This window comes from Netta rufina (genome assembly GCF_964035555.1).
Source record: "Netta rufina genome assembly, chromosome: 16".
NCBI classification, from domain to species: Eukaryota; Metazoa; Chordata; class Aves; order Anseriformes; family Anatidae; genus Netta; species Netta rufina.
In genome coordinates this window covers 7,544,758-7,818,242 of record NC_140140.1, presented here as the reverse complement: position 1 = coordinate 7,818,242, position 273,485 = coordinate 7,544,758, and the positions used below count along the sequence as shown (strand labels likewise).

Below are 273,485 nucleotides of genomic sequence, written 5' to 3'. Positions count from 1 at the left end.
AGATGTACAACGTGTGTAGATGAGCTTTACAAGCAGAATACCTAGTTGTAGGGTTGATACAGATAAATAAAATATTGCAATACTTAACTGCTCCATACAGATACATTTATGATACAAGATAAAAGACTATTACTATTTTACCATTACGCCTTGTGCTGTTCTCCCATCCCTAGATTTGCCAAAGCATAACCGTGATGAAACAGAGCTGAAGATGAGCTTTAGCAAGGTGGGCATAGCTGCTTCCAGCTTCCCTGACAAGGACAAATGGGTGGACGTGAAGGAGCAAAGAACCACTGGGCTCCCCTGGGCTGTGCAGCCCACTTTTGAGCTGCAGCCTGGAATTTGCTGTGCTGGTTTCCCTCTGTTTGCAAGGAATAAAATCTTCTCACCCCCCGCAGAGGTGATGGATTAAAAAGGTGGGGAGGGAGGCAGCAGGAGTTCTGCCCTTAGCTGCCGTGGAGCCGAAGCGTCACATTGGTGTTTCTACGCTCCAAGTTCACATGTTGTGGCTGGAAGGGGGTGCACGGCAAATCCCCCCTAAAAGAGCATTTTGGTCACTCTGGGCACAGGGCTGGGAGAGCAGCACCCTTAGTGCAGCCCGGTGGGTGTTAAGATGTGAGAGTGGAGTGGGTACCCCGCACATCGCCTCCCCGCTAGAAAGAATGAAAGGACTGTCATCAAGGGACAACTTTGTTATCAAATGGAGCTGCTCGCCTTTTCCATCTTCATATTTAAAAAAAAAAAAAAAAGGAGTATTAGCTGTCATTAATGGCACAGATCTCTTCTCAGAAGCGGAAAAGCTGTTTGCTGGTGCGTGGACAAATGGCACGAAGCTCCAGGCCACGGAAGATGCTGCACACAAGCTGAGTCCGACCACCAGGGCTGGGAACACTTCCACCGCGCCAGTCAGGCGACCTGACCTGTCACAGCCTCTGCGGTCACATTGATGGGACAAGGACAGAGCCCTTGAAGACACCAGGGAATTATTCATGATCCTGAACGGTACTGAACAGATCTGAGAGGAGCGGGTGGAGGAGGAAAGCTTTCCCCAGATGACAAGCTCTGGGTCGATCAGCCCCAGCTAAGGCCCTTGGGTGTCCCAGATGGCTCCGGGTGCCGGTCTCTGGGGGCAGCAGAGAGGGAAGAGGAGGCCTGGGAGGGCTCGAGGGGATGAGGTCTAGGAGGGGGCATCTCCCTCCCACTGCCAGTAGCTGCTTCTGAGTGCTAAAATCAAGGTACATCTGTGCTGTCCGTGGAAACAGTGGCAGGGTTGTATTTGACAGGCATAGATGAAGGGGCACAGTGGCCCTGGCCACACAAGGGTGCTGGCCTCTTGCTGTAAATCCAGGTGTCTGGGGGAGGCTCAGGTGCTGCCATCGACCCTGAGCTGCCTGGGGGGCAGCAGCAGGTGGAAGGCTGAGCACCACATTCTCCAGCCACCTCCAGGGGGGTTTCCTGCTACTTCTTACTGTATTCACTTTCTAGCTATTAAATAGTTTAATATTTGGGACTTGTTTTTCAATAAATTTACCCCAAACCTAATTTCCACTTTATGCAGGGCACTGGAATTGATGTTTAGCCTCCACGGGAGCAATTGCAAAGCTGTGTGGTTGGAGTGTGAAATCTCATTGGAGTATCTTTTTCTTCATTTTTTTTGCTCCGATGACAGGACGTCTGGCTTTTCCTGCCCAGTGGGGCTGAATGAAGGTGATATCAGTGAAATGTAAAGGTAAAAATTATGTATTCATTAGATATGTGCCTAGAGGTGACGTGAATATTCCCATGGTGGTGATCTTTGGGATGAGCTACGTGTTTAACATTTTCCATTACAGAAAAGAAAAGCTGGCTGTCATGGAAAGAATTGTTTTCTTCCCAGACCGAGCTTTCACAACAGTTTTTTGAAAAGCATATTTGTGGGCACGTGCTTCAGCAAGCCAGGTGACCAGGGCCTTCTGCCCCACCACCTCACAGCCTTCCAGTGCTGACGAGAGCCAAAATTCAGTAGCGGGACTTTGTCACAGCTGCCACAAGCTGCCGGTGAGGAATCCTGCTTGGGTGATGCCAGAGCTACTGGGCTGCCAGTGCAGGGTCGGGAAGCGGGGCTGCCCCGGCGCTGCCAGGGGGGACACACGGGTTCAGATGCATCCTGCTGCAACCCAACTTTCATATCAAGCGGTGGCACTTCTCCAGGGGACTGCCCCTGCTCTTCTGGCATTTGTGGGAGCCTTGCCACTTCCTTCCAGGGTGAAACAAGAAGTGCAGTCCTGCCTGTCCCCAGCACCAGCATTCCTCTGTGACTGCCCCGCTGCCTCACCCGCTCCAGCCGCCTCATCCCAGTGCCCAGTGGGAGCCAGGTGAGCTGGGGCCGATTCAGAACTCACAGTGCTGCTTGACTCCCGAATCCCTGGGGGCTCTTACACGCTGCTTAAAGTCGCATCTAGTTGCTCACAGCCAAAACGCCTAAGGAGGGACTAGCTACATCCTAGCGGTACAATTTGAATTGTGGGGACATACACAAGGGAATTGGGGGTGATGCTCAGGGATGCTTGCACCACGAGGAAGCGGCTGCAGCTCCTCCGCCCGGGCCGCTCAGTCCCTGCGTCTTCAGCGGGTGGCAGCTGGCCAAATCCCCCCTCCACCAGGGCCACAGCACACATCCTCACAGCTTCAACATGCCCTGTCAGGACCACGCAGATGAGTAACCAACGGCCTCACAGGCAGAAACAAACCCCACATCTGAACAGCAGAGTCCAGAAAAAACACACTTGTAAAGACCCCAGCCAATTTGTTAGTCCCTGAGTCCACGCTGTAGTTTCCTCCTACACAAGTAACAGACAAAAAGAAACCAAGAGCTCGTCCTCGCCATGTAAGCAGGACACAGCCCAACACCTCCCTGCCAGCCCTCAGCATGTTTGCTTCAACTTCCCATTGGGAGCATTGCACAGCTAGTCACAAATTGAAAATACTGGATGCAAAAAAACTAAAAACCCCAAACCCCAAAACAACCTACCAAACATCCACAGTGTTTTAAAATATTTACACATGTACACATGTGCACAAGCAAAAAAAAAAAGTGTTTTTTTTTTTTTTTTTAAGCACCTTTCATTTGTTTTAAGATTCGAGGAGACTCATAACCTCAGTGTAAAGGATTTTCCTTGATCTTACAATACTAGGGCAGGAGATTTGGTATCAGGCCAGCTGTAGTGATCACCACTGTACAGGACAGGAGCATTGCAGGCCTTCTGCAAAGCACAGTTCAAACATGTCTCTGCCACAGCATAAGACGTGTCGGTCACAATGTGTGATAGGTACATCAGTACTCAATTTTTGTATGGGGTTAATACATGATTAGTAGATAGATTAACCTCTTCATTAAAACATTATTAATAATTTATTAACCCTTTATAAAGATACTCTTGATATCAAGTGTGATAATAGTTCTGCTTTTTTTTTTTTTTTTTTTTTTTTCCCAGTGTTGGCTGGGAGTAGCATGGTGAAAGGTGTCTCAGACTGGCACAGAAAGATGAAAGGAAACCAAAATATTTTGCAGTCACTTCCCCAAAACAGGACATAGTAATAGCATTAGCTGTTTGAAACAGATGATGGGCACTAGCAGGGCACAGCCGGCACTGCTGAGCCAGCGGGGGCTTTGCCAGGGGCTGCACAAGCAGGAGGCCGAGGATGGTGTCGGCACGGGGCTCTCTTACCAGAGCAATGCTTGCGAGCACCTGGGGTAATTCACCACCCGGCACGGTGGCCCCAGCACATTTGCACCTCTCAGCTGAGGAAGGGGCAAAGGTATCGCAGCCAGCCCTAGTTTCAGGAGCTCTCTGCAGCAGCATCTTAGATGTGCAGAACTTGCAGCAGGTTAATATGAGCTGGGAGGCAGAAATTGCTATGGTTGTCCACTTCTTGATGTATATTTGGGCTAGAGAGAAAATTCTTCCTCTGAAGGCATTGCGTGGGCAGGGAACAGCCTGGTGGCCACAGAGGACACAATGCAGAGCCATGGGAAAGAGTGAGATGAGGGGTGCGGCTCCAGGATTCAGCCCCAGCCCTCCTTTGCCACTCTGAACCTTTCGGGCAGAGGCACCCGAATGCTCAGAACATCTCCTTTTGCCTTCAGCAGCACTTGTGGCAGCGTTTGTTTGCAATGCTCCCAGTTTCTCTCAGGGATCACTTTAGAAATAAGAAGGCATTTAATGTGAAGCCAAGGAAGCCAAAGGATGTAAACTTTCCCCTCGAGTCAAGGTGTCATCGGTCTCTGGCGGAGAACTGAAATGGCGCGTCCTGTCTGCCAGGCGATGGTGTGCTCAGCACAGCCTCATGGCTCTGCTGCGACAGTGCCCAGCGAGAGGCAGGGGGATGAGGAAGGCCCGAGGGAGCACCGGGCTCCCCAGCTCGTTCATCTCGGCTGTGAAAATAAGCTCTGCTACCTCCGAATTTATCAGAAAGGCTGAAAGAGCAGCGGAACAGAACAGCCCATTTTCTGCCTGGGAAGCTTTTACTGTGCCTTTTATTGACATTAGAAAGCAGAATTTGAAATGGGGGGTTCTGTTAGAAATGGGACTGTGGTGCAGGCACCAGTCCCGGAGCAGGTACTGGCTGCAGGTGCAGGATGCGGCCGGCATTGTGCCTGGCACAGGGCTTGTCGGCCGCTGTTGCTGCCCGCACCGTTTCTCAGCAGCATGGCAGCTGGTGCCGTGCACATGTGATGAGCGTCGCAGGCCTCTGCACCATCCCAGCAGGAGTTGAACAAGAAACTGGCCTGGAAGAATTGAAACTGAGAGGCTCTGACGTGTGGCTTAAAATAGATATTTGAAATAAATTTTCATTCTTTCTGTGCTTTTGGGAACACTGTGTCATCAGAGCTAAAAATACACTCTGCAGGCAAACAGTATCAGCCACTTCCCATGAGGTCCAGGTTTCTCAGTCACAGATCCAGGAGGCTGGTAGTTACGGAAGGACTTGTGGGTGTTTTTTTTCCTCTCGTTAGAAAAAAAAAAAAATAATAATAATAATAAAAAATCAACAGTCCAAGGTTTGACCTACCACAGTGACTTAAAACCAGTTCAGACACTGATGTTATGGGTGTTAGCAATGCTGAAGGGCAGACTCTCCAGTGGGGTGCTTGCTCTCTGGAGCAGCCTGGGTGCAGCAGCATTAAAAATCAGCATTGCTCACGACTGAATTTGGCCCATCTTGTGAAATATGCGAGTGTTGGTGGGGCCAGATGGGGAGTTCCCTGCGTGACTGCAGTCCAGTGGCAGTGCCAGCCCTGGTCTTGCTCCCACCGCAGCCAGGGCCACGGTACCAACTCCGCATGGGCTCGCGCATCACAGCCGCTCTGTTTCCATCCTCACCCTCAGTTCAGCCTCTTCCCCGGCCTCGTGCTCACACCCGACCTCCTCACCGCTCTCATTTCACATCCTCTTGCCACTAGCTCCAACGTGCTTCCACCACCTCAGGGAGGCTGCGCAAGTCCCCTTCTCTGCTCTCCTCCAGGGAGTGATGCAGGGCAGGCAATGCTCCTTGGCTCAAACAGTGCCTCATCCAAGTGCATATAGACAGAAATGTACAGATCCGTATGTACATCTAAATGTGTTATGTGGGTACAGCCAGTGCAGGCGAGTGGCTCCAGGAGGAGCACACAACCTTGAGGCTTGCTCGTGGCCAGCAGCTTGGTGGGACCAACACTTGCTGGAGGTTGTGGTGACCCCACCAACGTCCCCATGCTGACACCACTTCCCTGCAGACCATGCTCTCCTCAGTGGTGCTCAAACAGCTCCTGGGTCAGTGCTTTGTTTCCTGAGATTTCTTGTAATGTTGTCTTTAAAAACACAAAACACCGAGACCTGCCTGGCTTTCTTTTGGGAACGGCAGTGGGGTTTTTCTATTATTGTGGTAAAAGTACAATTAAGAAATTTTGGCTGGGATGGGTTTTGCTGGTTTTACCTGTGCTGGAGCCACCAAGGCCACCTGCTGAGAGCATCACAGGCATTGCCAGGCCTGGGGCTGGAGCAGGGCAGTGCTGTGCCATGGGGCCACGCTAAGAAGGGACAAGATCAGGCCCTAGCAGCAGTGTCACCAGCATGCAGTGACAGCAGGGTCCCATCTCTGCTCAGGTCTGAGACACTAGGAGGGGAGGAGGTGTGGGGGAGGAAGCATAATTTAGTGTCATTGACGATATTTTCCTAAAAACACCAAATCTCGTTGCTTTGTTCCTCTTTGCACTTCCACTTGGTATCCGCTTGTGACATCACAGTCTGTTTACACGGAGGAGTACGATGTCATAAAGAAAGGCACTGATGTCACAGGCTCTTCAGGACACAGAAGAACAGGCTTCTCCATGAATTTTGGAAAAGGGGCGACTTCACAGGGGGCACCGCCGCCCTGCCCAGACGCTGGTGGACGGATGGGCAGGGGGCGGAGGACGGCACCGCTCTCCCGGCCCGCGCTGCGTGAGGCAATGCCAGCGTGGGCCTGGAGACGGTGAGGGGTGAGGGGAGGCGGAGTGGCGGCACTGGGGCTGGTGTCGAAGGGAGGCCGAGCCCCGCCGGGAGGTGCCGTGGTGGCGGGGCGGCTGCTGGCGAGGTCAGTAGTTGCAGTGGCGCTGGCAGGGCTGGTGGAGGAAGCTCCCCGCACGCTGTCGGGCCCGGCGGGCCGGGCGCTGTCGGGCCCGGTCCTGCCGCTGCAGCGCCTTCTGGCTGAGCCATGGCTTTTCTGCCAGCTGCTTGGCCCGCTGCACCCGCCGTGCCTGGCTGACCTTCTCCAGGATGGCAGCCTTCACCGACAGGGACGTGGTGTGGTGCGGTGTGTGCCGCTCCAGCCGGGGCTCTGGCACCTCCCTGCGGAGAGACGGGACCGTCAGCGGCCAGCGGTGCCTGGTCCCCCCCAGCCACGAGGCCATCGTGCCCACGCACGAGCAGCCCACCCTCACCCACCCTCCAGCCTCGTGGTGGCCTTATTGCCACCAGTACCCTCAAAGCCAGTGGGCAGGAGCCAAGCACAGCCCACAGCCCCCTCATGTCCATCCCGCTCCTAATAAGATTTGTTCCCTTGCCTGTTCCTAGCTCTCTTTGGCCCCTTTCTTCACCCTCCAGCACTGAGGTTTCTCTTCAGCTCTGGAGATGGCACTGAGACCCTCAGGACAACTTCGCAAAGGGAAAGGTCCAAGAGGGATAATGTGCCCTGGCCAAAAAAAGGATCACCCCAAATTCTGCCTTGTGAGGCTGGGTAAATAAGCAGGCTGCAATGCCAGGGGACACTTCCCTCCCCGTCAGGGGGCTCACAGAGGAGGTGCTGGAGGGCCAGTGTGGGGGTAGCAGCAACCCACAGCATAGTGCTACCGGGACTCACCGGTGGGTCAGGGCTTTGCCAGGTGCTGTGGGAAGAAGGCAGAGCTCCTCACGCTGCAGAGAGGCTGCGGCCCCAGGAAGGGGCAGGGGGGGAGAAGGAGGGGAGTAGCTGGGAAAGGAGATGGCACTGGGGTCAGATTTTCCTTGCATCTGTTAGGTGGCAGGATGGGGCATCTCTATTTAATGCCCCTGTTACACTGGACTGTGGGGCAGGGAGAAAGGTCTCACAGCCCAGGCCAGCAGAGAGCCAGGAAGGAGAGCTGGGGACAGGGGTCTGCAGCACCCACCTGCATGGGGAAACCAGGAACTCAGGGGCACCAGTGCCCAGGGGCCATCCTCTTCCAGTGGGGCTGCTTTGCCCCAGACCGGTGGTGGGGTAACACACAGCATCCTCAGTGGACTGCCATGTGTCAGGAGAGGATGAGGAAGAGGCCACTGCTGTCTGTGCCAGCAGTAACCACCCGGCAAGGGCTTCACATGGCTGGTCCCACACCCACAGCTGTCTTAATGTGGACCCAGTGCACATCAAGGTCACTTTTCCAGAGTATTTTGGGGCACAGAGGCTGCTGTCCTTGCACAGCGCTGGCTGGGACACCCTGCCAGGTGGGACAAGGGGACACTGACGTCACAGAATCCCAGGATGGTTTGGGTTGGAAGTGACCTTCAGAGATCACCCAGACCAAGCCCTGCTATGGGCAGGGACATCTTTCACCAGATCAGGTTGCTCAAAGCCCTGTACAACCTGACCTTCAGTACCTCCAGCAATGGGGCATCCATAGCTTCTCTGGGCAACCTGCACCAGTGCCTCAGCAAGAAAAACTTCTTCCTAATAACAAACCTGAATCCACCCTCCTTCAGTTTAAAACCACCGTGACTGGGTCCCCTGGGCAGCACGGCTGAAATGCTGCGGTCACGCGCAGCCGCCCTAGTCCTTGGCCCCAAACTCACCCAGCAGCGGAGTCCTGCGGCTCCTCCGCGTCCAGCTCGAGGGTGCTGGTGACATAGACAGACATGCTGGGGTGCTCGATGAGCAGGTCCTCCATGGGGCTGCTGCCCACGCCGTCGGGGCCGGGCTCCTCTGCAGTAAAACATGGGGGAGGGGTGACAAACCAACTCTCGTCCATCAAGCAGGGGCCGGGCAGGGTGGGCACGGGGCTGCGGGCGTGGGCCGGGGCGGGTGGCGGCACCAGGCAGGGCCTCACCGAGCACCCGCAGGCCCCGGCCCGCCGCTGTGCGCCGGGGCGGGCGGCACCGCCTGGGGAGTGAGCGGGGTGCGGAGCCATGCGGGGCGCAGCGGGGACACACACACACCATGTACAGTGGGGAGGGGGGGGGAGAGAAAGGGGCATCGTTAGTGCAAGAGGCACCCCACGGCGTCGCCGCCACTGCCGCGGTCCAGGGGAGTCTTGGCAGGGCAGCCATGCCCCTCGCGCTGACCCAGCGCGCAGGTTGACAGTTTTGGTCTGGGTGGATTTACCAAGCATTGGGGTTTACAGTAGACTTTTTTTTTTTTTCCGTCTTGAAGTGGAGAAAGAAATTTGGCCAGAAGAACACATTGCTTTTGTCTGCAAGCTTTCTTAGGTCACCTGAACTGTGGTGCTCACGCACAGCTGCACCACAACGTGCACCTCCACGCGCAGGGCGCTGTGCACGTGTGGAACCAAGCAGACACACATGCACACACACGTGGCGCGCACCTTTTTCCTGGAAAAGACTTTTCTCTCGGGGAGTAAACTCTTCACTGAAAGCTTTCACTTTGGCTTTGACTTCAGTCCACCAGGGCCAATTTTCAGCTGGCTGAGCACGAGCTGCCCCCACGTGCTCTGGCCTCCAGCCACACGGGCCAGGGCTTTTCCCATGCCGGGAGCCACAGCTGTGCCCAGCAGGGCACCGCGCTCACCACAAAACCCAGACCCGCTTCAGGCTCATCCCGGGGTCAGAGGAACCATTCTCTTCAGGGTGGGTTCAGTGCAGGTCTGTATGGACATGTCTGACTCTGCTGCTGGGTGAGGGTGCAGGAGAAATCAGAGGTGAATGTGAGCTTGCAGTGCCCAAACAGGCTAGAAAAAATATGAAGCACGAAGTATGGGGCAGGCATTCACCACCTAACATGTTCCAGCTCCTCCAGCCTAGGGCTTAGGGCCGGCCACAATTAGCCTTGCAGACAGGAGAGCATCTTTCTTCAGGTCAGTGGATACGAGGCTATGAATAGCTGCTGACATGCCAGGCTGCAGATTATTTGTCAGCCTGCAGCCAGACAGAGCCTGGCTTGAACACTTCTACCCCTGGGGCCAGGTGTGCTCCCATGACATGGAGCCACGTCTGCTTATCTGACCCATCCACCCCAAAGGTGGCTTCTAATGTCACAAGTGCTGTTACAGGGTTCCCCCATTGCTGGGGGACTTGCAGCCTGAACCCTAAGCCCTGAGAAATGCACCCAGAACGCTCCTAGGAGGGTGGGCGCATTCTGCAATGCACGGGTCAAAGATCTGCCGGGGGTGCAAGGATCCGGAGGCTGCTGGGGGAGTGCCAGACTGCGACGCGCTCGCCTGCCACCACCATAACGTGGAGGATCAGGGCTGGAGCCAAGAGGCTGAGGTTTTGAAGTGCTTTGCATAACTCAGGGCTCCGAAAAAGGGCTGAAATAAATCGATCCCTTGCTGGCTGGGGAATGCTTAGGCAACCGTGGTGCCTGTGGGGATTAGCAGTGGGGTGCCGGGTCCATGCAGACACCCTTCCAAAGGCTGGGTCTGCAGCGAGGGCCTGGCTGTTTAATTAAAAAAAAAAAAACAAAACAAAAGACAACCAGAAATACAGGAGCCTTTAGTAACAAAGTCAGCCCTGGATCCCCACCGAGCCAGCTGTGGGCTCTCACACAAGGATTCATGGCACAGCCCAGCATTTCTCTGCTGGAGAAAACTTGTGGGTTTTGTGGCATGTTCTGGGCACGCTGTGGCCACTGCTGGCAATAGGACTGAGGCCAGCTGGCCCTGATGCGTGGCAACAGCATGCCCTGTGCTGCAGGGAACTCCTTGCAGCCCATCTCCTCCTGCATCACTGCTATGACCCCCAGGACAGCCACCAGGGAGCCCAGAGAACTGGGACTCCTCCACGGCTGCCCACACCACCCTCCTGCCTCCACCAGCTCTCCACAGGGCTCCCAGGCTGGCACCAGGGTGTCCCTGTCCCCTGCCCCAGGCATGTTTGAGCTCCCGTGCCCTTTCCAGCTCACTGCATGTGGCATAGATCCCTAATGAATGACACACATCAGCTCTGCTCAGTGCATGTGGCAGGGGCATCCCTGTGAGGGAGACGAGCCCCAGCCCCTGCAGGACCACCAGTGTCTCCTGGGCTGGGCTCTGTGACTCACCAGAGGCTGTAAAAGCAGCTGGAAGCCACCAAGGAGCAGCAACCCAAAGGCTGCAGTGCAGACAGGCTTGTTTGTGTAAGTTCGCTGTGCAATTTGCAAGCAAAAGGTCACAAAATGATCATTGCAATTGGTTGAGTCATAGGCCCTACAATAGCAACGCAGAGATCTTAATGGAGCTTGAGAAGCTCTCGTGGCACAAGGAATGTGACCTGCCTGGCTGCTGTCGAAGGGCCTGGGATGGTCCCAGCCACCCCTGGGAGCAGGGAGCCCCAGCAGGGAAGGGGCTCCACGGGTACGTTACAACTGTGGACCTTGCCCGAGTGCTCCTGGCAAGGGCGCTGGGAATGCTTTGGGAAGAGAAACCTTTACAAAAACTTTTGGAGCGGAGATTGGCTCCCCTGGGTGGCCTCAGATGACCCCAGTATGGCACGGAGCTGGAGATGGCTGCAAGGGGACAGGCACCCGGCTGAGCCGCGTGGCTGATGGCACCAGGCACAGCACCAGCCACAGTGGAGGGGATGTGCCCGTCACCCCCACCCACCTGTGACTCAGCCAAGGCCACAGTGCTCTGTCCCCAGCCCCGTGAGCCTCCAGCAGATGGGACTGCACCGAAACTCAGGGGCACCTCCTGACCTGGGGCTGTGTGAGGATCCTGTTCTAGTGCTGGGGGCTCAGGAGCTGGGGGGCAGCATCACCTGCCAGCCCAGAGTGCCACCACTGCTGGTGGCAAGGCAGGAACCTCCCCTGAGAGAGCAAAAGGAAGGCTCCCAGGCAAGGTCTGCTATTGCCTGACAGGGCTTGTCCAGTGCTGGGAAGACAAGACCCTTCAGCAGCTACGTGAAACCAGGGTGAAACCTTGCTTTTCTCACCTCCAAGATCGATTACAAGCCATCCATCCTCCTCCTCCTCCTCCGAGACAAAGGGCTTGGGCTCCTCCAGGCCCTCAGGCAGGCTGCTGTCGCTGAAGAAGAGACTGGTGAGACGCTGGAACATGGTGGGAAGTGGTCAGATGGGGCAGGACAGGAAGAAAGCTACTGCTGAGCGCCTGCTTCAAAGCAGGGAGAGGCAGAGGGGCACGGAGCTTGACGGCGTTGGAGGTCCTTCCTTGGGGCAGGGGTGCTTTGCTGCTAACAAAGTCCCAGTTACAGGGCGTGCAGTGCAGTTATGAGGTTCTTCTCTTGGCTTCAGTGCAAAGGCCTACCAAAGAAAACAAAGAGAAACGCATTCAGACTGGACGTGTAGGATGTGTGGTGCTGGAGGGGACAGGAAGGCGTTCCAGCCCCACTCCCTGCTGTGTCCTGGAGCACTGTGCTACACGTGGCTGTGCCAGGACAGGTGCCCACAGCCCCAGCCCCACATGGCATGCACCACCGCCGCATCCCCTCCCTGGCCAGCCACACATCCCAGGGGCAGCACCAAGCACCGTCCTGCAGTCAGGCTGGGACCTGCTCCCCTCTCTGTAAACCTGTTCCTCCATCACCGCACGCAGGCTGTGGCATGAATCTCCGTGGGACAGGCAAGGAACAGGGTGATGATGATGCTGTGTCTGAAGACCTGGCACGAGCCAGGGCAATTGCTGCAGTGAAAGAGGGGTTGGGCCCTAAGATCCACTCTTAGCAGGGTGCTAAATGCACAGCTCACAAGAGGACAGAGGCACCAGCACCCCTGCCTGCCCCAAGCTGCTCTCCAAGAAGCTGTTCAGGATGGGCCACAGACCAAAACTGCAGCTGGAGGCTGGGAAGCAGCAGGGGAGCCTTTCGTTTGATTTTTCTTTCTATTAGTAATGTGTGCTGATTGGAGTCGGGCTCAAGAACTCTGTGCTGATGCCTCTTTTACATTGGTGTAATTCCGAAAGCTGTCGCTGTTATTTTCTGTGTGCACTTTCAGAGGTGTGCTTGTAAAGCAGCCACACACACAGTTCCAGCTCTGGTAGGTGACACCATCACATGTGGCATCACTGGTGCTTTTCAGCAGTGCCCCAAGACCAGGCAACGTTTCCGTACAAGCGAGGTTCTCCAGGATCACAGCCCAGCACTGTGGGGCAGAAACCCAGCTAAGTGCAAGGGGGACAGGGACAGCTGTCTTGTGCCTGTCCCCTTCCTGACAGGGGCGATGGGGCATTTCCAGCACAGCCACTGCTGTCCCTCTGAGAGGCAGACCTAGGGGCTTGGGCAGGTGTCATGGGCAAGGCTCTTCTCCAACCAGGCTACATTACTGTGCCAGTTTTACCACTAGGGAAAAATTCCCTGCAGCTGGGGGGAGGTCAGGACTCCAATTTCAGCCGTGTCTGCAAAGCTTTCAGAAAGCCACGCACAGATGGCAGACACAAGGCACCGAGTATTAATCGTGCAGAGAAAATGCATTTGGTCCAGAGACATAAAAGGGCATTAAAATACAACCAAGGGCAGGATGTGGGGGAAAGGCAGAGTCCCTCACCAGGCTAACTGCGCGCGGTCCTGCCCGGCACACTGAGGGCAAAGCCCAGCTGGCAGCTCCAGGAGGAAGGTGGTGAATCCACGGGATCTGCAGAGCTGCCAGTCTGGGGACAGGACATCCTCAGTGCACCTGGCTTCAGAGGTGAATGGGGGTCCCCATGTTGGCTACAAGCTGGTTGGTGAGAGCAGGGACCCAGTGCAAGCCCTGGGCAGCTCTGGGGTAATTGAGGGGGGCTCGGTACCACCAGGCAGCCGGTGCAAGCCAGCCCCTGCAGCAGCAGCCAGGCTCACAGTGGGTATGTGCAGTGAGTCCAGGTGCTTGCTCCTGCTCCCGAGCTCTGGCACGCTTGTATTTATTTATTTATTTGTTCTGGGATTGCTGTGCATTTTGCCTTCTTGCTCACAGATGCACAGGAGATCTAATGCCTGCTCCACAAGGCCAAAAAAAAAGAAGAAAAAAAAAAAAGAGGGACCCTTGAGGATGATGGGATCCCCCTAGCCTCCAGGGCTCATCCTGCATCTCTGCTGCCACAATTCGCCCCTTCAGCAGCACCCGAGAAGTGGCAGTGGCTGAGCGAGCCAGGTCCAGGCAGGACGCCTTGCTCACAGCATGCTCAAGCCATCTCTTGGCATAAAGTCAAGAAGGATTCCCCACTACTTCTAGGAGTAGGCACTGCCCCCCGCCCGCCTCGAGGTCTGCTGGAAGCGCTCCTAGCTTGAGGGGGGCTGCCTGCCTCTTTTCCCCAGGCACACGCACCACAGCTTGGCAGGGGGATGCCGGTGGCTGGGAGAGGCCCCGGACAAGGAACTCCTCTCCAGCAGGCTCAAAGCTGAGCTCAGGATAAGTTACAGTCATAACAGAGGGCAGAAAGTCTTGGCTTTTATTTGTATTGTTTAAACCCGAGAGCTGCCTTCACTGGACGACAGCAGACTTCAGGAAATGCGCTCCTCCTTCCGTCCCTCCAGGCCTCTCAGGAAACCAGTCCCAAAGCACTGTGGCTGCCACCAGAAGAGCAAGGGAGAGAGCGTCTGGGCTCCACAGATCCTTACCCTAATTCATGGATAAATTCCCCTTCCTGAAGGCACAATGCACAGTGGATGCTATTAGTTCCAATTGCCACCCCACCCCAAATTTAGCTTCTTTTTCTAAAAACCCTGAGGTAACACTTGCATTGGCAGATCCCACCCCCACAACAAGGCAGGACCCCCACCCACCTCCCACTGCACCGGGCAGTGAGGAAGGGGCTCACAAGCAGCTGCCAGAGCAGCAGGAAAGAGGGAAAGCTCCCCCAGGAGCAAAAGGTGGATCACTTCAAGGGTCCTGCCCCAGGCAGCGTACACACACCACCAGCTACCCCAGCTGCCTCACAAGAACCCCCTGCTGCTGGGGGGGGCTTTCCACGCTTGGGCAAACTCATTGCTGAGAGCAGCCAGGGTCCCCACAGTGAGCTTTAGGGGGTGGGGGGGGCAGCCCCCAGCTTCGGGGCCTCCACAAGAGGAGCATCCTTCAGCAACGGCCAGGGCTGGGCTCCCCAGGCAGGATCAGCCCTGGGGGTGAAGCAAGCTTGCCTTGCCTGCACCACAGCAGGAATATGGCCACATCCACCAGCTCAACAAGAGGCAGCATGATGCTTCTCAGAGAATCCACCCTGTGCAGGAGGCAGGTTCTCTGCCCTGGGGATCTTTAATCCTCGCGCTCAGGTCAGTCTGCCAGCCAGTGGGGAATGCCTGCAAGGGCCACACACTTGGGGACAGAGATGTTTCCCAAGCAGCCCAGCCCTCCCAGAAAGCCCAACAGCCACAGCATTTAGAACTTGCTGGAGGGTATTAAATAATACACATTAAAGTAGGAGTATGGAAATCATAATGCATTTAGTTATCCCCCCCCAAAACCTCTACACAATAATTAGCTTCCTGAGTCACCGTCCCTGCGAATAACTCCAGGAACTAAGAATAGGCGAGAGGAATGGCAGCACTGCCCCGAGGTGCGCAAGGAGCCCGCGGCAGCCTCAGCCTCACAAGGGCTGGCAGCTCCAGGCTGCAACACCAGCAGCTGCTCCGCCTGGAAACACCACCGGGCTCCTGGAAACTTCCCACAAACACCCCACAGCACAGCAGGAGGGATGCTGATGACAAATGGCAGAGATGGGTTAAGAGCAGGGCTAAGAATACTCTGAGCACTCACGGTGGCGGAGGGATAAATCAGGTGTGTGCCTCCAGCACAAGCGGGAAGTGTTATTTTCAGTTCACTTCACCTAAATTAGTCAAGCACATCCCAGGCTGCTGTCTCCGCGCAGCGTGTACCAAAACCCTAAAGCCAGCACTGAGGCAGAGAGAAGGGAGTGGGGATGCCCCCACTTAGCGCCCCAGGAGGGGTTGATGAGGCATCCCCGCTCTGCCCCCCATCCCTGGCAGGACCCGACCTGCCACAGGCTTGCCCTCTGCAGGGCTGTCCCTGTGTCACACCCGTGGCACAGCTCCTGGTTGCCCATTTGCTTTATCAGCAGCTGAATTTACGAGTCTCTGTCCTGCCAGAGGCTGACTCACAGCAGGGTCTCCTCCGCTGCCTCAAATGGAGCAACAGCAAAGGGAGGGGGAAAAGAAGGCAGGGAGCAACAAGAAAAGCCCAGAGAAAGAAAACTCTAACATGAAACTTTCTTTACTAATGGGAGACGACCCTTTTGGCTTGGATCACACCAACCAAGTCATTTCAGCATCCAAACCAAGCAAGACTCCAGAGACAACAAAACCCCAATGCTGAGGCAATCCCTGCAAGTGCCAAGACATCCACTCCAGTGCCAGCTGCGCAGGGTCCCTGTGCTGCTACTGCAGGGAAGGTCACTGCCCCAAGGACAAACCTCATCTGCTGCCATCTAATGCCATTGCACACAGAGCCCTGGCAAGCCTGCCAGCAGCCAAGCCGGCAGGAATTTTTAGATTTGCTGCGAGCAGACCTAGGAAATGCAATGAACCCAGATGTTTCCTCTCTGGGATACGCTGTGTAAAACATCCCTGGGAGCACAGGTTGGGAGGCAAGCAGTCCCAGCATCACAGCCTTGGGACATCACAGGAGGCCCAGCGCTGACGGGAAGGGTGGACTTTGGCACCTCAGGCTCACCTTGGCATCTGTCCTGAGCCTGCCTGGGGCCATGTGGGGCCAGGCAAGCCCTGCTGAGCAATTCACCCTAAAAAGCTCTGCGACAAGAGTTCACACCCCAGGTTTTCCCAGCCTTGCTACGAGCAGGTGATACTGGTTTATTCCTGACAGAAAAGCTTCCCCTGCATTTTTTCCTTTTTACATCCGGCCAGACAAGCGCGGGTTGATGCAACAGATTCCTAACGGTGACAGTGAGGTAGAACAGAAATATCGGCGTTCTTTTGGGGGGAATTAAAAAAGGAGAGGAAATATTTATTCCAGAGGGGAAAAAAAAAAAAAAAAAAAAAAAAAAAAAAAAAAAAAAGAAGTTCTTGGCACTGCATGGCCCCAGCCCGGTGGGAACAAAGCTGCAGCACCGTCCTACACCCAGTGCCTGTTCCCGCAGGGGCTCGGTGTCCCAGCAAGGCGTTGGCCATGCCCGTGGCCACCCCTGGCACCCGCCCAGCCCTCGCTGCCGGCACCGGGCGCTGCCGCCTCGCACCCGGGGCACCCTCAGCGCTGCGAGGGCTTCGCAACCCCGCGCCCCCACCGCCCCCCCCGAGGGCGCTGCGCCACGGGCCCCGGGGAGCCGCTGCCACGGCTCGGGCTCGCCCGGGGAGCCCCGCAGCGGGGCCGGGAGCGGCCGCACGGCCCCGGGCACCCCCCCCGCATCCCGGGGCCGGGGTCACGGGGGGACAGCGCTGGAGGGGGGGGGGGGGCTCGTGACGTCCCAATGTCATATGCAAATGAGGTGACGTCACAGCGGCCTTCCAGCGCGCCGCAGCCAATGGGGGCCGCGGGCGGCCCGGCTCCGAGAGCGGCGGTGCAGAAACAAACAACAGGCGGGGGGGGGGGGGGGGGGGGGGGGGAAGGGGGGGGGCGCACTGCCCGGCCCCGCCGCGCTGACCTGACCCGGCCCGGCACGGGAGGACAAAGGCTCCCCCCCCCCCCGCCGCCACCGCCACCCGGCTCCGTGCCCAGCCGAACCGCAGCCCCCCGCCCGCACCCCGGGATAAGGGTCCCGCTGCCGGTTAGCTCGCACCGAGCCCTGCCCCAGCCCCGCCGCCCCCCACCACCACCCCAGGACACCGCGAGCCGCCCCCCGGAGCCCCCCGATCCTTGTCCCGCACTCACCTCGCCCGGTGCGGCCGTGGGAAGCGGTGGCGGAGGCCGGAGGGAAGGAGGCGGCGGGGGCGGGGGGCGCGCACCGCGCGGTTCTGCGCCGCGCCCGCCGCTGCCCCGCACAAATCGGGACCTCCCGACAGCTGATCGTGACGTCACAAAGCGGCCCGCCCGCCCCCGCCCGCCGGCCAATGGGAGGCGGGGCCGCGCGGAGCCCCGCCCCCTCCCCGGGGGGGGTCCCGCGCCCGCGCCCGCGCCCGCGGCGGGTCCCGGTACCGGGGGGGTCGGCACCGGTCATGGACGGGGCGGCTCCGGAGCCTGAGCCCCGCGTGGGTCGGCTGCGGGCAGAGCTCCCCCGGGCCGAGCCGGGCGTTTCCAGCCCGGTGCCCCCGGTGCAGCTCGAGGGGTTCCCGGGGGTCTCGTCCGTGCCCGAGGAGGAGCCACCCGGGGCTCGCCAACGCGGGTCTCACCGGAGGGTGCGGCCCCCGCCGGCCGCAGCCGAGTGTAGAAATCCCCCTTTAACGGGAGTGGGTGTGAAGGAGCGCACCGGGGCAAATCCCGCTAGGCTTGAGCTTACCCCAGGACAAACCCTCCCGTCCCGTCCCGTCCCCTCGATGTAAACCCGCGTGGGCCGCCCCTGCCCGTCCCCACCGGGCCCGGAGGTGTTCCCAGCCCCGCTGCCCGGCTCCAGTCTGCAGCGTGCTGCACCGAAACCCGGTGTGGCAGCCGGGAGCTACGAGGCACGGATCCCCCCCCCGGCAGCGGGGTGACCGGGCTGTGCCCTTCCCGGTCCCGCTGCCGCGGGCACGGGGCCGGTGGCGGCGCCCAGCAAGGTGCCCGCAGGTCTCCTGCCGGCGGGGAGCGGCCGCTCGGCGGCACGTGGCGGCACGGGACCGGGCGCTGCTGAGCTCTGTGTAACCCGGTGGCACCCCGTGCACTCGGGTGACTGCTGAAAATAGGATGATGAGCACGTTGGTTTCTGCTTCACCGGAGGGGTTTGGAGAAGCAGCACCTAAAGCTCCCGGCAAGGTGCAGAGCCAGCGTGTAATGCAGGTGCTTTGTTTCAGCGCTGACACGCAGCCATTGGCATGCAAAGCAGCCAGGGCTCTCATTAGTTCCCTGTCCTTTACTGAAAACAGGATGCTGCGCCCAGCTACGCAAAACTCGAAGAAACAACACACTGGGAAAGGGTAACGCGACTGCATCTTTGCAAAGCCCTCCAGGAACGTGTCAGCAGCAGCGGGGTGGGCTGAGCACAGGCGTCCCTCCAGCAGCCCCGTGTCCCTACAGCATCCTGAGGCCACCTCGCTGCAGCCTGGCCAGGTGCTTGTGCTGGCATCTGGGACGTGGGGCTCCCTTCATCCCCGTGAGCGTTGCCCCAGTCATTTCCCTGGCTGATGACAGGGTCACACAGGCAACTGCTGAGCACTGTGAAGAAACATTTCATAACCGTGTCCCCTGGCCTGGGGTTATAGGTCAAAAGTAAGCCTGAGACCTGGCAGCTCCGATATGCCTGTGGATCAGTTTGAGTCACATGGCTTGCTGCCTTTCTGTGAGTTGCATGCTCATCATTTTGGGGCTGGGAGGAATTCTTAATGAAGCCATGCACAGAGACAATGCTTAAAACACACAGTTTGTGCAACAGAACAGAGAAAAGGAAAAGGAAAAGGAACTGAGCTGAAGTTGCTCTTCCTCCCTTTCCAGAAGGAGCCCCCAGCCACAGGTCACCCCTGGGCTGCAAGCATGACGCATGGGTGTGCCCAGGAAGCATGGCCCTCATCCATCCCTCCTGCCACTTGGGGTCAGGCTAAAGGAAAAGCTTCTGCTTTGACCACTGATCCATTCCCTATCCCCCTCTGAAATGGTCTAGGAGGTGCCACTGTCACCCACACCTCAGGCATCAGGGCATCTTCTGCTTCAGCTCCTCATTGTTTTCATGCTGCTGTCTCTTGAGATGGGGTTTCTTGGGAGACCTTGGGAAAAGCTGTTTTTCTGTCTCCTGGATCAAGGAAAGACAGAACACACTGTTTTACAATATTAAGAGTCCTCCATGTTTTCTTCACTTTTGCTCTGGCCCTTCAAGCCGCAGCCCCAGAAAGGGAGGTGTGCTGGCTGTGGGTGGGAGCTCTGCTCACTCTTATTTCAAGATTGGGGATGAATCCTTCCCTGGGGACACCTCAAGCCTGAGCAAAGGGCTGAGAGGTGGAGGGGACAGATGCCACCTCCCAGTGATCACAGCCATGGGACACCCACAGCCCTGCAGCCCCAAGAAGCCTACCTATTTCATTTATATGCCTACAGCCCATGAGGTACCTGAGGATGTGGGAAAGCTCTGCCCTGGGTGCAGCAGCAGGCAGGCAGGCTTCAGACTGCACATTTGTCCCCAGGGAGCTGCCTGTCACCTGGGATGGGAATGGTCCAGGGTGTTCAGAGCTGCAGCCCAGGGCCTGGGGCTGCTGCAGGCTCTAAGAATGGGTTTCCAGTAGTGAAGAAGTTTGCCTACAGCAAGTAACTGTGAGAGTGCTCAGAAAATGCGCAACATCAGCTGGTGAACTCAGCTGAAATAAATCTGGGTGTTATATTTACACTTCTCTGGGAAAGAAAAAAAAAATTAAAAAAAAAAAGACTTGCTCTGTATTTGGAGTTTGGTTCAATTGTCCCCATATTCATTCGTGTGAGAGGTCATCAGCTTTCTGCCAGGCAGTGACAAAACATCTTTTGAAACAAGGATTGCAAAAGATTTGGGCCCTGGGAGGTTGCCCAGAGAGGCAGGTGCTCTGAGGCAGCCAAGGGGGGATGTGCTGACCACCTTCTGCACCCGCATGGCCCATGGTGGGGTTTCAATCCCAGGCAGGGAGGCTGCAGGGCACCCAGAACACCCCCTGCCAGGACGTCCCCACGAGCATCCCTGCCTGACCCTGGCCAGGAGTTCTCTGACTCAGTGCCTTTTGATTGACATCTTGTTTTCTACTGGCTTCTTGCTTGGCTTTGGGACAGGAGGAAACGGGAGCTGTCACGATGAGCCCAGCAATTCTCCTCGGGGCAGTTTTGGGGTGTGTGCCTCAGCCAGGGGCGCTGCCTGCACGGATGAGGTGTCCGATGGCTGCACTGGCGCTCGTCCAGGGAAGGTGGGTTGGTAACAGCAGCAGCCCGGAGGGGAAGCGAGCAATATTTTCCCTCCAGCCTTGGTAAAATCATTTTGGGTGGTAGGAAAGTAGCTGGGAAATTTTGCCTTCCCAGGCCCTTGCTCCTGGGGAGGACTGAGAGGACAAGGTCGAGGGGGAACTCTCAGGCCACCCAGCTCTGTGTCACAAAGTAGCTTCAGAAGTGACGAGGGACAGAGCTGCCTGCAAACAGAGCCATGCTGCTGACATCTCCCAGCCTGGAAGGTGACACTGGAGCTGCAGGCTGCTGTCCCTGTGGGAAAGGGAGCCATGCCCCCCGTGCCCACAGCCTGAGTGCAGGAGGTGGCCATCCCTTCCTAAGGAGCCACCTGGTGAAGTGCAGCAGCTCCAGGACGTGCTGTACTCGGGGACAGGAGCCCCGCATCCCGCCCTCCTGGGTGCCAGGCCCCTGCCCGCCCTGCTGGGCCTCGTTAATGTCAGGGCAGGCAGGGGAGGACACCTCTTGGCAGCAGCACCCGCATGCTTGTGGTGGGCACTGAGAGCTTGCTGGCCCATCCGTCAGCTCAGCCTGCTCACTGGTGTGCACCAGTTTATTTTAAATCTCTTGCTGTCACAGGAGGCAGGAGCTACCGACACTCAAATGCAAGCCAGGACAGTTAAGAGCAAATAAAATGAAGCCTCAGTCTTCCATTCCTAGGGCTGGGAGAATTAAAGGTGAGGAAATCACTCTTCTGTGCATGCCCAGCCTTGCCTGCTCAGCGAGGGCTGAGCGTGGGCCGAGCGGTATGTCCCGCAGCAGCAGTTCACTTTGCTGCTGTGATCCAGGCTTGCCCCTTCCCTTTGGCCCTCCACCCCTCGGCACAGAGCCACACCGTGCCTTCCCCCAGCTGCTGGCCACAGGGGACACTGCTCTGGCCACCGCCGTGGCACCATGGTGCCGTGGTGCCATGGCCCAGCTCTGGCATGGACACAAAGCTGTTCCTTTGGGCATTCTGGATCACCTGCTCCTCTTCCTCAGTGGTGACTTTCCAGGGCTGGTGCTGCAGCAGGTCCCTGGGACAGGGGATGTTTATCCAGCACTCAGATCAACCCTGATCTTTAAATAACAAACTGGGAGGATCTGTTCCAGGCAGTGCTCAAGCTCCTCAGCCGTGCTGATGTCTGTCCTTGCAGTGACTTCACCTTCACTATTTCCGTACCATCTTCAGCCTGCAACACGCAGGGCAGCTGCTGTCTGTGGGCAACAAGTGAAGGACAGAGCAGACATGGGGCAATTTTTCCACATGCTGCCCACAAGCTGGTCGGTGAGGTTCTCTCTATGCAGAGTGCTTTGGTCTGGGGACCCTGTTTAGCAGCTCTTTACGTGCTTCTTGGTCAAGATTGTGCAGCCAGGTGTGAAAAGTGGGGGACGGACCTGGGGAGCGGATGGTGAGCCTGGAGCAAGCTCCCCTTGTTGGGACTTTCCTCCTAGGTGAGCTTCTGTGGCTGCAGTAAAGGCCTTATGCTAGCACTGAGCAAAGTCTTTGGAGCCTAACAGCACAGCTACCCACAGAGACAGAGGGACACCAGGACAGGAGATCTCCTCTGCCTGCTGCTCACAGAGAAATGTGGCTGTGCTCCTGGTGCCACCCAGGGCTTAAAGCCAAGAGAGCTCCCAGTACAGGAGGGCAGCTATAGATGCCCCATTCTCCCCATGCCCACCTCAGCAGCTCAACCATGGTGAGAAAGTCGGGGCCACATCCCAGATGGGGCTGGCACCCACAGAGCAGCACGGCCACATGCTGCAGTGCCAGGGGGTGCAGCTGCCTGCGGCACGGCCACTCTGCTTCATCCTCTGTGCTCCCAGGGCCATTTGTGCTTCCAGGGTTGTCCCCAAGGCCACGTGAAGGCACTGGGGCAGTAGCACCGTGGGTCACGGCCACACCAGGGCCTCCATGGAAAAATGTCCCACCCCAGCACGGTGCAGCTTGTGCCTGACAAGAGCTGACAGTCTCAGGGCTGCGACACCCACAGGTCACAGAGGGGTTGGGACAAATGAAGGACGCTCAGCAGGAGGGCTGAGTCCCAGTCTCGTCTCTCACCTTTGTCCTGTCTGGGGACAGTGCTGGCCTTTCCTGGGTGCCTGGGTGCTGCCAGCCCTGGGCCGGCCCTGCCAGGCACAGCTTGTGTTACTGCAGGGATGGGGAGGGAATTGACACCATGGAGCAAAAGAGGAGCAAAAGCCTTGGCGGCCTCCCAGGCCTTTCAAAAACCCTCCCCCAGACGAGTGAGGCCAGGCAGAACCTCAGCACCTCTCTGCGGGGAGCTGGGAGGGGAGGCAGGGTCACAGTGACATTGGTGATGGGGCTCCAGACTGGAGGGTAACCAGAGGACAGGGGCGAGTCTTTGCTGTCTGGGCACCATCCCAAAACCTTTCACACATACAGGAGTTTTTAAACAAATACATGCAGCCCCTGATCGCGGTGTGGGTCGCTGACTGTCACAGTCCATTCGCATCCTGGCTGCAGATCAAGCACAAGGCACGGCTGAAGCACATGAGCAGTGTTTGCTTGGCCTGGATCTGCCTGGGTTCATCATCCCAGGGCTCAGTGCTGGGTTGAACCCGCAGTGCTCATGCCTGGGACATGTCTGTTTCTGCTTGCAGCAGCACTGCACCATCCCCCAGCGACGCTGGGCGCCTGCTCCCCACAGCCTTACATGCCACAGATGCTGTTGGAGACCTCAGAGAGGTCTGGCTTGGCAGCGAGCTTTAATGGCCCCAAGAGGGTGACCCAGCATCTGTGCCTGTCAGTTTGCACCTGGGGCTGTGGTCTGCCCCAGCACAGAGCTTTCCGAGGCGCTGACCTTAAAAAGTGTACATCACGGGCTGCTTGGAAGGGTTCTGCTCCCAGGCTTTTCCACTGGGCCTTGGCAGACACCACTGCCCTGCCAGCCGAGAGCTCCCACCCAGCGTGGCTGTCACCCAGCCCAGCCCAAGCAGCTTTCAAAGGCTGCCCCCACAGGGACCAAGCCCCAGTGCGGCCCTCAGAGCCCTCTCTATGATGAATGTGGAGGAAAAGCTTAATTCAAAGCCCACCCAAGCAGCAGATGTACTGCTATCCCACACCCTGAAGCCCAGGTTTCTGCTGCTCCTACTGAAAGTCTCCTTGGAAGGAGGGAAAGCAGCAAAGGCCTTTCATGGCATTTTGGAAGAAAGGTTTTTGCTTCACCTTTAGCAAAGATTTACCTTGGTTGCACTGGTATTAAATGCAATAAGCATACAAAGCCATGCCACAATGCATTTTAAGCGACTGTGGTGAAGACAGTACTTCTGTCTGTTGGATGGGGCACTGCTGCAGAGCTGCCTCCAGTGCACCAGACCCTAGCCCCACCAACAGCCCTGGGGACAGTGCAGCCAGGCAGGCTTTGAATTTCTACTGAAAAACCCTAGGAAGGAAAGGGGGCTTAAAACATTCTTCTCTCTCTCTCTCTCTCTCTTTTTTTTTTTTTTTTTTTTTTTTTTGTGAATATTAATAGAAAGACCCAAAATCCATTTGCCTTCTCTTCAACCCCCTTCCAAACATTTGGGTATTGGACAATGCTGAAAACTCGGAACCTGTGATGCATCAGAGCACAAGAGCGAGCAGGGGCCATAAGTCAGCACACAGCCCAAAAATAGCACAAGAGGGTTATCTGAAAAATGCACTAAATATAGACAAAACCAGTCCAGGCCCCCAGCTGCAGTGCGGGCAGCCTGGCATGCAGCTGAGCACCCCTCTCAGACAGACGTGCCCCGAGGGGGCCTGGTCACCCCAGCTCAGCATGGAGCAAGCTGGCAGGTCACCACCCGCAGAGCCCGCAGGCAGGGCTCCTCTCCAGGGCAGGGCGTTCAGCTCCATTCACAGCAGTGACTGGGAAACCCTGCAGTTTTCCAGCACTTTACAGCACTGTAAAAACTCTACCCGGCAGTGGTACCTCAGGGGCATGAGCCTCGCCCCGCACTGCTCAACATGGTGACCCGGGGCTGCAGCTCTTGGGGTAGGGGATGGGCAGCCCTGTGCTTGGGCCTGCGGCTCCGTCTGGGCACCGGCATCCCACAGCTCTGCCTCTTCCTGAGATTTGGTGATTTCTGGTTATTAGCTCCTCGGATTAAGAAATAAAACGTCTCCCTAAGGATGAGGACTGAGACAATGGCAGAAAATGTGTCTGACAGGTCTTGGTGTGGAGGCTTTGAAATGTGGTAGGCGAGTCTCCTTGAAATAAGCCCAAGAGCCCTCGAGGTCCTCAGGGCTCACGAGTGAGCGGCCCTGGAGCCAGGCACGTGCTGCGGGTCCCAGCCTGCCTGCTGCCGTCGGGTCGGTCTTGTGAGTGGGTCACACCTGTAGCACGAGGTTGGCCCCGTCAGCTGGGGTTGTCAGCGTGCTTTATTCACAGATCCGAGGCAAATACTTTGCCAGGCATCTCTGACACAGAGTGCACAGGGGTTGTGAAGAGGTGCTTCACCTGACAGCGAGCACCCCTCCCCAGCACCGCTGCCCCCGATTTCTTCCTCATCTCCAGTTGCAGTTTCGGCCACCGAGGAAGCTGGTTTTGCAAGGTCAGCGACACAAACATGCCCGGTGACCAGACCTTCCTTGATCCGCTGGGCCGCGGGGCTCGGCCCACACGGTTAATCACTTCTTTCATAAACACCGTGTCATGGTGCTGTAGATTAGCTCTCACAAACAGCACCAGCCCCCCCCTCCCTGCCCTTACCCATGCATAGCACCATGAGAAGGGGCCGGAGAGGTGAGGTCGGGAGCAGGAGGGGACACAGTATGCTAGGGGCAAGGGTTCGCAGGGCTCGTGCCCCCTACAAGCCCACCCAAGCAAGGAGAGAAAGCAAGGAGGTTGTCAGGGGCTGATCCATAGCAGGGGGATGGAGTGAGGCACAGGGGGCTCTTGGGAAGGGTCACAGCCATATCATATCCTTCACCTAGCCCTGCATCAGCATTCCCAGGTCCAAGCGATAGCCTCCCAAGCAGCTCTGCAATCTCTCTTCCCAGGTGGACCAAACACAGAAGTTTCATTTCAGTGAGCTTTCCTGGTCTCATCTGAAGGAAGGCAATGACACCAGAAAGGGCATGTTTTGGAGAACTTGTGGTTTTCTGCCTACAAACCTCTTCACCTCTGAACCCTCACACACTTAGATAAAAAGCTCTTGCAGAATTGCTTCTCCTGCAAAACCCATGTTGCTCCAGTTTGAATGTTTGTGTGTGTGTAACTCAGGTTGAAAAAAAAAAAAAACACCACACAAAAACAAACCACGTTTTTACTTCCTGCTCTTCCACCACTGAAGGCCACCCTGCAGGTGATGCAAGAGCTGGCTATGATTACAGTGTGGCTGCAATCCCTCTGTGCCTGGGGCAGTGAGGGTTGCACAAGGGGTATTGGTGGGTCAGGTGTGAAAGTAAAGCCAGCAAAGAGACCACTGCTCCCCTCACGCTGCAGGGAGGGTGTAGAAAAGCAGTGGGGAGGACTGAAACAATGCTTATGGTTGTGATAAAGTGTTTTAGAGGTGCCTGGTTCAGCCTCCAAAATGCTGCATTAAACCAAAATATTTTTATTCCAGTACTTGCACTTTCCATTTGGGGCTGGCACCACTGGTGCCAATGCAAGAAGTTGCCACTGAAGAGGACAGGACTTGTGTATGTGCTTATCTTTAGGAGCACTGTTGTCCTCTAAAAAGGCCAGGAAGCTAAAGGTGGTATCATCATCGCAACCCTTTCCACCAGCAATCTGAAGAAACAAAGACGAATCTGAATGATGATGAGCTAATTTGGCTGACACCCTAGGGAGGGAGGTGCCCATCCCTTCCCTGCTTTGCTGAGCAAGAGCAGCATGCCAGAGATGGGAGAGCAGCTCAAAACAACGGGTGTCACCCTGGGGACAGGAGGTGGCCCCAGCAATCCAGCCAGGCAGGTGGAGCTGGGGGCAATGGGGAGCCGGAGAGACAGGTTTGGGACAGGGACGGCACCTCCCCAGGGCCTCCTCACTGGGGAATTAGGTCACAGCGGGGCCTCTTTGTGGGCACACACTGAGCCAGGTGGGCTCCTTGGCCTCTGCTCTGCACAGGGTTCCCTAAATTTGATAGCAGTGAAGTGCTGGGGTGGTCAGGCTCCCTTTCAGGTGGGGAGATTTGGCTGTGGCTGGATGGGGAATGCAGAGCAGGGCCGGGTGCTGCAGCTTGTGTGTGGTGCTGGTCCTGGTGCATGGTGCTCTCTGTGCTCACTGCTGTGTGCCTGTGCAAGAGGAGGCAGTTGGCAGGGGACTTTTTCTGGAATGAAAACAGGAGAAATGCTGCAAGCAAGACACTGGCATAAGCATCTTACGGGGCAGCTCACAGCTGTATCATTCACAGGAGACACTGCTTTCCAGGTGTTTGCCAGAAATTGCCCATTGCTTCCCCAAACTAGCCAGAGACCCCTAAACTTGCTTTATCCAGTGCTTAGTGGCAGGGGCTTGTCTGCAGCAGAATAACCCCCTTTTCCAGAGGCAGCAGCTGAGCAGCCCCTGTCCACCATGTGGCCAGCTCAGGGCTGCGGCAAGGCCACGCGTGATGGCACGAGGGAAGGGGAAGGGTTCTGAGGTTTCCTCCCAGGCCTCTGCCCCTGGGTGCTCTGGAGAGACTCACACACCATGGGACGGATGGGTACAGACTTCAAAGTGCCACGTCCCATGGGACAAAACTGCCAGAGGGGAGGTGACTCTTCCCTGAGAGATGGTCACAAGTCTCAGCACCCAGCAGCAATGCTGAGCATCTGGAGCGGTGGCAGAGTCACCACCAGGCGAGTCATGCATCAGGATGGCCACGTGCGTGACAACGAATGGCCACAGGTGCAGGTCTGGGGAGGGAGAAGAACTGAGGTCACCAGCAGAGTCACCGGCATGTCTGAGCACCAGCCACCTCCATCCCAGCTGCCCAGAGCATCTTCCAGTGCCTCCTGCTGGCACCATCCCACCCTGACCAGTCTCTCCCTGGGAAGGCTGTTCCCTCCTTTTCTTCCCAACACCCACACCTATAACAGGAGGCTCCATCCCCACTGTGCTGGTGCCGTGGGGATACCCCGGGAGCGCTCCAGGTTGGGGTAACCCAACCCCAGGCAGCAGTGTCACCCTCAGCTCCAGCAAGGATCCCGGCCTCAGCATCAGCTGGCACCAGGAGAGGGAGCTGGAAGTTCTCTGCTCAGAGGACCCATGTCATCCATGCTGCTGCCCTCCTGCTTGGGATGAGACATGCTGCTGCCCACACCTCTTGCCTGGGCACTTTGAGAAGTGAGGGACACCACAGCCACTTTCCTGAGCTGGTTTGCTCATAATGACCACCTTGCACCAGGGCTGGAAGAGGGCAGAGATTTTTTATTTTCATCTAAAAGCCTGGAAGCATCTGGCTGAGGGCAAGGGGCAGGGGCATGTGACCTTGGAGCAAGGAAGGGATGTCCCCAGCTGCACCAGGGGGAACAAAACAGGAGCATGTGGCTGTGGCCCTGGCTGAGGGGTTTGGTGTGGTTTGTCACATGAAATGGTGGCACAGTCACCCCGGGAAGCCCAGCCAATGTAACCCACCAGAGCTCCTTGAGCATGGGAACATGGCACAGCCTGCATCCCAAAGCCCTGGAGGTGACAACACCCGGAGGAGGTGGGACATCGGGGGCTGGTGGGGTGGCACAGGCAGAGGCAGAGACTGACCCAGCCATAGCCTGACCTGGGGAATTTTCTAATAAAAAAAGGTCAGTGTGTTTTCAAGCCAGAGTCAATGCCTTTCTCCAGGAGGGAGGCATGGAAATGGGCTCCTAAAAAATGTCTCTAGTTTATGTGGAAACGTGGCTTCAGAGAAGGTCCACTGCTCCTTGTCCCCAGGGAGGACAGCGATGAGGCAGATGGTGGGGACAGGGGCAGCTACGGGCAGGGCACTGCACGTGACAAACTACCCTGAACAGCAGCAGTCTGTGTCTCAGCAAGCACCAAGGGGCAGAGCAGAGGACTGTGAGTCCATCCTTACACTGTTCAGCTGCCACTTTGCTTGTTTCTCCCCACAGCAACCCATTCTACCACAAACCACAGGCAGAAAATGTTTCATTATTTGGACACTGGGGATCACTTGCAGTTTTCAGTTTCCACCTACATTTCAACCCAGAAAACTTACCACTGCCTTTTTCTTTCCTTCCAGACATTTCTGTGGAAGGTTTTTCTTCTTTTCTGACAAGTGCTTTAGTCTGTTGTACTTCAGTTCACTAGAGAGCAAGAAGAAATCAGTATTTTAGCCTGACTTATGCCTCCCAAACCCCAGGAGCTGCAGGAGGCATTGACTCAACAGACGACCAGATCTATGCACCTAAATCCCCTGCACCTGGCAGCCACCTGTGCACTTTTTTTTTTTTTTTTTTTGCTCTAGCATGTTCTTTTCAAACTACTAGGTATGCAAATACAGAGCAATCAGTGTTTTGAATAGTCTGACCTAAAATATTTTTAGTGAGACACAAAAACCTGAGCCTCCACCTGTGCCTGTGTCTTGGGTTTCAGAGTGAATAGGTACATAAGGGCTTATTTCAATATAAAAAGCATCATTCCCTGTGAGAAGGATAACTAAGAGGAGCAATTAATCTTGTAACACATTTGTATGCCAAGTTTTAAATAGTTACAAGAAAGCAGATAGAATGCTTTGGCACTGCCTCCCATTGCAAATGTTCAGATGTTGAAGCGTCTCTTTGCAAGTGCTTCATCTTTGGGGTGTTTTGAAAGTGAACGTCTGATGCTTTCTCATGTCTGGTGGTATTGTAATGTGGGAGAGATGCAAAGCATGTCTTAGCTGTAAAATAAGACATTAAGGGTTGTGACAGGCATATAGCCCCTGGGAATTTCTACAAATACATATGCAAGCAGGTACTGTGGGGTTTGTAGAGAGAGGGTTTTCCACTTTGTTGAAGTGGAAAAGACAGGCTTTGGGCACACACTAACTCTTCTTCGAGCCTGAAAAATAGGCACACACCTTTAAATCTAAAAAAAGTACAAGTCAAAAGGATTAACGCTGAGAACAAGCTATTTGATAGGTAGGCTGAGAAATCTCTGATGCCTGCACTTGATCTGGTTTGTCCTATGCTAGAGCAATGCCTGCCACTACTGAGAACTGCCGAGGATTTGGGTTTGCTATAAATCTCATCTCATATGGGGAAGAAGGTGGAAACAGGACAGTTTAAACACACAGGGTTCCTTAGAGTAACTTCAGCACATTTCCTGTGGCTGTTCAGAAGAGCAGACACAACTAAAAGGAAGGTTTTTGGCCCTGCAGTGCGTGTCTGCACCACTCTCCAGGCAGGGGACAGGAAGAGTGCTCAGGTACCATTCACCCCTCTCTGCAGCACAGGAGCTTGTGCAGCCCCTGTGAGAATTTTGGAAACTCTTCCTTGTGGACATGTCCTCCTGCTACACACCACGAGGGAAAGCTACAGCCCCTGCTCCAGGCAGTGCTGTGGGGATGGCATGCCTGGGCCTTCCTGTCCCACCTACAGCTCACACGAGACCAGTCCCATGTCATCTGGCCATAGGTGTCCTGCTGCTCCCTCTCCCAGCATCATTGTAGCCCCTCCAGCTGTTCCAATGTGGACGTGGAAATATAACTGCAAAGTGAGCCATAGTTTTATTTTACTTTAACCTGTTTTTCCACGTTGCCAGCTTTGTTCCTTGTGTTGGGCTTGATCTGGCAATGTGGCACTTTCCTGAACTGACTGAACTGAGTTTCTGTGGGAAACTCCCTGAAACTAACAGTGTTTCACCAGTCCAATCGAAAAGGTACAGAATCCGTGGCATTGAATGAGGAGTGCTTCTGGATGTCATCCAGGGTTGCCAGATGATAGAGGTGAAACACGTGCACTTCCTGGGGCCGGTGTTGTTTTTGTGACATTGGTTTGGATCAGAATCGAGCTGAGTTTGGGCACAAAGTTTAGTCAGTGATTTTTGGAGGAGGTTGCAAGACACCTGAGTTCAAAATCTTTGATGTCATCATTTAATCTCCATGGATTAGCTGGAAAAATATTCATCCAGACCTTTACGCTGTTCCAGCTTAGCATCAGTCTGAGGGAGGTGGGGCTGTTCAGCCTGGAGAAGAGAAGGCTCCAGGGAGACCTCACAGCAGCCTGACAGAACCTAAAGGGGCTACAGGAAAGCTGGGGAGGGACTCTTTGTCAGGAGGTGTAGGGATAGGACAAGGGTAGTGGCTTTAAATTAAAAAAGGGTAGGTTTAGATTAGAAGTAAGGAAGAAATTATTTACTCAGAGGGTGGTGAGGCCCAGTTTGCCCAGAGAAGCTGTGGATGCCCCATCCCTGGCAGTGTTCAAGGTCAGGCTGGATGAGGCCCTGAGCACCCTGATCTAGTGGGAGGTGTCCCTGCCCATGGCAGGGGGTTGGAACTGGATGGGCTTTGAGGTTCCTTCCAACCCAAACCATTCTGTGATTCTATGAATGGATTTCCACGTGGGGGCTGCTCCCTGCACTGCTGTCTTCCTTTATGCAGCAGGGATGGACAGAAAACATGTCAGAAGGAGGAATGTATGATTACACTACTTTAGACAAAGAAATATTTTCACTGTAACTAAAACTGCACGCAACAAGGTGGATTCTGTATTTCTGCTGCCTTTATTCCCAATGAATACAGAATCTAAATTTGTCCTCCAGTGCTTTAAACAACATTGAGCTTCCACAGTGCAAAAAGACAGAAAAAATCTGACACAGGAGTGCCAACCCCAATAACCCTCCAGCCACCCTTCCAAAAGCCACTACGTGCTGTATGATAAAGCCTAACAGAATTGCCTGGCAACATGTAACACATGTATGTGGACAGCAATCTAGCCTCTGGCTCCACCACACGTTCACAAGAAACACTTACTAACAAGGACTGGTTTTGTAGAGTGTAGGAAGAAGGCATTTTGTATTGAAAATGAACACAAAGCATCAGCTTGGTGACATTGTTTAGTTCTTCTGATGAGGAGAAATCACGTGCATTTGCTTGCCTCCACCTCTGTCTGTCAACAGCTTTTCCCTCCAGGCCAACTTCAGGAGAAGCACTCTGCTTTCAGGACCTGACTGACCAGGGCAACCCTTCCACCATGCAGTGAGAGGTTGCCAAGAGGAAGAGGGAACTAAGATGCTGGCTGTAGGGATACACATGTGGTTTAAAAGGCACAGCACATGCTTGCAAGCACTTGGGCAGATGCACTGCTTTCAGGAGGAACATCCTGGCTCACTGGACATTTAGGGTTTCCCGCAGCCACAAAGAATAGGGCCAAAGAGATCTACAGTCATAAAAGACGTCTACAGTCAGGATAGGGAATACTCCAGTATTACCTGTTCTTAAAATTGCTCATGGAACCTGGCATGCAGGAGGGATGTGACACAGGGCCAGTTTGAGCACCCTGTCTCTGAGCATCAGCACGGCACACCTCTCTGGGGGTTCATCCCAGTCAAGTGGCTCTGTGGGTCTCTTGATGCGTCAGCTCTCTTGACAAGCTGAAAGCTCAACGAGACACACCAGCCCCATTTCTGTTTGTTTTCTGGGCTTCACCTTTGCTGCACTTCTTTCCTTCCGATGTCATTGTAAGACTAGCCCCTGTCCATTATTTTAGGTCTTTCCTCTTTTCCCGTCCCTTTCCCTGGCTTCATCTTGCAAAAGCTTCTCTGACCTGCTCTCTGTGACATTTGATGTTTTTATATAGACAAGTCAAATGAAATACTTTTGAAAATAGTTCCTCCCATGCAACGAGGTCATACGAACTAGTATCAAATATATATATATATATATTAGAAAATCACACAAGTTGTAAACAAGTTGTAAATGTCTCCCTCCACCTCCTCACAGCCAGGTGCTAACACCTCCCCAGACTTGCCCCTGCCTCTTCTGCACTGGCCGCACTCTGCCTGTCCTCGTTGCAGGGACTTCATGCCGACCGCTAAAGGCCATCATCTTCCTGGACTTGGACAATGCTTCTAGGGCAAAACTGCAACTGCACAAACCCCTAAGGATTCTAGGTTAAATCATTTTGCAAACTCTTTCAGGCTTCCTGAAATATTTTGGTCCCTTCCAGCCCTCCTTCCCCCACAATAATTTTTTCACCTATTAAGCTTGACATAAAACATTTTTTTTTCCATTTCTCAATGAGGTTTAATTGCAAAACAGTGTGCGGTGCTATACAACATCAGGACACCTTTTTTTCTTTTTTTTCTTTTTTTTTATTTTTTTTGTGCATTACTGGTAAAATGCAAGGAGACAAGACAGGACAAATCACAGGTTACTGATCATAGCACAGACTGCTACAAACCAGATGTAGCTCTTAGCTGCTCTACCAGGGGGCATTACAGGCTGTTCTCAAGTCTGCAGAATGAACATCACTGTGGACAAGTAAAGTACTGCCAAAATGCTGGAACAGAAGTACTCTGAGCTGTTAAGGCAGTGACCTGTGAGTTCATCACACCTGAGGTGCTTGTGATCATATCACAAATGACCTAAAATACCCATTGGTCCATGAGACCCAGGGATGAGCCAGCCTCCTGCCTATTTACCCTCTACTCATTCCTCAGACTTGCCAAGAAAGGCACAAAGCAAATGAGTCTGTCAAGGCACCAACTAGGATGAGAGGTGAATCCAACTGCTAAATCCATAAACCTCTGCAAGTCTGGTGTGAACAATGATCTCTGCAGCCAAGCAAGAGATTTTAGCCAGTGACCTTCCCAGAAGAAGAGTGCCGCGTCCATCATAATGTTAACATCGGGAACCAGCTACGCACCTGGGTGGTGCAGCCCTGAGTAGGTTGAGTGGAATGACAGCAAAGTCAGTGCCAGCCGATGAGACAGCCTGTTTTTCTAAGATGCTGCTGTCAAGAGCTGTTAATGCTATGTTTAGACAAGGCCCAAAAGCTGAACAGTGTTTCTTTGTCAGACCTTTTAGTTTCATCTTGTCTGACTCTATCTGTCAAGAAGTTTGGTGTTCAGTTTCCGTAAGCATCTTGGCCCTTCCCCACCTAGGAGAGATGTCTAAAATAAGTCTTTGGCTCTCTGGACAAGCCCACATCTCCACAATGCAGATAACAAGCTTCCACCAGATGATTAGTTGGCTTAAATTAGCAGGCAGGAATTACAGCTTTCCTCTCTGGGTATTTTTTTTTTTTTTTTTTCCATTTTAAACTCACTCTGGCAAATGTTCAGAGTGGCACCAGAACTATATTTCTGGAAAATGAGAAAATCTGATTTCCTTTCTTACAACACAGTGATTTGTCTTTCATATACAGAAAGTTCCTGGCATAGGAAGGCACTTAGGGAAACCTGAAATGCAATTTATTCACTTCTGTCTCTGAAGCAACAGAAGAAGAGCTGATCAGACAGGCTTTATTTTTTTTTTTTTACAGATGTCTTCTAACCTCTGTAGTAGAGGTGAAAGTAACTGAGGTGTTTTATCAAAAAAAAAAGATCCTGGTATATAAGACAGAGGACATAAAAGTGGGCTTCACAAGAGAACCAAATCCACTGGGGAACAGTAATGATTTCAATGCAGCTATTGCTCTGCAAAGTCTCCGGTAGGAGCAACAGAAGAGAAGATACTGTAGCATGGAGTGGTTGACTGTCAGGAAACAAAACATGACATCATTATTAAAATAAAAGAAAAAAAAATTGTGAAAATTACCTTTCTGGGACATGGGGATGCGGTGGAATAGACCCCACAGCCATAGCAAGCATCCCTGCACTATTAACACTTGCACAGGGCAATGATGAGAACTCAGTTAAAGTAATATATGTACTTGTGGTGTCCCGAGTACTAAAAGATTGATTTAGATTGGAAGAGCTGCAAGGGAGGGCTGTAGGGTGCCTAAAGAATCATAATAGAATCATAGAATCATAGAATATCCCGAGTTGGAAGGGACCCATAAGGATCATCAAGTCCAACTCCTGGCACCACACAGGTCTGCCCAGAATTTTAGACCAAGTGCAGTGCAGTGTCCAAACGCTTCTTAAACTCCAACAGGCTTGGTGCTCTGATTGCTTCCCTGGGGAGCCTGTTCCAGTGTGCAACCACCCTCTCGGTAAAGAACATCTTCCTGATGCCAAGCCTAAACCTCCCCTGCCTCAGCTTGACACTATCCTCAGCTTGACACTAGAAAAGGACAAACAACAAGTTTTACAAGGAGCGGCTGAGGGAGCTGGGTTTGTTCAGCCTGGAGAAGAGGAGGCTCAGGGGCGACCTTATTGCTCTCTACAGGTACCTTAAAGGAGGCTGTAGCAAGGTGGGGGTTGGTCTATTCTCCCACATGCCTGGTGACAGGACAAGGGGGAATGGGCTAAAGTTGCTCCACGGGAGGTTTAGGTTGGATATTAGGAAAAACTTTGTTACCGAAAGGGTTGTTAGGCATTGGAATGGGCTGCCCAGGGAACTGGTGGAGTCACCATCCCAGGAGGTCTTTAAAAGACGTTTAGATGTAGAGCTTAGGGATATGGTTTAGTGGTTGACTTGTTAGTGATAGGTCAGAGGTTGGAGTAGGTGATCTTGGAGGTCTCTTCCAACCTAGATGATTCTGTGATTCTGTAACATCGTTTATTGGCTCAGCTCTGGCCAGCAGCAGGACCCTTATCTAACATGGGGCAGCTTCTGGATTCTTCTCACAGAAGCCACCCCTATGGCTCCCTGCTACCAAACCATGCCATGTAAACCCACTACAAACACCTGAACTTAGATTGCGAACATCATTCTGTTGCTTAGTCCCAAGATATCCTACAGGGGAAACATTTGAGAAAACCTATGATCTAGAAATTATTGCTTCATTTGTCACAAATTACTCTGTTGACTTTTCTTTTTATTTGGCTCTTGCACTTCATTTAAATACAGTAGTGGCATGGTTTTACATCTGGATCATGGTGCCATGTGAGGTTATCTGAATCTCCCCAAAGCTTCCACTTCCTGTGCCAAGTCAGATGGTCCTGGAAAGCATATGGTGTGGATCAGACCAGCAACACCAGCATCTTAGAGCAATACATCTTTAATTCCCCAACTACACTCCAATTATTCAGCAAAGCAGTGCTCTCGGGCAACTGCTGTCTGTTACACTAGATCAGAACTGTCACTTAGAGAACAAACAGTGCTGAAAAAATGCATTTCTGGTCAGAAAACTGAAGGCATTTGTTAGCAGCTACTGAGAAGAATTAGCATTTCTGGCTTCTAGTAAGAAGCCAGATGCCTGCACAAATTCTTTAACTTGAACAAATCCACTTTGACTGATCAGAGGATTTGTCAAGTCCCATCAGTCCTGGGGCCAATCGAGTCCCATGGCCACCTACTGCCCGTGTTAATAGGAAATCAGTTTTACCACCACAATGGAAAAGGTAACGTTTTTGTGCCATCAGCCTGAGAGCAGAAGAGTTCCCACAAGACAGGCTGATGGCTGAAGCTTCACTTGCTGTTTGAGGACCAGATTTACTGTCCTGTGGCAGGGGATAGGAGTACATTTGAGGAGCCCCCTGAAAAGGCAGCAGCTGAACAGATCAGAGAATCAGAGAATCATTGAATCATTCAGCCTGGAAAAGCCTTCCAAGACCATCTGGTCCAACCACCCCCCTACCACCAATGTCACCCCCTAAGCCATGTCCCTCAGCACCACGTCCAACCTCTCCATGAACACCCCCATGGATGGTGACTCCACCACCTCCCTGGGCAACCCGTCCCAGTGCCTGACTGCTCTTTCTGAGCAGAAATGTCTCCTCATTTCCAACCTGGCACAACCTGAGGCCATTCCCTCTGGTCCTAATGCTAGTTATTTGTGAGCAGAGGCTGACCCCCAGCTCCCCACCCCTCCCTTTCAGGTATTTGCAGAGAGCAATGAGCTCTGCCCTGAGCGCCTTCGCTCTCTGACCATTTCGGCCCACGCCGCTCGCCGTAGCCCTCGGGTCGTATCGGGAAGCAGCGGGGCGGCGCGGCGCGGGGCCTGCTGGGACATGTAGTCCTCCCGACCGCGCCGCTGCATTGGAGCCCGGTTGTCCGGCGCCGCCCGCGAACTACAGCCGGCGGCCGGCGTCTGCCCGCGAGGATGGCGGCTCCCTTGGTGCTGGTGGTGCTGGTGGCCGTGACGGTGCGGGCCGCGCTGTACCGCTCCAGCCTGGCCGCCTTCATCGCCGAGCGGGTCGAGGTGGCGTCGCCGCTCAACGCCTGGAAGCGAGGTGAGGGCAGGGCCGGGCCGGGCCGCGTTCGGTGCCCGCGCTCGTTCTGTGGCCTCTGCGGCTCGTTCTTGTTTCAGAGCTGGGTGGCTTCAACGGCATCGCTTCGGGAGGTGATGTACAGGTACAGGGCAGGTAAAGCCCTGCAGGCGGTTTAAAATGTCACAATAAATGTCAAAAGCATGGATGTTTTTGGTGCCCTGAGGCCTCTGCTTCACACCGTGTAGCACTTCCACGTACAGCTCCCAGAAATGCCCTTGTGACAATGGGGACTTTCTAAATTTCGCCACAGAGCATCAGGTTAGGCCTCTAGACAGCGAGGAACACGGGACCGTTCAGCCCAGACAGAAGCCCGTATGGAGGAAGTACCTTTGTGGCAGGAACAGAATCTCTTGTCCCAGCGTATTGCTGAACCAAAAGCCTTTTGTTGCTTCCTGCGATCTCCTGCTTCATCTCCCTGTGAACAAACGGACCTGTTCTGCATCGTTTCTTTCACTGTAAAACCTGTTCGCTTCCCAGGGAACCTTTGTGCTCAGTAAGGTGGAGGAGACCTTGCAGAAAAAAAGCGTGCAGGCGTTGTAGTGCAGTTCAGGCTGCAGAATGTTAGGAAATTTCAAGGACAGGTAAAACTTTTAGCTTTGCTTGGGAATTCTTTTCTGTTCTTTCATATCTGGTTTCAGACATTTGCGTCTTCTCTATATCTAATTAGGCAAAAAGTTAAAAATGTGTGTTTTATTAAGCTACGCAGGTAGCTAATTCTCAGTGACCCCTGAGAATCAGCTCTAGAGGGTTTGGGGTCCATTGGTCACTGGTGAGTTTTCAAGAGCCATCTTTTAAAAGCCCAGGGCTCGTTTCTAAGGCCAGGCCTGTTCAACATCTTTATCAGCGATCTGCCAGCAGCAGGGAAGCATCCTCAGCGAGTTTGCTGATGGCACTGACCTGGGAGGTGCTGCTGACTCCCTGCAGAGGGCTCTGGAGAGATGGGAGCACTGGGCAGTCAACAAAGGGAAAGGCCAGGTGCTGCCTCTGGGACGGAGCAGTGCTGGACACAGGCACAGCCTGGGAGAAGCGTGGCTGGAGAGCGGCTCAGCAGGATGGGGCCTGGGAACTCCGGCCCAGGCAGTCCCAGGACAAGCGGCCAGGCAGTTGGACTTGATCTTTGTAGGTTCCTTCCAGTTGAGCTGTGCTCTATTCCAGCCTGAATTGTTTGTCTAGCATAAATACCGCGTGTCACACAAGAGGTGACTTAAAATCAGTAAATATCATACATGTGATTTATATACAGCGAGTTGCAAAATATTTCAGCTATAACATTGTTAGTTGTCTGAAACAAATAGCGTGATTGCATGGCAGAAGTAAGAAAACAATCAATTCTCACTGATGGTTGATTTTGTGAGATTTTGTGTCACCCATTCAGATAGTGATTCCGTGTGGGATACTCATGAACGTAGGTGTTTTAAAAAGTGTATTTTTATTGTCACGAGGTTTTTCTCTGCCAGCGTTACAGGATTCTCATGCAGGTGTTTCTTTATGTTTCAGTGGTCGAAGGATTAGTTCTGTTGGATTTAGGGGTCTCACCATATTCTGGAGCTATTTTCCATGAGGTTGGTATGCATGCTTCATTTTAAATGCGATATTCCAGGGGTTCATTTGTTAGCCTTACTGCTTGTGACTTGGCAAAGGCTGAGGATCTGTTCCATCCCAAAGACTTCAGAAAATTTGGAGTTGTGTAGTTGTCTGTGCAATAGTTGCACCTATTTGATCCTGCTAGCAGAATCAGGAGATGCAGTTCATCACAGAATAACTAGTTGCTAAGCAGCTGATAGCCAGTGCAGTATTTGTGGTGTGTAAGGAGAATCCAAGAAGTAAAATATGTTGTTCGCATCCAGATTTTCTGTGAGCAGAGGCAGCAGCAGGGGGAGACAGTGCCACTGGCAGTGTGAACACAATTTTGCTGGATAGCAGCATCTTGGGTTTCTGTATTTACAGAAATATTAACTTTAGTACAAACAGACAGTATATTTATTCCTCATTTTGGAAAGCACATCTTCCAAACACCTGGGGGGGTTTTGTGCCCTTTAATGGTCTTATTTGATATGAAGGTAGACTCGAGCATAGTGTCACCCAGGTGTGAGTCTCATACTTCATGTATCTCTGAAAACTTTTGTCAATAACTTCTGCTCGGAACGTATTTCTCACAGACTGAAGTATTTTCACATGCTTTTTTATATCATCGCTTTATTTTAAAACTATTTTAAAATAAATATATTTTCTCACAGTGAAGACTGAATTTACACCACGTAAATGTGATGCCTCCAGATTAAGCTTTTCTGTCAAAGGAATATTTCAAAACCTGCTCTTCCTCTTACCCTGGAAGGGAAGAGCTGTTGGGAGTATGAGGATAGATAGGATCTGCTTCAAGTTTTTACATGCTTTCTTTTTACTTTATAAAAGACTCACCCAAACAATGAAACCGTCTGTGCAGGAAATGCTTTCAAAAAACATGCAAACAACCTGAAAAAAAAAGAGATTCTCTAGGGAAAAAAAAAAAAAAAAAGATTTTCTAAAACTCTTCTTTATGTATTTCTATTGTAACACTACCACCATTGAAAAGGTGAAACAGAATATGACTTCCAAAGTTGATGATGTTTTTAAGAAATATATTGAGAACTTTGCAAGGAAAAAGATGAGTAAGTGTGATTTTGATTATTCACTTTACTCTGAAGTCATAGCGTTGAGGAAGAGTCTAAGGAAAATTGCCTTTTGCAGTCTCTCACCTTATACTCCATTGAATTGCCAGTTGTTCTATCCAAATGGAGATGGACAGTATTTGACATGGGTTTCTCTTCTGCTCTCTCTTAGACCCCGCTGATAATATATCTCTTTCACTTCCTGATTGAGTATGCTGAATTGGTCTTCATGGTGAGTGCTTCTGGAAAGTTCCTCTTGAAAGGTCTCATTCTGTGAAGTGCTGAGTACAACTTTCCTTTTGCTTATCAGTCAGGGACCTTCAGTTGTCTCCCTGGAGTTCAAATTCGTGCTGACCTCACACTTTCATTATAAAGGCAGCATTGTGTATACAAACCCGAGTTCACGCTTTTCCCTTGCTTTACAATTTGTTTATTTATTTACTTATTTTTGTGAGTACTTTTGTTAGATAAATATCCTCTTGGAGGGACAGGAAGTTGACCTTTGATTTCCAATTTCAAAGGTTACCTCTTGCAGGTCAGAACATTTTGCCAGCCCCCCCTGCCCAGTCCCTACGCTGCCATGTTTCTCATTAAAACCCACTCCCAAATTCCAGGCCTGCAAGGAGAACGCAAATGGGTTAGTAATCCAGATGTCTCATGTAGTAAACTGTTCTGTGAGTTCTGCATAATCCAGGACAGCAATCACATAGCTGGCTGTGCATGCCACCTGGTAGAGCCTCTCTCCCCAGCTCCCTGCTGGGCAGCCTCTAGTAGTGCTAACGGTGCACTGATTATTTCGATGGCTGTACTGCTGCCTGCTGAGTTTGGGACAGCTCAAGACACTGTCATGCTGGACAGCTGGATTTAGCCCCCTGGCACTGCCCCAGTGCTGCCCATGCTCTGATTAGACCAGTGATTCTCTGTTATCCTTACATACTTCTTTCCGTGAACATTTTCTTTGCCCCATTCTCTTGTTCTGTAAATATTAGTATCTGATACGTCTCATGGCTACAGAGGTTAGCAGTGGTGTGTGAACACTGTACAAATCAGCAAGCTAGTTAGTGTTTTTAAAGCTTTTTTACATGATCTGAGTCAGATCAGTGTTTGCTCAGGATTGCAATACTGACCAATATCTGTTTCTAATTCATTTATTTTACTTACAGTTTGTCTACACCTTGCTTTTTTAGATAACTGATGTACTAACAGCTGTTGCCCTTTACTTGGCCATCCAGGACTACAACAAAGTTGTGGTAAGCTGACTTGCCAGTGTTGCTGACCCTCTTCTCCCAACGAGTATACATATTTTATACCAAAGAAAACATACCAGAAGATGCAGTGTCAACCAGTCCTTGTTGCTTAGCAGATTTACCTGCTTAGCAGTAAATCTGCACATACCTGGATGATCACAAAACAAAAATGGGGACTGAATGTTGTAAACCAGCTGAGGTACTTAAAGTTCTGTTGTGTCCATATTACAGAGTGAAGCAAATTAGTGCCCATAGCTATTGCACTGCACTCGAATGATGATTGCAGCAGTGTTTATTCTTTGATCTGGAAGGAATTTAAAGAATTTGAGAAATTCCCAAGAATACAATATCCAATACAATGCAGACAGCTCAAGGGACACAATAAGCAAGAGGGGTGTGAAACTTTAGAAAATGTATTGAAAACCCGCCTTCAGTTGTTGCAGCAGTTTGAAGTATGCAGAATTACTCAACTATGGGTTTGGCAAGACTTGAGTGATCACTTTTCTAACTTCTGCTACAATCTTTTGTATATTTTGTAGCTAGGAAATGGAACGTTTTATCCTGAACCTGGCTTCAGGATGAAACATTGTTTATGTTTGCACCCAGTGTGTGTTAATAGAGGTTCTGAAAATGTGTAAAGGAAGGAACAAACCTTCTAAGGATGCTGAGGAGATGTAAATCGTTCTGCTGAGCAAGATGAAAGTCCTACACCAAATATAACTTGTTCCCTTCAAATTATAAACATATTTTTGGGAGTGAGTGATTCCTCCCAGTTTTCTCTTAAGTAGCTCAAAGTACATTTTGTGTAAGCAGTGTTGTGCTCTCTGCATTCCTAGACATGTGGTGATACAGTACTAATATGAACAGGGACACTACATTTTCTACATGTGTGGTCTCCCATCTACCTGGGCACTTGTCCTTTGTCCACTGAGGCTGAAGAAATAACACGTGATAGAACTGTTGATATGTAAAAAAATCCTGTGTGAGAGTTATTTCGCTTGTTGAGAATTTATTGCCAGCATCTCTTTCCTTTTGTCTCGCCGTGACATAGTTCAGTAAGTTCATAATACAGATTTATCCCTTGTCTCTGTAGGGAACATCATAAAACAAGATATATTAAAGAGAAAGATTTGGGATCTCTAAAGGAAGTTTGACATAGAGGTATCCTTCAAAATAACGAGGACAGTGTAGTTCTGTGACTTCATTTCTTTGGGCCTCATGTGTTGAGCAGTGAATTTACAAAGTCAACTTATGTATGTTCTACAGTAATGAATATCCTAAGTGATAAGAAACAGTGACTTTCCTCATCTGACAGTTTTTGGTCATTCCGCCTTGTACAGTTCAAAAAGCAAAAGCTCCTAATAGAACTGGATAAATATGCACCAGATGTGGCTGAACTCATCCGGACACCCATGGAAATGCACTACATCCCCCTCAAGGTAGCACTATTGTGAGTATTGCTTCTTTCAGGTTGTAATAGGCTGCTTTGATTCTTCTGCTCTCCTTGGGCTTTGTCTGATTTGGGGTTTCAACATTTGCTGAAGATTTTACTTTTTTCATAAGTTCTAAGTTTCCTATTATGCATAAAAGTCTCCCCATCCCTGAATAATTGGTTTCAAAGTGAAAAGCATAGGCTTTCCTAAATGCATGCTGCTGACAAGAAAATTTACTCACGCCTCCTAAGAAAGGCTCAACATGATGAGATCAATAATTTGGTAGCAAGAATGTTGTGTCTCCGTAGATCACAATTTATTTTGCTGGAATGCTACTGTCATCAGAGTTGATTTAATGCCTTCGAAATATCTAGTGTGTCTTTTCAGTCAGGATAGTTTTGGAGCAGTCAGACAAAATATTTTCTAGGTATCACAAGTTGAACATCCCAGAACTGAGTATAATAATGCAAAGATATTCCAGGTTGACTGTTTAATAATGTCATGTCTTGGTGTTCCTCTGTATGTTAATCACTTTTTAATTTCAGAAAGCATCAATTAAATTAAAATAAATAATATGCATATGAAATATTGCAAGAAAGAATTATTTTACCTGAATAAATTATTATCTAAATTATTCTGTGTCAGAAAGATTAAAATGTGGCTGCATTCTGGAAGGTAAAGGTGTTTAGCGTTTGCTGCCTTTCCATAATCCTAATTAAAATGGGATGGATTTTCTTATTTGTCTGGTTTTATGCTCAGATCACGTCATTATGGACCTAAGTGATTGCTCTGACATAGTAGGAGTGCAAAGATGCAATTGGGTTGAGGGAAACACTCTGGTAATGTACCAGAAGGATACGTTCCCATCTTGCTATCTTATTTCTGTTAATTCCTCAGAGCCAGTAAACGTGAGAAGCAGAAAGCTTACTTCAGACCCAGTATTCCTAGGTTTGACTGAATAAATGCACAATGTCTCCGGAAAGCAAGGAACGTTTTTGGTAGTCATTTTCTAAGACAGAATCTGTATTTTGGACATTGTCCCATCTCCTTTTTTCCAGTGTGCTCTCTCTATTCATCTGAGTTAATCTGATGATGAGAGAAACCCATAAAACATAAACAAACAAAAACAAATTGCAAATTGCATCTGGTTTTCCTTTCAATATATTCTTAATGAGGTTACCTCTTTTGAGTTGTCTGAATGTAACTTCAGCTTTGCTCTTTTTCAGCTATCTGTTAAACCCCTACACTGTGATGTCTTGTGTGGCAAAGTCCACCTGTGCCATCAACAACACTGTCATTGCATTCTTCATTTTAGCTACAATAAAAGGTAACGCAATGAAGAAAAAGCATTTATTTATGTCTTTCTATAAAGATTAGAAAAGTAATGGAAATCAAATCTGTGTAGAACTTTACAAATCTGATTGCTACAAATATGTGAGTGGGACACATCAGCCCTCGAATGGAGCAATAACTTAGTTCTACTTCAAATCACAAGAGCCCAAGAAACTTTATAGTCAAGTCAAAACTTACTTTCATCTCAGTGTACCTAGGTGATTCCCTTCTAAAAATTGACTCCATTTCCCAGATGACTTCAAATAGTTTTGTGTTTATGAAGAAATCTGTCTTTGCATAGGAGTCTGCTCTTCCTTTTGTACATGAATATCCACTTAAAATATTTGCCTTGAGCTTTTATTCAAAAGCAAGCAGTTACCGGCAGCTATTTGACTTTTACTTACAGTTGTAACCTGGGTTTGAAATTAGCTAATTGAGTTTTGGCTAGGCAGAAACAGTAACCAAAGGCCTATACTAGCCCAATTGAATAGACTGTGACAGAATGGCTTTCATTAGTTCTGTACATTCAGCCAGGTTTCTGTTCCTCTTATGAACCCCTGTGCTAAAGTCTTTTGGCATTTGTCCTAGTCACATAAGCTTTAGGAGTTCTCTGCTGGATTATATGAAATGTCAGTTTGATCTGCTGTCTGGTCTCCAGCAGTGCCCAGAACCAGACATCACAAAGTAAGCTGGTATAGGTTATTGTTACTAGTATTTCCAAAAGAAAGTTTTCCTTCAATTATTAAGTAGGGGGTTCCATTTAAAAGCATTTGTGAAAGCAGATGTGCAGGATCTGCTTGTTTAAACTGAATTTTGCTGCTCATTGATAGTTTAAGGCAAATAGATTTGTCATATACAAAATTGTAGTTGCTGTTCCCTGTGTTTTCTCCTTCATTGGGAGAGTGGCAGCCTCTAGTGTTTAAAGTCAGCAAAGAGAAAATGTCAGATTATGATTTCTGGGTACCGATTATTTAGATGTATGCAGAATTTAACACAATAAAATATAGAATAGGGTGGTTTGTGTCTAGGAAAGTATAATTGTAGAATGGAGAAGACTCATTGCTAGGAAACTCTATACTTTACACAGATGGAAGCAGAGAGAAGCTTACTGTTTGATGTCAGTCAATGGACACAGGCTAGCCCAAGGTGTAATTGTCAAGTCAATGCACTCAGTTTTGGTATCTGTAAAATAGGGATAATGCTCCTTCCGTTGGCTACAGATTTTCACTTGCTGTCTTTCACAGAGCTTTGCTGAGGACCCTCACTCATTCTGCTGACCAGGGCATCCAGCATGCTCAGTGGGACACAGCTATTATAGCAGGCAGCTAATAGCAGACAGCTATTTCATGCAGATATGAATTAAGTGAATGCATTCCCACATACAAAGAGCAGCCAACGTGGTCTATATGTAGACTGAATTACACAAATCACTTTCTGTATGTGAATTATAGGAAATAGAAACCAGTCAGTGGTTCTTTCTCATACAAGTCATTGTCCTTTCAAAATGTAGTTAAGAAAAGGCTACTCTCACAGAAACATTCTGCTACTCTTTATGTCATGTTCTGATATTTGTAAACCCATCACAGAGGATTGTGCATTCCTTCCTTTTTGGACTTCCTGTCTGTAAGGTTGTATAAAATATTACTCTACAAATGAACTTATTTTTTCTCCTTGCAGGTAGTGCCTTCCTCAGCGCTGTATTTCTGGCGTTAGCAACATACCAGTCACTCTACCCTATCACGTTGTTTGCTCCAGCTCTACTTTACCTTCTACAGGTAAATGATTTCTAAGCATTAATATCTGTTGTCTTACCGTAGCTGTGCAGGAACAGTTCTTAGCTGTTGAGAGTGAAGTCAGGGGTAGGCCCTGAGTTGCAGAAAGAGTGACTCTCTCCTCAAGCCGTGGAGAGTTTACAGCCTTAATGGGGTAGCCTTTGCATAGAGAAGGTGGAGCAGAAAGTCATCTACAGAACTAGTTGGTGTTTAGCTTGCCTGAAATATATTCTAATCTTTGTGTCATGTGAATTGCAACAAGGATTTTAGACCTGGAGAGTTTCCTTTGCACTGACATGGGTCACTGAGCTGTGTTAAAATGAAGAGCTGTATATTTGAATAACCAAACTCGGAAAATTTAAGTGTAATGGTAAAAGTCATGTGCTTGTGAAAGCAGCTGGTTTCACTTGTCCTATTTCCCTCCCTGTTAACAGGACTGTGGTTGAATTCCCACAGGGCTGACTTTGATCACTCATGGGTGCACAACACCTCAACAGACAGGCACTGCTCCAGGCAAAACCACCCCATCAGTAGGCTGGTAGGCACATCTGCAGGCACGGGTAGAGTTTAAAGCCAAGGCAGCCCTTTGCTAGTCTGCAGATTCATCAGTTTGCCTGCATGCTTCGTCAGTCTCTGAACTTTTGTAAAGTTCAGTAAAATGACATAAAGAAGAATTACAATGTGCTGAAGGAAAAACTGATTATTTGCTATTCTTATCCTGATGTAGGAGCAAGGAGAGGCTGTAACCACTAGCAGATGATTCTTATCCTATATTCACAGATCAGTTGGCGATTACTTTTATGACAACCAACTTCTTGTGATCAACCAACCAAAAAATAATTTTTATGATTTTTGTCATTCTGGAAGTCTTGCTGTTAAGCCAATACCAGTCTTGGTTGCTTCTATCCTGTTTTCCTCATGTTTTTTATAGTTACTCTTAACTACGGGTTCATCACAGGCTATTCTCAAATCCCTGAGATTCAATGGGAACAGAGGCAATTCTTGTCCATTCTCTTCCCCCAACTATGTCTTACTTTTTTAAGGATTTTGATTTTTCTTACTCTTTGCGAGACAAGAACTTCTGTTGACTCAATGTTGCTTTTCTAGTTACTTAATATTTAGGAACATCTTTTTTTTTTTTCATATGTTGTTACCATTACAGCTAACTTTAGTCTGAGCTGTTTTTTATTCATGGCAGTGGAAAAGTAAAAGTGTTGTGTTTGCAAACAGCAACAAGTGCTTTGATATATGAAAGCATGATTTATGACTGACTTGAAAGGGGAAGAGGCTAGCGTGTCTTCTTTTACCTGGATTTGTAAATGAAGTTTCGTGTTTTCTTGTTACAGAATTAAATAGCTTATCTCCAGTAGTTTCCAATCTGTCCTGCCAAAAATCCTTGCATGCTTTACAGAGAGCCCATGCCAGTTAGAGTTGGCTCTCTGTACGTCTCTTGCCAGTACAAACCCTACCAGCAAGTGGAAAAGCTGACTTGGAGCTGCAGAACTGTGAGCAGTTCCCAAGGTGTTTGCCCCTGTGTATATACTTGTCTTTATAAATGCAATCAGGGAATCTTAGATCTCTTGTAGTGAGATACCAGTATGTCTTGTTATGTGATAAGGGCTTGCTGTTGACCTGTCAAGGTTATGTGGCAGCGACAGGACTGCAGCAGTTGTCTTTGTCTAAAGAGGCAACCATTGAAGTGGCTCTGTTGTGCTTAGAAACCCTCCTTGTTCCCTGAGTTTAGCAGAATATGAGTTCCAGTCCATATGGCAGGGAGCTGGCATCACGGGGCAGTTGGTCACAAAGCGTGCATCTCAGTCACATCAGGCAATGAGGGTTTGTGGAGGAGAAGGCAAGCAACAGAACAATACTGCAAACACATAAACTAAATCGTAGATGTGAGGAAGTGTGTGCGAATCTCACGTTGAACACCTGAGACTTGACTCGTTTGTAGCATTACAAGCAGAAATGGCCAGCTTAGCATGTCGATTTTCAAGCACAGAAAAATATGGACAACGTGCCTGGCTTAAATGGAGAGAGCGAAGAACATCAAGCAGATTGTGCTTGAAAGTTGCTCTTCCCAGTGCAGCAGTTCCCAGTATTTGATGCTTTCTTTCAACAATTTGAGAGGATGTTCTCAACAATTGGACTTTCTTGTGGCTTTCCAACTGATGAGGGCTATCTGCCTGCTTGTGTTTTGTTTTCAGCGTCAGTTCATACCGATAAAGCCAAAAAGTAAAAGCTTCTGGCTCTACACCATGCAGTATGCAGCCTTGTACCTGTGCAGCCTGGTAGTAATCATCTGCCTCTCCTTCTTCCTCCTCAACTCCTGGGATTTTATCCCATCTGTTTACGGGTTTATGTAAGTATAAGAATTCTTACTATTTTTGTGTTGATTCATACATATCACACGTGTGTCCCACTCCCTGCCCTAAGGAGTATGTGATCTGTGATTTTACTGGCAACACAAGAAAAGAAAAAGTGTGTGTGGAGGAGCCGTGCCATTAGCCAGATGCTGTTAATAAGTAGCAGCAAGAATTAGATAAGACAGGAAATGTTTTCCACCAAGTACATTAGAAATGGATTTGTTTATTGAGCCACTGTTGTTGTAGTATTTTTCTCTGAAGACGTCTGCTCAGGAGTGGTGTAAATCCTGCTGGGGTCGTGAAAGGATGTTGTTGCTAGGTTGTCACATCTTTGGTTTCTCTTCCACAGATTTAAAATATAGGTCCTCATTTCAATACCACATAATGATCAATTAATAAAACAGAAGCAGGGCAGTGAAAAACAGCCACTTAAAATTGTCTTTTCTTTTCAAATTTCAGCCTTTCTGTTCCAGATCTGACACCCAATATTGGCCTTTTCTGGTACTTCTTTGCAGAGATGTTTGAGCACTTTAGTCTTTTCTTTGTATGCGTATTTCAGATCAATGTGTTCTTCTACACCATTCCCTTGGCAGTAAAGTTAAAGTAAGTATGTTTCTTTGCTAGTTTGTTTGTTTGTTTGTTTTTACTCCTGTAGTTGTCCAGTGGAAGTTTATAAGACTGGCATCAGATGTCTGAATCTATGAACCTGAAAAACTGTTTTTAATAGAGCCTATCCTCATTTCCCAAAGTCTCAATCTTTTCCTCATAAATAGAGTAAAATATTATGTTTGTGCTGGAATTTAAAGGGAAAATGCCTGTTATGAAGCCATGTACCAACAGGAGTGGTGGTGCTCATTAAACCCCGTCAAGAATACTGCCTCTTGTTTTCAGCTCCTCGGTACAAGAAAGATGCTGATAAGCTTGAGCAAGTCCAGTGCAGAACCTAAAAGATGGTCAGTGGTTTGAAGGCTGGAGAGCAGCTGAGGGAAAAGGGCTTCTTTAGCCTGCCGAAGAAAAGTCTTAGGGGATACCTGATAGCATTTCAACACCTAAGAGGAGGCTACTGAGAAGATAGAGCCTTTTGCTGAGATCGCTGAGGTGAGAAGGAAGTGATCATAAATTGAAAGAGGGGAAATTCCAACTGGATATAAAGAAAACAGTCATCACTTCGAGGACAGTCACAGACTGGAGCAGAGATCTATGGCTTGTTCTTGGAGGTTTTTTAGATCTGACTGGACAAAGCCCTAAGCAGTCTTGTCTGAAGTCACTGTTGACCCTGCTTTGAGGAAAAGATTGGACTAACACCACACTAAGTCCCCTTTCTCACATGGGCTGTGACTGAGAAACCTGCTGCTGCTATACACTTGTACACTCTTGAGAAGGCCTCTTGGCCATCTTACCAACCTGCACTCAGATTTGGAGATGGAAAGATGATTTTCCTGAAAAGTATTTCCTAAGCCATGGTCAGGTTTCTGTGGAGACAGCAGTCACTTGTGCCCCTGCTGGAAACCCATTCTGCTCTGTATGTTTTTGAAAAACTAAAAGTAGCCTGGGGTCAGAGGTAGTAACCATCACTTACATGACTCTTCCTTGTGATTTCAACGTAAGAAAATGCCTCCATATCTCCTGGAGGTATATCAATTAAGATGTTCAGAGGGCTATATGGGACTTGGGAGCCTGCATTTCCTAACAAGTTTCTGCAGTGGAGATATTTTTCAGGATATTTTCCTTCATCTTATTTCCCTTCCTGCTGCTGTCCCAAAAAGCTGCAGTGGCATTATTGTTACTGAAAGCTGAGATGAAACGTAGTGGGCCCTGTTTTTGGAGGTTATTCTCGCCTTAGGTACAAGTCAGTCCAGTTTCACTTTTAATTTTTAAATGTGATTTAGCACCATGGATAGAGGATAAAATCCGTCTCCCCTTATATTCAAAATATGAAAATTTGCTTCATACCTGTACTTAAAAGTTGAATCTAAAGGTCAGTCTGCCCAGAATATTATGTTCTCCATCACTTTTCATTTTCATTTCTCTGCGCTACTGCAAAGCTGGTTCACTCATTCTAAAAACAAAGCTGCTTTTTAGACCCTACAATAGCAATCCCAAGCATCACCACCTCAGCTCTTTATAAAGTGCACATCTAGAAGATGCTTCCTATGTTTTTAGTCCCTTTCTTGCATGCAACACACAGAAAACTACATGCACTATATACCTGAACCTGGGAAGGATATTTGAACTGACAGTCCTCTGACAATGAGGCACCTTATCACTTTGATATTGAGAAACTATTTGAGCAACTTGATTTGTTGCTTGCCACAGTGTAGTTAACTCAGCTGGAATCGTCTCATTCATTTTTCATAGAAACTGATTAAAAAGAAATACCAGACCCCTGCAGTGATCTGTGCAGATCTGGGAGTTGGACTCTGCTATGAAACAGGCATGTTACATGCGTCAAAAGAGAGAGCAGAGGTTTAGGCATAAAGGTCCCTGCTCCCTGCTTGCAGAAGCCAGTATAGTCTAAAAGCAAGAACTCACATCTGGAACTTCAAGTTCTTTATTGCCAGAAAAAAATGAAAACTTGGGGACAATCCTAGCAGCTCAGTCTGTCCCATCAGGGGCTCATTTGGAGAGAATGAAGTACCAGAGCCTTTTAAAGCCTGTCCCACAGTATGTTTGTGCCATTGCTGATCTTTATTTCCAGTTTGCAGAGACCCGACTGTGTCCTCTTACCCTTTGTGTCTTTTCCCTTTTAGGGAACACCCTGTGTTCTTCATGTTTGTCCAGCTCGCAATCATTTCTATCTTCAAGTCCTATCCCACAGTGGGAGATGTTGCACTGTATATGGCCTTCCTTCCAGTCTGGAGCCACCTTTACAGATGTAAGTTCTTTGTGTTTGATTGTTTCTTCTCTGGAATGAGAAAGTGTCTGTCCAATAATTTGTCTCCACTAAGCCAAACCACACCTGTAGTCCTGCAGGCTCTTGTGGATTCCTTGGGCTATCCGGAAAAAAGCTTGATTTCTGGTGATACGATACAGTCTGTAACATATGTTCAGGACTAGGGTTGTAAGAGGTCGAGGAGAGAATTTTCACTTGTACATTATCTTCCCCTTCCAAGTTATTCTGAAGATTTTTTTTTTTTTTTGTAAAAACCTTTTATAGCCCTGCACAGAAGATGTTCCTTATGTAAGCTACATCCATCCTTTCAGTGTTTCACTCCCATGTAAGGGTGTGTAGAGTGCTGCTTCTGCAGTTGATGAGTCCCCTAGCCTTAAAATCCCACATTTTGCAGCAGTTCTTTGTTTTGCATCTGCTTGTTTGCTTAGAGTAAAAGTAACTGAATTACTCCAAGTGTTTGTCCAGTTTTTCTCAAATGCTTCATAAAGAACCTGTATAGTTCTTTAAATCACCAGAGAACTACCTGATGATTTTCAAACTCTGACTGTAGAACTTGTTACAATGAGAAGATTTTGCAAGTCTGCCAGTGTAGTGCTCCTGGAAGTGCTGTTTTTTCTTGCATTTCTTGCCAAAGTCAGCTTAAACAAGCTGCTTTAAGCAATCCTGCTGTATTGTCCTTGGCTTTGACTGCAGTCTTCTCTGCCCAGGGTCAAGTTTGTGCAGGGCAGCCAGTCTACCTGGTGTCAGGACACATAACTGGGACTCAAGATGCCAGAGTAGTTTGCATATGTTTGGCTTTAGGCTGGTCCTCTGCAGCATCAGTAGTGGGGAGTAAGTGGGGCATTGTCTGCTGTGGAGGCCATCCGCTCCATTTGTTTCAGTCTAAGGAAAGCTAAGGCCAAAGCAGCTGTGATGAAATAGAGCAGGAAGCTCCAGGCTGGCCCTGAGGATGTCACAGCCACACCAGGTGACATATTTTTGAGAAATCCGAATTCAATTTAGGTGAGATGTATGTTCCAAACTTAGAGAGGAAGGCGAGTATGAGCGTGAGAGGGACAATCCCATAGTGAGTGAGCTATTAAACGAAAAGCTTAAAATGATGGATGTGAACAGTTTTGGATGTGATAATAGTCATAAAACGTCAGATAGTTCCCTTCAGCAGCAGAATGATCAGAAGTCTTTTTTGGTTAATTTCAGGGATGTTGAGCTATAGCCAAGCACAGCTGCACAAGTGCCAGGATAAACTATCCTACTACTGCCAAAGAACAGAAAACAAAACCTCTTCTGGCCTAGTAGTTCCTAGCTCTTTTAGACAAAGTTGTATTTGTTTTTTGTCCGTCTGGCACATACTCATGCAGACTAAAGGATTCTTGTATCTCCCAAGGGCATATGTTTGTCATCACATTTGGCCTATAAGAATGTCCTCTGTTCTTTCATTTACTTACCGTCTTCTTAGAAAATATGACTTTTACTTATGGTCCACAGATTAGCTTTTTCTATAAGTAGTCAGCTTGACAAAGCTAGGGAATGGCATGCTCTGCTCTCTGAATCTTGATGCTGGTGCAAAGGCCCTTCTCAAAACTGCTAGCTGCTGTAGTGTAGACACCAAAACACAAACAAACAAACAAACAAACAAAACAACAAAAAAAAAAAACAACAAGGTCTTCAGAGGAAGAGTTTCTCTTTGGAAGCACAGGACGTAGAAGAAAAGAGCTACAAATGAAGGATTCACGCACAAGCTAAGGCAGAAATGTATTTTCTCCTTGAAACAAACAGTGAATGTCTTATAAAAGGTACCCAGGGGATTATCAAAACAAATTGCAAAAGCTTGATTGTTGCAGAGAAGTATGCTTTGGCAAGTGCCTGTCTGCCACTGCACATACCTGAAATACCATTGCTGGTTGCATGAGCATGGCTGTTCGATAAAGCTTCATTTTAATAACTTTTTATTTCTTTTGCAGTCCTCCGGAACATCTTCATCCTGTCATGTGTGCTCATTGTCTGCTCCCTCCTGTTCCCTGTTCTGTGGCATCTATGGATTTATGCAGGAAGTGCTAACTCCAATTTTTATTATGCCATCACGTTGACTTTCAACATAGGGCAGGTTAGTAGAGCAAGGCAAACCAGGCTGCACTTTGAGGATTGCACTGGATCGGGTGTCCTGCCAGCAACAGTGAATTCTGCAGGATGTGTCTGGCCCATACAGTCCAGCATAGCAGCTTCCTGCCTCTCCTGCTCCAGCTGAAACCTGCCTAGTCCTCACCTTCGGGCACACTAATGGGGAAAGAGTTCTTGTAGTGTTTAAACTATAGCTTAACAACCCAGCTCACTCTGCATCTTACACAGTCTGCTGCTTGGTAGCAGAGGAAAAGCATCTCAGTATGACAGGGTAAATAGCACATGATTCGAGAAGAGAGGGAATGGAAAAGACCATGGGGCAGCGGCAGTGGGTCCATGCAACAGGCAAATGAGAACTGCCTAAATGCTGGGCCATGGCACCAATTTTTCTAAGCATGACACCTCACTGAAATGTAGGGCTGTGGGCATGCGTTTGGTCTCACTCATGCCAGGACTTGCTCTCCCTCCTTCTCTCCAGGCTGTGCCCTTCTAGATTCATGACTTTCACTGCCCTCAGAGAAAACAGAGCTTAGCAACCTTGGAGGATGAGATCCAATGTACACAGTTGCTACAACCCTTCCTAAGGCTTTCCTTCCTCTTTTCTGCAAGTTGTTATGGTCTGTAGATAATCCCCAGGTCCTGGGACATTTTCACACGTGGATGAGGAAATAAGGAGACCGTTCACTTGATGTTAAAGTTGCTTTATCACTGCACCTCAGCCATTTACATTGACATTGCATCTCCTAAAGCTAGAGGAGCAGTTTTGCCAGAGTCTGAAAAATCACTTGCTTGTATGTTCCCCAGCCCCTTGATAAATGGGGGCAAGCACCCTCTGTGATATAAAACCCTCTGTTCTGTAAAAGCAGAAGGGGACTCCATGCAATGAGTAGAGTTAGCATATAGATGCATATAAGCCTTAAGAAAGGCTTATAGGGAATTGTGGTTTGTTAGCTGTCTAATTATACACCTTGCCATGGAATGAAAGGAACAGTAAAATTTAAATGACAGATAGCATTTGATCTAAGAGGATTTTATTTCCTACCTTAGAAAATCACGGCAGGTCCTGCGATGTATTATGCTCTGTGCCAACGCAGACAGAGCAAAACTCTCCTTTCTGATTTCTTTCTGAGAAAGAACTAGCCCTCACCCCTGCCATCCCCAGTTATTTCTTTTCCCGTTAAGATACCTGCAGAGTCATTTAATTCAAAATAAAATCAACCGTATTGATGTAGCATGCCAAGTAGTCAGCCATAGTGTAATGCAAAACAAACAGACAAAATAAGCACTGCTGCTCTACCCCTTCCCTGGGCACCTCTACCCCTCTCTGTCTGTTTTCCTTCCAACTTTCTCCTCTGATCCCAGCAGCCCGCAGCCCTCTCCCTCAGATGTCACCCAGTCCTACATATCCTCTCTTCCTGCTGCCGAGCCTTCTTAGCAGCAGCTGTATTTAACAGTAACCCAAGCAGGCTCTGGCTGACAGACTAGCTCTCTGTCTTCCTTTGTCCCCTTAGCAATGCAGCACACTTCAGGTGAGGCGCTCCCAGGCATGAATTCCCCAGGTTCGTTGTGCCAAAGCGATGTGCTAATGGCATCTGGTTATTAAGGACAGCACCTGCTGGTCTGCTTTGGGACTGTAACTGCTAGTTTGGTTTGGCACTGATGCTGTTTCCAGTGGGAAGGGAGGGTTGCACCACAAGAGGCTGGATGGCAAATGGCATTAGTGAGAGAGCAGGGCACTCGCTGCTGTTGTGCTTACTGCAAAAGCAGTTTGCCCAAAGTGCTTTAGAAAAAACATCCTTTGTTTGACCACTCCAGCGCAGCTGGCCCTGAGACCCACTCTTACTTTCTCACCTATGACTGTTTTTAGGCAAGGGAACAGTCAGCACTAGTGCCTCAACAAAACAGAAGAGTGGCCTGGGGAAGGCAGGGACCTCATGGTTTCCGTGCCAGATTTCCATGTTCTGTGCAGTTCTTGAGGAAGGTGCATCGATTGTGATTTCACCATACAATGTGGCCAGTGGCAATACCAGCCTGAAGCATGCAAGGGAGGTCCCTTGCAACACAGGATGATGCCAGCATCAGTGTCTATGGAAGCGTGCTCTGAACTGGATCAGGGGAAAATCTGGGGGGTAGCCAGCTCTGTTTCCCACTGACAGGGAGCAAGTGTGCAAACAAATACACAGGGTTGTCTGCCCCACAGAGAGGGCACTACAGCACGGTGACAGGAAAGAGATGGGAAAGTGGTGAGGGTGCTTTTATCTGGTTTTGCTCCTGGACATTGTTCTGAGAAGCCACAGCCTTGACTTTCCAGCTCTTCCCTTCACCCCTCACCCTGGTACGTATTGTTAAACTGCTGAAACTTCTGTTTCCTAAGGCTGACCTGTGAAGTTTCTGCTGCTACTTGCAAGCTTCTTACCCTTTCTGACTAGAAATGGCAATTGAAACGTACTTTGCCAGTCAGCAGCAGGGGACTTTCAGCATCTGGGTCGAGTTGCATGACAGCATTTGCATGCACAGGAGTCCTGTGGATGAGGCTTAAAGGTGGTCTGTAAAGCTGTAAACAATGTATGGACCTACCTTTGTCATACTTCTTGGCCTTTTTGTGGAGCTACTGTCTCTTAGCTGAGGTGTCTGTGGGAGCAGACTGGTAGCACAATAAATGGGTTAGTTGAAGTCTCCCATAGTTTTGTACAGTAAGGCCATGGCCAAGGAGTATTCACAAGATCCCAGTGCCTCATCTGCAAAGCATGATGAGCAGCCAAGGAGCTTCTTAAGCCCCTTCAGGGTTTGTCACAAACACATCCCTATTTTTCTTTTGTTCTGAAGCATCACTGATGTGTCTGAACATCTCATTTCTGCAGATCCTGCTCATCTCAGATTATTTCTATGCCTTCCTCCGGCGGGAGTACTACCTCACTCATGGACTCCATTTGACAAGACAAGATGGGACAGAGGCCATGCTTGTTTTGAAGTAAGGATTGTATCCACCAGTCCTTGGGACATGGACTACTCTATGAACAGTAAAGCTTGGTGTATATGGGGTGGGTGGGGAAGGTTCCTTGGATGAGGTCTGAATTTGGGGATGATACCTACTGAAAGAAAGAGCTGAGGTTCTTCTGGGAATACCTTCCACAGCAGTGGACGCAGTGCAGGCTAAAAGCTGCAAGTAGAACCTGCAATGCCTCCACTAGAGCATCTCCCTGCTTCCCTCAGCTGTGCTTTTTGCCTCACCTCACCCTTCAACTGTGGGCAGTCCATCAGGAACTGGAAGAAGTGTTTGAGCTAAAACCAGGACTGAATCTCTGGCCCAGAAACAGTTCAGCCCATAAACTGTTTACTTCATTGTCACTGGTTCTTGGAGATATTTGCTTCTCCTGGAAATTTCCCCTTCACTGCTTTTACCAGTAACATTCCTGCTTGACACAAGACAATGTCTGTGTACTTGGTGATAAGCCCTGCCTGCAGATGCCCGTTTTTGGTTCTTCTGCTTTTGTGGGTTCTGGAAAAATCCCATGCTCAGACACAGTGGGAGCTTGTGAAACAAATGGGCAACCAAGGATGAATGACCTGTTGGAAGGAGGACAGCTGAAGCTGCTGCCACAGGTAATAATCCTGGAGCTCAAACGAAGCTCAAGTGACTACTAAGAACTGGAACCGGCAGGGGAAAGCAGCAGCAGGATACTGGGTTAACTGGTCTATCCCGTTGAGGTAACACATACCTTCCTGTCAGGAGTTGCACAGAAACACTACTGTGGAGATAGACAACCACTACTCCTTATTTCTGTATTTTAACAAAGCTTGGCAATGCTGGGCTTGCACTACACTGTTGTGATAATTTGGGGCAGCAGCCTGGACATGGAATGGGCAAGCTGCCTGCCTGGGCTAGGGACCAGGAGGTGTCAAAATCTCCCCTTTAAGGCTGCAGACCAACCTCTGACAGAGCCTCAGACGCTACTGTTGTGGAGTTGCTGGGCTCTTGGTGTTCCACAGCAGCTTAACAGTATAGGATAGCCACTCCCCAGTGTTACCCGTTGCACACAGAGTGCTGGTATCTTGTGGCTGTGCGTGGAGGGCCCCGTTCAAACACTGTCCCTTAGTTTCCTCACTGCTTCCCCCGATCTGCGTTCAGACCTCTTCACTTCAGAGCTTCTGCTGCTGCTCACCCCATGAATGTGACCCACCGCAAGGGAATACACTGGGCTCTACTGGTTGCATGTGGCACTGAGAATCATTACTGACGGTGTTGGAAGCCTTCTCCCTGGTGTTGGGACTGGAAGCAGCCACCGTGCCTCATTCATCCCAAGAAAAAAATTTGAAGGGCTGGTGGTTTGTTGGTACAGAAACCAAACTGCATCTGGTACAGAGGAATTGAGAGAGCAACATGCCAAGGACCTTCCCAGGCAGTTTTATGAACAAATTTTTTTTTTTTTTTTTTTTTTTTTTTTTTACAATTAAAACTTTTGCCTTATTGCACTGCTATTAGCGCTTTTGCCAGGGGACGTTTCTGCGAGTCCAGCTCAGCCCACCCCGTCCTGCAGCCCTGGGCCGGGGGGGGGGTGTGCAGGCAGGGCTGCTCAGCTGCCGTGTGCGTGGCATGGCAAAGAGCACAATAAACTGTGCGAGTTTTAAATGCCTCTGGTGTGCTCTGTGCTGAGCGAGAGGAGGGTGAGGAGAATTTGTGCCCTGCCATTCAGGATGTGACCTGAGCTGTGAGCAGGAGTTAGGCTGGTGGAGTCACTCCCTGCCACCCCTCCTGGTGCTGGACCCCCTGCCCTGTCACTGTCGGGCAGAGGGAGGGGGCCTGAGAGAAGGAAAGGAATGGAAACAGGTTCCCTGTTCAGCATCACAGGCCAGCCCCATCCATACCCACCTCGTCTCCCCAGGTGCCCTTACACAATGCATTTGAGGCCCTGGAGCTCTAGGGACAGGATGGTGAAGATGTGGGGGGAAAGTCTGCACAGGAAGCTGTTTAGGGCAAGGAAGTCAAGGCCATGCCTCAAGACTGCCTCCACCAAGAGAGGGGTGTCAGTAACACTGCTGCCTTGGACCTCCAGAGGGCAGACTTTGAATTGTTCAGGACACTGGTAGGGAGGGTCCCTTGGGAGCCAGTCCTGAAGGGCAGAGGGGTCCAGGAAGGCTGGACCCTGCTCAAGAAGAAAGTCTGAAAGGCCCAGGAGCAGGCTGTCCCCATGTGCCATAAGATGGGCTGGCAGGGAAGAAGACTGGAATGGCGAACAGGGAACTTCTGAGTGTCCAGGAGAAAAAGAGAGTTTATGTCTGGTGGAAGAAGGGGATGGAAACTCGGGGAGAGTACAGGGAAATTGCCAGCTGTGCAGAGAAAAAAAATCAGGAGGGACCTGGCCAGGTTGGGTCGATAGGCAGAGGCCAGTGGGATGACATTCAACATGGCCAAGTGCCAGGTCCTGCACTTTGGCCACAACAACCCTGTGCAATGCTACAGGCCTGGGGCAGTGGCTCAAAAGCTGTGCAGGGGAAAAGGATCTGATTGATGCTTGCCTCAACGTGAGCCGGCAGCGTGCCCAGGTGGCCAAGAAGGCCAACAGCATCCTGGCTTGTCTCAGGAATAGTGTAGCCAGCAGGAGCAGGGAGGTGATGGTCCCCCCCGCACTCTGCTCTGGAGAGGCCGCTGTTTGAGGAGTGTTTGTAGGCTGCTCAGCAGAGCTTGGATATAAATTTGTGGCCTTTGGCAGAAAGGAAGACTTCGAAAGTGGCATGGAAGACTGGTCCTTTAACTTTTTCTTGGAAAGAAGGAAGAATCTGCATGTGGCTGCTCCCCTCGCAGCTGACACTTGTCCAGCTCCATGGGCCCTGCACCCATGGACACGGGGCCCCTGGGGTTGTTCCTCCACATGTGCAGGACCTCCCAAAATCCTCCCAAAGCTGCTGGGGAGCGGGCAACATGCAGCAAGGCAGGAGCAGACCATTGCAGCCATCGTGCTACCATGCGTGGTGCTGCCTCGCACAGGACCCACCTTTAATTGCTGTCTGATCTCTGCATAAAAGGGAAGTTATTTTAAGGTTGAGCCCAGAGGTTCACCTGGTGCCAACTGTTTGGGAGCACGGGAGCTGGGACAGCTGCAGGAGAGGGTCACCGTGGGACCACCACCGTCCCTCCAGGTTCACAGCAACCCCTGCCCGGGGCAGGGCACACCACAACCCAAGGTTTCCCTCCTGCTGCAGGCTCAGAGCTGCCCGGCTGCCTGGCCGCAGGACACGACCCAAGGCCACCCAGCCTTGAGCACGGCACCATGCCCCGTGCCACGCTGGGGCTCGGTGTTGACAGGTAACAACTATTGCAACAGTTGTGTTGCAAAGAGCAACACACGGAGCGCGACCCGCCTGTTGATCCCAAAACACAGGCTCCCCACACCGTTGGGGATCAGCTGAGCCCACATTAGCAGCCGGGGCACAGAGGAGGTGACAGCCCCCAGCCACCGGGGGAGAAGTGGAGGCGGACACCTGGGGATTCATCTCAGTGATCCGGGCTGTGGGGCTCCACGCCCGGCCCTGCGTCACAGCGGAGCACTTGAACATTAACCCCGGGTGGCGGCGAGGTGGCCCTGGCAGCACGGCTCCCGGCACCCCAGGAGCACCCAGGATGATGAGGGGGCTCCGTGCCCGCTACCACCTCCTGGTAGGTCTGGCCCTGCCGTGCCTGGCATGGGGCCATTTGTGGGGTTGCCCCTGGGGTGGTGGTGGGGAATGGGGCACACTGGGGTTCTGCCCTTCAGCCTTGCTGTGATTTAAGCACCAGCGGGGATCCATGGTCCTTCTGGGGCTGCCCCTGCCTTGCCCCCTCGTCCTTTGGTCCCCTGGGGTGTTTTCTGCCTGTCCCCACTGCGGGGAAGCTGGAGGAGCTGCTTGGCTCTGCCCCACTGCCCCCCTTGTCCTTGAGCAGGGGTGCGGGCTGTGCCCACAGCTACCCTGATCCCATGGCCAGCCACCTGCCCCCAGGCTCCTCACCATCCCCACGCACGGGGCTGGTCCTGCTGTGGGCAGGGGAGGGCACAACTGGGATTCACTGCTGCAAGCTCCTCTGCTGGGGCTGAGTTTTAGCCGAGGCTGTGGAAACCTCTCCTCGTCTCCTCTTCCTCTTTCTCCTCCTCCACATCTCCTCCCTGGGCGGCCCTGCACCCGTGAACTTCCGTGCAATGGAGGCACCGCCTGGCAGGGTGCCAGGGCCCGGCACGGCAGCGGCGAGAGCGGGCCCAGCCTGGCACCCACCCCTGGGGGGTCCGAGGGCCTTGGGGAACCCTTCCCAGGGCAGGAGACCCCTGTGCAGGGCAGCTTTGGGGACACTGCACCCCTGGGGCAAGGCTGCTGGTCTGGGGGAGTGGGGTGGGTGTAGGGGAGGGGTGGGAGGCATTTGACTCCTTCCATCCCCAGCCCGACCAGGACGAGGACCTGCCCGTGGGCTGCGTGGAGCCGGACAGCGAGGGGCAGCCAGGCTGGGAGGGGGCCCCAGCCGCAGGCACGGCACCAGAGGAGCCGTCTGGGCTGGTGCTGAGCACGCCGAGCCGCGTCCTGCGGGACAGGGACACAAAGGAGGTGAGGAGCTGCCAAGCCACGGTCGTGCCAGTGTGAGGTTGGATGGGTGATGCCCCCCCCCACCCCGATCCCGATGGACAGTCGTGTCCCCCCGCCCCACGTCGAGGCCCGTTGCTCCTCCTGGAGGAGCAGGGGCCGTGAGCAGGACCTCAGGGCTGGCACTGCCAAAGAGGGACCCAAATCTGGGGAGCCCCCACATGGGTTCCCAGCACGGTGCCCCTGTTGCTAGATGCCCTGCATGGGCTCGGGTGAGGGGAAGGTGGGCACAGGTGGCAGTGCCTCGGCCAGGCTGCAGCTCCCCAAGGCCCCAGTTATCTGGGGGACAGCCCCAGAGGTGCCAGGCCCCACACCCTACCAGAGGGCAGAGCTGTGGGACACCTCGCTCCAAGCCAGCTGCCTGGTCTCCTGCTTGGATCCAGGCAGGTTCTCTGGCTTCCCACAAGGGTGCTTAGGGTGAGAACGCTTGGGGAGCCCTGGGAGGATGCTGAGCAGGACCTTTTGGGAAGATGCTTGGGGGAAGAATGCTCCAGGAGGCGTCTTGGGAGGCTGCTTGGGAACACCTCTTGGGCATAGGAATCTGGGTGAAAATGCTTCAAGGGAAGGGTGCTTGGAGGGGGGAGGATGCTGGGGTGGGATGTGCATCGTGGGAGGCTGGGGGTTGGGAGCGGCAGGGCTGCAGGGGAGGTAGGACAGCCCACCAGCACCTCTGAGCCCACCCTACCCCAGCTGGGGCCCCACCTGCCCCCCCGGCTGCAGCAGCAGCCCTGGAGCCTGCTGTACTGCACCGCACGGGACGGCTTCAGCCTGAGGACCCTGTACCGGCGTGCCGGCCCCCTCAGCTCCCCTGCACTGCTGCTCATCCGAGACACCGATGAGCAGGTACGGCCAAAACCCATCACCCCACGGCATCCCCCACCCCATAGCAGCTTCACGCTGTGGTGTGCCAGAGAGCCCTGGCTCAGCGCACGCCTCAACCCCGCGGCACGGCCCCATCTGCTCTTCTCTCCCCCTCCCAGGCCTTCGGTGCGTTCTTTGCCACCGCCATTCACATGAGCAACAAGTTTTACGGCACAGGGGAAACGTTTCTCTTCTCTTTCTCCCCGGAGCTGAAGGTGGGGGCTGCAGCTGTGGGGTCAGAGGAAAGGGAGGGGGGTCCTGAGGGTGGGGGTCAGCTATGCCCCACGGCCTGTCCCTGCTGGAAGAACCCTGAGGTGCTGTTGGAAGGTCCAGGGATGGGCCAGGGTAATGCAGCCACACTTGGTCCACCAGGAACAAAGCCACCAGGTCACCACAGCACAGGACACAGCCAGTGGGATGGCAACTGGGGGAGGAAAGGGGTGGTCTGTGGGTCTGAGGGGGCTGATGCCTGATGGTGCCATCAGGGGGAGGCACCGAAAGGGCTCCGATGGCTGCTGGTGGGGACAGCTGGGGGCTGGAGCCTGGCCCTGCGGCTGCAGCCATTCCTTGCAGGGCTCCAGGCTCTGAGCCCTGAAGCTGGGACTGACAGGGCCCGGCCCCGGCCCCAGCAGTTGGGACAGGGACAGGGTGGCCTGACCGCTGTCCCCACAGGTGTTCAGGTGGACGGGCAGGAACAACTTCTTTATGAAGGGAGACGTGGACCTGCTGATGGTCGGCGGGGGCAGGTAGGGGTCCCAGCCGCTGCGAGGCTCAGCTGGCCGGGCAGCAGGAGAGGGCCTCGGCTGAGCGCAGCCTCTGCACCTCCCAGCGGCAGGTTTGGGCTGTGGCTGGACGGGGACCTGCACCACGGGGGCAGCCACCCCTGCGAGACGTTCAACAACGAGAGCCTCTCGCCGCGGGGGGATTTCTGCGTCCAGGACCTGGAGGTGTGGGGCCTGGCCTGACCGATGGACACCGCTGCCAGGGGAAGAGCCTGAACTGATGGCTCACGGGGCCAGCGGCCTCCAGCGCCCATCAGGACAGTGCTGGGGGAAGGCCACAGCTGCCTCCTGCTCCCCAGCCCTGCAAATGTCCCCACCACACACACACAGTGAAGGGCAAGGGGACAGAGCCCTGCAGGCCAGCCCCACAGTGCTGCTGCCATGCCAGCTCTGCCGGTAGCACCCAAGGACCTGGCCTGGCAGGGATGGGGCAGAGCCTCCCCACGAGGGCACGAGGCCGGATGAAGCAGCAAACTGAGAGCAGTGTGCTGCCTGCAGGACCAAGCAGCTGGGACAGCCTCTGCCCTGCTGGCCGCTGCCATAGGGATGGTGGCACCAGGGCTGGTGTGCGAGTGGGTGCTGATCATCAATAAATGGGAAAAGCCATGCTCCAAGCCTTGTCCCTGTCATGAACACAAGTAATAGCACCGCGAAGTTGTACAAGGAAAGCGGCACAAGCAGATGTGCACGCACACATCCTGGTCGATGGCTCAGGCAGTGGGTGCAAGCCCTCCTGTTCATGAGACATTCCTCCCAGTTTGGCCCCTCACACTCCTTCCAGTCTGTCCATCTCTCTTGCACCAGAGAACCCAGAACTGGACCCAGTGCTCCACATGTGGCCTCACCAGGACCCCTAGGACATTCCCCACCCTGCTGCTTCCCCCAGCTGGGTGCCCCCAGCACGTCCTGGGGCCTGTTCCTCCCCAGGGGCACCACTTTAACTGCAGGAGATTCCTGCCAGCCCCTTTCTCCAGCTGCCCAGGACGCTCTGCACAGCACTGTGACCCTCTGGTGCCTCAGCCACTCCTCCCAGCTCCATGTCACCTGCAAACCTGCTGAAGGTGCACTCTGCCTCCTTAGCCATATCCTTCATGAGGATGTCCCTCCCACAAATCAGCATTTGTCCTTTAGAAGAACATCGGGCTGGTTTTAACCGTGCTGTTTTTAATGAAGTTCACACACTGAAATTCATTAAAAGAATATTAAAATCATTTCTTATACATTTATTTTAGTACAGAAAGGCTCAGATTAATGTGTTTGAGAAAAAGAAATGCTCTGTCTCAGAACTTAGTATCTGATAGACTTAAGTACAAGTTTTTGCTTAAACGTGAGCAAAAAGCTTTTCCCAAATATAAAGTGCACCTTTTGTAACAACATCAAAACAAACCCAAGCAGCCATAACAAAATTACATTAGTCTGAACAATACTTGATTTCATGTGGATAATGGAGACAAATGCCTTCACTCTACGATGTTATTTCTTGAAGCATAATACATTTTTTAAGAGCTTTTTGAAAGGTCAAGACACCTCCTAATAGCTACCTGGTACACTGCAGATCTGAAATACCATTAAAGATATGAACAGCAGAGGCTGTGCTGCATCACCATTAAACACGTGAGCACAGGTTCATAAGCAGCAGAGCACAGAACAGCTTCTGATTATTTCAAACCACATCAGTAAAATAGGTGAACATTCATTCTCCTTACCTCTTGCCTAATTGCTATCAGTTTCCATGATACAAAAAGACACAGGAAACAATCAGATATGAAAAGTTATACAGTTTTCTTACACAGTGGCTTAGTTTCAAAAGCTTGGCTGTTAAAATTGAATGCTGAACTTGTATTTTCTCATTTCAGATATAAAAATCCAAAGCTTGTTCCAATTTCTGAGCATTACAGAACCTTTGCTTTGGATTTTTAACGTTGAGGGTAGGCTTTTCAAACTTTTAGGTTTTATTTAATGAAAGCAGCCTTCAAATAGAACATCTTAGACCTGAGTAAAAAACAAGAGGGAAAAAGTCTTTCTAGTTTGCTTTTCCAATAGGACATTTAGCAACATTCACATTAGTTTGCCCATAAGGAAAATTGTAAGAACTCTTACAGTTCTACAAGGATGAGAAATATACACAGGAACAGCAATCACAGAGCCAGGAAATACAGGGAAAGGATACAATAACTAAAGGATTCCTGAAGAGCCTGTCTATCTAGTACAGTGAAATGCAGAAACAATGTGCACTGGTGGCTCTGCTCTAGCAGAGGTGCACTGCGCGGCGGCACCCTGACGAGACTCACTAACCATGTAAGAACTGTGTGCATGACCACATACCTTGACAAACATTCAAGTAGCTCTGCTTTCCTGCAACCACTCCCATAATAGAAGTTTTGAGCAGTTTTTGCAGTTCAGTGTAGTAGTAAAAATGTAATATTCAATGTATCAAAAATACACTATAAAAACAATAAAATGCTGCATGTAAGGGCAATGCATTGTTACTTCAATAAAAGCTGCATGGTCACTTTTACAGCAAGAGGTCTGCATCTTCATCAGCTTTTTCAATACCAGGAAAGTAATCTTTGGATATTAAAAAGATTCTTCTCCCCCTCTCCTCTATTTTTTTTTTTTTTTCAAAATGAAGTTTAAAGAGAGCTAGAAGTTTTTCTACTAGCTCAAGTAACATCACAATTACCTTAAGAAAAGATCAGGACTAGAAGGAACAGTAACACATTTTCAGCACTTCTTGTAATTATGATTTTTTTTTTTTGAAAAAATTAATTTACTCTTGCTGCAACAGTGCCATTACATTCAAAAATAAATGAGAATTGAGTTTGCTCTGCCGTAACAGATTACTTGTTAATTTTGTAGAAGTCCATTCTGAATATGCACTTAGTTTAAGTGTCTACATAAGAACATACTGTATCGTAAAATGCATTGCTGCATTGTTCTATGCATTTTTTACAGAGCAGACTGCATTTTAGAAGTTGCCACTGAGGGTCAACTATCTTCTTCAGAATAGTGCAAAAAGGAGAAGTGTTACTTATTGAAAGAAAGCCTTTGCTTGCAACTCGGTTCTGAAGCTGTCTTGAATTCATCCCCACTTCTGTTATTCCAGCTTTGTTTCATTGGAGTTAGATGAGGGGCAATCACATCACCATCCTGTTATTAAAAGTCAGGAAACATTAATGATAACGCATTAATTTTTTCTTTCTATCCTAAACCAGGGGAAAGAGGCTCACTATCAGGCATAGGAGAAAAATTAAATGCAAGGTCCTAGAAGCACTGGAAATTAATAAGTATGGAAGACCATGCATTACAGAGATGGAAACTGCTGTAGTTAGTGGTAGGAACTGACAGGGAAAAAATCCCCCATATATTTGAGAAGCTGGCTTGTATTTTGGGCATTGGTATACGAATTGGAAATATTGTTACAAGCTTTTGTTCCGAATCCCTCCCAGTTTCTAATTTAAATCTATTGCAGTCTACCAGGTGTAGGTGCTTAGAGGTGCCCTTCACCTTCTTAAGGTATATAACAGTGAAGTAACCGGTACGGTCTAGGCTGTGGTGCTCAGCCTTGTCAGACCACCTATTTAGTAATAAGGCATTACAAACATTGGAAAGAACAAGCAGAAATAGACTGGTGGGACTATCTTGGCATGTTATATAGGCCCTGGCATGCTGCAGGACATATAAGATGGGTAACTCTGAACCAGAAAAATACAGTTGCCGGATACAACCATACTTCATGAGCTACAAGCAGAATAAGCCTTTTACTTAATCTATTTGCAAAAAGCCTTTCAGAAATTAACTGCTCTCATAAGACAGACTTGACTGAGAAAAACTTGATACAACCACAACTGATTGTTTACACTGACATATAATACTGGAAGTATCAGAACATCGTAGTTTTATTAGACAAAGGCCACCACCTTCCTGCAAGGGGGATGTGATGGGGATGCTGCATCACACATCACCAGTTTACAGCCACAGATGTTACAGGTTTCCCCATAACTTTTGGCAGGAGGAATGCAAAACAAAACATATGAACTCAGGTTCTGCTTTAGGCTTTCATTTGAATTGCTATGGCAGCTCTTGCACTGTATCCAGTGCAAAACTTCAGATGAGCTGTAACATACAGCCCTTCCTGTCTCTCAGATGGAAACTTGTATGTCTGAGAATTGACAGGAAAAGGGAGCACAGAACAGCTAAGGCTTTCCAAGCACTCAGACTACAGTTGCCCAGGGAGTAGAGGTTTGCAAATTTGTTTCCCAGGAATGTTACACTCTGACTCAGACCCAATGGACTGATCATGTATATCCTATCGGAGAGGTAAATTTAACAGCTGGTGAACGGGAAAGAGCCAAAGCAATCAGAAGAATTGATAAGACCACTCTAGATCTTTAAATCTCTCAGTGGCACTTTAAGCATTTGTATGAGGAAACCTGCATCAATACACTAGTGAGTTGCTGCATGGATGTTAACTTTTGTTATAAAAGTATGGCTTTTCCAATCACCTAAGTTAAACGAATGAAAATCCATCACTATTCCAGTGAAACCAGAGCATGTCCAGATGCAAGCCACAACAAAAACAGAAGCTAGGTTAGTGGGAAGCAGCAACGCCACAATGACAAGGCCAAAATCCCTAGAATTTTTTTATGAATGAGCAAGCTTACAGACAAAGGTAAAAAGCACTAGAACAAGAAAATAACATGCAAATTTGTTACCTGTGGTTTGGTGAAATCCCTCTTTATACACCACTGAACGAAATACTGTTTTGCAGCTGAAACAATATTTGGATCCAGATTTTTGCAATAAACCCGAATAACCTGTTCTGCAAATATCCTGGGTAAAAGCCTTGAAACCTTTGGAATAAAGAACAAATAAGCTTAATTCTTTCTTTAAATTTAGAGTCTAGGGAACTTCAATTTCTTCATCTAAATACAAATTCAAAACAATAAAAACATCTCACTATAATCCATGAGCTATATCTAAGCAAATTATATAACTCTTTTGTAAGAACAAAAGAGTTAAACACTTCATATGTAATGGATGTCGGGACTCCAGTTGACTGTACTCATCTTGTGACATACGCCCAGTATGTCTAAGCAAAGACATGGATTCCACCACCTTTCCACAACTACTGCAAGAACTACCACGAAGGACAGCGATTGCTTCCATTGCAAGCTGTAAAGAAGATCACTTTCAGAAGGCCATTTGAGGAAGATAAAAAACTACCTGTTCTTTACTGATCTTGACAGCCTTGGAAGGATCAGCCTTGCAATAGAAGAGAACATTATCAATGGGATTCTGATCTTTCATTCCATAATCCATACTGATAACCTTGCATGCAAAACAAATAAAATGACATTTGTTAATGCTTGTCATTGGTTTTCTTACAATAAATACAAGTACGTACACACATACTATAGTTCTAGTAAATGGCAGTAATAAAAAAAAGAACAGTAATTAACAAATTATTACCTCATAAAACAATCTGGCATTTGCATTTTTTAATCTTTTATTCCACCACCTCTCAAGTCTGCAGCTGCCAGGTGGACCTTTGCATTTGTACCCACCAGCATTCTGAAACACTGCAGTTTCAAAGAGTAAAACCATGCTGCTCCCTCAACACACTGTGCCTTCCTGAGCCACACAACCTGCTCAGACAGCAACAGAGCTTACAGTTTTAAACATGAGGGTTAGCCAACATTACCTACATCTGCTTGGGACACTTTAAATTGCGTGGTCAGAAGAGAGAGAAGGGCCCACTTCCCCATGACGTCAGTTTGTGGGACAATGAAAGTAGTCAGCTACTTTAAAGCTACATAAGTTGCTGTCATTTTCCCCAACCTGAAATGAATCTTCAATGCAAGACAGCTTTAGAAGTGATTTGTGATGTGCTTTGCAAAAAGCCATTCACTAGCTCCCCTGAGAATTAACTGAGAAGAGGGTTTAAGCTATTTGACACTAGCAGACTGCTCAAACTTTGCCCTGTCACAGGCTCCCTCCTTACACTCCTGGTGGCTGGAGACTGCATTGCATGCACCTGGGAGCGACTGCCATGCCCCAGGCATGAGATGCCTGCAGGAATCGCCCTGCCTGTCTTCCTCCCACTGGAGCAAATGGTTCACTCGCCTTCATAAATAATAGCCAGTTGCTGGACTGCTGACTTTAACACCTGTACGTGATCAAGTAGTTTTTACTCTAAGGTCACTCCAAAAGCAGAGATAGTTACATCAACTATGAAGTCTTCAGCTTTTAGATCCACATTTGGAGGATTCTTTTCCGGCTTGGAATTAGCGATGTCATCTGCCAGGCCATCATATTCATCCTGGGAAAAAAAAGACAACAGCTCAGACTGTATTTTTGCATTATCAGGTCAAGACCTAAGCAACAAAGCACATAACAGAATATGGCATGAAACCAAAGCTTTAATTTCTTCATGCTTGACAAACTCTACAGTAATCTGGTTGTCAGAAGCCTTCTATACCTTCAAAAGCCATAAGTCTACTATTATTGTTTTATTTTTTTAGAAACAAACAAAAAATCAGCTTTATTACTATTTATATCAGCAAATTACTAAGACAGAAAGAGTTTCACACCTGGCAACAGGAAGAAAGGACAGAGCCCATTCAGGATATTGAAGTTCTCATGAAAATAGGAAGTAAATACCTTCAAGCAAATCTTTTACTAACACAAATGTGTTTTTCAGTTAAGATCCCCAAAGGTGAATACTAAATATTTTTAATGGTTTTTTTTTTTTTTTTTTTCAGATGTTGGAGGATCTCACCCTCTAATAAAGGTTTTATAACTGCAGTTAAAAAGAAAAGCATTGAAACATAAGTAAACAAAAGCCAAACATGATTAGTGATCAGTGATGAGTTACTAAAAAAAAAATTAAAAAAACACAGAAAATAAAACAGAAAAAAAAAAAACAAAAAACAAAAACAAGATCCTAGACAAGCTTTGGAGGGGAAAGCAGAAAGTGGAAATCCACAAGTTTTATCTGGTTTTGGACCTTGAAGACTACTCCCTGCTGAGAGTAAGGTTAAAGCTAAGTGTAGGAGTATGGTGTGGTAGAGAATAGATGATCATGGAAATGTGTAAGCTCTCTTTAAAAGGCTGTGGCTGGGCAGGAGAGAGAAGTTTGCCTGTTTACCTTTGCCCAGGGCTGCTACATTCTGGGCGAGATGCAAGATTTGATGAAGGAAGATTTCCTGGGAGCACCTGAGACTGAAAGGAGAAAAGCTGAGTGCAGCACAGAGCAGCCAGGGGGCAGGTCCAGAAGGGAAGGAATTCAACAAGCAGGTTTGTCCATTGCAAAGACAGGGAGAAGAGCAGTGAATTGCACACATCGACAGGCTGAAGCACGTGTGGCTTGCTGTGACTCAAGCCAAGGAAAGGTTTAGAACGAGAGCAAGCCTAGAGGAAAGAATCACCAGGAGGTAACTGATGGGAGGCAGCTGGCAGGAGACAGAATATAAGCTTTTTTATTTCTATTCTGCATCATTTATAGGTTTTTTTTTTTTTTTTTACATTGCCTATTCCAGTTCATACTAACTGGAAACTGAGCACTCTAGCTACTTGAGATTTTTCCCTTGCTGTGTCCAGCAGGTCATGAAACACAACACTGTTGTCTCTTAAGCAGCAGAACAGACAGCTCCATCTTGTCTGATCACTGCCCATTTTCAGTGCATCAGGGGAAGCAGAGCCTCTAACACTCCTGCAAGGGAAAATCCTCCTTTGCCAAGCCCCCAGCTGATCACCAGAAACTGCAAAATGCTGGCTAGATGTAATTATAAGACCACTAGCAATACCGTCTGCCTTCAGAACAACACACACACACACACAAGATTCAACGTCTCAGGCTGGGTTTTCCAAGCAAAAGTTTTTCTTTCCACTAACCAAGCTTCTACAAGGTGCTGTTTGAAGGTAAAGCTCATGCAATTTATACTCCTGCCCATCTCCTTTTTGTTAGGCTATCCTAGACTTCAGAAATTTTACAATCAATATGCAACAACTTCGCACCATGCTGATGTGTGTCTTAGAATGTTTTCCTTCCTCTTCAGTATTTACCCTCACCTTTTTTTTCCCGTATACAGAATCTCTTAACACTACATCTCTTAAACAAAGAACAGAACCCAAGCCTCTCAAGTGAAAAGATGAACAAAGCAATAAGGTATTTCCTAGTCTCTCCATAGCCTTGTTCTTTAGAAAAGCTGAGTCATTTTTATTAAAGCTTTCTAGATATTGTCAGGCATTTCAGGAAATTTGGCATGGAAAATTTTGAGCACCAGGGCTGAAGTTTACAGGTTATTAACTTGTCAACACAATATACCACTTTACGAGACCAGGTGAGCCATCAGAAGCAACATTATCTCTAATATAACATTATTTTGGAATAAGACAACAGTAGGTAATCCAATGTCTGATGAGTGCTTTGGAAAATAAACACTAGAAAAAAATATAAATGCCCATGTTAAGTATAAAAATCTAACACCAAGAAATTGAGAAAATATTATTCACATTGTTCTCAAAGTAAAGCAAACAAGTTATGATTGAAAACAAAAATATCTTCTAATGTTTGTTGTTATTTTGAAAATTTAAGGAACACAAGATGATAGTAATAACTTTCTAAAATCACTAGACCGTAATAGCATTTTATGCAACAGGGTTTTTCTGAAAATATTCCTGCAATAATCAACTTCTGAGTTTGTATCTCTTGCTGTTCTTCTGTCTGTAGATAAAAACCCTCCCCAGTTTTCCGTAATGTCTTCCACATCTCAGCAACATAAAAACAGTGTGGTGGAGATAGAACTTTTGACACTATTTTTTTTTTAATAACAAATTTAAAAAAATAGGAAAGAAAAAAAAGAAAGCCAGAGAATGGTTTTAGAAAGACAGAACTCAGAATCTTCCAGAAATTGGTATTACCTTTGGAATTTCATTTACTTTTTCAGGTTGAGTCTCTCCTAGAAACTTGTATAATTCACGCCGTTCTATTTTACGCAAAATTTCTCGTGCCTCATTCAGTTCTGGACGGCTTGAGTGCAGAATTTCCAGGTAGATATTATCTGTCGAAGTTGTATTATTTCAGTTAACTATGTCAAAGTTCAGTGTCACAGCAAAATACACGTACGAGGACAGTGGCTTAACCAGTAAGAAAAACTGCTGATTCAGGAAAAATGCTCACTTTCAGCAAATGTCTGAACATATCAGGTCTGACAACTGAGAATTCTATTCCAATATAATTTTGGATATCATTGGGTTCATAATAAATTTTGACTAAAATCCTAGTTCAATTCTCACCCTTGCAACAAACAATTATTTCACTGGAGGTTGCTTCCTCTTTTTGTTTATCCAGCCTTGGTAAGCAGCACTAACTGCCTCCGGGGGGAAGATGCTTCATCTTATTAAAGAAGAAAGCACTTCTGTTAAATCTTCGGAACTTCTCAGTCTTTGGACAGTGGTAATGAAAGTCCCCCTTCCTGTCTCCACGTGACAGCAAAGTACGCAGTGGCATTTCCACAATGCACATGAGTGGCAAGAGGCAAGTTTCCAGGTTTGCTTGGATGTGCCGTCAGAGCAGAAGGGTTAATTTTGCTGTCCTGAAACCACTGGTGTCAGGATGCTGCTCACCAGTCACACAACCAACACAGCAGCACTCCGTGCACCTGTTTGCATTCCCCAGCCAGGAGTACCTGTGCAGCTGTGACATGCTGAAGGTACAGCTCTGCAACACCCTGCCTGGCACAACAACCAGTTTAAGGAGCTCGCCACACATTGTGTAAGCAAGCTATGAACCACGATTACCAAAACATCTTTACCAAGGGTTATTTTTATGGACAACAAGGTTGATCAAAGTGTTCAATTTCCTCACACGGAACAGCAAAATTTCAGCTTGAGAGAACAGATAATCCATAGAAAATGAGAAGCCCATGAACGCATATATTGTGCAAAGGCGGTAGCAGCAAGGAACTGCTTGCTCTTTCATCCATTACAAAAATTAGAATTTGCTGTCAAATCAGAAACAAATTCAAAAACTAAAGGTGGTTTTTCACTCATCGTGGAAGAAAGTTGGGGAACTTACTGCTGCAGGATCTCACTAGAGGCTTATCATTAGCAAAGATCCAAATGGCAGTTGGACAGTTTCACAGAAGCATTGCTCATCTTGGACTACTGCTACCAAGCCTCCTGTCCTCCCAGATCCCCCAGGTTGGAATCACTGGGTGCAGGGTGCAAGTATCTTGGTTTAAGATGAATAAAATGTACTCATCCTTCTTGATTGACAGTTGTATCTAACATTGACATGCTCCTCTCATCCCTCGTCCCCCTGCACCCAAGGGTCCCACACGGAGCAGATCTCCATGCTGCAGCCCGTGGAGGAGCCCCCGGTGGAGCAGGTGGATGTGGCCTGGAGGAGGCTGCGACCTGTGAAGAACCCCTGCCAGAGCAGACTCCGGGCCAGAGCTGCAGCCTGGGGAAAGGAGCCCACGCAGGAGCAGGAGGCCTAGGGGATGCTGCTGCCCTTAGGGGACCCAGATAGGAGCAGTGTGCTCCTGATGGATGGACCCTGTGGTATGGAGCCCTCTTATTCTTGAAGAGCCACTGTCTGTGGGAAGCCCAGGCAGGATCAGTTCAGAAGGACTGCATCCCATGGGAGGGACCCTGCATAGGAGCAGGGCAAGGGAGTGACTCTGCAGGAGCGGCAGAGGCGAAGCGCCACAGACTGACCCCCCATTCCCCTGTGCTGTTCAGGGTGAGGATGTGAAAGAGGATGGATGGGGGGAAGGTGGTTTTAGTTTGTTTTGTCTCTTATTTCTCTAGCTTGTTAATAATAGATAAATTTCTCTAATCTCCCTACATTGAATGTTTTGCCCATGATAATTGTTGAGTGATCTCCCTGTCCTTATCTCAACCCGAGCCCTTTTCATTCTATTTTCTTCCCCTTTTCTTTTGAAGAGGGGGAGTGAAAGAGTGGTTGTGGTGGATCTCAGCTGCCCAGCTGGGTAAAACCACCACTAGGGTCATTAACATAAGACTCTTAACATGACACAGATTATGGCACACAGGAACATCTGCAACTGTGCCCTTAGCTTCTGTCACCTTGTCCATGGAGCAAAAACAGAAATTCCTGAGCCTCTCTGCTGACCAGCAAAGGCTTGATGATGGAAACTCAAGAAAGTAGCTCTGGGAATCCTTGTGAGCTGTAGCTCCCAGATGGAGCAAGATCTGACAGTCCTTGGGAGCACCTTTCTGCAGGGTCTGTAGCATCCTCTGCCCTGCAGTCACCCCAGCCACAAAACCCCGAGTGCAGCAGGGTTCATGGTGTACACTCTGGCCTCCATTCCAAATGCTACACAAAACCAGTAACGGGATGCCATGGCACTGAACACCAACCAGAAGAACTTGTGGCGAAGACCAGGAAGGGCAGACAAATCCAATACACAGCACTGGTGGGAAGATGGTGAACTACATGATAGAGAACATTGAATTTAGTAATTTCTGTAAGCATTTGTTCCTCACAACACTGACCCAGACCTTGGAGAACCAACTTCCAGCAGCCAGACTATTTTTTCAGGAAACCCTCACAAGCCTTAACTCATCTGCATAACTACATAATCACACTGGAATTTCCCCACATCTCTAAGTAGCCTGTTGCTCCTTGTACTTACCCTATGAGAATAATTCTCACAAGCTCTTGACTAAGCAACCAGAAACTTTCAGCAATCAAATAATTTGTTCACATATTCCATTTTCTTCAGATGCATTTACAATCAGGGTTACAGTGCCTCAAACAAATTAAATCAGATTCCATCTGAGCCCTTTGAAACCTGTCTCAGGGTTAGTTTCCCACAATGAAACAAGCGCAGTACTTGTCTACCTGATGGAGTTAGATGTAGTATCACTCTGACGTGACCTACATCCCACTTGTAGCAAGTACAACAAACCTAGGGCACAGGCATGACTGCCTGACAGCACTGCTCACAATAAGCTAGACTTGAATGCATGCAGAATATCAGAAGTTGGTGCACCTCTCTCTCACCATAATCATAAAGGTAATTTAAGCTAGAAGGTTTTGCTTTCTCAGCAAGATGTGAGAGCACAGAGAGTTTCAGGTCTGACCTACCATCTGTGCACAAAAGCGGTGCTTGAAGAATCCTCATCATGGGCAAGGACCTACTGTGCCAACAGTTCTACAAACTAGAAAAAACAGTCCTATTCTAACAGACACTCATGTTCTGTCACTTTAAAAAAAAAAAAATTGAGCATGCTTACCAGTTAGCTTAGTGTAGGCTTCCATATCTTCCATTGCTGTAGAAATCCGGTACGATTTTCCTTTAGAGCCTTCTATTTCAAAAAAACGGTCTGCTTTCTGAAAGGCTTCTGTAATCCTAGTTTGAGGCAAAAGTAAGACTTCAGTATCATTTAGCTTAGTGATACGGTTTAGTGGAGGACTTGTTAGTGTTAGGTCAGAGGTTGGATGATCTTGAAGTCTCTTCCAACCTAGAAATTCTGTGATTATCTTTAAACACTTTATTGCTTAAGAGTCAAAACAAAAAAAATGCTTTAGCACACAATAAATAGGAGACTAATTAAACTGCATCCTAAACATGCAGTAGAGCCTGACCGCATTGCAGTATGTCCTATTTCCATGCTGCCATTGCACATTTCAGCAGTCTTTCCATTTATTGAAAATAGATTCAGAGCAGACCTTAACTTTATTTCAAGAAATGTCCACTTCTTTCTGCTTCAGAGTATGAGCTTGATAATGCTCACATGGCTGCAGAGCCTTGCAAGACAGTGACAGTCAGTCAGCTGCAGTGAGGCTACCTCATAGATGACCACATCCTTTTTACAGACCTATTGCTCCAGAAGTTAATAGAGTGAACATAAAGCTTCGTAAAACCCATGTATGTGCAGTATTTTTTCAGTCGGGAAAACCTAATGCTCTAAAGGTCAAGTTTTTCCAAAGCTCTCAGTACACTTGCTGTCATTTCTAGGTTGTATGCTCACTTGGTTGGATAGGCTGTTATAATTATGGTAAGCCAAGAACTACATTCCCTGGCTGTTCTGTTTTACTTCTTACACATAGGTCCTACCAAACCTTAGGATTTTTAGCCAATGTAACTGACTGCTCCAAAGAACCACTGCACAATGAGCAGCAGATTGTGAAATGAAACCATTCACAAGTAATTTTTGTATTGTATAACCCTCTACATTGCTTTTTCCAAACTCAGCAGATGCTTACTCAGCAAGACCATTATTTGGGGATACCAATATTTCTTCTGCTTTTGAAAAAAAATAAAAATAAGAACATTACCAGGAAACTTCTATAGATATAAAGAGAAGTACAAATGCTGGTAGGTAACCAAATTGATCCTGAACAATTCCTGCTGTGGCATTACATGAAGACAAGTAAGCTTGCTCCTTATTTTGGTCTGCTAGTAATCTTAACATTAACCAGTCATTAACCAGTCAGTTTGAGTCTAACACTCTCTTTAACATGTAGATAAAGATTCAATCTGCTTCTAGTCGAATTTCCTGTGGAAGGATAATGCTGTCTGGCCAACCCTACTTCCTGTTCCTTTTGTTGTTGTTTTTGCCTTTTTGTTGTTGTTGCTTTTTTATTATTATCTTTAATTATATATTTATACAGTGCTTAGAGTGTCAAGAAGTCTGTATACAGTATAAGGTCTCCCCAAAGCCTTCTCTTCTCTAGGGGCTAAATAACACCAGCTCTCTCAGTCTTCCTAGGAGATGTGCTCCAGCTCTCTGATAGTCCTTGCGGCCCTCCTCTGGACCTGCTCTAACAGATCCAGATCTTGGTTATGCAGCCCAGTGACTGTACATGTGTACGTGTCACATCTTATGGATTAGTTGAAGATTCTAAACGGATATACAGTTTCAAAAAAATTAAAATAGATGATGTGCAAGAAAAGGATGTATAATACTTGCATTATTTCAATGATGTTGCCAATCTTATGCTGGTATGCTCGTCGATGCAGGCAATTCCGTGTGTGGAACATATCATACAAATTTCCAACTTCCTGAATCAAAAAAAAAAAAAGAAAAGAAAAAGAATCTTTTACTTTTCGCATTGTCTCAACTGCAAAGCTAAAACAATTTTGGAATCAAACGAATTGATGCTTTTCATTTGCTGCAGAGCAGAATACTTATTTTTCACAATTTATAAATGTTGAAATAGACTCAAGCCATGGAAGAGCTTGGCAGTGACCCCAGACAACCCAGACAGAGAAGAGCACTTCTAGCTGCTTCAAAAGCCCCACATTCACATCTTGTTCAGAAGAGCAGAGCAGGAGCACACCCAATTGGTGATCATCTACTCACCCTCAGAAGGACTCGCCACATGCCCTTCCAGAGGCTAGCCTCATCCCTCCCCTCCTGAGACTGGTAAATTCTGCCAGCAGCTCCCAGAGCAGCAACTACTTCATCCTCTTGGGCTGCAGAGCATCCATCTAGCAGCCCCCTTCAATGCAGCACGTGGCTGCACCACCCTGCCCAATTCTGGCTGGCTTTACCGTGCCTTAGCTGTCTGCAACCTGCTGATACACCTCACATGTATTTTGCTACTGAGTGCTGCCTCAGCTCACACACACTGCTTACCTTGTCACGGGCACAGATATGCTTCTCGTTTTCTACTTCACAGACCCGAGTGAATTTAATTAACCGCCTATAATCAAAATTATTCTGGATTCCTAGGTGATGGCAATCCCTAAAAACATTCCACAGAAAATGCTTAACAATGAGCTCATACTTGTAAATATTGCAACATTGTTTTAGTAGGAATTTAATAAAAACAGAAACTGTAAGATTTGTACCTTGCAAAATAATCCCATTTGTCAACATCAATGCCATTTTTTTTGTTAGCTACTATCTCATACAGGAAACTCTTCTCCTTTGGTCGACCATGGTAAGGCCACTAATAGCACAGGAACCAAGAACAAAAATCAGAAATAAGAAATTAAATGCTGTGAGAAATGTTGGAATATTTTTAAAAGACTGTGCCAATACATATTTTCTTGCCTATGGTAAACATCCAACCCCAAACTAATGAAGAACAAAGACAATAGAAGAGCTTTCAAAAGCTATGCTGGGCATTAGAAATCCAGAACAAGGGCGTAAGCAGATGATTTCCCAGAATATCCGGAAGAACAAAGGTCACGTACACTACAAGTACTTAATTTTCCACCCTACTAAAAGCAAACGGAGCTCTGAAATGCAAAAAACAACATGTAACAACAGAGGGGAAGAGGTTGGAATTACTTAACCTTCAGAGGAATTAATTAAACCCACACACATCACTGTCTTGCAGTCTTCTGCGATCTCTGCAATCAGCTATACAACTTTATAGAACGTACTTTTAAAACAATTATTTAGATTAAAAAAAATAATAATTGTTCAAACTGCCAGCTACTTAAACTCCTAGCTCACAAACGAGGAATGATTCAGCCATGGTGCAAACAGGAAATCGACACCAAAATAATAAAATACAAATTACACATAAATATTTCCTTAAACATTTAATGATTCTTTAGTTAAACAAAGATTGCCATTAACTGGCCTTGAAATTTGGGAGAGGGAAGTGGGGGGGATTATCTAAGATATATACAAACAGATATCATGGTTTTAATTTTAACTGCATTGCAGATATATTAAAATTAAAGTGAGTAAGAATGGAAATGTGTAAACAGGGAGGAGAGCACTTCAGGCATAATATTCTGTACTGATCACAAAATGCTGTTACAGGGACAATGAACAGGAGCGCAGCTCCCAAGAGTAAAATTGAGAAATGCATTGTTTTCTTCAGGACCAGATGGCCTACTGCAAGGTGACATCATCACAACACGGGCACTCATCAACAGAAGAGCCTGTACTCTGCTGAAACCACCACAACCCAAATGACCTCCAGCAGAAAATTGCAACCTAACACCAGGAGGATGTCCAGGTTGGCACAGATCACATTTGACTTTCCTTTTCCTGTTATTCTGCTGGAAAGTAGGCATAAAGTCCAAATGAGAAAAAATAGACAATGGGCAAGAACTTGGCCCAAGATCAATGGTAGCAGCAGGCAGCAAGTTTTGTGTTCAGATGACTGCAAATGGGTACAATCAATTGCATGGCTTTCCATATTGCCCTCCTGTTAGATCTCAGACTGAGTTTTTTTATGCCAAGTTCCCTATGCTTTGTCATTGGAGCACTCCAGTACACATGGTAGCACTACACAAGAGAAAATAACGGGTAAGTGCTAACATTTATGGGTGATGCTTGGGACAATATGCAAGTTTTTATTAGGACCTGATTGTCATGACAGATCTCCCACTGGTGGGCTCTTAATTATGGTAGCAACTGAATGGATATCCTTGAAGAGATGACAAGAGCTGTAAAATTAAGAGTGATGACGTGATTCTTTTATAGAGTTACAAAGATTATTAATGATGATCTCTTCTTCCTTGTCTCGAGGCAAGCCATTTCTTCAAGTCTTATCCCTGCCTCTGTATGTGTTACTGCAATAAATCCAAACATTTTGCTACTGTCATCAAAGATAATGAGGCTCTGGCACTCACCATATAATTGGGCTGTGCTTTGCAGCACTCACTGCCTCATCTCTGCCAGTTCTCAGTTCTGTTACCTATTATTGGATTGTTAACCTAAACTGTGTTTTCTTTGTATGGCCACTTAAAAACATGACCTCATTACCAGCACCTTCAATGTATCCAGTAAATGCACTTCCTCTAATCTGAAGGCTTTGAGGCAAGAACTTTACAGGAAGATGTGAGCACGTAACATAGCAAAACTACCACCAAAGGAAAAAAAATAAAATAGCGCTCTTCTCTAGAATCCCTCCTGCAAGGAGTCTCACAATTTACTAGGTCTTCACAAAAATGGAGAAAATAAATTGTAAGAAAAGCAAAAATTATCTACTCTAGTAGTAAAATGTAAGACATTTGTTGGAATAACCACAGTAGAAATACAGTGACTCACCGATTTCTCACAAATGTTTTCATCGATAGGCCCTCCTATTTGTTCCTTGATGAAGATCATATCTTCTTCCAGGACAAGACCATATGACTTCATGACTTCTTCTAGTCCATTGGATGTGACTAAGTGCTCAAACATTTTAACAGAAGCAGTTTCATGCTGTGAAAAATACGTGAACATTACATTACAAAGTTCATGCACCTTTCCTGTGGTGACACAGCTTTCTCCTAACCCTGGAAGGGCACTTGAGCATGGGAATGTGAATGTGGGTCATTTGCTGTTCATTTTGTATCTACACAACAGAAAAACATCCTGTCTACAGAGTCCAGAAACAAGCTCTTCCACTGAGAACGCTTAATTATACATTTTTAACAAACAGCAGTGACTGTTACAGTGTAAAAAAAACAAAAGCAAACAAAAAAACTAACCAAGTCTGCTGTACAGTAAATTAACAAGTTTACTCAGCTGATTTTCCTAGTATTTAATAGCTGACAAAAACCTGAAACGAATGTGTTACATTTTATTAAGAGAAAACAGCCCTCAAAGCTGTTCAAAGTTTCAGAAAATTTAAATTCTAAACACTGTATAAAATATCCTGGCTTTGAACCAACATCTTAAACTGAAAAGGAACCTCCCAGTTGTTTCGCACCTGTAGAATACGTGCTGGAGAAAGCCAGCACTACATATTTTAAGGTATGATGCAGGCTTAAAATGATGAGTGAAGCCGTAATGAGTTCTGCCTCTTTAGTACTTCACCACAGGGAATGACAAGACACAGACATTTCTTTTTCCCAGTGACACCCAGTGAGAGGTGGTGGAGGACATGCTTACACAAACACGTCTCAAGACATTACACAGCAGCTCAAGAGCATTTTCACCTTCAGGGAGGAGATGCTGGTGACAAATGTCACCAGCCCTCACTTACTTATCACACCTCTATTTCACTAGTAAGGCTGTATCTGTTCACAGTCACACTAACAGGGCAGATATTCCCCAAACAAACAAAAGAACAAGAAAATCAATATAAGGCCATGAATATAATATAAGACCATTTTCTGTTTTTCAGTTATACCATGAAAACGATGCAATAAGAAAACATGATGGTCACTATATGCTCCCAAACATTGGTAATCTTTAAAGATAAATTATCTTCCCTTTAAGAATGCGAGTTTTCTTTTTACTTTAGTATTGAAATGCCTACCTTCCACTTCAAACCTTCACGAGCGAGTGGAATAAATCTTCCATCAAACATGTGTGAAAATGGTCCGTGACCTTGGATATAAAGATTATGCAGGTTTAATCTGAGATGTGGCTGTCAATAAAAGTATCATGAGCAAGCTGAGAATCTGCATTCTCTTGTATTTTATTTGATCTTGACATCATCTATGAAGAAGACTCAACTACAGCAAGTACACCTCACTAACACGTCACCTTAAACACTACTGCACTTAACATAGATGGTTCCATTACTGACACCATAGGAAAGTATTGCAGTAACACCAAGTACGTTAATTGCTCTGTACCAGCTCTGAAGAAAATAAACAGCATTATAAATGAATAACAAATTTGGAAAGGGTCACTAATTTTCTCTCTGAGATATTACTGGAGGTTTTGAGAGATTTGAGAACATCACGGAAGGAAGCACTTGACCACTGAAGAAGAACTGTAAAATACCATATGAAAATAACACAAAAAACTGGCTAAGAGTGGCTACATATTCACCAAGTGGATTTGCCTCTACAGAGGTACTCTGAACCAAACAGGAACAGATTAATCCTGTCTTGGAAGATGGTCATGAACTGAGAAGCCTGAAACAGCTCTCGTGTTCTGCTCTCACAGCCAACTCTTCCTTCAGGTTAGCTTTCAAAAAGAAACAGGCCAACTCAACTGTTGCTCGCTTACCCAAATCATGACAAAGACCCGCAATTTCTACACAGAGGATGTCTCGTTGGGTTATATCCAATTCTGGTTGTCTCTCCTTCAGTGCACGTACCAGGCATCCTGCTAGGTACCCCACCCTGTCGCAGGACAAAAATAAATAAATAAATAAGAGGAAGTGAATATAATAGCATTTTAGCTTGAACAGGAAAATAGCAGTTCACCTATTCTATGTTGCTACTTTAAGACACAGATTTGTCTGAAACATAGCATACAACATGTAATGAAAACCTGACCTGCAAAATGATCAGAGAAACATTTTTTTTTTCCTGTAGTAGAGCTTTAGCCATCAGTAACGCATCTGAATGCAAAAAAAGCAAGAGATAACATGCCCAAAACATGGAAGAAACAGTATCTTAACATGGTACTCAGACAGCTCTAAGCAGATCCTGCATTTTCTTCTTTCCCATAAACACATGAGTTAAAATCTGCCTTCTGTTTTGCTTCCAGTTTAAACTTCCTCAGAGTTCTCCCCTTAATTAAAGCAAAGCTTCAGGTATTTCCAACCTTGCAGACATTTGCTTTCTTACAGTCATTACGGCCTCAAAACTCTACAGGAACACAAGACTCCCCTAGCAGATTGACCTAGTCTATACAGAATCACAGAAATGTAGGGGTTGGAAGGGACCTCCAGAGATTATCAGGTCCAACTCCCCTGCCAAAGCAGGTTCCCTAGAGCAGGCTGCCCAAGTAGGTGCCCACCTACTTTCTCTTTAACTTATATTACTAACAGCCTGACAATTTGGCATCGACTGCATGAGGCACACTTAAGTACAAATGCAAACGTTACAACTAAAGCCCATTTTATTTGTTCTGGGAAATCTAAGGGGATTGCATCTGTCTGACAGTCCATTTATAGCAGCCTCAGTACTCTTCCCAGGCTTATGCTTTTAAACTCAATTTTCAGCTGGGGAGAACATACAGCACTCACAGTCTCTAATGTGCATTACCAGAAGGAAAAATAAAGACGGAAAGCATTGATCCATATTGGGAGTTTCTTTATCTCTCTTTGGTAAATGAAGTCCAAGAGAACAGCCTATAGTCACAAAGGATAAACAAAAAGATTCATGTGACAGAAAATGCCACCACAACAGTATTCATAAACCCTCAAAGGTAAGTAATGTACCTTGGCTGGCACTCCACACCAGCGGAACCAATCTCAGGGAAATACAAATACAAGAGACATGCATACAAGACTATGTTACCTTACCCTAAAGAGTGTTCAAAGCGGTTGTGAGAGGCTCCTGGAAAAACAAAGTAAGTGCCACCCAGCTGCTTAATGTATCGCAGGCGCTGAAACTGAGGTGTGTCAATGATGCGAACCAGAAGAGGGTGCATTTCAATATGCCCGTGAACTGGATCATTAAAAACCTACAAAAGCCAAACAACAATGCAATCAACACTTAAAATATGACTTTGAAAATAAACAGGCGCAAAGGTAAAGGGTATCTAGTAGGGTCAGGTATTTGGTGGGAGAGGTGGTATTGGTGATCACTTGAGTTCACCTTTAAAATAGGCATATCCTGTCTATCCTATACCAAGATTTATCCTGGAGAGCTACTTAGGCATGACATCAGAAAAGACAAAGCTGTGCATTTCAGGTGGTGAGGGAATTCCAGACAAAAGTCTCTAAAAGTCTTACTTGCATTTGTTTAATTCCAATATTTAACACTTGAGAAAACTGCCTAGCTACATCTGCTATTCCACTTAAAGGAAGGTACTGCAATACATGTCTGTGATCATAGAATGGTTTGGGTTGGAAGGGACCTTAAAGATCACTCAGTTCTAAGCCCCTGCCATGGGCAGGAACAGCTCCCACCAGGCCAGGCTGCCCAAAGCCACATCCAGCCTGGCCTTGAACATGCCCAGGGATGGGGCATCCACAGCTTCTCTGGGCAACCTGTTCCAGTGCCTCACCACCCTGAGTGAAGAATTTCTTCCTTACATCTATTCTAAACCTGCACACTTTTAGTTTAAAGCCACTACCCCTGGTCCTACCACTACATTCCCTGACAAAGAGTCCCTTACCAGCTTTCCTGCAGCCCCGTTAGGTACTGTAGGGCTGCTATAAGGTCTCTCCGGACCTTTCTCTTCTCCGGGCAGAAGAGCCCCAGCTCTCTCGGCCTTCATAGAAGAGGTGCTCCAACCCTCTGATCATTCTCATGGCCCTCCATTGGACTCACTTCCACAGGTCCATGCCCTTCTTGTGCTGGGGACCCACCCCAGAGCTGAACACAGAGCTTCAGGTGGGGTTTCATGAGAGCAGAGCAGAGCGGGAAAATCCCCTCCCCTACACCCTGCAGCCCAGGATACAGATGGCTTTCTGGGCTGCAAACTCACATTGCCGGCTCGTGTTGAGCTTCTCATCAACCAACACCCTCAAGTCCTTCTCCTCAGGGCTGCTCTCAATACCCAATAAGAAGTGTCTGGTTTGACACTGCTTGTTGTGGTTTTTTTTTTTGTTTTTTTTTTTAAAAAAAAAGTGAGATTTTGCAGGGTGGAAATTGTGCTTCTATTTTTTTTTTTCATAAAAGAAAACGCAAAACCCAAGACAAACAAAATCTGAAGAAGTACTCCCTGATTACCTCTGGGTTTGCATTATCTGAACAATGACTTCTACAATAACATAAATACATAGATTTAATCCTTGCATCAGAAGAGAACATAAAGCCATTTCATGATACACTTATCTCAGTAAAATACTGAGTCAAATAAGTTTTTATTTATTCAATGTTCTCTCTACTCCTGTTGCCAAACTGGCAGTGCTGCAGTCAGATGCACAGACAGCAGAGGAATGCGTGCTGATGGGCTGTCCTGGCCTGGGTTAAACTAACACACACCACTGTGAAAAACTGTCGGACACCACAAGCAGTGGAAGCGAGAAGAAGCCTGTTAACACAGTCCTGAGGCTAAACTAACAAAAATCAAGAAGGGGACACTCCACAAGACAGAAGATGTGAAAGGAGAGCTTCTCACATTTCAAACAACAGCTCATTTACTCATCCAATCTCCCACAACCACCAGGTGCCCACATCAAGCTCTTAACTGCTCATTTTAACAATTTTTCTGGTTAACATGGTTTTTGAAAGAACATTGACTATCGAGAAGAAGGGCTTGGAGCGTGCTGCTCTGCAAAGGAAAAGCACCACTGCAGTGCTGGCTGGCAGGACAGAGCCAACAGGAGGGGAAGCAGAAAGACACAGGCAGATCACTGCAATTGCCTGCAGGGCGGTGGAAGCAGAGTCCCCCAGGCAGCACCACTGTTACCTTCATTATGTCCACTGTCTGTCTCAGTTTGTTCAGGCAGGCGAGCACCTTCAATCTCTCAGCTGGGAGGCTAGAAATAAAATAATAACAGTTTGAAAGCAAAGTTTGGTAGGTATTTTCCTTGACAGTATATATGGAATTACTTGTGTGAGTTCATATTACTCTGATGTGCATTAACTCTTTTATGGACATACAGATTTTGTGGCCTTTTCATAGTAATATTGAAATATTGATCTTTTGTTAACTCTGCCTTCAGGTTTCGTCCTTGGGCAAACTGGTTTTGGCCGCAGTACAACAGCGAACACTTTACCACTAGAAAACACAGTATGTTACCTTTTGCACTCTTCAGCAGTTAACCATTCTTAGTCCAGCTTTACAACAGTCTTTGCATTTAAGGTTTAACAGAAATTAATACCATAAAATGTCAACTATTAACAAAAACAAATACAGCCAGATGCACTGAATATTTTCACCTCTATCATTTAATAATTCACAGTCCATAAAAATATTAAATGCATATGATGCCTGAGCTCCTGGTGAGTTTTTTTGTTTGTTTTAAACAGTTTGTATCCCTGTCCCCAGCAAAGGAGTTCTTGGCTGCAGCCCGGGCTGCTGTCACTTGCAAGCCTTCAGCTGCCTCTGCTCCAGAGCAAGATAAAAAGCACTGGCAGTGATGCTCAGAGCAGCATGTTACTTCACACCTCGAGCAGCTCAACCTGTAGGAATGGTCACAAACTCTCAGATAATTACAAGGGAGATCCTGAACGAGGCCACTATTTACAGGGCAAAAGAAAACAGCTAAAACTGAAGACAAGAGGAGGACCACCTGCATAAGCCTGTCCTTCTCCGCTATGATAAGATGAAGAATTTGAGCGTGGTGGAAGAGCAAAGGAACTCTTTTGCAGCCACCAAAACTGAACCTTGCACATATCTATCTTCATGCTTCCAGGAAACAAAATTGCAACAGCTCTTTGAAATCTGTCCAGAAAATGGGACCAAGGACATTCAACTGCTGTGGGTAAGAAACACATAACGTTTGCAACTATGTCTGGCTAACTTGGACAGGATGAATGCTTGGGGTGCACCCTCTAAAACAGTTCAGGATTTAAAAAGTAACACCAAACCTGATATAAAAAGATGACCCCCACTTTACTAATTACAGCTGAGGGGTCTTTGGGGGATATCACTTAAAAGCATGCTAGTAATGCTGATCAAATGTCACAATCATGTTTTTGAAAGAGCCATAATACAGCAGGAGGTACACTGACACCATCATACAGCCATGCCATCAGGTAACAACTGCTCAACAGGACATTTTGGGTCAGACAAAGTATATGAGCTTAGTCACATTTACGGGAAGGTGATGCAATGCAAAGCAGTACCAAGCATTAAGCAAGTATTAAGCACTTCTCCTCCCAGTGCTGGGTACATGGCACAGCGTTGGTTGGAAGCACCTGACTGTACTTTTAAGTGCCACAGAAATTCAGGAGCAAGGAGAATCTTCACTGGAAAATTATCAGGTACGTACAGGGGATGGCACACGGGCATCTACCCACTACTACTTGAGAAGTGACTGCAGCTACAGAAACAGCAAAGGACATATCCGTGCTATTTACACTGGAGTTTGTTATACAACTAATTGTGCAAATGTTGTCCACAAAGAGCATAGCCAGATGTGCTCTTTTCTTCTTTCCCCTCCAGAAACTCACCTCTCACAGGGTTGTATTACACATTGCTAACACAGCTCTCTACACTGTAGGACACATCTGATGGAGGTGCCCCTGGCCAGACTGTTGCTGCAGATGGATGCTACAGAGGCAGGGAAGTCCATGCCTGACCTACCTACCAGTCGCTGGCTCCTGCCTCCAGGAACGCTGACCCCACTTTGGGGCTTGGTCTCCCGAAGACAAAGCATATTGCCAGTATGGTCATGGTGAGCATAAAATCACAAAGAGCTCTTTAGTGATCTTCAGAGAAAGAAGAACAGCAAGGAGTTGTTTACATTGTGCCTACACGATAGGACTGCCTCAACCAGAAGACTGCAAACAACTCATATTTTAATACAGTTTTCTCAGGGTGTGGCTGATGTAGTTCTTCAAACTGCCCTTAAAGCAGCTGTCTTAAGGGTGAACACTTCCATTTCCCCATCCATTCCCCTCCACCCACGCCCTCCCTTGCACCACAGACAAGGAAGAAAACCAAAACAAAACAAACAAACAGCCCCTCTCCTGCACCCATCAGGAACTGAACTATTCCAGAGATGTCAACCAGACAGCTTCACTCACCACCCATATTTAACATGCATCACACCTCATTCTGCACGGAACATCTACTTCTAGGAGCAGGAGAATGCGTAGACAACCCATAGCTCAGCCTCCAGGCCCCTGCTGTCCCAACCTCTCCTCTCTGTATGTCTGAGAATGACAGGGAACTATACTCTAAGTGTGCAGTCATTACTGGTCTGACACGGATAAATTATTAAAGTTATTGGAGGACATGACATGCAATGGAAAAAAGCACAGGAAAGATCACCCTTCATTGCAAAGCCAAGCAGAAGTTATATATACAAAAAAAAGCAAACAGCTCCAGCAATTTCTCATCCAATTGAGAGTATTTTCAGCTCAACAGAATCGAGATGTCAGGCTGCAAGGAAGTAAACACCTTACAGTACAAAACTTGCCAACACATCATTCCATATGCCCCATTCAGTTTCTGCACCGACTGGGAGCTATCCACGGCCGTTTGGCTCCACACTGCACCAGCAGGACTCAACCTACACGCTCCCAAGGAGCCTTGAAGCAGCTTCTGTCTCTCCTGTACGTACAAGCAGCCAGCATGGGCACATGCTGCTCAAACAGGCACCAAGGTACTGAAAGCAGCCAGCCTTCCGGTGGCGTAGAAACAGAAACCACTCTCTGCTTGTTCTGTCAGCAAAAAAAAGGCCTTTGGAAACAGAAACTAAGAAAGCCTTTCGCCACCTTCCTTGCGATTCCACACCATTCCTACCTGCACACTTAAAACCATTCTCACAAAACCCAAAACCATCTTATTACTGACTTCTGCCAACGTCTTACCTCCTCCAAAGCATGACCCTTCTGCCTTGTCACCTTGTGCCTCGCCGCCTCTCCTTTCCCTGCCAGTGGACACACCCGGACACTCGCTCTCAGATCACACCCTCCTCAAGCTGACAGCACTCTGCCCCAGCCAAATCTCTAGACATCGTAGAGGTGTCTAGAGATCATCCTCGGCACACTTAGCTCCGGCAACCTTACCTGCAGGCAGCCAACCCACACACAAGCACAGCTCTGCACTTGAGCACGCCTGCCAAATAACCACACCGGGAACTGCCCTGGTACCGCTAACCACAACAATAGAAAACAACGTGAGAGGAGCAGAGGAGCTGGAGATAGGCGCAGGGGGAAGACCCCAGGGCGCAGCCCGGTCCCTCAGACAGGCAGGACCTTCATCTCCCCTTCTGCTTCTGGAGAGGAAGGGAGCTCCTTCAGCACCCGAGCACCGACCGGGCGTGCAGGAGCTGCCGCTGCCCTGCCTGCCGAGGGCAGTGCCCCCTTCCCAGGCTCCAGGGGCTGCTCCGGGACCCCCCTTCCCACAGCCCCCACCCCCCAGCCCGCCCCGCGCCCCTCTCACCAGACACCTGCGACCTCGAGCGCGCAGGCGGGCAGGTCCAGCAGCATGGCCCCGGTGACGTCGCTCTCTGCGGGAACAAGCAGGCGGTGAGCGGTGCGGGGAGAGCCAGCACCCCCTTTTTTTTCCCCCCCTCCCGGTCACCGTTACCTCGGAAGCGGCTGAGGACGGGCTCAGCCACGCCGCTGCGCGAGAGGTGCTGGCAGAGCCGCTCCGTGTCCCACAGCCGCGGGTCGCCGTCGGCACCGCCACCACCACCGGGGCTGCCGGGCCCCTCGGCCGGGTCCTGGTGCCGCGCACGCTTGGCCGGAGTCTCGGCCCACCCCGCCGCCGGGCTGCCCATGGCGCTGCCGCCGCCGCCGCCGCCGCCGCCCCGCAGCCGCAGCGCCCGCTCCGCTCCGCGCCCGCCCCGCCGTGACGTCAGCACCGCGCGGCGCGGCCCCCGGCCCCGGCCCCGGCCCCGGCCCCGCCACCGCCTCCGCGCGCCAGCGGGCGGGAAGCGCCGCGTGGCGCCAGGCGCTAGCCCCGCCCCGCCTCATGAGAGGGCCCCCCCTGAACAGAGCTTCCACATAAAGGTTATGGTTATTGCACGGAATTTCTAGGTTGGAAGAGACCTCAAGAGCATCGAGTCCAACCTCTGACCTAACGCTAGCAGTCCCCACTAAACCATATCCCTAAGCTCTACATCTAAACGTCTTTTGAAGACTTCCAGGGATGGTGACTCCACCACTTCCCTGGGCAGCCTGTTCCAATGTCTAACAACCCTTTCGGTAAAGAAGTTCTTACTAACACCCAACCTAAAACTCCCCTGGTACAACTTAAGCCCATTCCCCCTCGTCCTGTCACCAGGCACATGGGAGAACAGGGCTTCTGAGGGTGCCCAGATTTAGTGAGCTACCCTTTCTGATCTCAGACCACAAGGTTTTTTCCAGTGTTTCCCCCCCTCCCCGTGCTGCTGAGGGGCAGTGAGAGCAGCTCGGTGGGCACCAAGCATTGAGCCACCATCAGACCCCACTTCTGGGAACACGCTTCTGGGAGTTGCTGTGTTTTCATCACACCACAATTCAGACACAGCAAAATGAACAAACAGAAAAATTAATAGCAATAAATAAGTAAATAAATAAATAAATTCTATGCATCCTGCAAAGTCTTAGAGTTTACATCATGCTATAGTGATTTGCTTTTGTAAGCAGGTGTTTCTGTTTTCTCACTTTCTAGTTCTTGTCAGCAAAGTGCACTGTTTTTCCATCTGTGTCTTTCCACACCCTCTGGGGCTTTCTGAGATTTCCATCAGCAAATAGCCCTCACTGCCCGGAATGAAGCAGCCTGGCTGAGAGCAAATATGCCTCTTCTCAGAATGAACATTAGCAGACTAGATCCAGTAAGGAACATGACCACACCAAGTAGTCTCACACCTTTTTACAAAGCATAAAGCACACATTAGAAAACAGGGTAAAGAGCAATTATTTCTGTGTAGAGTCTTTTTTTTTATTATTGTTATTTTGGGTGGGCTCCATGAAGCCATGCTACAAACACTTAGGCTTGTCTGCCTGAAGGTAGAACTATCAAAGAATTGCTAAATCCACAGCAAAGCAGTCATGACCTGGAGCCTGTTCTTTCCACCTCACCTGCTTGATCCCTGTATTTACATTAGCTAGCTGATGTTCCTGTGACTGAATTCTTGCAAAGCTGTTTTTGTTACTGGGAGTCATGACAACAAAAGGCAGAGGATATTTGCAATCAGTACCTGATTTGGGGAGCAGTGCTGTGGGGTGTACAGCGTGAATTGGGCACCCTAAAACCAAAGCTTCCCTGTTACTCCTGTGTATTAACCTTCAAGGCGAGGCACAGCGCAGAGCCCCGCGCTCATAACCCTTCCAAAGCCTCTATCTCATGTTCAGCAGGGCAGAATGGCTGGGAACCACATGTGTAATCCATCTCTGCAACTCACCTGCCTTCTGATACTATTTTGGTCACTCAAAGAGGTCAAAAAAAATGTAATGCATTTGGTATTTAGATGACTTATCAAAGCAACATCTTCATGTTCTTCTCTTTATCACGAACTGCTACTTAGGTGATTTAGATTACAATAGGCTTAATTTATTTGTCCTGGAGACAGATTTAAACATGCTCAGCTTCCTTGTTCTGCAATCACAGCACTTACAAACTCACTTGTTTTCTGTGAGTCTTTCTGTGTTCCTATCTCTTTGTTCCTCAAATGTCAAGTAACCAAAACATCCTGCATGAATCACAGAACTGGAACACAAGAAGAGCATTTCCTAGCACAAAACTAAACTGTGTTTCAGTTTCTATTCCCCACAGTGCTTAATCACACTATGTATTTTCGCAACACGACAGCTTAGTATGCAGATGTGGCAACCTAATATTAATATAATTCTTACAGCTAAAATGCTAGCAGATTTATTGCATCCTCCCTGGTGATGTTAACCTTTCTTCCTCCGACTTTCCGAAATACTCTATTGTAGTAAACATGAAGCTCTGAACCCACTTTAGTCAGTGTTAAGGTGGCGATCTTTTCAGTTAAAGAATTAGTGTGAATCTGTTTGGCTGGGAAAAAACAGTGTCTCACTAGATAGCATGCAGTTTTCAAGACTGGTGCTATAATCCTACTTCTCATTTTACACCCCCTCATTGGCATTTTTATCTGCAAAAGGAAGTTCAAAAAAAAAAGAGAAGAAGCACAAAAATGATAAAGGTCTTATAGGAACATTACAGGAAATGCAGAAAGAAAACATCATGTGATGAATTACCAGAGGAAACAGAGCAACTCAGGTTAAAATATTTTTGTTTATTATAAAATACATATTTACATGTGAAGGCACTTTAAACCGTTACAAGCATTTCATATAATCCATTGTTTTAGCTGTTTAACAAGTCCAATAATATTTTTCTACCATCACCTAAACAGGTGAAAAAATCTGAACTGTATGCAGTTGCAGTATATTAATTTTTCTAATGAAAAAACACTATGGTTAATGACAACTAATAAGGATTTGAGCACCATCAGTTCTCTACAGTTTCAGAAAATACTGTAACAGTGTGATGAGCATATACATGAGGAGGAAGAGAGATATGCACATGATGTTAAATTACAACCAAATCAAGTACATTCTTACCTTACAATACTGCTGAAAGACTTACGCTGTTAAGCCTTACATCTACCATCCAGAAAGACTGCAATTGTCCATGCAAATAAAGCAGACTCCATGGAAGGCTAAATCAAGATTCCTTATTACCCCCTAATAATGCAGGAGGCTTTTAGGGACAGGATTATAATTTAAATGGATATAGTCATAAGAGCACCAATGAGCAGATAAAGACAGATAGGTTGTTTTTCTTCTACACTGTGTTTCAAGATCTGAAGACAAATATTCAAATAAAATTAAAGGAACCGAACAGAAGAATCTACATTAAACCTAGTCAACTGTGTGTCCTCATACTGCAGCTCTGTATAGTCACAACTTTCAGAAATAAGCGCCTTTTTCTGAAAGTCAAAAATCAAGTATTTAAGTAGTTAACAACTCAAAAATGATTTACAGTTTGTAAACTTGCTATTCCTTGATGAGTAGGGTCCCTGCACATGTACACTTCTAAATACATTTTCCCTTCATCACTGCTGACCAGATTCACTAGCTGAGACTGAGATCACACTAGTATTCTTCCCTGGAACTGTGGCACAGCAGATCCTGCAGCACATATTAAAACCAAACAATGAAGTAAACAGAGCTCTACATACAAGTCCTATGTATTTTTTTTTCTCCAGTACAATATACACAAAACAAGTTGAAAAATGCAGTGCTGAGAAATTTCTGTATGTCTCTAACCCTAAATGCAATTATGAAATAAGATCAAAATACTGATTTACAGTAATGAAAAAAAAATTGACTTTTTCCATTTTGGGAAAATAGATCCTATCAAATACTTCAGTGTTAACAGCTTACTTAAAAGAAATAGATCCTGGAATTTACACATTTCCAATGAAACCGAGCCTTTAATAGCTATAAAAACATATATACAAATATGCCTTATCTGACGGGCTTACATTCAGTGTAGATACTACACAACAAGAGACTACAATCTTCAGGAAATAATAAAATGAAGAGATACAATTTGTTAAATGAATTTACACATTTCAACAGCTGTAAGGCTGGCCAGAGCCCAAGCTGTTTTTCACCTGTAACCAACTTGTACTTCTTCACATTTAAGCTACAATTCATATGAACAGCTTCTACAGCAGGGTTGCAAATCAAGCTTCTGATTTGAAAGGAGTAGCTTCCACGGCAGCATTTACTGGCTCGGGATAAAGTTAGATCGGACTTATTCAGAAAGTTATCTCAGTGCTTTTTCAGATTTCAGTGTCCAATTTAAGCCACTGCTGCTTCTACTTTTTGATTATTGCCTATGTTATTGCAGAAGGTCTCTGATCCAGGTAACAACATACATATTTGGCGAAGTGGGAGATAACATCTACAGTTCAAAACTATTCAGCTCTTACTGAGGCTGAATTATCAATCTGTTTTCCACACCAGTTATTTCACTGTAATGCATAAAATTCCACATTCTTTTAAAAATAAGGCACTTAAAAAGCTTCTTCCCCAAGTACCAAGAGCTTGAGAAAATTAACCAACTTCACTCATTTCCTTACTGTTTTTATTCCAAAACTAACGCCCCTGTTCCCAGAAGCTGAGTTATGCTCAGAAATCAAATACTCTATTAGGTTCAAGAACACCCAACATGGCTTTCTACAGATCACTCATTTGCTAAATCAGCTTGAAGAGAGTACCTTCCAGCATAGCAGGTTCTTTAGGAATAAAGATCATCACCACTTTCATTCTCTGGCATTTACTACTTATCCCTTACTTTTTGCATCTTGCAAAAGTCAGGTAAAAGTTCAATGTTAAACTTCACAGTTGTCTGTACATACCACATTGGAAATGCAAGAAATAAATAGCACAACAGCTGTATCAAGCTCCATAGTTTCTAGATCCCACAGAAAACTGGCAGTTTTAATGATTTGCTCTTTCACTGACAACATCCTGGAGACGTTTAAGTAGAACATCATCGTTTTCCTGGCAGAGTCGCTTCGTAGGGGATTCAGTATCACTATCAATTGTTATTGCTCGTTTCTTACTCCTGTGTTCACCTTGTTTTATCATATTGTTGATATCCTTCAAACTCTGTGATCAAGAAAAAAATTTAAAAACAATGTGATACAAGTTAATATGACTCCATCTGAAACTTGATTTGGTTCTCAATTACCTGAGAACCAAGAAGTTTCTATTTTGAACCTCTCTGCTGAACGAGTGAGGGATTCTACATAAAAAACTCTATCCCTCACCACAAACTGAGAAACTGGTTCGGTGAATCCCCATTCTATTAGAGCACGTTCTAATTATGAGATTAACACTCCCCCAAATCAAACATTTTCAACCCTTTTATTTTCTACCTTGGAAGGGCTCCCATTAAATTTGTATAGTAGTGCAGTTCGAGGTGTCAAGCAAGCACCATTCTTATGAGGCGAAACATAAACTGAGTGCTGTTGAGAGATCCGTCGAGGTGATACGGGCTGTTGCTTAATGTTGGGGAATGGAGACAAAGGAGGGGCTTCCATCTGAAAGAGGACAAATCCCCATAGGATATGAATCAAAAATTACTGAAGAGGTGTAACTTCACAGAAAGACAAGACTAACACGCTTCCAGGTTTCCTTTATAACTCTTTATCCCATAGCAGTTAAACAACTGAGCAAAGGTCTGCCAAACCACAGAACAAGTTTATTTCCCGTATGTGTTACACAGATGCTCCACAGGTATTTTAGCAAATGAGTACTGTTACGTAAAGAGGTGTAAACTGAACTGCGTCTGCAGTTTGTCCTTTTGAAAGGCTGTTAAAGCAAGTCCTCATAGCATTACCTATAACTTCACATCTTCTGTAATCATGCTAGGTGAATAACAATGCAAAATACTGACACAGAGTGCCAGGAAAACCACACTGTGTCTGATTATTCAGTAGAGCAAAACTCCAAAATAGTTTACTTACTACATGATCCTGGTTTGTAATATCGTACTTCAGTGCAAATGATTGTACTCTTCCTACATAGACCGCATTGTAAAATGTAATAAGATCTCCTCTCTCCTCTGTTCCTGACTCACTGGAGTTCTCTGCTGCAGATCTTCCCGAGGAACTACCAGTTTTCACAGATGAGTCTAACAATAAGAGAAAGCTTCAGATTTCAGAATACAGTATCGGAAAACTTCATTCTTTAAATTTGTATTCAACTGACAAGATCTCATTCGTAAACTGACCAATTAATGAGATGAATTCAAGAATCATGCTTGAGCCAAGGGTGCATTGTATGTGGTTATGAGCATTAGAAGGAGTTACGAATCACTGCTAGCAGGCTAGTGGATTATGACTAAAAAGGCTAGTGCAAATCTTCACTTCTATACTTGAAAACTCTGTAGCAAAAAAGGGTGGCAGTATCGATCCTTCTTCCATTTTTTTTTTGTTTGTTTTAAAGGAGTGAAAGTCATAAAAAGCCATTTTTTTTGCTCATCTTTTTTGGACTGCTGTAAATCTTCATATAGCAATAATCAGGTTAGCCAGTATGTAGAACAACGTTAACATGCTCAGAACCTCGACCTTGCCAACACTTCTGCACAAGTGCTATGCAAACTTGCAACAAAATTTCAAGCAGCCTGACAACTTGCAGCTTTTAGCTTCTGTGAAGCTTTCTAGTGATGAGCTGGCAAAAAAATAGCTTTGTACTCAACTCACATCTACTGCGAGGAAGCCAGGAGACCATCTTTTCAGGCATGTAACTAAATGGATGTTCAGTAGAAAAAGCTGCAGCTGCACAGCAAGTATATTGCTGTTAACTCTTGCCTGCTTAAGCCAGATCCCTACTGAACACAACTTTCTTCTTCATTCCTCCACACTGTTTACTACCAAGCAAAACAAGGGAACACAGAATAAAGCCTCTTGCAATCACTGCAACATGGAAAGAAACATCAAAACCTGCAGTTGATACCCGTAATTCCTTAGCGTGTCTGTCTTGTGTCAGAGCACAAGCACGTGTTCCTGTAAGCTGCTGTCAAAAGAACGTTAATTAACATAGCAAAAAGAGACACTAGTTTCCAACTGATGAAAAAGTCTAGTAGGAAAAGGAACTGAACAACTTTGTAACCAAGTAAACATGTTTGACAGAACACCCTATGGCAGGTACCACTGTAGATGCCCTACGACATCCAAGAATTGTGGAGCTGTTAGACAGGATGCTGAACCTACAGATCAGCACTTTCCTGGACCCAGGCAGGACACTGTAAGGTGGCACTAATGGCACTAATACTCATTCAACCAGTCGAATCCCACTCACCATGGGATTTTGCCATATGGAACAGCCTTCTACATTTCTTTGTGTGTCTTGGCTGAAGATCCGTTCTACTCATGGGCTCATACATGGGCTTGTGATCTATCCTTTTACTGACAAGTCAGTAACAATGGGCATGGAACAATTTTCATACTTCTCGAATCCTATTTTTATCTCTTTCTTCTCTAACCCACAGCAAATAAAATATCAGCTATTTAAAAGAAATCTACTTGTATATGCAAATTTTGGTCTAAGACAGCCACTATTTTCTGGAAAAAAGTAGTCCATATTTAAACCTACAGAATAGGCGATAGCATATTAGAAAAAAAAATTGTCATAATATTCAGATACTGTTCATCTTTCTTTGTTAAATGGTGTTGCTGTCCACGATGAACCATAGTAACACTGATACAGTAAGGAAATGCTTCAGTATCAAGCTATCAGATTTAAGAAAACAAAATAAAACATTTGTTCCAACTGGAAAGCATATTTTTGATATCTAACAAACAGTAGGGCTGCTGATAAAGTATATTTATCAGTATTTTCAACAATACATTCATTTATTTTAAATGCATTTTAAAATCTAAAATTTATTTCTCTTGTCATTATTTGACAGTTCAGTTCCTTAAAAACATGCAAGTACGTTTTTAAAAATGCCAAATTACTTTGCTGTACCTACCTTCTGTCATCTCTACATCTTGGTTTTTATTTTTGTCCGAAAGGACATCATCAGAATAATTTCTCAACAAAACACTCCTATAAACCTATAGAACACAGAGGGAAAAAAAACGTTCTTAACAAGGAAAACGTGAAAGTCAGAGTAGATTATATCCATCTGAATAAGAACGAATCTAATTTTGAAGTTGATTCGATTTTTCCATTATCATCATAAACATTTGAAAGCCACCTCTTTCTGATACTTATATGAAGGAAAGGTTATATCATTTACTCACATGGCTGTTTGCTTGCGGCTGATTTCTGTAACTTTTCATTATGTCCTGAAAAGTTCTTTCCTCTTTGGTTACCTGGAAAAGAAAAAGGCTATTGAAGACCAAGTGCAAGCAGAACGATCAGGCTGCTCAGGTCCAGTCTACTCAATTAGCTTCCCTCTATATAGCCTTTTCATGAGCATTAATATGGTGATGGGATAGTTCTGAAGATGGGAATATGAAAAAACACACATTCTTCATGTTTAAGCATTCTTTTTTTTTTAGCTAGTAAAGCCTTTTCTTTTTTTTTGTTTTGTTTTGCATAAGATACTTAAGAATTATTCGTTTTCAAACTTTTCTTCCAGTGATACTGAAAATTAAAGAAGGGAAGCATTATTACACCAGAAGACATTTGTGAATTTAAAAACTGGACCTCTTAACTTTTCTAAGTAGAAAATGAGAAAATCCTGAACAAAACAGCATACATATAATTTCAGCTGTCTTTCATGTGTCAAAATTGCTCATTTGTAACTGGATGGATGAAAAAAAAAAAGTCCTATTTACGTTTTCAACTGAACTAAACTCAAGTTTCCTAAACCTGCATGTTACCTTTGCCATGATATAAAAGGCACAGAGAAGGAGCTGGTCCAAATGTCTGTCCTTCATTAGATCAGCACAATGAACCAATGTGAATTCAAAACACGTCCATATCTTCCTGCGCAAGTCATTGGAGACATCCAATTTCAAGCACAGATCACGCAAGCGCACACTTGCCAGATGATAAACCTGGAAGAGAAAGACATGCAATTAGGAGTCAAGCCTGCTGATCTTAACCTAGTCTGCAAAAATGAAAGCTCTCACCAAAGTATAACTGTTTTATACTTCAATACTTTGTTTTCACAGAACTTCCCCCCCCCTTTGCCCAAGTCAATGTCTCCAAATATTAAACTGTCAACTCTTCAAATGTTGGATGCTTATAGAAAATCTAATTAAAAACATGATGACTATGCCTTCTATAATACACTACTCACTTACTATAATGGAACAGTTATGACAAGCTAAAAGGGACATGCTTTAATTACAACTAAGTATAATCTTATATTTTTAAGCTGACAGATTTTTTTCCCCATTTTGATTACCAAAAACCTGTTTCAAAATCTGAAATAACTATCAAGTGCAACATTAACATTCTTCCATTTATTTCAAAAGTTCTCACTTCATTGATAGTAATTAGGTGCATTCTTTATGTTCAACAGCAGGAAGAATTCATCTTCATTTTCACTTGTTCTACGGAGCAGGAACAAGAAATGGAAGCAGGGGAAATCTATTATTATTGTGAATGTGTTGATCACTATAATGAAAAGGTAAAATTTGTCTTCAAAAGAATTCTAAGAGAAGACTCTTGTTCCTCCTAAGAGGAATGTTGCCTACCACAGTTTTTCAAATACATGGCTACAGCTGAAGTATTTCCTTGCTGAGATTAAAGCTTCCAAAAAGCAGTCCATGTTCATGCCTAGCAGCTAGCTAATCAATTCTTAATCAGTTCTCAGAAAAAGAGAGAGACTTACTATTAAAATAAAAGAACCAACACTTCAGACACAGGATGTGGCTTTCAAGTGTTTCCGGGAATGAGTTTCTGTACATACAGATACCATAAAGGTGAAAACTTCTGAAAATAACTTCTCTTGTAGCCAATAAAAAAGTTTCTCTCAAGCACCCAGTTCTTAACCTACTCTTTTATTCCTCGTTGTTTCAAGAATTTATTTTTTTCTAGAAACTTTTAGATAGCATGTTATTCGACACTGATTTTTTGAGGCTCCATGCCGGCAAGATCAGCACTACTGGGCAAACCTCAGAAAACTCCAAACAAGAGAATATTGTACAGGATACAAAACAATTCAGTTTTTAATGAGCATGACACAGGAGAGTAATCTCATTTTTGGTATATCTAACCCTTGCAAACGTGGGAGGCAATAAGAACAAATGAGGTAATTAAAAACTGACAAAATTTCCTAGGTAGTTACAGAAGCTACTAAAGAAAGAGAAGAAAAACGAAAAATTGAAACATCTAATGAGTCGGAGGGAGGGCTGGAACAATATGGGAAATTGAATTCTCTGCAACATCTTTTCTCTTCTCCTCGCAGCTACATGAGAATTGTTCATGCCAAAGGAAAGGTACGTGAAGACTGAAAAGTAATACGATGTAAATTGCTCAAGGATTTTTAGCATGGTCACAACTAGAAGTAAAACACAACTTCCTAACAAAGATATTCACCTTTCTGTAAAACAGTGCCAAGGATCCAGTTTTCTTTGGTTTGCTTCCTGATGACAGATGCCCTTCTTGTACTTGGCTCACCTGGGGGTGGTAGGGAGCCTGAGCTTCCATTTTAGGTGGCTGACCTAAGTTCATGGAAATGGGTATCAATGTGATCCCACCCATTTCATGCGCAATACCTGGAGATGATAGAAAATGATGATGATCCAGAAATAAACTGCTTGCTGCCACCATGCTGCATAGTTAAATTGCAAATCCTAAACAAATACTTCATACTGAAGACATTTCATCCTTCTATATTGGATGCTAAAAGGACGGAGTCTTCAGAAATTACTAAAAAATACATTTCTGGTAATGCTTAAAGGAAGAAGATAATTGTGAATAGCCATTTCTAAAACTATCTAAAAGTACAACGTTGACAAGAAATTGCAGTCTCTGTAGTCAGTGTACCAGTCTTTTGGGGAAGATGGGCATTCCAGTTCGTTTTTTTGCTGTTATTTGGCAAATCTAACAGCACATTATATACAGTCCATATTAGTTTGTGCAGTAGTTGTAGTCAAATTCTCTTGCTGAAAATCTCCTTAAGCATTAAAAGTAGAGAATTTTTCAATCCATCTAAATATACTTAAGACACAGACTTTAAATTCAGAAAGGCTACAAAACTAATTTCTCATGTATCTTTATCAGAACTAGTCAAGCATCAGCCAGCTTCAATAAAACTTTAAAACCACACTATTTTGCTGATACTTATATGTAGCCCTTACCCAGTAATTTCAGAGTATTTTTAGATTATAATAGACTAAAAAGTATTTTTAGATTATAATAGACAAAAAATAAATGAATCAGTATTGGAGTTGAGAACCAAAGTCACACTTAATCTGTCATGAGGTGTAATTGGAAGAAGGAAGAACTCCATAACTTTTTTTGCAAGTTGGAATCCTCAGGACACTTGTCAGATATCCGATCAAAACACAGAATGAGATGTTAGTATAAAAACTTAAGTTTTGCTATTGTTTGTTTTGGTTTTTAATAAAGTCATTTATGCTCTTTTAAAACAGAAAAAGTGATACGTGTTCAAGATGCATTGTCAGTCTACACGGATCTACAAGAGCAAGCAAAACATCTCATATGGAAAGAAACCAGAAAGAATTCATACCATGCAGTGGGATAGTAACCTTCTGTCCTGCTTTTCCTGGTACTGTAGCTGTTGTCATGGTCAGTACTGTTTGCCCAGGAGAAACTGATATATTTTCAGTAGCAATGCTTGATGCTGGAGCAATTGTCAATTTAGTTCCCTCAGTTAAAATCTTTTCCATCTGCATTTCTTTGGGACTGTCATCTCCAAAGAGTCTTCTCTTAGCACTTCCTGCTGTAGGGGAACTGTAGCGCTCATGAACAGAGATTGGTGACAATGGCTGCATGTCTAGTATGCAAAGAAGAAAAAAGATCATCTTCAGAGCAGCTGCTGAATAAGGATTCTTCTCCTCACGAAGAGAAAAAGCTATTCTCTTAAACTACAAAACCAGAGTGCAAGAAATTGTTTCTGATTAAGAAGTAATCTCACCACTGTTCTTAGGCAATATGAATAATGACTATACTCCTTTAACTCTCTCCTTTTACTCTGTAACAGAGAGTTTGGTTTTCATAATCTGTTATTAACATGAAAGAAAAGATTGACCAAGCTATCAGTGCCACTTGTGGGCATACCATTTTCTATCAAGCCGAAGCCTTCTGGCTAACTAGCAAGGTGAAACCAATTCAAGACGTTACTTCCAGTCTGCCAGGATGGTCTTCTCAGTATCAAGAGCACATAAACATTTCCAATCCCAACCATTTTCAATCTGAAGTTAAGAAGAGCACTTGGTACCAGGTTCTCATACAAGGCAAGGCCTCACACACTCCTACACTTCTACAGGATACCATCTCCAAGTTGCTTTCCCTTCTATTGAACAACTAACCATAACATCTACAACTGCTTATACATCACTTTCCTAATGCACTTGAGTATTAAAAAAAAAAAAGTTTTGAGTTTTGTAATGTGATTTGCCAGACAAACACAAAAGGAGACAACATCACAGTTCATAGTGCACAAGCAAGAACTTATGAACTATTGTTTGGGATACAATGAAAGCAGCAATTCCTAGCTACTGAAGTGTGAAAAAGCAACAACTGTGCTGCCACTGCTTCTTCACCCTCACCCCTAAGAAACAGTTCTACGCCAATACCTGGAAATCTGCAAAGAGCAAGGCAGTTCTTCAGAGGAAAAGAGTATTGCAGACAAATTATTGTCTTCCCCTCCTGCAAAAGAAAGTTCTATAGGAAGAGGACTAAATGCAGCCCTAATCATTCTGTAATGCAGTAACAAGAGGTGCCAGTGACAACCACCACTGGTCAAGGGTTAAAAAAATAAAAAAGCAGTGACAGGGAGAGCGGGGCCCGATGGATCAGAATAATGAGAATGCTACAGTAGTTAGTGCTATCAAAAGTGCTGGAAACTGCAAAGAGGAGGTTATACTTTAAAAAGAGTCACCAAAAATCCAGTCCAATTCAGTGAGACAATAAAAACAACAGCAACCACACACACACACCAACAAAAAAATCTCAACAACAAAAAAAACTCACAACCAGGGAAAAATCTGACCAGCCAAGGACAATAAGCTACCAGATGACATCCTACCCCAAGAGTAGGGTAACCATCTTGCATCAAAACAAAGGCAAGTTCTGCGCCAGTTCAGACGTGAAGCGTTATTACCAATGACTACTGCTGGTAAAACACATCAGTGGTTTGACTGGACACATCTAGACTTTTTCTAGATGAACTGAGACTGCACAATTCTGAATGCTTAATCCAGATTCAAGACTGCTCAATTATGAAGTATTAAAAAATCCCAATCCAAATCTGCATGTTCAAAATATATCAGAAACCTTAAACATACCCCTTCTTAAAGTTCCACCAAGATCTGTCCGAACCTCTTTAACTCGAGGATGAACTATGGGAGATACTGGCATCATAGGCAAATGCCCAAGCCCACTTCCTCCATTGCTTGCTTCAAAATTACTGGGAAATATTACCTGAGAAATAAGAAATACCAATGTAAGATTAACATATAACTTTCCCTTCATGTCAATGTATTAATAAAAGATTGTTGTTTTCATTTTTTTTTCCCAGCAGATAATGTAAGTGTTGAACAGAGTTCTGTATAACAGCAAGAAAAACATCGTGATTTTTTTAATAAAAGGCTAACATACTTCTTCGCATGTTGGGACCCTGTTTTCTGAAGCCTGGAGAGCACTCCAGAGTGCCGAGTCCCGAGTCCAGGCTAGACTCTCAAGAATTTGTTCCTCAATGCTGTTAAGGTGCTTCACCATGTCTCTGGAAAGTCCTTCCTCAGACCGAATCAGTACTTCAATAACCTAATGGTAACAAGACACACATACAAAAGCAAAGTCATATCACTCATGTTTAACACTATCAAACCACTATTCATTTCAGGATCCTGTTCAAAACCTCTCTTCAATATAGAGCACTCCAGTGTCTTCCTCACCTTGAATCTTCCCAGCCCTCTCTGATTCCCTTATGCAGCCCAGCTCAGAGACACCATAAGAAATTTCATCTCATGTCACATCTCGACAGGCCTTTGTGTCTCCTTCTTTTCCATTTTCAGTACAACTGTGCATGTGTGTTGTGTGTCCATACAAGCAACACAATTTAAAATATCCATCACCCACGGTAAATTTACATGAAATAGAAATGTTAAGCCCATGAATATGCCTTTATTTACTTTTTAAGTACAAATAACTACGGAACCCTTAAGATGGAAATGGACAGCGAGTGTCAACTCAGTGCAGAGCAACCCCTCCCTGGGTGCCTTCAGGCCCCTCTCACCACCACCGAGCACACATGAAGCATGTGCAGTGCTCACACCTGGTCAGATACAAATAGTAGCACACCTGAAAGAACCCCAGCATTTAAGCTTTCCCTCCTTTCAAACAAGCAGCCCTTAACTAAAGAGGTTGAAAAACACTGTTTTAAAGTTTAATTTAAGAAAAGGCTGTAATTTAAGAAAAGGCCTTAACATGTACAAATAAGGGTTGACAAAAGCTGGAAAGGGCCCTTGGAATACCATGATCCATGTGGGAGTGTGGCCATGGGGGTCGGCAAGCCCCATGGTTGGTGATAACATCAGACTCTTAACGATGAGGCCATCAGAAACATAAAAGAGTTTAGAGGGAACAAAGAAGGGTGATTCAGGAGACGCCTTGCCATCTTGGGTTGCTTGTTCTCCAGCCATTAAGGCACGGAAATTGCTGGGTGTTTGATGTTGCTGTTCTATGCAAAGTTGTTTGACCAATGAAAAGTTGTTTTTGAAAAGGACTGCTGTGGGGAGAAGGGTGTAAGAGGGGAGCCTGCCCTCAAGAAAAAAAAAAAAAAAAAAAAAAAAGGCTATATGATATAATGAAGTTATATCATCAGTAAAGAAGGAATGAAAAGGAACAGGCTAGCAGAATGGAGACCAGGACGGGAACAGGCACACTGATCGCCTCATGAAGATGGGTTCGGCCAGACTCAGCAAATCGCTCGGAGGAGCTCGTGCAGAAAGTTGCTGGAAACAGGCGCACTGGAGCTGGGAAGAAGCTCAAGCTGAGAGAAGCGGACCCATGCACACAACTGCCCCTCACATAAAGTTGTGCATTATGGGGAATCATACGTCCTTAGGAACAAAGACTGTCCTGGTAACCTTGCAGCTTATTCTTCTTATTAACAATCAGACAGTTTATGATCCTGAAACATGGGACCAAACTGAGGTCAAGGTGGGGGACTCTGCAACTAAAAACGACAAGGTTGCAGTGGGATTGCTCGGCACCTGGCGAGCAGTCCCTGAGGCCTTAAAGAGCCCTGTGGGACCACAGTCAGTAACATGTGGTTTGCCAGACAGTGAGGGAGCTGCGGGCTCCTTTGCTTATCCGACTGCTACGCCATCGGCCCCTCTGCTGCTACAGCCATCTCAGGCCTTTGCTGTTTGGCCCCCTACTGACCTGGACGTGCCTTTTGACCCGGGCCTCTTGGCCTTCACAAGGAGATGGCTATGCTTTTCTTCGATCTGGGAAGAACAGGACACATAAGGCCTGAAGGCCGACTTGCTTGACAACTTAAAGTGAGACATATTGTTCCCATGACTAGCCCTGGAATTCTCCGGTGTTCGTAATCAAGAAAATGAATGGAAAATGGAGACTATTAAGTCATGGAACTTAAAGGATTGTTTGTTACCTTTCCTGATTGTACATATGTATAGGTGTACTTGGGTTTAGTACGTAAAAGCAATGTTCTGTATATTTAGAAGGTTCGATGTTCATGTGTGTGTGCTGGTAGAGCATAGACTCCCCACGCACCCAGCACCATTTACTTGTCTTTTAAAAATATTACTAAATTCAGATTGAGTTGAGACTTCATTTATAACAACAGTAAGTCATTAGATATCTCAAAAAACTGTAAGCATAAAAGGATCAAACTGAATCATTTGGATTAGAAATTAGAGAGCGATTGATTAAGAATGTATAGGTGCTATATTTGTGATGTACCGCACCTGTGCTGCACTTAGACCTCCTTAGATAACAGGAGCCCCTCATGGTTCAGACTCTAACCAAGGGGTCAGAGATAAGGAGGACTGCTTAGAAAGGGACAAGATAAGGAATGTTAAACATACAAGGCCTCGAGATAACAGGAGCCCCTCAGACCCCAAGAACCAGATCAAAACAACCTTATGGCCCAGATTGTGACCAAGGCCTCAGAGAGCACACGCAAAGAGACGAGGCGAAAAGTTCAACCCTGATGAAGACATCTTACTTCATCCCCACGACCCTCAACGCCCACCACCACAAGGCACTGAGCAAGAGCAGACAAGAGGAATTTATGGAAATTACTTCTTGTAGCTAATTTTAATACTAAGCAGGGACAAGTTATGCATATGTATAGGCATGTTGGAAAACTTCATGCATATGTAACTCTTTACTGCATATAACCATGGCAAGTTGCTGCATTAGGTGCACACGACTTTGGTGGGACTACCCCCCGTGCTGCCCAGCGCTGAATAAACATACCTACTTTACAATCATACTGATTGTGGAGTCAGTTTTCTGTGAATCAAAACAAGTTCAAGAATAGAAATTACATTGGGAGCAAAGGGGAAATGAGTTTAAAAAGAGCAAAAATAAGAGAGCAGTCAGGAAAAGAGATTTTATGCTCTATTCTGTAAAACGAGAGGAAAAGAAATTTTAGCTGTACAAGCCTGTGGTAAGTAGTGGTACTCAAAAGCAACTAAGAATATTTTTGCTATTTTACCAGTAATAAGCAGAACTAGGATGCAACCAGTCCTACAGCTTGCAGTCAATAAATACAAACATTATTAAAACATATGTCTGAATGCTTTAGTCTACTAAAAGTTGTGTGTGTGCATGTGTATATATGTAAACCAGAAGTTTATCAACAGCATGTTACCATTAAGTACCATTTACAAAATGGTTTTATTGCTTTAAATTTCATCTTCAACTCAAGCATTACACATTCCAGGTAATATTAAAGACAGACAGAATTTAGAACAGGCATGAGACATATTAACATCTGTCCTTCTCCTGTGTGGCAACGTAGGAAGGAAGAGCATCATCCCTTGAGACTGTCAATCCAGTAACATGCCATTTTGAACACAGATTTAGACAATATGTATTTACCTTATAGAAATAGAATGGCCTGAGGTCAAGTACTTCAATTATCCAGGGAAAGGTACGAGGTGAGCTATATGCAAAAAGCACAATCTCCAAGCAGCATGCCATGAGGGAGCGGTGAAAGACATCTTGTTCCAAGAGAGCCTGAAGAGATTACAGAAAATGTCAGTAATCTGAGGTTAGGGAAACAGAGGCACGTTTTTTTTAGACAAAAAAAGCCTTCTAGGCAGAATTAGAGTCATCTCAGGAAAATCCATCTTACATAGAACTTTTTTTTTTTTTTTAATTTGTTTTTTTGAAAACATACAAGTCCTTCTTAGGGGAGAGCAGGAAATATGGGCTTCTCAGGAGATCTAGGATTAAAAAAAATCTCAAAAGATACTTAAGACTTTGCCACATAAGAAAATTCACAGAAGAACTCTGAAAAACATTTAAAAATGCAGACAAATAATGCAAGCTTTGCTCTTCACAGTCAAGCCAGAAAGTGACTACGGGAAAGTAAATCCACAGCAGCACATCAAGTCCTTAGACTATTTCAGTACTGTGCCATTTGAGATTGAGTTATTGCTTTATTCTACCTCCACAATCTCCTCTTTTTACATGGAAGTTTACACTGGAAGTAGATTAACGTTTTGAAAAGCATCACTGTTTTCGTACCACGGTCAAATCAATTGTGTCCGTATTGTGAGTCACAATGCGGATCAAATATGTTGCTGTCTAACATGAAATATTGATATTGTTAATGGAATAAAAAGAAGAGAATAAAAATTATCTACCCTAAAATTAATGATTCTGGAAATAAACACAGGTTAACATAATTAATAATGCCAGATTTATACCATTTTCAATAGTAGTAAAAACTATATTTAGGCACCTTACATATACTTCTCTTTCATTAAAAATAACAATGTATACAGATTGTCAGCAGACTGATCTGTTCAGGAACTGTCTGAACATATTCCCCTACAAATTCTACTCTTCTGCTAGTTCTTTACTTACAGTCATGTCCTTCCCATGTAGTCTTCGTGTTTCTTGTACCATTATAGTCTCCAAGATTTTATAATATAAGATCTCTGCCAGTTTTAATCTGTTTACAGCAAAGTCTGAAATTTAAAACCAAAACTGATGAAGCCCTATGCTGTTTCCACAAACAGCCTCAGACTAAATTGACTTGTACTTGGACTTCTCTAACAAAATAGTAAAGTGTATAGATTTTCCAAATCCAAATGGTATGCTTAGAAACACACTAGTCATAAGAGCAGCACACAAATCTAGAAACATTTTAAACAATTGTGTATTTTCATATTTCTAGTGAAGTCATTCTGCAAACAATTGCAATAATAATTTTCCTATTTGTATTTCATTTCCTTTAACTTTTAGATTTAAGATGAATGCACACTTAAAATTTTTGATATTTATAGATTCAGTGCTGTCTTGGTTATCCCATTTGCAACTGTAACCTTGTTTTTATTTTTAATAAAATTTTATTCTTTATAGTATTCTGCTTGACAGCAACGATTTTCTGTTTGGAAGTGTTTGTTAAAATAGCTCCACTGTATTAAGTAGTCATATGATAGCATATATACTCATTTTATTTGCCCTCATTTAATATTTTGAAACATCCTGTGCATTTCAAGTTCATACCTATATGAGATCCTGGTTGTTCATCTGTTGGCTGAGTGTAGCTGTGACAAAATGTCTCACCTATTTCTTTCACTCTGTTTGTAATGCTTTCCATAGGGCTGCGTGCACAAGACCTAAAGCAGAACACAAAGAGAAAGCCTTGTTTGTATAAGAAAATATCCTGCCTGCATAAAATAATAATAATAATTATTATTAAAAAATCCAATTTTACTGAGCTTTCCTCATCAGGCAATAACGTGTATTACCGTGAGCAACAGAAGAAAACATAAAATACAAAGAAAGATTCTTTCCTGTTTTCCTTTCCTAAGGGAGCCTACATAAATTTGAGAGCTCTTTCTGAACACTTCCGTATTTGGAGCAAATCTGTACTTAGAGGAAAGTGGCTTGCATTTAGGTCAAATTAAGACACTGAGTTATGCTGAAAAGCTAGCGTTGAAATAAATTATGGTTTCATTGAACAAAGCCTTCTAATTAAAAGTTACACTTCCATGGAATTTTTACTTGAAAGAGAAAAATATTTGAAAGCATAGATTATTCCACATAGTCAAAAGCACAGTTATTTCCCATTTCCCCCAATCAGACAATACATATCCTATCATTTGCTGAACTCATATCCAAGGTGAGCAAAGCATTCAACACGTTTCTTATCTGAAGATTACTCAATTAATGTTTCTCCTAGTTTTAACATTTAAAACTCCCTTTGATTTTCTTCCTCATTTTATTGCTTGAATGAACTCAGTTTCGTTACAGACAGATATGCCAACATTGTAATATTATTGATTGACATAATATCAAGCAATCTTTAAAAAACAACAAAATAGGAACCTGCAAAATAGAAATGCATCTTGCTAAGAATTTGTAATGCAAACTTTTAAGAACAAGTATTAGAAAGACCTTCAAAACATGTAATTTCAAAGATGAGAACTAAAAGTAGTATTTTCACCTAGTTATGAAGGTTGCTATAAACTATTACTTGCGCACATCAAATGTTAAGTGTTAATTCTAAATGCTCACTATTACTGAAAAACATCCGGAGACTTTACAACACTAAAGTAAGGCCATGCTTTGCATGGAATTAGACAAATGCCAACACCTTTACAATTATTTCACATTACATTTTTACTTGTTACAATCTATGAAGCAACACTCACTGATCTAGTTTTTACTGCTGAATTATTCTGTTTACTCTCATCTGCTTACACACCAAGATTTTTAAGTGCATTTCACTACAGTCAGCATGCAGACATGCATCTAGGAGCCAAAAGTCTAAACTGATTTACAAAACAGGGACTCTGTCCTAGAAATGGTGATCAGGAAAGCCTGGGGTTGTAATAAGTAGTCACTTAATGTATGATTTCCCAGCATCATACAGCGGCTGAAAGAGATGAATGAGATGTTGGCAATATCTCAGGGGTAGGAGGGTCTAGCTCTCCTTCTCGAGAAAAACAGATCATTTAAAAACCAGAATGTTTTACTTATGCTAAGACCTGTTAACTGGAAATAATACAGAGGCAGAAACAAACAAAAAAAAAATCTGCACCAAACAAAAAAGTCAATTTTGAGCAAGGAAATAGGCACAAGCACGAGAAGATGAATTTTCACTTGTATGAGAACAATCACAGTGGATGTACTTACTCAAAAATAGTGATCAGTTGTTCACTCGGTGCATTTTTCAGTCCAGCCACAATATTCTGTAACCGACTCACACTTTGTGTGGCTGAAGCAACAGGAGTGATAACAGCTTCCTTTTCTCGTAGGTATCTTCTTCCAGTCAGAGGAGTTGAAGGTGCAAATGACCTTTTCTGTGAGACAGAAAAATAAGCAATAAAATCAGTCAACAGTAATGTTTCAAAAACATGATCTCATGCAAAATCACTTGAAAGATTAAAATGATGCTACTAACATACTACCTGAAGGCTGCCTGTGGTCTCAGAACTCACTAAAAAGTAGTTCAACTATAACAAATCTCCAGGTAGACAAAAATAAAGATTTTTTTTTTTTTAATAAAATCTAGAAAAAAATGGGACTTTATATCTTAAAGTCTGTATTTCTGCTTACTTAAATACTGGAAAATACAGAGCAAGAAAGAGGAAGCACATGCTTCCATTCAAAACCCCTGGGTTAGTTGGGTGACATGGAATAAGTGGCAGAGCTGCCTGGGAGAGGGTCACAGGAAAACATTCTTTGTGAAACGCTGTTCTGGTGCACCTAGAACCCCCTGTAATAGAAGTAATGAAATAAAGTATTTGGTTTTGAATGATCAGAACAGACCGCATTTTGAAGATACAAGGAAAAAAATGATGAAAAGTTAGGCCTGTAATCAGCACACATAAATAGCAACAAGGTCATTTTTTTTATACTACAGAAACTGGAGTTTGAAACTGATAAACTCATTCCAATCTACCATGTTTAGTTTGCTTGAATACGAGATATTTGGGACAAAAACCTAAACTGTATGATTCATTTATACCAGCAGTAGCATCTTGTAATAAGCACGAGTATTTTAATTGGTGTGAAATGGTAGTTATCAAACAGCATGAGCTCCTGTCACACAGCCTGGCACACTTTTTTTTCCTTATTCAATTTCAAAAAGTTATTGATTGAGTATTTTCCCATACACCAACTTCATTAAATACATTTTACATTTTTTAAACATAATGAAACACTACCTCTGCTTATAGGCTACTTTTTGTAACAAAATTACAAAGAGTGAGGCTTTGGTGGGTTTTATGTCTTGAATATAATCTTTCATTGAATAGTATACAAGTTATCTTTTCCTGTTATCAAAAGGAAACATCAGGAAAACAAGTAAATTAACCCAATGTAAAGATTTCATGGTGTTCTTACTGGATACAAATTAAGTCTGAAATAACCCTAAGTCCATATAGTTAGGTCTCAACTACTTACAGATTTTTCTTGGACATTAAAAATACTAACTCACACAGAAATGCTCCCATCCTGCTTAAGGAGTAGGTATTTACTGAATTACATACGAAAGAAGAAACTGCCATTTCTCCTTAGCAAAACTGTCCACTGAAGCCTGCAAATGTCACTCCTTTCTCTCAGTAAAATGTTCAGCTTTTCAGCTGAAATGCAGCTTTTCAAAGTCATCTCAGGGATTCAGATTGCATATAATGATGAAAAAACTTGACAGGAGTACTCCAACTGAAAATGACAAGTTAGATGAACCACCTTTTCAAAATGCTGCTGAAGATGACACTCCACATGAGCTCTTGCTGCTGTTTTCCCTACAGGCATGTCTGCAGGAAATTTCCGAGGAGTGCCTATTTCTTCTTCAGCATCTGCTCCTAGGAAAACTCTCTCATCAAAGTCACCCACTGTTAGAACATACTCTTCATATTCTTTATTCAGCGCTTTGCTGGAAGAGAAACCAAAGCATTACATCAAAAGCTAAGCTGCTGAAGAAACCAAAAATATGCCAGTGGGGCTAAAATTCAAAACTGAAACCACACAAGCTCAAAGCATTTAACTCTTTCAGACACGGTACTGCTTGTACAGGAAGCTTCACTCCCATCAGTAATCTGCTAGTGCACATCCTCGCCTGCCTCATCACTCACCACAAACCTCCCCGATCCCTGCAGGGCCTGCTCTGCTTCCACCGACATTTAGCTCTCACTAAGTAGAGGAGAAACAACTTGGCTTCCACCCCAGTTGCAAATAAAGTGGTTTTGAAGTATTCAATGGATCAAAAGTTAAATCTTTGCATATGAAGAGCATGCAAACAGTGGTTGCATTAAACTAACTAAGTTTGAGCTCTGCTTCTGCCACTTGGTATTCAGCTATTTTCATAATGGCATACACGAAGGGAAATTTAATTCCTACAATCATCACTGACATGTGATACTGAACTTTATCTTTTTTCCAGCTAACCCATCTGTAAAATAGTTTAGACAAAGAAACAGGCTTCCATGTTTCCTCAGATGTTGTTTACAAAAGAATGGGGAATACTATATTATTCTACACGACAGTAGTTATTAAATTACTAGTATTCCTATTCAAGTAGAAACACTAAGAGGAGTTCATATGGACCATAAAAATACTGTTTTCTATCTAAAATTGAGGGTGTCATCCACACTGTTAAAACAACTGAGTCATTGCTCGTAATTCTTAGAGTTAAAACTTCACTTTGCAAAAGCAAATGATTAGGTAATTTTTGGAAAAGGCAAAAAACTCTTTACAGGATCCAGAACAAAGCAGCTGCTGTTTATCTTTTTATTTAGATTAGCTTTGAGGAGTGAATTCAATAAGTTTCTGAAACAACTGTATTTGCCTCCCACTGATTTATTTATTTTTTTTTGTGGTTTGGAAGAAAAAAAAAAAATCTATTGAAAAGAGAATTGCCTTTACAGATTTATACACTCAACTGGAGACTGATAAACAAGTCCGAATACTTCCCTACTCAGGTATAATATCTGATGGTATGTACAGGGTATGTATAGAAATACATCCATGAACTTCAGACTCAAGGCTTTGACTTGCATTCGACTACTCAAAGGTAACAGCTGACAGAAAATCAGAATCCTAGAAGGCTGGAAGAGACCCTAAAGATCAAGTCCAACCATCAACCTAACACTACCAAGTTCACCACTAAACTATGTCCCTTAATGCCACATCCACGTGTTTCTTAAATATCTCCAGAGATGGCAACTCTTCCACTTCCCTGGGCAGCCTCTCCAAGTGCCTAACCACCCTTGCTGTGACCTGACATTAAGGAAGAAACCCACAGCTGACCCTCTGATATTTGATGCATCTCAGGTCCAGAATGCATTTTAGGCAAGTAACAGCAATGGTTGTCAAGTCATTACAAGCAGCTAGTTATGACAAAACGAGGGCACAGGAAAAACTGAGATTTAGTATTCAAAGACACATACTTTAAAAATGAAACCAAAACCCACAATTAAGAATGTAAGCTATAACTTACTTATTTTCTGTAAAATTGCAAAGATCCAATAGACATTCTCCTTTTAAGATCTAAGAAAACAAAAAAACAAACAAAAACAGAAATATCTTACATAATAAAATCAATAACATAATAATCATAATAAAAACAATGTGAGCAATGTGAGAGCATGATGGCTTCCACCTAAATGGAAATGAGATTTAGGAGCATAATTGGATTCTTTTGTGTATACCAAAGCACTACAATGCAATTAGCAAGACAATCAGACAAGGACAAAGCTCTAGAAAAACTCATTTCTCAGAAACAGCACTGCTATTGGAAATCTGTTCCATTGGCAGGTTAGGGACCAGATGAATGACTACATAAACATTTCCACAGAACTTGGAAACGTTTTCCAGTATCAAAACCAAACAGAACAGTTTGTCCAACTGCAATCTCAACCTCTTAATTCCAAAACATCTTGCTTAATTCCAAGACAAGTGCTAGGATCCAGACTATCATTATGGTTACTCCACAAAAATTGTTTCACAGGGTAAGATTTTCTTCAGAAAAAAAAAAAGGCTATCATCCATGACCCAGTTTTCACACTGCCAAGAAAGCAAAGATTCTTCACTGATGTAAAAAGCCAAAACAGAGAGGATCGTACAGAATGTAATCCAAAATGAAAGCAAATTCTGCTCCTGCTAACATGCACACAAAGGAAAGCTGAACCAGACCAAGTTCATTTGCCTGTTACTGCACTTTTCATCAGTACCTGCAGGTTTTAAACAGTTTCAAGACGGGACCATTCATAAGAGCACTATCACACATCCTTAAAAGTAGTAAGATGTACCTTCCTATCAAATAGTTTTGAGATGTATGGTTTAAAGTAGTGTTCCTTTATTCCTTTTGCTTCTACTAAAAGCCCATCATGCAGCTCACACAGCGTGGCAATAATGCAAGGAGGATCTTCAGAGACTTTGATCTCTGTTGCATGGAAGTCCTCTGGTAAGCCTGAGAAGGAAGGGGAAGGGGGGGGGGAAAAAAAAAAAAAAAAAAAAAAAAAAAAGACAACCAACCTTCAACTTCACTTAAAAGAAATTAAAAACCAAGCACATTTGATTTTAAATAATCTGTTATCACCATACCTTTAAACGATGGATTTAGCAAATCTCTTCTATTTGGACACAAAAGGGCATTTGCGAAGACCAGGTCCAAGCAGCAGAGAAGCAAATGATAGGAATTTACTAAATCATCCCCAATCATACGGAAATTACCTTTAAGAGACAGCATATCACATCAAGCAACATAACAGAAGTTCATAACTCCAAATGCACACAAAACATGCAGCTAAAATAGCCAGCCTACCCTTAGTGTACACAAAGAGAGTCCAGCAGAAGTTGAAGAGATCTTTAACACTGCATGGCACCCGCCTGTCAATGAGGAGGAGGACAAGAAGTCAGTCTCCAGGTTCAGGAAGCTGAAGCTTGTTACAAGGTAAGAATTTCATTCCATTTCCTTGCTCAAAGCAAGCTGGAGCGACCACCTAACAATTTCACACTCAGACACACCATAAGCTACATGTGCATATTTCAGCTTTCATTGTCTCCTGCATAGCTCTACAGGGCTTTCTGCACAGCATCATTAACCTTCCAGCCCCTTTTTGAGCTAATGGTTGCTGTTGGTCTGTGACCCTGGACATACCATTTTGATAGTGCCAGGACTGTAACAGAATTCTCCTGGAGCTGCAGGCAGTGAGATGCCCAGGACAATACAAATTACAGTGATTATTTTCCTAAATATTTCACTATAGCATCAAACACCCCTTCAAAACATGCAGCTACAGCTTGTGTTACAGCTCTTTCAGTGCAAAATGTTTGGAGCAGAGACTATCCAAGGCCACAGAGCTTGAACACCAGGGAAGAGATTATTTAAGACACCCAATGCGGAAGCTAATGGAAAGCTAAAGTTACAGTAACAAACACTGTTCTGATGAAGGCACATTAACAGGGCATACAGATGAAATTTCCCCTGATACAGATGCAGCAATGCCCACAAAAGCATCCTTTCTGTTTGTAAGTAAGGAGCTGCACTAGAGCATTTTACCACAAGTTATCCCCCCTCACATCCCAAGGACACACAAGTCAGCAAAAATCGCCGGCACAGGCCCAGCTCAGCTCCCTCATTATCAAGGTTACATCCTCACTGTAAAGCTGCCAGAGTCAGCCACACGGTCAGCAGATAACATGGACAAGTCCCTTTAACTAAAAGTACCCTGCATCTGGAAGACACCACCACCAATTACTACATTTGTCATAAAAATGACATAAGAATGAGCACATTGGCTGTAATTTTCTCCCATTTACGTGTTAACGCTCATTTGTGTTTCTGTGCTCACCTGACTGAGCGTGTTAAAATCATGCTAAAATCACAGTGATGTGGAAGGCCTGCTGATGCTTTCCCATTCGGTACAGCTACATTTGCATGGGGGGATTAGGTCACAGTATCAACTACAAGTCTCTTGCCACAAAAGAATATCCCCATGCTAAGCGCTGTGATGGTCTGACTGTATCTCAAGTTGATGCTTCACTCTGCCTCTTCCACCATGCAGAGCCATGCTCACTAAGGGCCAGGTCCTGCATTCACAGAGAACTGTGTAAACAAGCGCCAGACGCAAAGCTCTGCTGATACGAACTGCGCTCCACCACGACTAGGGATCTTCCTCTATGCACATTTCAGAATCAAGGCCACAACACGAAGCAGCCCTATTGCTTTAGTATTTTACCATATTCTTTAAAAGCATAAATAGTGGTCTTAACATTTGTAAACCTCTTGAAAAGTCACATGAAACCTCAAAAATACCTCTGCTTCCTGCTTCGTTGTGGCTTAGAAGTTTCTTCAAAAGGGTTTTGAAATACATCCAAAAATATTGGCTCAAACTTCTTGAAGATCACAGTTGACACTTCAAAGTTTCTCTCCAGCCTCTCTACTCGCTCACGGAATTCCTGTGGTAGATTTGACATGTCCATCCACTTCTTCATTTTGCTGAAAAACTGAATTAAACTTAAAAGAAACAAGAAAATACGTTTATTTTCAGCTTTACCTAGCTTTCTTTATTCTGAATTTTGATAAAGCCAAGAACGCATCACATTTACTCCTTACCGACTACTTGGTTTAGTACATAGGTTTAACACTTATTTTGACAGACTCTATACTGCAAGCTTTTTTGCCTTTTTATCACTCAGGTTCCCCTCCTTGGCTCACTAAGGCACAGGCGTGGGGATGCTGGTTTGCGTTTAAGGGTGTAGAGGCAAGAGCGCGCTGCTTTGGGTGCCAAGGGAAGGGAGGAGAGGCAGCGAACACTCAGACACGAGTCTACGCCTTGTGGAACCACCTACACAAAAGCTGTAATTACAGGTGTAATTAAGCCGGCTTCCCCCCCCCAGGCAAACAACTTGGAGCCCCAGCACCCTCGGTCAGCCTCTGGAGCCAAGCGGGGCTGGGATGCCCCCGCAGCACCCCAAACCCTGCCGGGACGGGAGCGCACGCGGTGCAGCCACCAACCCCAAACCCAGCGGCTTGGCCTAAATCCCAAATCAAACGGGAATCTCATGGGGATGGGCGAGGCAACGCCGGGACGTCCCGTTCGTGGGACGCCCCGTCTGTGGGACGCCTCGTTCGCGCCTCAGTTCACCACCAGAGGAGGACCGGGAGCGCCCCGCCAGGGGGCCGTGCGGGGCGGGGAGGTCAACCTGAGCTTGGCGGAGCGCAGGATCCTGGTCAGCGACACGCAGTTGCCCTCCATCAGGCCGCTCCCCACGGTGGGCAGGACGCTCTTGCGGCAGGCCACGTAGAGCGCGCAGGCCAGCCAGTGCAGCGCTTCCCCCTGCCAAGGCAAGCGGCGCCGCTCAGCGGGGGGGGAGGCAGGACGCGAACGCGGCCCCGGGACCCCCTCCCCGTCGCCCCCGTCCCGCCCCACCTCCAGGCTGTAGGTGCCGCGCAGCGCCGTGAAGTCGCGCAGCGCCTCGGCGGCGCTGGCCGCGTCCAGGTTGAGCTCCTGGCAGAGCCGCTCGATGGCGGCGCCCGGCTCGGCGGCCCCCGACGGCGGCGGCGGCGGCTCCGTGAGGGACATGGCGGGCCCGGCCCGGCGCTGCGCTCAGCCCCGCGCGCCAAAAACGGCCCCGCCGGAAGGGAACGGCCCCTTCCGCCGCCGCCGCCGCCGCCGCCACGGGAAGCGGGGCCACGGCGCTGCTGAGGGGGCCTCGGGGCTCGGAGCCCGCCCGCAGCTCCCCGCATCCCGTGCCCCTGCCCCTGCCCCTGCCCCTGCCCCTGCCCCTGCCCCTGCCCCGCCGTTACCTGCTCGAGTCCAAGTTTGAGCCGTGCTCAGTTCAGGGAGCGAAGCGCTTCGAGCTCCAGGCAGAAAGGCATCGTGCAGTCGGGGCGCCCGCTGTGCGCTTCAGCACCCAAACGCCGGGTGCTGGGGGCTCGTCGCCCTGTGGTGGGTGCCGGGGGTCACGCTCCCAACCCAGGGCTGAGCCTGCAGGGCCCCGGCCTCGCTGTTTCACAGCCACATGGGCCCGGGGAGCGCTTTTAGCACCGTCTGAGGGCTCGTCTGCAGGTGGCTGCTGCGGGTGCGCTGCCCAGTCCAAGCTGTGTGCAGGACAGAGCAACGCGCAGCACGCAGGGTGGTGTAGCTGGGGGGTAAAATGCACTGGGGATGCAGGATGGAGCCTCGGTGCTGGCAGAATGGCCCCAACCCGATGCTGGAGGCCTCCCCTCGTGGTGGCTCAAACTACTTGATGCTTAGGGGTGAGCTCGTGAGCAGCCCTGGTGATGCTGGCCTCATCGTGGGTCTCACGAGCAGCTTCTGACCTGCCCCAAGCTATGGTCCTACTGTGCAAACACAGGTTGGCTTTTCTTAAAATGCTCACTTGCAAAGCCCAGCAGCCTAGGGTCAGGACCGTCGGGCAGCAGTCCATCCCACTCAGCAGCAGAAGCTGCAGATGATGCAGGCACTTTGCTCACAGTCGCCACGGGGCCATTCCCACTGCAGAATGGGGCCATTCCCACTGGCTCCCGCAGCACTGGGCTGGAAGGAGCCGTGTGGCAGTGGAGCCTGTCCCCACTGAGCACCACCACAGCTTGGGCATTCTCCAAAACGTTACTTCACTCAAGTGCTAGCTTTTGTCTGAGCACCTAAACGTCTTTGTAAAAATATTTGCTGTGAGAGCAAGGAAAACCAAATGCCATGAAAAGCCACCAAGTGTCTTTTCCAGACAATCCAGGAGATTCCTGGAGTCTGTTGAGAATAACTTCCTGGTCCAGGTAATAGATGGACTGGCCTGAGGTGAAGCCTTACCAGACCTGGTGCTCACCCCTGTGGAAGACAGCAATAGAGAGGTTAAGATTGGAGGCTGCCTGTGCTGTAGCGACCACGCGCTGGTGGAGCTTGTGATCTTGAATACAGGTCTGGCAAAAAGCAGGGTCAGGACCCTGAACTTCAGGAGAGCAAACTTCCAACTGCTCAAGGAATTGCTGGCTGGGATCCCCTGGGAATTCTGTCTTCAAGGGTATAGGAACAGAACAGAGCTGGCAGCTCTTTAAGGACACCCTTCTGAGAGTGGAAGAGCTCTCCATCCCCCAGCAGAAGAAAGCGAGCAGAGGAGGCAGGCGATCGGCATGGCTGAGCAAGGACCTGCAGCTCAAACTGAGGGAAAAGAGGGAAATGTACAGAAAGTGGAAGCAGGATTATGTAGCCTGGGAGGAACACAGGGGTGTTGTCTGGATGTGTAGAGATGGGATCAGGAAAGCCAAGGCACAGATGGAGCTGAACTTGGCGAGAGATGTGAAAAATAACAAGAAGGGGTTCTACAGATACATGGGCAGGAGGAGACAGGCCAAGGAGCGTGTCCTCCCTCTGATAAACAAGACAGGAGAACTGGCTTCCTCAGACAGGGAAAAAGCTGAGGTACTCAGTACGTGTTTTGCCTCAGTCTGCACTGGTGGTGAAGTTTCCTGTGTCTGTCAGGACCCTGAACCTCGAGGAGAGGGTGAGAGGAGTGGATTCTGTCCCACTGTGACAGCGGAACTAGTCCGAGACCACCTAAGGAAAGTGGATGTGTACAAGTCCATGGGGCCAGACGGTATACAGCCCAGGGTGCTGAGAGAGATGGCTGACGTGGTTGCCGAGCCGCTCTCCATTGTATCTGAAAAATCATGGCTGTCGGGTGAAGTCCCCAGTGACTGGAAAAAGGGAATCACTCCCATTTTTAAGAAAGGGAAAAAGGAAGACCTGGGGAACTACAGGCTGGTGAGCCTCACCTCTGTGCCTGGGAAGATCATGGAGCGGATCCTCCTGGAAGACATGCATGAGATAAAGAGGTGATTCAAGACAGCCAGCACGGCTTCACCAAAGGCAGGTCTTGCCTAACAAATCTGGTGGCCTTCTATGCTGGAGCAACAGCATTGGTGGACAAAGGAAGGGCAATGGATATCATCTGGACATGAGTAAAGCCTTTGATATGGTCCCTCACCACATTCTTCTCTCTAAATTGGAGAGGTGTGGATTTGAAGGACGGACTGTTTGGTGGATGAAGAATTGGTTGGATAGCCACAGCCAAAGGGTTGTGGTCAACTGTTCTGTGTCTGGGTGGAGGCCGGTCACAAGTGGTGTCCCTCAGTAGTTGGTCCCGGGACCGGTGCTCTTCAACATCTTTATCAGCGACATAGATGACGGAATTGAGTGCACCCACAGCAAGTTTGCAGATGACACCAAGCTGAGCAGTGCAGTCAATACAATAGAGGGAAAGGATGCCATCCAGAGGGACCTGGACAGGCTGGAGAAGTGAGCCTGTGAGAACCTAATGAGGTTCAACAAGGCCAAGTGCAAGGTGCTGCACTTGGGCTGGGGCAATCCCAGGTATTTATACAGACTGGGCGAAGAAGAACTGGAGAGCAGCCCTGCGGAGAAGGACGTGGGGTGTGAGAAGCTGGACAAGAGCCAGCAGTGTGTGCTTACAGCCCAGAAGGCCAACTATGTCCTGGGCTGCATTAAAAAAGGGATGGCCAGCAGGGAGAGAGAGGTGATTGTCCCCCTCTGCTCTGCTCTTGTGAGACCCCATCTGGAGTCCTGCCTGCAGGCCTGGGGGCCCCCAGCACAAGAAAGATGTGGAGCTCTTGGAACGGGTCCAGAGGACGGCCACTAAGATGATCAGAGGGCTGGAGCACCTCTCCTATGCAGGAGAGTATTTCACTCAGGGTGGTGAGGCACTGGCACAGGTTGCCCAGAGGAGCTGTGGCTGCCCCATCCCTGGGGTGTTCAAGGCCAGGCTGGATGTGGCTCTGGGCAGTCTGCTCTAGTGGTTGGGAACCCTGCCCAGAGCAGGGGGTTGAAACTAGATGATCTTTAAGGTCCTTTTCAACCCAGGCCATTCTATGCTTTTGATAAGTGTATCTAATCAATGATAAATAGGCCACGTACTCTGAACCCCACAGTATTTCTTCCTCTGGGTAAAAGAAAGGATGTGCCTTCCTTGGGCAGGCCTGAGCGTTTCTTTTGTCTAGGTGCATCTGCTTGCAAACTACAAATTTGAGCATGGTTTCTGAAAAAATGAAGCCAGTCACGGTGGAGCTTTCCTTTTAAAATATGACTTTATAAATAGTATTGGCTATTCCTGTAAAATGGTTCTTTTTTCAACAACACATCTGAAATGCCTGTCATATGCAACAGCCAAGGCTTAGCAGGAGCCAAATGAGGAGACAAGACATGTTGCAGAGCATCTGCTACAGACTCCTGCTCCTCTCAGTTGCTTGTGCAATAGATCAGTGATATTCCTTGAATATCCTCCAAGGGATGGTGCTGTCTTGCGTGAAATAACGCTTTCATCCAGACTTCTGACTGGAACTTTGAATTCCAAGTTAAATCATTAACACATCCTAATCATCTGGACCACTGAGAAATAAGAGACAGTTAAAAGCCCAACAGGACCATCCCAGCCTCCTTCTGATAAAATCAAACTCAGGTCTAAACTAGGCGAGACAGGGAAGCAGAACTGATTTCCTGCTGTAGCTCTTGAATTGTCTGTATCTTGGGAATTCACAGAGATAGGGTAAATGCCAGCACGAGTGCTTCATGTATCAAGGGACTACCTGGTTTCTGCAGGTGCTTCAAGCAAACTTTCCCGTCAGCAATGAGGGCAGTGGAAAGCTGCAGTGTGCAGAGCCACAACACAAAAGGAGGCTTGGGAAGAGGAAAGTCATTGCTCCTGGGATCATTTTCCCTCCTGTGCCCCCAGGCGATACCTGATATTCTGACAGGTTCATGCCTCTTCTGCCCAGTGCGCTCCTGTTTCTCACCCCAAGATAAACACAGCAACAAAATGCAAGGAAATGCATTTATGCAAGAGCAAGGGGAGCAAGCACAAGCTCTTGGTTTGCTCCACGACTTTAAAGTTTTCTTGCACCTTAAAGAAATTTAGCTTCTCCCGTGCATTTTTTTATTCAACTGAAAAACTGAATTAATACCTGCTTTTCTAAAGCACGAGATCCTTACATTGAGATTTATTACAAGCATTTATTTGGCACCTATTAGCATTTTACAAGGCTTAGATGGAGACACAATATCTCAGTGAGAGAAACCAGAGCACCTGCTCCCCTTCTGCTGAGAGATGCTGCGAAAGCGCTAAGGACTATTACTGCTACTGGGGCATTTTGTGCCTGCTCCTGGGGCTCCTACCGACCGTCCGGGCGAAGAGCCTGAACAGGCTGCCCCCGTGCACTGCCACAAGCTCGTGAGTCTGCTGTGAGCAGGCACTCCCCCGAGCACGTAAAGCACAGCTCACGGTGCGTGACGAGCCGCCCTAAAGCAGAAGCACGCTGGATTCAACAGCTTCTCAAAAGTGTTCATGCTGAGAGAAAGGCAAGTAACTTTTATCACTGAGTCAGGTGAATTAAACATTCACATATATTTGCTGAAAAAATTATATACATCTGTAGCAAGGCTCTGCCAAGTCTGAAAGATAAGCATCATCTAGTCACTAAATTAAAAAAATAAAAATCTGACTTTTAAATCTTTTTCTTTTTATCCATGTTCAAGAGCACAGACAGTTTATTTTGTTAGCACATTTGGTGAAGAATGTATGTTTGTGTGAGTATCCATGAAAACTGGTGAAAATTTGGCATTTGTTTTGGATATGATGGAAAAGTATAAGAAGCCACTTATGCCTTACAGTCTAAATAATCCACAGAGTATATCAGGTTGCAAAAGGGTCACAAAGTAGCAGTCAAAGAGAAGCCTAAACACCCAGAGAATTAGCATACATGTCCGATAAGTAAGAACAAGGTATAGAGCATGCTGGCTAATTAAATAAATTTCATTTTAAACCCTGTTCCTTATGAGTGTAACCCTGGAAAAACCATCCCATACAAGAAATGGACTCTGAAGAGATTTCTATATCCATTCACAGTAAGGCTTTGAAGATATATGAAGTTTTATAGCATTTGTATTTTAAGGATTTAGGGCAAGTACATGTTCTTCTACTGAATAAAAAGAAAGTTAGTACTTAAAAGGTTCAAAAATATATCAATCGTGATTTTTTTTACATAAATAAATTATATTGATTTTGGATTTAACAGCTGAAAAAACCCTTTCTGCTTCCACTGGAGGCAAAACTGAACAAAATGTTAGTTAAATAGAGATAGCAGCATTTCTAAGAAATCTGTCGATAGTGATACAGTATCTATGCTACAAGGATGTTATTAAATAGAACACATTTAATTATTGGGGGGATGGAGGGGTTGCATTATGATTGGTTACATACTTAAAAAAAATCATCCAATCCAGCAAACTGGGAATAAATTCTGTGAAAGTATAAACCGAATGTTTTTTAGATTGTGGGTAACAGACTTCTTTGAGATGCTAATTTTAACATGTACATAATTTATAATCCCAAATGTATAAAAGACAATGACAAAAAGCATCATAAATAAATAATGCAAACTGAAATAGTTATGTCAAAACATTTGGACCATCTGATAAATTAGCAAAACTGTAACAGAAAATAAGTAAAAAATACAGTAAATTGTGACAACCAAATGTGTAACTGATTACTAGCACACTCCCAACTCCCTCAACAGCCTGCCATCTCACTGCTGCACCACTGTGTGTTTATTTCAAGTCTCAAACCATGAGCTGCAAATTAGAACAAGCCCAAGTGAAAGAAAAACTAAATAAGGAGTGAAGGGAAGGAGAAAACAAAGAGTTGCCTGTGGAGGTGTCTCAATACACAGAGTTTCGGGCACTGATTGCATTAAAAACCTGTCCATTTAAAATGCATATATCAAAATGATTTGCCAATGGGGGGACTTGGAAATACTGTTCAACAGCAAGTAGAACAGAGAGGAATGGAAAGAAGAAGCAAAAGTGATCTCTTCACAGTCTAACACTAGGAAAGAAGAATAAACTCAAGCTTTGAAAATCTCTATTGTCCTTCTTGAAGGACTCTCAAAATAGTAAAGCTGGCCTACAGCTTTTTTCTTGTTTTCTGAAAGGATGCTGCATCTGGGGTACAGATTGTAAAATCTAAAAACTCAAAAAGCCTCAGTGTTTATATAAGAGCATTAAAATCAGTGTGGCCTGTTCATGGCTGGAAAAAAATAACTTTACAGCAATTCTAACGCCACAGATGAGAACTAACGCCATAGATGAGAACTGAATACTAGCAGAATGATGAAGAAACTGGTAGCTACAGGTACAGTAATCCCAAAAAAGTCATGCAAGATGTGCAAAACATTTTCAGCTCAGGCTGAAAAGTTCTTGTAACTATCAAGGAAAGGGCAACTAAAACTCCACTTAACATAAAACCAAACTTTGGTTTTAAAAAATACAAAATAATGTCTACATAATATTTTCACTCACTGTAGTTTGTCTCCAAACTTTTGAGGTGTGGGGGGTGTGTGATAAAGAAATTATATCACTACCAGTTATGTTTTTTTCTTTCAAAGAAATGAATATATGCATTTTCAATCATTAGTTATATACTTCTGTCTATACTACTATTCTAGTAACCATGATAAAATAGGGAAATACTTCAAATCAAAAATACACATTAGCACTTACTATAGCTGTGCTTTTTACCCCCAAATACAGGCTTTTTTCATTCAGTGTTACGGTAAAAAGAAATACCCTTGTCTGTGTGTAGACCAAGAGGTAAAAACTTTTCTTTTGCTCTGTTTTTGCTTCTTTTTCTTCTCAAATATGTGAGCAGTTTGGGGGGTGACCAAGAACTGGATTTGCTATTGTTGGTTGGGATGAACAACTGGAAAACAGAACGAGAATTCTGTGCCTCCCATACTAGCTAGACAACACTGTTTATCTAATAAAGTGGCAAGACCCTGCAACTATTAACATATAATATGTCACCATAGTTTTCTGACAGGGAATTAGGTAGATAATATTACTCATGGAAACACAGGTTTATGAAGGTGGAGTGGGGGCAGGAGGGTACGTAACAAATAGTTATGGGATAAGAAACTTACAAGCCACCATCTTTTTTCAATGAAACAAAAGTTCTAATTGGTATCATTAACTTCTTTGAGCTCCTCCTCTGCTGGTACATCCTGCTCTTTCTCTGCTGATAAAGGTGGTGTTTGCTCTGTACAGTTTTGACCGTTTGCAGCTTCTTTTTCAGGCAGCAAGACAGTTTCTGGTTCTGGATTTGCTGATTCCCCTTTAGCTTTCTTTCTCTTCCGCTTCTGGCTCTCCAGGTTTGCTGCCTCCGAATGTCTGGTTTGCTGTATGCCTGGCAATGCCATGCCAATGCCAGGGGAAAGAAACATTGACGGATAGATCAGTCCAGGTGACATCCCTGGGATAAGAAATGGGTTAAAAGCTACAGGACTACTGGTAGTTATTGCGGATTCTGTCTGATTAGAAAACGAACTAGGACCAGGCTTATCTTCAGAGAGAGTTTCTTTTTTCACATCCTGGCTACTCTGTTTATCCTCAGTAGCTTTCTCTGTGTTTGATGTACCACTTTTTGTTGTGCTTGTTAATGAAGTTGGAGCAGTCGCAGTACAAGTAGTTGTCATCGGTGGGTTCAGAAGTCCTCCAACACCAAACATCTGTGGTACAGTAGCCATGCCTGGCAGCATCATAGGCAACATACTTAGGGTGCTTTTCACATCCTCACCAGCAGGCACAGCTGCAAATCCAGCAGGAAACCCAACCAGCCCAGTCAGGGGGATCCCTTGCATGTTTCTCATGTTCTGAATTCCTACCAGATCCATTCCAGCAATCAGTCCATTCATGAATAATGGTCCCATTCCAGAAGAGGAATCTGCTACAACACCAGGGGCTTTAATGAGTTCACTTCTGGGCCTTCTCCCCCTCCGACGGGGCCCTGCGTCTCGGAGCACAGGCTCCGTTAGGATACGGTTGAATTTGCTTTCTGGTAAGTAGCCCTAAAAATGAAACACAACAGAAAATGCCTAACAGTTATTACTACATCAAGGAAAATCTGGCTTTTCTGTGCTTGCATCTGCATCCCAGATGGTGTCAGCACAGAAATATTTGCCTACATGATTCTGGATATGGAATTTGAGAGGTATACACAACTTTTCCCCAAGGGATGCTGCCGAATGCAGAACACCCTCACTGTGCCCTGGCCCAATGCTGCAGAGCATCAAGTGAACAAGGAGGAAAGGAGGAAGCACAGACAGCAGCCTTTTCGGCTTTACCTGAGCCCTCACCATCAGCTGTTCCTGAGGACTGAAACCCTTCCTAATATGAGAAGCACCGGGGCAGCTCCGTGTCAGAAACTTCAAGTTCATTCCCACCCCAGCTTTATCCTGGCTTCAGCAACAGCTGGAGCATTAGCTCTTTGTAAATGCTAAGGGCCAAATTTTCAATGCTCTGCCAGACAGCAAGGCTGCATGGAATGGCATACAGACAGCGGGCGTGCTGCTCAACTGCTCCCAGCTAGAGCTTCACTGAGTCACCAGCGCAGCTCTCGTGAGCACTCACGTATGGGAACACAGCCCAGTGACTACAGCATGGGTGCGACAGTCTGCTTGCATGGAGCAGTGCGGGGAGATCCACAGCACAGCTTAAAACTCCATTTTTCAGCATTCTCATCACAAATATTTCAACGTTTCCTTTTGTGTCTCCCTTGAATTTCAAAGACTGCCGGCCTCTGAACAGTTTCCAATAATAGGATTGCAATATGGAAAGTATTGCCCATTGACACCTGAAGTGCAAAAAGTTGAATCAAAGGATTCAGGAAGTTTGCACAGCTCAACTACTGTCCCAAGAGGGAGAATTTTCTGCTCTGCTCCCACTGGTGTGCGTGAAAATCTGCACAGGATTATGAATATGCCTGGGCACTGCAGGGCAGCCTGCCTGATGCTCAGCCCTGCCCAAGCACCCCGAGCAGCGGGACGTCTTTCTGCATGCACGTGTTACAACGCCGGATGCATGCCTGCCAAAAGCCAAGAACTGATGGGGCTGGAGAATGCCAATGGGCGTGCAGCTGCTGAGACGGGGTGCACGTGAGCCGGTGTGTGTGGCAGGGGCCAGGTACATGGCTCTCCTAGTTGGCAGTGGGGGGGTGCCTGCTGGGGCCACCCACAGAAAATGGAGGTAATGCAAAGCAGTCACTTGCAGGGGTGCCGGCTGCCTGGACATGGGCACTGATGCCAGCCTGGATGTAGAGCTGTTTCCTGGGGGAGTGGGAAAGGCTATGCCAAATTTCTAGCACTAATTAAAAGCAGATTTCAGAGTAGTACAAACCTCTAAGCCAACTAATTCCCCCTCCAGCCCCTGTTGAGCAAGGGCATCACAGAAAACAGCCACAAAACAAGGAGCGGGTGAGCAGGACCACAAGGAGAAGCCTGGGCAAGGCCAGCCTGCACGGAGGATGCTCCTCCCAGATCCTGCCACTCATTGGGGCAGGGATTTGCAAATGAATAGGGTTGAATGAATGTGGCTGATAAAATCCTTCTTCCCTTCTGCCCCTTTCTCTGCCTGTGTTTGAGTCTTCAAGTCTCATGATCTGCATGTCCGCTAGCAGGCACAGGATTGCACACAAAGAGGTTGCAGGAGCTGATTAAAAGCCTCAGCTGAAGGTACGTTTTTTGAAAATTTGACCAGTGAGAAAGCATTTTGTGCACTCCCTGCCATCTGGTGGCCCGAGGTGGATTACTGCTTCTAGTGCGCTTCTGTTGCCCCAGCTGTTTCTCTATCTCCCAAGCCTTCCAGGAAGGCGTTCTGGATGGTCGCCCTGAGCTGCTGTGCCCGTCCCCGGGGCACCGACCACCTTCTCCTTCCCCTGCCGTGCTGCTGAGTCGCAGCAGGCACTGAACCTTCCTCTCTGCCGCGCGACCACGGCTGGACCTGCGGCTGTTCCCTCCCACGTGAGATCCTGCCCTGCAGCTCACGGATCCTCACTGGAGAAAGGTTGTGGGGATGGGGAGGAGAAAGAAAAGATGACATGATACAGATTTCTCCAAAAGCTCTAACTTACTGAAAGCTTAACAATGTCAGCCCAGTCAGCTGCAACAGCATACTCCAAGTTTGCATCAAGCCACCTTGGCAATTCCTTCAATGCTGGTGCCGTGGCTCCCCCTAACTATAAAACACAGCAGAAGGATGACCTCTATTGCAGAAAGAGTTATGCAAAATAATACAAGAAATATGATTACAAGTCTAGGCAAACACACAGTTTAGGAGCATCTGCCAGCCTCTGAAGGGGATGGCTGCTACACACCTGAGAGATGCAAAGCTCATGCAAAAGGTGGCCGGGAAGACACAGGCCATCCTGTTCCTGTTCAGGCAGAGGAAGGACACCCTGAGGCCAAGACGCTGATTAAGATGCAGCTGGGAGCTGAGGCCAGGGTTTCTCTGCTCATGGCTGTGGGCCAGTCCCTTTGCCCGTGCTGTGACGGGGGTGACAGCGCTTTCCCCAGCTCGTCATTTTGGGCTGCAGTTTGTTTGGGGCAGAGGCGCTTCCCTTGCTACACATCCTTGTAGGACTCTGTACGTGACTGCTGCTTCCAGTCATGCAGCTCATGGAGCAGAGGGCAAATTCAGCCTCTGTGCCCTGTCCCATCGCTCTTCTTTGCCCTCCCCGTGAACGAGCGGGCTGAGAGATGGGGACAGAGCTTTTAGAAAAGCCATTCTCAGAACTGGAGAAACCCACCCAATTCACCCAGGTCTCCACCAGCCATCGGAGGTGTAACATGGGGAAACAGATGTGGCTGAATCTTTCTACCTCACCACTTTGTTTTGTTTTTAGAGGTGATTACTCTCATATCACCTCCTGACCTCATGAAGTCCTGGGTATGTTTAACAGCTGAATTTGGGTGGAAAGCTTCCTGTCTCATTCAAAGAAGTTAATATCAATGCACAGATTAAACTGCAGACAGGTAAATCTGTGCTCCCAACTCATGTTTCCAGCTGTTTAGTAGGCACATTTCAATAAAGCAAGAGAAAGCACTTCACACCCCTCCATTCCCTGCATGCCCATCACTGGGGGGTATCAGTACGCTCTTGCTACACCTTGTGAGGAGGAACAAAACAGAGACATTTGCAACACATGGGAAGATTACAATTTCTGGAATATTGCAGTGAGTTCAAAGGTGACATTCATATTCAGAACGGGAAACAGCAGCCAGGGCTATGCTGATGGCACCTTTAAAACCAAATGCCACTTTGCTGTTGTGGGGCCTTTGCACAGCAGCAGCTGTGAAGGCCCAGCCTTCCCTTACTTCACGTCAGTTATTTTGTAGCTGTCTCCTCTGTCACATTTCACATAAAAATGCAGATCAATGGTGTTTCAGATTTGTGTCCCATCCACATGCTTCCCCAAATCTATCCCCAGGCCAGCTCGAGATCTGATAAGCATTTCAAGACACCGTGGGCACAGCAGAGAATAGGCCTGTGCTTACCCTCCGTCCGGTACCCTTATGTACCACTGGCACCCGCTCCTCTCCCGTGAGTGCATTAATATCCAATTTGCTGGGGTCCTTGCAGCGTTGCCTCCTCTGCTTGGGCTTGTCTGAAAAATTCTGGAGTGCAAACAAGACAATCTTAATGAGACCGGACAACTTAATGAGCCCGGATGGCTACAAGCCCTGCAGGAGAATGACGCAGATGAACACCCACGGGACAGGGATGTCCCCTCAGATTTGGGCAAAGTAGTGGGAGCAGCACAAGCCGGCCTCTTGCCGCAGTGCCAGTTTTCAAATGAGTATTAATTGTTTGCTGTAGGCATAAAAGTGTTTGCAGTGTACCCCACTTTGCCTGAGTGCTCCACCACTTTCTAATTCCCTGTCAGTCTGCTCCCAGCTGATGTACAGGCAGCTGTAAATGGGGTGCCCTGTTCCTCCGCAGCTCGTCCGTGCTTTGTTTTGCCTGGATATCAGCTGTTCCCACTGCACGGCTGCTCTACCTTATCTTTGGGATCACAGCCCTTCAGGATTGCAGTGTACAGTTACAGATGACTTGTTGCACACCCACTGCACACACCAAGCCCCAGACTCCTGTCAATGTGCAGACATGGATGCAGCACTACAATAAACTACTGCAGGCCCTGATTCCCAAGCAAGGGTAACAGAAAGTGGTAGAAAGGCATTTCCACTCCTGTTCCACCATCTGACTGCTTCTAGCAGTGCTCCTGAGAGCCTGGCCTTGCGCACAGACCTGTGTGTGTCTCTGGATTGTGAAAAGCCAGCGTCCTCCTGCCCAAGCAAACACTGAGCTCCTCATCTCTCAACTCTGAAGAGCCCCAGCACATTACCCATCTCGCCTGTGCTCCAGGCTCCTGCACTGCAAGCTCCAGGGAATCTCTACTTCAGGCACACAAGCTCCTGCGACTAAGATGCAGTCTTTTATGCGTGTTATCACATTTCTCCCTACTCCGTTCCGCGCGCTGTGCTCTGCCTACCACATCGTCTAATAGGCTAAAGAGGCTGAAACCTGAGGAGCAAATCAACCTGTGAAACCAAGAGGGGGATGTTCCTGCTACTGCCAGCACAATCAGACAGATTTTGCATTCCACTCACTGCCACTCTGCTCTCTGACAGTGCCCGTGGCTATGTGCCCACAGCCTGTGCAGCCTGCAATGCAGTGGCTTTGGTTCAGTTTTCAAAGCAAGGAACGCTGCTCTGCAGAGAACCTGCTCACTGAGGGCCTCAGCTAATGCAACACTGCCTAAAATGACCCCAAATGCAAGGGAACCCTTAGTCCTTGAGCATCCCAAATGCCTCCTTCCGTTTCTCCCCCTATCCCCAGTGCTTCTGAAGACATCAGACTAATTCTGTGTGTCACTGGGCAGCTGGATGCCCTGGGCTGGAGCTGGAGGACAGACCTTGGGGCAGGAGCACGCAGCTCAGCAAGAGGCTTTTGTTGCTGCACAGTGAACCATGCCCACCTCCCAAAAATGTGACAACCTTGACGAACACCACAAGCCATGGTGCAGGGAAAGAGGCTAAGTTTTGAGACACTTCATGGAAGCCCTGAACTCAAGAGCAACCACAAAAAAAAAAAAAACAAAAAACAGCACTAAAGGCAACAGACAGGGCAGACAAAGACACACACACGCCACCAAAGGCCACCCTTACTGTGCCGAAGCCAGGAACGTCGAGTGTGTAGTCAGATTGCTGACGGAGCCAGTCAAGGAGACTCTTATTTGGGACAGCCTTCTCTGCTTGGCTGCCTGCAGCTGGGACTGGCTGTGGAGTTGAGGTAGCAGCAACCGGCCCATCTGGGAGGGGGGTGTTCTGGGGAGGCTGCGGCTGATCTTCCTGAACGTCCTGAGGTGAAGGGAAGAGCCAAGGGAGCTCATTAGCAGCACGCAGTAATGCATTCGTACCCACAGAGAGATCCCAAAGCAGCTCATCTGCCTCCACTGGTTGGAAGCCAGGCTGGCTCCTTAATCCCCATATTCCCATTGCCTGTTCCTTAAATCACCACCTACCAACATGTTATGCTTCCACTCAGCTCCCAGCACTGCCAGCACAGATGGGAGATGCTTCTGCATCTCACCTGGAAACACCTTCATGACCAGGAGAACTGACTCTCCCTCAGGATCACTCCTAAAAGTGGTCTGAAGGGACTGCTCTTGCTCCCAGTGCTCATTCTGCCTTGAGCGGATCCCAGGGCAGAAGGAAAAGGGATGCAAAAGCCTCTTGGCAACAGCTCAAATGCTGTCATGGACCTTTTCTCATGTTCTCTAACCTCACGCCCTCCCTGATCTGCAACAGCTGCTTGTGATAATGCTTATCAGGACTCCAACGCTCCAGAGAGAGTGTTGCAAGACAGAGAGTACTTCCCTTCCTCCTTGGAGTAGGATTTGCTCCTGCCTGCTCCAGCACAAGCCCAGCTCTCCTGGAGGAGGCCCCACATTGTAACAAGGGAAACAGATCTCGTAGAGGAGGGTTGGACCATGAGACAAATTGTGCTGATTGCATCAGGGCCATGCGAAGGGGGAAGCATTGACCCACCTGCAGCCTTGTTGGAAGAGGCCTCTCCTTCAGGAAGATGAGGTCCATCCCTTCTACATTTTTTCTCCTGCCCCGTCTCCTCCTCATGGCAGCATCATCTCTTCGGAGGCTGCCATTTACAATTTGTCCTGTGACAGGATGGATTAACCCTGCCTGGAGAATGCCAGATAAGTCCATGCCCAGGGAGCCTTGGAGGGTGTTCACAGTCCCCAGTTTGGGCATGTTTGTATTCAGGGGGAACGGAGAGGAGTTCCCTGGGGACCCATCAGAGTTTCTGGACAAGTCCACAGCTGCCTCACGCCAGCCGTTCAGCACAATGGGAGAATGAATGTGGGTTGCTGCTAACTGCTCCAAGCTCCTCTGTTTGGCATCTCTCTCCACCTCGAATTCGTACAGCCTCCTGTGTTTCCGCTCATCCTTTGCAAAGGCAGGAGTCAGGAAGCCTTCCTGTGTGGAACAAAGCCACAGAGAGGTTTACGGCTGCTCGCACACTGCCACGGGCCACAGCTCACGCAAACGTCCTTCTGCCAAGGTGCTCGAGCCCTGGGTGCTCCACCAGCTGCTGGAGGGACGTGTTGGGGTCCCAGGCCAGCTCCTGGCTCTGTGCTATTCCCAGCAGTGAGAGATGAGAGACTCACGGGGCAGCGCCCTTTCCTTTGGGACAGCAGGACATTGTCCTCTTGTCCTCCCTGACCACGCCAGGGGTTTCAGCAGCAACTCTGGAAGCCCCTCTGCAGCCACAGGAGCTGTGGAGCTGCCACTGAACAGCCTTCCCCCCCCAGACTGCCAGCCCTCAGCGGAGGGGACTGAGTGGCCTAAGCTGTGTGTTACAGATGTGAGAAACAAAGTTGTGTTTTCCCAATAAAAGGTGTTTTTGCAGTGGAAAATTCCACTAATCTAGCATATTCAAAAGTGATTGTGTAGCACAGCACTGGGGAGTATGTTAAGCTGATAAGGGGAAGGTCCCACTGTCCCAAAATAAGGAGAAGAGCTAAGAAAAACAGGACAAGCAGCATGAAATCAGTAAAAACAAAAATCACAGGCCTTCTGGTCATGAAAGAAGAAGGAAAAAAAAAAAAAGGAAAAGGAGAAATTAACAGCTGGAGAAAAGGAGAAATTAACAGCTGGTCAAACAAAATTGTACACATGTGGTATAGAAGTGTGTGGAGTAGGTTGTGAACCTGCAGTACTCAGCCAATGAGGAAACGGGAGAAATCAGGTGTTGGGAAATAGTTGACCATTCCCACGGTTATGGTAAACTTTTACTGTGAGCTCCTGCTTGCAGGACGCTTGTCATTGCAATCACGAATAAAATAGCTTCACAGAAGATCCTGTCTGAAGAAAATTACTGAGATTTTTCTCACATCAACCACAAGTGGCACCAAGAGGCAGTGAAAACCCAGGCCCTGATTAGGAAGCTACTGAGCACCTGTGGGCAATGCTTCACCACAGCGTCCTAAACCTGTCCCTGTCCGAGGGCCCCCTCACCTTTTGTACCTGGGAGATTAACACTCCGTTGTTGAAGCTGGGATCAGGGGCTTCTGACTCTGCAAAGCTGTTCCTGCTGCCGGCATTGCTGGCTACTGCTGGGGCCGCTATCAGGCTCTGTGTCTCGAACTGCTGGCTAGAGGAAGGCCACTTGCCCTTCAGGATGGCATGGCAGATGTTGTCAATGCGATTGATGATCACACGGTCCTGCAAAGAGGATCAGACAATGGCAGGCTGGGACTTCAATGACATTAACTCAGGTATGTCACCTCAGAAGCAAAGGCAAACACAACCCTTGTGACCTCCGTGCAGCAAGGAACTGCCCTGGGCCGGGTGGTCTCTGGCCTGCTGAGAGCACCCTGAGCCAGAGCATCCACGGGGAGCCACGTGCAGAGGAGGAGGGGGCAGAGCTGGGGCTGTGTGAGCCTCTGCTTGTCAGGACGAGGCAGTAACATTTGCAATATGAACAGCACTCATTTTTAACTCACCTTAGGCCATTCAGAGAAGGAGTAAAGTGTCTTCTCCTGCAAAAGCTGGGCTATGGTCGGTGCCCGGGCATCCTGAAGATCATCAATCTCCCCAGGCAGGACAGAAGTCGAACTCTTGCTCTCTTCCTCTGAGTACTTCTCCAGACCATCTGAGAAAATGACAGAACAGAGCCCATCATCACCCTCCCTCCCCTACCACCTCAGGTAGCACCTCTTCCCACCTTCCCAGCTTAGTGCCCAGCAGGCCCCACACAAATCCCATTCCCCAGCCAGTGACCAAGCAATGCAGCAGTCCTGGGCCATATTGGGCAGCCCACAGCAGTCAGGAGTGGGCAACTGGCACTCCCGTGAGCTGAGTTCTGGGGCTTTTATGGCAGTGGCCCTCACACCTTCCCCAGCGACACAGCCAGAGCCCTGGGCGGGCAGGCGAGGAGGGCAGGAGCCTTACCAGAGAGAGCCGTTCGCTGAAGGGCTGCTGTGGGTCCTGGCAAGCCCTGCCAACAACTCTTTCTCCCCAGTCACATCAACTAGAAGGGCCCCAGTGCCTGCAGAGGGGTGGCTGCTTCAGCTGGCTGGACAGCCCCGAGGCTTTGGCACTGAGGACAGTGAGCCCTCCCATCCCAGTCGGAGGTGACTGTCAACCAGAGGGAGCTCTCGGAACCCTACCTTGACTCTGGCTGCTGCCAGCTTTCTCCTCCTCATCTCTGATCTCACACTCTTCTTGCTTCATCCCCGGGGGCTCAGGGTGCGGGGCTTCTCTACAGCCTGCCTGCCCCTCGGACCCTTGTCCCCAGTCCTCCTCCCTGGCATGGGAGGGTTCTGCCCCTGGGGGTCCCACTGGAGGTGCAGGCGGGCTGAAAGCCTGGCTCTGAGCCTGGCCAGGCAAGTCCTGCAGGATGCTCTCCTCCTCCAGGCCGTGGTCCTCCCTTCCCTCTGGCCCAGGTTCCCCAGGGCCTTCGAGTGTCCCTAGCCCCAGGGCCTCTCTCTCGCCATTCACGGCTTCGGGGCAAGTGTCCTCGGGTGTGGGGAGGCCAGGGCTCTGCTCCTCGCCCCCCAGTTCGTTAGTCTCAGGGTCACAACCAGCTGTGGTCCTTGGACCACTCAAGTCTTCTGCAACATCTGCTGCCACCTCAGAGTTATCATCGTCCTCTTCCTCCTCCTCATCCTCCTCACTGTGGCTCTGACTTGGGGCTGACTTTGCTTCCATTCCTTTCTCCTGCAGCAGATTAATGAACCTCTGCTCAGGAGGAACCTTTATGTCATAGTTATGAAGACTGGAACCATACAGCCCCATGCTTATGACTCCTTCCATGGCACCGTGCTCAGGTGCAGGGCTGGTGAGGTCTCTCTTCTGCTGCAACGCTTCACAGAGCTCTGCTGGGATGCTCTGTGAAGGGTCACTTTCGGGAGTAGAAGGCGAAGGCTCAGCTTCTCCATTCTGACTGTCCATTTGGTCACAGCCAACCTGCAATCCCTCCAGGAAGGAAGTCTCTCTCATGGCCTCTGCATCACAGCTGGACGGATCCTCGTCCCCCTCTAGCTTGCCCTCAGAGAGTTTAGCAATACCGCTTCCAATATCTGTGCAACTTGGGCTGTCCCGGGCAAGGGAGCTTTGCTCGCTGTTACAGGCCTTCTCGTCGTACATCATGCACATCAGTGAGTCCGGCAGAGAGCTCTCATCATAGTTACTGGACATGATGTCCCGGACCTTGGACATGAATGTTTCACAGTTTGCATCTGGCGGGCTGCCCCCAGACTGGGACATAGTGTTGTCAATGCTTTCTAGCTTGATCTGACTCTCAGATTCATTCTCCAGGGATTCACAGGTTTGGTCCACCTGGCTGTACAGAGGGGAACTGTAGAGTTTGGAGTTAGTCTGGTAAAGGCAGCACAGGGTTTCTGAGCCTGGGATCCCTGTTCTTTTATGCTGGGCATAGTTTCTGTACGCATCTAAAAAAGACAGCTGAGGGTCATTCATGATGTAGTAGTCAGTGCGATTCAGGCCATGCTTGGCGGTGCCGATTAGCAGGTCCCGATCGTGTTTGCCACACTCCCACCACACTGGCAGGTAGAGGCTCGGCCGGCACAGCTTGAGCCGCTCGTGGAGCTGTGGACACTTGAGCACCTGCTCGCGCACCTTTCGCAGAAGCTCGATGCGGTACAAGGTTCGGGCAGCACGTTCCTCTGTAATAGGCTCCACGTAGATGTCAGGGTCGGGGGGACCTACAACAGGAACAAAAAAAACAAGGCCCCATTACACTGGCTGATAAGGGTTACTCAGAGGCAGCGATAAGCTAGGTGAATCTTAACTCTTGCTCAGACTGCAGGTGAGGTGGGGGCAGTGGTTGATGCCACCACTGAGCCTGAGTTTCCCAGGGTCACCACCTTCCATTCGTTTGCCACCGAACGGCCACATTAGAGTAAACTCCTGACTTGATCAGCTGAACCAAAAGAGGCACTTGGCTGCAGAGGATTTCAACATCTTGCCTGAACTCTGCTCCATCACAACCCGCAGCGCTGCATGGAGAGGGGCTCCCTGGGGTGTGAGCCTCTGGCAGTCCTTCAGCGGGTTCTCAGGGCAGGGAGTCTTTCAACTCATGTGGCTCTTTTCATGAGTAACACCTCCATATCCATACCTAAGGCTTTAACACACATCTCTAAGGAACTGTGCACGATACCAGACCTCCAAGTAGCTCTGAGCTGAGATCCCTTCTGCTGCCATCAGACGCAAATCACTCTGTGCTTAAACAGCAGCCAAGCAGCTTTTTTTTTCATCTGCCACATCCTGTGTGTGCCTCATTTCTGGGGTTATGTTGGGTGCTCCCAGAAGAGATTCCCAGTGTGTTGGCCAGACTTCCCAAGTGTCTTGTGGCAGCTTCAGACCCCTTTTGCCTTGCAGGAGAGCTCCTCCATTAGCAGGGCAGCATGCATGGGCACTGTGCAGACTCTGTCCACTCCTAGCAAAGAGGTGCTTGGGCAGAAAGCAGCAACACAAACTGCACAAACATCCCTCAGCTTCAGTGTGGAAGCGATATGAACGGCTGCTTCTCTAATTCTCCTCCCTCACACCTAAAGGTCACTATCTCGGATAAAATTAAGGGCGATTTCATGGGATAACTCCATGGAATGTGTGAGAACAGAGGCTGGAGCCTGTCTGGCAGCTCTACTTTCCTGTTGCACCAGAGAGGCGGTACAGAGTGCTGGGAGGGCAGCCAAAAATACGGGTGTCTCCTGTAAGCCCATGACTCTTGCTACCTCCTACCCTCCCTGAAACTCCTCCCTTGGTGTTCTGCTCCATGACAGGAGCTCTAGTGAGACAATTTCTGGCCCAGGGCTTCATGGACCTCCCACAGGCCATACAGTTTTCACTCACCATCCTCTTTCCACAGCGGGAGACCACAGACATTCTTGCACATGGCCACAAAGCTGTAGAAGTACTTCTCTAGGCTCTCATCTGTCTTCTTCTCCAAACGAGAGATGGCTCGGAACTGAGTCCAATCAAAGGTCTTTTTCTCCTGATCATAGATGACCCCAAAGGAGGAGACGGTGCGGTAGAAATCTGCCTGCTCCCTCCTGGTCCACCTGTGGGGCAGAGAAGAAGATGTGAATGCCACTGAAACATGTTCTACTGCCAGCATGGGCAAGACAGCAGGCTGAGAGGATCAGAGGGAACTAGCAGTTACTGCACAGCAGTTTTGGGGGAGCTGGCAGGAGGAGCACACTGAGGAGCACTGAGATCCTGAGGTCTCAAGGTGTACAGCGAGGAGGACTGAAGGCCACGGGCACTCTGACTCTTGGCTCACTGTGGTGTCCAAACAGCAGCACAGTTCCTGACCGTGCTGCCAATGGGACACAGGCTCCAGCCCAGCTTCTGTGGAGGCACAAAGCTATCACCCCTACTGGCTTTCTGCCAAACTGAGGTTGGTCTCTTGACCTCCATGGAAAAGTCAACCCTATGGACCAGGAAATTGAAAGGAAGCTCCTTGCAGACAAAGCTCTCATCCAGCCTCTTCAGGAGGTGAGCCGGGACTGGGGCTCATTGTCATTAGGGTCCTAGTAACAACCACCCTGATAACAGGAGTCAGCAGGATTCCTGGGTGGCAGGGGCAGGTGTCACCCCCTCGTGATTAAAGGAAAGCAGCCCCGGTGATGGAGGCTTTCAGTTACAGCACAGTTACAGCAGAATTTTCACCCTGCCTCAGACCCTCTGAGCTTTCATCTCATGGGGATGAGGCAAAGGAATGATCCAGGAGAGAAATGGCGAAGGGCACACTGGGTACATACAGCCCTGGGCAGGCAGAGCACAGAAAAGCAGGCTGCAGAGAAGAGGTTAGGGTACAAAAAGTAGGGCAAGAGCAGGAGCAGGTCACGGCTGTAGGTGAGTGCTGTGTGCTAAAGAAGTCTTGAAGTCAAATCTGAACTCCTCTGAATTACATCTCTGTGCCAGTGCCTGCAAGCAGCTGGAACATGTCAAGGGAGATCAGAAGCGATGACAGCTCCCAGTGCTCCAAAAGCAACCAAAATACACCCGGATTAGCATTTCCACCCCTGTTTCCAGAGGCTGTGAGTATTCTGTAGAGCTGTTTTACTCCAAAACGAAAAATGACATGAATGAAGCCAATAAAAAAATCAATGATCCAAACCACTGAGCCCAAAGCGGAGCTTGTTACAACGCTTCAAATTAAAGGCTGGTAGAAGCTACCTAGGACACACCTGGGAGGAGACCACAGAGTTAAAATGCAGAAATATCAGGCTGTCGTGGTGTCCACAGCACAGCCATGTCCTGACCACTGTGAGGAGCACTGGTGTCCCCCACCTTGGAGAAGAGATGGTACAACTGGAAGAGGATCAGAGGAAGAGCAGTGGGCTGGAGCAGCTTCCTTACAACCACGCAGTGAGCAGGGGGATGCTGCGCTTCCAGTAATACCATCCTCAGGGGCAGTTAAAGGCAGGTGGGAAGGTACAAGTGCATCAGAGCTTCCCACGGCAGAACTAGGGAGAAGCACGTTAAATGACAAAGAGATATGCTCAAAACGGGTGAAAGGGGAGAATTCAGCATAGCTGAATCCCTGAACTCCTGTCGCAGGACAGCACAGACACCAAATGGTTACGTGGGCTCACACAGCACGGACACATTCACAGAATATGACACCAGGGAGTACTGCTGACAACAGAGAGGGCCTGCAGTGCAGGACACGCCAGAGCTGGGCGCTGGGGACTCAGTGGTGCAGGAAGGACCCTGCCTCACACCCTGTCCAGCTCCTGCAGAGCCACTCTGGGTGCCAGACCGTGGTCCTGCCAGCATTCCACTTGCTGGAATGCAACAAAATGGGAGAACGCTGCAATATGCCCCCAGCGGGCTCCTGAGGCTACTAACAGGAGGCTAAGGCAGTGGTGTGCGAGCCACGAGGGGTGGAAAGTCTAAGCATGCAGGCTGTGACAGCAGCCATCCGCCACCCCTCAACCACGATGGGTCCTGAGTGCACAAAAATGCTCAGCAGTACCCATTCTGCTGCAGGGCAATCCCTAGCCCAGCCAATGCTGGATTTGACCCTGAAGAGATATCCCCAGCTTCCTTTCACGCTGTCACCAGCCGCTACCTACAAACTAAAATGGAGGCTGAGCCCTGGGGCCACAAGGCTCCTTTGGGGCTGGGAGCAGAGTTCCCAGGCGCAGGAAGGACACACACACCTGCGTGGTACGCTCACAGCCAGCCTTGCTGAGATCCACCTTGGTAAACCCAGGGGGGCAGGGAATTCAGCAGCCCTCAGTCAGCCTCGAGAAGGACCCTCCGCCTGGGTCTGCTGCTCTGTTACCTTTTCTGCATTTCTTTGTTCACCGAGTCCATCTCTGAGGCTCTCCTGAACATCTCGTCCTGCAGCCAGTATCCATGGTTACCGGGCACCAGCATCTCGGCGCGGGGAGGCAGCTCTTTGCGGTTGCAGCGCTGGTAGACAGTGACGAGCCGCCGCAGTCTGGCCGTGAGGGCGGATGAGACAGGCCAGCAGGATCTGTCTGAGTCGGAGCCATCCTGGGCTTCAAACATCAGCAAGGACATTAGTATTTAATGCACGCCGCAAAGCCACGAGTTCACGCGTGCTGCTGCCCGGCTCTGAGAGCTCCCTCCTGTCTTCTCCCAGGGAGAAATGAGTGACCACGGTTGGGAAAGGGGGGCTGCGGTGACCACCCCTGGGCTTTGTACCCTTCAAGCTGCTGGCTCACACACTCACCATGTCCGAGCTTCCTTCAGAGAGGGCCCAGAGGCAGAGGTCTGCAGTCCCCAGGACCCCCGCTGCCTCCCACCTGCTCAGCAGAGCGGCTGGCCAGCCTGTAGCATCCGCCAGCACTGCCCACTGCACTGCCAGCACACACCCTGCACAGGCAACTGCATAGCCAGGACAGGCTGACAGCTTCCAGCACCCATGGCTGGCTTTGGTACCACTCTTTTTTGGGACCCTGGCTGCCCTGCCACAGGGCCCATCCCCGGGTCTTGCATGACGAAGGCTCTCGGAGCACATCTGCGCTCCCACCCCCAAAATGCTCTTGCCATAGCTGTGCTGGGCGATGGCAAAGCAAAGCCAGCCACCCCTCCTGCAGTGCTCCTGTAGGCTGGAGGCCAAACGGGCTTCAAATGAACCTCCTCTTCCCTTCATCTGCTTGTCAGCCAGGGTGCAGGGTGACCACTGTCACAGGTTAAGCTCTCATCCACTACCACAGGCCAGCACATCCCTAACCCCCTCCTGACCTCAGCAGCACCAGTGCTCTGGCTCAGGCTTTCCCGTGCCAGTCCCCAGGCAGCAACGTGCCACGCTGTGGGAGATACAGGCTCACCTGCCGACGGCTCATCCCGCTTCTCTCCAGCTTCGCCCACGCCAGCAGCCACGATGTCCTGCAGAAAGAAGCCATCAGCAGGGAGCTCTCCAGACCTACACTGAAGCCCCCACTGCCCCCCCCCAGCTCCGTGGCCCTGAAAGGGTCAGGGGCTGCAGGACTGGCAGGGCCACGTGTCCCGTGCCCTCACACACATCCCTCAGCACACAGGATCAGAGCAGTGTGGACAGGGGAGGTGCCAGTTCAGGTGAACACTGTTTTGAGCCCATGGGTGAGGTCCACCACAAGGACATGGGCTGTAGTGGCACTGACAGCCTCCAAATGAACCCCGAACCCCCATGTGTTGCCTGATCCACTGCTCATCCTCTCCACCAGGGCCATTTCTCTCAGGACCCTTGTGGCTCCTTTGCCAAGGCCCTGAGTGGCTCCTGGAGCCAAGTGCGAGAGCCAGGATCGCCCAGCCCTAACCCCAGCCCCCGATCCCTCTCTGCTCCCTGTGGGGCAGATGCTGTCCAGGTCAGCAGGAAGCAGCTGTGCTCCAGCAGGCAGAAATGACACGGGACAGAGCCTGTGCTTGGCACAGCAACGCCTGCACAGGGCAGGGCCACGGGCAGCACTGGTTCACCCACACCCCATGGCAGAGCTGAGCCCAGTCTGCAGCGTGAGGCAGGACAGCAGGCAGGGCAGCAGCAGGTGTGCATCGATCACCGTGAATCTCACTCACCTCCTGCTTTGGCAGCCCTTCCATTTTTTCTCCACTGCTCTCTTCCTTGTCCATGCTGCCCCTGGGTAAGACAGTGAATTAGTCCCTGGCAGTGGCAGTGCCTGCTGCCTGCAGGAGTGGGGGACCAGCAGGGCCAACCCTCTGACTCGTCCCAGGGAGCCAGCTCCCCCCTGCCTTCCCTGCTGCCTGCTGTGCTCACATCCACATCTGTTTCCTTCTCCCCTCACTGCGCTCTGTAAGCACAGCTCACCCCTCAGCAGCACCCCACTTCTAACGTGGCCCCCAGGAGTGAGCTGGACAGCCCACAGGGGCTCAGTTCCATCACCTGCCCACCTTTCAGCAGCGTCCTGAGCCCCGTCGCTGACGCCCTGCTCTGCAGAGAGCAGCTTCTCATCTGGCATGCCCACCTTCTCCAGGAAACACAGCGCTGGGTCTGCCCGCATGGCGTTGTACCTCTCGTAACCTGCCAGTGGCCACAGCCATCAAGGAGGAGAAAGAGAGAGTAAGACCAGGCCTGAGCCTGGTTCAGGTGAACCTCCGAATGTCCATCTGGCTCTCACACTCTTATTTGTGCTGCCGTGAGAGCAATTATCACCCACAGAAATGCAGAACCCTGGCCAGCTGCTCGGGTCCCTCTCACACACCGGCACCCAGCAGACCAGCAGGGTACATACCGTGCTTGAAGACGCCAATGAGCAGAGATTTATCAGCCTCAGCGTTCCACCAGTCCACGGGGATCTCCACGTAGTCGATGTCCGGCAGCAGCACATCCAGCTCCCTGTGGCAGACAAGGCACGAGTGCTCTCCCAGCCTCACCAGGCACTGCAGCACACTGGGCACTGCACACCCAGGGGCGGAGCGAGACAGGAACATCTGCCCCTTGGCTTGGGGGCCGATTGGTGGTGTCTGCTCCACTGCACCCACTGCCTTCCTCACCCTTTCTCCAGAGATGGGGAGAGCGCACAGCCCCTCTGCCCTCCCGCCTGAGCAATACCAGGGGAACGGAGCTTCTGTCTGCTGGGAGAAACCACCTCAGGCCAACCAGACCCAAAGGAACTGCACATCTGGCAGGGTGGATTGCAATGCCCCCTCCAGACAAACTTATGCTGATGGAGCTGTGCAGGTACAAACCACCCCGGGGAAGGCAGCTTGTCCTGCTCTGGGAAGTTAAGCTGAGTGTATCACAGTCCCCTCTGAAGCACCAGGAGCCCCAACCATTCCCGTAAGAAGCAATGCTGGGGTTCACTGTAAGTTCCTACCTGGCAGGGGTGCCCTCGAAGGCTTTGTCAGCAGCCTCCCCCAGCACCTCGGCCTTCAGGTAGTAGAGCATCCGCACCCGCAGCAGCACCCTGCCGCGGACACACAGAGGAACACACGCTAGCACGCAGGTGCTCAAAGCCAGCCCAGGGCCTGACCCAAAGGCCCTCGCTGAAGCATCTGCAGGGACATGCTGTGAGGTCAGTGAGGGCAGGGAAACCTGTCCCCGACGCTGTTTTCCCACATGGGATGACACATTTTCTCAAAGCCATCTGTCTCCCCGCAGGGTAGGCACCGGCCACACCCTGCCATGCCACAATTCCTGGCCCTGAGCTTTGCTGGGCCCTGTGGTCATGGGTTTGCTGCCCAGAACACTGCTCCCACCTCGTCAGCTGGAGGAGCATCACGAGAGCAGCCCAGCACGATGATCTGCATGTGCTGAGCCCTTCATGGCTCTCCCCCACCCCCTCCATGCTAAAGGAGCTCAGCCTGCAGCCCCCAGAAGCTGCTGCGGGCTCCTGCACTCACTTGTTGCAGTGCTGTTTGAGGTGCTTCTTGTAGCTGTCATCGTGCAGGACCACCTCAGGGTTGCAGGTAGCAAGCCAGTCTGCGTTCTTTATCTCAGGAAGCAGCATCTGGTTCTTCGTTTTCTTCCCCTTCCTGCCTCTGGGCACCGGCGCTGACAAGCCTGTAACAGCAAGCGGCAGCAAGTGAGCATCATGGGCACCACGGGCCAGGCCAGGCACCCCTGGCACGGCACTGTCCGGGCACAGCAGCACAACCAGGAGCTGGAGGAGGCCTTGCGAGGCTCCCAGATGCATCTCGGCGAGCCAGGGTTAGGGAGATGAGTAGAAAGGCGCACGTGCCCAGGGATCCAAACTGCTGCTACCGACCAGCAGGACCCACGCCACGCTGGGCTGTGGGGCTCGACACCCCCAGCACCTTTCCCCGTCTCTGTCTGCCCACCCAGCACCCCCTCTGCTGCTGCATCTGGGTGCCTGTGGCAGCCGCAGGGCCTGGGGGGGCTGCAGTGCCAGCCCCAGTGACCCCACGAAGCTCAGGGAGCCACCAGCAGCCCCTGGGCGCCAGCCTGTGCCCCAGGTGAGCTGTATGTAAATAATTAACACCGTGCCACAGCTCGGAGCCTCCTGCACCTCACACCTCTTCTTCCAGCCCCAGAAGTGGACTGAGGTTGCACAGGGTGATGAAACTCCTCCAAACGCAGCTGAGTGCCACAGCAACCTCACTCCTGTCTCCACGCCACAGTTTCTCCTCTACCCAAAGCCTAGGACCCGGGAGACACCTGAAAGCACTCAGTCCAGCTCATCAGACCTCCTGTGTCCCCTCCTAGCACAGAGCACCAAACATCATCACAGTCTTTGAGATTTTGTGCCAGAGACTAGGGGGGGGCTTGGCCTGACAGCTGAAAAGCTGTTTCAGAAAGGTGAAGAGGGATGACTGTAAAGAAGGACTGGGCTGGGTAAAATCATGGGAAGACTCGTTCCTCTGTCATTGCAACAGCTCTGATGAAACTGTCAGCCAGCACTGGATCAGGAGAGGAAAGATTTTACAAAACAGGCTGTTATCTTTTGATAACACTACAGGGCTGGCTGATAAAGCCAGTGAGCAGCACTCTGACATGCTGTTTAACATGACGTGCCATTTTTGTTTGCATCACATGAGATAGATGTGACACATCTCAGATGGATCAGAGCTGACAGATCTTGGGGTATTTATAACGCTTTTCAGCTCCGCCAAGTGTAGGTGAAGGATCTGTCAGTGAAGTGTGTGGGGTAAACCTGGAGTGGGAGACTATCTCCAAGAAAAACATGGGGATCACCACACAAACTGCACTGCCGTGAGTGCTAAGTGCAGTGCTGATCTCAAGTGATAACGAGATGTATAAAATTATCAAAGAGAAGCATGGAAGAGACCTTGGTCCCCGGGCACAGCTCTTACAGCCTTACCTAGACAACAAAGCCTGCTCCGAAATTCACTCTCCAGGGACGACACGGTAATTTTGGACACGAGTTCAAACAAGAGGCTCCAACATGCTCAAAGAACAGAAAATAATCCCGATGATCTGATATCTGGGGGTTGTTTCCTATTCCATACATCATGTGGAGGGCTATGTGGGAACCAGATCACTGGGGGGGTATTTGCACTGGGCAGACACACTGAATGGCAAAGCAATGTAGTTCCATCTGGCTGACAAAGATAAAGCAGTATCCAGTGGCTGGAGCTGAAAATTAAACACATTTCCAACCTTGAAATAAAATGTGAGTTCACAGCAGAACGGGGAAACGATGCCCGGTGGGGGCATTATTGCTCGAAGTACTCCAAGAGAGATGAGCTGCACCCTGGGCAGCCACTTCCAAGGCAGCATCTTGCAACTGTCCTGTCCTGCACGCGCATATGAAGGGGAAAAAAGTGCTGCAGCACTTCTGTCCCGTCCATCTGTGGGGTGGATCACAGCAGAGCTCTGGGGGGGTGCTGGCTGCAGGCTCTGCTCATCCTCTTGTAGTCACACTGCTACAGGATTGACAAGGCACAGTCTGCAGGAGGAACCAGCAGGGGCTGGAGGTATCTGCTGCTTTCTGCACATCTGGGGCACCTGGAGCACATCTTGCCTGGTCAGCTCTCTGCAAGCAGGAGATCTCAGGCTCCTCAGAGAGCCACAGCAGCACTTGATGTACATGTATGTCTGCTCTGCAACGGAGGCTCTGCTCTCCTCCACCTCCTGTGGTCAGGCTAGATGGTTTTGTTGTCCCCCTGGTCAAGATTCCACAGCCGGGAAAAGCCGTTCTGAGGAACTGATGGAGAAGCTCCAGGTTGCTTTCCTCTGCTAAATATCCAAAAGCATCATTTATAGTTCTGCTCTTTCAGTAGAGCATTACTGACCCTTCACTGAAACCGCAGCTTGTTCATTACTTGGCATTACCTAAATCAAGCCCAGTATCAGCCAGTTCATTTCTTACTCTTGCTCTGCTCTCCACAAGGCGCTCAAGTTCAGCCCCAGTGCTGCTATGGGCAGGGCTGCACGGCGAGAGCACGAGGCAGCACTGCTGAAGTGGCTCACTTAGCAAGAAGCAACTGGAGAAAGCCACTGAAAGCCACACGCTCAGAGCTCACCCTGCACAGACATTTCCAGACAGAAGGGAATGGTTATGCTGGGTCACAGAATGGTTTGGGTTGGAAGGGACCTTACAGATCATCTAATTCCAACCCCTCTGCCATGGGCAGGGACACCTTCCATCAGACCAGCTTGCTCCAAGCCCCATCTGGCCTGGCCTTGAACACCTCCAGGGATGGGGCACCCACAGCTTCACTGGGCAACCCGTGCCAGTGCCTCACCACCCTTGGAGTAAAGAATTTTTTCATAACGTCTAATCTAGATCCTACCCTTTTTTAGTTTAAAACAATTACTCTTTCTCCTATCACTACACTCCCTGACAGTCCCTCTCTAGCTTTCCTGTAGCCCCCTCTTAGGTTGCTGGGAAAAAAAAAAGCTCTCTAGAGCCTTCAGGCTGAACAACCCCAACTCCCCCAGCCTGTCCTCACAGGAGTGGTGCTCCAGCCCATTGACCACCTTCATGGCCCTCCTCTGGAGTCACACCAGTACACGTCTATGTCCTTCTTGTACTGGGGTCCCCAGGGCTGAACACGGTGTTCCAGGTAGGGTCTCACAAGAGTGGAGTAGAAGGGGATGATCGCCTCCCTCACCCTGCTGGTCACAGGATGCCGCTGGCTTTCTGGGCTGCAGGTGCACGTAGCCAGCTCCTGTTGAACTTCTCTTGAGGGTCTCAAGACTGCACCATGGTGTTTGATCACCAAGTAATGCTCAGCATGCCCTTGGGGTTCAGCAACAGCACTTCTCCAGAGGTGCTCCACCTGTACGCCACCGTCTTCAAACAGGTGGAAGAGCCTGAGGCTTCAGCATGGCTCGCTGTCCTTACTACTCACCTTGTGCCATACATCACCAGCTGCCCAGCAAAGCAGCACACAGCCGTGGGGCTTGCCCACCCTGCAGGAGTGCCAGGGACTCCCCCAACAGCTCGCCCAGCCCAACTCACCTGTCCTGAAAGTCACACTCAGTCGGTGGAGTCCTCTGACACAGAGCGGGCAGTGACCACGTGTCCCCGGCTGCAACCCACCAGCTGCTCCAAGGAGCCAGCACAGGCTCTGTCTTCGTACCATTAAAGACAAAGACCACTGTGGCTGAATGATGCCATCTACAGCTATGTGCTGTGCTGCAAGAAATGCCTACAGACAGCATATGCTGCAATGCAGGCATGGGGGTGAGTCTGCAGTGCCCCACTCCCCAGGCAGAGTAAGAGGGACAGCAGGAGAGCAGGACAAGAGCTGTGTGTGGACCCTATCCAAAGCTGAGGACAAACTAGGAGCCTCAGCCCAACAGAATCCAGATGCAATTAAATCTGAACATCTGGTATGATATGTGGGGTATTTAGACATCACACATGCTGGAAAATACATGTAGTAGTCTTCTGAACAGAGAAGGCACAGGCAAACATGAGGTAAAGGGTCCAATTAGGTGGAGTGGGAGAAGGCAGCATCGCCTTACGATGCAATTCTGCACTGCAGAGGTCTCAGGACAAACCAGCAACGCTGCACCTCCACCGACGGGGACACGCACTGCAGACCAGTGTGTCAGGGACAGGAACCACAAGCTGGTGACTGGGGATGAGATGGCTGCAGAGACTACAGCGCCAGCTTTCTCTGCCATAGTCAGGGCACTGGGCAGCCACAGGCAGTGCCAGGCAGTCTCAACATTAGCTTTAGCACTGGGCTGACCAGCAAGCAGGCAGGTCCCTGTGTGATGATCCACTCTGCATCCTGTGATGCCCTGAGGAACAGCCAGGCAATTCTGCACTCAGAGTGGAATAAGCACCCTCATAACTATCCCAGCCAACATGTTCACGTGGTCACCTACACCCCATGAGCTCACTGCACGATGTCCCCCAGCACACAAAAACTCTGAGAGTATTCATGAGCCAGGGAGAACTTTGTAGCCCCCTCTCCGAAAGCAGGGTTGCCATCTCTGCTCCCCCTGCAAGGCTCTGTTTGGCACTAGCCAGAGCCAAACAGGCACTGGGAGCAATGAAATGTCATCCCCCGCTCAGCCAGACCCTGATGCTGTCTCTGAGGTCTGTGGAGAGGCCAACTCCATGGCAGCCACTTTCTCTGTGCTTTCTGGCTGTTTCAAACAGCTTTGCTTTCAATTCTGCAGCCTTGGTCCTGCACACGGGCACACTGGTGGCGAGTACTGGTGCAATGGCAGAGAGAACACGCAATACCTGAGTGATTCTGCAGAGCCTGGTTCTGGCCATCCTTCGTTGGCGTGATGAGATCCCAGATAAAACTCTTTATCTTCTCATCCCCTTTGTAGTGTTTGACGCAGTAGACCAGCAAGGCCCGACAAATCATCTCCATGTCCTTCTCATTCAGGTGCCACTTGAACCGCCCATGGGTCAGGATATCTTTCCAACGTCCCCAGCTGAAAGAGCAGTAACAGGGATACAATAAACTCTCCTGTGCAACGAGAGACCTCGTTGGCACCTCTCTCCACAAGCTCACACAGTGGCACAGCTCCCAAGGATTGGGGGTGTCACGCCCCCGTATTATAGGAGCAGAGATGGGGAAGAGGTTTGCACGGGACTGAACAGGCCAGAGGTAGGAGCAGATGCTGGATGCCCTGACTGCCAGCTCCTGCTTTGCCCCCTAACTCTCCTTCCAGTCCAAAAGTTTGCTTAGAGCCTACCAAGGCAGGTCCCACTAGGGAGGCCATTGCTTGAAGAAGGGAACACTGCCTCAGGCATTCATTGCTCCGGACGGACAGAAAGTGACTGTGGCAGCTGGAGGCCCATCTCTGAAGCGGGCTGTGGTTGTTGACTCAAGGAGGGGGTGAGACTCACCCGAATATGAGCAGATTCTTCTCCACGCGGAAGCACTCAGCCCGCAGGTAGCGCCGGGTCTTCTCATTGAAGCGCCGTGAGCGCGTGGGTCGCTCATCCGAGTCACTGTCCAGCTCAGAGAACTCCATCAGCTCGTCCTCCTCGAAGGAGTTGTAGTGTTTGGTTTGCTTCCGCACCCGGGGCCTGTCAATGACCAAGCTCTCCTACAGGAACATAGAGAACACATCCAGGAATGGGTGGAAAAACCTGCCCTTTATCATGGCACAGTAAGCCCACCATGCTGCTCCCTGGCTCTGTTCACAACTCCCAGTACTGGCTCACCAGCCCTGGGGCTGGTCACCACCTTGCCACTACGATATCTGCTCCAAGCTCACTCCATGTGGCTTTGTCTGCACACACGAGGTAATTCTTGGCCAGCAGAAAATTCACCCTGAACAATCAGGCTGAAAGTCGGGCTCTCAGGGTTCAAACTACTGATGTTCAGCACCTGATTCAGCTCTGAATTACGCTCCTGGCTCTCCCAGGAATGCCTGGGACAAGCTGTGCTGAAGGAGGTGTAAATTCTGTTGGTAGGTGGGAGGAAAGAGAAGAAAGGTGGCTACAAGAAGGTGCAGGAGGGAGCAATATGAAATTAAATGGTATGTACATACTTCTTTTTCTTCCCATCACCCTGCTAAATGTATCTATGTCATCAGCAGCCCAGCTCGGGGCAGGAGGAGAGGGCTGGGACCCCGTCTGTTCTGCCTCCAGACATGCACTGAGTCACCAGCAGCCCCTCAGCTCTCAGGCACAGCAGGCAGAGCTGAGAACAAGAACGCTGCCCATGGGAGATGCCCCCAGAGATGCACGGGGAAGGTTTGGCAGCTTTGCTACCAGAGCAGAGGAAGCCAAGCACCAGCTCCCTGCAGCTCCAGCTGCCACATTTCCCATGGTGGCTGTGGGAAGGAGCCTGTTTGCCAGGGGGGGCAACAGGCAGGACTGCTGGAGCACCCATTCGTGGTCTGCATCCCCTTGCCCAGCCATGGTGATGGGCCTGCTGGATCCCCCCGGCTTTATTCCTTGCTCCCATCACTAGCCTGAAGGCAGGACAGCAGAGCTGCAAACGCAGATGCAGAAAGGAGCAGCACAATCCAAGCCTGTCCTTGCTTGATCCACCAGGCCAGGAGAATCCCTGGGAGGCTCCCCTTACTCCTGTTCATGTTTGGGTTTTAGAGTGGTTTGTTTCTAGCAAGCAAACTCGGATACTGAGCCTCACCCACATGGCCTCTGAACAACCCCCCAGACTTGTCTGAATGCGGGGCGTTGTATATCAGCTGTGGGGCACACAGGCCACGAGCTGGATCTTACCTTTTCGTTCTTGGCATCTGTATCGAGCTCTGCTATTTTGGCCCACTTTTGCCAGAAGTTTGGGTCATCTAAGGAAATGTCAGTTCTGTTTCCTGATGCTACAAAGCTGGCCTGGGAGTGAGAGAAGATGAGTGAACAGGATACAACCCACCATCCTGATATGCTTTCCCCCCACAGAGATCCGTAACACATCTGCCTGCAGCGGACAGCCTGGCTGCCACACAGGATCGCAGGATGGTTAAGGTTGGAAGAAACCTCTGGCGGTCACCTGGTCCAACCCCCTTGCTCAAGCAGGGATACCTGCAGCAGGTTGTTACACCCTGCACTGACACATGCCAGTGGGCTCTGTTAGAAAAGAAAGCTGAGCCCCAATCTGCTGCATTTCTGCCTGGAAACAGAGCCTGGGTTGTGCCGCCTGTAAGGGGAGGACAGCCAGATGGCATCCCCGTGGACACCAGGCGTCAGCGTGGCACAGAGCTGGCGCCTTGGGCTCCCTGCAGTGGGCAGGCTGCAGGAGGCTGCTCGTGTGGGGCTGTCAGGACCCCATGGCACACAGATCCCCGCAGCACGGCAGCCAACAGCTGCTGGCATTATGGAGGCCAGCAGCCAAGTCCTGCCACTTCCCCAGGGGTCTTCTTGCAGAGCCAAGTCTTGTGGCAGAAGAAGAATGAGGCTGGACACACAGGCTGTGGCCTGGCTGTGCTGAAGGTCCCACACTATCCTCCCACACTGCTGGCAGCCTTGGCTCCCACCTGCGTTTCTGTTTAGCAAAGCATCACACCCAGGCAGCACCAGTGTCCAGAAAGACAGGGAAGGTAACAGACTCCAGGTCAGATAAGCTCAGGCCATGAGCACGAGATGAGCCCTGTGACTTTTCCCAGACATGGAGCTCACCCAGGCTTTGAATTCATCCATCTTCTCCTGGGAGAGGCCTGACTGCTCACAACAACCCTGGGGAAAGGCTCCAGCTCTGGTCATGGCCTGCTGCCTCAGCAAGAAGCCCTGAGCACAGCAAAAGACCAAGCCCTCCACCTGGGATTGGAGCCTGCACCTTGCCGGCACAGTGCCCTGGCGAGGACACGCGGTGGCTCCACACCTCTCAGCACAGAGCATCTGCCCACACTGCTGGCCCCAGGAGAGAGCACAGAGGGACCTTACAGATCACCCAGTTCCACCTCTGCGATGGGAGGGACAACTTCTACTGGACCAGGCTGCCCAAAGCCCCACCCAGTCTGGCCCTGAACACCTCCAGGGATGGGGCATCCACAACCTCTCTGGGCAACCTGTTTCAGTGCCTCACCACCCTCTGAGTGAAGAATTTCCTCCTAGTGGCTGACATCCTGAGACAGGGTGTCCTGTTGCCTCCATGTCCCAGCAAGGTCTCACTCCTGGGCACAGAGAGGTAGGCAGGAGAGCTTGGCCTCTAGGCAGACACAGCTCCAGTCCAATGCAGGGAAGAGCTCAGCCCAACAGCACTGCACTGCCCCTGCCCAGAAACGTTCCCCCCCGCCACGGGAGGGAGTCCCCTTCCCTCCCAAGGAGCATGGCACACCTTGGCAAAGGTGGAGCCCTTCCCCTCAGACTGGATTGTGATGGTCTGCGTCCTGCGCTGGAGGATCTGATCGATGTCCTCCTCACAGAACTTGGATCCTTCATCCTCCTCATCCATGAGAGCACCGTAGGCACCCTTCCGCAGCAGGTCCTCCACCTCCATCTTTGAGAGCTGTTGAACCTGTCCGAAACACAAATGCGTCACCAAACCCTGCCAGCTGCTCTGGGCACTGGCATGGTGGGAGAAGGCTCTTCCCTGCCCCAGGAGGAAGGGTAGAGATGCCCCAAGCTAGCCCAGACCTCTTGCTGCCATGACAGAGGTCACTTCAAAATCCTGCTCGAGGGACTCATGGAATTCAGCCCTTGTCACACAGACACAGCGCTGCATGTGTCTGCAAGCCCCACGGCAGCACAGGGACAGCCTGCCAGGCTGAAGAGCAGCAGTGTGAGCGTGTGGGACTGGGCTCTCACTCCCCGGGAGCCTGCCCAGGTCTCTGCTCCAACGTGACAGTCACTTGTTATTCTTCCAGTAGTTACTCAGCCTCTTCCTCTCTCCATTCTTCTTTTCAGTTCTGCTCAGTACTGCACAATGCTCTCAAAACAGCCCTGCAATGGACTGGGTGGCCTGCTAATATAGCCAGCAAGCTCTTCTCATGAGGGACTGCAGAGCTGTGACAAAGGCTTTGCCCTCTTCAGCTCTTGGTAGGAGAGCAAGAGACACGCAGATATTGGCCAGCATCACCAGGCAATGGACCAGTGTCCTTGTGACAGTACCAATTGCTGCAGAAAGCTGTGTGCTTTGAGCCCAGGTGGGGTCCTGAGGCTTTTATCCCCACCTGGAGACATGGCCCTGCACGCCTGCCCCTTTCACAGAAGCAGCAGCGGGACAGGACGCAGGGGAAGGAGAAGCACCCCCCCAACACAACCCTCATGCCCATCCCCGCTCTGACAGCCAACCTACCCCGTTGGTGCTGCCCTTGCGGTTGATGTCCTGCAGCACAGCCTTATCCAGGCCCAGTTTCAGGCTGGCCTTGTCAAACATCTCCCGCTCGTAGGAGTTCCTGGTGATGAGGCGATAGACCTTCACCGCCTTGCTCTGCCCGATCCGGTGGCAGCGAGCTTGAGCCTGGGAGGAGGGCGGAGGGCACAGCTTCAGACACAGCGAGCCCGGCACAGCGGGGGTGCTGTGGCTTCTGGTAGCCCTACCTGCAACCCCTCCTCACCCACCACAGCCAGGTCAGCTCCCGCAGCCCAGGGCACCCTCCCTGAGTACTGTCAGCCCTCCTAGTGCTGCACCCCCTGTGCCAGAGCAGCCAGGTGCTGCTGCGCCCCTCTCTCTGGCTGGCAGGGGTGACGGGAGCCCTGCCGGGGGAGCTGCAGGCAGCCTGTCCCAGGCTGGCCCGTTACCTGCAGGTCGTTCTGTGGGTTCCAGTCTGAATCAAAGATGATGCAGGTGTCAGCAGCGGTCAGGTTGATGCCCAGCCCACCTGCCCGCGTGCACAGGAGAAAGACAAAGCGATCTGAATCGGGCTTGCAGAAGCGGTCGATGGCAGCTTGGCGCAGGTTTCCTCGCACCCGCCCATCAATTCGCTCATAGGTGTACCTGGTCCGAGAGGGTAAGACGTGAGAGCAGGGTCACAGCAGGGCCCGGACTAGCTGCAGCTACCAACCCCTTCTTGCTCCTTCCCCCAGGCTGTGTGCAGGCATGCAGACAGCCGGAACTAGGACCAAAGGAAGGGCCTGACTCCATTTTGTCACTCCTAGGACTAGCACAGTAGACCAGCAGCCCTGCAAAATGGCCAGGTCAGAACTGCCCAGGTTTGGAGTCTCTGCCCCCATCAACAGTAACTTGTAACTCGGATCCTTTGGTACATGGATGGGGACAGAATAGCCAAATCCCCACCCTGGGCTGTTTCCACTCTGTTTCCATGGTTTCTGCAGCGCAGGATGGACAAGACATGGAGGAAATGTGGTGAATGCTCAAGCCTGTACTAACCGCCTCTGAATGAGATAGTCTTCCAGGATGTCAAGGCAGCGCACCATCTGGGAGAAGATGAGCACCTTGTGCCCCCCAGCAATCAGCTTGGGAAGGAGTTTATCGATCAGCACCAGCTTCCCAGCTGCCTGGATCATTGCCTGCAGCTGGAAGTCTGGTGCCTCCGGGCTGTGTGTTTTACGGAAGTCTTCCAGGATCTTCTCCTCCGCCCCTGCCAGGTGAGAAGGGATGTGAGCTCTTGGTAAGACCGGCAGTGCAGCTGCCCACAGCCTCCTGTCCACGGCAACAGCATGCAAGGAACAGAATCCATGCAGTTGCTCGGATCTAGGGAGGCTGGCTAGAAACCTCCAGAAGCCCCTCTGCTCCCGTGACTCTACTCCTTCAGGGCTGGCACCAGCTCTTGACAGAACAAGCCACGTTGGGATGCAATAGAGGATTCCACTCTAAAATGCCCCAGGAACAGCTGTACATGGAGAGCCTGGGCAAGACCCTGAGGCTGGCAGTGCCCCTGAGGGCAACAAGGCAGGTCACTGCAGGCAGAGGGCCAGAGCTGGGTGAGCCCTGCAGGCAGTGACCAGTAAACGGTGCAGAGAGACATAACCCCCTCACCTCCTGTGCACAGCCCTCACCATTGATGAGATACGGGTGATTGCAGCACTTCCGCAGCTCCATCATGGTGTTGATGAGGTTGGGCATGTTGTGCTGGTTGGCACCCTTGGACAGGAAGGAGAAGTTCTTCTCCAGAATCGCCCGGTAGTATTTCTTCTGGATGTTGGTCAGCTCCACCTCAATGATGGTTTCCTGCTTGGGTGCCAGGTTCTTCTCCACATCATCCTTCAGCCGTCGCAACATCATGGGCTTCAGGATGGACTGCAGCTTCTTCACCTGCCAGAGCAAGCGCAGAGATTCACTCCCTGCATGGCAAGCATATGGTGACAACAGCAGAGGGGCCTGCAACACTAGAGCCTCTCTAGGCTGGAAACCCTCTACAAATGGTCCTGAAGCACCTGCACTGCTGACAACCAGGATAACTTTAGGATCTAGCTCCTGTGGAGCAGGCATGTGAGTGGCTGGCCCTGGGCCATAAATTCACACACTGTGGGCAGCCTTGGGTACATGTGTCTGCTGCAGGAGGAGGAGAACTGGGAGCTTTGCTAGCAGCTGAGCTGATGGGTGCTCCACGTGTCCATGCCTGCTCCCCTAGGATGATGAAGCCAGACACTGAAACAGCAATGAGGCAACCCAGGGGACCGTGCTGCTCCCCACTACCCATGCTCAAGGGGAACTTTGCAGGATGGTTCCCCAGGGTAACCTGACAGGGTGACAGATCCGTGGGCTTACTGACCTCCTCACTCACCCGCTGGCCTCGGGAACAGACCAGCTGGGAAAGCTGGGTGTGCTGAGCTGCTCAGGCATGCAAGGAGCAGCGTGGAGACACACAGGGAGCAGAGCCTGGCCTTGGCACAGGCTGGTCTCCTCTCTCCAAAGCAGCACTGACCCACGGGCTCTGTCAGAACTTTGCTTCTGGCTGAGGCCAGGGCCGGCATGCAGCACTGCACCTTGCGAGGGGCAGACCTTTAAGCAATGAGGGGTCTTTGTTCACCTCCACAAAGTACATCCGAGTGCGTGCCTGGCGTGGTCACCAGGAGTGCCAGTGACCTGTAGGAAGTCACCAGCCTCACTCTTCTAGGTACCTGCTCCTCTGTCTTCAGGTCCCCAAACTCCTCCAGGAAGGCCGTCTCTGAGGGAAACTGCTGTGGCTCCAGGAAATTCAGGAGGCTGAAGAGCTCCTCCACTGAATTCTGTAGGGGGGTGCCTGTCAGCAGCACCTTGTGCTCCTGTGTATACACAGAAAACAGGTTGAGGGCTCAGGCCCACTGATCCAAGGGGCCCTGAGATCACCAAGCTCCCTTTTCTTCCAGCCCCAGAAATGCACCGTGGGACCTGCAGGCACAGGCACCCCCAGAAAGGCTCTCCTGGCCATGGTGCCAGCCCTCATGCAGCTGCTGCAATGTGACACTGCCACGTGGCTCTCGGGACACTCCCCAGGATGTATCCCACTCTAGCTGTGCAGCAAGAATGGGCAACACCAAGAACCCCACACTGCTCCCAGGGCTCAGCCCTGCTCTGTAAGATCACCGGAACATCAGACCAATAATTTCTGGGGACTTGGTCCAGCTACAGGTGAGTGTGACCAAAGCTGGGTAGGGCTAGGTGATACAACATGCCTGATGGCCCTCAGTACAGCAAACAGCCACACTGCTTGCTCCAGGGCTGTGAAGGATCTGGACACCCAAATCCACATCCCAGAGCAGCTCATTGATCCCTTTTTCATTACACACAGTCCCGCACCCCCAGCCCTGCCACAGACTGGTCCCATGCCTGGAGAGTGTTAAGAAACCAGCCTGAATATGGCAGCCCTGCTCACCACAGGGTACAAGGCACATCACAGCAAAATGATCAAACTGGCACTTCTCTGGTGATCTGATGGGTCTCTCCCTTCTGAGATGGGGAGCTCTCAGCTCCGGCCCTGTGCCAAGCAGCTGTCAGTGACACCTGACTGCTTGGCACGGCCACCTCTGGCCCACCCTGCTCTTGCATCACCCTGGGCAGGACGTGCTCACCAGGGCCATGAGCTTCAGCCCCTCCAGCAGCTTGCAGTTCCTGTTCTTCAGCCGATGGGCCTCGTCAATGACCACGCAGCGCCACTGGATCTTCTTCAGCTCTGGGCAGTCAGCAAGGATCATCTCGAAGGTGGTGATAACCACCTGGAACTTGAAGATCCCAGGGAGAGGGTTGCCCTAGGGAGACATAAAATGTACGCAGTGCTTGACTGCTGCAGGCAGCAGGACACTGTCAAACATCCTGGCGGTCCACACAGGCTGGCCACCACGTCAGTGCTAGAATCTGGATCCTGGCTGTGATTCTTCCAGATTCGTCTCCCTCACTCAGTGAGCAGGTTCCTGCAAGCCTTCATGCTGGCTGCATGTCTCCAAACCAGACACTACTTGAGGGCAGAAAAATAGGCCTGGACAAGAGCTGTGGCTGGGACTGAGCTGCATTTTCCCCCTTTTACAAGAATAGGGCCTGTTCTTCACTCATACACTGTGCACTCTCAGCCCACACCAGCAAAGGAGTCTTAAAAGATCATCTTGCTCTCCCTGGATAAACCACAAGCTCCACATGCAACAAAGTGCTTCCCAAGTAAAGGGAGCCAGAGCTGGAGGACATGTTCTGGGAGTGCTGTGTGCATCAGTCACCTGTGAGTCCCTGTACACCATCTCATACTGCTGGATCATCTGCCGGCTGATCTGGCTGCCGTGGTACACGATGGCATTCATCTCCGTCCAGGTGCGGAACTCCCTCTCCCAGTTGGTGATAGTGGAGAGGGGCGCGATGATGAGGAAGGGGCCGTGGATGCCCATCAGGAAGATTTCTGAGAGGAAGGTGATTGACTGGATTGTCTTCCCCAGCCCCATCTCATCAGCCAGGATGCAGTTCTTCCTGCAGAGATGGGCAAGAGCAGGTTAATGCAGCTCTCAGGGGCAGGAACCAGCCTGTCACTAACTCCTTGATGTGATGTCAGGCATGTCACCTCCCCTCACATCTCTCTGACTCCATGGTGTGGAGAGTGGGAGACATAAGGACAGTGCTCCAAGTGGCCCAAACTGGGTCTGGGTAAGCCAGCCCATCCAACCTCTTGCCAATGATGGACTGTGTGAAAGACACTGCCCTTCAGGTGCACACCAGCCTGTGAACAATGCATCTGATTGCCTGCTGCAGATGAGGACATGTCTTATTTCTGCATTCCTGCCACAGGAATGGGTCACCATCAGCCTGAGCAATACCAAAAATCAGCTGTATTTTAGACCCAGAGCTAAGCCTATACTAACTCCAGAACACATCAGCATTCACCAGAGAGAAACATTCCCAAATACTCAATTGCAAAGCTAACACAAACACAATTTTTCTGGATGCTACCTGTCAACTCCAACACTGGCAGCTCTCAGCAGCTGCTGCCAGGCCCCTCCTTCTTGGTTCTGCTCCCCCAGCCCCACTGTTCTGCAACAGCACATGCTGGGGCCCCACTGCCAATGGGACACCCCACAGGAGCCCAGGGCTCCAGCCCCTCCTCACCTGTTATACCAGTTAAAGAGCAGCCAGTTCATTCCTTCCAGCTGATATTCCCGCAGCTGGTTGCTGTTCTTATACTCCCTGGACTTCTCCAGTTTCTGCCAGGACTCGGATGCTGGGCGCTCCTAGGAAGAGAGAGCAGGAACAAGATCCATGGAGATGAAAAGACTGCTGCCCGGTGTGGCCAGGCCACACTTTAAAACTGTCACTGACACTCAGCAGATTCACAGAGAGGCCTTGGCCTCTGGATCCCACCCACAGATCCCACTAACACCTCCAGAGGGGAGGATACTGGGCTTGCACTGAAATAGCAGGGCCACAAAGGTCACCACTGCTGGGCCTTACGAAAACACAGATAGTCCCTTCCTGCCCAGGGCAGTGAGCTGCCAGCTGGGTACGTTACCTCTGGGTACGTTACCATGTGCTTGATTTCTGGAGGGATCTGGAGGGCTTCAAACTCTTTAATCTTCCCTGGGTCAACATCTTCCTCCAGCTCCCAGGTGCTTTCCTCATAGGGCAGCGAGCACCACTTCACCAGGTAGTGAGTCACCTCCTGCAGCACACAGAGAGGCGTGCAGACCAGTGCAGGGCTCACACTGCTCAGCCCCAAGGTGCAGGCTGCAACTGAGACTAAATCACAGCAATACTCAGTGGCCTTTGAATCCCCCCTGTGCCAGGGGCCCCCCAGGAGTAGGGTTCAAGCTGTGCAAGGCTGGAAAGGCCTCGGGTTGGTCAGAGATGACATGTGATGGATGTGCTGGGTCCAGATCTGCTGAGCTTCCCTCCCTCTGTGGGACGAGTGATGTAGCCACTCACCTCCCCAGTGTCAGGGTCTTTCGTGTGAGCCACCTCCAGAATTCGATCTACCTCCACGTAGTCCGGGTTGAACAAATCCTCATCGGGCTGTGAGATCAAAAAGAGAGGTAAATTCAAGGTGATCCCAGGATTAAACAGATGGTGGGTGCAAGAAAACAGCTGGGGGACATCTGTCCCCAGGACGCTGCTGGCTGCGCACAGCATACCAAGTGCCTATGGACACAGGTAGGTGACATCTGTCTCTGAGCAGGAGGATGCAGGGAGCCTTGCAGAAGGCAAAGCCCTCACTTCGGAGCAGCTGCTGGCTCCATGCTGCCCTTGCTGGGAGGCAGGACTGTCTGTCCCAGCCCATCTGGCCCTGAGGTACAAAGCCCTGAGCTGTGTGCTCCAGCTCATATCCAGCATCCAGAGCTGTGACTGCCACAGACCGGAGCCACACATTGCACCACCTGGGTCTCTCCAGCTGTCCCCTCGTACATCCCAGTCCTCTACAAGGACTTGTTCTCTCTTTCTGCTTCTCTCTCCCTCCCCACTTCCAGCTCAGCAGTCACCAGCACCAACTGCTCACGAGGCAGGGGCTCATCCTCACACCAAAAAAGCCTGGGGAGGATTGCGCTTTAGACTAGCAGTGGTCCTTTGGAGAGACACATGTCTAGGGCTTGGGAATGAGAAAAAACAGGCTTCTATGTTCACAGCAGCCCAAGCCCCACTTAGTCACAGGAAAGAGCAGTTTTTCCTTGCTAAACTGTTAATGGTATGATGCGTTCCAACACATGCTTTTTCTTTGCATCCTGGGAGAGACCCCAAGCAGCCTCAGGAGTGAGAAATTTAACACACACCCAGCTTTGTAACTACAGCCATGGAGAAATGTTCATAGCCTACTGGCCCAATTTACACTCCTAGGGGACAGCTTGAGGAGATCCAACAACTGTCTCCGGAGCAGCAAGATAGGTTACAGAACACCTTCCACACTGAACACAATTAATCTGCTTACAGAACAACATAGGCAGGACCTGCCCTAAGCCTAAGTATTTATAGGTCTCTCTCCTGCAGCATCTCTGCTCCACCGTGAGCAGGCACATTCCCCAAATGAGCACAGGAAGCACCTTCAGCACTATGTGCTGCCCTTCTTCCATCGAGCAAGGCTTCCAGGGTTGGCAGTACCCAGCAAGTGACATCTGTCACCCTGCCTGTACCTCCTCCGGTGACACCATGGGTGTTCAGGGCACTGTTGTGGCCTGCTCAGTCACAGCACCGGGCCCAGCTGTGCTGGGGAAGACAGCGGCCACGCGCTACACTCAGATCTCACCTCTGTAAAAATATGCTTCATCTGAGCCTGCTTGTTCCGGAAGCGCTTTATCTTCTGGGATATCCTGGGATCCTTCTCCAGCTCCTCCAGAGTCGCCCACTTACAGTGCAGGTAGGAGCTGCAGAGGGAAAAAAAAATCAAGACAACGTGACCAAAGAAGCCCTTGGGAAACAACCCCATCCACCAGATAGACAAGCAGGAAGCTCCCAGCAACCCAGAGAACATCCAGCTCATGCCTCGCCATGTGGAGCCCCAAACTGAAGAAAGCCATGGCCAAGACTGAGCACTGCAGCTGCAGTGGCTTCCCTGCCCTGCACAGGCTGGGCCTGGCTTGGGAGGGCAGCAGCAGCAAGGCAGGGATGCCAGGGCTGCAGCTGGGGCTGGGAGCACGCAGACCTCATTCTGGCACACACAGCGTGTGCTGCCGTGGCACAGAGGAACAACACTGCACGTACAAGTTCCTGTACTTGACGTAGAACTCCTCCATCTCAAACGTCAGGCCTCCGGGGTGAGCCTGAAACCAAGGGAAGGAAAGTTAAGTTAGTGGCACCCAGACCGTGTAGAAAATGGGGGGCAGGCACTTGGCGTGGCACCTGCCTCACAGGCTGCGGGCCTGGAAAACACAGGGCAAAGCCACCCGTGAGGATGAGGGGACTCAGACACCTCCTGGGGACCAAAACCAGGCCTGACTCCTATCCAGAGGCTTTCTAGTGCCCAGGACAGGAGAGGCACCACGTTATGCCCCAACCCAGAGGGATGATGCTCTGGGTAGACCCCAGCAGGAGCAGGTGTCAGGTTTGGCACGGCAGCATGGACTTCTGCTGCCTCTCCCACGACTGATGAGCAAAGGCAGCCAGGCCTCACCCCTCCTCTGCCCAGGGACCTTCAGCCCCGCTGGCACCTCTGTCACTCACCTCCTTCTGCACCATCCTAGAAGCAAGGATCTTCTCGATGATGTTGGCATCATCCTCGGGAGGCTCCTGGGGACAGTGGGAAGAGAGCAGTTTTCCTGGTCTCTGGCACCCTCCCAGCATGGAGTGGCTGCTTGTCCTCTCCCAGCCCACCAGCCCCAAAAAGAGGAGGAAATTTGGGAGCTTCTCTACTGAGACTCAAGGAAGGAAGGTGCCCTGCCACCAGCAATCTCTGTTACTGCCACCTGCCCTTGGCCAGGGTGCTTGGAGGGGGCCAGGACCAGGGTGCTGACATGGATGGGACTGGCAGAGGCTCCTGGGGTACTGGGGCAAGTGAGCAGGGCCAGAGATGGTGAGTGAAGGATGCTCCAGCCAGGGCCACGCACTTCGGCAGCCAGCATGGGACAGGACAGCCTCCCTCCCTGCGTGGGCTTCGGGCCTGCCATGAAGAAACAGCCCCACGAGGCCACAGAGCTCTTCCACTGGCTACCTACGAGCTCCTGCTCCACAAACTCACGGTGGAGGTGGCCCTGACATCATCCTGCTCCCAGCCCCCAGACAGAGGCACGACCGTGGCCGTGCTTTGTGGCAGGAACAGCCCCACCGAGCACTGCAGGCTGGCAGCTTTGGCAACCTGAGGGCTGCTGGAGGAGCTGTGCACGGCCCCAGAGAGCTCCTGAGAAACACGGCCAAGGTGCAGGGAGGAAAGCTGCAAGTCCAGGCCCTGGGGAGAGCAGCCCTGGGGCCTCAGCATTGCCATCCCGCCCCGTCAGGTCAGTCCTGATACTGGGAGCAGCCACAGCCAGGTGAGATTACGTGGAAAGGAAAGCAGGCTGCCAGTGTGGACCCCTGCCAAAGGCAACCCGTTCCCTCTGGCTGTTTTGCAAATCTCACTTGAAGAGATCCCTCCCAGGAGCCCAGCAGGGACATGGCCCCAGGCAGCAGCAGGAGGAAAGGACAGCACATCCCCAGGGTGCACAGCAGCCCTCGGGGCAAGGCTGGGGCATCAGGCCAGGAGCCATTTACTGGCTCAGCAACAGATCTGGCTAATATCCACCCCGAAGCCTTGTTAGAAGGGGCCTAGAGAGGGACGCAAGAACACCATGAAAACAATTAGTGACCATTATTAACATCTGGCAGCTTTGCTGGTGAGCACGGAGAGGCAGTGAGCTGCAGGTATCTGGAAGGCAGGGCAACGGGAATGAGGAATGAGCTCAGTGTGCAGAGGACGTAGGGCAGTGATGCCCAACCTGCAGTGCCTCCAGCTGGTCCCTGCCCGCAGAGCATCTCTGGGCATCTCTGTGCTCCGAGGGACTGACGGAGAGCAGCAATATGGGCAGTAAATGATGCCCTGGCACCCACAAAGACCTTGGCTGGCATAGCCAAAATACCAGGTCATGGGCAAGAGCTACAAGGACAGGATCCAAAGGTGGGCATGGGCAGAGGGTTGGCCATGCATTGAAGGACATCTCCAGCTACATGGCATATCCTGGAAGCCTTCGCTTCCCAGCAGGAGGGGGGAGGTTGGACCTGCATGACTCTTACCTATCCCTCTTTGTGCTCAGACTCCCTGCAGAGCCAGCTGGCACACTCCTGGACACATGCACTCCCCCCCCCCCATCCTTGTACTGGGATCCTACGCTTCCCTGAACCTCACAGTGACACCCCGGGGATGTCCTGAGATGCAGAAAGCCCCACCACCCAGTCCCAACTCCAGCCCTACCTCTGCCTGCCATGCCAGAGTGGAGGCGGAGAGCGCAGAGGTTCTCCCAGCTCCCAGCACGGCTATTGTCTCACCGTCATCATCCACCACCTTGAAATCCAGGTCCTCGTTGTATTTCCTCCTCTTCACCTGCCGGCCAGAGCGGCGTTTCTGTGCATGGGATGAAAGAGGCAGTCATGGGGGAGACGGGCAGCCCGGGTACCCCCCCTGACTGGTGTGGGGATGGGAACTGGAGGAGAGGGAGCCCCAGGGCTGCCTGATCTCCATTTCCCCCCCTGTGCTGCTGGGGTGGAGGTGGTGGGACAAACAGGCCACTGCCAGACGTAAGGCCCTGCACTGCTGCAGAGGCAGAGCAGCTTCCAGCACTGCCAAGACCTCTGTCAGTGCTCTGGACCAGAGCAGGACCTGCATGGCTCTGCTGGCCCCAAGACCAAAGGCAGAGGAGCCCCGCAGGGGTGCACAGCTCCTGCAGTGCCCACCCTGTGCTGCCCCTGTGCCATACCTGGCTGTCAGCCAGCTCCACAGACTCCTCCGGGCTCTGCACGGACGGGCTCAGGAGATCCTGATCCAGCTCCAAAGTGTCCACAGGGATCTCATTTTTCCTCTTCCCTTTCTTCTTCTTCTCCACGGGGGTAGGCCCCTGCTCCTTGCTGAAGGACAGACTGACAGTTAGATCGTGCTCCTTGCTGCCAGGACAGACTGGCAGCCGGGCACTGCTCTGGGCATCCCGGGGGAGAGCCAACACCCACCCGTGCTGGGCTCTGCTCCGGGCCCTGCTTCCCACCTTGTCACACCATGTCAGCTCCTGGGCCTCGCTCAGCACAGGGCGAGCCCTTCCTTGGGCCACCAAGCCTCCAAGTGAAGGCAGCACAAGCTGCGAGGCCCAAGGCAGAGCCGAAGCACAGCCAAGGAGGGGATCTGGGCCCTGCTCCCAGGCAGTCCCAACACCTCCCTGCAGACGCAGCGTGCCAACAGGGGCCACTGCCCCAGGCCACGCGGCCACCCCCAGGCACGCAGCGTGCCCCGGCCACAGCCACAACCAGCTCGTGGCAGGGGATGTGCCCAGGAAGCAGCAGGGTGAGCACACGCCTGTCCTTACCCACTGCAGCAAACACTGCTAAGGGCAACATCTCAAAGAGCTGGAGCCTGCCCCCGGGCTGAGCGAGGAGCCCGGGGCGTGGAGCTTCCCTTCCCTGCTCACCCTCAGCCCCGCGGTTCGTCCCCTCCTCTTCCAAGGCTTGCAGAGGAACAGCTGGTTTCAAAACCCTGCCTGGGTTTTACCCCCGTTTCACGAGGCAATCACTGCTGGTCTGGGACTCGCAAAAGCCACGCGGTTCAAACTCTGCTGTTCAGGCCAGGACCGACCTGGCCGCGTGGCAGCGATTCAATCAGAGGCCCCGAGAACGCGCTGAGAGCATCGCTTCCACCGAGCGATAACTCCCAGGATATTGATTTGTAAGTCACAATTAACAACTGCTTCATTCATGAGCCAGTAGTTGGCTATGATTAGAAACAATTTAGAAGAAATTATGCCACCATTAGCTGCCACTTAGAGGCCTCCCAGCAATCACTCCGTTTGCACAGAGCACCCACCCCGCCTGCTGCCTGCCTGCCGGGAGCCTCTCCTGTCACCCAGCCCCACGTCCCTGGCCAAGAAAAGGCTCCACAAGGGGTTGTGGAGGGGCAGCACTGCCAGGAGGAGCTGAGGACTGGGCAGGAGCGGGCCCTGCTCCTCCTGGAGGGTGCAGATGGGTGGGAGGAGGCTCCCTCAGCTCAGGTTCAACTGGGAAAGAGGCAGCCCGGAGCTTTGTGGCACCCCCAAACTCCTGCACAGCTTCTTGTGGCTGGATGATGTGTTCGAGTTATTTCAACTGGGAGTTTTTCACACTGAACAACCTCTTCGCCGAGGCTTCTCGCGCTGTCCCCAGGCACCTCACCCGGCCCCGGCACACGCGGGTTCCCCCTCGGCCCTCTCCTGCCCCCAGGCCCTGAGCTGGTCCCAGTGCAGGGCTGGCTGTGTGCGAGCTGCCCACGCAGCTGGCTCTGACCGGAGGCGGCGTTAGGATGCCAGCTGCATCCCCTCCTCCCTGGCAGAGGCAGAAACAAGCAGCCTTCAAGGCCTCCAGCTCAGCCTCCTGCCGGGCAAGGCCACGGCAGCCCCGGTGCGCCGGGCACGAGGCCAGGCTGGGCTCAGGGCCAAGCCGGGGGCTCTGGGAGAGCCACGGGAAGGGGTGGCCACACGGCCTGCCTGGCCACAAGCCATACGGCCCGGCCAGAAATCCTGCTTTTTGGGAGCAGGGAGGGTTACCTGCAGGCGCTGACCCTGCAGGGCTGGCACAGCCACGGGTTGCTCCGGGACCGCCTGCGGTCTGTGCCTGCCAGGAACCCTCCAGGTGCCCGGCGCTGACTTTGCACGTCCCTCGTGGCAGGGGCAAAGTGGGGTTTGTGCCCCTCTGCACACAGGCAGCCTCAGGGGGAGGCAGGCAGGAGGGTTCAGCAGGTACTAGGAAGCCCGTTCTGGTGAGCATTTCCAAAACGGTTCCTTTGAGAAGCCCCACCAAACTGACGTTTTCCAACAAAGAAGGGCTTTGCTGAAAAATTCCCAGCTGGATCCTGCACTAGTCACATTCACGACACAAATACATCTGTCCTCCGGGTTATTTACAGCACAGGAGGAGGGCCCAGCTCCGATCGATAGGCCTGCTTTTCACAGGACTCTCCAAAACATTTGTTCTTGCCAGTCCACGGCAGTAAATCAAACGGTGCTGGTGCCTGCTGACACCTGCTCTGCTATCTGCATACATTCCCAATTAAGAAGAAATGGGAGCTGAGAAATCAGAGCTCCTTTTCTGGCCAATCAGCCTGTTAATTAATAGGATGAGGAATTACCAGAGGCTGTGGCGTTCAGCTGCACGGTACGAGGGAGTCCTCGGGCCTCCCAGCTGCAGCTCTGCTGGGAGCCCACAGCTGCAGCCGGGGGCCAGCTCCTGGCTCCCCAGGAGCCCGCGCACCCCGCACGAGCTGCAGTGGCACAGAGACGAGGTGACGCCAGCACCCACCTGCTCTTCTTGGGTCTCGCTCTGGAGGCAGGCTCAGAGCCGCTCTTCTTGTCTTTAGGTTCCTTGGGGGCTTTGGGTTCCCGAGGTTTCCGGGGCTTCTTGGCCACCTCCCTCTGTTTGGGCTCCTTCTGCTTCTTGGGCTCCTTGGCCTTTTTAGGCTCTTTTGGTTCTTTAGGCTCTCTTCTCCTCTTTGGTTTCACCTCCACAGCTGCTTTTTCTCCCCCTTCCTGTTCTCCCTGATCCTTTTTCTTCCGTTTCTTTTTCACCCCCGTGCCTACACCCCCGGTGTCCTGCATCCCGTTCTGGGCGCTCGGCCGCTTCTGGGGAGCTCTGCTGGGCTCCTCCTCGGGGTGCTGGCTGCCCACGGCCGCGGCCGTCGCCTGCTGGGGCACCTCGTCCTGCTCCTCGCTGCTGGCAAAGGGGTCCTGCGCCTTGCACTCCCAGGTGTCCGAGGCATCCGACATTGGGGAGCGGCTCCGCACTTTTAAGCTCGACAGCTGCGGAGAGAACAGAAACGGGGGGTGTGAAGCAAAGGCCACGTGGAGAAACAGCAGGAGTTTGCGGGGAGGCTGCTGAAATACAGCCCCAGCAAGTGCTGGGAGCATGAGCCGTGCCCCTCGATGTACAGGGGACCCTTGCTGAGGCCGAACAGCCACCCCATGCAGCCACGGTTCAGAGGGCAGGACCCCCTGTCCCTGCCTGCTTCCCCCCTGGCCCACAGAGGTGTGGGGACGAGGTGGCTGGCACCTCTCCTTTGCCTCCAAGCACAGCCCCAGCTTTGGTGGCACCCTCCAGCCCCTTACTCTGCTGAGACCCCGAGTGACCACGCGCTCAGGTCCCCTCCTGCCCCTTGAGCAGAGCCCAGATCAGCGCGGTGCCTCTCCCAGGGGCTGCTCAGTACCTGGGTCCCCAGCCCCAAGCAGCAGAGCTGCTCTCCCTCTTCTCCCTTCATTTCCTACACGTTTTCCAGCAGCGAGCACCTGGGATGATGGGGCTGGTACGGGACAGCCCAAGGAAGGAAGCTGCCAGGCCAAGGCTCATCCCAGCGGGGACGCAGACATCTTCTGAAAACTAAAACACGGTGGGGTGGTAACAGCTTTTTGTCCTAAGACACAGAAGCGCCTTAATTCTCCCCTAAAGGCCGGTCCCGCTGCGTATCGCAGCAGCCGTGTCCCAGGGCAGAGCCTGGGAGCCGTGTGCTGGGCTCTCCTGGCACCCCGTGCCCTGCTGGATCAGCCAAAAAGCTCGCAGACCCCCCCCAAGGCTGGATCTCCTTTTGCTTCTACGCTGCCCAGCAGTCAAGTACAGATACCAGGCAAAGAGCAAACCTGCAGCATCCCAGCATGGCAGGAGCATGAACCACTCCTTCCCGGCCCCAGCTTGTAGCTCGAGCCTCACGAGGTGCTGCTGCCTTGCAGGCAGAGCTCCCAAGAGGGCTGCAGCCAGCAATTTGGGCAATTTGGGTGCCCCCCAGCAGCAGCGAGGCCGTCTCCTGCTCACCGTCGGGGCTGCAGCAGGCACGGTGCTGAGCACCTGGAGCAGCTCGGTCCCCGACAGCCCGTCCTGGGGGCAGAGGCACGGGGAATGGGGTCCCTCTCGTTGTGTGCACCAGCGCATCCCCGAAAATCAGCGCTTGCCGCTGCCTGCCCGGACAGCTGGGAGACCTGCAGGCTGGCTGCAGGCTTCTTCCGCAGCGGCCGGCACCGCTCCTGCACTGAGCAGCAGCCCTGGGGATGAGCACAGTGCTCCAGGCCAGGGGAACGGGGGCACAGCCACAACAGCAAGCCAAAGCTCTTGCTGCTGGCAGCCCCAGCAGACAGGATTGCTGCAGGCAGAGCTTCAAGGACCGCGCTGCTGCTGTGGTCACGTCCTGCCAGGCAGATGCAAGCTCTGAAGAGGAGAGGGAGTGGTGTGAGCATCCAGAAGGGAGCACCTACACGTCAACGTGCTGGCCAACATCTCCAGAGGTCCCTCTGGCCCCGCTGAAAACCAGGTCTGCAGCTCTGACCCAGGCTGTGGGGCCTGCTGCTGGCATTGTCTGCAAGCCCCATGGCCTCGGGCCACACCTCACGTGTGTGCTGAGGGAGCTGGCAGCCGGGCAGCCCTCCAGTGACCTACTTCGTGTGCCCGGTCTGTGCCCGCACGGTGCTGCTTCAGCAGATCACACCGGGCTCCGGGGCGACTGCTGGCAAAGACGTCCCTGCTGGCCACAAAGGGTGCTGAGCGCTGTACAGAGACAACCACGACCCGTCAGAAATTCTGAGAAACTGCAAGCAGGCCCCAGGACCCCTCCTCTCCTCCCGCAACGCCGCGAGGCAGCCGGCAGCCCCTGCGCCTCCGAGGCAGCGCCGCAGGCTCCAGGTCCAGCAGAGCCGGCGCTCGCCTCGGGACACCCTGCGGGCATCAGCTGTCGAAACCTGCTGGGATGGGTCAAAGCTGAGATTTGGGACAAGTCAGCAGTGCTTGCCTGCAGCTAGAAGAGCCTGAAGCTGCCCTGCCAGGAAAGGGTCATTGAACAGCAGCTTGTGGGACTGCACAGCTCCCGGCTCGCACAGCAGGAGAAGAGGGGGGAACCCAAATGAGGCACCTCCACGCCAACTGAGCAAGGACTGCCAGCCCCCGGCTCCCTTTTGCACCTAATCCTAACCCTAAGCCGCTTGGTGTGTCCCGAGGGCTCCGTGTCACCCATGGCAAGCTCTTGGTCACGTCCTGCCTGTTGGTGCCAGCATTTGTGGTCGGCTTGGTGCACTGGGGAGAGCCAGGGACAGGGACAGGCTTTTCCTCCTTCCCCTCGATGAGGTTCGGTTTCTCCTGGTTTCTCTTCAACAAAAGTCAACAGAAAAAGCCTGGGAAAGCAAACCCGATGTGATCTGTGCTCCTGCGTGGTTCAAAGCACGTCTGCAGCTCCCAGGAGCACACCGTGACTGTGGGCTCCCACACACCTGGCGGCGTTCAGTACTACCAGCTGATAAGATGTGGGGAAAAAACACTCAGTTTGTTTTGGTCCTGCTGCCCTCCTAAGTGGCTTCTAATTCCCAGGAGGTGATTATAAAGCAGCATTTCCTCACCGCCCTCTGCCCCGTTCCCTGTTTTGTCACCCTCCATCACATCTCTCCTCTGCAGAGCTCTCCCTGCCCAGCACAGCCGCCGAGCAACCCAAGCCTCTCCTCCAACACGAGCCCAAGCTGCTCCACCTCTCAGCCCTTCTGCCTTACCCTTCTCCCTGCCTCTTCTAACCCCACTGGGCTTGGGGTGGCAGCAGAAAAGCACTCAGTGCTGAAGAGGGAGCACACAGCAGCAGGAGGATTCCTGCTCTGTTCTCTCTCCCTGCCCAAACCCTGCCCCTTGCAGTGTTTCAGTCTCCTCCACGAGCGGGGACAGCCCCAGAACCCATAGGGCCAGGACCCCTGTATGTGTTACTTGGCGTATCTTAGGATTTTTCTACAACTCTTCCAACTCGGTTTGCATTTCAGCACCTCAGGTAATTGCACATTAGTCACTGTACACCCCCCTTCCCTGGGATTTTGGGGAGCGTGGACTGGGCAGCACCAGCAGGAGCCTTCTCCCCACGCGGTGCTGTGAAAGCCAACACAGCCCTCCTGGTCTTTAGCCAGTCGTTAATTCACGGGAATACCTCTGATCAGGACACTGCCCATCTTTAAAAGCATTTTGTGAGGTGGTGTTGGGAGCTGCTGCTGGCGAGCAGCTGTCTGTGAGTCCTTCTGGTCTTACCCTCATCTTTAAAACCCACGACAGATTGCAAGGGGTTATTTTTCTTTACAAAAGCTATCCTGACTAATCACCGCTGTAGTATTTTCACATATAAAGGCATTAAACTGAGCATTTATTACAGTTCCTAGTGATTTACCCAACACACAGGTAAATCTGTTGGTCTCAGAGGGGCCCCAGCTCCGTCCTGAAGCCGCAGCACGTTGCTGCACCTTCCCTCCTGCAGGCACAGCCCCGACAGGTGACGGCTCCTAACAAGTGATTCCCGGCATCGCATCGGCTCCTTTGCAGTGACAGAGCCAATACCATCCAATCCTGCTGGCACGTGTTACTTTGCTCAAAAAAATCCTCATCAAACCCCTCAACTGAAGGGCAATTCTCCTGCCCGCCTGCCACCGGGGACGGCTGCGGGTTCCTCACAGAGCTGTGCCAGCGCCCTGTGCCGCCAGCACTCACTTGACACCTCGGTTGCTTTTTTACCCCGTGGCTCCTCTCAAAGGCTTTTTAGTCTTGAGATATTTGGAACAGAATTTATCAGATTTCATGCTTTTAGCAAGCTGTTCCTAAAAATATTTTTAGCCCTGCTTTGTTATGGGTTTATTTTGAATTCCCCATGTGCCCTTTTTCTCACAACTCGTTTAATTAAAGATGAACATATTTTTACATTGAACAGCCTCTTTACATGTCTTCTGTGTGCCTTACAATGTACCTGTCTAACCCTGCAAGTTTTGGTGTTCCTGAGGTGTTTTGGCGAGGAAGGGGGGAAGGAAAGAAGAATAAATCCAGGTAGCGGTAGGCAATGCCCACCTCCTCCGAGCCTCCCATACAATACCCAAGCAGCCTCCATCCTCCTTGTATTTTATCCTTAGAGCTTTTCCTTTGAATTGTCTCTCAGCTAGCATTTTTTGGTGAGGATTGTAATGATTTTATGTTTCCAGAATACATTTTTATGTACAGTTTATACATTCTTTAATTCCCTGAGGAACCTTCTACAAATTACATTTAAGTCAGATCCCTCGGCAAATCCCTCGGCAGGAGCCGGAGCACAAAGCCTTTTCCCATGTGCCGAACTACTGTCAAAGAGAAGGTCAGGAGCAAAAAAAATAAATAAAAACTCCCCAGAGTGCCATCAAGGCTAATGGAGAGCACTTCTAATTGCACTATCCCATCAGAGGGCAAAGCCAAGGTTAGGGTGGGCCTTAATGGTGTGTTTCCTGAACTTAAAATTGCTTTATTTCACGTGAAGTCCCAATTTGCCAAAACTTTCCATTTTTTTAATTCAGGACGTGTGGGAAATGGCACCAGAAGGTGCCCAGGTACCTGGCAGGGTACAGCATCACCCCCGGCCAGTACAGGCGGTGCTGGTCACGCAGTGCCAGGGGAGGCTGCCCAGCGCCCCAGGCGGGCAGCATCGCCCAGCTCTGCCTCCCCAGGACAGCTCCAGCCCCACAGCTGGCTGCGGGGCACCCCAAAAGGCGTGGAAAAAGGCAGCTTTTTCCATACACTGCATTTTCACAGGCTGTTGTTGAGCCACCCCCGCTGGCAGCTGCAGTCCCCAGCGGCGGCGCGCACAGCACGGGCTGTTGCATCCTAGCTGCTGCCTGTCCACACCCCTCGTTTCCAGCTCTTCTTGCAATGCAGCAGAAGCTAAAAATACACAAGTGCCACCCTCCGTCATGTCTCTGAACAGGCTCCGCAGTCGCCGTGGGATGAGCGTGACGGAGCTGGGGGCTGGCCCTGTTCCCAGGGCACCTCACCCAGCCAGGTCCTGAGGCTGGGCTGGTCCTGGCAGCACGGGTGGGAGGCAGGGGGGAGGCAGGGGGGGACGTTGTGGTTTGGGACTAATGGCACGGTGTCCAGGGGACGCTGCAGAGAAGCAGAAGCAGCAGTGGGGTGAGCAGCCCCTGGGATGGCAGCTCTAGGGGTCAGCTCGAGGAGCAGGGCAGCCCCGGTTCGCTCTGCCTTCACCCTGAGCAGAGCAGCTAGCCGTGAGCTGCTCAGCACAGCAAGGCTCCTCCGTGCAGCCAGCACCAGGGCTGCTGTACCTGACTGCCTCAGCAAGACAAAAAAGCCCCAAGTGTGCCAGGAGCCCAGGGACATGGCTCGGGATTGAACCACAGACGCCCTCCCAAAGGGAGCCCCAGCCCTCCGGCACGGGGTCGCTCCGCTGTTGGACGAGCTCTGTTTATGGCCTCGGCACCATTTGCAGTAGGCGAGACATCAAAGCTCACGTTTCACTACAACAGACCCATAAAATTCAGGAAATAGCCTCGGCTCATGCAGCGAGAACTGGAAGCGAGGGCAAAGCAGAGCTTCCTTCAGAGGCACCGCGGGACGCCGGGCTGCTGGGGGGGAACGTGTGCGCTGTGCCCGCCAGCACCGTACCCACAGTCCTGGGATGTTCTCGCTGCCCACGGCCTCCCCACACCGCTAACCTTCTCCAAACACAGGCTCAAAAAACCAGAAGAACCTCCAGGACCAGGCAGGAGCCTCGGACTCGCAGTGCTCCCCATCCTCTACCACTCCGACAGGCGAGAAACGTCGCTCTGCTCTTACAGCGTGTCGGAGCTTGGCAGAAATCAGCAGGAGCAGCGCCCTGCTTACTATGGCAGGAACACAGCAGACCCTTTAGGGCCCAGGCAGGAGGAGGACACAGCCAGGAACGGGAACGCTGCCCGGGGAAGGACGGCGCCGCCGGATCCGCTGAACATCCCGGAGAAAATCCATCGCCTGCCATCACGCCCCAGGGAAGCAGGCACCCTCCCCACCTCCAGCAGCCCTGGCACGCCGCCTCGTAAGTCACGAGGGAGGTGACGGCTTTCACGAGTTAGTCACAGCGTGGTGACAAACCCCCCAGATCTCCACGCACCGCTCAGGAAGAACAGCGATGCAGACACCTCCCCTTCCTCACACCAGCTCACCTTTACCTCCCGCCCAGACTCCATCTGCAGGCACAGGGACAGGGACACAACACGCTGACAGCTGAGCCATTTCCAATCCCCACGTGCCGGAGGAGGCTGGTTTGGCCGTGCTCATAACCCACAGCGCTGGTGACCTCTTCCCCTCAGCTTCAGGCTGGCTCTGCCTCCCCGCAGCACCTCTAGGACCCGCTGTTATTCAACTCACTGCTCCGTCTGGCCCCAGCACCCTGCACTCACCTTCCTGCGTTTGCCACGTTCGGCTTGGCACAAGCTGACAGCCCCAGCACCCCCTTTTCCAAATCCTCCCCCCCTTCCTCCTTGCAACCAACCTGGCGCAGCAGCGCGACACCCCGCGGCCCCAAGCAGCACCGAGGCACCGCCACGGAGCTGGCCAGGAGCAGCCCCAGCCCGTGGCCTCCAGCAGATTTATCCCTCAGCTCCACGGCCAGTTTAATGGTTTCCCATTAAAGCAGCACAGCCACAAATCAGCTCGGGGAGGACTGGGTTGTTTTATACCTCCTGCCATATTTCACCCTTGCTGGGAGAGCCTCCGTACACGTAACGGGTCCTCTCCCCCTCGCAGAGCACGGACGGGCAGGTTTTGCTGTGCACACAGTGAACACAAAGACCACGGGCTCATAAATCTCCCCTGGGAACAGCAGGTAGTTACGAGCCGAGGCAGCAATTTGGAAATGGCAGCTTGGTGGGATGGGATTATTTCTGAGCAAGGGAAGATTTGCTGGCCCAGCTCTCGCAGCCCTGCAGCTGTGCTGGTCCCCGGCCTCCCCGCTGGTGCCGGTCCCGGAGCGCTGCATCGTTAGCAGCAGTCACAGCACAAATAACACAGGCACCACGAGGTTCAAACAAGAAGCAGCACCAGTGACTTTGGGGGAAAAGAAGGGCTGCTCCTACACGAGGAATGAGAGCAAATCGCGAGTGTTTTGATTACTGAAGACAAATCCCACCCTGTTCGATTGCCCAAGCAATGCTTATCCACTCCAGGCTGCGTCTCTGCTCAAATTTCCCCATCCTGAGCTGTGGCCCTGCCTGGAAATACAACAAGCCCTCCCTGCCCCCTTCCCACCACACATGAGCTGCAACCACTCACACGCAGGACAAGGTCCCAAGGCCTCGACAGCTCAGCTAGGAGAAGGAGAGAGGGTCACACACCTGCTTGTCTCTTTTCTCTATTTTCATTGTCATCAAATCTGGGCTGAGCGTTACTTCTGTAAGACACACACAAAAACATTGACAATAAAGAGACTGGAGAACCCCAGGTACTCAACCCGTCCACCGCACCCCTCCGAGAGGCTGTGCAGCCCCCAGTCCCACGCAGGGTAACGAGGCTGCCCGAGTGAGAGGCTCTCAGGGACAAACTGGGGACCTGCGGTCTGCTGAGCCACGGGGACTCTGCAACCCCACGCAACACGGCGCTCCCTGAACCCAGCATCACCCCAGTACCTGGGGCTGGTGGAGACGCCAACCTGCCTGCCAGAAGCCCTACAGCAGGCACCCGAGCGGTGTCAGGTGCTGCCAATCCTGCAGCAGCAAAGGGAGGCAGCGAAGCAGCTTGTGCCAAACGGCGACGACAAAAGTACGGGATGCAGACGGGACGCGGGAGCTCGGCGGGCACCGGAGGCGAGGGATGTCCCTGCATCCCATGGCTGGGGACGGGGAAAAATCCTTGCTGGGGTGTTCCTCACCCTGGCTTGGAGCCACCCGGTGCTGCGGGAGCTCCCCCATCACCCCTCGCCCCGCAGCCCGGTGTCACCGCTCTCAGCCAGGCGCCCCCAGGATTCATCCAGGCCATCCCCCAGAGCAGAGCTCTCCCGGGGCAAAGCACTTCCAGGCACACCGAGCCAGCCTCCTGCAGCCGTGGAGATGGCTCCAGCGGCACCTCCGATGTCTCTGTCAGCAGGGAACGTCCTCTGGGGACCCTTCTGGGTCACTTCTGGGCACACACCCAGCAGGGGAGCCCCGGAGCTCTCCCTGCAGGCCACAGCCCCAGGACAGAGCTGTGCCCCAAAAGCACTGAGCACAGCCACAGCCAGCGAAGGACATGTAGGGAACACAGCAGCCAAGATCCTCCTCTCACCCTACCGAAAAGACAGGAAAACGTCTCTGGGCTTGCTTTCTTCTGCCTGCCTCTCCGTGAAGCAGCTGGAAGATGCCCGGCCCTGCACGGCCACCACCCGCTCCCCCAGCAATGTCCCTACCAGCAGCAGGAGAGGGCACCTGGCCTCCTGCCCGCACACAGCTACCCGCTGCAGGAGGCTGCCCACCAGGATGGCAGCACCCGGGGCCCCTCAGGCCCTGCGTGCCTGCTCCTGCTCCCAAAGGACAGGAGCTGTGACAGCGAGGGCAGCTGGCAGGGCATGCGGGGCAGCCAACGCTTCGGCTGCTCATGGTCCCGTGGATTTTGCCGTCACAGACAACCTGGCATGGGAGCCAGGAGCTGCTCCCACATCCCAAAGGAGCACCAGCACCGCTGGCACTGCTGCATGTTCCTGCTGTATGTTCCGGGAGCCCCGTTTAACCAGCCATTTCCATGCTAATTGAGTATTTGCAGACTAAAGAGAAATCCTGATCTCAAATGAGCCAGCCCAATTTTCTAAACGAGCTTATGGTTTTCATATGGAGATCACCATGCTCTCGCCACCACACCATGTAAGTGCTCCAGGCGACTACTTTATTGCCACGGCTGCAAACGGGGAGCTTTTACGCTCCGTGCCGAAGTTTTTCTGCCTTTTTAACCCGATATAATTGATGCACATCCCATAGCAGCGTTGCCAGCCTACAGCAGCCCCAGCACCGAGCGGCTGCGGGAGCTGCAGGGCACCCCAGGCAAAGGCAAGCCCCTCGCCACGCCGTGCTACCAGCTCCTCATGCCCCTGGCTGCAGGTAGTGGCAGGAGCACACATCGTGTCCTGGCTGTGCAGCAGGAGCTGCCCTGTTGCACTCAGAGCCCAGCAAAGTGCTGCTGGAAGCTGTTTTGTCCCTCTACACCAGCAGAAGACCTTCTCTCTGCGGCACGGCCTCTACAAAGCAGCTGCTGCTAGCAGCGACGCTTCCAGTTACACAATTTGGGGCACGCCGGGTTACTCTCCTCCTCCCCTGAATTTATTTTTGTTGTTCTGGAAGTGCCAGACAGCCCTACACCAGACCGAATCCACAGCATGCCTGGATTTCCTGGCATGCCTGCCCGGGTTCCTCCAACAGTTGAAATCTTTGTGCAGGAGCCAGAAACATTATCAGAAATTCAGTGTCTGAGCCAACACCACCCCAAGCCCAGGCAGTGCCCATGTGCTCTTCCCCTTTTACCAACCTCCTCACGAGCGGCCGGGCTCTGTTCTGCAGCTGGAGGATTGATTTCCCCCGTTCAGAGGCTGACCGAGCCCGTCTTAGCCTGGATCAGGCGCGGTGCTCATAGGGCTGAGCCTGTGAGGGCAGAGCCTTGGCCACGAGGGCCAGCGCTGGAAGGGGACACCCAGCACTCTGCACCGCCCTTGCTCCTCTCCTCCTGGTATTTTAGAGCCATTTCATACAAAGCTCTGTCAGTACAAGCTGCAGGAGAAAGCCCTGGGCTCAGCTCTGGCATCGTGCTGTTCCAGGGGCTGAAACGAGCAGGGCAGCAGCCTCCCAGCTCCCAGCCTCTGCTGCGTGCTGCAGTGCCTGGGGCTGTGCTGGAGGAGGGCCGGCCTGCAGGCAGAGAGCTCTGAAACTGAAAATCCTACAGCAGCAGCCCTTTCCCCTTTCTGCACAGGGAGCTCCAAGACAGAACTCAGATCAGGGTGATGAGCTGTTTCCTGGCATGCTCAGGGCTCATAGGAGCTGGCAGGGCTGCTGGAAAGCACGCGGGGCACATCCAGGAGGCTGGGGAGGGCTCGGTGCCACCCCTCCTGCCAAGGAACAGCTCCTTTCCAGAGGTGCCACCAGAAGGGCACCCAGCCCCAGCACACTGAACCCCCTCTCCCCTCCCGACAGCATCCCAGGCTCCCTGGCTGAGCTCCAGCAGCCCCAAGCTCCCTGCCCAGGAGATGTTTCGCAGCCCCTCTCTGAGCCTGCCAGACCTAGAGAAGGTACTGCAGGGGCAGGCTGACCCATCAGGGGCTTTTTCTCTCTTTTTCACCCACCCAGAAAGCTGAAAATGTCCCAAACATCACTGCTACTACGGGGCCAGGGGCAGGACTGGGTGGCAGAGCCAAATGCTGCAAGTCCCAGTGCTGGAGGCAGAAATCTAGGAGCCAATCTGCCGCAGGACACAGAAGAATTCCTACTATGTGGGTTACAGAAATAGTCTCACGGCTAGCTGGCCTGCTACTGGCACGCAGCGTTAGAGCAGGCAGCTCTTCGGGTCCCCCTTTACCACCAAACACATCTCAGGTAAGCTCAAACATGCTCCACCGCAGCCCCAAAGCCACCACCTACAGAAGTTCAATGGGAAAAGCACATCGTTAGCCGGGTTTTGAAACTTTGAGGACAGCGAAGTCTCAAAGAATGTTTGATACTCCAAGAATTTCATTTCCATACTGCACAGCTCGTGGTCTGCAGCCACAGAAAGCTGCATTTTTCTGCTGCTTGGGAAGACCGGCTGCAACGAGCGGGCTTTGGGCAGCCAGGAGGGAAATCCTGAAGCAGTGGCCAGAAGTGTACGAAGCTCCCAGACAGACGCTGCCCACGCGTTACCCCTCCAGCCTTGCTTCCAAACCCGACAGGTTTAATTTTACTGCAGGACAACAAGCAGCTCCTAACACCCATCCCCTTGTGCACCAGTGAGCGCTGCAATGAAGTCCGCTGGGACACGCAGCTCCTCCGGGCACTGTGGTCCTTCAGGCACCGCACGGCCGGGGTGCCAGCACCGCGACTGCTCACAGAGGGCTCGGGGGGCTCATTCCAGAACCCAGCACCGCCCCGCGCTAACGGGCCCGGCCCGGCCAGCTGCTGGCTCCTAGAATAGCTCTGATCAGCTGGGGGGGATCACGGCATGGCCCCGGGGATGGGAAGCACTCGCTGTGTGAGGCTCACTGGAAGCTTTGCTGGGCTAGAGGAGTCACGAGGGGCAGTGTCACCCACTGAGCCTGGGCAGGAGGGAGAAGCCTTCGGCTCGTTGTGCTCTTTCAAGGTCTTGTTTGTCCCAAGAAAATGAAAGGGTTTCAAAGAAGGCTTAAACTCAATTTAAAAAAAAAAAAAAAAAAAAAAACAGTTTTCCAAGAGGCCTTGAGCCTACAGTTTTACACAAACAAAACAAAAATCTTCACATCTTGGCATCACCCATCCTGCCCTCCCAGAGCAGAGCGCGGCTCCTCCCCAGCCTGATGCCCAGGGACCACGAGGGCAGCTGGGGCAGGGCGCTCAGCACCCTGCTCCTGGCTCCTTTTCCCTGACATCTTTGTGCGTAACTTTTAAAAGCCACACGAGAGCCCAAAAACTACTTTACGGGCTGCAAAATCAGTCGTGCCCGGAAAGCTGTTGAAGTTCTTCAGGGCTGCAGGCGATGCCAACTCAGGGCATCACTTCTCCCAGGCCTGGGCAGAGAGCAACAGCAGAGTCCAAATCCAAACCTTGGAGCCAAAACTGGGAAGGAGCAGCCTCCACGCTACGACGAGCATCCTGCTTCAGCCCTGCAGCCAGGAGAAGGCACCGGTGCGGGGCCATCCCCCAGGAGCAAATGAGAAGGAAGGGGGAGAACAGAAGCGAGTTAATGTTGTGCAATCCCCTCCGAGTGCTCCATTTTGAAATAACAGCTGACTTGTTTTTAAAAAAAAAATAAATCCAGAAATGTGCAGATAACATTTTAAGGTATCAGAAAGGGTCTCACAGCAGCCGAAACACCCGGCCTGGGAGAAGCTCGCACCGCCAAGAGCTCGGGGCTGGGAAAAGCCCTCACCAGGGAAACGGCTGTGGGGCTCGTCCGGGGCTCTGCAGGAAACAAAGGTGAGGGGTCAGGGAAAGAAAAAGCCTCCAGCTCACACGGGCCTGGGAAGGGGCTGCCCAAGGGAAGCTGGGTTGGGAGAACCTCTCATTGGGGTTTTGCACGTTCACACCTAATGCTCAGACAGAAAACGAGGGCTAAGGTTGACAGAAAAAGGAAAGCCCAGGGTTTCCTCTTGGAAAAGTACTAAAAACGGGCTACTGAAGATTTTAAGCTGCCCGAGACCTTGACTGGGAATAATCTTTTCTATGGCAGGTTTGTCAAAAGGTGCAGCTGGAAAATTAGGGCTAGGGTAACCGAGGGGGAAAGCCTAAAGAAGCCATTGGAGTGGGGCTGGAAATGGGCTGCAGAAGCCAAGGGGGAGTTGCAAAGAGCTTGGAGAGCCCCCTGGCCTGGGAAACAGCCCAGCAGCCTCACCAGCACCCCCAGGAAGGGGCCAGGGCCGAGAAACACAAAGTCAGGAGCTGCAGGCACAGCGGGGCTGGAAAGGGAATGGCCTCGGGACACCCCTCCTGCAGGGGGGCTGTGAACCTCTGGGTTGTGAGCTGGCTGAGGGGCAATGTCTGGGGCTACTGGGAAGGTGAGCGTTAGGGGTAGGGCTGCCAAAGCCAACTGGGGGCTTCCAAGACTCCTGGGATGAAATTTGTCACCTGCGCAGTGCCTGGGGGTCCTTGGCTAAGGCTCAGCACAAACCGAGGGCTGCACCGGAGACGAAGGCTCCTGGATTGAAGGCAGCAGAAGCCGGTGCTAGTAACAGGCTCCTGCCCTCCCGCGTTCGGGTGCAAAGGGAATAGAGCACAGAGACAAACAGCAGCTTTAAAAATCAATTGTTTGTTTTCCGAGACTGAAGCTTTGCTGATGCCGGCTGAATTTTTACAAGGACAGGTGAAAGATCAAATTTTGCCTTTTTCTTCCTCAAAAGCAACATTCTTGTGGAAACCCTACAAAAGAAAGCCAGCCCGAGGCACCGCAGCGATTTGCACTGTAAACCAGCAAGAGCTAGACGAGGATTATTCCAACCGTGCCGAGCGGCTCCACCACAGAAAGCACCAGAACCACCTTAGATTGAATTATATTAAAACATTTCTTGTGGGAACAAGCCGTAATTAGACTGGCCCACAAGTCTGACAATCTTCACAGCCGACGAGCTCAGAGCACAGCATGTGTGAGCACGCAGACGAGCGCCGTGCCCAGGGGTTACGTCTTCCAAGAGCAGGCACGGGGTGAGTCTCAGGCAATGCCCCGCTCGCTTTTCGGGAGACCCTGCTCCTCGCCAGCAGGGCTGCAAACTCAAAGCAGAGGCCTCGGCGTCTACAGATCCTGATGGTGTTTGCCCAAGAAAGCTCCCTATGCAGCACGGCAGCGAGGACAGGGGTTTTGTGCTGTGTTAGACACACGTCCCTGCAGCACGGTGCCGACAGCAGCTGCCTGGGAGAGGCAGGTGGCTTCCTTCTTGAAAGGGGAGAACGAACAGATTTTTATCTGCAGAAAGGAGCTGCAGCCAGGAAACAACACGTGCAGTTAAAACAAAAACCAACCCAGCCGTCAGGCCCCCAGAGACTCCTGATCTTTTTCAGACAGACGAGCAAGAGGGGCACGGCAGGAGGTGGGATTCAAGGGGCGAGCGCTGCTCCCAAGGCACCTCCTGAAGGACCCGGAGCTGCTGCTGAGCATGCCTAGCCGTGTGCCAGAAACGCCGGCGCTCACACACTCACAAAACCTCCTCTTCCCACCTTCTGAGCAGGAATTCAAGCCCGAAACACACCTCAGGCTCCCACAATCTGAAGTGACACGGAGCAGAGCCAGGCTGAGCCCTCAGCCACCCGCACCGCTCTCACGCAGCAGGGCACCCCACCGGGGGCTCTGCCTGGTGGAGCACAAATGTCCAAAAACGAGAGCCCCGACAAGCCGAGCCACTTGGCCTGGCCGCAGCCCCTCCAGCAGCTGCTGTTGGTGCCAGCCCCTTGCTGTGCACGGCGATGCTGCCAGCACCACCCCACACCACCCCACACCACCCCACACCACCCACATCCACGCGAGCTGGGACCACGGCCCAACACCAGCCACTACGCCAGGTTCAGCCGCTGTCCTGATGGGTGTCTTCACCTTTTTGGGGCGGCAGGGACATCCCTACTGCCTTACACGAGCCGCAGTAGCAGCTCCTGGGGAAAAGCAGAGATGCTGTGCCAGCCCTGCCAGCCCGAGGGCTGTGCCCCATCCTTACAGCTCAGAGCAGGCAGCACCTCCTGCCCAACGCCGTGCCTTCGGGCCTCGAGGAAGGGGGAGAGGAGGCTGCAGCCACTCCTCACCCCGCAGAGAAGGCATCAAGCCATGACATTTTTGGATCAGGGTTAGGCATCCTGCGAAACCTTTCAGGCTTTTACAACGCTGAAGCCCTAATAGCGGTGCACCAGCAGGGACCCCCAAAGTCCTCGTCCTTGCAGAGGGTCAGAGGCAGAGGAACAGCCCCAGGACCCTGCCTCACAGCACGCCCTGGCCCATGGTGCAGCCACCAGCACACCCAGCAGAAGCTGGATCAGTGCTGGGCGTAAGGGACCAGCCTCAGCAAGCAGGCACGGCTCACTCCCAGAGGAGCAGGAGCGCCTGCATCTGCCTGCAGACAGCTGGGGCCAGCGAGTCGTGGCTGCTGCTTGCCAAGGGAAGTTTGCTGCATCGCCCTGCTACTCGCTCTCTGATCGCAGGAGCCTGACAGTGGCACATGGGCAGGACAGGACTGTAGCCCAAGTCACTCTGTGGTTGACGAGCTAGAGAGCAAGTCTGAGGAGGATCAAGCATGGCCCGGTCACCACACGGCCACCCCCTACCTGGCACATCCCCTCTGCAGGTGAGCGGCAGAAGAGGCAGGGCTTCGCCTGGGACAGAGCAGGAGCAGAGCTCCGGGCCCGCACTGCCCTGCATCTGCTTGGTTTGGCCGGCAGCCTCCTCCGGGTCACCGAGCAGCAGGCAGACAGACGTCCGCAGCCCCCGGTGCCGTTGGGTTCCTGCTACCTGATCAGTCCCTGCTCTGATCAGGGCTGGGGGCACGTCTCAGCCGGCAGAGCTCCCGGAGCCCAAACCCCGAGTGTCCGCGGTGCAATCCGGAGGGGCTCGGGCTGTCACATCCCTGCGGGCTGCCTGCACATCGCCCTGCCAGCGCCCGCACCGAGGGCTCCTGCTCACCTAGAGCCCGCGGCGCTGCCGAGGTAACCGCCTGCAAAGCGCTGGAGAGGCAGAGCGAGGGGAGGAGGAAGGAGAGAGGCAGCGTGCGAGTGCCACCTCTCCCCAGCTCCTCCCATCGCCACACTCAGCTCGGCGATGCCGCGTGGCCCAGCAAAGGCCTCTGCCGGGCAGCACGGCCACCCACGCGCCCCTGGGATGCTCCCTGGAGGTGCCCAACCCCATGAGAAGCCACAAGCCCGCAGCCCCGTGCCAGGCTGTCCCCTGCCTGCTGTTGGTGTCCACAGCAGCTCCACGCAGCCACCAGCCCAGCAGGCAGGCGCGGGGGCTCCTGGAAGCATCCTGCCGGAGCCCGGAGCCGCATTCCCGGCCCTCCGCAGTGCCTCCCCCACATCCTGCCTCCAGCCCTCCGCCGGGGGGTGGGGGGGGAAAGAGAGAGAGAGAGAGAATGCAAATCTTCGGTTGTAATTCTTCCAAGTTAAAAATAACCCAGTAGTTCAGCGAGAGAGAATCGGCAGCAGGGAGGCAGGGGGCTGGGGAGCCCGTCAGCTTGCTGCGAGGCAGCCGCGGCACACATTTTGTCTTTGGCGAGTGCAGGATCACGGAGAGGCAGCTTCCCAGCTCTGTGCACACAGCTCTGGACACCAAGAGCCTTTCGGTATCCCAGCTGCAGTTGCTTTGCCGAGCAGCCAAACACTCCTTGGGTCAGAGCTGCCCTCAGGCCCCCTCACTGCCCCCCAGGCCCCGCTTTACCGGCCAGGCACACGTGGCAGCACCAAGGAGGCGATGGGAAAAGGAGCAGGCAGCCAGAGCCGGGCGGGAGCACAGCTCGTGTGGGTGCATGTGCCCAGAAGAGCTCCCTCCAACAAGCTCGCTCAGCACCCCCGCTGCTTCTCCCAAGCCATGCCAGAGCCCGGGGCTCACACGGGGCTGAGGATGCTGTGCTGGCACCCAACACGCAAGGAAGCCCCCAGGGGCTGGGTCCGGCCCCCGGTAACACAGCCTCAGCCAGCCGCACTACGTGACTCTCACGACAAGCTCACGTGGCAAAAAACAGCAGCGGCTCCTTTCAGGAGAGCTTTCAAGCACAGCTCCTAACCCAAGATCGAGACCACAATGACCTTCAGCAGTTATTTTGGAGCTGCACGGTGCCACAGGGCTGAGAGCGGAGGGTTTGCCCAGGCTGCATGGAGCACAGCAGCAGACGGGGACCAACAGCATGAGGAACGCCACGGGAGGGCTGGCAACAAGAGGGCACCCCGGCCTGCTGCTGGGGAGGGGATGGTCGGGGCTGGGCTCGCTGCTGTGCCTCTCCCAGCCCCTCAACAGCTCTTAGCCAGGGGACACGCTGCTCCCGGGTGGTGCTGGGGGCAGAGCAGGGCCGTGCCTGGTGCCAGGGGGGTTCCCTTCCCACAGCAGCGCCGGCCGTGGGGAAGCTGCCAGGCTCAGGACGGGTTTCCCAAGCCCACGCCTGCCGTCTTCTGACCAGCTGCGTGCGCAGCTCACGAGCCCTGGGCGTGGAGCTTTAATCCTCAGCAGGCGAAAGCGGAGGAAAAGCAAAAAGCAAAGCTCGGTGGCTCTGTGCCCATAGGGACGAGGGAGAGGAGGGAGGCAGGAGCAGCCTGCAGCAGTGGCGAGGGCTGGGATGCAGCACAGGGCACCCCACACCGCCCTCCCAGCAGCACAGCCCTGCAGTGCCTGCCCCTGGCACCAAGGACGCACAAAGGCTGCCGAGGAACCTGTGTGAAGCCAAGGGCCAAAGGACACGAGCGATGATGCAGCTGCAGCTGAATTTTACATGAAGCAGGTGAAGAAGTCGCTCTGAGGATGCGTTCCTGGTGCTGGGAGCACACCCTCTGCCCTGGAGTGTCTGGCTGTTAGCCCTGGATGGAGATGGGATCCTGGGCTCAGCTCCTCAGGCTTCCTGCAGCAGCGGTCAGAAGGAGCTCGACGTGCCAGCAGCATCCAAAAAGCCTCCTCTGAATCACTGGGCCTGGGGGGTCCCAGCTGGCACCTTCAGAGGCTTCTCACAGCAGGGCAAACCACCCGGCTGCTCGCTAGCTGTCGCAAGGGATATGCAGGCTTCAGCAGAAACAAGTGCCTGCGCACTCCATGTGTTTTCCTGCTATTTTTTCTTTTTCACTCTTTGGACTTCCATTAAATGCCAGAGTCAACCCTCAAGGTCACGGGGCCAGTAAAGATGCCACCAGGCAGATAATGTAGCCCACAGCACCTTTATGAGTGCTGGAGGTGTACAAAAGCCAGTTCAACCGGCAGACCTTGGTAGCTGGCCGATTCAAAGAGCCTTTTGTACGGCTGCTGCTTGAGAGCTGCACACCGAGGAGCGCCGAACCCAGGCTATCCCGAGGCAGGCAGCCAAAAAGTGAGATGGCGTTTCGGAAAGCAGCGATCCTCCTCTCTTGCTGTTGTTGATATCCTGCACTGCAAACTCAAGCTGTCAGAGAGCAGCTCTGCCACACTGCAGACAGCTCCTCCAAGGCAACCAGAGCCCTGTTTCTGCCGGTTTTCTCCAGCCAAAACTCCCTGCCCAAGACCCCCAGGGCAGCCAGGTGGCTGCTGTGCCCCCAGCCCCACGCGGTGCTGCTCGCAGCCGCCCCTAAGTTATCCCCCACTCCCTGCTTGCGCTAACCACAGCGGTAAGATGCCGACCTCGGCTGTGTCCTCCTGCCACCCCCCCTAGCCAACAGCCCGTGGCAGCGTGCCCCAAAATCCACACTCAAGGCAGGAGCTGAATGCAACGTGGCCAAGGGATCAGCAGCTGGGCGCCGAGCTCAGCTAGGGTCTCCCCCGTTCTGCCCACATCTCACTGCGATTCTGGAGCTCAGATACCGCAGGATGACCCCTTCCCACACAGCATCCCCCTGCACCCTGCCTTGGAAGCCTCCCGCCCCAGCACAGCAGCTCCCAGAGGTCACTCGCTTGATGCTGCCCAGTTGGAGAAGAGCTCCTGCACGCACGGAGGCTGCAGCTGCCCCGCCGGTACTGCACAGCCAGGAGACCCCAGCCCAGGCCAGAGCAGACAGGCTGGCTGGCCAGGCCGATCCTCAGCACCCAGGGAGGTGACATCCCCACCAGACAGGGCCCAAGCGCTCGCTGCGTGCTGCGGTGAGGTCCCGCGGCTCACAGCACCTGGTCTGCCTGTACATCCCCAGAGAAACTGGTAAACAGCGACCCAAAATAGCAACAGACAGATCTGCCGTTCTCCAGGCCCGAGAACTTGCACGCTGCAGCATCAGGCCTGTTTCTCAAGTGCTTAAAGGACAAGGAGAGAAAGCAAAACTAAACAACCTCTCCTGATACAGCACCAAGCAACAGCGCCCTTCCCAAGCCGCGTGCTACCCCCAGGCCAGCCTGCTGCAGGCTGTGCCACTGCCCTTACAGATGCCTCCACCCCGGCTGCCCTGCCCTGCTCCTGCTGGCTGCCAGCGCTCACCTCGGAGGGATTCCAGCCTGTTATAAATCACAGCCCTCTGGGATCCCAGTTCTTCGCAATCTGAGGTTAATCTACTTTGAAGAACGGTCTCTAGAGTTCAGACACCATCTGTAAGTCGACATCCCTCTCAATCATCTCCATGCTTCCCTGCGTTTGTGTCCTTTATGCCATCCCAAGAAACACTCCGGCATGGGAGGGAGAGAGAAGTGCCAGAAAGAAATTCATCGGCCCCTCGCGTGCAGGCGCCTGGATTTCAGCAGCGCCAGGTCTGGCACCCCCACAGCTACAGGCAATTCCTTGACACATGAGGGACCCTCTCGCGAGCACCTGAAGCCCTGCCCAGACACGCTCAAAGTAAAATGCTACCAAGAGCACACGCTGAGAAGCAGCCCCCTCTTGTCCCATTCCTTCCCTTCCTGCCTGCCCTGCCCAGCAGGGGCGCAGGGTGCCCTGCACATCGTCCCACAGCCACCGGCCAGCTCCCTGCTGCTCGCTCCGGCACACGCCTGTGAGCATCCCCCAGGGACGGAGCGTGATGGCCGAGTGCCCGCTCCTAGGCAGAGCCCAACCTCGGAGCACACCGAGAGCCTTCAGCACAGACAGGGCAGCTGCAGGGCTCTCGTGGAACTGGGCTGCTCCCACACAGAGCACAGCCCCAGCACGTGTCCACGTGGGCTCAGCCAGCCGGGTGGCACCCACGTGCCACCACCTGCACCCAGCCACCCGCGGAGCCCCGCAGCCCAAACACCACCCTTCGCCCAGCAGAGCCTGTCCCGAAGCTGAGGAGCAGCGTCGGGAGGGAAGCAGCATGCTGTGCCTGCCAGGAACGGACACACAGGGCCTGCAACCCCGCGCAGAGCCACACGGAGCTGCAGGGCTCCTGGAGAGGCTGCTCGGGGTGAAACCACAGCTGTAGCAAAGAGCCTGAGCCCAGAGCAACCCACTCCTGCCTTCAGGTGCCGGATTCACGAGTCCATTCCTCACTCTGGAAAGACAAGGAGAGACTGGCCCGGCTCCTGCAATGTTATTCTCAGGCAGAAATTCTCCCTCCCCGGAGCGAGGAGGCGGAGCAGGCACAGGGACCTGCCCACAAATCTGTAACCACTTCTCTGAAGAAATCAGGGTAACCGCAAACCTCAGCACCTTCGCAGTAAGCGCAGGCTTCGCTTCAGTCGGGCTCCCGCAGCACCGGCACGCCGAGAGCAAACAGCACAGCCTGCTGTCTGCGGCGGCACGGAGAAACCTGCCGCGGTGCGTGCACAACAGGGCATGCCGGGAACAGCTCAGATACCACGGTGAGGGGCACCCTACGGGGACCAAGGAAGATCTCGGAGAAACAGGACTTTGCTTGCCCTAAGGCAGGGAGCAGTAAACAAATCAGAGCCAGACGCCGTGCGCTCCCCGGGCACGCTGCTCTCCTGCCTGGGCTGTGTGAGCACAGGGCACAGCCGGGGTGCGCCGCGCACACAGACAGAAGTCACTGAGACAGAACGGCAATCCCCAATTGATAAACATAAAATAAAATTGAGCTGAAGTGTTTCAACTCGTTTTAATGTTAAGTACAACCCAAGCAGGTGAAGCATTCAGAGTTAGAGGTGCTCTGCCTGCAGACTTGGAAAAGTCAAGGCAGCAGCTAACACAAAACCAGCAGCGTCCACAGCCCGGCTACAGCAAAGCACTGATGCCTGTTCCTGTTTCTAGAACTAACTTTATTCTGCCTCAATGCATGCATATAACAAGGCATTAATGTACTGTAAAGCAGTACTTCCCCTACCTACATGGCAGGAAAGTGAAAAACCCCCTCGGGGATCACCCTTGCAACTTGCCATCGCCCTTGCTCCTGCACGTAGCGTGCTAGCACACCGCTAATGCTGCAAGTCACCTTCAAAGACAGACATTGAGCATCTGCTACAGCACAAAATGAGAAACAGAAAGCACATAAAAGCATGGGAAAAACTTCTCTGCCTTCATGACTTCTGACAGGTTTAACAACTGAAACATTTTTGGGAGGAAACTGAATGATGCCCACGTAACGAACAGGCATCACCAGCACAATGCTGAGGGACCAAAATTCTCAGCAGTGGCTGCTCACACGCAGCACCAGGTAGGGTCCTGCAATCACCGCTTCTTCCTTCAAACAACAGCAAATGTGAGAAACCTCCTGGGGGGTTCTCACATCCCAGGAAAGCTTTTGCAATCCTCAGGACTGTAACAGCTGCAGCTCCTATCAGCCCCAGGACCACCTTCAGCAGGCCAGCGCGGTCCCCACCAGCAAGGACGTGTTCATCCAGCAAGAGCTACGCTCCTGTGCCAGAGCTCCCAGGCTGTAACGTAAACGCGTGCTTCCAAAGCACACAAAACACCAAGGGGAAGACCCTTGCTCCTCTGCCTCCTGCCTGTCCCCCCGGCAGCAGCACGCAGCAGGCAGGGACGTGGTCTCCCCGCTGCAGCGCTCTGGGCCGCTCTCACCTCCTTTTGCTCCAGTGCCAAACAGGGCTCCCCAGATCCCACAGCTTCCATGGAAATGTTGAGGCAACGCAAGTATTCTGCAAAGTCTTGTGCTGACAAGCTTAACTTCCAGCTGCTTGCAGCACAGGCACCCCAAAAGGAAGCAACGAGCTGCCTGCACCTCAGTCCCGACTTCCCATGACAACTTTGAGCCAAGAACCAAAGAACCAGACAAGAATCAAGAAGTGTCACCAGAGGAGATCTGAACTTCATCTCAGCCATTCAAATACAACCGAAACAAGGCAAAAGCCAAACGGGTAAGGCTCCTTACACTGCTGCAACAAGAGAACTGCACAAAGCTGGGGCAAAGGCAGGACTAACAGAAAGGAGGGATCCCAGGAAACGCTGTGTGATGTGACACGCTGAACCTCTTAGGGAAGATGTTCCTAACATCAGACTGCTACTGAGCAGCCTCTCGCGTGGGGAAAACAGGGCTGGAAAATGTGCTGTGTACTCCCTAGCCAGGGCAACAGCTCATCGCCACGTTAACACCGCGCTTCTTGATCCATACCCAACGCACCTCTGTGGGCACACCTCTGCTGCCCGCATTAAAAAACAAGCTGCAACTGGAGAATTAGCTCCCCCACCGCTCACTTTTCTTTTCTGGACTGGAGGAGCACTTTGCTCCTGGCGGAGCTGGATTTGTGCTCGCTGCAGGCTGGAAATCCCCTAGAGGCAGCAGCACAGGAACAGCGTACGGCCCCTTCACCTCCAGGCAGCACCTCCTTCTGCAGGGGGGTAAATCCTGATGCTAAGGGCAGGCCAAAACCTCCTCGGTGCTGACCTCAGATCCCCAGTTCCCTGCAGAGCCCAGAGGCAGCAGCAGCCCTGCTCCCGAGCACTGATTTTTGCTCCCACCCGGCTCCAGGCAGGGTGCGGGGACCTGCCTCTGACCCCGGAGCCCCGCTGCAGCACCCCAGGTATTTCCTTCTCCTCTGGTTGACTGGGCACAACCAATGTAACACTGCTAAAAATTAATAGCCACATATTGGCAGATTGCTAGGCTGCATACCAGATTTTCCCATATAAGGGAAAGTTGAAGGCATTGTCCTATCACACGGAAAACATATTGCACCAGCCCGAGATAATAGAAAGCAAAATCTGAATCTCCTCGTGTCACAAGCGGACACCCACAGCCCACGTCCGTCCCGTTTTGCTGTCAGTGTGGCCGGCTTTGCACGGCTCTGATATTCCAGCCGCTGGCTCGTGCCTGCGGAGCAGCAGGAGGCTGTTTGGGAGCAGCACGCAGCTGTGCAGGGCCCCGCGCCCCCAAGAGGAGTTTTTGGTGCCACCGCCACACGGGCAGCACCAGACCCACTGCCACCGTTCCCAGGGGGAGCGCAGCTCCGTTTTCTTGTTCTTTCAGGGTGCTGAGAAGCGGTCACACAAACCCCGTGTGCTGCCACCAACGTGCGTGCAGCCAGCCTTGCCACCCAGCTGCACGTCGGCCGGGCACCCCGAGCGTCTTCTCTCTGCTGAGAGCTGATCGCCTCCCCACCGCGGCTCTGCCTCCGGCTCCGCGGAGCAGGATGAAGTCACCGACGTCATCCCAAGCAGGAAACGGGGGATGAGAGGAGAAACTTTCACTGCCTCTTACACGAGCAAGGAAAAGGAGCCCCCTTGACTCCCCCGAAGCCCAGAGAGACATCCAGCCACCGTGTTTGCCAGCGTTTCTTTAAAATCATTTCCGAGGAGTCTCCCTGCACGTGCCTATTCCCCCGTCCCAACACACCGATATTCCTGCACTAAGGGCTTGCTCACAGCGCAAGGCTGATCAAACCTCTCCCTCCTGTGCAAGGGCAGGCTCCTCCTGCACACTGACGTGCAAGGTACCCGCTCTTCTCTTTGCGAACCTGAGACAGGCCAGGATGCCACCGCTTCATGCCAAAAACAAAGGGCTGCTGTGGTGGCCAACCTCTCAACCTCGCCACCTCTCTAAAACAAGCTCTCTTGCTTCTGCGAACCCTTCTTGAAATAACACAAACCATTAAAGTGAAACACTTTATATTAGCTACCTGTAAAACTTTATTGTCTTTAGAGAACCTCTTAAGGAGAAAATATGAAAGATCTCTGAAGGAAGATTAAATCTCAAAAATTACTGTAACATTACACATCCAGAGGGGAGGGGGGGGAACGTAAAGCTTTGCTTCCTGGTACAGAAATATGGTACAAAGCAGTCAGGAACCTAAGACAGTCTTCTGGGAGCTCCCTAAGCCACTGACCATCGGGGCTAACGCTGCCATACCCCGCTCGACAACCAGCAGCTCAGAGCAGAGCCGGCCTCCCCTAACGCAGGACAGCGGGTGGGTGCGTCAACTTTAGCAGAAAGGCACACACTGCAAAGCCAGACAGCAGCACTCCGAAAGGTATTAGGGGACAGACAGCGGGAGCAGCAGTGCGAGAGCTGCCCTAGGCCCTCGGATTCACACAGGTTAATTTTTAACATGCCCGCTGCAGCCTGCAGTGAGGGGCTGCGATCGCCATCTCAGCACCAGCGAGATCGACGCCTGTCTGAAGAAAGAAACAACCTGCAGAAGCTGACAGCCATGGGCACAGGGTGGCCTTCAAACTTTCCTAAAGGGAAATCGCACCAAGACCAGCTTTTCTCCAAAGCCTCTTGTTGACTTTGGCTTTTATTTGAAGGATGGCGATACAGAGCTTCAGTTGTGCCACGCAGGGCACTCACAGACGTTTTGACGGGATGCAACCCTACCGGCCAGCACACTTTACAACTTGAAGAGCTCAAGGGTCAGCATTCGGGAGTAGGCTTCGGCAGCACACTGCCCACCTTCACCGCGGGGGACACCCAGAGGTACTCTCAGTGCTCCTGAAGGACCTGCAAGTTTCGACAGCTGTACTGGTTCAGGGCCGATAGGGAGAGCTACCTTCCCCAAAGCAAACAGACGGCAACACCAAGCTTTAAAGTGGAAGAGGAATCAATTTCCCACTTAAAAATTGGGAAAGGAACCCTGAACGAAACCAGCCCTGTTGGAGGCCAGAAGCCTCAAGAGAAACAACCGATTTACTCCAGGAAGAATTAACTCCCAGAGCGAAAATATGCTGCTATTGCTTCATACCCCAACAGCTGGACCAAAACAACAATTTCTCTGCAAAGCAGCGCAGTCGAGAGCTCCCACATGAATGAAGTAAACAAAGGGCAAGGAGAGGCAAGAAGGCACCTATCCCTGCCCCATCACCGCCCAAAAGCAACATCGACACTCTGCTGTGGGAAAAGATTTAACGTCGCTCAGCGCTCCCTCTCCTCCAGCAGCACCCTAATCCAGCTGACCCCACCACGGTGACAAAGGTACAGGCAGCGGCTGCCGAATAGCTGCAAGCGAGCGGGTCAGGAATAAACAACTACAGCTAACAAGGACACCCGCATCTGCCTGCCCACGGGGACCAGGGCTGGAGGGGTGCTGGAGGCTCCTGTGCAGCTCCATGAGGAACTGTGTGAGCACGGCGAGTGACCCGCTGCCTGCATCCTCTGTGCCCTGAGGCGTCTGCTGCAATTCTCAAGTAGGAAGGGGGAAAAAAATATAAAAATGAGAAGGCTGGGTTTTGGGCCCAAATGATCCGAACGAAGCAAAGGAATAAACTGAGCCCTTTTCCGAGCAAAACTGCTGACGAGCTGTGCCACAGCCCAGGCCTGCAGCCGCAGCCGCTGGCGGCACGGCCCCTTTGGGCCTCCCCGGTGCCCAACTTCGCCCTGAGTCCTGCGGCGTTGTCCGGAGGCCCCTCGCTGAGGTGTGTGTGTGTGTGTGTGGTGTGTGTCTGTGTCTGTGTCTGTGTGTCTGTCTGTGGGTGCCGCCGATTCCTCCTCGTTTTTCCCCCACGTTTTGCTCCGCGTTCGCTCCCCGCAGCCTTCACCCCGCCGGCACCAGGCTCCATCCCGGCGGCTCCCCGGGGGGCAGCGGCGGGGCCTCCCTCAGCGTCGCCCCCCGGCCGCGACGGCTCCGCGCCCCCCCCGCCCCCCGGCACCCCCCAGCCCCGCGCTCCCCCAGCCCCGAGGCCCCGGGAGGGCCCCAAGGACGGCGCCGCGGCAGGGCCGGGGCCGGGGTCGCCGCCAGCAGCCGCCGCCGCCGCCTCCGGGCCCGCGGCCCCGCTCCGCCGCCGCTCTCCTCGGTAGCGCCGCCCCGCTGCCGCCGCCGCCCCCCGCCCCGCCGCCGCCGCCCCCCCCCGGCCGCGCCGGGCGGGCGAGCGCCAAAGTTCGGGGCAGAACTCACCTAAAATGGCTCCCCGTCAGCCCCGCCGCACACAGCCATTATTTGCTGAAGTTTAGCCCAGCACCCCGCAAGGACACCCGAACCTCGCCCGGGCCCGCCCCCGCCGCCCTGCCATTGGTCTCCCGCCGCCTCTCGCCGCCTTCCATTGGCCGGCCCGCCCGTCAGTCGCGCGGCGCCCGCGCCAAGCTTGGCTGCAGCGGCGCGGCCGCGGCCCGCTCCATTGTGCTGCTGTTTGCGCCCAGCCGAGCGCGGCGCCCATTGGCCGCGCCGCCGCCCCCGCGCGCCGCCCCCCGAGCCCGGGCCCGGGCCCTCGCCTGAGGGGCCCGGATGTGGGCGCCCTGAGGGGCCCGGGGCCGCTTGGCAGCCCCCGGGGGGTGTTGTGAGGAGGAGCCGCGCTGCCCTCCCGCTGCCGGGTGTTGCTGCGGAGATGCTCGTGCGTGCTCCGGGCCAGTTCGTGGCAGCGCCGCAGCGAAGCGCTGCTAGGGCTAACGGGCTCTGCTGAGGCAGGGCTGGTGGAGCCAAGCGCAGCGCGGTCCTGGTGCGGCCACAGCGCCTGTAGGGGCCTGGGAAGTGCTGGCCCGGGCCTGTGCTGTGCCATTGGGAGTCCTGGCTTGTCCAGCTGTGCTGTGGGGGCTGGCACCTTCCCTTCCTGCCTCCTGCCTTGCCCCAGCTTCTCTCCTTGCTACACGTTTCTCCACTGGCAGCGTGCTCTGGAGGTGCCCGCTGCTGCACATGCATGGTCCAAACAGAAAAGGGACAGCCCAGGGGTGCAGATCCATCGGAGAGCTGCACCCCTCCTTCCTCCCCCATCCCACGCCTCTTGCAGGCCTTCTGCATGAGCCGTCACAGCCCTGTGCGCTTCCCCATGAGCCAAGGCTTCCTTCCCTAAGCGTTACCCTTTGTGCCATCTCACTTGCTACCAGCCCACATCTTTACTCTAAACTTTTTTTTTCCTCAGCTGGTATCCCTGCAGATGCCATTTGTGGACTTCTCTGAGGTCTGACATTTACATTTTTGTCTTTATGCCACATTCAGCTTCTTGTTCTGCATATAGGGCATCAACATGTGTGAAGTATTCCTCTCCACTGCCTTCTCTTTTCCCAAGCCCTCCCTGTTCCCTCGAGCCACCAGGCATGCCTGTGCCTGATCTTCAGTTGCTTCCTGCGTTGGTCAACCTCTCACCAGCCAGCACTATCCTTTGCTATCCTCCCTCTGACCCCAGAGCAACACCTTGTTTTCTACAGGAACACCTGTAAAAGTAGAATTAATTGATGCTTTATGATCAGAAAACGCATGCAGCTTATTTTTATTGTGGGAGGAATTTTTACCCCTGTGTTACACAAGTAAAGTTCTGCTGGTAGGAAGGGACCAGAGGAGGTTGGGTTAGAAACTTCCAGAGATTCCTTCCCCTCACCACACTGGTGACAAACACAAGGTGGGATCTGCCATGGCTCTGCTTACCTGAGCATTAAACCCCTGTATGGCCGGGGATTCCCCCATCTCTTTGGTGTCCTGTGCCAGGGCTGCACTGTGCTCCCTAGAAAAGTGTTTTTCCTAACATCCCACTTGAGCCTTCCAGGACATGAGCAGTTCCTTGTGCTAGCAACACCCAAACAGGAGTGAACACGTGCCCACATATCCCAACAGGGACCATTCCTGCCTGGTCCCCTCACAAGGCCATCATGAGCTCTGTCATTGGATGGTCCCAGGACTTTTTTACACCAGTATTGGAAATCCAACCAGCCTCTCCAAAAAGCGGAATTAAATCCTGAGCTTGGCTATTCCCAAATCCTTCGGAGCACAGGACGTGACACCCTGTGAGTGCAGGACAACAGCTGAACAAAGCCAGGGCCAAGCATCACCCAGAGCATAGACATCGTTCTGCCCAGTCTTTGGGCTCATCATCCCCCCTCCCCAGTATGAGCTGAGATAATAAAAAACAACTTTCGGCCTCTACAGGGAGGGAGAGTGGCAGTCCCCCTGGGCAAGCTGTTCTGGGCTCAGGACACCTCACCTCTCCTCCACACCTCGCCACGTGGAGGGGCTATCCTCGCCCACCGTGTGCTGGGGGAGCTGTGCTGGCCATGGCAGGCACAAGCAATCACCACTGCCCTGATACATGGATTTGAACCACCCTGAAGAGGAAATGTGTTACTGTTACATGTTTACCTTAAATTAAATGTTAACTGGAATCAGGAGCAGCAAAATGCAAATGAAGGAGCTTGCTCGCAGCACCTGAACTAGGCAACAGTGACAAACACAAAAGAAAACAATGAGGAAACTGAAGAAATAACGTGCTTAGCTGGCTTTCACAGGAAGCCCACGGGGAAGGCAGCAGGCTCCTGGCAGGGTCCAGCTCTTTGGGTGCCTGTGCCCTTCTGGCTGGTGGCCTCGAAGCAGGAGAAGCAGCCCCATGTGGGAGCTGGCAGCCTCTGAGACCTGCTCCTGATTACAGTGAGGTCCTGAGGACTCCCGGTGTCTGTGGGGAGATGGTCGCAGGCTGGGCAGAGGTTGGCGGCTGTGACTTGAACCATGTCCCCCTTCGCTGTAGCGGTTGTCCCCTGCTCCATGGCAGGAGGCTGTGAGTGGGCACCCAGTGGGACACGAGCCGCATGCTACCTGCCAAGGGCAGCGTTAACTCTCCCACTGCTGAGCGTGAAGAAGAGAGAAGCCTGAGCTTGCCGCCAGGGAAGGAGACCTTCCATTTCACTCCGGAAAATGTCACTGAAGGCAGCTGCAGCCTGGCAGTGACCATGCTGCTTCTCCCAGACAGGAGCCCCAGAGATTTCTGATTCCTGTTTAATATTCAGTGGCTGTGCAGATTGCCAGGACACGGCTCCGTGCCGCAGTGCCTGCGGCCAGGCAGTGTGTGTGCACCACGGGGCATGTGGCCCTCGGGCAGCCTGGGGACAGGTTCTGATGGGGAAGGAAGGTGTCTCTTGAGGCAGAAGAAATCCCAGGCATTTCCAGGCTAGGCTCGTCTTCGTGCAGGGAGGGACACTGGTGCTGTTTGTGAGAGGCCACCTGGGCGCTGCTGAGCCCGGGGTGCTGGGTCTCCGTCCATCTCACAGGCAGGGACAGCACCCAGCAACACCCAGCAGCAGGGCAGCCAGTTCACAGCTCTCTCTGGAATTGTGTGAAGAGGTCATTAACGGATTAATTATCTGCTGCTGGATTTATTATTATTTTTTTTTTTCAGTACAAAGACCCAGGGCTTTGTCCACCCCAGTACATCAGCCTCAACCACTGATCATAGCAGCTCTATGCGTGTTGTGGCTGCCTGTGCACATCTTGGGTCCTTCACTTCCCTGTTTTTGGGGTGGTTCACATGTCCCTGCTGGTTATCTGTGGTTTCTACAGGCTGGTGGCCCTACAGAGGCCCTGGAGCCGTGCCGCACTGGGAAGTTGTGTTGCAGGAAGATGTACCAGCCCTTGCTGTCGATATTGTTGCATCCCCGGGGCAAAGGCAGATTTGCTGCTTGTGCTGGTGGCCCTCCCAGTGCACAGGTCCATCTGCAGGAGCCGTGTCAGAGACAGGAGCCAGGGAGAGGAGGGGGAGGCTGTAGGGCTACGTTGGCAGAAGAAGCCTCACTTGTGTTTACAAAGGTCTTCTAGGAGGATTTTGCACAGGAGTTCTTGATGGTGAGCACTCAGTGCCCAAGTGACGGTGAGCTGGAAGGGCGGCCTGCTTTTGGATTGAATTTGAAGGAGACTGCTGGTGCAGTGAGCCACGAGTACCAGCTCAAAGTCCACGTTGCATTTTGGAAGTGCATCTTTCATGGCTTGGCCACCGATTCAGTGGGGAGCCTGACGTGGCTGTGCCCAGGAAGAGGGGCTGGAGCCAGTGCAGCGAGAGGGAGGGGGATCACCTGCCCCACAGGGCCATGTGTCTGCCAGCATAGAGCCTCAGGCGGCCAGGGTAGGGAGTGACACATTTTTAGCCACCCTGCAGACAGTGCCGGGTCCCTTGGAAATTAAACAGCAGCAGCACGCAAGCAGGATTCAGCAGCACGCACACCATGCTGGCTGCTGCTAGGCTGGGTGACAAGCGGGGGGCTTAGGGTTGCATACCCAGATTGTACAGCCATGATTTTAGGGAGCCTGTTGAACAGCCCTGAAGCTGGAAACTCCTGGTTCAAGGACAGGTTTTCCTTGGATTTTTATTTTTATTTTTTTTGGAGGAAATTCCCCTGCCTTCGGGAGCTTGGGCAGGGCCTGTATCAGATAAACCACATGATTGCTTTTGTAAATTTTCCCGTACTTTGGCTTTGCCACCACAGATTATTGATAGCAGAGAAGAAAGTTTGGGGAGCTCCCAGGAACAGGCAGTTTCACAGCCAGGCCCCCGAACCATCGTGATACCCTGGCACCAAGCTGCTGCCCGGAGCTGTTGCTCACCCCACAGATATGCACGTTGCATGAATTACACGGGGAGTTTTGTGTCTGCAGAGAACTTACCCTCGGTCTTCTTTCAGTGCTGCTCTGCTGCAACTGCATCCCCAGGCCAGTGGTGAGGCACATCCTGCCCCATGCTCCTGGGAGCTGCCGGCCTTGGGTAGCCCCTCGCTGCCCCTTGGATGAGAGCAAATGTCTTGACAGCCACTGCCCTGAGGGATCACTGTGACTTAGTGTCTGCTCAAGGTTTGTGGTCCTGTTGCTTCAGACCCACTGGCTCAAAGGTGCTCCTAATCACTCCTCCAATTAAGGAGAAGGTGCTTAATGTGCTGCTCGTCATTATCCAGGCTGCCGGAGCATCCATTACCTGCCCCTCAAGTGGGCTCTGTTCATCTTGTGCCTGGAACTGAAAGAGAACTGCTGGCCAGGACCACCCTGAGCACAGACAACAGCAATAATTTAACAAATCCATGCTGTAAAGCCCCCAGCACTTCACACAGAGCTTCTTCTTCCAGCACTTTTTCCCTTGCAGACTCCATTTGATTTAACTTCCAGGCAGGTCTCCTGGTGGCTCTCCTCCACCCCTTCTGTGTGATGGGCTCTGCTGCCCACGTGAGCTTCTCCTGCTTTCTTTCACCCAAAATGCTCATTTCTGTGCCTGCTCTCCATTCCTGGGAGCTGCTTTGCTGCTGTGCAGCTAATCAGGATGGGGCTGGTGCGGCCCTGTGCTCCCTGCAGACCCTGCCTGCCCCTTGGATCTCTGTGGCCTTGCCTTCACTCACAGGACTACATGGTTGCTCCTCTTTTTTTTTTTTTCTTTTTTCTTTTTTTTTTTTTTCTTTTTTTCATGGTGTGAAGCCAGTCAGGTCTTTAAGGATTTTTTTTTTTTTTTTCATACACTTTCATCCAGAAATGTAAAATCCTAGAAAAGAAGGAACCTTTGGGACCAGCTAATGCTCTTCTGTCCAACTTCTCCATGGAACCTCACTGGTGGATACTCCACTCCCTTACCCTCCTCATCACAGGGAAGATTTTCCCAGCATCTACCTTGCATTTCTTCATGATAATTTAAGCCTGTTTCTCCTTGTTTTATTCAGCATGGGCAGATTAATCCTTTCCTCTTTACAGGAGTCATTTGCATTCCTGCAGACAGCTGCACCAGCCCCCTCTGCTCTCTCCTACCAATTAAGCAGTCCCACATCTTGCCGTTTTTCCTTGCCGGTCATGTTTTCCAGGTCTCTGACATCCTCCTCTGGACTCTCTCCAACTGGCCCAAAGGGCATTGTCCAGGCATAGCTGCCATCTCCTGCTGCTCTCAGTGCCACGGTGAGAGGCAGCGCTGCTCACAGCATCCTCCTGCCAGCCTCCCTTTGCTCTGCCATGATTCCCCCGGAGTCACAGCTCCTTTCCCCTAAAATGCATCCTTCTCTTTTTGCTCCCCATTTCTTGTTTATGCAATTGCCTGTTTGTGCTGAAGTGCCAACGGCATTTATCTTCCCTGCACAGCATCTTCTTCCCTGAGACTATTTCTCTAATGTGTCAGCAGCGGAGGCGTGGAGGAATATTTTGTGATTAGGAGCCTGCCTTCCGACATGCTTCCCATTCTTCCTATCTCCATATTTTGTCTGCAAGTTTGAAAAGCCTGTCCTGCATCCCTTTATCTCACTTGCTGGTCGCTGAAGCCTGGTGGTGCTTATCTGGGCTGGGGACAGTGCTCATCTTATTGCAGGTTTAGGCAGAATGTGATCTGTAACTTGCTTATGAGCTTTTTTTACGAAGCAGTGTCAAACATCAAGATACATACCGCCAGTCCAGTTCTTCTGTCAAAGCAGGACAAGTGATCAGCTCATCGCAGTCTGCCCGTCACCAGCCTTTGCTGGCAGCTGCTCCACGGCCGCTGCCCCGCAGGCGCTGGGCCTTGCTGCCCGGCGTGGAGGCTGCGTCCCAGGGCTGAGGCCAACCTGAGCACTCCAAAGGTTTCTCCTTTTCTGAGCGCCACACAGCATCACCCTGCTGCCCCTGCCCTGCCGCGGCTCCTCTGCACTGCCCCATGATGCCAGCCTCCTGTCCAGGCATCCTCATCAGCCTCCCGCTGCTGCTTGGTGCAGCCTCAGTCGAGCACAGCAGAGGCTGGTGCAGTGAGGCCATGTGCTGCTCCAGTGCTCCGCTATCCCCTGCCTGTGGCTTTCCCCTCTTCCTCACAGCCATCAGCCCTCCCCCTTCTTCCGCACACACTCATCGCCTTGCTTGCTGAATCATTTTTTTTCCTTTTTGATATATCTTTTTCCTTTGACTGCCTTGATTTTGCCTTACAAGTTGTTGCATTTACATTCAGACCCACCAGCCTGCTTCCTGTTTGCTCCCCAGCCAGGAGCCAAGTCTCGTACTTTGAGGAGAGCCTGGGGTGCGTGCACCCTGCCATCACAAGGCCTTCGAGGTGCTCTCCTGTAGCATCCTTGTAGCCAGACCAGCAAGACAAGGACAAAGAAACACCAGCTATGGGCAGGTTGGCTGTAGTGTCAGACCCTGGGGTACCCAGGAGCAGAAGCCACAAATGGGCACAGGGAGCTGAGACTTGACATGAGGACAGGGTTTTTCCCATGAGGACGGTCAGACCCTGGCTCCAGACTCAGAGAACTTTGTCAAGGCAAGTTTCAAACATCTTAAAGGACAGAGAGCCAAAGAGACCCGTTCTGACCAGCCCAGCTCTGAGACATTCCCAGAGGGCCCTGTCCTTAGCTCAGAGCTCTGTCTCTTCTCCTTCACAAGACAAAGGTCTTGTTCATGTCTTGGCCGTGCTAAGCCAATTTATCCCCCCCACTGCTGCATCCACACCTGGTATGTCAGACACAAGCCCAGACAACTTTTTCTTCTACTTGTCTCTTATCTGCTGCTAATGCCCTGGAAGTGTTTTCTGGGCACTGTCACCTGCTGTCCTCTCTCGCACTGGCTGCTCAGGAAGGGAAGTTTTCCATCCCTGCCATGCCCTGGGTTTGGCTAAGCCAGGCTGTCTCACTTGAAGCCCCCTCCACATGCCCCAGAGCCACTGGCAGTGTGGCATCCAGGTTCTCCCTGGAGCACAGAGAGAGGGAGTGCAGAATGTCTTCATCCTTAATACACAAAGCAACACATTCCTCCCTAATCCCCTGCCCGTCTTTCCAGAACAAGCGGCATCCTCTGGTATTAATATTCCAGTCATGTGGCTTAGCCCACCAAGCCTTTGTTATGCCAATTAAATCATAATCTTGATCATGCATTAAGACTTCCAGCTCCTTTTGTTTATCCCTTGCCAGCACACCGATGCAGAAGCCGTTTGGCAGCCTGACCCCCCCCCCATCCTCTCATGTCCCCAGGGGCTGCGTGTGAAATGCCACCTCCCGTAGCACAGGCAGCTCCTCCCGGCCACCGGCACTGGCCAGGACCTCACTGTGGCCCCACGGGGATGTGGGTGGCTGTGCCTCAGTGGCACCACTCTTTGTCTGCTTCCTCATGTCATGCCCATGCGCTAGGAGCCTGGCATAGGGGCCCAGCTGCTGCCCCCCCCCAGCTGTGTCCCAGAGCCACAGGATCACCGGATGGCTGAAGTCGGGGGCACCTGGTGCAGCCCCCCTGCCCCAAAAGGGCCGCCTGCAGCAGGACTGTGTCCAGGGTAGGTTGCAGCCTCCTGTAGCACCGAGGCTTCCCGGCTGCTGCAGGCGATGCAGGAGGAAAGCGGCGTGAGCGCTGCACCCATTCTTTCCTCACACTATCAGTGCCAAACAGGAGACGGAGCAAGGCTGCCCTGAATGCTGGGGTGGCAGAATGAAGGCAAGCAGCAAGCACCAGTGCCTGGACAACATCTTGCTCCTTGAAGTGGTCTCAGGGGTGCTGAAGAGCCAGAGGTGACTGGGGGCAGAGGTGATACCAGTCCGTCCTTTGGCCTTAGACCTGCATGGGGATGCAGGGAGGTGGGGATGTTTTGGGTAGCCAGGGGGATGAGGCCTCTCTCATGGCCCCTTTGTACTGACTGCAGAGCACCGCGGTGTGAGGTAAGGTGTCTCTATGAGCGTGAGCGTGGAACAATGACGAGAGCCAAACCCGCTGTGCACAGCCAATTACCAGCACAGAGAAAGGTTCGGGTTCTTCCAGACACAAGGCAACACTTCAGCATGTGGAGGGCCTGATGCACATCCAAGTTCTGGACACGCCTCCCCTGGGTTCGAGTCCTCTCCCAGTGCAGCTGAGGCCCCAGACACCACTGAGCCATGCAGCGGGAGCAGCCCCTTCCTGAAGCAGCTCCTTGCTCTGCCTTATCCCATCCTGTGGGGCTGAGGCATGGCTCCTCCGGAGCAGCTGAGTTACTTCTCATTGCCCAGAGGCAAGCGATCTCAGCAGAACCCAGGGAAATCAACGGTGCGAAAGAAAAATAGCTCATTAAACAGCCATAAACACAAATGCGAGGATCACTCACATCCTACCACTGCATCCATACAAACATCTGCTTGGCTTCCCAGATCGGTCTGGAAGGGAAGCTGGTGAGCAGGCAGCGGCACGGGGCAGCTTTGCCAGGCTCCCTGTGCTCCATCAGCACCTGGAGTGCCAGGAACCCCCTCCACACCCCACTGAGCATGGCTTTTGGGAGCTGCTTGGCACAGCACAGGAGCACTGCCGGGGGACTGGCAGTACAGCCACACCGGGGCAGGGCAGTGCAGATGCACCAGCCCCATCCCACCCAATGTGGGCATCACCCTCCACCACGAGGCGTCCATAACCTGTTCTCACCCCTGTGAACCTTCCTTCAGCTGCAGTGCTTGCAAAGTGCTGTTGGGCCAAGCTGGTACACGTGGAGTCAGGGTGTTCCCAGGACCAGGAGGCTCCTTTCTCCTGCCCTGGGGCTGGGAGCACACCTTTAGGCATCATCAGCATCCAGAGCCGCTGTGCTGTGTGCCTGCACCAGCCTGGGGCTATTCTTGCCTCCTCCAGGAGGAAGAGACTGGAGGGGAAGGAGCCTCTGGTTATTTAGCCCAGCAGCAAGGACAATGTGTGTCAGCTCATCAGCCACTTACTACTGCCAGGCTCTGCCACCAGCTGTTTAATGCAGAAAAAACTTGTGTCGCAGTCTGCATCAGGACCAGCTGGCAGACAAAACCCTTTTGTGGGTCCTCAAAACATGTCCATAGCATGCAGAGGGACACAGCAGGTCTGGGGTTCTGGCCAGTAGTCACCCCATAAAATCCAGCAGGGACGGGAGCTAGGGGCTGCCCAGGGAGACTTGCGAGAGCCCTCAGGAGCACCCAGAAGTGGTGGGGAGGTGTGAGTTGGAGATGAGAGGCTGAGGCTGGAGCAAAGGAGAAGGTTCTCCCTCCCTGAGGACCTTCAAACTGCTTGGTGAGTGTGGACTCCATCCTTGGGGGGTTTCAGGTCCAAGCTGGATAAAGCCCTGAGCACCCAGTCTGGTCCCACTGCTGACCCTGGATGACAGAGCCTGAGGGTCCAGCCTGAGTTGCCCCCTGGGCCTTCAGGCCGGGGTCTCTTCCGTAAAAGAACAGGGAAGGGAATAATGAGTATCTCAGGTCTCGTATTTTACTGCAACAGTTCTGTCATTGAGCGGGATGTTGATTGAGGAGAGTTTCCTCTCTCCAGACACGACAGCAAAACTTATGTTCATTTTTTCTTGAAGCAGTAAAACAATCTGCTCCTTTTACAGAAGTTACAGCAATTTTTAGGGAATAAAGATAAATTAAAAGTCTCATTGCTTCATTAGAAAGCCTTTCAATCCAACACAACTGTTTAGCTGAAATTGATGGCACTAAATACTTCCCCAATACTACTCCCTGGGAGCAGCACTGCCCGCTGTGCTTCCCCACACCCTGTTCCCCCAGGAGAGCAACTTGGACAGAGGTGGCCTCGTGCCACTGCATCCAGACATTTGTGGGAGTGTGTGGCACTGAACCTGGCACCAGCACAAGGGAGGCAAACATCTGGGCTGGGCTGGTACTGGGGTCTTGTCCCTTGGGGGGGGACAACTCAGTGGTGTCTGTAGGAAGGAGGGTGGGAGGAGGGGGTGGTTTGGGGCCTGAGAAAAGAAGCTGCAGGGAGGGCTGGGGCAGTGTGAAAGCAAGCCAGAGAAACTTCAAAGGCGTATTTTGAAGCAAGAATGAGGGCTCGTGACAGGACCGGTTGAGCAGGTAGCAGGGAATGGGGGCATGAAGAGCACCTGGCTGGGGTGAGGGTCCAAGGAGTGCCTGAGCTGGGGGATTGGGGGGGAGGAGGGAGGAGGCACAGGCAGGGGCGTGCATGCTTCAGGGTGCCCTGGTGCCTGTCCCCACTCAGAGACCCTGCAGGAGGTCTCATGGTCTGTGTGCTGCCCTGATGACTGAAGAGGCACCGTGCAGGGACGCAGCCATGTGCCCCTGCTTTTCCATGGTATTGCGGGCTGTCACCCTGACCTACTGCTCTCCCTGTCCCCGCTGAAGGCATCCCCACAGCTTGGAGCTCCCTGGCAGCCAGGGCCACCAGGGGTGCATGAGCCTGGGCTACACGTTCAGTTTTTACTAGAACCTCTGTAATTTTAAGGAATTTGGAACATTTGGGAAACAAACAAACAAATAAAAAAAAACAAGCAGCCAAGCCAGGCATTCTTCACCATGCCCCAACAGCTGGGGCTCAGCAGCTGAAGCCTCCCCCTCAAACACTGATGGCTTTGATAGCCCTACATCCAACATCCCTGTGAGCACCATCCCTGCGTGCAGCACCCCCTTGTGCGCTGTCTCCTGTGCTCACTCAGGCTGTGGCTCTGTGAAACCTCTAACGGAGCTAAGGTTCATAAACCATTGTGAAAGGCTGCCTCACTGAGAGATTTGACCCCTTGTGACCAGCAGCCTGTGTTGTGTTCCAGGCAAGCAGATATTAATAAGATCCAAGTCTGGAGCAGAGATGCCAATGCTGGGCAGTAAATCACCGTCCTGGCCTTTTCCAACGCTGGGGCTTTCTGCACTTTTTGATGGCACTGATGCTTATTAACATCACCCCTTTAGGGAAACTTTGAGCAAGATCTGCCTGAAAGCCAGCCTGGAAATGCCTCCCTAAGATCTCTTCTTCTCCACAATCAGGGAAGGCACAATCATTTCCAATGCCACAAAAAAAAAAAAAACCACAGCTCAGTATTAAATCTTCCCTTGATACATTCATAAACCCACAGTTTGGGGTTCCTATTTGGAAATCTTGAAGCAAAACCTTGGAAAAATACTTCAGCAAAAGTGAATTGAAGGGCGAAGGAGGAGGAAGAGCACACTGTGAACGCTAGCTCAGTGCCTGTGGCTGCAGCATGAGGCCTGTGTCCTGCAGGGCAGGGGCTCCCTCCTGGCCCAGTGCTGCTGGGCCCCTTGGTCAGGCCTTCAGGGACGGATTAAAGAAAGGAGCATGGCTGGGATCCCACGGCCACGTGGGGCCCCTCTGTCTCCCTGGGGGTTTGGCTTTAGGGCCAGTGAGAGGCACAGGCACCTGCTCCGCTTCCCAGGCCCCATCCCGCCCCACTCGGCACCCGGCCTTGGGGCCCTGGGTTGCGGCCACCTGTGGGGACTGAAGGCAGCAGCCTGAGCATGCCCCAGCCCTGCCGGGGGTGCTGGGTGGCAGCACAGAGGGATGTTGCCGCTCAGCCCCGGGGTCTCGCTCACTGCCCTGATGAGAAGCAGTAATTAGGCTGCTCCTCTCTGCCCTGCATTCTGTGCAGCTGGTGAGGCGGTGCTTGGAGTGTCACAGGAAGCAGTTCGGGCCCTGCTTGTCACAATGCTGATTTTCTCCTCTCTCCCCAGAATTTGGGCAGAGGAAGATGAGGACAGAAGGCCCAGCTGGCAGCATTGGGCACTGTGCTGCACACCGAGCTGCCTGGCTTTGCATGTGCCCCCTCCAAAACTGTGTCCGGTAGCTCACCAGGGGTGCCACAGCCTGCAGGTTCCTCTGCTTGAAAAGTCTTGGTCCTCTGTTGCATTACCCCCGGACACGAATGGACCATGTGAGCTCATCCCATCCCATTTGCACTGCCAGCCCCTCCTTTTCAAAACCCATACTGCCCAATAAAGCTTGTGGTCCACAGCAGATTTATTACACGCGTTTATTCTGTCATTGCATAGCTCTGCTGCCTGGTCTGTGGCCCATCAGCACGGCTGCACATTCTGTGCCTGGCAGCACCTCAGCAGCGGGGTCCTGTCACTTCTTTTTCCTGCAAGGCTCAGAGGACAGGGAGAGGTAGGGCGAGGGGACCCAGCCAGGACAGCCTAGAGGCACTGGAGGGTGAATCTGGGAAAAGCTGCGAGACCTCGCTGCTCTCGGTTGTGCCTTGTGTCCCTGTTTCCATGTGGGACACCAGCAGCGTGGGCGTCCTCAGCAAAAGTCTTGTTCCAGTGCCCTTCCTGTAGACTTTCATACAGTACCTTGCTCTGGGGACTGCTCCAAGCTCCAGTACCTACCAGTTCCCACTGTGGCTGGATCTCACCAAGGCCATGGTGTCCCCAGTGGCTGTGTCAGCTCCCTCATGGGGTCTCATCTCCTGCAGCAGGAGCACAGGAGGCAGCACAAGGCATGGAAGACATGCCCTCACCTCCAGCACAGCCCCCTTTGGACCTGTAAGCTGAAAGCAAGCATCACTATGACCAGCCTCAAATCCCTCCCATCCCTCTGAGTCATTCTACAGCTGTAACAACCCATGTGTCATCCTGCCATTTCCCCACCTTATTTACAGCTGTGATTTAAGAGCTAAATGTTGAAGGGAGCAGAAGCATCCTCTGCCCATCCTGCCCATGCTGGGAAGGGTCCCAGCTGCCAAAACAGAGGCTGCAAGCTGTAAAAGCACCACCAGCTGCCTCCCGCCAGTGAGTGAGAGGATGGAAATGAGCTCTGGGGGCAGTGCAGGAGGGAAGTGCTAACAAACCCATCCTGCTGCAGATTTACGGTGCAGCACTCAGGCAGAGCCAGCCCGTGACGTCTCCCAATGGGGAGCACCTGGGATGCAGGTGGGGAGCACAGCACCTTGCCAGCACTGCCAATTAATTTCAAATAGTGCTGCTACCAGCACGTGGGGTCCTCCCAGCACAGGCTACCCCTCCAGGCAGCTCCAGGCAAGTGGCAGCTCTGCAGAAAGCTGCTTCTCCAAGGCAAACTCTGCGTCAGCTGGAGGACTCTGCTCCCCTCCATATTTTTCCGGCCATGTGCCCAGTGATGGAGGGGATGGAGCAGAAGAAAACCTGGGGAAGAAAACCCATCAAGTCCTCCACAGGGATGTTGCTGGAGCATCAATGGCACCTTGGTGTCCTGAGCTAGCTCTCACTGAGTTTTTTTTAGGAGCAACAAGCCTCTGAAGAAAGCTGAGGGGGAGGTGAGTGGGGGGACAGAGACTTGGGGCTCCACCAAGGGCCTCTTTGCTGCCTCTCCCAGAACCACAGTCTCTCCTTCAGCCCCCAAGGACAGAGCAGAAGCAGCATTTCTGCCCTCTGCGCCGATGATTCCTCGAGCACCCTGCTCCATTTTTCAGTGGTGCGGAACCAAATGCTGCTGGGCTGTGCAGGATGCCTGAGCCGAGGAGGCCCTTCCCACAGCCGCCTGGCATCCTGCAGGGCTCAGCCAGCAGAGCACAAGCTCAGCAGTTCCGGGGCTCTCCTGAGGCCATGGCTGGGCTCCGTGCTGCTCAGGAGAGGACATCCACTGCCCTGGTGCTGCAGGAAGACCCTCTCCAGGCCTGCCCATCCATTGCCCTCTTTTTTCATCTCCCCTCCCTATCCCCTGTTCTTTTGTGTCCTCCACACATCATTTCTCCCAGATCCCTAACCCCAACCATGGTAGGGACATGGGCAGCCTCTGTCGCAGAATCACAGAGTGGCTGAGGTTTGCAGGGCCCTCTGGAGCTCCTCTGGTGCCGCTCCTGCTCCAGCAGGGACACACAGACCCTCTGGTACCTCAGCCGCTCCTCCCAGCTTCGTGTCACCTGAAAACCTGCTGAAGGTGCACTCTGCCCCCTCAGCCAGCTCCTTCATGAGGCAGTTGATCAGGACTGGACCCAGCACGGACCCTCTGGGTACTCTGCTCATTACTGGCCTCCAACCTGGCTTTGCTGCACTGATCACCACCCCCTGGGCTCAGCCATTCAGCCGGTTTTCAGCCCTCCCCAGCCTGCCTGCCCACAAAGCCCACCTTTCAGCAGCTTCTCCTGATGGCCACAAGAGGCACGGTGACAAAGGTCTTCCTGAACATCCTCTGCTCTCCCCACCCCTCAGACTGCTTGTTTCATCCCAGAATTTGTGGAGGACATGAAACTGCGTGTCCTGAGCAAGGTGTGGCCTCCTATGAAGAGGCTCCTGGCGCAGAGCCCTTCCTTCTCTGCACAGCCTGGGGAACCGCTCTCACCTCCAGCAAGTGCCTTGGGTGCTGCTGGCTCCCGTGCCACCCCATGTCTTTGGGTTGTCCCACTCCTGCGGCCATTGGTTTCCTCTTCAGGCGCACCCAGGCAAACCCCACAGGGCTGGCAGCTCCTTGGCACAAGCGCACCCAGCCCAGAAAATCGCAGCGGTTGCTCGAGGAGGTGTTAGGAACAAACCCGGAGTGATGCTGACACCCCAACCCTCGGTCATGAATTACTGCACGGCTGCTAGGGTTAGGAAAATCCATCCCTACTGTTTCATGTTTTGTGCTTGACAAAATAAACCAATTTTTTTGAATTTAACTGTATTTTCTTAAACAGAAAATAAGAGTTCTGCAGTCAATAAGCAGCCAGGTCCCCAAGGGCTCTTACTGCAGAGGAAGAATCGAGCCATCGCTATGCTAACAAGTATATTAGCTAATGAAAACAGTATTTAAAATAATCACAATATTTCTTTATTTGCATGTAAAGATGACATAATAAAAGATAATTAGCAGCATGTGAAGTAGTTCTACTACTCAATTTTCTCAGTTTAGATCATTAATTATCTTAGTAAAATGCATCATTATGGCTAATTTTAGAAAAATCTAGCAGCTGCAAGGTCATAGTGGGAACAATTTCAATTTGTAATTGGAAGAAACATGAAAGTGAGTCAGATAATCTTTTATTAGATAATAATAATGAATCACACGGGCACATATATTAAGTACTTTAAGAGGCAGAAAATGCACTGTATCATTTAATAATGTCATCAAATGGGCCTCAATCATGGGCTGTTGGGGGTTCAGCCCTTGCCCCTGCCTCCCTCTTGCTGCAAGGAGGGCAGGTGTGCTTTGGCAGCGTCCCCTCCTGTTACCACCACATCACACCTCGGCCTGTTCTGGCATCGGCGCGTCCAAAGCTGCCTCCTGTGACCCAACAGCCCCCAGGGTGGTCCCTGGCCCCCACGTTCCTTCCCCCTGGCCCTGGGGGACTCGGGGGCAGCATCACAACACCCAGCTGGGTCCGAGGGCACCACAAATACCCTCTGCTCCTGCCTGGTGCATGGAGAGAGTGAAATCAGTGACACCCCTGGGACCACGTGCAGGTGCCTTTGGCCATGAAACTGCATTTGGGGCATCACCTCCGCCTTTCCCAGTAAAAGCTTTGCAAGAAAACCTGACCGGAGCACTGGAGCCATCTTGCATCACTTCTTCTTCGTGATACCTGTAGCGAGGCTAAAAACAGGGGTGAGCCCCAGTTTGCAGGGCGGGTGTTTTGGATGCACCATATAAAATGAAGCAGAAAATGTTGCTGCTCCCACAGGCAGCAGGAGACAGCTTTACACCTTGCAGGCACCTTCCTGGTTCCAGATGCTCGCAGCAGCCCCCTCCCCAGCACTGCCGCACACCAAGTGCAGGGCTTAGACTGAGGGACTTGCCTCCAGCAGCGCGTGAAGACACGGCAGAGGGAGCAAGCCGAGGCTGGGACCCCCGGGATGCTCCCGGTCACCACAGCAATGCCTGGAGATGCGGCCGTTTGCCACGATTACACCACAGCCCAGGGATGCTCCATCAGCACCCACGTGGCCTGGGGAAACCCTGGTGTCACAGGCACAGCTCAGCACAAGGCAGCCCCAGCCCCCGCTGCCCTACTACCTCCCTCCCGGCAGACAGGCCCTCAGTGACAGCGGGCAAATAAAGAAAAGTCTGGTCAATGAGAAGCCCGGAGCAGCGGCAGGATAGTGTGGTGAGTACAGCAAGGGCTTCCTGGCCACGTGGGAGGTGAATGGCTGGCTCTGCCTGGTGCTTTTTACCTCACTTGGCTGAAGAAGGAAGTAACCAGACCTTCAAATAGAGCCACAGAAAACCTTTTCTGCTTTGGGACTGCAAGGAAGGACACATTGACCCATCTGGGGAGGACCTGCCCTAAGCTTTCCTGGAGGCGATCCTGCAGAGGAGCGCAGTCCGGAATCCCATGGCAGGGAAGAGCAGCCAAAACCCTTACAAGTGGAGTCAACAGGAAAACAAAAACCCTAACCACCACCACATTCGCGTTGCCCTGTTTAAGGTTTCTGAAAGGGTCATTTCAATGTTTTTCTTCTAGTCTGTAAACAGATTTCATGAAAAGTCCATGGCCCAAAGGCAGCTTTTTGTGTTGAGGGCGGCTGCACGAGCAGCCTGGCTCATGCCAGCAACGTGCTGAAAGGGGTAGGCAGTGCCCTGCCCCAGCAGAGGCCACAGCACTGATTTGGGGAACCCAGGTGAAGGCAAGGGAGAGCTGTGCTGACCACCCTGACTCCCAGGAAGCTGAGGAATGGTCAGCAGGCAGACCCTGTTTCCTCCTTCCAGTCCTGCTTTCTGGCAGTGTTTTCCTGATTTCCAAGCTTGCTGCTTCACCCTGCTGCACTACTCCTCTCCTGATCCAAGTGATTGAGCTTGGAAATCCTTCATCCTTAAGAAAAAGTTGTTTCTGTGGCATTTGTGGGACTCTGCACTGCATTTTAATTCCGCTTTACTGCGTCAGCATTCCAAGCCCCACAGCATAATTCAGCCAGCTGCAAACGCAGGTGGAGCTGAGATACAGAGGGGGGCACTGTAAAAATGGAGAACCTTTGCATGGCAGGAACACCAGGCCTCTCCCCAAAAGCAGTGCTTCCAAGTCGTCATTCCCCTCCCACCCACTGCCAAGGTGCAACGTGATTTCCTTAAATATAAGCTTGTGCACTGTTACCATAGCTGCTGTGTAGTAGAGGGTGCGCAATTTTACTACATCTGTCTGCTATTGCTCTGGGAAACATCGTCACTATTGGTTGATTTTTCAACCAAAGGCATTGGAAAATATTAAAAATCAGAAACTGCAAAGCTATTAGATAAGAATCTTTAAAATTTATTGGACTAATTGTGTTACATTCAATATTTGATGTGTTTCTCCTGGACAAAGAATTGGCATAAATACAAACAAGCCTTTGTGTGCCTTCCCTAAACAAATAAGAGATAAAGTACTAGAGACAAGGAAACATAGTTCACATCTTCATATTTACATTTGCCTTTACTTTACAACTTAGCGCCAGGAATATTTACAGAAAAATACAGTAAGAACAAAAAGATCATGTCTTGGCAACATACAGAAATTCATACAAATTGTATATGATTTGAAGCATGTGATATCTGGCATTCTCATTGCAAATTACTCCTGCTAAAATCCATGTGGAAAATGCCCGTGTTTTCCTTCAAAGACATCACTCAATTATGCAGTCATTAAATCACATCTAATTAGTCTATTAGATTGAAATTTAGCTCTCCTGTCTTTCTGAGCATGCAGAACCTTGCAGGGAAGAGATGCCTGGGCAGCCAGCATAGCATTGAGAGCTGCTCTGCCCTACAGCCGTCATGCACATGCTGCTGTCTGTGCCTACACCTTATTTTTCACAGACACCATCCTCTCCCCTTTGCTGTAAGTTTGTAATGCTTTTTTAAAGTACCTTTAAGATGATTTCTTTAGATGAGTCTTTATTAAGGTACGAAAATTTCTGTAATGTCAACACTGCATTTAACAGGGTGACATTTACCCTCCCTCTTTCTGCACCATTAAAAGGATGCCATCACTTAAAGCAGAATCATGAACCCAACATGAAAGGTCTTATGTAAAAAGAAAAAGTCTCAGTTTAGGTTGTGTCATGTTTGCATCTCAGCTTTTGTCACTCTATGCAATGTGCAGAAGTCTAGGCTGTCACACGACACACAAAGTGGTCAATATTAATTCTCTCCAATGACCAACAATGTAAAAGTTTTAAAATTAAAAGTTTTAAAATTAAAAACTCAATACAGTGGTTTGTGGTGGAAAAAAAACAGAAGTCTGGAATCTTGACAGTAACATCACAACTGAAACCTCGTATTTGCTCTAATTCTTTTGCAGAAAAAGCTCTAGGCTCCATCCTGGGCTAACTGAAGCCACAAACTCTGAGCAGACAAGGATTTTTTTTCCCAGGTTGGTGGTTTATATTTTACGATGACGACAGTGGAGACCTCTGTGCACAGGGGGATGAGGGACGCTGCTTGCAGACACGCTCCATGGTATGAGTCTGCCACGGGCATTTACTACTGCAGTTTGCATCCAAACCAAATGGGATGACAACACATTTCTGGAATCAAGGTTTTTATACTAAACTGTGACTTTCTTGAAGGTTCATCTTTCCAGACAGCAAAACCCCAAATTTATGGCTAGGTCATATCAGTAATGTGTAAAAGCATCAAACAACTGATTTTATAAATCAAATTAAGCAAGTTATAAATGCCTACTCACCCAGGCTGCAGGATAAACAGCAACAGTGCATGCAAAAGTTACCTTCTTTCAAGATTTCTGAAACATCGCATTGCTTTCACTGTTATTAATGCTCAAATGGGTGCTGTACTCATGATTTAGATGAAATATGGAAATAGACCAAAGAACTATTCTTCAGCCAAGCATAGGCCTTTTTAGAGAGTAGTATTTCAAGCAGTCCATTTGGCTATCTTGGACTTTGCAGAACATATCCAGGGTTCCCAAGTCCACATCTTTGCTACTGACTGTACCCAAGTACCTGAAGTATCTTTTGTAGCTCACTAGGATATAAACCAATGATTCTGCATATAACACACGCTCATAGCTATGGTATGTGGGTTTTGTTTTTAAGTTATTGAAGATGTGCAAACATTTGATTGCTCAGTATGTTTATTTTTGTTACACATGCATTGGTCATGCCTTTTAGTCAGTGGTTTAAAGTGTGTTTGGCCATTATTTAAATCCAATAGGTACATACAAAATGTGGGTAAATTTAGTGTCCGTGCATTAAATTGATACTGGCAAAAGTTTACCAGAGAAATGAAGCTAAATTTCCCTTCACAGCTTTGCCAATAAACCCAAATGCTGACTTGCAACACCTGCTGCCATTTACAACCAGGGCATCACATAAGCACAGGCCAGCCACCATGCTTGCTTCTACAATGGTTTTCATTCTATGGTTTTGTTTTTCCACTTGAGATTCATCTGGATCAAAATCAAGAGCTCCTGAGTTGAGGCGTGTATGCCTGTCCCCTGTAACCACCACAGCTATCACCCCAAGCCCCTTTTTGGTTGATATCCTGAAAGTCCTTGCAAGTGTATTTTTAGGGCCCCATGTTTTCATGTGTTTTTTCATGGCTAATACAAAGACAGAGACAGAGTATGTCCTTGGCAGATCAGTTAAAATGAAACAATTAAGACTGTTTCAGGTCAGAACTGTTGCATAAATTAACTGTGAAATATCAAAATTAAATGACTCACAGGCATTATTGCAATACATATTAAAAAGCTTCTGAAAAATAACTTAAAATAACTTGAAGAGCTCCACAAATTCCTACTTACATTTATACTCTTATACTATCTACTTATTGGAAGGAGAACACATGCTGCTGCCAGTGATCACAAACTGCACCTACACAGGAGCATCAGTGATGATTCATTACTGCAACACAAGTTAAGATTGCGCTGGGAGCTTGAAAGCACTCCCAAGAATGCAAATGCCCACTGCAGCTCTTATATTCCCAGTATTAAATTTGTAGTTGTAAACATCTTTTCCCAGCACAACCTTCAAGTCCTGACCATATGAGAAAGTGGTGGTCTGAAAAGGAAAGTATGCCTTTTACTTTTTTATTTATTTATTTATTTTAAGTTTTTATTTTAAGTTTTTATTTATTTATTTATTTTAAGTTTTTCCTCATTCAAAAACCTACTCCTGGAGGACAGCTTGTTGCTGTCTGCTGAGCTCACAGCCAATGTGCACACAGAGGTAGCAGAGCACTTGAACTGAAGTTGCCAATGATCAGAGAACTGAATCCACACTGGCCTGTTTCACCTGGGATGAAAGCCAACAATTCATATATTTTACCTGAGTAGGGCCAAGAGAGACACCAGCAGTTTGGAGGAGATCTTCTGACCTAGGAGAAAAGGAACCACTGCTGCTGACAGTGAGAAAGCACAGTAGCTTCAAAACGATTTTAAGTTATAACTCCAAATGGACTTCCATGAAATAGCAAGTTAACGGAAAAAAAGAACAGCTCCTGAATTTTCTGTTTGAATTGTTTTACCCTTTGTAATAGGAGCATCTGAGAAGTGTAGAAGCTGCAAAAACCACTTATGCTATAAAAAAGTGGCAGGCAGAAGGCAGCCCCAGAACCTCAGATTTCAAGCCAATGGAAGGAAAGCAAATAATGTTTACGATTTAATGGAAACGGCGACTAGGTGCTATGGAAACTTCAAAATAAGTATTGCATAAAAAAATAAAATCAAGCTGCTAAAATTAAATGTGACATTTTGCAACAGACCTGAAAGTCAAAATCTTGTTTTTATATGACCAAGAACTCTTATCTAGTAACAGCTTATGTTTGAAAGCCTGGTAATTTCAGGTGTTGTGTTTGTACTCAGTATGACAGAAATGTTGTATGCAGATAGACTCATGCCCAACCAAGGAGGATACCGTAAAATACAGCATCTTGCCCACGAATTTCATGATCTGATATTTCTGAACATTTTTCTTCCTTTTGGTACACAAATTGGTTACAAGCAGTGAAGTATCTTCTGTTGTACTCTGAAGGGGGGTTGAAAACTTCTTAAGTTCTTGCAGGGATAGTCAATGCTCAGAAAGAAGTCTCTCCTCAAAGGAGAGACCCTGTTCCTTTCTCCTTTAACAAGAGGGTGTAGCGAGGTGTCTGAAGGCAGGTTTGTTTGTATTTTGTTATCCATACTGATATGCAGAGATATTTTTGTTTTGATCGTTTTCTCACAGAATGAGACACAGTTCCTAATTAGTCTGGAATAGATGATTGGGTGAAAAGATTATGTTGCGAGTATCCAGGAAGATTGGAATTCAGTAATCTTTTGAGGGTAGGTGAATTGAGTCAATATCCCAACTGCAATGTTTTTGATTCATTTCTCATTCCTCCCACATGGTAACTGCTGACTTGTGCTAGAATATGGGTTTCCTGAATTCCAGAGGGCTGAGGAAATTTGTTGTTATTTAACTGTTTTCATTACTGTAGCCACCAAGCTCTGATCTGATTGTCCTGGAAGGATAATGGCCTAGGCGTTGCAGTTCTTGAGCCCAACCTCCTGGAAAAGTGAGGTATAAAATTCTGGCTCCAGCTGCCTGTTCCGGTATTTATTGACAATGTCTGCTATTTTCTGTTTTCGGCGGACATGTGGGGGGTTGTATGAATCACTTTCCAGCCTCTTTCTCCGACAAATATTTATTACTGTTTGTCTCACTAAAAAACCTGAAAAAGAAACAATGTTGGAATCAAGTTTAAACAAAATTAAGTTGTGCCCCCGTGCTGGTTTCAAAGATAAAGAAAGCTTTGGGTTCTGCTCCATCTAAAAACCTAGGGGAAGATGTTCAGCAGCACCAAATAAAGAACTTTTCTGAAAGACCAGCTGGTAACAGATAATCATGGTCCCCAGGGCTGTGAGATTGTTCTACTGTCAAACGCAAATAAGAAAGGGACGAAGTCTATGGTACTCTAATCCAGCTGGAGGAGAAGGAAGATTTCCCTGCTTTGCCAGTGCTGCACAGCAGCCTGCAACAGCTCCCTCACAACCAAGTGGGGAAACAATGTAGGACCCCAACACCGCTGGAGCAGTATGACAGCTCAAGGCTACGTTGCATGAGGACATGTGGAGTTCAGCTGGGGCTGAGGTGGCAACAGGTAACATTGAGGAGCCATACGAGCACTGATAACAGCAAGAGTACAGAATCCATCACAGCACCAGCAGGGATGACAGAACCATCCTCTCTGAACAGGGGCAAAGATAGACTATGGGTTGTGGCTAGAAACAGTTCTCTCTGCCCTCATGGTTTTGCCACAGCTGTTGCCCTTCCCTAACTCATACTTCTGCACATGGCTGGGAGGAGAAGGTTCAGAACCTAAGTAGCTAATATTTAGGCAAAACCAGCAGTAGACTTTCTTCTACTCCAAAATTAAATTCATATGTAACGTTTATGAAAGTGTCCATTAACTCCTTTTCTGCCTATAGAAAAGTATCAGTGAAACTGCAACAAACACCGCTTGCCTTATCTAGAGGACCTGATGCCTGACAACCACAAACCACACATGCTGAACTTAGAGGTCAGACAAATTTCATTATGTTCTCCTCCTGAAAAGACAGCACAACCCCAAGAAAATACACGGTGCTCTTTATTAGTATAAGCCATTGTCATCAGCTGAATTCACAAAGTTTATTTGAAAGCCCAAACTGGCTTTAACTTCCCCATCACTGAATGACATGCAAAATCAGAACCTGGTAGTCACCCCCAACAGATCCCTACAACATTAGCTTTATGGTTATGTGCAAGTACCCTAATGTGAGTTTATTCATTTCGATCGGCCCTGGGAATAGCTTTTACTGGAGTAAGATTTCCAGTTACTGAATTTATAATAGCACAGATACCCAAGATTGAGTCATTAATACATCCAGGAACCCAGAAGAAGGTGGATTGCACACATGCACCCATTAACACAGGCCTGACAATCTCTGTGGCTTTTAATTGCAATCCTATTTCTAAACCACAAGGACCAAACACTGCATGCTAGCACAATTCAAAATTCAACACTATCTTCTGGTAGTCAGGTAACATCAGCATCTTGGCCCCCAGTGATAGACATTTTTGAGCCACATTTCTGATCTCTCCCACCTAAACTGCTCCTTTTCCTTCCTCCATTAATATTTCCATGCCCTCACCTGATTGCTACAGTTACAGTTGAGCCTACAGCTCAGCCGACTGAGCAATGCTGCCAGCTAACTGCTAAGCACCTGCTCCCTCTGCTGTTCCTGCTTCCACTGTTGCTGCAAAAAGAACAAAATAAAGATGTGCTGTCATGCCCAGTATTTCTTCCAATGAAAAATTCCAGACCATGCAATTTGCAGATATATCACCACCCACACTCCACAGTCCCTGAGCTATCCTTAACGCTGTTCTGCATTAAATTGCTGGGATTAGCCAGATTTTACACTAACAGCATAACAGAAAAATGGAAACACGTAGCATGAACAAAACTGGAATTAACACTCCTTTTGTATTTACTTTTTGTGAAGGAGTGCAAACAAAAATATTGCTGGCAGGGTACTTGCAATGCTCTGTGATGGTAGAGGTAGTCAATGCCATATGGGATGGATTGGACCAGTCACTGAAATGCCTCCATGTGAAAATAAAAAACAAAACCAAAAGAAAACACAGGTGTTCCTAAACATCTTTAGCTTACCAAGAGCTCTCCTACTGACTATCATTCCATCCACCAGTGGGATAACCATGTTGAATTTCCCAGTTGCTCCTTGTAGTTTTATCCTGAATAAGCCAGTGTTTAAAGGATGGATGAAGATCACAGGAACTTCCTTCTCAGGAATGGCAGATCTTAAGGAAAAAGATATGGCTGTTAAATCTAGTTCATCAGTCTAGCAGTATTTCAATCAAAACAGTCATTTTTCATCCATAGATTGTTAAAAGGATGCTAAAAATGTCTTGTGGCTAAACCAGCAGGTAGGGCAGGGGGGAAATGATGCTTGATAAAGATGAGCCTGGGGGAGGAGTCCCAGGGTTGGGGGCGAGGGCAATGGCACAACTGAAGTGCATCTACAGCAATGCATGCAGCATGGGCAACTAACAGGAGGAGCTGGATGCCATTGTGCAGCAGGGAAACTGTAACTTCATCACCAACACTGACACGTGGTGGAACCACTCCCACGACTAGAGTGCTGCAATGGATGGCTACAAGCTCTTCAGAAGGGACACGCAACTTAGGAGGGGAGGTGATGTGACTCTATATTAGAGAACATTTCGATATTGTTGAGCTCAGGGTTGGGAATGACAAGGCAGAGTCCCTGTGGGTAAGGATCAGGGGGTTGGCCAACAAGGTGGACATCCTGGTGGGGGTCTGTAATAGACCGCCAAACCATGATGAAGAGGCAGAAGAGGCGTTCTGTAAGCAGCTGGCAGAAGTCACTCAATCGTCAGCGCTTGTTCTCATGGGGGATTTCAACTTCCCAGACGTGCTGGAAATACAACACAGCCCCGAGGAAGCAGCCTAGAAAGTTCCTGGAGTGCATGGAGGACAGCTTCCTGACTCAGCTGGCTAGTGAGCCTACCAGAGGGGTGCCCTGCTACACCTGCTGTTCACAAACAGAGAAGGACTGGTGGGAGATCACACAGAATCACAGAATTGAAGGGGTTGGAAGGGACCTTGAAAGATCATCGGGTCCAACCCCCCTGCCAAAGCAGGTTCCTTAGAGCATGCTGCCCAGGTAGGCGTCCAGACAGGCCTTAAATATCTCCAGAGGAGACTCCACAACCTCCCTGGGTAGTCTTTTCCAGTGCTCCGTCACCCTCACCATGAAGAAATTCTCTCTCATGTTGGTGCAGAACTTCCTGTGCTCTATCTTGTGACCATTACTCCTTGTCCTGTCCCCGCAAACCACTGAAAAGAGGTTGGCCATATCCCTCTGTCTCCCATACCTCAGGTATTTATACACATTGATGAGATTTCCCCCTCAGACTTCTCTTCTCCAGGCTGAACAGACCCAGGTCTCTCAGCCTTTCCTCACAAGGAAGATGCTCCAGGCCCCGTATCATCTTTGTGGCCCTCTGCTGGACTCTTTCCAGGAGATCCCTGTCTTTCTTGTACCGGGGAGCCCAGAACTGGACACAGTACTCCAGGTGAGGCCTCACCAGGGCAGAGCAGAGGGGGAGGATCACCTCCCTTGACCTGCTGGCCACGCTCCTTCTAATGCACACCAGGATCCTGTTGGCCCTCTTGGCCACGAGGAACTCAACTGTCTTTTTAATAAGACTGCCTACAGTTTCTGGGGTTCCCTGTGAAAGCTGAAGAATGTAAATATATTCAGTTATGGCTTCTTCTGAAGTGCAGCCTAGACTGCTGTCTGCGAGAATCTAGAAAGGTAACGAAAATAAAAGTAGTCTTACCTTACGGAAGTGCTACTGTTGGCTGTAGTTTCTACACCAGTGCTTGTCTCCGACATCAGATCAGGGAGGGGGAAGTTTTCTATGTGAAAAGGACGCACAGAATAAAGTTTAACTACCCCAGTTTTATTTATTTAGGGACCAAGAAAGATGAGTTATCACTAGTTAAAATGATGGAAGCCTCAAGCATTTATGCCATGGATGTTCTGGAAACACAGCTGATGCGAAGCCTTTTGTTGGTCTGTTTTAAGCATAAGCAGTACATGGAGTATACAGACACACCTCATTCATCCAGTGCTCAACAGATTAGGTAACGTGTCCCAGACCCTCAATTTTCTTAATCCCAAAGGTCAAAATCTCCAGAAGAACAATGAAAACAGGAAGGAGATTAAGTGTTTCACAACAAGATAAACTTTCAAATTATTATCCAGTAGCTTCTTTTCCCATCTGTAAATCTCAACCTCAAAAACAGTGCTTGGAACTTCAAATGATAGCACTGCTTGCATCTGTAGTTCCTTTGAGCACCCCACACAGGAATAACAGTTTGCTCTGGCAAACACGGCATTGTTCCTCGAGTCCAGTCTCTGCAAATCCTGACCATAACTTACCACTCTGCCACCTTGCACTTGGTAACAAGTCCCTGCATACTGAAGGTGCAGAAGGAATAAATAAGAACTTGAATCCCTGGAATTGGATGTGGTAGCTGCATCCTTTTTATTTTTTTTTTAGGGGCTGAAGCTTAGGAAGAGTGTAAGGCCTGAAAATACCTTCTGGCATTAGAACTGGAGCATTGAGTGCACCCAAAACCTGGATTTAGCAGAGGAAGACAATGGGAGGGGAGGGGGTGTGCACAGAAGTATTTTGAGATGGAGCAAGAGGGAGGACTGGCAGTTGGCACTAGGGTGATAGCCTAGACTAACAAAGTCAGGTTTTTCCTCTGTCCAGATTCATAAAACATAAGACAAAAGCCAAAAATGTAAGCAGCATAAGGCAAAGCCTCTGGGCTAGGAGAAACTTTCAAGAGCCTCCCCTCAGTCATCCGACTGCCAGTCTTACTGAGGCTCACAGACTCATTTCTTCATCTTCAGGCCCATAGCTCTGGGAGATTCCCGTGGCTGCTGAAAGAAGCAGCTGAGCAATTAATGGGAAGCCTCCTCTGATCTCTTCTACTCACTTGGTTGCTTTCCTCTGGGAGGACTCGGAGTTAATTGAGGTCCCATCTTATTGCTAAACTAGGAACTAGGATTAGAAACAAAGGCAGAATAAACAATGTAAAATAGAATCTGTTGCTGGCAGCCTTACAGACACTACCAAGCTAGGTCAGTACAGACAGGCTCTCACATCACACTGAAGCCTGGCCCATGGCTTCGAACCAGCATGCAGAAATTCTTAGGGACGAAGGACTCCTCGTGCCTGGGGGACAGCTGCCCACCACTGTCCACATTATGGACATAACAGGATGGACAAAGCTGGGTCTCTCCCAGGATATTCAGCATCCAGAGTTAGGGAGGAAACAACAACCCAAAGAGCATTAATTTAGCACAAGGAGCAGAACACTGTCTGAATAACTGGACCACACAGCACCATCCAAACTGGCACTCCAAGCAACGAGTAAATGAGCCCTCCCAAAGAAAGATCAAAGTACAAAGTTTCAAAGGTACCATCAAAACAAGGAAGCTGATGATCCCTTCAGAACAAAACCAGCTGATCAGAAGTAAAACTAGTCAGAAAGTCTTTTTTTAAAGGAAACACAGAAGCTCCATTCTAAGTAGACCACAGCTGAGAAGAACTCAGTACTGGGGGTGCACACTAGCCTTATACATTAAGCTTAGGGAGAGGGTGCATAAGGGCACTTCACATGTACTGCTAGAGTTAAAGTAATCTCCAGACCTACATCCAGTGATTCATTTACACCTCGTGGACCATCACTTAAATATCGGAACAATTTTAGAGTCTTAAGTGTCAGTTACAGAAATTAATAAGGATTTAGCATTCTTTAACAGAGGAACAAAACCATTTTTTTCCTCTGTTTTTCTGATCTGTTGCTGCACTAATGAACAATAAGAATTGTACGCACCTATGTCATCATAACGTTCAACCCAGACCACATACACTTTGGTTTCAGGTCCCATTGGTGGAATGGTCCGGCCCTGAGGCACCTTCTTGGATCTGGAAGTAGGACTGAGCTGTTTTGAACACAAGAGAAAAGCAGCATTTGCAAACATCCTAAGTCCAGTAATATATCTACAACATCTCCACAGCTGCTCCATAGTCTTTCAGATCTCAGACAGGTACAACCTCTGCCAATCATTAAGATGGGACAGCTACAGTGGAACCACCCACTAAGAAGCAGTAATTTGGGTCTCCACAATACTTATATTCAACATAAATGAGAGAAAAGCCTCTTTTTTCTTTAGACATTGATAACAACACCAACTATTTCTCATTTCCCAGCTTTGTTACATGTATCTGAGCTGCACCCAATTCAGTTGCTCTGTGTTCCCAGGAAACACGCACGTGCACTGCTGTTTTCCCATGCTACTGTGGAAGACCCAGCACATCTATCATGGCAGCGTTTTATGATATTTCCATTATTTCAATATTTCAGAGAAAATCTGCACACTGCCCAAGGAAATGCGCTTTTCCTTGCTAATTTCCCCATCCAAACCAGGGAGCTAAACTGAAGTTCCTGCTTTACACTTGAATTTATTTGTCCCCAGTTTTACTGTGTTTATACTAATAGCCAATTTCTGCAGTAAGTCCAATAAAAATGCATCCAGGCAACTGCAATTTAGATTAGACATTAATGATCTTAAAAACTCATCCATTTCTTTTTTAAACATTCTTGAAGATCGTAAAACAATAACTAAGCACATTTGGAAGTTAATTTTATATAAAAAAATGGCAGTTGTAAATCCTGTAACTGTTATAGAAGTTCATCGTTTCTTGTTTTGCTACCATACAAAAGCAACTTCACATTTGATAATTCAGCCACAACTGACCTCTCCTATTTCACACTGGCAAAGTATGGTAAGTCTTCACGTCAATCTATCCTACATCTCCAAGCATGGATTGGAGTCTGAATTGCTTTGCAAATACTGCATATACTTTTTCCCGCATATGCTTCAAAATTTACGTATGCAGGATGTTTCTACTTAGTATTGCTTAATTTATATTAATTTATATTTAATTAATGTAATCTACCAATCTCCTACTGCAGGTGCAAATGCTAGCAGGACTGAAGCTGTTGTTAATAATTAACATCTAACAATGAGTGACTTCAAATGCTAGGAAACTGAATCATGTACTATCAAAAATGCTGTAGGACTGCCAGTGTGCTTCTTCAAAATGAACCAAAACATAAACCATAACAAAACAAGAACCATTTTTCAGTGCAAGTTTTGCCTTACCCGATGAGAGGGATTAAGATTGTCTGTATGATTGGGGAAGAGTTCAAGTGTCAAAGATGGCTGCTTTAATATTCCTGGCAGCAGATCCATGTTGGAGTCACTTTCCTGGTCTGAGACATTGCTTTCCAGTGAATCAGCTGTAACCGAAAGAAATGTGAATTTTGTCTTACCGTCTGCAAAAAAAACTAAGTTGTCATCATATGTAGACTTGTTTAACTAAAAAAGGTGAGGTTTTTGAAACTTCGTATACATGGATATACAGTCAAGTCAAAATAGAGCTCAAATCAGAAAGAGTTCAGCAGTGGACAATTTAGAGTTATTCTAGAAACTGACTGAAATTAAAGCACTCCCTACGGATTTTAGAAGCATCCGGTCTAATCGCATGGTTTCCTACACAACACAGTCTCCTCCTTTTTATGGATATAATTTCCTCAAATAGACTTCTGTGCACCGGTTCCAAAGACTTCATGAAAGCTCTTGCTCACCTACACAGCAATTAGGCACATACTCCTCCATGAGTTGCAGGAACATGTAATCAAGAACAGTGAAAGGAAATAAAGACATCAAGGCATTGCCAGCTGAACTGCTCTGAACTCATTGGCTTTTTTTTTTTTTTTTTTTTTTTTAAACAGTATCATGACTGCAGACCAAACTCGTATGTCCAACCAAGCACACTAAGGCAAACAGATACTGTCACACAAACCTGAATATATACTGAGGCCTAGACTGAGAAAAGAGTTGTACAGAACAGATACTGTCTCAGGAGTCAAAAACTCCTGGATATTGGATATTTAAATCAAAGTATCAGTATTTTTCTAGCAAGGGTCTTGCTATTCACACCACTAGTTTGCTTATTTGGTATCTGCTTCTGATACAGCTCTCTAAATAAATAAAAAAAAAAAGTTATTTTATTTTTTCCCCCTCTAAATAGCATGCACAAAACGCTCTTACTTAGGGACTCCACTGGTGATGGGACAACAAAAGCTATTTCTGTCAAGGCATCAGCATAGTAGAGCACCTTCTTCTGCCCATTGAAGATACTTGCCCCAACATCTTCTGAAATAATTGCATCATCTGAAACAGGCAGAAAAGGAAAGTTAAGAGGAAAGTTTACCTCTCTGTACACTTCCTCAGGAGAAGACCTTCAAATACAAGGTAAAATGAGAAGAAATCATGCAAATGTCATTTTAAAAATCAGAAGATTTCACAGTCAATTTTAATGGTGAACAACCACTCTCAAAGAAATTTTTTTTGATATCTTGAAGGAAATAGCGTTTTGGGTTGGAAAGAAATTTCATTTTGAAAATATTTAAATTATACTTACTATAGTATCATATTTTCCTTGGATTCAGTAGTCTGTTCAGTAGTCAGGAAGTAAGCATCTGCTACAAGCATTCATTCAGTAGCTATTCCTATCCATTTCCTCTAAGACAGACACCATTCAGTTTGTCAATAAACTTCCAAATACAGCTTACAACATTTACAGCTTCAGCCTGACACTATTCTGGAATTTAAGCCAATTTCTATAGATTCTTTGATGGAGCCATGCTATAAGTAAATTAATAAAAATGCCTTTTCCTTCCCCGTGCCTCCTCCAGAAAGAATAGCAAGGGCTTTAAGCTGAATTATTTCTCTGCACCAGTTTACAGAAGAGCCCTTGTAATAGCTGCTTCAGCAAAACCACTGGAGCAGAGAAATTCAACACTCTGACATGAAGTGGCCAGAGGCATGCAGACCTCTGAGTCATGCTTTACCAACAGGGAAACATTCCTGCATCTCTCAAGGAGCATCATCTCAACTCAAATCCAATTGCTTCTTTGCCTTTGCAGGGGGGATGGGGACACAAAACACATGCTCGTGCATTTATTTTAATCACATCTCACTGGAAGCTCTTTTAGGTTTGTGTTTTTGTTGTTTGTTTTTGTGTGTGTTTTGCTTTAAGCAGAACCATCCACAAATAGAAAACACATTTAAGAAAACAAATAACATTAGCCACAGCAGATAGTAAGGAAAAAATCTACTGCCGATTAGAAGCAATCTACTGCCGATTAGAAGCAGTCCTCCTTCACTCCCATTCTTGATTGCTTTTTCTTTTCTTTCTTTCACCATTAATTAATCTTTTTGGTGGTCTATTAATTAATCCAAACAGCTGAAGTTCAAAGTGAACTTTTAACATCCACGTTAAAAAGCACATACTAAAACAGGTTACCTCGCTAATTCAGGGCACTGTCATCTGTGCAGTTGTACTGACAAATCCAACTGCAAAAAGAAGGGAGAGGGCTCTGCCTCAGAGTAAAGCATAACCACTCCATCCTCAGAGAAATATTAAACCAAGCCCTGGCCATTTTGTAACCTCTCCTGACTTGTTCTGAGAAAGCCATGCCTCTGTTCTCTTCACTTCTCCCCAACATTTCAAACCTTCTATCACGCATAGTTTTTTTTTTCAGAAAAGCCTTCAGCTGGTCACAGTATAAGACAAGCCCAGAGGAGTAGTTGCTGTAGTGGAAAAGAACAGGCTAAATTAAGCAGGACAGGAGAAGAGCTGTGTGTAGGCTGCAGCCTCAGTGACCTACAAACAGGGGCTTGATTTCTTTACTTACTAGCAAGCATGATTACAGCTAACATATTCACCAACATCTCATTTTAATCTATTTACAGAACACTAAAAATCACAATATTGCAAGCACGTCTGCTGATGCACACTATAATCTGTATCCAATTTCAGATGAATACTGGTTTTGGGTTATACATGAAGACCCACCAACTCTGCCAGAAGTGCAGAATACAGGTGTTTCTTGCTGAGACTACTTTCTCCCAACAACAAACAGTGGCATTACTTTTCCTAACTTTGGCTTGAACCTTAGTCTATTTACACATTCCTTTCTAATAAATGTTCATGTTTATCCAAAAAAAGTACGCAGGTGCTCAGATAGGTATGGGAGAAAAAAATATCCTAGAGGAGACAAAATATTTTAATTTAATGTTACACCATTTACCACGCCTTACCTTGTTCAGGTCCCTCTTCATCACTGCAGCTATTGATTGACCAGCTCGTTGAGACATGCCCAGTCCACCCAGGGTGCTTCCCAACGTCCACCGACCAGCCAAGAGACAGCAAGAACTCCAGGAAGTGTGGCTGAACAATTCTGGAAGACTCCATGTTCTTCAGGATCTGAAACAACCAGCAACACCATGGTATTGGACAGGAGACTCCAGGAAGCAGCTCTTCCCCTCCTCACCCCACCTTTGGTTTTGTAATTGAAAAATATTGTGTCACTGAGATGGTTTTGCCCATATACAGCTGTTCTGGAACCCCAGGCTTTCTATATGGACACCAGTCCCTGCTGCCCAGCATCATTCATCCTGCTTGGCAATGTCCTGTTCAATCGAATCGGCAGTCTGCCATCGTTGCTGATGCCTGCAATCACACCGCTACAAATGGTGATTCTGAGATTTATCCAGTCATCAGGAATAAACTAACACAACTGTTCAGTGTAGAATGTGCATTAGCAGCAGACATAAGAGAATTTTCACTATTAAATTGAGAGAAAACTTTAGGAGAAATGCATTTCACCACTTCTAACCTGTACCTGACATACTGTGATTTAGGGCACAGAGGCCTCATTGCACATTAAATTATGAAAGAGATTTTGCAAAACAATTTTCAGCAGGACTGAGCATGCACTTTAACCAAATGCCACACTGTACCATTCATTTTGAACCTTAATCCCACTTCTTATAAAGATCTGGGATGTTTCCACATCCAAAGACAATTCTTATCCCATTGTGACTGAGTGAAAATTGAGAGCTTCACAAAGTGTCATGCAGGGAGACGCAGATGATTTGTGATTTGATCTATCAAACCACTGGGATGTGGAAGAGACAACTCTGCATAGTGCATCTCTCCTTCCTTCCTGGGCCACATGGAGTTTGTTTTGTGGCCAGAGTGTTTTTGGTTTTTGTTTGTACAGGGACAGTGCGCTGGGACTCTGCCCTGGGACAGAGACTCTATTGAATCAGCACTATCAGGGGCAGACCCTGGAAGGAAAGCTCCCAGAGAGGAGGTTCTTCACGCCCACGTGGTCCTGGCACCCAGGCCTAACACCCTGTACAATATTCTGAAATATTACTGATAATGCTCAATAAAGTCATAGCTATGCTTCAGGATGAACTGAGATACAAAGCAGCTTAGAAAACAACTGCAGAAAACATGCAAGCTCAAGATTTACACAGATGTATGGTTTTATATCTAAGCTCCTTCAAAAAAAGAACTTACAGTAAAGTAAGGATGAAGGAGTATATTCAAAAGACGACTAGTGTCATGAAGTATGATATAAAAAGCATGGGGGCAGCTTCATTACCCTGTATAAATAAATTTGGTGAGACCCCTCTAAACTGTAAATGCGTATCACCACAAGAGAAAGTGTGGGGCTAATGTAGGAACACTCAGGTTAGACAACACTACTCTGGGTTGTGCAGCATCAGATAAAAATAGAGCTGACACCAGTCCTTGTCAAAGGAGTAGGAATCACCTTGCAGAACAGAATTAGTTCCTGAGGTAGAGAAGCATGAACACACACACTGATGGGAACATGCACATGGATGGCTGAGTAGAACTGTGCAGGCATTTCTGCTCAAAGAAGCATTGTTACTTGGCTTTGATCTCCTCCGCTCTTGACTTTTGACTTATTTCTGTTTTGTTTCTTTTCAAACACAGAAACAGCATCAGTTTTCTCACTCAGCTCAGTGCTGTAGAGATGAGCATCTTATTAACTCAACTGTGACTTTGCACAACCAAGAAGGCTTAGAAATCATTCCAAGATGTCCCAGGATCTGAAGCAGGAATGCCATCTTTATCATGTCTGTCTAAATGTGCCTAAAAAACTCTCAGATATAAAGATTTTCTTAAATTGGCATGGCAGAACTCCTAAGTACTGACTGCTAATTGGATATCCAAAGCCCAGCAAGTTCTGTTGGACTAAGTAATTTCTGTAAATAAATCTTACCTGTCTAAAATCCATAATTACATGTAAACATCAAAGGAAAAAAGCATTCTGCTAGCTCAGCAAGAGCATAACATTTCTGGAAGGCTGGTAGATATTAAATCCTGTGTATCTTGTTAGCTAACTTTGGAGACAGTTTACTTGCTACTCAGAACCTTGACCTGAAAACTCACAAACAGCATGACACTGGCCTCAAGGATTGGTGGTATATTACACTCAGATGTGGAAGGTGCTACCATGTTTCTGTCAATTGTATATTCACAGTACATGAGGAAACCACATGTTAATTGTTTTTGAAGCTATGCTTTTACTCTTTAGTATAACAATTACTAATAGAAATGAGGAGAAAGTACCACAAAAATATTTCTAACAAGCCCATAAGCCTTCTTAATGTAGTGAGTTTCTAGGTCACAGTCTAGAGAAATCACAATTGAGACTTGCACAAATTAACCTGATTAAACTAATCTTATCTGAATGTAAATAGTATAATACAGAGATTTACAAAGCAGTATTTTTTTTTTTTGTAAGAAGTTTTCATTTCTTTGACATATATTGAGCATTAGAATCAAACCAAAATACCTGGCTATCGCACACAGCTAGAACAAATTGCAACAAACTGCAGAACTTCCCTACAAACTGAGCCAACAAATCTGAAACACATTTCTGGTATGAATCTTTGAACTCTACAAATAATATATTTTCATTAATATACATACAAAATGTTTTATCGAGACCTCACAGAAATCCTAGATGTAGATAATAATGTACTTCAACCTATAGATGAAAAGGTATGCAGTCATTTGTTACAGCTCACATAGTAAATAAACACAAAGCTCAGAATCACTGTTTTCAGTACTCTGCTCCAGTCACTAGCAGTGATACTTTACTCAAATGAAGATTACCAGAAACAAGACAAAAGACCAATCACTCCAGACTTACCTCCTGGCTTGTTTTCTGGCCTGCCTTCATGTAGAAAACAAAAACAGTATCAAAAGGACGACATGGTAGTAAATCCAAGTAGCCAAGGTCATCGAAAAACCCAGGAAGAGCAGGGTCAAGCGCAATCAGGTGAGGAGGTAGACGACTGTTAGCAGGCTCCTATTCAACAGAGTTCAACAGCTTCAAAAAATCTTTCAGATCAGGTAAGTTCTTTATGGCTTTCATAATGATCCGTTAAGAAAAATAACATTTTGCTCAAAAAAGAACACTCCCTTCCACAACAAATGCAGCAGAGACTTTCAAAATACTACATGGCTATGTACAATCACATTGTATCTAGTTTTGTATTAATACCTCATATCAACAATATATAAAATACCAAGCACTTTTATATTTGTGCAAGATCGCCTATAAGTGTTGACAGTATTCTGTAAGAAAACACAACAAATAAAAGGGAAAATCCACAGGTAAGAGGCAGAATTTCAATTTAAGGATGTGGATTGTCTCTATAAACCACTGTTACTTTAACTTCAGAAAGAATAAACTCTACAATCTACGTGTACTCTAAAGTGTTTACATGTTGTTAAACCATTTCAACACAATAATCTGTAACAGAAATTCTAAGGGAGTTATATTTTTGAAATGCTTACAAAGTAGCCCTAACTCAAGCTGGAGAAATAGCGTCAAATATAACCAGGTGAATGTGATAGTTTATGTACCTACTGTACAAATACAGATAAGAGCCACCTATTCAGAGTATGTTCAGCTTGACGTGTGGCCTTTCACAACCCTGTTCTTAATCCTGGAAGACTGAAGTTCATCACCTTATCCAAGTAGACTACAGCACAACAGCAGATGGTATTGCAAAAAAGGTCTTCCACTAACAAAACTTTAGTTTTTCCTCATTTGCTAAGCCATATGGATACTTATGCCATTAGTATAACATTAAGAAGTATCAGGTCACCTTCAATGCCTCTAGAGACAGAAACCCGAAGTGAGAGAGGAACAGGCGTGCTGTCTGGAACTCCTGGGCTGCTGGCGGGGGCTTACACTCTGTAATCGGATCAGGAAAGCTCTTCTTACGCCACTCCTCTTCACTTTTCTGATCTATTGAAGTCTCAAAAATAATCTGCTGGGCCATGCCATTTCTCAGCTTCTCATGTCGCTCTTCAAGCTGCACAGACATGAAGTGTTGAGTTGACTCTACTATGATCTCTCAAACACAACAGCTCCATCATTTAGCAAATCTGTAAGTCACGTGCAAGAGCAGCTGCAACTCCACCAGCAGGATGTGTACTAAAGTACTATCAACAAGACCTTGCGCAAGGTTACAAGGTAAACATCTCAACACCTGTTTGCATGGGAAAGCTGTTGCAAATTATGGACCCAGTTATCAGCAACAGCCTCTCCCTTTTAAATGAACAAAAACTAAAGTGAATTTGGCATTGTGAAGCTTTAAAATACTTTTATTTTTACACACACCCCACACACAAGGGTGTTGGTGTCCTTTCAAAAATGCTATTTACATTTCCCCAGAAGATGCAACAAAATGCAAATCATTTCTTCCTAGCAATACCAGGATATTAGAAACTGGAATAAAATGTGTTGAGCAATGCTCCTTAAGAACACATTCAAGACACTGCCATCTTCCTGGGGGAATGCACAGAATCATTTGTTCACAGTTTATTACCCCATTAATATGAATTAGTCAAGCTGAAGAATTATACCATTTACAGTAAGATGTTAATGTGTGATTCATGAACAAACATAAAACAAGAGCAAAATGAAGTCAAAGATTAAAAGTTACTTACTTCCTCATTCACAATTTCATGTAAATCAGGAATGCTCAAGTCTGCTTTCACAAATGGGATCTTGTCCACTTCCTCAGGAAATGGGCGGTGCTTGACACTGTATTTTAATCCAACATCATTTTTAGGAGCCGGTCGAGGTTCTGGTACAAAAGTCTGTCAAAAAAAAAATGGGAGCAGGGGATAGTTTCACTCAGGGCATTGCATCATTATACAACATATTATAATGGGAAATGTACCCTCCCACCACAAGTTTACTAATTCATATATGAGAGGTATCATTAAAAAGCATTCACTAATAATTTTAGAATAGACTTGTACTAAAAATGTCACTGTAAATTTAAAAAAAGAAAAAAGACACTGTTTTGCTTTATGTGGTGATTGCAATTGCAATCACGGTACCTATTATACTTGCTTACCTCTAAGTACTTTCAGATCCTAATAAAATGGCAAACAATCCTCTGCATCAACAGAGGAATGAACAGCAGATCGAGGGAGGTGATTGTGCCCCTCTGCTCTGCCCTGGTGAGGCCCCACTTGGAGTACTGCATCCAGGTCTGGGGTCCCCAGCACAAGAAGGACAAGGGCCTGTTAGAGCAGGTCCAGAGGAGGGATGCAAAGACGATCAAGGGGATGGAACACCTCTCCTATGGAGAAAGGCTGAGAGAGCTGGGGCTGCTCAGCCTGAAGAAGAGAAGGCTCCAGGGAGACCTCATTGCAGCTTTTCAGTACTTAAAGGGGACTTATAAAAAAGATGGAGAGAGACTTTTTACTCAGGCAGATCACGTCAGGAAAACGGGTAATGGCTTTAAACTAAGAGGGGAGATTTATACGTTAGGAGGTAATTCTCCACTCAGAGTGGTGGGGCACTAGAACAGGTTGCCCAGACAGGTTGTGGATGCCCCATCCCTGGAGGTGTTCAAGGCCAAATTGGACGATGCCCCAAGCAATCTGATCTAGTGGGTTTCATCCCTGCCCATGGCAGCTGGGGGTTGGAACTAGATGGTCTTTAAGGCCCCCTCCAACCAAAACCATTGACCCTGATGCAATTTTAACATCTTTTTCAGAATTCTCTACTTTAACCTTACTGACTATGATGATGTCAACAAGTCAAGCTGAGAAGTCCTGGAAGTGAACAGCAGCAACGCTGTGGGTCAGGAGTGAGATTCCCTGCTAAAGTATCAAGAAGACTTGCATTATCTATTGTAATGCAATTTTGACATTGCTATTCTATTATGTTACACCATGTAACTCAAAAACTGAAGCTACCACTGAAAGCAGCAGAAGGTCTAGTCACAGGTTTGCAGGTGCATAAGATCCAAGCAAAAGCAGGACCTTTATACTTTGAGGGCTGCTTTTAAATTTATTTACAACCCAGTACACTTGGAAAAGGCAACACTTAAAGTTATGTAATGCCCTTAGGTTAGAACAGTTCCCTTCAAACTGGTAGGAAGGTCTCCAGCCAAGATGTGACTTGTCCTTTGGTGACTGAGGCAACACACTTGCACTGACACTATTTAGCAAAATGCTTCAGCTTAATTGACAGCATAGCTCCAAAGGCATCAAGTGAAGGGTCTTCCCAAAGGCTGCTCTGCAGAGACCAGAGTCATCTAAATGTTAACATGACAGCTGAGACTGACAGGCCCACATTTCAGCTACATTATTATTTCCTGTATTTTACTGAGGGTCATATGAAGGCTTTCAAGATTTGGAGATGTTTACAAACAGAAAGAAATTTTGGTAACTGAAGGATATACTCCACTAGGCAACTGCAGTAAGAGAGTCAGTCTACTTTAAAATGAGATTGGGCTATTTCTCCTTTACTATTCCTGTCCAGAAGCATTCCATCTCGAGTCCAGAGTTCATCTAGAGTCTGTCTAGAGTCCAGTCTAGAGTCCAGAATCTGTCTAGATTTTTTCCACTGTAATTTTACTGCCATCTTTGCAACACTGGGCTTTGCAGTTAATAGCTGTTCTCTCTGCAGCATCTCATACTGCATCTCCAGACTTTGTTTCTTCTGCTGCAAGGGCTTTGCCTGACATCCTAAAATCAGCACCAACACTCATGCCTACACAACTAAGCATACTGTACATTGCCCCATCACCTCCGAAGATGCTTTCAAAAAACAAGAAATACGGAGAGATCCCCCTCCCACTCCCTTAAACAAACCTAGACAGCAACAGTGCTTTCACAGCCTGTTTTTATTATTAACCACAAGTTGTAAAGAGTCACCAGAGATGTGTCAACATTACCTACAGCTAAAGGCCCCATGGCTCAGCCTTAATGTATAATCACCAGTTCTGCGGGGCTGTCTCACATTAGTGGAATTTCTGCTGAACATCAGCAGTTAAAGATTTCTTTATGGGCTTTGATAGAGACCTTTTGATTTGCTTTAGCTCCTCTTGGTAAAAGACAGAGTTGCTGGGCCCATGCAAATCTTCCAGATGTCCCACGGATCAAAACCGTGACAGAAGGGAAAGAGTCATCTGTAAAACACATGGGTTAAAAGAATAATACATCATAAAATACAAATACTTCATTGAGCAATAATTTAACCATAAAGAAACACAGTCATGATTACAGAGATTTTGTTTTCAAGGAAAACTCCCTTCCTGACCCTAAAGACAATTTCTAGTGAGTAGAAAACACTGAGCATAATCCTCCTCTGTGCAAATTCAATACTGACCCTTTTCAGAGAACTGACCCTGTTCAGAGAACAGGAGGTTAGACTGCAGGTTAGACTTCAGTTCTCCTACAGTGCCTTTCAATTTGCATGATTGCGGTTCTAACACTGTAGGGATTTCAGTCTCTCTTCAAGATGTAAAGGCCACTGAAGTTTGCTACCTTAGCAGACAAATCACTATAGTATAGTATACGTATAGAGGTATACTTCTACAGATATAAATACATTTAAAAATAAAATTAAAAGCTATCTTTTGTGCATTTAAACCATAAATTGACACCACCAGGTAAGTACTAGACATGTATTTCTTCCCTGGTATTTCACGGGCAGCATACCAGAACATACAGGGTACAGCACATTTACACAAGCACACATAAACCAAACCAGCTCCCCACAATAATCCACTGCAGTGGTCTGCCTCAAAAGTGATTTGACATACTTACACATTACTGCAATTAATCTTGTATTTCGAAGGGGATTTGTAAGCAAGTTCTGCACAACAAGTAAGGTTAATTTAATTTCAGATTATAACAGCTTTACAGGATTCCTCAGTTATGCATTTAGTACAGGCAGAACAAGGATGGGATTTGCTCAGCTGTTCTGGCATGTTCTAAGCTGTTCATGTCAGGAACACATTTGCTCAAATACAGACTGAGAGTGAACATATGGCAATGGCTCCCAGGATGAGCTGCAAGATCTGTTTAGTGATTCTTAATGAGATTGGAGCATTCTGGACCACAACTCAAACTAACAGTTTCTCCTCTTACTATCAGTGGCCACAATCTGAGCTCACGATGTTAGTTCAGTGCAATCTATTTTCAAGACTAGTATCTAGACTCAATCCTGTCCATAGATGAGGAAAACACATCTGTGTCAGGTTAACACATCCAACAAACATTAGTCTTAAGTGGAGCTAGTACAAAAGAGGAGTTTCGTCTACTCTTTTAGGTGATGCCTTGATACATGAAGATTCATAAGAGGGACTTAAGGAGATTAATTGTTCAGTTCAAAGCATCACGTCAATACCACCAGATTTTTTTAATGCAAGCTCTCCTTGGTCAAAGCATACAATGCTAAAACAAGTCAAAGAAAAATTCAGCTGTGAAAGCCAATACTCTTCTCTCAATAGATCTCCTTTACAGTAGGTATCATCAATAGAACAGAATGGCATACTAGAAAGCTATAATGGCTCCTTAGCAACTAAAATTGTGCTGAAAGCACCCACAGAAACATTTAGTAACAAGAGACCTAGAGCAAGCAAAAGCAACTGTGCAAAGCATAAAAGTCTCACATGAACTACTTGCTGAGGACCAATCCCCATCAAACCTCCTATACTCTTAATGTTTTTTGTTCTTTTATAACATGGATTCATCAGCTATCATTTAGATGGCAGTCACCTGCAAGTATCTGGATAAAAAATTGCACGAACAATTTGGGTGCACTTGTATGTTTGACTATCACCGACACTAAAGTTATTCCAGAGCAACATTCTGCTCAACAACACATCCACAGAACAGGTAAGCCCCTGAAATGTGAGAGGTACTTGATGAAGCACCTTTGTTTTACAGCTGCATGCAGAGGAGTTTTAACTAGAGGAACAAGGGAAGACGAAGTGTTGAACTTACTCTGTTCATTCCCCAGAGGCTGTTCCAACATTGCAAGGATGACACTATTATCCAAAACAAAGTAACGGAAGCTATGTTTGTTTATGGTAGGTAGACGAGAATATTTAATTAACGTGGTTTCATTCACTAAGCTGCAAGGGGAAGCAGGGCCACTGGGAGAAGGAAATGCTCCAAGTAACTGCATAATACTGCAAATGAGAAAAAAGTTAGAAGTTAGGAGAGATTAAGATTTACTGTTCCACCATACTGTTCCAATATGACTTTCACTCATATTCTTCATTTATATCTTGACGTATCAGTTATCCTTACAGTTAGAGTTACCAGGGCAAACCAATTATCTGCAGGTGTTGGACACCTGTAATGGGAAGAGGAAGACAGCAAAGGCAGAGCACAGGACAATCCTGCCCAAGAAGCAAACTAGATGGAACTTCTGGGTGACTTTTCAGATGCTCTCGCTACATCAGAGACCTCACCAGGTAGGAACCCCTAATTAGCACATTCTCTGACAAAGCAATGCTGAACAACAAACATCATTTGATAAATTACATACCATGTTAATGTAGCTTCAGCAGCATCCTTCACTCTCATGGATGCAGGGTTTGGCTCCTTATCTCCTTTATACTTGACCTCTTGTTCACTGCTTTTGGATTTACTTCCTGAAATGCCCAGCTCCACAATCTCCAGTACCTCTTTTAAGCAATCCTAAAACATAAGAGAACCTGTCTTAAAACAGAAACACTCTATTTGGATTGCTACAAGTTCCAGTCTCATGACTTAAGGGAAGGAATAAAAAGGAAAGCTTTCTCAAGAATAAATAACTGGCTAAGAACGAAACATAAGTGGTCAGCTTTTACCACCAGAGACCGGGCAGGGTTCCACACCTTGGTCGGTGTTGTTCCTTGAATTCACAATGTAGAAAAACAAGTGAGAAGGAAGGTGAAAGTCTTTAGACAAACCAAAATAAATCAGGGTTGAGAAGCAAAGACCATCTATGAAGAATTACAGAAATAGTTTACAGTATTGGCTAGTTAAACCAACATGTGAAATTCAAAGTAGGTATCAGGTGAGGCACCTTGGACAGTCTGATCCTTACGCTTGGCAAACACAGAGAGAGGTTCCATTTGGACTATCATGGCTCAGGAATGAGCCACCAGATTTCCAGTATGTACTGCACATAGTATAACACCATCCTGATAACCAGTGATAGTCAAAAGAAGAAAAACAAGTGGACTCCCTTACAACATAAAAAAATGCGATGTGGCTGCATAAACCTGTGCTGTGACACATCCAGGCAAATCATCCTTCCCTGGTCACCTACTACTGTGCCAATATCACAAAGTACATGCAGAAAGCATCTTTATGGAAAACCCTGCTTGAGAGTTCCCAATTTTTCTGTTTTTTTTTCTTAAACATACATTTTCATATATATGTTTATATATCATTACAGAAAGATTACTGAGCTTTCTCTGTAAGCAGATCAACAATGAAAATAGTATTTGTAAAAAAATGAATTGAACTGTATGATGGGAAGCGATCAGAAACATGTATCTTTCATTGCCTGTTCTCTTCAAACTTCCCAAGGAAATTCCACCTTGGATTGAGCCATGCCTTGCTTAGTTTCTAGATAATTGCTTGGTGAAACTATGATTATAAAAACATTTAATTTTCTTTAATTTTCTATGTACTTACTTATTTACATTTCACTTTTTTTCTTCAATTTCACAAAGCAATAAGAAAGGTCAAGATGCTTTCTTATAAATATGAAAGCTATTTGTAAAACTAAAAATATTCTCAGTAAATAAAGAGCAGAAGTCAAAATTGAAATCTATTTTTCAAATAGGCTGGTTTTGAAATTCTTGGTGTATTTTTGAAAACTACAAAAGCGTGTTGTTTTAAAGTACAAAGAATAGATAGGTTGGGGTTGAAACGTGTAACAACTGGGTGTGCTCACAATATGTACACTAGAGAGTCTTACCTTCTCGTCCAGCATGTCAGGATGCTCAGTAAGCCAGACACAGAGGCACTGGAAAGCTGCAACTATCACAGAGTGAAGGTCACGGGAGTGGAGTGGGGCTGGCCGGCTGCACTGGTAGACTATATAGCTGCATACTGAACTAATAGCTCTCTTTTGATCAGAGGAGTCAACAGTCACTTTCACCTGTACAAAAGCAAGCAGGAGAGGACCGTCAGGTGAGGATTTCTCCACAAAATCCTTTAGAGAAGAAATAGTTTTTAAAAGCATTTCAAAATACAACCCCTGTTCCTCAGGGGTCAGTACTGGGACTGGCACTATTTAACATCTTTTTTGGTGACAAGAACAGTGAAATCAAGTGCACCCTCAGCACGTGTGCTGATGAAACCAAGCTGTGTGGTGCGGTTGACACGCTGGAGGGAAGGGATGCCATCCAGAGGGACCTGGAAAGCCTTGAGAGGTGGGCCTGTGCAAACCTCATGAGGTTCAACAAGTGTAAGGTCCTGCACCTAGGTCAGGGCAATCCCAAGCACCAATACAGGCTGGGCAGAGAATGGAGTGAGAGCAGCTCTGAGGAGAGGGACCTGGGGGCATTGGTTGGTGGGAAGCTCAACGTGAGCTGCAGCAGAAGCAGCGTGGCCAGCAGTGTGAGGAGAAGGGATTCTCCCCCTCTGCTCTGAGACCTCACCTGGAGCCCGCGTTCAGCTCTGGGGCCCCCAGTACACAGACACGGAAATATCAGTGTGAGTCCAGAGGAGGGCCACAAAGATGATCAAGGGGCTGGAGCACCTCTCCTACGAAGACAGGCTGAGGGAGGTGGGGCTGTTCAGCCTGGAGAAGAGAAGGCTCCGGGGAGACCTCACAACAGCCTGCCAGGACCTAAAGGGGCTGCAGGAAAGCTGGGGAGGGACTCTTTGTCAGGAGGTGTAGGGATAGGACAAGGGTAATGGCTTTAAACTAAAAGAGGGTATAAGGAAGATATCCTTAGATGTAAGGAAGAAATTCTTTACTCAGAGGGTGGTGAGGCACTGGCACAGGTTGCCCAGAGAAGCTGTGGATGCCCCATCCCTGGAGGTGTTCAAGGCCAGGCGGGATGGGGCTTTGGGCAGCCTGGGAGCTGTCCCTGCCCATGGCAGGGGAGTTGGAACTGGGTGACCTTTGGGGTCCCTTTCAATCTAAACCATCTGTGATTCTATGATACTGAAACTAAAATAAATGCTGCATTAAGGTGCCACCACATTTCACGGCTTTGTCTTCAAGAACAAAAATGGCACCAATACGGTTTGATAAGAAATTAACTGCAAGCTGAAACAATTAGTATTTGAAACTTATTTTCGGCAGGTACCTCTTTTCAGCTATAGCAACCCACTCATCTTTGAAAACCCACTCACTCCCAAGTCTCCCTTCCACAGGGCTTCTTTCTGTTCGTATGACTTTCCACTAGGCATATTTTGTCAGCACAGTAATACTCATCAGGGAAAAAGTGAAAGAAAAACTACACTCAGACAAGCAGATTAACCAGAAAAAAATGCAGAAAAAATCTTCAGCTTCTCTCCCAGCTCAGCAAGGCTTCAGAGAACAAAACTCTGGACCAGAAGGGTTAGCGAAGAGCTTTGCAAACTGAGGCACAGGGATCAGCATTATAAAATTAAGCAATAAGTGCATCTCTGTTCTTCCCAACCTGTGCATTGACACAGGAACGGCCAGTTAAGCCTGGATTTTCCCACTCTGTAGCATTTGACGATGCCATGTAAAGCCTTATTTATTATTTAAGAGAGAGTCTCAATATCAAAGTAGGAAGCTGGGTGGTTTTGCTGGTGACAACAAGGAAGCCAGACATCTGTACTCAACCAGGGGATGGACGATACTTTGGAGCTGTAGGCATTATTTCCTTCAGGAGCATAAGATGTATGGCAAAAAGTACCTTTAATATTAGTATATGAAAAGCATGTTGGTGAACCAGTACTCCTGTAGGAAACAAGATTTTCCAATTTACGAATAAGGTAATAAGGTGGTACTGAAAAGATAAAGGGTAGGGCAGCCCTTAACCTTAGAAGGACGTTGGGAATCGTAGCTTCCAAAGGCACAAGCAGAATCAGTTCTCCACTCTGAAGCTATGCAGTAAGAGGTGGTCTCTTTCCACCTGATTCATTACTAAGAGAAAGAAGACTATCCCAGATATCCCAGAATTATTTTAGTTGCATGAGAATTATACACAGATTACAATGTTTAATATTAACCTGGGTAAGCATTTGTAAATATGTGCTTTCACATTCGTATCTCATTGTAAATGTGGGGGGGGGGAGCGTAAAGATAGCCTGGCTTAATCACACAAGACACAGGAACTCCTTATTCCATCCTGTGCTCTGTAACACCCCATAATCATATTTGAACTCATTGCAGAATACTTTCAAAGGTATCCTTTAGCTCATGCCATTGCACTAGTAAAAGAAGCATGCAGCCCAGCATGGCTCAGTGCTGACTCCAGGCTTTAAAAAAGGCCTATAACATGCATATTCAGAGAGATCTGTCGAGGCCCCAGGGGAACATGTCAGGGAATGCTGAACTGTCACACCACTCCATTGTGGCTGCTGTAAATACACTAAAGTATTGCTTAAACATCACGAACAAGAGCCCTCAGGCAGAAAAAGGCATTTTACTTTTATCCAAAAAAGATCCCTCAACCTAATAGTTTTAGTTATTGACTATTTACTAATTTGCTAGTTAGTCCCATTATTGGCTAGGTAAGCCTCCTCAGAGTTTAGTAACACAGACTGCAGCTGAGGGTGCCAAAATCAAATGAGTAGTTCAGCTGGGAAGTGGTGAAGAAAAACAGCACAGCCAGTTTCAACTGAGGAACTGTGTGTAGATAAAGCTTTTGAGAAGGTGACATTTTCACATCAGAAATACATTATCATTTTCTAAGTTCAAATTATTTCCAACAAAAGTTTAGAAAACAAATCATTTACAAAGATGGCAGTCAAATTATTTAATGCCCTGATGTATTTCCATCCTGGACTAACTACAATAGAAACTCTTGTTTCTAAGACTGATTACACAGTGAATGGACAGACTGAACATCCAGCCAAGCAAGCTATGATAAATGGTTCACAGTAGCGTTGAAAACTAATGGCCCAAGCCCATACACTGCCCACTGGAAACTTAGTGGCACGTTTTCTCAGCTGTTCAACCTAGTATGTCAGATGCTTCCCCAGCAACGTAAAAAGAAAGAAATAAAACCACAACCAAAACCCAAAACAAAGCAAAAAGCAAAAAGATCGACATGTGGATCCATGAGAATGATTAGGAATCATCCAGCTAGCTCAACAAAATCAGCCAGAACCACACGGTAGAGCAACATGCATCTGAACCAGCCACCCTGAGCTTTGCTTTCAGCCAAGAGGCATTTACTGGGTTCACTTCACTTGTGAAGTGAGCTTGTGCCTTAGGGTAAGATGAAGCAATCCTACAAGAGGAGGATTGTTTAAGTCCAAATAAACACTTGCTGACGGACTCAGATGCAGACTTCTGCCTGGTGGCATGACTTTCATCTGAACAGGACAGTAATCACCCTTCCGAGAAGAGGCTGGAGCAACCAAAACTTCATCTCTCACCTTTGCCAATCCAGAGAGAAGTTCCAGCGCAGCCAGTGAGATGCTCATGTCCTGCCTCCATTGCGAGTTGAGTCTTTGGGTTACCAGGTGAATGCTGCGTATCAGTAGTCCTGCAGCTGTATCTGTATTAAGAGCTAGGATATAACCCCAATACCACACAGCATAGGGAGGGAAAATAACTAAGCATTAGTAACAATAAAGCAAAGCACGGGCACAAGCCAAAGCAGCCACAATACACAAACAATTATACACAACCCACAAACTAGAAAATTTGGTCTCTCTTGCCCAGGCTAACTCCCTCATATACAACACCAGCATATTATACAAATGCATTCAGACTAGCATCTCGTCTCATTATTGTTTTTGATTCTTTTGTAGACATTTTGGACAATCACAGCACTCCGTCACATTTCAGCAACAGAATGGCTAGCTTCAGGTTTTGATATTGTTCGCTATTGTACTTAAATTGCTCTGATGTCTTGCAGACTCAGAAGAACTTCAGCATTAATCATACACATTAGACATCAGTACTTACACATGTAGGCACTAGTAATGAACTAATAGAGAACGTGTAGCTTCAGATACCTAAGTCAGAAGTTAGTTATTCTCTCTGTACTTAAATTTATCAGAAGTTGCATCAGGTATTTAAGTGTAAATAACGAAAGAAGCCATCCTGGAAAAAAGATACATTTGGTTCTAGACTTTTAATTTTCCCGATCCTCTAGCTCAAAATTAAAATTACAAAATATTTTTAGGCTCAATTGTTCATTAAGACTGAACTAGTCAAATTAATTTCAGAAACGATGTTCTGTCACCCTAGTAGGGGATTAAAATGTTAGCTGCAGTTCACCAGTAAATATAGACCATCAGTTTTCGATTTTTCCTTCAAACATACAGCAGAAATGTGGAAATTTGTTTCATAAATTTATTACAACCTTACCTACTGTGCACAGGATTTTTTTAAAAAACAGTAAAATAAATCAATAATGCCAACAAGTTCAGGGTCAAAATATTACAAAAATACTTTAAGTTATATCATGGTTTAAAGAGCCAATAATTCAACTACAAGATTTTTTTTTTAACCTTATAAATGGATATTTTACATTGAGAGATTCCAAGTGGTGTGGTAAAAACTAGCACTTCAATCATTTTAGAAAAATCCTTTTGAGAAGGCGCTAACGTGCTTATGTGAATCACTGTATCTAACATTTCCATGTGTATATACTAAAATCTTTCCCATTAATCTCCTTCTTCTTATTTTGAAAACTAGAGGAAAAAATTCATCTGGTGAGAACAGTTTTTTACCTAGCCTACAAAATGGTCTGTTCTCCCATTCACTTGGCTAACATCAATTACATTGCTAAAGACCAAAGGAGCAAACAAAATTCCAGAATCTCCACATTCAGCTAGCTTACCACAGAAAGGTTTAGAAGAACATTTATTTTATTAGAAATTAAAAATGCACAGTACAAGACATAACAAGCTAATATTAATTGAAAAATGTTTGTTATAATTACACATTGCAAGCATTCTGCTTACTTGCTCTATAAAAACAGGGGTTCCCCGCATGGTCTTTTAAAACAAAGGTGCTACAAAGCTCAGGTAAGCAGTTGGAATGCTACCAAAATGAATAAAGCAATTAATTATACCCAACGTGTTCCATTACTATTCATGAAAACTAAACATCTTGAAAACATATGACATAGTAAAACAGTTTGCAAACACTTTTTCCATAATTTATGTTATTACTTTGAACATGTTAATTGCAGAGTCCTTTAGTAGTATTAAAAACCAACTAACACATAAAAACCAACCAGCACAGATGAACATGAGCACCACGTATGGGCACATAGGAGATCAAATCAGTAACAAACAAAGGAGCTACCCACCTTGGGTTCAAAACACCCATGCATATTAATGCATTAGCCAGAACTACAAAAGGGAAAAAATTGACTTGGGATATAATGACACATTTTTTTTCAAAAGGGTTATCCTTACCATAATCCCTTAAAAGGGCTTGTGCTGGTCGTTCGCTGTCTGGTGTTGTAGGCTCTGTACTGCCTCCACTTGCAGTGCTAATGCCACTGTTAGTACGACTGTGGCTTTTGAAGAGGTTATTTTCACCACCATTCTGCAAATTGAAAGTCAGTTTTAAGCGATGACATTTTTTGAGTAGAATTCTCTATACAGCAGGATACTCCAAATACACGGCAGAAATATGATCAGACCTCAGGGAGCTAACTGAACGTCTTAAAACAGCACATAAAATGAACCACATTCTTTCTGAAGCAGTAACTTCATAAACAAACAAAAATCTTACCGTTTCCATCTGACAGCCAATGGCTTCTAACAGAGCTGAATCTTGAACAATATTTAACATTGCACCTGAAGATTAGATGAAAGAAGGTAACTACTAAAGACCATAATAGAACAGTCATGGCTAAAATTTAGAGAAGCACTGAAGGTCTAGAACACAATCCTGTTTTATAGAGAATTTTTGTAAGAGTTCTATAAAGCACAAGTATTTGCTTCGTGCTTAGCAATTTGATACAGACGAGAGCTGAGATAAAGAATGTTTTCAGCTATTTTAAAAATGCTTTCAACATAGGTGTCTTAAATTCCTCAGTTCAGAAGGATTTTTGTTTCACAGAAGGGTTGTAACCTTTCCCTGTCTCCCATCAGACTGTGATCATTTAAAAACTCAAGGTAAAGAGATTTATTGATTCTGTTAGTAAAATAACAGTAGTGTTCAAATAACTGAGACAGCTAAAGTGCACTGTGTAGTCCAAAGCCATCTCAAGGGTTATACAGTACTGGCCTGAGCTAATCTCTGTGTCCCGCACAAAGAGCCTCCCTTCCTCAATTTGGCCATTAGGAGCCAAAAGGCAGCTGGTAACTGGCAAACTAAAATAATAGTTTCAAGTTTTATTGGACTGATAGTACAGACAGCAACCTACTGGAAAGTAAGGCAGATAAGGTCTGGTCCATTCAACAGTCCTTAATACATCAACAAAAGGGGCTGTGATCATTCTCACACTGATTGAGAATCCCCAATCCACTGTAGCAGAGCTATTTTTATAGAGATGTTTCTGCCCAAAATCTAGACCAATATTCACATCAATGCTCTCCAAAACCACAGATTATCAAATTAAATATCACTTTCATTCTGATTTGGCTAAAACATAAAACCAACTTCCTACATCAGGAAGTCTGAGGCAGAATATACCCAAACTCTCTGCATAGAAGTGATCCCCAGGATCCCGTTTCTGTGCTTTTTTGTTTGTTTTCCCACTGATGCCCAAAATAACGTACTGAAGAAGCTGAAGCTCTCAGTACAGGTGTAACCAACCACACTGCATTCAAATTAGCCAGCAGGTAGACAGAAAAATCCATCCTGGGAGAAATAACTACACACAAGTGTTAGACAGTTAAAATTGCTGATGCATTCTGGATGTCTTATGTCAAGTAGTGCAAACAGCCTGTAACTACATTATTTTCCCCCAATCTAACAATGAATGTTTAGGAAAACTCAGTTGCTATATGAAGAGAAATAAGTCATTGACAAGTATTTAAGGAGCAGCTGGAAATAAACACCATCTTTGTTTAGAAGGTGGTGGCACATGCAAGAACCTCTTGCTAACCTGGAGATTCACGAATCCTCTCCAACCAAAGCCAGTAGGACATAACTTCACATATGGAAACCAGAGTTTAACAGGAGAACAGGGTAAACAGTTCATTAAGGTGTCTCAGCCAGGTAATGGTGAAACCATCCTAGGCAGAGGATCTGCCCAACTGGATGCAGGCACCAGAGGGGTACAGGAACACATGGGTAAGATATAACAGAACATCACCCTGTAGTCCCTGAGCCGAGACAACTGCCAGTGTGCTGATGAGTCTTCCTTAGAGGACCACTATGAAGCCACACATTTCCTCAGCCCTTCACCAGCACTGGCTACAAAACATTTTTCCAAATTATTCTCCCATAATAAATTCTCTCATAAATAATTACTAATATTTAATTATTCCAGGAGAGATTAAGAAAGACACTTTCATAACTGAATTAATAAATAAAAGACATTGAATTTACCTAGTATCATTTGAGTGTTGTTGGGATCTGTTTCAGTTTGCAAAGCTCCTATAAGTATATTCACAAGCCTCAGCTTCAAGGAGAGAAAGGTTACTGGCTTATCGTACGTTGAGCTATCATCATTGCTATACTTCCCTTCCAGGACTACCTGAAGGAAAAATACATTTATTTGAGTAGAGATCAATTCCATACTTATGCTAAACAAACCAGCATGGTATTGGCTTGAAAAGTCAACATCTACGGCACACATTACTACTGTCGACATGTAATAAAGTCTTACTGTTAGAAAAATTGCTCTAAGAGTTTCGGTGCTAATCAGAATACTAAATACCACAGAATACCACAACTCATCCAAATGCCACTCTAAAACTACCAGGAAAACAAAGCTCAAAATGCAAAAGAAAACTAAGTTTATTACCTCAGATTTTATGGTTCCAAAATGATGAGGGAGAGGCAACAAAGACAGCAAGATGTTAATTGAAGCTCTTCTTAGCTCTGTAGGGTTTACATAGATTTTAAACTTTGAGAGTTCTCTGCAAATCAAAGCATCATACAATTAATCAGCTTTTCCCAAGAATTTGGAGCCAAATTTTAAGTGAAAATTAAATATACGGACATCCATTGGCCTTAAACAATTTGCAGCACATGATGTAGCTGTTTCTTTCTTGGTTCAGGTTTCTTATTTTGTAACACTGGCAATGAAACAATTTATTCATACAAGAACCTTTATTTGTTTAGTATTTTCTACTGAACACAGAAGCAGTAAACAGATGAAAGTATTATTCATATACTGCATTTTCAAAGCTGGAAGTCTCATTCACAAGCCTTTATTTGCTTACTACAACTCAAACCAACCCAGCACTATCAGGGATACATAGAATATGTTCCAGTGCATATTGTATAAAATACAATCTGCTTGAAAATAAATCAACTTCTTTCAGTAGCCACTGTAAGACCCATCTAAAAGAAGCAGTGGCTTGGATTTAAGCCCGGAAGACAAATAATAGTTTATGCATAACTTCAAAATGAAATTTGGTATAAATACATAAAACGTATGGTGAAGAAGGTACACGCAGTTGCATTAAGTGTGTTAAGTTATTTACTAAAACATGCAGAAATCTGTACTGCTCTGACAAACAAAGTTATATCTTCTGGTTTAAGAATCTATGCCAACTTCACCAGCCTGTCTAAATTATCATTTTTTTCCATTTAATGATGTGTATTCTCCAAATGAACTCACTTAAAGTAACAGCCAGTAATGAATATACTGTAAAATTTTACATAAAAACAAGCAGGCTTGAAAGTTATTTCAGCTAAATCACTCCTTTTTCCTGTTCTTGTAGATGCTGCTATCCAATAATGAATATTTAGATAACTCAAATATTTCAATTTTAAAAAGCACTGTTATAGCTGAAATTGCATTAAATGAAATGAAAGATTAGGAGTTTATGAAATGCTGCAGTTATCACTATCAAATATGTACACAATATGGGGCCCACGCTACAGAATTCCCTCACTGAAAACCCTTCAGGGATGACAGAACCCCCAGAAAATAAACACCTTGTCATACTTCTTGTAATATCTATAGGGAAACAGCAATTTACCTGTCAGGTAAAATAGTTTCAAGAGCCGAAATGAAATAAGGAACCACGACATCAATCCCTTTCAGGTCACAGCAGAACAGAGGAGGAGAGTTGAGAATAACACTGGCAAGAACAGGGTGGCAAACGAAATCTGCTATCTGCAAACCCTGAATTAAAAGCATGTAAAATCTGACAAAGAAAGATGAGATTGAATTACTTGCGCATAAAAAAATATCAGCATCCTACATGAACAAGAATGTGCAGCAACTACTTTATCTTATCCATATAGATTAAGTGTCAAAATCAGAGTTAAGAGAAGTTTATATAAACATTCCCATAAGTTATGTTAGCATAGGCGAATATACTGCGCTAGCTTAAAAAATAGCCACACAAATCACACGTTTCACATGAGAAAACAGCAGAGGACAGCTTTATTGAAACATCTGACTTGTTGCAACACAGGGGATGGGAGCTGCTGCAGATACAGCGCTGATGATTGCTACCAGGGCTTGAACGTGCTCCCCCCACTACTCGCTTCCCCGTGTAAGGATCTAAATGAGATCTTGACTGTAACTTCCTAACAGAAGATTACTGCAAAATCCTTAGGGGAAGAACAACACTGATCAGCAATTACAGCATTTGGAAAGCAAGACTGAATATATCAACCAACTATTTGAAATGAAAAATCACAGGGGCAGAACCAACTTATCTAGCCAGCCGTTCCTCTACAGTTTCTTGGTAAAAAGAGTATTTACATCCCCTTTACTTTTTCTGAGAAAAAAATAAATTATAAAACAGAGGAATCTGACTGAAAGATACCATCTAATATATACATGAACTCAGTCTAATATATACATGGCTCAGTCTGCAAGGAAGTTTAGACACCATCTATGACAAACATAATTGAACAGCTTAAGAGTTATGATTTATAAAGTTGATTCTCTGCCTCTAGCATTTGTTTCAGCACTTTTTAAACAAAAAATGGAAAAAGAAGCACTATGATAGGTAGGATTGCCTTATTTTATTGAAAATAAAATTGAAAATTGAGGTTATTTCAAAACACAACTGATTTAAACAATGGAATATTAGTGTATTTTTATATGTAAAAATATTTTTAAGAAAATCAGTGTTGTTTGACAACACAAGACCCTTTATGGTCTAATAAAGCATGCAAAGTTTCATGTCTGCATGCTTTTGTCCATCATAGCAGTATTCAATGGCGAGTTTAAAAAACCCTCAAGAATGTACGAGGTAAGGAAGTCCCAAAAAGACAAGTTCCCTCCAGCTGGGAGGCAGTCTGAAGGACTTCCCTTCAATTAGACCTTGAAGAAAGCCCCAGTGAAAACCAGCACTGCAAGGAAACAAAAGGGAGCCAACATTCCCTTAAGAGAGGGATCTCTGCCTACCCCTTCTGCAGGCTAACCATGCTTTTAGAGTTGGCAACACAGGATTCAGACCATAACTGAATGCTATTCACTGCAAATTACTTTGTGCCATAAAAGAACACCAATAAAGCAACTGGAAGATAGGTCAGTACCGGGATAAGTAAGCTGGTAATATTTCCTCCCCAGTCTTCTTGCTACAAAATATCCTACACAGTGTCCCGCATGCCTCTGCCCTTCCCGCTTCATAGTTGTCTGGGAATTCACTGGCATCGAACATAGGGTTGGAAGCCACTGTATCTGTGGACATTTGTGATCCTTTCCGGCGGAACTCCACGCTAGCTTGAGTTGCTATAGCTGGGAAAAGAAAAAACAGTGTTTCACTGTATTTGTCAACATACATAATAGGCTCATGGGATCCTGGACACAAAGATCAAGTCAAATTTAGCAGTTATCATGAAGCTGTTAGTTTACTATATTTAAGTCAGTGCCTCTGTTTATTAGCTATTTGAGGGTATAACTTTTTTTTTTTCCTTTTAACGATGGGAAGTGCTGACCAAAAGCCAATCCCAACTTTCTGTTGGGAGGAGTGTCCTTGCACCCAGCATTAACTCCCTATCGTCTCCAGAGGACAAGGATCTTCTTCATCTAGTTCTCAGCTCCAGAAAATGAAGCATCACCTTTCCTTGCCCTGTTAAAATATGAAAAAACTTTTTGACGGTGCCATTACTACCACTTCCACACAAGTGTTTAATTTGCAACTGGCTAAATAATCTCCTGCTTCGCTCTGAACACCAAGCTGCTTTGATCCCATTTTGTTGCATAAACACAAAACACATTTAAAAAAAAAACACACAAGAATTCTAAAGGACCCATGTCGGAAAGAGAAGTTTGCTGAGATCCACTCTCCTGATATGGTCCTTCTGTTCTCAAGAGTCCTGGGGTTTGATAACTTCCAGAAGGGAGCTACCACAAAGGTCCTCTCCTATGCACTCACAGACTACCCCACAGTGTGCGCTGCACAAGTCTTGAGGGACCACTGTTACCTAACCAGGATTTGGTTCTGCTTGCTTTATGCTCTTCCTGCTTTCTTCCTGCAGGATGGCTCTGCCAGCCCAAGCCAATTAAATTCATGTTGTTTTTTTTTAGAAAGGTTTCCAGTACTCCTTTCAAACATCAGTATCACATGCATATGATGCAAGAGACTACTCATTTTGCTGACTTCATCATTTCTTCTGGAATGGCAACCAAAAAAAAAAAAAGATAACATCCTCATGGCCCAAGAAAAGGAAAAAAAGTCAAAATTCACTGTTGGATTACTAATGGCAGAAAGAGCACATTCCTTCTAATTCTTAGGTAAGACCATGTTGATGTTCAGAAATTTTATAAGCTACAAAACTAAACAGAACAAATAATGTGTGCTCCTAATAAATCAAGCTAACAGAACTCTACCAGTACCAGAAAGCTTACTCTATCTCAAGCCTAGGACACTGGAGACTATTAGGTTCACAATCAGTCTTGCAAACAAAGACTTTGACACTTTGACATTTGGAATACTTTATAATTTAAATTTATGGATCATATTTTTGTTTATTTCCCATTGTTGTTTTTGAAAAGAAACTCTAATGACAAGTGTCTACTTGTAATTTTTGTCTTTAAATTCATGGTTTAACTTGCTGTTACCTTACAAATTTTCATTGCATAAGTAGTAAATAAGCACAAATCTTTATGCATCTTCCCATGAGCCATTTTTTGTCCTAAGTAAGCTATCCAGCAATATACTGTAGTTGGAAAAAAACACTACATGCACAATGCATACAAATCAAACACTAGGTCTGTAAAATAAGCTTTAAGTCAAAAACAAAAATAAAAAAATAAAAAACACATGGTTAGTGCAAAGTCCTGAAACTCATGACATGATCACAGACTAAAATACATAAAAGATGGGACTGATTCAGGCAGATTAATTTGCTTTTGCCAACAATCCTCCCCATTCAAAAACACACACAAAAAGTTACTTTTCTTTTTCAAGTAAAAGTGCAAAAGCTACAAGAGACAATGAGAATGAATTTACAAATAAAACATGGGATTATGGAAAAAGAAAAGCATGACCGCAATTAAGGAAAAGCTACTGGTTCCTACTTACAAGATTTATAAGAAAGAAGAATTTGGATAAAAGATGCTGCAAGATAATAGAAATAAAATGGAAACAAATCAAAGGACAGCAGTAGTTATAAAATACTTTTAAGATGGTGAAATTGTAATATAAGTTAAGAAGCTCTTAGCTTTTTTAAAAAATAGATTAAAAGCTTTATGAAATAGCAAGCTTGTTAAACACATAGGAAATTGGCATTCAGGTCCAAAACTATGGTTTTGAAAGTACCATGCAAAACAATGAACAAAAAGTTACAAAATACTAATAAGATTTAGATCTGTTCATATCAATGTACATCAGTTGTTTAAAAGGATGTATTAACCCTTCCCAGCTCAAGTACATTTCCCTAGATTGTATTACTTGGGGTATGTTTCGTAAAGGGAAGATTACTTACCTACAGAGTCCCCTCAACTATAAGCTTCCAAAATACGTGTTCCTGATAGCATTACTGCTCCGTCCGTCATAAGCCAAGCTGCTAACAACCCTTAACAGCATGAGCATGCCTCCCCTGACCACCAGCTCAACAGACAGCCTTCCAAAGCAGAATTAAAAGGCAGAGCACCACTAAAGAGACCAACATCTCAGAAACAATCTCCAGAAACAGATGGGAGAGAGGAAAAACTCCAGAAGCCAGGAACCACAACAGACACCTATCCTGGAGAAGCTGCTGCTTTGAACACGCTGGGTCAGATCAAGACCTGCACCACGCCTCTCAGAAACACTCAGCATTTCCCTAATCAGGGGTTATCACAGTTGGCTCCTAGACCTCCCCTAAGCAGTCTTTAAGGCAATATATTAACAGCAGTAGGGACAAAAGAGATGAGGCTTAAACTGTACTCCAAGATTCCTTCAATGCCCAACAGCACCCAGGTGATACCAGAAACCACCCACAGCAAAACTCCCCCAGGTGCTTTACAACACATGGCTAGCAAACCCATGACTTCTTTAGGTACAAGGATTAAGAACAAGCCCATCCGAATGGAAGATTCACTTGCTGAAATATGGACACGAGATTAATGAGTTTCTCCCAATTCTCACCATTTGCTGAAGACAGCAATTATCAGCAGTTTCCATTGCATGACCTAGCTTGTCCTGACACACATCCTGTCAATGACCTTAAACTCAGTACATGTATACATACCCCAGAGCTGTGACATTCAGGGATGTCTTCATAAAACCTTTCTGCTGCATTTCTTAAGGAATTTATTCATTTAATCATGGGGAGCTGTTCAGGCCACGCTTGTACTTAAATAAATATCACACAGCCATCTAATTCTACATTCAAATTCTGCATACAAGCAAGACCCAAGTCCTTTCAAAGGAAAACACACATTTTAGAACTAAGTGTTTTCCTCTCCTCCCACAATACAGAATAATGTTTATTAGCTGCCTGACATAAAGCCATGAAGCTTCACCATTAAAGATTTCAGCGCAGAAACTAAGCGCAGAAACTGACACAGGATGCTCGAGGCACAAGAGTATTAGCATTGATGATGGCAAGATCCCTGTTTCGCTTCAGAATCTGAACAACTACACAAGACTATCTGGAAGGACAAGGCTCAGAGCAAACATGAAGACTGCTTTCCAGATAACGAAACTCCACTGGCACTCAATCATGCACAGATTACACAGTGCAGCTAAACTCATGGAAGAGAAAATTCTGCAATCTCTCTTTTCCCAGAGACAAAGACTAAATCACTGCAACCACAAGTGTGAAATACCTCTGACAATCCTTCCAGGATTCAGGATTAGTACAAGGTGTTTTTTTTTTCCACATCAATAAACGAAAATCAGAAAGAGTAGGGTGGTAGTTATATTCACATACCAGTTGAGGTTGGGACATCTGAAGATCACCTAGGTGGGCTCAGAGCAGGGTCACCTAGAGCAAGATGGGTACTCTCCCATCCATCCAGGTATTTTTCAGCTCAGAACCTATAAAGAGTTGCACGTTTTTCCCACCTCAGACACATTTTTCTTGCTCTTCTGGAGGTGAAAGAGTTCAAGAAATCAGAGACAAGAGGCACCACGGTAAAGAGAAAAGCACAAGGCAGATGTCTACTCATTCACATGGGCCTTGATCAACTGTTCTTTATTTCCTAAAGCACATTAGAAAGACTTCTTGTAAGATGGGAGAAGGAAAATGTGCTACATGTATGTCCATGTGAATCAGCAGGGATCGCTTAAAAGACTAGACTAAATTCTGAAGTAGAAATTGACACTGCATCTCATCCTACAGAGTTTCTTGTTAAGCACTGCCATATAGCTCATGAAGATCTCTTTAGACCCATTATATAGGTTTTCATTAAAAATTCATGCCACTTCTCAGAACTGAAAAACACACTAGAAAATGCAGTGTTCCAGAAAGGTGTGCCAGGGCAGAGGGATCTTCTTGGTCCTAAAAAGACTCTTTTCCACCAAGGTATTTCACCTCTTCCTCTGACACAGCAAGGCAGCCCTCAATCCTCCAGTCAGCAAGAAAACAAATCATAGCAGAGAGCCATTAAAGAAGAAATTCTTAACTGTGTGGCATTGAAACAAACTGAATGTTAGAGGGGTTTACAACTGTTGAAACCTGACACAACTGCAGTCCCAGACCTTTAAGAAATATGGTGTGTATATGGGCCAGGGGGAACACACTATTACACAGCAAAGCTAGTACAGACACTTCCCAATTACAAAATATTAGTTAAAGCATTTGTAAATATAATAGATAATGCAGACAAAAAGAAATCATGTACCAAGATTTCTTTTAGCCCTCTCCCCTACGTGTAGGGATTGTGACAACTAGCCTGTGGGCTAGTTGGAAAGGAAAGGGCACGAGCCCTTTCCTCATGCCAAACCTGTATTAGGTAGAACAAGCAGGTGAATGGGCACAAAACCAAGATCTGATGGGCCCCTCTTCTGTGATGGAAAGGGACCAGACTACACAGTCCTCTTGGCCCACTTTATCAGTCCAGCACAGCACCTTCTGCCTTACACAGTTCAACGAGAAGACATCACGTGGCGGCATCAGGCTTCATAGATTAGACTCCTAGAAAACAAACTCCAATTTCAACTTAGACCTGACTTCAAGGATGTTGATACTTCAAGTCAACAGAAACTGCAGGAGCCCAGACCTTTAGAAGAAGTCTTGCCACATTTTCTTGCTTAAGACAGAGGCTGAGCAGCTGACTTTCAGACCTCCAAAAGATTAAACCAGGCAATCAGACTTTGGTGCCTCTCTACAGAGTTCCAGGGAGCATCACTCTCCTTTTGATGGCCTGTCACAACATTGCTACGAACAATACTTTACATAGTGGTAACAATACTCATGGCATGTTGAAAGGGCAATGCAAATGCTCAACTGAATTCTGCCAGTCAATGTTGTCTTTCAAATTGCTAGAAAAGCAGTACAGAAGACGGATGGTTTTCTGGGTCTCCATCAGTGTAATTCTCCCAAACCTACTGCTCCTTATAAATGGCAGAATGTGTGATGTGCAAAGCCTGATCCCATTATTGATTGGTTTGAAGAGCTCAGAGAGGGAACATTTTTTTCCTTTCATTCCTTTCCCAGTAGAAAAGCACTGGGGATAAAAATTTGCTACAAATCTCCATGTACGTTTACATTTCTTGGTTTAGGAAGATAGTAAAGCCCTCTATAAGGATAGCCATATGACAATCTTCTGACCACTGTCAGAGGACTTAAAATACTGCATATGTGAAAAGGCAGTCCTGAAACTCATTGAAGGAAGTCAATTTTGATTTTGGACAACTGTGTACTTTTGTTAGAGCCACAGCATCTCTGTTTACAGCTGACACTTCGTTGCATAAGCAGTATCTCAGCTGATATCCTTGGCAGGTTAAACACCTGATTGAAGTTGCTCAAGATATAGGTTATGTAAAAAAAATGATCATATCAGTCTGAAAAGCAGTAAGTACAGAAATGTATTAGCCACATATGCAACTGCATACACCCTCAAATTATGCTTTATTCCTTCCGAATCTCAATTGTTTCTCTAGTAACATATCATAGGGCTTTTTCAGAGGGACCCGAACCTCCTGCCACAGAAATCCATGACTGAACACTTCCAAAAACCATGTATTGCATACTTAAAAATATCTTTAAGAGATAGCTAATCCTGAACTCATCATCTCCATGCAGAGGAAGAATGGGATTTGTGATGCAATGAACAAGGAAGTTTATCAGTCCAACTGCTGACACCAGATCCTCCTATATACAACTTGCTACAACGTACCTCTACATATTTTTCTTACTTTGGCCAGTGAGCTTCTGATGGACAGATCTCTTGGGAAAGTTTAGCAGACATGCAAAATACTACACAACAGGAAAAATGCAAAGACTGAGAAAGTTTACTCTTTTTTTAATACTTATCTCTAAAGGAAGGAGAGTGTTTGAAAGCCTCTCTGAGCAGAGCACTTATTCTTCTATCATATCTCAAAACATCTAACCTTTAGAGCTGAGCAAAGCATAGGAGACAAACCTAGCAACTGAGGAGTGAAGACAAGCAAAGCATCAAGCTGCATATGAAAACATGTAACAACCATCACTGAAAGGAAGCAACTTTACTTGCTATCTTAAGGATTATCTGTTTTCATAACATTCTCCAAAACCAATTAGTATCACTTTATGCAATATTTTGAGGGAGGTTTGACAATTTTTCAAACATTAAAGAGTCACCAAAAAAGCTGCCATTGCTCTGCAAGCTACTGTGGTAGATATCAGATTAGGAAATGGACTCTTAATACATTATTTTCTTTCACTTTATAACATTTTTCCCACTAGCATAATTGGGACCGACATGCTTGTTAGAGCAAGTGAGTGTTTAACAGTGAAAAGTGATTTATTCAATTTTAAAGCCCCCAAACACCTGCTGGGGTAATAACAGGTGTCAGTTCAGCTGGGAGGGGTTAACCACAATACAGCACTTTAGATTTTATTTTCTGATTATGCATATGTTAATCTTGCAGGTAGGAAATGTTAATAAAACAAGGAAAAAAATGTACATATACTTTTCAGTAATATTTACCAGTCATGCTGCTATCTCTGTTTATTCCATTATGAAGTTTACAGTGAACAAATGCTGCATCAAATAACCACGATCCAAAGAGGTTCAAGATGCTGTTAACCTTTGGCCTGCGAGGAGCTGGTAGTGGCCGTGGCTCAGTACTTGTCTGGTTTGGGCTGGAGAGTGGGGAAGTAGAAGAGGGTTGGTGCTGCACTTTTGAAGCATGTGCAGTAGTTACCTATTTGAACAGAAGAACAAATCAGCTCCTAGAAACAAATAAATGACTTCCTCTAACCGAGGAAGCTATCAAATGGGATAAGAACTTAAATACTGAACACGAAATCTTACAGTGCTGGTTTTCATTGTTGCTTTATTCACAGTCACTGCCCGATGCCTTCGGTTATGGGGCGGAGTTGTGTTGATAGCAGTGCTCTGGGGCATGCTCAGCCTATTTACTGGCGTGGGTGGTGCACTGTCTGACCGCGGTCGTGAAATGCCTTTAGATCAAGAAATAAAGCAAGCTTTCAGCAAGAATTCCATAAGGTCATACACAGCAGCACAGTTACTCAGCCTTTGGACCTTCTGTAAATAGACTAGTTTTTCTCCTCTCCCCGCTCCCAAAGACAGCAATAGTAAGAAAAACACCTTTCCCCTTTTACTGTTAGCAAAAATAAATGCACAGACAAAAGAAAACCCTGCTTGTATTAGATAAGCAAATGCTTAACAGTGAGATCAATCAGCTCCCTGAACAAATACTAAAGCCAGTGCAAGAGATGGGAAAGAAAACTGAGCAAGCTATAATCTTACAGTAGCAGGATGTTAGATCAGTCATCTCCTAAAACCTAGATTCAAGAAAGTATTTGTGGTATATAAGAGCTACTCCTCCTAGACAGAATCAGAAGCAACTAGCTTAGAAATTTCCTCTGCAAAATCTGCAGCGACAAACACCACTTCTTCCCATTTGAATATCACTGCCCTCTAACCCCACTTGAAGAATTAAGTGCAAAACTGCAGCATGTCTGAAGATTTGACACAGATTTGACTACATTAAGCACTTCAATGCTTAACATATACATTAAAAAACTGACTTCTCATCACTGTTGCACCCCAAGCAAATGGTCATGTATGCCCTACGAAACTATTACTTTGGTATAATTTATTTTTTAATAGATGGTGCAATATTTTGCCAAATGCATGCATTTTGTAACTATGTCAGAGAGAGCAAGATAAAAACAATGTGCTTTGGCACTTGGTGTAGAAGGTAATGAGATCTCATTAGCCTTTGTTGTTAGAGCAGCAGCGTGGACTCCTGCACGTGCCTGACAACACACTGTGTGTGTGTCCATCCACGCAGAGCTTGAATTTGATTTCTCTGAAAGCTCTGATGTGCCTGAGTGCTGGACTTTCAAGCACACCGCGCATTTCGTCTTCCTACAACAGATTTTCAGAAGCCTGAAGTCTCCAATTCACCATCCTACCAGAAGTTCACATACAGAGAAAAGGTCCTGGCGTGCCTGCAGCACAGTCAGGGCTGGCAGGAGCCCACAGAAGTGCTCAGCAACACAGTAAACCTCAGTCCCAGATCCCCTTCCTCCCCAGGACACGGGCTGAGCATGTGCACACCTGAGGGCTCATCGCCACTGCCCAGGAGCAAATGGAGTCTTGGACACCCAGATGCAGGCCACTAAAGACCGACTGCAATGCCTCTGGTAAAGATCTCAGATAAGAAACCCAAACTATTCTTAAGGGCCAATAGACATTCCCTGTAGAAAACACCCAGCAAAGGTACTGTACAGAGCTGACAGTCCCACAGCACTTCCCTCTGCTCTTCTCACAAGCCTTTCATTACAAACTGTTTTATACACTCAAAATTAATTACCAACCCAGGTTTCACAAAAACCTCAGTTATAGTATGTTTTCTTCAATACATGCTATAATTAAAAGCCTTTTTTTAAAAAAAATGCGCTGCACAGGAAGGATTCTCTCCCTGTCAATGCACAGTTGGCCATATTTATTTTATTGTTTCAGTGGAGACAGTCAAGTCCTACCATCACAGAGAGGAAGACACTTTGACAGAGTAATACGAGGAGATTGTTTTCTTGAGGTGAAGCCACATTTTGCCTACATATAATCTTCCTTTCAAAAATTTGGGTAGTATCTGATAGACTAATGAATATTTAAAATCTCACATCTAGTATTAGTGAAAAGCAATCACAGTGGACACAATAGGTTTCAAGATTCATGATGACTGTCTAAGTAGTAGCTTCAAAAACTTTCTAGAACAGTCAAAATTTGTGGAATTGCTCTTTATTATTCAGTAACTTTTTAAACAATGCTAGGACCTAAGGAAACTGCTGGAGGTTGCGAGATGGGCGGTTCAGGCTGGATATCAGGAAAAGGTTCTTCACCAAGAAGTGGTCGGACACCATGGCAGTGGTCACGACTTTGAGCCTGCTGGAGTCTAAGAAGTGTTTGGACAATGGTCTCAGACAAGTGGTCTGGTTTTGGGTGGTTCTTTGGGGATGGTTCTTTGGGGACTCAGGCACTGGGCTCAATAATCCTTATGCATCCCTTTGAACCTGGGACATCCTATGATTCCTACAAGTGTGAGAACTATAGTAACAAAAGCTTTTTTTGCAGTGGGGAATACACTACCAATGACAGTCTAATTTCACAGCCATTTTCTTTTTTTCTGAAGTTTTTATTAATCTGCTCAAGTCTTCTGCAGTCTCCTATCAGCTCACACTTCTGGCAGATGACAGCATTTGTTTGCAGACATTTAAGCAAAAAAGCAGTAGGAGACAGGCAGCTCTTCAGAGTTTACAATAGCATATTATTTCTGAAGAATTTTCAATAAGCCTGAAGAGTACTTAGAATGACGCCTTAGATTTCAAGTACTGTATAGCATTACTTAAAAATTACCAGCCAATGTTTACTTCTGCCTTGCCTTTCAGTGAAGTCTGTCTGCTGGTAACCGAGTTGTTCAAAGAAATAGATTTTTCTTCTCAGCAGTAGTAGTCACCCACTAATCCTAAATTAAGTGGAAGTAGCAGTCATAGTATAAATAACTAAAGATGCCAGTCAAAAATCAACACCTTACAAGAAAAGGGGCACTGCACACAGCTGTTGCCACGAAGTTTAAAAACAAAGTCATCAGTGCTCACAACATGCTAAAAGCATAACATTTGTACTATTGGTTAGACAATGAGAGAAAGAAGCCCTATTTGAGAAAGATGTATGTTGAACTCAACAGTTAATTTTTCTTTGCATTTGTTTAAAATTAAGGTTACCTGCAAATTTATGCATTCAAATCTAATTACTGTGTACACAGATGGTCATTTAAAAGTGGCTGTGGGTCCCTTCCCTATCAATTCCAGGATATATTTGCTAATGATAAATTGCTACATTTGTTTTCTGAAGAATACAGATTTGAAAAGAACGAAAAAAGATTAGGTTACTATTTGTAGCTATCCACAGGTAAGTCAAACGTGTTACCTAAGAATGCATCCACTAAACAGCTGATCCCACGCATGGCACGAAAGAATATTTGAGGCAGATGTTTAAGGCAGGGGTATTGATTCAGTTCTTGAGTCATCCCACTCACATTCAGAAACTGCTCCTGAAATTTGGGGGTAGAACTAATAATGGCTGGGTTACTCAAATCCACAGGATTACTATGCAGACACAAAAGAGAGAAAAATATATTTTAGTCAGTTTAAGAACAGATATTAAGAATGCTTAACAATGCAATAGTTGAAGGCAATTAATTAACAGGAACACAAAAGCATCAGATAAAAGACTCCAAATGTCAGCATCTTGTCCCAGCATTTTTCTATTGGAGATTTTTTGTAGCTTTTTATGTAGTCAATTTTTCCTTACTGAGTTGGTAGTAGTGGTAGTAGTCTTTAAGCATTAAAAATATATATATTTTTTATTTTAAACATGTATCTATAAAAGAAAAAATTAGAAAGCTTCAAATATTACCCAAATAGACTTTATAATTTTATTAATACTCAATGAACTGAAGCATACACTAGAGAGTAATGCCACAGTTCCATAACATTAACTGTATATGAGGTCTTTTGAACTATGTTTGTAAAAGGTTCTTACACTGTTAAAATCATTCATAAACAGTAAGCGATGAATTACATATTGCCAGCAAAAAATAACTAGGAAATGAATGGGATGTAAAAATTTGAGTTTTTTCCCTGACAAACACAAATCCTGTAACAGCAAGACCAGATTTACAGTACTTGCAACATTACCTATCATAAATTAAGAAAAAGAATGGATTTTTGATTAGTTAAAAAAAGGCAAGCTTTAAACAGTCTGACATTTAGGTTTTTATGTAAAACATTATTTACTAATTAAAGTTTAATATTCTATCAATTCAGGACATTAACGTTATACCTTTCCCAAGAATCCTTTGAATAAAGCATGTCACTTGGTTCTGTTGCAAATTTAAGGAAGAGTACTATACATGTTAAAACTAACCATGTAACTTTCTACATAAAAACAAAGAGATACATCCATTTTAAAAATAATCTTTTGTAGGTTAAATTTAACACCCTGGAAAGCAAATGGAAGCAGTACACATCTCAGAGTTATTGTTCTGCTTTTCCTGTTTGCTATCTCAGAGAAACAGAGTTCTATTGAAGTCTTGTTTTTAGCTATTTGGCATTTTGGAGGATCTTGAAAACATTTTTTATTGAACTCATTGACTCAGAATGCAAACTGGTTTGTTTGAAGTGGAACAACCCACTCATGACCTTGCACTGGACTGCTACAGGGCACTGGTACAAGTCTCTCACTTTATTCTACTTAAGTACATAAAACTTAGCAATCTCCAGAGATTTTTTTTTATTTCAAGATATTATAAAAATAATGTAAGAATGTGAACAATAGATGATTATAATTATAATACCTCAGCATATGTAAAAAGCGAAACCAGGTTTGTGCAACGCACTCATTATCCATTTCAGGAGGAATCAGACCAGCATCTTCATCAGGAATCTTAAATGGAGGAAATGAAGGTCCATATGTAAAACGCAGCAATCTAGAGAGCAAATCAGATAAATCTGTCATTTAGTTAATGTTCCTCAAAATTTAACTGTGCATTGGAGCCTCAAAGAAATCAGCAGGAGGCCATGAGCAGCAATGCAACATCTTAAATCTTCCTAGAGAAATCTAGTTTATACGATCATTTAGCCTCCTTGAAGCTTGGAAGGGTACCTGTACCTGCCTTGGAGCATGCCTGAAGGTTCAAGCAAATTAAAGCATAACACCCCACGGCAGCTCTCCCATGCATTTAGCCAGGGGAGTTGCCAACTAACATAGGCACATACGTAAGTGACAAGACATTACATAAAAAGGACAAAAGAAATAATAATCAAGGACCTTAAGCCCTTATCCCCAAGGTTCTTTAGCTGAAGTGTCCAATGACGTCAACAAGTCACATCAGGTTATAAGTCTAAATTACAAAGCACCGATGACTCAAGATTTACACCAGCCCACTAACAACACAACGCAATCCTGCAACAAGCACAGGATGGCAATCCACAAAATAGCAACCTCTTCAAAGAGGGGAAAAAAAAGGAAAAAGATAGGAGTTTTCTTTTGCAGAATCTGAGAATTGCAGAACAGTGGAGGGGAAACCCACAGAGGACTTAAACGTAGTGCAATATCATGAAGATAATGGCTTAGATAAGCGAACTAAAATCTTTATGGTAAGCTTCTCTGAGCCACTTCTGTCTGATTTGACTCCTGCTTTATCCCCAACTTTGCAAACTTCCAGGCTCATTTCCCTGATCAACATAATCTTAGCATTCCCTAATAGGATGGAAGAGAGCTGAGTGGTGCCTTCTCAAACTCCTGATGTTCCCTGACCAGTTCTTGGTTTCCCTAAGCCAAACTCTCTTGTAGTACCATTTTTCACATCCTTATTTCTCAACCAAGAGTGCTTGTTAATGGACGCAGAATGCCCCACTCAGCACTGCCCACCTGCAGAGCTTCAGACAAGCCGTATACTTTACAAAAGTAAAAACATTACAACTAGGTGACAGGGGAGAACAGAAGTCTAACTCTTGGGTAAGCTGAGTTCCTGTTTTCTCTTTCTCAGCATTGAGAACTACAGTAACTGGCAACCAACTAATGCAAAAGACAGCCAAAGTGCACAGGGAGCCCCAGTCTATCACAGGGACTAGTCATCTAGACAAGCCAATGAGCTTTAGGACAAGTGGCCTTCTTTAAGACCAAAATAGAAATAAATGTACCTACTACCAGGCAGTAACTGCTCTCCAGTATGCCACGCTGGATGCCTCAGCACCCATTTACACTTTGTGCCCCAGAGGGATCACCCTGTAGGGTATTGCTGAGGAATTACCTAGTTCCGAACAACCCCATGAAGTCTGGTGTTAGCCTGGGCTTACGCCTTGCAAAGTCGTGCCCTGCACTTCTGAGTGCAGAAGGAAACTTTTATTCTGCTATGAAGTCATATCCATGGATACAGACTAACACTGCATGTGTGTACAGAATCCCAAATATAGCTTTCCATGTAGTTTTAAGTTGAGACTCTTACAAGTTTATTGCTGAAAGCCCAATTCAGACAACTGTTTACTAAAACAGCACTTTAACTGGTTGAAGCTGGAGTACTAAAAGCACAGCTTAAAATACAACTAAATGTAAAGTTAGCATCAGAGTTCAGTTTTCTGTGAACTAGATGTAAACCAACATTACTATGCAGCAGAACAGCAGACTACAACATTACAGAATCCCTGCAGATTATGCATCAACAGAACTAAGACTGTTAGTCAACAGTGGAAGATAAAATGTGAGCATGAGGTACATGGAACAGAACACCAACGCATGTTTGGAGACAGAGCTGTGCTTTTGAGATCAGTGAATCATAAAATATTTTCCGTTATGCAATGCTACATCTAATGAACTAAAAATAGCTGAAGAAAAAACGTGGGAAATACACAGAACTTGTATTGCAGCTTTATTTCCCACAGGTTTAGCAAGTAGCTGCATAACCTGGAAAAATCCATCCACACTTGCTTTTTTAAAAAAGCAATTAAAGAGCAAGTTTTCACCAAGCTAAATAAACCCTTGCAGAAAGGCATACCACTGAATGCAGCAGTTTTAATACATTTTCAAACCTTCATACAAATGATTATTGAAGTCTAAGGAGAACTGAGAAAAGGTGACCAATGCCCCTGCTCCTCAATCAATCAAGTTTTCTGCTCCAAGAGGATGAGATTTGTCCCACCAAGCCTTCACACCACAAAGACCCCATGATTAAGGGTTCTGAGGCTCTCCTCACTATTTAGGGCCTCCTGCCACAGCCTATCCTCTCCTACAGCCCCCTAGTCCTCCTGTTCCAATGCCCACTGTGGCCTGGTACTGCTCTCCTTGAGACCCACTATGGGGGAAGGAGGCTGCAGCCTGCCCCGGCTCATCATGTCACCATGGCCAGAGGAGCATCACCTCAGCTCTGGAGAGCAGGAGATGCAGAGCTCAAGGAGCCACCTCAAACACAGCAACACGCAGACACTGCTCAGCAGTAACAAGCACCTAGTAAGCTTGGTGATGGCTGTCACTACACATACAGATTATAATACTACACAATTGTAATATTAACGACTCATTCCTCACAAGACACGATGAAGAAGTCAGTGATGAAGACTGATATACATAGACAAAGAAAAGTGTTGATTATCAGAGAAATGCTCAGATCATACAGTAACAAGAATCAATAAGAACCAATTTAGATCTTCACTTGCAGAATTAAGACATACATGCTTGAACACGTGTGTACAGCTGTGTGTATACACATATATTTACAACAGGGGCTTTCAAACTTAGGATCTTATCCCACTTTAAAAGTCTTAGTCTACTGTGTCAAGAATAGATCATAGATCATCTATGACACCAGCTGTTTAATGATGGAAATTGAAATGGGAAAACGTACTATATATACGTATATAAAATCTCATGGGGAATTAGCAAGCGGTAATTTAAGACTATTTGAGAGGTAACATTTTCTGTTTTACATGTGGTAAATGAACTGGGAGAGAGAGCAGAGGGGTTGGAGTGAGATGATCTTTAAGGTCCCTTCCAACCCAAATGATTCTATGAACAGTAAGAGTCAAGAGTACTAGCAAAATCTCTTATTACGCACTTCGGTTTGCTCATTCATTCTGGGATCACTGTGCATTTCACAAATAAGCAATTCCAGAGAAAAATCAAGCTGCAATTATCCCAGCAGGTATATATTTCTGTGGGATTTCTCCTACCTGGAAGTAAGGGCACAGATGACCTTGCTCCACTGCTCAACTACTGCAGGGTGATGTCGCCAGTTGGCCACCATCTCTTTGGCAGTTTTCCAGTAAGGTGGTGTTGGGAAGCATCGTGTACAAGCCAGTAACCACACCTCGAACAGCACGCCAATTAATTTTTCAGCCAGACTTTCAGCAATGCCACCTTACAGCAGAAACAAAGCATACCTTTAGTGAGCACTCAATCTGAATAACTTCAGACTCCAAAGAATATTTCAACCTTAAAGCACTCTCACAAATGTCATGATTACATCTCACAAATTTAGATTTCAGTTTAAGCAATAACTGCATAAAGGTTAAGTTTCATATCATTTTTCATTTGAGTGATTTCTGATGACTTCCTGCAATCAATTAACTTTCTTCCTTTTTTTTTTTTTTGAAAGACCAAAAATAATGCACAGAACCCAGCCGTGTGTGTGTCACTAAGATATACTGGGAATTCAGCTACCAATCTTAGGCTGTCTTCCATCACAAAGAATATTTGATATCATTTATTTATTTTAAAATGGGTATAAACTGATAATGATTTTTCCAGTAGGCAGGCCAAATTGGAAGGCACATACAGGTTTCAGTGACACAAACAGGGAACGATGCTATCTGCATCTCTTCACTCTGCGTGTGTACAGAGTCTGCTGTTCTGCAACAATACATTTCAGAGAACTGACTGAGAAAGCATTCAATCTTTTCTGACAAGGCTTTCTTTCAGGATAGCGTAGCAGAATTATGAGAGCTATTGCACTCTAAGAGCTTTTAACAGGTCTCCCCCCATTCCCCTGGCAGGTCAGCATCCAGCAGAGCCAAAGCTTTGTTCAGTAATTGAACCAAATGAAAATTTAACACAAACCTTGCACAGTTGGAGCTGCTAGAAGAGTGTCATTAATCTGAAGAAGAAATAACAACAAAACCTCCCAGGTTTCTCTTGCCATAATTGTTGATTCACGAGCCAGTTTCTGGACAGCTTTCAAAACCTGCAAGCACAATCTAATCTGACTAGATCCTGGGTCTGGCCTGCAAAAGAAGAAAGTGCTATTTGAGTTCCTATGCAGGAAGTGAAGGGCACTGCACAGCAATGTGTACAATAACCTGAACTTTGAGGAATTACAAGCAGAAACATCAACATTATTGAACTTGAGCCAAGAACACGTAACTCTGCATTGCAACTGTCTCTGAGCACCCTAATGCTGCCTTAATGAGAACAAGATGTACCATAACACTTTGCTCTACATGGCATGGAATTCACCAATACAAAACAAACATTTTAACCAGACAAAGTATAACCCATTATGCCAGTTGAATCTATCTTAGAACAAACAACATCAATGTTGTTGGGATATCACTAACTGTTCCATATGCAAGTCAGACAAGTGTGTTGGAATTAGAAGAAAACATTAACAAACTGAGTTAACTTCTTCCTAGTATACCTCTTGCTTGAAAACTTAGAACCAACTCTTGCCTCCAATTCCTTATATTTAAGAAAAAATGATAAAGAGAGTTATTAAATAGGCAAAATAGACCAAAGGAAGAAGGGATAAGGATAGAAGCTGTCAGTGTCGTTTTTCCCTACTCTAACAGCCAGTTACACCTTGTTACTGCTGAGTGACATGAAGCATTGCACAAGTAGCAGACTCTTCCAACCAGTTAGTTTATACAAGGCAGAATGGGTAAAGAATAGCAATATGAAGTGCTCCTGAAAATGTCTCAGGACACCAGTAAACAAAGCTGAGCAAGCCTAAATGTTTAAGGAGTGAAAGAGATCACAGATTACAGATTAAAGTGTGCAATATTTGCAAGCCATTTTTCAAGCTGTATACTTGAAATGTCAAGCCGTAAACTTAAGCCCTCCTACCACTCACTGAAAAAAAAAAAAACATAAAGATATTACCATCCAGACTACTAAGTAGCATTACTGGAGTCCAGCCAAACACTTTTAATGTGGTATAAGCCACAAGTCACGTTACGTGGTAAGGCTTTCATGAACACGCTCATCCACTAGATAAAAATCTGATTCTTAGAAATTAGTAGCTCACATTGAGATCATTCATAGACAGATGCTTTTTAAAAATACATTCCACTCTTATCTTTATAGACTAATGTATTACAGTACTGGAAACAAGATTACAAGGAAACAAGATATCTAAAGCAAAATTTCAGACTACTAGTTGCAGTTCAGGGCTTCAGAGGATTGTTCTACCAAAATGCTTATCCTACCAGATCATTTCACAAAGCTTGGGACAAGCAAGTCCTGCCTTGGTTATAGCACTACTTTTCTACCAAGCAACAACAGAGCTCAAAGAATATCCTTATTTCGCTGCTCTTGAAGTTTCAAAATCTGTCTCAAGGCTTGATTCCCTAAGAATCAAGCAAGTTTGTGTAAAGGGACTGACATATAGAAACTCCATGTGACTAATGGGATACTTCTGAGCTAATCTGAGAGGCAACTCTAAGTCCCCATCCATCTATCAGTTCCTCTTTTCCACAAAATCAATTGAATGGCAAGCTGGTTGGCAGCATTTTGCAGGCTCACATCTGAAGATTTCCACAGGAGCTGTCCTATTGGTTCCCACACTCATACCCAACAAGAATCGCTCCCATGACTTCATGTGTAAGTTAGAAGTTACCAGGAAGTCACATGCCCCATGGCCTCTCAAGACTTTCCAGATATCTTAGCTGGACAGAAAACACCAGTGCCATGTCTACGTTCCAGGGTGAGGGAAAACAGTTTTCCTATTTTCTTTCCATTCTTCAAACAAAAGTTGGCAGTATCAGAACTTTATCTGACAGTAATAACCACCACTGCTGCTTAAGCAAGGCTTCCTGAATATCATAGTGTTCGTCAGACATCGACAGCCTTGGGGTTGCTTGGGGAATACTCAACTACATCATGAAAAGAAGCCCTCGTTTCTGTAGGTATGGACAGAAGATCAGCGTTGGAGAAAAGGATGCAACCACCCTTTGTCTACTCAGTCTGGCAGATAGACAAAAAGGAAACAACTTGCTCACCTTTCATCATTCATAATTTTTTAGCATCACGCTATTTCAAGGACTGTGCACAGGAACAGTTGATTTACTTGAGCTTTCAAACTAGAATTGCTTACACATATCTGTTCTGTATTTGCTGGATATATATTCCTGAAATGGTATTTGAGTTGACCCACCTTAAGGGTCACTTACTACACCTTAACTGTGCTTCTGCAGAGTCTCAACCCCCTACCACAACTCTGCTTGCACCACTTTTAAGGCAGCTAAGCATCCTCATTGGTTGCAGGATACCAGGTTAAGGAAGGAAGGAAGCTATTTTAATCACAAACCTCTATAGGAAATAGGCTTTTAATTAAGGCTTGGTATTTCCCCATAAGATCAGGCTACTTCCCTTCCAGGAGATAGTTCAATGCAGGTTGCTACAAGAGCTCCTGAGTAAGCATTCTACAGGCACCCATCAGTACCAGCCCCCTGAATTAATTAGGTAAATCCAGGAAGCATTCTCCCATTTCCCTGTACTCACAAAGGACAGCAGGCTTATCTTTTCTCTCAAGCAAGGTGCACACAACTCAGTGCTGTATTTAATCTTCATTATAACATGCTTGCCTGTTGCTGGAATTAATTCTGACTATAGCTCCTTGGAAGAGAAACCTGAAGAGTTTTTTCTTAAAATGGAGTAGGAACTTGAACATGAAGTGTTGCCAACATCAGTCACCAAAAAAAAAAAAGTGTTTCAGTTACACATTGGGGCTCTTAGAAGAACAGGAGAGCGGTTATACTTTGTGATGTGGATGTAAGCACACAGGTTTACGGTCACCCTGCATCTGTAGGGTAACTCTTTCATTCAACAGCCAGCATGTGCAGCCTGCTTCAGCCTCCACCAGTGAGGTTGGAGCAGAAGGGTGGAATGGCAGTAGTGCCAACAGCACACAGGAGACAAAACTGCCTGGTAACAAGGCCTCTGGTGCAAAGCAGGGCAAGGGAGCACAGCAAGAGCTACTTAATGGACACAAGAAGAGTGCATTCTCCACTGTGCTGAGGGAATAAGGATTCCCAGAGAGCATACTTAATTCTCTACGTGTTAGAGAGCTGTATAAGAGGTAGCAGGACAGACATTCTTTAACAATTTTCAGACATTCTTTAACAATTTAACAATATATCAGTGGCCAGTGTTTTTGACATTCTAGACACATAGATGCAACTTCTGAAAGAGTTCTGCTTTCACTGGAGACTATCTGGAACTTCTACCTCCATGTTTAGACTTCGTTGTACAGTGGCTTCATACTGGTAAGAAGCCAAGTGACCTCTTGATACCACTACTGTATTGTATTCATTATTTTTCATTATGATGACCTAGTGCTTAAAATGAAAGCATACTTTGTGCCTGCATCAAATGACTTCTTAAGAAACAAAAATTTTCAGCCTCATCATGCATCAGTACCTCATTGGTACATTATCAGGCATGTAAGGAATTTCATGAGACTGAGTCCAGAGAACACACCAGAAAAGGGCTTTTAAAATTATTCACATCCAGCAGAGATTAAGAGTTCTTTTCCATTTTCCTTGCAGCTCAAAAAAAAAAAAAAAAAGGAAAGTAAATTGAATCTGTATACCACTTTTGAGTCTTCACACTCATTTACTGAAAAACAGTGACTTGACACTTGTACCATACAGAAAAGTTGAGACCTCAGACAAAGGAATCAGCAGTGTAACAAAAAGATGGGATTATCTTCAATAATTAGGTCCATAAAGATACTTAGACATCTGAAACTAATATTAGCTGTAAAATATGAGACTCAGGCAGAAATACATTCAGTGCTGAGGCTTGAAACTGAAGGTGGAAAGACAGCAGCAAGGAGGTATCACTATTTCTGTTCTTCTTGGTCACACGTTCTTGTTTTCTTCTCAGGGAAGGCTTCTGTATACTGAATTCTGACTTTATTCTCATGATTGAAGTCCCATGAGAAAACCCATAACCCATCTGAGCCTAGTCAAGGCATCAGCCAGGCCTAGGCTAATGGCCAACAGACAAGGAAGGGAGTGACTGGGTTCATCTGCATTTCATTGGCATTTCCAACACAATGACCAAGAAACTGTCAATAGCCAGAGACAGCTTTCTGCTGAAATCTAATCTGAAGCATTATTTCTTCAGATTTATTCCCTCTGTGGGTTCCCTGATCATCTGTTAACAGGAATTAAAATATTTTCCACTGCAAGTTAAAAGCAATGAAAACTTTGGTTAGGCTGTAGAATTCAAAACAATCAACAAGTAGCAGTGGCCTTCTCATCTCAAGTTGCATGAATTACTATTCAAAGCCCTTTATTAACACAACCTTCAGATAAAGTAATACAAGCACAGAAGAACATTTTGAAGGCCACTTGCAGTGATATGGCATTAATATTTCGGTAAAGTACATGCTTTGGTACTTACAAACCAGTACTAAACTAGAAGTAACTTCTGACTACAAGCATTTAAATACCGTTTCACAGGGCACTATTAAAACATCTCCTTTATCCAACATGTTCAACATCACCAGGTACATTTGAAATAAACTATACACCAAATATGATGTTGAGGGCACCCAAGGCAGTGTAACTTTTTGTCTAAGAGCTAGAAGCAAGTATATCAACATCATCATCTAAGCATGTTTAGTGTAACAGCAGGTTGTCAGGTAGCAAGCACTCTTCTGCCGGGTTCTTCGAAAGTCACCAGTGAAAGATGGTCAACATAGTTTTGCTCATTCAACAGGCAGCAAGTTGTAGACATTGAGAAGTTACTAACTACAAGGTGACCACACTTCTGATGGCATGGGATTACCATGATGTGCTCTTCGTTATCAGTTTTACACGATACTAACACATGATCACGCGGTGATGCTATTTAATCTTTTTCCCCCTTCCATTCACATAACAGAGATCGTGCATGAAGTTCTTAGAACAGCAAACATTTGTGTCTATGAATAATCTGTAACTACCTAAACACAGCAGCAACTCTAAGACATGTATGGAGTGACATCTGCCTTGTAACTCTGCAACAACAGCAATCTTACATTAACCAGGACTCTGCACAGCTCATCAGGCTTTTCTAACAGAGGTTACCTGCTTGCTATGGGTCCAAGTTCCTGTGCCTTTCTCCCACCCCAAACACTACCAGCCTGACACTCACCTCGGTACAAAGAGATTTTGGAGATGTTTGAGAATGCTTTGAACATAAAGGTTTGGTTCCTTAATAACTGGTAAAGGAATGGAGTCCTTAGGTAATACAAGAGCCATGATCCAATCTGTATATACGTCGACACAGTATTTCACAGTATCGCCATCCAGAGGGAGGGTCAGTCCATAACAAACTACCTCCATAGTCCATTTTACCTACGCAAACACAAAAGAAAGTTGTTAAAAGTAAGTTTGGGCAAGTAAACAACGATCAGTGCACACTGGTTCTAATGCAACAACGTAACTGTAGTTATGCAGTACAGGCATTTCTATCTGATGTAGACAGGAATTAATGACTTATGGTTTTCATATGGTATCATGACTTTACAAAGAAAGTCTTCAGCCTAAACTGTATAGAGAACTCTTCAGAACATACAACGAGCTGGACAACTACCAGGTGATGTAACAGAAGACTTTCAAATTCTAGTAAATAAATACACATGCTTCAAAAAAAAAAAAAAAAAGTCACACAGTTGCTTCAACAATAACAAAGGTAACTCCACAAAGGCTTTAATGTGTTAAGCACTAAATTCAAATCCAACACCCTGCTTCTTTAGCCTGAACTTCCTGGTATAGCAGCTCAGATAAACACCAACACCACACATCGCTCACTACTAGGTCACAAAGTACACTGCTGCTATGAACTGGCTGCGAACACAAACATTATGTAGATAACTAACCTAAAAATACAGTACATTTCAAAAAACCTTGGACTACTAAAGAAAATTATTTTCTATAGCCTCTTTTATTTAAATGACCACTCTAGCATGAGAAAAATTACGATATTCAAGGAAATGCACTTACTTCTTTGTCTGTTTTTAGTAAACTTTCACTTCCAACTGATGATGTAATTAAAGCTTGCCCAAGAGGACGCACCACTGCATTTGCCACTTCTCTCCCCACATTTTCAGGATAGCTGTGAAGTACACTGGTATTACCCTGATCATTTTGAATGACAAGATGCAGAGATCTCCACTCCGAGTACATAGTGCCTCTATGCTACAAACCAAATAATACCTGGGGGAACGGAGGCAAGAAAGACAATTAGTAGATATAGCTATGAAAACAGTTACCAAAACCAAAGTTGTTTGCTACTGTAAATTCAAGGTTAATGAATTTGAAGACCCATAAGAGATTTTAACAGCTGTTATATAACCTTAATGTTAAGGTACCTGAGATTTATTTATTTATTTTTACACATTTTCCCCTCCTAAAGTTTCAGTTAGGAACTAGTTGCCCATTCAAGACACTAAAAACTTGAGAAGCAGCAGCTTCACCTTACATCTTCAGCTAGTGGCAACCCTGCAGAAAAGGTATTCTTGCTTACAGGACTTCCTTGGCTAAATAGAGAATCATTCTATATGCATGTATTTAATTCATATAAGCAATGGTTCCCATTCATACCTTATGCCCTTCTTCAGTTGCACAGTAGTTAGAAATACCAGGAAACTGACAAGAAAATCATATCCATCTCAGAAGACAGAATTCAGCTTTTTTTTTTTTTAATTCAATCCTAGAGCATACGATAATCAAAGTTTTCAGCCATCAGTTTTGAGTAACTGATAATGCAATGTGCATTTACCCTGAAGCGATGTAAGGCCTGACTGAGCCTTCGTGGATCACTAATTTAAATCCAGCCTCACTTTATAGTTTCACTTTAACTTCACACATTGCTACCAAATCTGTCCTACTTGCAATATAGACTACTACTGCATTTCTAACCCCTGTAAAGTCAATGCACTTCCAGTTCTTCAACATAAAAAGAAAAAAAAAAGTCTTTCTGCCTTAAGAGCAGTGGGCCATGCTGCAGCACCAGCACACACACCCCACCAATTTGTTTTTCGGCAAGCAGCTCCGGGCAGCACAGTGTGTGACGAGCCCAGCAGCTAGCCACAGGCTGCAGTCCAGCCTCAGCAGGCAGCTCTGAGATCGGCTCCTCAGCGCAGTAGGAAAGCTAAGCCAGCACAAGTTTCCTGTCTGCTGGGACAGTTTTTAAGCTAGATCAAGATCTGATCTCACTGCAGTTAGACAAAGATCTGTACCACACAGAGGAACCAGAACACACAGCCAGGAGAGGTGGCGAGAGCAGGTTTTCATACCTACTCCAAGTAACTTAGAGGTGCTGTTCCAGCAGGTGGTACCACAGCCAGCAGAACTGGGACAGCACCATCTCCCTCCTCCCCCCCTCGTACACCAGCGCTGGCATCAGTTACTTGAGGCTGCTGACCACCTGAACGATAGAAAACAAGGCAAGCAGGGCTGGCACAGGAGGAAAGGCAGAAGCATGGCACAGCTCAGATCAGCTCAAGCTGTCACAAGCAGTGCTCCGAGGACTGCTTGCCAGCTCTCCTTAGCTGGCGCGCTTCAGCACCTAGTTAGTTACACAGGGAATGTTTTGAATGCCTCCATTACACATTTCTTGGCCCAAAACCAAACAAGAAGGCAGGCCTGGAAATGCACCTTCCGAGAAACAAGCCACCCTTTAAACACGTCCGCCAACTGAACTCACTCCCCAAATCCTGACTTACACCTAAAAACCTGCACAAAAAGCCTGATAACTCCCTTCTGGGGAAGAGGCAAGGCAAGGCAACAAGGTCTTGGGTTTCCAAACTGTGTCCTTCCTGGTTTGAGGCAGCAATCACACATGCTCATCTGACAGCAGCTTACTCAGAGCAGGTGCAGCCCGCAGGAAGCATATCCTCAGCATCCTTTGGGCATTTTTTCCACCTCTGTGAGCAGTGGCAGGGGAATGCCCGTCCCACCACCGTCATGATGCTTCGGCTTAGATGAAAACACCTCCAAGACACTGGCTCTTGGGACACTGAGAAGTCAAAACAACAACAAAACCACCAAAGAGGGAATGGGATCCACAGTCCCAGTTACAATCATCATCCTTTGTAATGGCTTCACTCACTGGTTAACTTCTTCAGGTAGATTTTCCTGCTGCTGTTTTTTCCCCTTCCTTCAGATCCTATACCCAATGGGCTTCATCTTCCCTCCAGTCCTACCTGGACACTGCCTTAGCCTCCAGCTTGAGCTGGGAGGGGAAGAACGAGGGGTAGAAGTGGAACTGCACCCACCCCATACACCCTGCCCTTCCCCCCCAGTCTGCAGCGGGTCTCCACCAGCGCCACGGGCCCCCCTGACCCTCCATGCTCCCAGCTTTGCTGCTCCAAAGGCAAGTGTGAATGCACTCCCCATGTGAAACAGGAGTCCATTATAGAAACAGGTAATGCCATTTGAGATCCAGTGTTGATTTAAACCGATTTCAGCTGCTAGCAGCACATGGTTTCCACCAGCATGTGTCAGCTGAAGGAGCTAACAGCTCCCGCCTGGCAGGAACTTATCAGCCTGCAGATAAGTGCCAGCACGCCCGCCCTGCCTGCCCTTAAACTAGCACAGGGCTCCCAGAAGCATGGAAGTGTTGCACAGCACAAGGGAATTGTAGGCAGCCCCTATACAGGAGACGAAAGTAAATCATAGGACAGGGAGTCACAAATTCTGAAGCATTTTGCATAATCCTCATTGTACTGACACAAGGTAAGGTGACCACATCCCTCTGTATGCAGCTCCCAGCCATGCCAAAGCAAGAGATGTACAGCTGTTTTGGCTAACCTCCCCAAATTCTGAGAGATGGAGCATCTGTAACAGATTTGGGATATGCCACGTCATGTGTAAGATGTTTGACAGCAGCACAGGGGTAACCAAAACCTCTGGTGCCACATAAACCCAGCCTCCTGCTGGACTGCCAACACAAATTTAATACTCAGGAGTGAATTCTCTCAATATTCATGACTTCCTTTGGTCTTGCCATAAAATAATTTTCTGCTATACTTATCAATATACAAGGAATAATGAACTAAGGAACTATCTCAGATGTAAAATCCTTTTGAGGCAGGATTCCCTAATGTTATTGACTTGCCTCCTACATTTATCTGCAAGGACTAAAAGTTGCTTTTCATTTTAGATCCTACTGACTGCCATTGGAATTGGAAACTGTCATCATCTGTTAGGACCGTGGTACAGCTAAAGCCATCTGCAGTTCAGCTTCTTGAAACTGGACAGAAGTTGAAAAATGCCAGCAAGTCACTTCACCATTACATCTGTTTTGAGGTTGAACCTGTGAGAACAGAACACTCTGGCAGCCCTGTAACTTGCTGAAAAAGCTCAATACAGAAGGTACCTAATGCTTCATAGGAAGAGGACCACTCCCTCCAAAGAGGATGTATTTATCAGATTACTTAAACATCTATACAACTTTGAAAAAAAAAATACAGTTTTCACAGAGTACCTTGATTTTAATTCCTGTTTCTGCAATGTATTGCATTTCAGTTTTAAAAACAGTACTCTGAGTGGCTCATTTGACATCAGCCACATGGAATCTAGGAGAATTCAAATTCCATACCAACAGAGGTATAAAATCACTAAAGACTTTCAGGGTTACAGACTACCTAATTAAGGAGAGGAAGAAAAATAAATACAACTAGGAAATTCACCAAGCATCTTTACACCCAAGTTTGGAAACAGAACTCATCTATGTTCCTGGAGGCTGCAGTAAATAAAATAACCTCAGATCTTTACAGACAAACAAATTTGAAAAGAAATTTCTAGCATCAACAGTAGCGGAACAACTATAGAGTTAAAATATGTACCATCTACTATGAAACTAAACATAACTTCCAATATTCCTTAGAATGGTAAATAATTTGAATATATTACCTCCAGAGCCATTTCAACTTAGGAATTTTCATAGCTAACATCATATAAACCACCAAAATAGGATGTTTCCGCATTTAAGACCAAAGATCAACTCATAAAAACTCTAGAAGTAGGCAAACATGAAAGAGTTACTAATGAGCTCATAAAACTGAAAATTAAAAAAAAAAAAAAAGATATTTGTTTTATTTCTAGTCCCTAAAGCCTTCAGATGAATAGCTGCAGCCAAAATGTTTAAACTCCTGGATCAGTAACACTGGTGAAGATTACCCATCTAAATAACAGCCCCCCATTCTGCAATTACTTCGAAGGAACACACTAGAGCTCTGAGCAGCAGTGGAGTTTTCGGAGTGTGTGCAGGGCAAGGGTAAAGAACCAACATTTGTTTAGGGAGCAGCTCCTCAGAGTGGGTGCAGGGAGGGTTGGGGACAAGCTTGAACACTTATCCCTTCATGCTCAGCAACTTCAGATGTAAAAGATGTTTGCCTACAACAAACACAAAAGGGCTTGGAGCATAAGGACAAACTATCCCCCCAAAATGGAAGCTTCCTGGTTTCATCAGAACCAAAAAGGAGGAGCCTGAGCTGAAAATTCAATGGAAGGAATACTGTTAATAGAGTAGAAGCAAAGACCATCAGCGGAGATACCCAAGCAAGACCTCACTGAAGAGTGCAGAGCCTAACACAAACAAACAGCAATACAAAGGGACTACTTCATAAAGTTCTAGAATATTAAATACACTTCACAAGTATTTCATGCAAAAACAGGGTCCCCCCTCCTCACCTCACCTTGCACTGATGCCCCTCTGTACTCTGATTTTCTGCTGGAGGGTACAGAGAGCAATCCAGGTCTTGGCAAGATGAGAACTCAGCACCACTCTCACAGCAAGTCCCCCAGGAGTGCAGAAGTGCATGCTCCTCTGGGTAGCTCGCCTTTGGAGCCCACCCAGTAGGTATGCTGCATGCCCAGCACACGCTGCACTCACAGACACCGCACAGAGCGGCCAGCAGGCAAAACCAACAGAAGGCCCACCTGAAAAACTCACATCCCACAGGCCCTCCTCTGCTGAAAGCCTTTTTGTGTGTGTGAAGTTGGCACTTTGTTAAAGAATAAACTGAGATATGTGTCAGGATTACTGTTAAATGAAAAATCTACATTCGAAGCATGAAGCGATCAAGCAGAGGAAGAACAGGAACTCGTGTCCTCCACCCCCAGGCCAGGTGAGCCATCATAGTGCTGCTGAGCATTAGAGTGGAGCTGTGATGCTCCCCAGCCCAGGGAAGATGAATTTGCCCATCTTTCTCACCTAGCTACAGAAGTCAGTACACAAAGCTAAGCTGGGAAAGATAGGGTTTCAGACATAAGGCACTGTTTAAACCCCAGAGCTAGGGACTCCTCTCCCCCTGCACTCCCTGCTCATTAGGGTCTGAGCCCTCTTCAATACTGCGGGTCCTGAGAACACAGCCCTGCCAAAGCAGGAAGCCCAGGCACCTGCTGTGCAGAAGGTTACTACCCAGGAAGTACCTGGGTACTGCCACAGCTGCAGGTTAACAAAGCCCTAAGAAAGCAAAATCATCAGTCAGTTGGGTGAGCTTTGGCTACTTTAATCTGCTGTCAAGGTTCATTACTCAAACATTGCTACTGATCTGCTTTGTGCTACCACTCCGTCTGTAAGAGCTGCAGTGAGAAAGCAATCTTTCAGGTAGGCTACCTGAGAATTTAAGGAGTTCTCGCAGCCCTCACTGGTGCCAAAAGCTGCTTAGGGAACTCTTCCATAGAGCAGCGCATTTCCTTGGCCCAGCCCCAGAGCAGTTCCCATTCAGCGCTTTATTTTACATTTGGGCTTCTTCCCCGGTGCAGCTCCTTGTGCAACTCCACCAACCGCCAAGGCACAGTGAGGAAGGGGCTTCCCAAGGCCGATGCTCCCCTCAGCCTGGGCTGCGAGCCTGCTGCTGGGCCTCAGCTACTGCTCACCTCCTGAGCGGCAACCTGACCTGCTGCCCGCGGCCCCGAGCACCGGAGGAGACGGGAGACAACGGAGGGGCCCCGCAGCGCTTGCGGGAGGTGCGGGCAAACCCCGGGACACGAAACTTCTCCCCCTCCACCCCCCCCCCGGCCCGGTGGGGCCGTTCCCGGGGCCTCAACACCGCCCTGGGCCGGCCGCCGGGGCAAGGGCCGGGACCGGGCCCAGGCCCAGACCCTTCGGGAGCCCCGCGGCCCCCAGGAGCTCGGCGCTGCCCTCGGGGCCGCCGCCGCCACCACAAACACCACAGGCCCCAGAGCAGGGCCGGGGAAGGGGGGGGGGGGGAAGGAGGAGGAGAGCGGCCGGGCGCGGGCAGCGCCGCCGCGGGAGGGCCCGGAGCCGCCTCACCTGCGCCGAGGGGCCCGGCGGGCATGTCGGGCCTGCGCGGGGACGGCCGCTGCGCCCTCAGGCCCAGGGCTCCATGGTGCCCGCGGCGGCCGAGGCGACCCAGGGCGGGCGGGCGGACACCGCTGCGCTGCGCTCCGCTCCCCGCGGCCGCTTCCGGCAGCGCCACAAAGCGCACGGTGAGCAGCCCGGACCCAACGCGCGCCGCGCATGCGCGCAACCCCGCAGCTCCACGGTACCCCGCCCGAGCGCGCGGGCAGCGCAAAATAAGTCGCGGGGCAGAGCCGCGCGCCTGCGCAGTCCGGCGCGGCGGCGCCTCCGCCGCCCTCTCCTTCTTAAAGGGGCAGCGGTGGCGGCCGCAGCTCTGTGCTGGGGGCTCCCGGGCACAGGGGCTGGCAGCAAGCGAGGGCGCTCGCAGGGAAGATTCGCTCGGTGCTTTCGCTGTAAGGCTCCGTATCACCCGTGTGCTCCACCCCCGGGTGCAGTCCTGCTCAGCAGGGCGGTTCTCTGGTGTTCGGGGCAAAAAGCAGTGCTCTGGAGAGCTGCTGCAGCAGCACACGCAGCAGGGGCTGGGGGTGAGGCAGCAGCAGGGCAGGGAGCCCGTCCTGCTTGCCGAGCCCCTCTTTCTCTTGCCCCCGCTGCCTGCCCTCCCAGCTGTGCAGGCGCTCCTGCCATTCCCCTGCACTGAGCTTGACAGCAGCAGAGAAAGGAGAGCTCAGAATTTATCCACCGCAGCCCCTGGCAAGATGCCTTTCTGTTCTCCTGCACTCAACACGTTTCCCAAAGGACTGATCATGTCTTTGGGCTGTGTGCCTCTGCTTTAGCTCTCCAGGTCAGTGCAGTTTGCCATGTTTGGATTTTCTGCCTCTTACTACAGGATTCATGCACTTCACTGTTTTCACGTTATCCCTATTAGTGTGCAAAAAAAAAAGTTACCATTGCTTTCTTTTCTTTCCCTGCTAGCAAGTCTCCATCTGCACAGGTGCAGGATTCAGATTCACTCTCCAATGAAAAGCATGAGTTAACCTTGCTGTGTGTTAACCCTGGTGGGCAGGTGAGTCCCACACAGCCACTCACCCACTTCCCCCTCCATGGGAAGGGGGAAGAGAATTAGAAAGGCAAAAGTTAGAAAACTCGTGGGTTGAGATATAGACAGCACGATAAGTAAAAAGAGGAAATAAAACAAAGCAAAACAAACAAAAAGAAAGAAAAAAACATGTGATGCAGAATACAATTGCACACCACTGGCTGGCCAATGCCCAGCCAGTCTCCAAGCACTGGCAGCCCTGCA

General features: G+C 48.3%; 7 protein-coding genes across 19 annotated transcripts; 2 read left to right on the top strand and 5 right to left on the bottom strand.

The window, feature by feature from the left end:
- Nucleotides 1-4,498: 4,498 nt before the first annotated feature.
- Nucleotides 4,499-17,568, bottom strand: TP53INP2 (tumor protein p53 inducible nuclear protein 2). 2 transcript variants are annotated; one of them, XM_084296470.1, is made up of 4 exons: nucleotides 17,434-17,568; nucleotides 11,598-11,925; nucleotides 8,307-8,613; nucleotides 4,499-6,848 (listed from the first exon to the last, which is right to left on the bottom strand). In XM_084296470.1, the coding sequence occupies exons 2-4, from the start codon at nucleotides 11,719-11,721 to the stop codon at nucleotides 6,596-6,598; spliced, it is 684 nt and encodes a 227-aa protein (XP_084152596.1). In that variant the 5' UTR covers nucleotides 11,722-11,925; nucleotides 17,434-17,568; the 3' UTR covers nucleotides 4,499-6,595. The 2 variants fall into 2 exon arrangements, with proteins under 2 accessions (XP_084152596.1, XP_084152597.1); XM_084296471.1 differs by having other exon boundaries at nucleotides 8,307-8,436.
- A 19,044-nt stretch (nucleotides 17,569-36,612) lies between these two features.
- Nucleotides 36,613-57,180, top strand: PIGU (phosphatidylinositol glycan anchor biosynthesis class U). 3 transcript variants are annotated; one of them, XM_084296598.1, is made up of 13 exons: nucleotides 36,613-36,755; nucleotides 38,292-38,356; nucleotides 39,615-39,674; nucleotides 40,630-40,692; nucleotides 42,030-42,139; nucleotides 43,349-43,449; nucleotides 45,132-45,229; nucleotides 47,434-47,588; nucleotides 48,052-48,195; nucleotides 50,343-50,467; nucleotides 52,447-52,589; nucleotides 55,465-55,574; nucleotides 55,817-57,180. In XM_084296598.1, the coding sequence occupies exons 1-13, from the start codon at nucleotides 36,626-36,628 to the stop codon at nucleotides 55,887-55,889; spliced, it is 1,377 nt and encodes a 458-aa protein (XP_084152724.1). In that variant the 5' UTR covers nucleotides 36,613-36,625; the 3' UTR covers nucleotides 55,890-57,180. The 3 variants fall into 3 exon arrangements, with proteins under 3 accessions (XP_084152724.1, XP_084152725.1, XP_084152726.1); XM_084296599.1 differs by having other exon boundaries at nucleotides 55,465-57,180; XM_084296600.1 differs by lacking the exon at nucleotides 52,447-52,589 and having other exon boundaries at nucleotides 55,465-57,180.
- A 1,929-nt stretch (nucleotides 57,181-59,109) lies between these two features.
- TLDC2 (TBC/LysM-associated domain containing 2) lies at nucleotides 59,110-62,034 on the top strand (the record flags this gene model as incomplete). Its single annotated transcript, XM_084296708.1, has 6 exons — nucleotides 59,110-59,258; nucleotides 60,011-60,172; nucleotides 60,899-61,051; nucleotides 61,189-61,284; nucleotides 61,742-61,815; nucleotides 61,899-62,034. The coding sequence occupies exons 1-6, from the start codon at nucleotides 59,223-59,225 to the stop codon at nucleotides 62,032-62,034; spliced, it is 657 nt and encodes a 218-aa protein (XP_084152834.1). The 5' UTR covers nucleotides 59,110-59,222.
- A 1,004-nt stretch (nucleotides 62,035-63,038) lies between these two features.
- SAMHD1 (SAM and HD domain containing deoxynucleoside triphosphate triphosphohydrolase 1) lies at nucleotides 63,039-88,096 on the bottom strand. The gene is made up of 16 exons (XM_084296770.1): nucleotides 87,847-88,096; nucleotides 87,700-87,766; nucleotides 84,052-84,121; nucleotides 81,995-82,155; nucleotides 80,749-80,864; nucleotides 80,048-80,118; nucleotides 78,850-79,005; nucleotides 76,686-76,786; nucleotides 76,471-76,579; nucleotides 75,802-75,893; nucleotides 74,122-74,237; nucleotides 70,777-70,916; nucleotides 68,078-68,173; nucleotides 67,078-67,182; nucleotides 66,567-66,704; nucleotides 63,039-65,001 (listed from the first exon to the last, which is right to left on the bottom strand). The coding sequence occupies exons 1-16, from the start codon at nucleotides 88,037-88,039 to the stop codon at nucleotides 64,879-64,881; spliced, it is 1,854 nt and encodes a 617-aa protein (XP_084152896.1). The 5' UTR covers nucleotides 88,040-88,096; the 3' UTR covers nucleotides 63,039-64,878.
- Nucleotides 88,097-90,600: 2,504 nt separating this feature from the next.
- Nucleotides 90,601-115,654, bottom strand: RBL1 (RB transcriptional corepressor like 1). 2 transcript variants are annotated; one of them, XM_084296585.1, is made up of 22 exons: nucleotides 115,532-115,654; nucleotides 115,305-115,438; nucleotides 114,415-114,615; nucleotides 112,921-112,985; nucleotides 112,701-112,829; nucleotides 112,406-112,566; nucleotides 111,595-111,644; nucleotides 109,845-110,031; nucleotides 108,288-108,454; nucleotides 106,653-106,765; nucleotides 106,008-106,111; nucleotides 105,015-105,152; nucleotides 101,538-101,702; nucleotides 101,225-101,360; nucleotides 99,445-99,711; nucleotides 98,289-98,467; nucleotides 96,623-96,799; nucleotides 96,038-96,109; nucleotides 95,764-95,848; nucleotides 93,755-93,921; nucleotides 93,164-93,328; nucleotides 90,601-92,894 (listed from the first exon to the last, which is right to left on the bottom strand). In XM_084296585.1, the coding sequence occupies exons 2-22, from the start codon at nucleotides 115,355-115,357 to the stop codon at nucleotides 92,724-92,726; spliced, it is 2,952 nt and encodes a 983-aa protein (XP_084152711.1). In that variant the 5' UTR covers nucleotides 115,358-115,438; nucleotides 115,532-115,654; the 3' UTR covers nucleotides 90,601-92,723. The 2 variants fall into 2 exon arrangements, with proteins under 2 accessions (XP_084152711.1, XP_084152712.1); XM_084296586.1 differs by lacking the exons at nucleotides 90,601-92,894; nucleotides 93,164-93,328; nucleotides 93,755-93,921 and adding an exon at nucleotides 94,734-94,805.
- A 4,837-nt stretch (nucleotides 115,655-120,491) lies between these two features.
- Nucleotides 120,492-189,637, bottom strand: CHD6 (chromodomain helicase DNA binding protein 6). 5 transcript variants are annotated; one of them, XM_084296931.1, is made up of 36 exons: nucleotides 189,565-189,637; nucleotides 163,618-164,114; nucleotides 161,061-161,208; nucleotides 160,559-160,708; nucleotides 158,839-158,904; nucleotides 158,380-158,438; nucleotides 157,925-158,042; nucleotides 156,616-156,702; nucleotides 156,218-156,352; nucleotides 155,803-155,924; nucleotides 154,926-155,169; nucleotides 154,290-154,466; nucleotides 153,360-153,503; nucleotides 152,295-152,550; nucleotides 151,666-151,876; nucleotides 151,077-151,272; nucleotides 150,631-150,795; nucleotides 149,671-149,850; nucleotides 148,119-148,229; nucleotides 146,772-146,974; nucleotides 146,154-146,353; nucleotides 141,367-141,526; nucleotides 140,841-140,930; nucleotides 140,256-140,359; nucleotides 139,915-140,044; nucleotides 139,582-139,642; nucleotides 138,858-138,915; nucleotides 137,843-138,062; nucleotides 135,400-135,608; nucleotides 132,693-134,249; nucleotides 132,027-132,175; nucleotides 131,539-131,745; nucleotides 130,051-130,497; nucleotides 129,169-129,360; nucleotides 127,495-127,614; nucleotides 120,492-124,011 (listed from the first exon to the last, which is right to left on the bottom strand). In XM_084296931.1, the coding sequence occupies exons 2-36, from the start codon at nucleotides 164,079-164,081 to the stop codon at nucleotides 123,121-123,123; spliced, it is 8,031 nt and encodes a 2,676-aa protein (XP_084153057.1). In that variant the 5' UTR covers nucleotides 164,082-164,114; nucleotides 189,565-189,637; the 3' UTR covers nucleotides 120,492-123,120. The 5 variants fall into 5 exon arrangements, with proteins under 5 accessions (XP_084153057.1, XP_084153058.1, XP_084153054.1 ...); XM_084296932.1 differs by lacking the exon at nucleotides 189,565-189,637 and adding an exon at nucleotides 171,376-171,495; XM_084296928.1 differs by lacking the exon at nucleotides 189,565-189,637 and adding an exon at nucleotides 169,782-169,906.
- A 17,564-nt stretch (nucleotides 189,638-207,201) lies between these two features.
- RALGAPB (Ral GTPase activating protein non-catalytic subunit beta) lies at nucleotides 207,202-272,307 on the bottom strand. Of its 5 annotated transcripts, none has more exons than XM_084296626.1 (31): nucleotides 272,198-272,307; nucleotides 265,915-266,127; nucleotides 265,064-265,266; nucleotides 259,763-259,926; nucleotides 258,877-259,063; nucleotides 255,507-255,638; nucleotides 254,078-254,256; nucleotides 250,931-251,079; nucleotides 250,604-250,820; nucleotides 245,568-245,603; nucleotides 243,577-243,778; nucleotides 242,061-242,228; nucleotides 240,875-240,989; nucleotides 240,457-240,604; nucleotides 238,690-238,754; nucleotides 238,368-238,500; nucleotides 236,370-236,503; nucleotides 232,759-232,941; nucleotides 231,334-231,485; nucleotides 230,784-230,971; nucleotides 228,855-228,961; nucleotides 226,479-226,631; nucleotides 225,632-225,841; nucleotides 224,668-224,826; nucleotides 221,732-221,897; nucleotides 219,677-219,799; nucleotides 218,726-218,862; nucleotides 217,393-217,501; nucleotides 215,319-215,397; nucleotides 213,604-213,752; nucleotides 207,202-211,620 (listed from the first exon to the last, which is right to left on the bottom strand). In XM_084296626.1, the coding sequence occupies exons 2-31, from the start codon at nucleotides 266,095-266,097 to the stop codon at nucleotides 211,427-211,429; spliced, it is 4,524 nt and encodes a 1,507-aa protein (XP_084152752.1). In that variant the 5' UTR covers nucleotides 266,098-266,127; nucleotides 272,198-272,307; the 3' UTR covers nucleotides 207,202-211,426. The 5 variants fall into 5 exon arrangements, with proteins under 5 accessions (XP_084152752.1, XP_084152753.1, XP_084152754.1 ...); XM_084296627.1 differs by having other exon boundaries at nucleotides 236,370-236,491; XM_084296630.1 differs by lacking the exon at nucleotides 207,202-211,620 and adding an exon at nucleotides 213,107-213,187.
- Nucleotides 272,308-273,485: the final 1,178 nt, after the last annotated feature.

Excerpts from the sequence above, each read along its gene's own strand:
- PIGU (XM_084296598.1), top strand. The coding sequence starts at position 36,626 with ATGGCGGCTCCCTTGGTGCTGGTGGTGCTGGTGGCCGTGACGGTGCGG. Across the intron at positions 36,756-38,291 it reads GCTCAACGCCTGGAAGCGAG|TGGTCGAAGGATTAGTTCTG; the intron begins GTGAGGGCAGGG and ends TTTATGTTTCAG. Across the intron at positions 48,196-50,342 it reads CCCTTGGCAGTAAAGTTAAA|GGAACACCCTGTGTTCTTCA; the intron begins GTAAGTATGTTT and ends TTTCCCTTTTAG.
- RBL1 (XM_084296585.1), bottom strand. The coding sequence starts at position 115,357 with ATGGAGGGCAACTGCGTGTCGCTGACCAGGATCCTGCGCTCCGCCAAG. Across the intron at positions 95,849-96,037 it reads AGCCGCAAGCAAACAGCCAT|GTTTATAGGAGTGTTTTGTT; the intron begins GTGAGTAAATGA and ends TGTGTTCTATAG. Across the intron at positions 93,922-95,763 it reads AGATGTAGAGATGACAGAAG|ACTCATCTGTGAAAACTGGT; the intron begins GTAGGTACAGCA and ends TCTTATTGTTAG.
- CHD6 (XM_084296928.1), bottom strand. The coding sequence starts at position 169,859 with ATGGGGAGCACTGCGAGTCCGAGGCTCCTGCCTGGTCCTGGAGGTTCT. Across the intron at positions 151,273-151,665 it reads GACTATCTCATTCAGAGGCG|GTACACCTATGAGCGAATTG; the intron begins GTTAGTACAGGC and ends CTCTCGGACCAG. Across the intron at positions 130,498-131,538 it reads TAATCTCCCAGGTACAAAAG|GAAGGCTTCCTGACTCCTGC; the intron begins GTGAGGGGGCCC and ends TGTTCCACACAG.
- RALGAPB (XM_084296626.1), bottom strand. The coding sequence starts at position 266,097 with ATGTACTCGGAGTGGAGATCTCTGCATCTTGTCATTCAAAATGATCAG. Across the intron at positions 259,064-259,762 it reads AGCAGCTCCAACTGTGCAAG|GTGGCATTGCTGAAAGTCTG; the intron begins GTTTGTGTTAAA and ends TTCTGCTGTAAG. Across the intron at positions 236,504-238,367 it reads AGCCCTTTTAAGGGATTATG|CTCTTAATACAGATACAGCT; the intron begins GTAAGGATAACC and ends GTTATATCCTAG.
- TP53INP2 (XM_084296470.1), bottom strand. The coding sequence starts at position 11,721 with ATGTTCCAGCGTCTCACCAGTCTCTTCTTCAGCGACAGCAGCCTGCCT. Across the intron at positions 8,614-11,597 it reads GCTTGTAATCGATCTTGGAG|GCGGTGCCGCCCGCCCCGGC; the intron begins GTGAGAAAAGCA and ends CTCACTCCCCAG. Across the intron at positions 6,849-8,306 it reads CCGCAGGACTCCGCTGCTGG|GGAGGTGCCAGAGCCCCGGC; the intron begins GTGAGTTTGGGG and ends GTCTCTCCGCAG.
- SAMHD1 (XM_084296770.1), bottom strand. The coding sequence starts at position 88,039 with ATGGGCAGCCCGGCGGCGGGGTGGGCCGAGACTCCGGCCAAGCGTGCG. Across the intron at positions 82,156-84,051 it reads AGACAGTGGACATAATGAAG|GTTTTTAATGATCCAGTTCA; the intron begins GTAACAGTGGTG and ends TGGCTTTTGTAG. Across the intron at positions 70,917-74,121 it reads AGCCTACACTAAGCTAACTG|ATAATATCTACCTGGAAATT; the intron begins GTAAGCATGCTC and ends CAACTTCGACAG.